At 46.0% G+C, this 288,358-nt stretch overlaps 2 protein-coding genes and 1 pseudogene across 2 annotated transcripts; 2 read left to right on the top strand and 1 right to left on the bottom strand.

Annotated features, from left to right (window-relative positions):
- Positions 1-13,707: 13,707 nt before the first annotated feature.
- On the top strand, positions 13,708-19,013 carry LOC143172254 (uncharacterized). The gene is given in 3 exon segments (XM_076361478.1): positions 13,708-14,969; positions 14,971-15,231; positions 18,920-19,013. Coding segments are annotated over 3 exon segments (1,617 nt in total).
- A 23,685-nt stretch (positions 19,014-42,698) lies between these two features.
- On the bottom strand, positions 42,699-63,975 carry LOC143172085 (protein-lysine 6-oxidase-like; annotated as a pseudogene).
- Positions 63,976-147,017: 83,042 nt separating this feature from the next.
- On the top strand, positions 147,018-263,972 carry LOC143172043 (synphilin-1-like). Its single transcript, XM_076361260.1, is given in 11 exon segments — positions 147,018-147,347; positions 193,623-193,725; positions 208,351-208,423; positions 219,543-220,399; positions 224,914-225,093; positions 229,331-229,444; positions 231,898-232,023; positions 241,514-241,683; positions 254,496-254,588; positions 261,482-262,396; positions 262,398-263,972. Coding segments are annotated over 10 exon segments (2,793 nt in total). The 5' UTR covers positions 147,018-147,347; positions 193,623-193,668; the 3' UTR covers positions 262,606-263,972.
- Positions 263,973-288,358: the final 24,386 nt, after the last annotated feature.

The following is a 288,358-nucleotide window of genomic DNA, read 5'->3' as shown; positions in this document are numbered from 1 at the left end:
ATCTAATCCCAGTTTGTGTCCTAGCTTTCATGATTAAAAATTAATCATATGTGCTAAGATCATCTGGGTGGTTTTAGGTACCCCTTAGGCTTATGATAGCTCAGTTGCATTTTGATCTTAGTTGTTCAGATAACATATTGCTTGGGTGCACCTGATACCTGCTCCTTTTACCTTAAAAAGGGAGCTAAGGGCATTTACACTGGAGCACAAATACTTGCATGTATATGTTTAGCAAGAATTAACAGTAAGGTTAGGACTAAGTCTTTTGTACTTACGTAGTGCGGCTACCATCTTGGCATCTTCAGTGCTGTGCTTTGTTTTAAGCTAGAAGGATGAGTGCATAGTGTTTGTTGTTTGTTCTTTGTGCATTTGTAGGCAAGTTTTTATAATAAGTTGTGATGTGTTGTGTGCATATATGTGTACATATGTGTGTATGAAATTATTAATGTAACACCAGTGCCAATGACATGAAAAAAAAGTGTAAATAAAATGTGTGTTAACAAAGCAACAACTGGATGGTTGAAATGGTGCACCCTCAGTAAGTTTGCAGACGACACCAAGCTGGGCGGGAGTGTTGATCTGCTCGAGGGTAGGAAGGCTCTGCAGAGGGACCTGGACAGGCTGGATCGATGGGCCGAGGCCAACTGTATGAGATTCAACAAGGCCAAGTGCCAGGTCCTGCACTTGGGTCACAACAACCCCATGCAGCGCTACAGGCTTGGGGAAGAGTGGCTGGAAAGCTGCCCGGCGGAAAAGGACCTGGGGGTGCTGGTCGACAGCCGGCTGAACATGAGCCGGCAGTGTGCCCAGGCGGCCAAGAAGGCCAATGGCATCCTGGCCTGTATCAGAAAGAGTGTGGCCAGCAGGAGTAGGGGAGTGATCGTGCCCCTGTACTCGGCACTGGTGAGACCGCACCTCGACTACTGTGTTCAGTTTTGGGCCCCTCACTACAAGAAGGACATTGAGGTGCTGGAGCGTATCCAGAGAAGGGCAACAAAGCTGGTGAAGGGTCTGGAGAACAAATCTTATGAGGAGCGGCTGAGGGAACTGGGACTGTTTAGTCTGGAGAAGAGGAGGCTGAGGGGAGACCTCATCACTCTCTACAACTACCTGAAAGGAGGTTGTAGCGAGGTGGGTGTCGGTCTCTTCTCCCAAGTAACTAGCGATAGGACGAGAGGAAATGGCCTCAAGTTGTGCCAGGGGAGGTTTAGATTGGACGTGAGGAAAAATTTCTTTACTGAAAGAGTGGTGAAACATTGGAACAGGCTGCCCAGGGAAGTGGTTGAGTCACCATCCCTGGAAGTATTTAAAAAACGTGTACATGACGTGCTTAGGGACATGGTTTAGTGGGCATGGTGGTGTTGGGTTGACGGTTGGACTCGATGATCTTAGAGGTCTTTTCCAACCTTAATGGTTCTAAATCTGCTAGTGTTGTTTAGTAAGAAAATATGTCCTGCAAGCATTCACTAAATAGCAACTTCAGAATTTTAAACAGTCATTAAGAATGCTCTAGTGGCAGAGTTGTGCGCAAATAACTGCTTTTGGTTTGGTCTCTTCAGGCTATACCGGGTAAAACTAATAAGAAATAACAGTCATAAAGTTGTTTTTCTGCTGCTGCTGAAATGATGGGATTATCATAACAGGTTTTTTATTTACTTTTGCATTCATGAAATCTCATTGAGACATACCTGTGTCTTTGCAGCTAAGTCATTTTGGGGATGCTGATCCCAACAAAGCTGCTGTGGGAGCCCACATTCATGGCAGCTTGAAGATTCTCCCCGAAGTCTGTGGATGCAGAGTAGTCCCGGGATGCCTTGTTGCAGGATGCAAACCTGTGCCTATAGAAGAGGTACAGCCTACAAAAGGATGGTGAAACCAGTACCAAGTCTTTTTTTTGCAGGGGGTGGGGCGGGGGGGGGGAGAGAAGAAGGAGGAAAAAATCATAAATACAGTGAGAGGGCAATGTAGGCCCTTTGCTCACTGGGAACAGAACCCCTTTCATCTTACAGCTACTGAATTTCAGATTTGAGAAGGGCACACTTCAGATCTGGAATGAAAACACCAGTTAATTTCAAACAATTCATGTAATTGTTGTCAGATGACAGTGCCTCTGAATCTTTATATTGGTCAGCTTTGAACTGGTGATACAAAGGTAAAAGGTTCTGTATATCAAAACCTGTTACTTATCCTATGAGCTATTCATTCCTTAATAGAAATTCCCAATCATCTGCTATGATTTACACATCTAATTGAGGTAAGTAATAGAGGACTTTTAAGCATTATGGCCATCTGTATATACAGAAAAACTATTTAAAGAAGATTTCAGATTACTCAGTTATAATGAGATAATGTTTTGTAAGGTTTGGGTTTTTTAATAACCTAATAAAACACTTTACAAGGTGTCGTGGTTTAATCTCAGTTGGCAACTAAGCACCACGCAGCCGCTCGCTCACTCCCCCCCGGTGGGATGGGGGAGAGAATTGGAAGGGTAAAAGTGAGAAAAACTCGTGGGTTGAGATAAAGACAGTTTAATAGGTAAAGCAAAAGCCATGCACGCAAGCAAAGCAAAACAAGGAATTCATTCACTCCTTCCCATTGGCAGGCAGGTGTTCAGCCATCTCCAGGAAAGCAGGGCTCCATCACGCGTAACGGTTACTTGGGAAGACAAACGCCATCACTCCAAACGTCCCCCCCTTCCTTCTTCTTCCCCCAGCTTTATATACTGAGCATGACGTCACATGGTATGGAATATCCCTTTGGCCAGTTTGGGTCAACTGTCCTGGCTGTGCCCCCTCCCAGCTTCTTGTACACCTCCAGCCTTCTCAGTCAGTAGAGCATGGGAAGCTGAAAAGTCCTTGACTAGCGTAAACGCTACCTAGCAACAACTAAAACATCGGTGTGTTATCAACATTGTTCTCACCCTAAATCCAAAACACAGCGCTGTACCAGCTACTAGGAAGGAAATTAACTCTATCCCTGCCGAAACCAGGACACAAGGGGAGATCAATATTGGCAAGATCATGACCTGCATCTTTTTTTTTTTTTTCTTCTTTTTTTTTTCTGGAGGAAAAAAGCTTCTAGTTTTGATTGTCTCAAATATGAGTTTCATCCATCATTGGCTCTGTCCAATGCTGCATGAATGTGGGGTGCCCAGAATCTGAAGGGATGTAAGATTTACTTGCTATCTATATACCTCCTCTTATTCTGTCTTATTGAAGCAGTTATCTTATTAAGCTATTTGTTGTTGGGCCTTTCTTACTGAGATACAAAAAGAACCCTGCACGGTCTCTCTCACCTCACCCTCCCCACCCCCACCCTGGTGTAGAACAAGGGCTTTAACCCCCTTTACCTACAGGCTACAGCCTGTCTGTATGGCTACATGTACTGCAGAGAAAAATGTGAATAAAATCAAAGCAAAGAGTTGGGGGGGTTCTCCTTAAAACTTCCAAAATCCCTGCTTAATATGGAATAGGTTTTGTTGGAGGTCTGGAATGAAAAGAAGTACTAACATAATTTGGTTAAATGGTTATAAATATTGAAAAATAATTATGTTGTTCTACCCTCTTTAGTCATGTCATGTAGGGGAGTCCCGTAGTGCTTTTACTTTCTGATAGTGATGAGGCATTGATGCTGACAAGGCTTCTTTCAGCAATGAAGTACTCCTGTGAAAACAGTGTTTTGTAATTAAAAATGATGCTGCTCTGTAGTGCCCATGATATTGAAGTGATTAAACTCATATTGACTGTACACTTCCTCTTTTCTGTCCAGAGTTTTACGTTCATGACACTATACTGTTTTTGGCTGGGATAGAGTTAATTTTCTTCATAGTTGCTCATATGGTGCTATGTTTTGGATTTGTGACCAAAACAGTGTTGGTAGCACACCCATGTTTTAGCTGTTGCTGAACAGTGCTTACACAGCACCAAGGTCTTTTCTGTTTCTCACACTGCCCCGCCAGCGAGTAGGCTAGGGGTGGGCAGGAGGTTGATACTGAAATACTAAGGAGACATACGGTTTTCTCTGTCGAAGCGAAGTAACTAAATGTTCTGCAGACTGGACATTCCATAGATAAAAGGAATCCTTGAAGCCCTGTGTACAGGGGTGGAATGGATAAGGAAGTTATGCTGAAATCAGCTACTGCAACTAGGTGAAAAGACTGAGTTCAATTAGCGGACACAGTGAGGAAGACTATCGACGACCACCAGAGGACCCTGGAAGACCACCAATGGACATAAGAGCGCATGCATTAAAGACTTTTATGTATGTTAATGAGTTCCAGGAAATAGCATGAATATGTTAATCATTTCTCGGAAATCTAATGAATATGTATATTCTGATTGTACATAACTCCCATAGTTGAGCAGCCTGGCGCGCACACTAGGTGGAGCAATCCCCGTGCGCCCGGCGCCGCAATAAAGAATGCCTGCTTTCTAAAACTCCAAATTGAGTCTTAGAGAGTTTTTCATCTGCCGACTTACGGTAACAGTTTTGGCACCCCAGATGGGACACTGCTCTTGAGCCTCGACGGATCCTGGGACCACGGAACCTCAGCCGGCACCGAGGGATTCTCGGAGAGGACTTCTCCCGATCCCCGGACCGAAGAGCCCCTGAGCGAAGAACACTGCTTTGTGAGTAATAAGGCATTCTTTTTGGAAATTTTGGAAGGGGTTAGAGTCCCCACTCAAAAGGGGTTAGAGTCCCCACTACCTGCCCGTCAGATGCAGTGAAAGCTCCGCAGGGTTGGGTATAAGACCCGGGCTAGGGGTTAGAGTCCCCACTAGGGTTTAGAGTCCCCGCTCAAGATAAACATCAAGAGCAACCGCAGTAACAATTATTGTAAATACTTGTCTATTATTGTAAGTATTTGTTTCATATAGTAATTAGTTATTTGTATTATTGTTGCTGTACAAAAGGCTCATCTGTGTGTGATTCTATTATTGTAAGTATTTGTTTGTAGTTATTTATATTGTTGTTGTTGTACGAAAGATTTGTTTGTGTGATTCCCTGTATATAAAATGGGCGCTGGATCATCCGCCGGATCATCCACTGGTGGGGGAATGTTAAAGAAATCACCTTTGGGTTGTATTTTAAAGTATTGGAAACAAATTGCAGGATCCTCTGGTGGGGTCGCAAAAAGGGATGATCTAATTAAGTATTGTAATCAATGGTGGCCACTGTATAAACTAGAAGATGGAGAAAAGTGGCCAAGGAATGGTACTTTGAATTATAATACTCTGTTACAACTAATGCTGTTTCTAAAGAGAGAAGGAAAACGGGATGAGGTATTGTATGCTGATATGTTCTTTACATTAAGGCAGCATCCTGAGTGGCAAAAGGAGTGTGGAATCAATTTGGCCCCAACTGATCCTCTGGTATTGGCACTGGAAAAGGAGAAGCGAGAGAAAGAAAAAGGGAGAGGGTTAAAGAGGTGTTGTTCGGCATGCAGTATTGGACAGAGATGTTTGAAGTTGACCCAGAATGAGCAGGAAGATGATTTAGGGATGTTAGTGGCTCCAGGGTTGAGGCAGAGGCCTCAGAACCATGAACTTGAGCCCTTAGGGGCAGAGGGTAGATTAGACGACGAGCCCGAGAGAGACGCTGCAGGGGTCACGCCAGTGGCAAGGAGAACTCGTAATCGACAGGGAACCACGTTGCAAGCTCCATTGAGAGAAGCAGTAGGGAATGATGGTCTGGTTGTAGTGAAAGTGCCTTTTTTGATTACAGATTTAAACAACTGGAAAATAGCTGCCGGTAGTTATAGGGATGATTCTGATCGAGTGGCTAGTGCTTCTGAAATGATGATAAAAACTCAGGATCCAGATTGGAAAGATATTAAAGTTATCATACAAGTATTGTTTGATAGTACAGAGAGGGAGATGATTCATAAGACAGCAAGGACTCAGGTTGAAGCCCAAATAGCAGCAGGGGCATTACAAGGACAGTTGGAGCATAATTTTCCCCTCAGCAGATCCTGGCTGGGACCCTAATGATAATGGGCAGAAATTGTTATTAACGCAATATCAGAGGTGGGTTTGTTTGGTATAAGAAATGCTATACCGAAAGCGATAAATTGGTCAAAATTATATGAGATTAAGCAGGACAGAAAGGAGTCTCCCACCGATTTCCTAAATAAATTGAAAGAAGCTACTCGGAAGTATACCACTCTGGATCCTGAATCAGAGGAAGGGAAGAATCAATTAGCAACTTTGTTTATTGGGCAGTCTGCTGATGGTATCCAAAGAAAGCTGCAGAAGTTACAAGGAGCAGATGCCAGGGACCTGGGAAAATTGTTGGATATGGCTTGGGTGGTTTATAGGAACAGAGATCAGCAGAAAGAAAAGGGAAATGCTAGATTGATCGCGACACTAGAAGGAACCTGTGGTCCTCGAGGAGGACCCAGGGGAGGATTTAGAGGTGGTTATCAAGGAAGAGGACGTGGTAGAGGATTCCCAAGGTCCCCAATAGGAGAGACACAGTGTGCTTACTGTAAAAGAAAGGGACACTGGAAACGAGAGCGCCCATCATTGCAGAAATTTGGGGAACAAGGCACTCCCGTGTTAGCCGTAGAGGCAAGAGACTGGAATAGAATCATAGAATAGAATCATAGAATCATTGAGGTTGGAAAAGACCTCTAAGATCATCGAGTCCAACCGTCAACCCAACACCCCCATGCCCACTAAACCATGTCCCTAAGCGCCTCACCTACACGTCTTTTAAATACCTCCAGGGATGGGGACTCCACCACTTCCCTGGGCAGCCTGTTCCAATGTTTCACCACTCTTTCAGTAAAGAAATTTTTCCTTACATCCAATCTAAACCTCCCCTGGCGCAACTTGAGGCCATTTCCTCTCGTCCTATCACTTGTTACTTCGGAGAAAAGACCAACACCCACCTCGCTACAACCTCCTTTCAGGTAGTTGTAGAGAGCGATGAGGTCTCCCCTCAGCCTCCTTTTCTCCAGGCTAAACAGTCCCAGTTCCCTCAGCCGCTCCTCATAAGACTTGTTCTCCAGACCCCTCACCAGCCTCGTTGCCCTTCTCTGGACACGCTCCAGCACCTCGACGTCCTTCTTGTAGTGAGGGGCCCAAAACTGAACACAGTAGTCGAGGTGCGGCCTCACCAGTGCTGAGTACAGGGGCACGATCACTTCCCTACTCCTGCTGGCCACACTATTTCTGATACAGGCCAGGATGCCATTGGCCTTCTTGGCTGCCTGGGCACACTGCCGGCTCATGTTCAGCCGGCTGTCGACCAACACCCCCAGGTCCTTCTCTGCCAGGCAGCTTTCCAGCCACTCTTCCCCAAGCCTGTAGCGCTGCATGGGGTTGTTGTGGCCAAAGTGCAGGACCCGGCGCTTGGCCTTGTTGAACCTCATACAGTTGGCCTTGGCCCATCGATCCAGCCTGTCCAGGTCCCTCTGCAGAGCCTTCCTGCCCTCGAGCAGATCAACACTCCCACCCAGCTTGGTGTCGTCTGCAAACTTCCTGAGGGTGCACTCGATCCCCTCATCCAGATCATCAATAAAGATATTAAACAAGACCGGCCCCAGTACTGAGCCCTGGGGAACACCGCTCGTGACCGGCCGCCAACTGGATGTAACTCCATTCACCACAACTCTCTGGGCCCGGCTGTCCAGCCAGTTTTTGACCCAGAGCAGAGTCCACCTGTCTAAGCCGTGAGCCGCCAGCTTCTCTAGGAGAATGTTGTGGGAGACGGTGTCAAAGGCCTTGCTGAAGTCCAGGTAGACCACATCCACAGCCTTTCCCTCATCCACTAGGCGGGTCACCTGGTCATAGAAGGAGATCAGGTTGGTCAAGCAGGACCTGCCTTTCATGAATCCGTGCTGGCTAGGCCGGATCCCCTGGTTGTCCCGCTCATGCCTTGTGAGCGCCCTCAAGATGAACCGCTCCATAATCTTCCCCGGCACCGAGGTCAGGCTGACAGGCCTGTAGTTCCCCGGATCCTCCTTCCGGCCCTTCTTGTAGATGGGCGTCACATTGGCAAGCCTCCAGTCATCCGGGACCTCCCCCGTTAACCAGGACTGCTGACAAATGATGGAGAGCGGCTTGGCGAGCACCTCCGCCAGCTCCCTCAGCACTCTTGGGTGGATCCCATCCGGCCCCATAGACTTGTGAGCGTCCAGGTGGCGTAGCAGGTCATTGACTGCTTCCTCTTGGATTACGGGGGGTTCATCCTGCTCGCCGTCCCCGTCTTCCAGCTCGGGGGGCCGAGTACCCTGAGGATAACTGGTCTGCCTGTTAAAGACTGAGGCAAAGAAGGCATTGAGTACCTCAGCCTTTTCCTCATCCTCAGTGACAATGTTCCCCCCTGCATCCAATAAAGGATGGAGATTCTCCTTGGCTCTCTTCTTGTCATTAATATATTTGTAAAAACTTTTTTTGTTGTCTTTAACGACAGCGGCCAGATTGCGTTCTAGCTGGGCTTTTGCCTTTCTCATTTCTTCTCTGCACGACCTAACGAGATCCCTGTACTCTTCTTGAGTCGCCTGCCCCTTCTTCCACAAGCGGTAAACTCTCCTTTTTTTCCTGAGTCCCAGCAAGAGCTCCCCGTTCAGCCAGGCCGGTCGTCTTCCCCGCCTATTCTTCTTACGGCGTACAGGGACAGCCTGCTCCTGCGCCTTTAAGACTTCCTTCTTGAAGATCGTCCAGCCTTCCTGGACCCCTTTGCCCTTCAGGACCGTCTCCCACGGGACTCTCTCAACCAACGTCCTGAACAGGCCAAAGTCCGCCCTCCGGAAGTCCATGGTTGTGGTTTTGCTGCCCCCCCTCCTTACTTCACCAAGAATGGAGAATTCTATCATTTCACGGTCGCTAAGCCCAAGACGGCCTCCGACCACCACATCTCCCACCAGTCCTTCTCTGTTTGTAAACAGCAGGTCGAGCGAGGCACCTCCCCTGGTAGGCTCACTTACCAGCTGTGTCAGGAAGTTGTCTTCCACACACTCCAGGAACCTCCTAGACTGCTTCCTCTCTGCCGTGTTGTATTTCCAGCAGACGTCCGGGAAGTTGAAGTCCCCCACGAGAACAAGGGCTAGCGATTGAGAGACTTCTGCCAGCCGCTTATAGAACGCTTCATCCGCCCCTTCATCCTGGTTGGGTGGTCTATAACAGACTCCCAGCAGGATATCTGCCTCGTTGGCCTTTCCCCTCATCCTTACCCATAGACACTCAACCGTACCATCATCACAATCGTTGAGCTCTATACAATCAAAACACTCCCTAACATACAGGGCCACCCCACCGCCTCTCCTTCCTCGCCTGTCCCTTCTGAAGAGTCTATAGCCATCCATTGCAGCACTCCAGTCATGAGAGTCACCCCACCATGTTTCTGTGATGGCGACTAAGTCATATCTCTCCCGCTGCACAATGGCTTCCAGCTCCTCCTGCTTGCCGCCCATGCTGCGTGCATTGGTGTATATGCACTTGAGCTGGGCTATCGATTTCGCCCCTGGCATCGGCACGCCACCCCTCGGCTCATCTCTAGCGAGCCTGGTTTTATCCCCTTCCCCCTTCGAACCTAGTTTAAAGCCCTCTCAATGAGCCCTGCCAAAAAAAGACCAGAGGAATCTTCCCCAGCAGAGCCTCTGGTTAAAATTAAGCTGGGGGAAGAGGAAACTGAAATAGAATGTTTAGTCGATACAGGGGCCACCTATTCGGCTTTGAACACAAAGAAACATGAGTTAGGATATGATACTGTGAGAATTATTGGTGCGACAGGAAAGCCGGAGACACGACCGTTCTTTAAACCCTTAAAATTTAAAATTGGAAAACAGTGGGTATCGCATCAGTTTTTGTATCTACCAGGTGCACCAAAACCTTTAATAGGCCGAGATTTATTACAAAAATTAGAAGCTGAAATAAAGTTCAAAAAAGGAGAAGTAGAAGTGTCAATGCCAGAATCTAAATTTGTCCAAGCTTCAATATTATTATTGCAGGAAATTGAGCAGGTGGAAAGAAAAATCCCGGCTGAAGTTGAGAACGCAGTGATTCCTGTCATCTGGGCAGGAGAAATACCTGGAAAAATCAAAGAGGGCTGAACCCGTAAGGATAGACCTTATACCAGGATCAGCACCGGTAAGACTGAAACAGTATCCCTTAAAGTTAGAAGATAAACTTGGGTTGATACCTATTATACAGAAGTTTTCAGATTCACATTCTCTTAATAACCCATATTCTAAGTATAATACTCCAATTTTACCTGTTAAGAAAGCTGATGGGAAATCTTATAGGTTAGTCCAGGACCTAAGGGCAGTGAATCAAATTGTCCAGGATATACACCCAGTGGTAGCAAACCCATACACACTATTAACTGCTCTCACTGAAGATCAGGGGTGGTTTACAGTCTTAGATCTAAAAGATGCCTTTTTCTGCATCCCACTTGACTCCGGAAGTCAGGAATTGTTTGCCTTTGAGTGGGAAAACCCTGAGACGGGAAGAAGGACTCAGTATACCTGGACAGTATTACTGCAAGGATTCAAAAATAGTCCAACGATTTTTGGAAATCAACTAGAAAGAGAATTAGAATTATGGAGACGACAATAAAAATGGAGTAATGTTACAATATGTTGACGACATACTATTAGCTGGGAACTCCCAGGAAGAATGCTTGGAACTAACAATCAGTTTATTAAACTTCCTCGGACTTAGCGGTTATCTAGTGTCAAAAGGGAAGGCTCAAATTGCACAAGAAACTGTAACATATTTAGGCTTTGAAATTCTGAAAGGACAGAGACAGTTAAGCAATGAAAGGAAAGAAGCTATTTGTCAACTTCCAGAACCTCAAAACGTTCATGAATTGAGAACCTTTCTAGGAATGGTGGGATGGTGTCGCTTGTGGATTGCTAATTATGGACTGATGGTAAAACCCTTGTATGAGTTACTGAAATCATCAAAAGGTCCCCTGCAATGGACAAACGGAAGTCGGAATGCATACATTCAACTTAAAAGGGCCTTGATGAAAGCCCCAGCCTTAGGGCTGCCTAATTTAGAAAAGCCTTTTGAACTGTTCACTTATGAAAGACAAGCAGTGGCCTTAGGTGTTTTAACCCAGCACTTGGGAGAATATGAATGAGCAGTGGCATATTTTTCCAAGCAATTGGATCCAGTGAGCCAGGGATGGCCCGGATGTTTAAGAGCAGTGGCTGCAACGGTACTGTTAATACAAGAGGCTCGGAAGCTCACCATGGGACAGAAAATAACTGTTTATGTTCCACACATGGTAACTACAGTATTGGACCAAAAGGGTGGACATTGGTTGTCTCCTAGTAGAATGCTAAAATATCAAGTGGTACTGATAGAACCAGATGATGTGACCTTAAAGACTACTGCCATAATTAATCCTGCTATGTTCCTCTCAGCTCGACAAGAAGAAGGTAAACTTGAACATGACAGCCTGCAGACCATTGAAGAAGTCTATTCAAGCAGGCCCGACTTGAAAGATATTCCCTTGCAGAATCCAGATTGGGAACTATACACGGACGGCAGCAGCTTTATGAAAGAAGGAAAGTGGGTATCAGGATATGCAGTTACCACTGTCGAGACGGTGGTAGAGGCACAAGCATTGCCCACTAGAACATCGACCCAAAAGGCTGAATTGATTGCCCTCACTCGGGCTTTGCAGCTAAGTAAAGACAAGCGCGTAAATATTTGGACTGATTCGAAATATGCTTTTGGAATAGTGCATGCGCATGGAGCGATCTGGAAAGAAAGAGGACTATTGTCCGCACAAGGGGCAGAGGTGAAACATAAGGAAGAAATTTTGAGTTTATTAGAAAGTATAAAAGCCCCTGCTGCTGTAGCTATTATGCATTGTAAAGCTCATCAGTCAGGACGAACCACTCGAGCAAGAAAATAAGCTGGCTGATTTAGCTGCAAAGCGGGCTGCAGAAAAAGGCATAGAGGAGAAAGTGCTAGCTATAGTGCCAGAGAAGAGAATTTCCCTCCAGAAAAACCCTATTTATGATAAGCAAGATTTAAAATTAATCGAGACTTTACAAGCAGAAAGGCGAGAGGATGGATGGGCAGTTACACCTACAGGTCTAGTAGTCATACCTCATTCCCTCATGAATAATTTAGTAAAGGAAGAACACAACGCTGTGCACTGGGGAACTGAAAATTTGCTAAAATATTTGCAGAAGTCGGTTATTAGCAGGAACATGGTGGAAGTTATTAAATCAGTCACACAAAGATGCAAAATATGCTGTAGGAACAATTCAAAAACACAGAATAAAATTCAATTTGGAAAAACTGCTGCGGGACAGGCACCTGGGGAATATTGGCAAATAGATTTTACTGAATTGCCAAGAAAAGGAGGGCTAAAGTATTTGTTGGTCCTCGTGGATACATATACAGGTTGGCCTGAGGCCTTTCCATGTCACACCAATAAGGCGAAAGAAGTAGTAAAAATATTATTAAAAGAAATAATTCCAAGATTTGGAGTACCTTTAGGGATGTCATCAGATAGGGGTCCACATTTTATAGCCAAAATAATTACTGAAATAAGCAGATTATTAGATATTAATTGGAACTTACATACTCCTTATAGGCCTCAATCTAGTGGTAAAGTAGAGAGAATGAATTACACCCTTAAAACTCAGTTAAGCAAAATATGTCAGGAAACCTCAATGAATTGGACACAAGCTTTACCTCTGGCTTTGTTAAGAATTAGAGTCCAACCACGAGGTAGGCAACATCTCAGCCCGTACGAGTTGATGTACGGACGACCGTACCAAATACCTGGACTGCCAGGAGAGATGCGAATACAAGGGGAAAGTGATGCAAGAAATTACTTAATTGCCCTCGGGAAAGTTTTACGAGAACTGAATAGATATGTGATTTTAAATAAATCTCTAGGTCTTGATTCCCCAGCGCATCCATTCCAGCCTGAAGACTGGGTATACATCAAATCTTGGACTTCTGAACCGCTACAAGAGAAATGGAAAGGACCATTTCAAATCCTGTTAACTACACATACAGCAGTTAAATTAGAAGGAAAAGGACCGTGGATCCACTATTCACGAATTAAGAAAGCTCCTGCAGAATGGAAAACAGAATCAAGATCACCTCTCCGACTGGTACTTAAAAGGATATCTAGAGGTAGTAGAACTTAATTAAAATCATGAGAAATCAACAGATACCCGCACCCTGCAGGATGACAAACAGGAATGCTGAGCTCATATTACTATTTCAAACCCTGACAGTGCCACTCCTTTTAACTTGTGATCAAAAAACTCCAGAATGGCCGTGGTCTCAAGCTCATGTTAAGTACACTGGGAGTATGGGGATACACTCTAGTGAGGGAAATTTAAATCTGTCTACCGTAGTTATGCATGGAACTGAAATATACTTAGAAAACGAATGGGGCTGGGATAAAGATGAAACTGATAATGAAATTCCCCGACTTCAAGGGATGGCAGGAAAAGAAATTAAAATAGGATGCCGAATGATCAATGGGTCTACCCATGAGAAGGCATCTCAGATTTCTGTGTACAACATGGCATCAAACTCAAGCAAAACTGATAGAAAAACCTGTGCCTCTGAGAAATTAGACTGTTGGCACAATTTTACCTTAGTACAACCTGTTTTTGTAGTCTGCCTCTGGGGTCATCACAACATAGGGTTATCATTTAAGTTCAAAATTGACATTATACCTAAAACAACAACATTGGCCCCTATCACAAGGAACAATATGACCCGGACACCAGAAACATCTGCCTCTCCTGTAAAGGATAAGGAAACTCTGTCCCCACAAACTTCTGAAATTGGACCATACGTGATCAAAAATACAGGCCAACAACGAGTGTTATTTAATCCATCATGGTCTCTTAAAAGATTAGAACTACTAATGCAAATTAACATTTCTACAATTAAACCAACTTGTTCACCATTCCTAAGTACGACCTATGCAGGATGGCTAGCATGGCTACGTGGACGAACACTTACCTCCCCAAGACGAACAAGGAGAGATGTGACTGGCATCATAGGAACGGGACTGGGAGTCTTAAATAGTATAGATGCTGAAGTACTAATAAACAAACTGAGTACTGCAACGAGTGATTTAAACAAATTGGAACACCCACTGCGATCTTCTTTATTAGCGTTAGGAACTAACCAATGGCTTTTATCCGATATATTGCCTCGGTGGGAAAGAATTAATGAAAAGGACCATCAGTTAATTGTGAATGCACTTGGTACAGCCCAAAATAAAGTTTCTCTAGCCCTTAGTTGTACACAGGCTCAACTGTGGATACAATCTATGGTAGCAGCAATTATAAGAGAAGGAGAAGAAGGCACCTTACCCACTGAAATTCGAAAGGTAATCTGGGACAATGCAACTAAATTTGAAAAATAATTCCAATCTTGGTGGTATTTAGTTAATTTCACTTATGACCCTATCAACAATAAGGCCACAGCTTTTGTTTTAACAAGTCACAATGCTTCAGTATACACCATATACCCAATTATTGCGTTAGGATTAAATCACAGTGGAGCTATACTCTATCCACTAGAACATAGAGTATGGGCCCAACAAAATGGAAACGAGTGGCAAACTGTCGATGTTAGCACATGCGTTGTACGAGAACAGCAGGGATTTATTTGTGAAAGTAACACCATCAAAGCCCAAGACATTTGTCTCGACACTGAGCAAAATGTTTGTCATTTTGAAATACATCCTGATGAAACACCTGAAACTGTGCTCGTATATATTGGAAAAGGATGTGTTTGTATGAGAACCCTTTGTGACTTTATTGCTGTAGATGAAATTACTGTAGATACAAGCAATCACTCAAATATATGTGTTTGTAACTTTACTAACATTATGGGATGTGATTTTAATTATTCAGCTCCTGTTACATCTTATCAATTGTTACAATCAAATTATACATTAAGTGAAGACTTATTGCCTGCTCCCATTGGAATGAATCTTACATTGGTAAAGAAACTATTACAACAGTGATCTGTGTCGACTGCTAGAACGTGTCCGAAACCATGGACACAAAACTCTAATCACTGTTCATCATGATACAAAAGAAATACGCCAAATTGTGGAAAGAGTAAAGAAAGATGGAGAACATCACTGGTGGGAAACTCTTCTCGGATGGTCACCGACAGCAACAGGAGTGCTTAACCTTATGCTTCATCCAGTGGTAACTTTACTAACGCTGATCTCAATATGTTTGCTGCTTATAATTATACTGTACATAAATGTTTGGTACGTGATGAGACAAATAACCCAGCTTAGCATATACTATTAATATACTCTGCCCTTTATGCACTGTCCCATTTACCATTGAACTTTGTTAACTCTCTCTTAATGAAATGAGGATTGTAGCTTGCTAGCTACAAATCCTCAAAAGAAAAGGAGGGATTGATACCGAAATACCAAGGAGACATACGGTTTTCTTTGTCGAAGCGAAGTAACTAAATGTTCTGCAGACTGGACATTCCATAGATAAAAGGAATCCTTGAAGCCCTGTGTACAGGGGTGGAATAGATAAGGAAGTTATGCTGAAATCAGCTACTGCAACTAGGTGAAAAGACTGAGTTCAATTAGCGGACACAGTGAGGAAGACTATTGACGACCACCAGAGGACCCTGGAAGACCACCAATGGACATAAGAGCGCATGCGTTAAAGACTTTTGCATATGTTAATGAGTTCCAAGAAATAACATGAATATGCTAATCATTTCTCAGAAATCTAATGAATATGTATATTCTGATTGTACATAACTCCTATAGTTGAGCAGCCCTGTGCGCACACTAGGTGGAGCAATCCCCTGTGCGCCCAGCGCCACAATAAAAAAATGCCTGCTTTCTAAAAGTCCAAATTGAGTCTTGGAGAGTTTTTCATCTGCCAACTTACGGTAACAACTCGACCCTTTCATCACCATCATCAAGCTCTAAACAGTCAAAACACTCCCCAACATACAGGGCTACCCCACCGCCTCTCCTTCCTTGCCTATCCCTTCTGAAGAGTTCATAGCCATCCATTGCAGCACTCCAGTTGTGCGAGTCATCCCACCATGTTTCCGTGATGGCAACTATATCACAGTTTTCCAGCTGCACAATGGCTTCCAGCTCCTCCTGTTTGTTGCCCATGCTGCATGCATTGGTGTAGATTCACTTCAGTTGGGCCATTGATCCTGCCACCTTCTTTGGGGGGGAAGCCCTAATTCCTATGCGACTGTTCTCAGGTGCTTCCGTGGTTTCTAACACATCAGCAACCCTTGTGTCTTTGCTCCCGCATGGATCTCCATCCCCTACCTCCACTGAGATGGCAGACCAAAGGACCTTGCTAGCACACTGTCCCTCAAACATTGGCGTGACGCCCCATGGCTTATCTCTAGCAGGCCTGGTTTTATCCCTTCCCCCCTTCAAATCTAGTTTAAAGCTCTTTCTATGAGCCCTGCTAACTTCTGCACAAAGATCCTTTTCCCCCTTTGAGACAGGTGTACCCCATCTGTTACCAGCAGGCCTGGTGTCACGTAGACCGACCTGTGATCAGGTCTGTGACACCAGGCTCAGAGCCAGGTATTGATCTGCTGGCTCTTCCTGTTTCTTCCCTCATCATTCCCTGCAACTGGAAGGACAGAGGAGAACACTACTTGTGCTCCTGATCCCTTAACCAGTCATCCCAAGGCCCTGAAGTCTCTCTTGATTGCCCTCGGACTTCTTGTTGCAACTTCATCGCTGCCTACATGACAGAGCCATCTCCAGGGAGGCAGGAGACTTCCCTAAGAAGTGGGTCCGGTCTGCATATTGGACCTTCTGTTCCCTGCAGAAGAGAGTCTCCTATAATATGACCCATCTTTTTTTCTTTATGGAAGCAGTTTTGACGCAGGGTGTAGGCCGACTTAACCTCAGTGACACCTCCAACCTAGATGAACCATCATCCTCATCATTGTTCAGTTCCATTTGCAGAGCCTTTACCTATTATGCAAGGGCACCTGGGAAGGTGGGGTAGTCACGGAGGAGACGCGCCTGCTGTGCCAGGCAGAAACTTGTCACTATTGCCCCCTATCCCTTAAGTCACCACGTTCTGCCAGGCAGAGAGAAGATAGGGAATCCTCTGTATCATGCATCCTGTCTGCCTGACAGGCCTGTCCCAGGGAAGGTAGGGTGCGGTTCCAATAGTCTATCTCTCTCACTCTCCCTGATACTCCTCAACCTACTCACCTCCTCCCAGAGCTCTGCCACCAAGCTGAGGAGTTCCTCTACCTGGGCACACCTCCCACAGGTGTGCTCACTACTGCCATTGGATACTGGCATAGAGTAGGGCACACCCTGCAGCCTGACACCTGAGTGGCAGCATGTTCCCACCAGAGCTCGGTCTGGGAAGCTGCATCATTCATGGCAGGTACAGAGCTTAGAGAGGCCATGGCTTTCTGCCAGGTGGATACCATTGCTTCCCTGGTCAAGCCGGCAGAGCTACAGCGCCCTTCCTGCACGCCCTGCCGCACAAACTGCCATGCCCCACCCTGGTCGCTAGCACTCCCTAGGAGCTTCTTTTATACTGGGGGGGGGGGGTTGGCCGCCGTTGCTCCTGGCCCCGCCCAGGTCTCGTCAGTTGCTGTCGCGCGAGCTGCGGGCTCCCGGCAGGTCTCTCGGCTCCCCCTGAGGTTTCCCCGCTTCAGGAAACCCCCACTGTGCACCGCACTAGAGCACTCCGCTGCGGATCGTGCCAGCACCAGAGCTGCTCGTGATATCGAGTCTCAGCGACTGAGACACTTGCATTGTCCAACTCCCAAAAGAGTGACTGAACTGCTAACAGGCACCTCTAGTTCACACCTCCTAAAGTCTAAAGATGGGGTGACAGTGCTTGCTTACAGAAGAAAGCACCAAGAAGCCTAAATCCTATGTTAAAGCTCTACACTAAGACACTACATTAAGTCTCTGCACTTCTACTTATTTATTCAGCAGGGTACAATTCAGTAGCAAGATAGCATGATGAAGAATTACTATGTGGATACCTGTGACTTGTCAGTTAACAAAATGGGTCAGAGCAGTCCTGCTATTGAAGCATAGAGAGATTAAGTTACCAAAACTAGGATAAACTGTTGAGTTATTGTAGCGGGTCTGGCTGGGAAGGAGTTCATTTTCTTCATAGGAGAGTCCATATAGTACTGTAGTTTAGGTTTGTTGCTAAAATAGTGTTGGTAATACACCCATATTTTAGCTATTGCTGAACAGTTCTTACACAGCACCAAGGCCTTTTCTGTTTCTCACTCTGCTCCCCCAGTGAGTAGGCTGGGAATGAGCAAGAGGCTGGAAGAGGACACAGCCAGGACAGCTGACCCAAACTGACCAAAGGGATATTCCATACCATATAATATCATGCTCAGAAATAAAAGTTGGACTAGATGATTGTTGTAGGTCCCTTCCAACTGAAATATTCTATTCTAAAACTAGAGGGCAGTATTTGCAAAGTAGCTGCAGCTCAGAGACTGGGTGAGCATTCACATTCACATTCTCCCTCCCTCATTCTCACTCTCTCCCCCCCTCCCTCACTTATTCAACTGTTGTATTGGGTTTATGTTGCAAAATTTTGGTAGCGGGGATGTGGTGAGGGGAGCCTGCAGGGGTGGCCTCTGTGAGAAGACATCAGGAGCAGCCCCCCCATGCTGAAGATGGACTGTTCCGGCCAGCTTCGCAATAGACCCACTACAGGCCAAAGCTGAGCCAGTCAGCAAAGTTGGCGGCACCTCTGTGATAACATATTTAAGAAAGGCCAAAATACCACATGGCAGAATGCAGCATGAGGGGAAAAAGTATGAGAAACAAGCCTGCAAACACCAAGGTCAGAGAAGAAGGAGGGGGAGGAGGTGTTCCAGGTGCCAGAGCAAAGATTCCCCTAAAGCCTGTGGAAAAGACCATAATGAAGCAGGTTGTCTCCCTGCAGCCCACAGAAGACCACGCTGGAGCAGATACCCACACTGCAGACTGTGAAGGACCCCACGCTGAAGCAGGTGGATGTGCTCTGGAGGAAGCTGTAGCCCCATGGGCAGAAGCAGGTTCTCCTGACAAGAACTGTGGCCGACCCACACTGGAGCCAGTTTATCTTGAAGGACTGCAGCCTGTGGAGAGAACCCATGCTGGAGCAGGGGAAAAGCATGAGGAAGAAGGAGCAGCAGAGAGGAACTGTTATGAACCGAGTGCAACCCCCTATTCCCCCCGTGCCACTCAGGATGGGGGAGAAGGTAGAAGAGTTAGGAATGAAGGAGTGAAGTTGAATGTGGGAAGAAGGGGTGGGGGTGAAGGTTTATTAGGTTCTGTCTTTGTTTCTCACCATCCTATTCTAATTTATTACCAATTAAAAATAAATTGAGCATACCCAAGATGAGTCTGTTTTGCCCATGATGTTAATTGTTAAGCGATCTCCCTGTCTTTATCTCGACCCACGAGCTTTTCCATCTTATCTTCTCCCCCTGTCCTGTTGAGGAGGGGGAGAGAGAGAGGCTGGGTGGGCATCTGGTAGCCAGCTAAGGTCAACCCACCACAGACACCCTTACCTTGACCCATGAGTTTCCACACACACACACACTTTTGCTCTTACCATTCTCCTCCCTATCCCAGGGGAAGAGCAACTGGTGGGTGCTTAGTTGCTGGCCAGGGTCAATGCACCACCACAGTTATCTTAACATTCTGCAATTCTAAAACAGCCTACTTACGGTAACAGGTGGGAGGGGACACAGCTGGGACAGCTGACCCCAACTGACCAAAGGGATATTCTATACCGTATGATGTCATGCTCAGCAATAAAAGCTAGGGGAAGAAGGAGGAAGGGGGGGATGTTCAGAGTTAGGGCGTTTCTCTTCCCAAGTTACCATTATGCATGACGAAGCCCTGCTTTCCTGGAAATGGCTAAACATCTGCCTGCCGATGGGAAGTAGTGAATGAATGCCTTGTTTTGTTTTGCTTGCATGCACAGCTTTTGCTTTACCTATTAAACTGTCTTTATCTCAACCCACGAGTTTTCTCACTTTTACCCTTCCAATTCTCTCCCCCATCCCACCGGGGGGGGGAATGAGCAAGCAACTGTGTGGGGTTTAGCTGCCTACCAGGTTTAAACCATGACAAACATCTTGGCCAGACAACCTGTTGTAGAATAAGCAATACTGAAACAGTTCTTTTAGTGTGCTTTCCCATCCAGATGCACTGCTCTGGAATAAAAACTGATCAGGGTCTGGATTCATTAGCTGCTTTGTGAAGTGGATTAAATGATCTAGAACAATTTTTATGAAATAATAATGCTGGGTAATCGCCTCCTGCTCTTTTAGATAAGACCTAATAGATTTTCTTTGTCTTCTGCTTCAGTTTAGCTGCAAAGCATCCATTACCTGTATGTGTTCTGATGTTTACTTATAGCCAACAAAAATAAATATTTGGACTAAATTGCATCATACGATTTGGTCTGGGTACATAATGAAAGCAATCTCCTTTTGTAGATTTCTAATAATTGTCACTTGGTTTTGCTTCGGGAGTCTCAAAAAGTCTGTCTCAATAAGTAAACTATCATTAGAGATTGTAAAGCTTTGTACTTGCTGTTTATCTGTTATTACCATTACCAAAGCTAGCTGAAGTTGTCATTCTGTTCAGTATTTTAACCTTGTGACTTTATCGTAAAATTTGGAATGAAACTGCAGCAAAAATATGGAAGCATAATTGAATTTGTCCAGGCAGTGCTTATCTGTTTAGTATTCAAACAAAGGAATCAGCTTTTGACCTTTTTATTTTATTGACATCAATTTTTATTCTTTAGCTCCTTGCTAATTATTAGTGATCTGCAGATTCTTGACCATCTGTTTCACTGTAACTCCAATCTAAATTACATTAGGGAAGAATCTAGAAAGCAGTGTGTACAAAAGAATAAGCTGCAACAGTTTTTCCATATGAGGTGACAATAAAGGAAAACAAAGGATATGTTTTCTTCTGTGTGTATACCCTGAGATATTGAGTGGTTTTTTTCACAGTCATCTCAAGGGGATGATATTCACAAGGAGAGAGGAAGACAACATGGTTTTCCTCCTCCTTGTAACAGAGGAACTAGTGTAAATAGTATAACAGGCTAGAAGTCAAAAGGTGGCTCCTGAAATATACCAACCACCGTCTGCTTGGAGATTGTATTGGGTCTGGCTGAGATGGAGTTAATTTTCCCCACAGCAGACCTCATAGTGCTGTGCTTTGTATTGGTAGCTAGAAAAGGTGCTGAAAACACACCAGTACCTGGCTGCTCCAATGCTGGGATAACAGGGCCGACAGTCAGCAATTGGAAGGTAGGGAAGCCCAACAGCTGGGATCCCTTGCTGGAAATGGGGGAATTGAGAGAGGAATTGGAAAAGAGGCAGCAATTTGCAGTCTCTGGAGATGGCTCCTCTCAAGTGTGGAGGCAAGATATCCATTCAAGGAAGATCTTGTGAACTCCCCAGGAAAATGGACTACCGCAGATGAAGGCATCCGGTACCTGAGAGAATTAGCGGTGCTGGAAGTCATCTACAGTGATCTAGACAATGATGAGGTCTCCAAAGATCCAGAGGATGTCCTGGGCACACGGGCCATGTGGAGGAAGGTGATTCAAAGTGCCCCAGCATCATATTCTAACAGCTTGGCAACAATGTATACTGCCTGGATATGGATACACCAACTGTGGAGAGACTGTCTTCTTGGCTCCAAAAGCTTGAAGAAAATCTCTGTCCCTCCTCATCCCTATGGGCCAGCGCCTTGGCTGTCAGGGGCGCCCCAAGAAGTCAGTCCCCTCCTGCCCCAGTCAGAGGGAAAAGGAGCCCCAGGCGCGTGCCACGTGGCGCACTCTGGTTCTTCCTGCGTGACCAGGGGGAGAACATGAGGAAGTGGGATGGTGAACCCACCTTTAAGCTGGAAACCCATGTACGTGAACTGAGAGGGAAGACAGCTGTTAAGAAGGGGCCACCCAAGAAGGCTGTCAGCTTAGTTGCTGTAGAGACACAAGAAGGCAATCAGTGATCTCCCAGACACAGAAGAAGGACTGAGATCACCTCCCTTCATCCTGGTGAGGGGACTTCTGGTCTGGCTCTGCAAGGGTCAGACAGTGAATACTCTGACCAGGAACAGGAACAGAGGGTCCCTGCCTTCGGCCAAGAGTAGGAAAGGGATGACGGGATATACTGGACTCTGTGGATTCAATGGCCTGGCATATCAGACCCACAGAAGTATAAGGCTTTGGTGGACACTGGTGCACGGTGTACGCTGATGCCATCAGGGTATAGGGGCACAGAACCCATCTGGATCTCTGGAGTGACAGGGGGATGCCAACAATTGTCTGTATTGGAGTGTCGTGGTTTAACCTCAGTCGGCAACTGAGCACCACACAGCCGCTCGCTCACTCCCTGCCACCCCGGTGGGATGGGGGAGAGAATTGGAAGAGTAAAAGTGAGAAAACTCGTGGGTTGAGATAAAAACAGTTTAATAATTGAAACAGAATAAAATCCAAATAATAATAATAATAATATACAAAGCAAGTGATGCACAATGCAATTGCTCACCACCCGCCGACCGATGCCCAGCCAGTCCCCGAGCAGCGGCCCCCCCGGCCAGCTTTCCCCAGTTTATGTACTGAGCATGACGTCACATGGTATGGAATGTCCCTTTGGCCAGTTTGGCTGTGCCCCCTCCCAGCTTCTTGTGCACCTGCAGCCTTCTCAGTCGGTAGAGCATGGGAAGCTGAAAAGTCCTTGGCTAGTGTAAGCACTACCTAGCAACAACTAAAACATGGGTGTGTTATCAACTTTGTTCTCATCCTAAATCCAAAACACAGCACTATACCAGCTACTAGGAAGGAAATTAACTCTGTCCCTGCCGAAACCAGGACAGTATCCACCCCTTATTCTATAACATCTACATCATGCCCAGGTCCCCCACTTTCCAATACATTTCCATTAATCACCACCCCTTTTCCTGTTTTTTAATATATCTATACACAGACAGATATCATTCCCTTAGTCTGTGGGCCATCCCTCTAAAATGTCCGTTGAGTTCATTTAGTCCATGACTTTGGGCTCCATCTGTCATAATAATCTTTCAGGGCAGGAAAGATGGGGATGGTATGCGGTGTTGGATTGTTTCATGTTGAAGTCAGTTCTGGTTCCATCATCACTGTGCTTTGCTCGGTTTCATCAAAGTTCATTCTTCATTAATCTGGGTGATTCTTATTGTAATACCATGTGGGGGTTAAAGCGGCACGGACTCTGGCAGGCACGGCAACCAAAAGACCTTTATTGCTTTTTGTTAGCATCTTTTATAGCAAGCAGAAGTGTACACGCGCTACCTGCAGCTTGCAGATAGGTTATAGCCTTGTGTTCACGCGCATCTATGCTCTAGCAGATTGGCCCGTTCTTCCTGATCATGCGAAATGCCTTCATGGCCTTTATCTTGTTTTTCTCCTTCCAGCTGCACATTCCTTTCTCCGTTATTTTCTGCTTAAGTGCCTTGTCATGCCAGGTGGTACAGTGTTTGCTCATTAAAATCAAACTCAGGAATGTCCATTAGTGAGATTCCCATCCCCACATCTCCCCCTTTTTGTTTTACTAGAAACACTGCTGAAACCGATCTTTCAATCATTTTTCGCTTACCTTGTAACAGACATGGCACACAAACCAGGATGCAAAGGAACATTACTAAGCATAGCCCTCCTAGCTTGGCTAGTCCTTTTAACCAGCCGCTTAGACCCCGTTTCCCGAATAATTTATCCAACCAGTCCCAGGGGTCTTCCACTCTTAGCTTCTGTACTCCTTCCTTCAACATCTGAATGCTGCGGTGAATTGATTCCGAATGATCAGATAGGTTCATACAACACATTCCCTCCAACTCTTCACACCCATGGCCTTGCGCTAAAAGCAAAAAATCTATCGCTGCTCTATTTTGCAAAGTAGCATGTCGTATAGAATCTACATCCATTAGTAATCCTGTTAGTGCTTCAGAGGTTGCATTCGATTGTTTCGCTAGCCAACATCCTAATTTATTTAATGTCACCAAACTCTTTGCTGCTGCGACACCTGGAGCCAAGATTGCAACCGCAGCTACAGTGTTCCGGTTCCATAGGTCGACAGCATCATCACATTGTGAAGTGTAGGCATGTGCTCTGTGCTTACTGCGCGTCTTAGGGGTGCCCCTTCTGTGGTCTAGGATCATAGATGTGTTTGGCATTAGTAGAGTTAATCTTCCCAACGAACACGGCCCACCTTTAATATGAGAGGGAATGCCAGGCCAGGCCTGGTCTCCACATATTAAAAAGACCCCCCTGGGTAATCCTATAGGTGCATTGGATGATTTAGATATATTGCTGCTTGTGTGGTTACACCACAGTGATTCATTTTTATAGATTCCCAGGGTAGTGTTAACTGACCAGACTCGGGAAACATTGGCCCCTGAATAATTGAAATACAAACACCAATCCATTTTTATGGACCCTAATAGCTCGAGTTCCTGAGGTTCTATTGGCAAGTGATTAAGATGTGGTAGGCATCCATCCCAATTGTCAGTGGCGTGTCGTCCCCCCCTGCAGGCCTCCTTGAAAGGACTAGTCAGGCCCGAGTCCCAATTATCTAAAGGAAGCCCCACTAGGCAGGTAGAAAAGGGGTTGCCAGGGGAAGATACCGACAGGCAGATGGAATCCTGTCCTGTCTGATTGGCCAGAGTTACCCAAACATTTTCCTTCGGCTGTGAGGGTGCCCATAACACAGCAACCGCACACAGTGATACCAGCCACAAGACACCCCCCCATACTGGCGTCATGGTTTACGTTCTCTTTTTGTTCCGTTTCCACCCAAAGCACTTGTCACACTGTGTTTAGCACTCTCCCAGTCCGTTTCCCACACAGTCCACAGCTGGGGGACACAATGTGATCTCCCACACACTAGCTGCAGAATCTGTGGTTCGGCGCTCCCGGTGGTATGCCCTTTACACCTTGTGCACCTTCCCGCCCAGAACTGAGAGTAACATTACCAGTTTCTTTCGCAATTATCGCATTTGCACAAAGTCCATGCGTGATGTGTTGATCCAGGACACTGGAGGCAGGGAATTCCTGTCACCTCTTGATTATTCAGTTGACTGTTCTCCGCCGCCTGGTGTTCCCAGTCCACGGTTAATGGCAACCCACTTGGTCCCCTATATACCCCGGCACGGCCTGGCCCACTAGGTGGTTCCCTGAATATCGAATTAGATACTTTGTGTAAGTCCCAGTAATCTACTTCAAACCATTGATGCATCTGTGAGCTCCTTGGGCTCCTTGTCCAGATACGGTTGAACGCAGCGGGTGGGTATCCACCGGGGTCCACGATCTGTGGAAACACAAGCATATCCTCTCCCCCATGTTATAAGATCATAAGGGCCTTCCCATTGGCTATTTTCCAATGACTTGACCCACACCTGAGCCCTTTCTCCTACCGGAGAAGCTGAGTTACAAGATGTAAAGTGTCGCGCTATTACCGTGTTAGGGCTGTCAACTGCTGTCCTGTCTTCCCTTATTGTAAGATGATTTAACACATATACTGCCTTATGGAGATGGGCTTGCGGTGATTCCCCTAGCATTCCCCCTTTTTGTTTTTGTAATAGCTGCTTGAGAGTGAGATGAGCCCGCTCAACGATACCCTGGCTCTGAGGGGAATAAGGGATACCAGTGATATGTCGAATGCCCCGTTGTGCCAAAAAGGCTTGCGTTTTTGCGCTTATGTACCCGGGCCCATTATCTGTTTTGATCTGGTGTGGAACCCCTAGAGCAGCAAAGGCCCCTTTCCAGTGCCGTAAAATAACTTTGCTTTTTTCTCCGGTCTCTGCGGTTGCCCATAGAGCTCCGGAGAACGCATCGATGGAAACATGTACATACTTTTGTTTGCCAAATTCTCCGATATGAGTAACATCGGATTGCCAAATCTGTAGGGCCTTTTCTCCTTGGGGATTTACCCCTGTTTGGGGTATGGGAACTAATTGCTGACAGTCAGGACACATTTGTACAATACTTCGTGCCGTGTCCCAAGTCAACCCAAATTGTCGACGCAGCATTCGGGCAGATTGATGGAAAAACTCGTGCGACAATCGGGCTTGTGTAGAAACGTCTGGTACAGGGATTGTCCATACGGGGGCAGCGAGATGATCAGCTTGCGCATTCCCTTCTGATATAAACCCTGGGAGAGAGGTATGACTCCTCACGTGGAGCACATAATACGGGTTTATGCGGCGATTCAACAAGTCCCATACCTGTTTGAACATTAAAAACACTGGTTCGTTATCAACTTCTTTGAGCCAAGCCTTTTCCAAGCGCCTGACAACGTTGGCGACGTACTGAGAATCAGTAACCAAATTTAATGGGATCTCCCATTGGCGAAAGACCTGAATTACTGCGTATATTTCCACCAGCTGAGGACTTCCTACAACATGGTGACCTTGGTGTTTCCATTCCCCTTTTTCACACCACACTATAACTGCCTTACCTGTTCGTCCTGATCCATCGGTGAATAAGGTGGGTCCTTTGACAGGTACCTCCTTACTCAATGATTCGGGAATTATACTAATTTCCTCATTAAGGGAGAATAATTTGTGAGATGGATAGTGAATTAGAATTTGTCCCTTAAAGTTTTCCAGCGCTATCTGTAGTTCTAGGCTATTAGCCTCACACCAATTAAGGTGGTCTTTAGTCAGTGGGAGATAAATTGTTTTAAGATCTGTACCCGTTAATTCCAAACATCGCGCACGTCCTTTTCGCACAAGCATCGAAAACATTTCCACCCTCGTTACTATCGTTTTTGGTGCTTGATGCGGCAGGAATACCCACTCAATGATGGCTAAGGGGTCCTGGGTACCCTTGCTGTCCCATTGGCCTAAGAGGCCCACTGCTTGTCGGGACTGATTTAGGACATACAAGTTAACTCCCAATCCTTCAATTACGCGTTGTGCCTGCCTCTCGGTAAGCACCTGTGATATTTTTCGTAGCACTTGTTTGGCCTCTGTCGTTAATTCTCGTGGAGATGTCAACTCAGGATTACCCTTTAACAACTTGAACAGTGGGTTTAACATGTCATTATCTATTCCCAGCAATGGGCGTACCCAATTGATAGTCCCTACTAGTTTTTGCAAGTCATTCAGTGTCTTAATGTTAGATTGCAAGGTTATGGGTTGGGGCTGTATCGTATGTTCTAAAATCTTCCACCCCAAGTACTTCCACAGGGCTTGCACTTGCACCTTTTCAGGAGCTATTTGCAAGCCGTATGTCTTTAATCCCTGCAACATATCCTTCATAACTGTGACCAGTTCCTTTGGGTCTCGTCTGGCGATTAAAATATCGTCCATGTAGTGATAACAAATTAAGTCAGGATATTTGTTTCTTATGGGCGACAACGCACATGCAACATACATTTGACATATTGTGGGACTGTTTTTCATGCCCTGGGGCAACACCGTCCAATGATATCGCAACCTAGGCCCTTGATGGTTTACAACTGGTAGGGAGAAGGCAAATCTGGGAGCATCTTCCGGCGCTAAGGGAATCGTGAAAAAGCAGTCTTTCAAATCGATAATCACGATGTCCCATTGATGAGGTATCAATGTTGGCGAAGGCATACCTGGTTGCAATGTCCCCATATCTTGAATCACGGCATTTACTTGCCGTAAATCATGTAGAAGTCTCCATTTGCCACTTTTCTTTTTTATAACAAACACTGGGGTGTTCCAGGCGCTGGTGGTGGGAACCAGATGTCCTTGACTCACTTGCTTGTCCACTAATGTCCGCAACACGTCGGCCTTTTCCTGTGATAGGGGCCACTGATCCACCCACACTGGCTGATCGGTGAGCCATGTGAGTCGAACGGTGGGCCGAGCGCCAGTGACCCCAGCTAAAAATGTTGATGCGGATCAGCAGTGCCAATCACTAGTCCCCAAGTGCTCAAGACATCTCGTCCCCACAGGTTTAACGGCGCAGGAACCACAAAAGGTCGAATAGTTGCAACCTGTCCTTCCGGGCTTACAATCTGTATTAAGTTGGCACTCTGCCTGGACGTCGACAGGCCTCCAATTCCCACTAGCCCCGTGTTGACCGGGATGGTTTCCCATGATCCAGGCCACTTTGCAGTACTGATGATAGTAACGTCTGCCCCTGTATCTATCATTCCCTTCACTACCAGTTGTTCCGGTTTGCTGCCTTTATTCTTTAGAGCGCAGGTCAAAGTGGGCTGAGTTCTTTGGACAAGCTGAGTCCAAAAAATATTTGGTTCACCTGTGGACCCAAATCCACCAGCCCCCCAGGAAATAGGATCCCGATTACGAACCATACTCTTAAAAGGAACTAGCTGTGCAATCCTGCTTCCAGCTGGAATAAACACTGGAGGAGACGGGGTCCATAGCAATGCTTGCAGCTGTCCCGTATAATCAGAGTCGATAACCTCAGGTAACACAAACAAACCCTGCATAGTAGCACTGGACCTCCCCACCAATAGGGCACTCAGCCCCTGGCCAAGGGGGCCTCTCACATTGAGGGGCACCCTGTGCACAGTCTGATCGTTTATAGAGAGGTTGGTAGCTGTGGAGACATCCACTCTGGCACTGCCGATGGTTCTGGCCTTGAGGTGATCCAGGCCTGCTGAGACAGCGGTCTCATGGGGTTTTGGGGTTGGGGATTTTGGGGTGGCATTTGTGTCGGTGCGCGCCCCCGCCTCGCGCTTGACTTCCTGTTTCCCGACAAGGGTCGACCGCGGAGATCGTATTTCGACCGGCATCGATTAACATAGTGCCTCCCCTTGTGGCAGCGCGGGCAAATACCAGGGGGCTGCTGAATTCCTTCCGATCCTCCCTTTTGTACAGGATTCTCAGGACATTGCCGTTTAAAATGCCCCGAGTTTCCACAGCGGAAACATGCTTTGTTACCGGGACGCAAGGCAGCGGCTAAACAGGCTGCAAAAACCTCATTCTTATGTGTAATTGAACCCACACGATTGCACGCGTCAAGCATGTCTATTATGGTCGGATTTCGCAATGTCTGTAAGACTCTTTTACAGTCCTCATTGGCATTTTCTATAGCCAATTTCATAAGCAATGCCTCTTTGGCTTCAGGATTTTGTATTTGTTTTTGAATAGCTTCTTGGAGCTTGTCAATAAAATCCATATAAGGTTCGTTGGTCCCTTGCTTAATGCTAGTAAAAGATTTTACCGGTCGTCCTGTATCAGGGACCTTTATCATTGCTTGAAACGCAAGGTCCGCTGATTGTCTTAAAATTTCAGGCGCCAGCCGTGCCTGCAGTTGCGGCGTATTGATAGGGTCCTCCCCCATTAACTGAGCAATTCCCGCGCCCCGTAGCAGGTCTCCCGCTCGCCGTTCCAGGTTCTGTAAAGCTGCATGATCACAGAGCTCCCGCCAGTGGGCTTGCCAGAGCACTCTTTGTGTAGGGGAAAATATTAAATCGGCTAACGCTTTGGTATCGAAAGGGGTTAACAAGTGTCCCTTCACAATATTTTGCAATAGGCTCTGTGTAAAAGGCGCTCCCAATCCATATTGCATAATGGTCCGCCTTAACTCCTTAACCAAATCCCGTTGAAGGGGCTGCCAACTGTTAGGACCTTGTTCACTGATTATGACAGGGTATGCCATAGTAGAAAGGTCCCCTTCTGCCAAGGCTTGTTGTCGAACGGCCTGCCAGTGAGCAGCCGGATCATAGTTTAAGGGATCATTGTCGTGGCATGAGACCCCTATGCTCTGTTGTTTAGGAGACTGTCCGAGATCACTTGATATCGTCAGGGCCGAAAGAGCCTCGGTCAGAGGTTTTTCCCCTCCCTCAGGCTGATCTGTCCCACTCGGACCGGGTGAAGGTTCCGAGGGAGCCTGGTCTGGAGTGGCCGGAGTCGGTGGGTCAGGAGCAGTGGCTGCCACCACAGCTTGATGGGCAGTACGATTACACTTCAATTGTTTTAACGTATCTGAGACTAAGCGCCATGTAGTAAGGACCGTTTTTGCAGTCTCATCTCCCCCGGTAGCAGCATCCCACAACAAGTTCCCCGCCTTATCCCAAGTTTCCTTCTGAAAAGCAGTAGCCGAATCAGGGGGAATTCCCCTTCGTTTTAGCCATGAAAGCAATAGGTGGAGGGTATGGTCATCATACTTAATTCCGCGCTTTTCTAGCAGTTTCTTAATAATACATAGCATAGATTCCTCCTCTTTAGTTAGTTGCGATCCCATTTTAAGATTCCCAGCTGCTAACCTCTGCTCCGACGAGGCGATGATTCAAAGTTCCGGCTCCAGCTCTTTCCTGAGACTGCTTTGTCTCCTGCTGGCTGTGGCTTGTTCAGCTGGCTCCCCACCGGAGCTCAGCTCCAGCATTTTCGCCCCACGTTGGGCGCCACTTGTGGGGGTTAAAGCGGCACGGACTCTGGCAGGCACGGCAACCTGTCCTGGTTTCGGCAGGGATAGAGTTAATTTCCTTTCTAGTAGCTGGTACAGTGTTTTGGATTTAGGATGAGAACAAAGTTGATAACGCACCGATGTTTTAGTTGTTGCTAAGTAATGCTTACACTAGCCAAGGACATTTCAGCTTCCCATGCTCTACCGACTGAGAAGGCTGCAGGTGCACCAGAAGCTGGGAGGGGGCACAGCCAAACTGGCCAAAGGGACATTCCATACCATGTGACGTCATGCGCAGTACATAAACTGGGGAAAGCTGGCCAGGGGGGGGCCGCTGCTCGGGGACTGGCTGGGCGTCAGTCGGCGGGTGGTGAGCAATTGTACAGTGCATCACTTGCTTTGTGTATTATTATTATTTACATATTATTATTATCATTTTATTTCAATTATTAAACTGTTTTTATCTCAACCCACGACTTTTTCTCACTTGTGCTCTTCCCATTCTCTCCCCCATCCCACCGGGTGGGGGGGAGTGAGCGAGCGGCTGCGTGGTGCTTAGTTGCCGACTGAAATTAAACCACGACAGTCCTTTTTGGCGCCCAACGTGGGGCACGAAGGGTTTGAGATAATAACAGATTAACCGGAGTGTATTAAGGAACTTATATCTGTTAATAGTTGTGGGTCACAATGTTGGTTTCTCTGTTCTCGATATTGATTTGTATAATCTGCATCGCGCTCTTTTTCCTGCTGTACATGTTAAAGTTTGGTGTTGGGTTTTGCAGTTTGCTGTGGTCTGCAGTGAATAGTAATGTCTCGCTTGTGAGGTTTGTTTTTAGAACATTGACCTTGACGTTAGTGTGGTATGTAAACTTCGCAATGAAGCCGTTACTGTACCACGGAGACCATTTCGTGGAGACAACTAGCAATTGCAGTAAGTTTTCTGAGAGTTTTTTTACGGAGGAAATGCAGAATGGCAGTGTCACTACCTTCTTCTATAATGTTTCCTCCTTCATTACAGTAACTTTTCAGTATTTTGAACATCCTTGGGCAGTTAAGATACTTCTATTAATACTTCTTGGGAATATTGTTTCGGTTTTGTCTAAAGTTGGTAAGCAATTTAAGAATATCATCCAGAGATCTGCCCCAAGGCTAAATAATTACGAGTGGCAGGGTGTGTGGGACAAGATGGGCAAGTACCTAGGCCAATGGGCACCCCCAGTGTTTTGGAACTTCACCCCTGAGCAAGTGCAGAATCCTGAAGAGTTAGTAGAATATTTGGACAAAGTATGCTGTCACCTTGGCAACTCCAGAGAGATGCAGATCATTGCAATGTGCTGGGGCCTGGCCCATGCCTACCGAGCCCTGTTCAACACCATTAAGTACCCTCAAAGGGAAGAGAAGGTCTCCGGCTCTGACAGTAAAACGACACGCACTGCGGCCACTCAGACCCGGGCAACGCGCCCTGCGGCCACTCCGACCCCAGCGACATGCACTGCAGCCACTCAGACCCCGGCAACAGGCCCTGTGGCCACTCATACTCTGGTGACATGCACTTGCACTGCGGCCACTCCAACCCCGGTGACATGCACTGCGGTCACTCCAACCCCAGCAACAGGCCCTGCAGCCACTCTGACCCCGACGACAGGCCCTGTGGCCACTCCAACCCCGGCAACATGCACTGCGGCCAGTCCAACCCCGGCGACATGCACTGCGGTCACTCCAACCCCGGCAAGAGGCCCTGCAGCCACTCTGACCCCGACGACAGGCCCTGCGGCCACTCCAACCCCGGTGACAGGCCCTCCGGCCACTCCAACCCTGGTAACATGCACTGTGGCCACTCCAACCCCGGCAACAGGCCCTGCAGCCACTCAGACTCCGGTGACATGCACTTGCACTGTGGCCACTCCAACCCCGGCAACAGGCCCTGCGGCCACTCAGACTCCGGTGACAGGCCCTGCAGCCACTCAGACTCCGGTGACATGCAACAGGCCCTGCAGCCACTCCAACCCCGGTGACATGCACTGCAGCCACTCCAACCCCGGCAACAGGCCCTGCGGCCACTCAGACTCCGGTGACATGCACTTGCACTGCGGCCACTCCAACCCCGGCAACAGGCCCTGTGGCTGAACCAAAGAACCAGCCTGTGCCGGTATCAGTCGCCCCTGTACACAAGAAGAAATTTTGGAAGCGGAAGTCGGCTCGTTTAGTAAGGGAGGAAGAAGCTTCTTCTAAAAGGGAACCGGAGGAAGAACTGTACGAGTACCCTGGAGAAGGGGCATCACGAGAACGGGAGGAGGAGAGCCGGACGCTGATCGGGGAGGAAGAAGAGGAAGAACTCATAAACGAGGCAGTGACCACCCGATCTCTATCCCTGAGTGAGCTGCGAGATATACGAAAAGATTTCAGCCGTCGTCCAGGTGAGCATATTGTAAGGAGCTCACCATCGTCATACGCCAACTCATTGGCAGTGATAACCTGGAAAGATGGAGAGGAACAAACAGTGGATGAATTGGCTAGTCAACTCCGGCAATACGAGGAAAGTCTTTCTTCCTCCCTCGTCTCGGCTGTGAAGAAACTGTCCGAAAAACTGTCCCGGGAGATCCAGCAACTCAGAGAGGATAGGTCCTACTCCTCACCTGTACGGACCAGTGTCTCGGCTATTAGAAGTAAGCGTTCTTTTGCTCAAGAGAGAGAATATAAAGGGTACACACCACGGCGCACCCTATGGTTTTACCTGCGTGACCACGGAGAGGACATGAGGAAGTGGGATGGGAAACCTACCTCAGCCCTAGGGGCACGGGTACGCAAATTGCAAGGGAAAACAATCACAGAAAGAGGTTCTTCCAGGAAAATTGCTGCTCCAGTTTCCAGCGGGCAGTTCCCCAGAGAGAGTAGAAGGGCTGATCTTACTCCTGATCTTAATGAAGAAACTTCTGACTCGTACGTACAAGAAATGAGAAATGAGTACTGTGATGAGGATTAGAGGGGCCCTGCCTCCAGCCAGGGGGAGGAAAGGGACAACCGGGTTTACTGGACTGTGTGGATTCGGTGGCCTGGCACATCAGACCCACAGAAGGCTCTGGTAGACACCGGTGCACAGTGTACCCTAATGCCATCAAGCTATATAGGGGCAGAACCCATCTGTATTTCTGGGGTGACGGGGGGATCCCAACAGCTAACTGTATTGGAAGCCGAAGTGAGTCTAACTGGGAATGGGTGGCAGAAGCACCCCATTGTGACTGGCCCAGACGCTCCGTGCATCCTTGGCATAGACTACCTCAGGAGAGGGTCTTTCAAGGACCCAAAAGGGTACCGGTGGGCTTTTGGTATAGCTGCCTTGGAGACGGAGGAAATTAAACAGCTGTCCACCTTGCCTGGTCTCTCGGAGGACCCCTCTGTTGTGGGGTTGCTGATGGTCGAAGACCAACAAGTGCCAATCGCCACCACCACAGTGCACCGGCGGCAATATCGCACCAACCGAGACTCCCTGATTCCCATTCATGAGCTGATTCGTCGACTGGAGAGCCAAGGAGTGATCAGCAAGACCCGCTCACCCTTTAACAGTCCCATATGGCCAGTGCGGAAGTCTAATGGAGAGTGGAGACTAACAGTAGACTATCGTGGCCTAAATGAAGTCACACCACCGCTGAGTGCTGCTGTGCCAGACATGCTAGAACTTCAATACGAACTGGAGTCAAAGGCAGCCAAGTGGTATGCCACAGTTGATATTGCTAATGCGTTTTTCTCAATCCCTTTGGCAGCGGAGTGCAGGCCACAATTTGCTTTCACTTGGAGGGGCGTTCAGTACACCTGGAACCGACTGCCCCAGGGGTGGAAACACAGCCCCACCATTTGCCATGGACTGATCCAGACTGCACTGGAACAGGGTGGAGCTCCAGAACACCTGCAATACATTGATGATATCATCGTGTGGGGCAACACAGCAGGAGAAGTTTTTGAGAAAGGGAAGGAAATAGTCCAAATCCTGCTGAAGGCCGGTTTTGCCATAAAACAAAGTAAGGTCAAGGGACCTGCGCAGGAGATCCAGTTTTTAGGAATAAAATGGCAAGATGGACGTCGTCAGATCCCAATGGATGTGATCAACAGAATAACAGCCATGTCTCCACCAACTAGCAAAAAGGAAACACAAGCTTTCTTAGGCGTCGTGGGTTTTTGGAGAATGCATATTCCAAATTACAGTCTGATTGTAAGCCCTCTCTATCAAGTGACCCGAAAGAAGAACGATTTCAAATGGGGCCCTGAGCAACGACAAGCTTTTGAACAAATTAAACGGGAGATAGTTCATGCAGTAGCCCTGGGGCCAGTCCGGGCAGGGCAAGAGGTAAAAAATGTGCTCTACACCGCAGCCGGGGAGAATGGCCCTACCTGGAGCCTCTGGCAGAAAGCACCAGGGGAGACTCGAGGTCGACCCCTAGGGTTTTGGAGTCGGGGATACAGAGGATCCGAGGCCCGCTATACTCCAACTGAAAAAGAGATATTGGCAGCCTATGAAGGGGTTCGAGCTGCTTCGGAAGTGATCGGCACTGAAGCACAGCTCCTCCTGGCACCCCGACTGCCGGTGCTAGGCTGGATGTTCAGAGGGAGGGTCCCCTGTACACATCATGCAACTGATGCTACATGGAGTAAGTGGGTCGCACTGATCACACAACGGGCTCAAATAGGAAACCCCAGTCGCCCAGGGATCCTGGAAGTGATCATGGATTGGCCAGAGGGCAAAGATTTTGGAATATTGCCAGAGGAGGAGGTAACGCGTGCTGAAGAGGCCCCAATGTTTAATGAACTACCAGAAAATGAGAAGCAATATGCCCTGTTCACTGATGGGTCCTGTCGTCTTGTGGGAAAGCATCGGAGGTGGAAAGCTGCTGTATGGAGTCCTATGCGACAAGTGGCAGAAACTGCTGAAGGAGAAGGTGAATCGAGCCAATTTGCAGAAGTAAAGGCCATCCAGCTGGCTTTAGACATTGCTGACCGAGAAAAGTGGCCAGTGCTCTATCTCTCTACTGACTCATGGATGGTGGCAAATGCCCTGTGGGGGTGGTTGCAGCAATGGAAGCAGAGCAACTGGCAGCGCAGAGGCAAACCCATCTGGGCTGCCGCATTGTGGCAAGATATTGCTGCCCGGGTGGAGAACCTGGTTGTAAAAGTCCGTCACGTAGATGCTCACGTAACCAGGAGTCGGGCCCCTGAAGAACATCAAAACAACCAGCAGGTGGATCAGGCTGCTAAGATTGAAGTGGCTCAGGTGGATCTGGACTGGCAACATAAGGGTGAATTATTTCTAGCTCGGTGGGCCCATGACACCTCAGGTCACCAAGGAAGAGATGCAACATATAGATGGGCTCGTGATCGAGGGGTGGACTTGACCATGGACACTATAGCCCAGGTTATCCATGAATGCGAAACATGCGCTGCAATCAAACAAGCCAAGCGGTTAAAGCCCCTCTGGTATGGAGGACGATGGCTGAAATATAAATATGGGGAGGCCTGGCAGATCACACACCCACAAACCCGCCAAGGCAAGCGCCACGTGCTTACAATGGTGGAGGCAACCACCGGATGGCTGGAAACATATCCCGTGCCCCATGCCACTGCCCGGAACACTCTCCTGGGCCTTGAAAAGCAAGTCCTATGGCGACATGGCACCCCAGAAAGAATTGAGTCAGACAACGGGACTCATTTCCGAAACAACCTCATAGACACCTGGGCCAAAGAGCACGGCATTGAGTGGGTATATCACATCCCCTATCATGCACCAGCCTCCGGGAAAATCGAACGATAGAATGGACTGTTAAAGACTACGCTGAGAGCAATGGGTGGCGGGACGTTCAAACATTGGGATACGCATTTAGCAAAGGCCACCTGGTTAGTCAACACGAGGGGATCTGCCAATCGAGCAGGCCCTGCCCAGTCAGAACTTTTACGTACTGTAGATGGGAATAAAGTCCCTGTAGTGCACATAAAAAATATGCTGGGGAATTCAGTCTGGGTTATTCCTGCCTCGGGCAGAGGCAGACCCATCCGTGGGATTGCTTTTGCTCAAGGACCTGGGTGCACTTGGTGGATAATGCGGAAGGATGGGGAAGTCCAATGTGTACCTCAAGGGGATTTGATTTTGGGTGAGAATAGCCAATGATCTGAATTATGTGATGTTAAGTACTAATTATAGTTATAATATTTATACTAATAATACACAGATATACTAATCATACTAATAATATTATATGCCATACTAATGTTATTACAATAAGAATCACCCAGACTAATGAAGAATAACTTCAGTGAAACCAAGCAAAGCACAGTGATGATGGTACCAGAACTGACTTCAACATGAAACAATCCAACACCGCATACCATCCCCATCTTTCCTGCCCTGAAAGATTATTATGACAGATGGAACCTGAAGTCATGGACTAAATGAACTCACCGAACATTTTAGAGGGATGGCCCACAGACGAAGGGAATGATATCTCTGTGTGTGTGTGTGTATATATATATATATATAAAAAAAAGGGGGTGGTGATTAATGAAAATGTACTGGAAAATATGAGACTTGAGCATGACGCAGATGGTATAGAATAAGGGGTGGATATTGTCCTGGTTTCAGCAGGGATAGAGTTAATTTCCTTTCTAGTAGCTGGTACAGTGTTTTGGATTTAGGATGAGAACAAAGTTGATAACGCACCGATGTTTTAGTTGTTGCTAGGTAATGCTTGCACTAGCCAAGGACTTTTCAGCTTCCCATGCTCTACTGACTGAGAAGGCTGGAGGTGCACAAGAAGCTGGGAGGGGGCATAGCCAAACTGGCCAAAGGGACATTCCATACCATGTGACGTCATGCTCAGTACATAAACTGGGGAAAGCTGGCCAGGGGGGCTGCTGCTCGGGGACTGGCTGGGCATCGGTCGGCGGGTGGTGAGCAATTGTACTGTGCATCACTTGTTTTGTGTATTATTATTATTATCATATTATTATTATCATTTTATTTCAATTATTAAACTGTTTTTATCTCAACCCACGAGTTTTTTTTCTAACTTGTGCTCTTCCAATTCTCTCCCCCATCCCACCGGGTGGGGGGGAGTGAGCGAGCGGCTGCGTGGTGCTTAGTTGCCGACTGAAATTAAACCACGACAGTCCTTTATTGCTTTTTGTTAGCATCTTTTATAGCAAGCGGAAGTGTACACGTGCTACCTGCAGCTTGCAGATAGGTTATAGCCTTGTGTTCACACACATCTATGCTCTAGCAGATTGGCCCGTTCTTCCTGATCTTGCGAAATGCCTTCATGGTCTTTATCTTGTTTTTCTCCTTCCAGCTGCACATTCCTTTCTCCGTTATTTTCTGCTTAAGTGCCTTGTCATGCCAGGTGGTACAGTGTTTGCTCATTAAAATCAAACTCAGGAATGTCCGTTAGTGAGATTCCCATCCCCACAGAGAGGTATGGATCTGATGGGTGGACTGTCCGGTGGGTGAGGAATTGGTTAGATGGTTGCATCCAGAGGGTAGTGGTCAATGGCTCAATGTCCAGATGGAGGTTGGTGACGAGTGGTGTCCCACAGGGGTCCGTATTGGAACCGGTACTGTTTAATATCTTCATCAATGCCATAGACAGTGGGATCGAGTGCACCCTCAGCAAGTTTGCAGATGACACCAAGCTGAGTGGTGCGGTCGACACTCCAGAGGGACGGGATGCCATCCAGAGGGACCTGGACAAGCTCAAGAAGTGGGCCCGTGTGAACCTCATGAGGTTTAACAAGGCCAAGTGCAAGGTCCTGCCCCTGGGTCGGGGCAGCCCCCGGTATCAATACAGGCTGGGGGATGAAGGGATTGAGAGCAGCCCTGCCGAGAAGGACTTGGGGGTACTGGTGGATGAAAAGCTGGACATGAGCCAGCAATGTGCGCTCGCAGCCCAGAAGGCCAATCGTATCCTGGGCTGCATCAAAAGAAGCATGGCCAGCAGGTCGAGGGAGGGGATTCTGCCCCTCTACTCTGCTCTGGTGAGACCCCACCTGGAGTACTGCGTCCAGCTCTGGAGCCCTCAGCACAAGAAAGACACGGACCTGTTGGAGCGGGTCCAGAAGAGGGCCACGAAAATGATCAGAGGGCTGGAACACCTCTCCTCTGAAGAAAGGCTGAGAGAGTTGGGGTTGTTCAGCCTGGAGAAGAAAAGGCTTGGGAGAGACCTTATTGCAGCCTTATCAATACTTAAAGGGGGCTTATAAAAAAGATGGTGGCAGACTTTTTAGCAGAGCCTGTTGCGACAGGACAAGGGGGAATGGCTTTAAACTAAAGGGGGGTAGATTTAGACTAGATTTAAGGAAGAAATTTTTTAAGCTGAGGGTGGTGAAACACTGGCACAGGTTGCCCAGAGAGGTGGTGGATGCCCCATCCCTGGAAACATTCCAGGTCAGGCTGGATGGGACTCTGAGCAACCTGATTTAGTTGAAGATGTCCCTGCCCACGGCAGGGGGGTTGGACTAGATGACCTTTAGAGGTCCCTTCCAACCCAAACTATTCTATGATTCTATGATTCTACCTTCAAGCAGATCAACACTCCCTCCCAACTTGGTGTCGTCTGCAAACTTACTGAGGGTGCACTCAATCCCCTCATCCAGATCATTGATAAAGATATTAAACAGAACTGGCCCCAATACTGAGCCCTGGGGAACACCGCTCGTGACCGGCCGCCAACTGGATTTAACTCCATTCACCACAACTCTCTGGGCCTGGCCATCCAGCCATGTTTTTACCCAGCGAACAGTACACCCGTCCAAGCCATGAGCAGCCAGTTTCTCCAGGAGAATGCTGTGGGAAACGGTGTCAAAGGCTTTACTAAAGTCCAGGTAAACAACATCCACAGCCTTTCCCTCATCCACTAGGCGGCTCACCTTGTCATAGAAGGAGATCAGGTTGGTCAAGCAGGACCTGCCTTTCATGAAACCATGCTGACTGGGCCTGATCACCTGGGTGTCCCACACATGCCTTGTGAGCGCCCTCAAGATGAACCACTCCATAATCTTCCCTGGCACTGAGGTCAGGCTGACAGGCCTGTAGTTCCCCGGATCCTCCTTCCGGCCCTTCTTGTAGATGGGCGTCACATTTGCTACCCTCCAGGCAACTGGGACCTCCCCGGTTAGCCAGGACTGCTGATGAATGATTGAAAGTGGCTTGGTGAGCACTTCTGCTAGCTCCCTCAGTACCTTGGGTGGATCCCATCCGGCCCCATAGACTTGTGTGTGTCTAAGGGGTGTAGCAGGTCGCTAACCATTTCCCCTTGGATTATGGGGGCTTCATTCTGCTTCCCCATCTCTGTCTTCCAGCTCAGGGGGCTGGGTACCCCGAGAACAACTGGTCTTACTATTAAAGACCGAGGCAAAGAAAGCATTTCATGATCACTATGCCCAAGGTGGCCTCCAACCATCACATCACCCACAAGTCCTTCTCTGTTTGCAAACAACAGGTCCAGCGGGGCCCCTTCCCTTGTTGGCTCACTCACCAGCTGTGTCAGGAAGTTATCTTCCACACACTCCAGGAACCTCCTAGACTGTTTCCTCTCCGCTGTATTGCATTTCCAGCAGACATCCGGAAAGTTCAAGTCCCCCACGAGAACAAGGGCTAGCGATCGTGAGACTTCTCCCAGCTGCTTACAGAATATTTCTTCTGTCTCTTCATCCTGGTTGGGTGGCCCATAACAGACTCCCACCATGACATCTGCCTTGTTGGCCTTCCCCCTGATTCTTACCCATAAACACTTGACCCTTTCATCACCATCGTCAAGCTCTAGACGGTCAAAACACTCCCCAACATACAGGGCTACCCCACCGCCTCTCCTTCCTTGCCTATCCCTTCTGAAGAGTTCATAGCCATCCATTGCAGCACTCCAGTTGTGCGAGTCATCCCACCATGTTTCCATGATGGGAACTATATCACAGTTTTCCAGCTGCACAGTGGCTTCCAGCTCCTCCTGTTTGTTGCCCATGCTGCGTGCATTGGTGTAGATGCACTTCAGTTGGGCCATTGATCCTGCCACCTTCTTTGGGGGGGAAGCCCTAATTCCTATGCGACTGTTCTCAGGTGCTTCCGTGGTTTCTAACACATCAGCAACCCTTGTGTCTTTGCTCCCACATGGATCTCCATCCCCCACCTCCACTGAGATGGCAGACCAAAGGACCTCGCTAGCACACCGTCCCTCAAACATTGGCGTGACGCCCCATGGCTTATCTCTAGCGAGCCTGGTTTTATCCCTTCCCCCCTTCAAATCTAGTTTAAAGCTCTTTCAATGAGCCCTGCTAACTCCTGCACAAAGATCCTTTTCCCCCTTTGAGACAGGTGTACCCCGTCTGTCGCCAGCAGGCCTGGTGTCACGTAGATCGACCCGTGGTCAAAAAACCCAAAATTTTGCCGGTGACACCAGGCTCAGAGCCAGGTGTTGATCTGCTGGCTCTTCCTGTTTCTTCCCTCATCATTCCCTGCAACTGGAAGGATAGAGGAGAGCACTACTTGTGCTCCTGATCCCTTAACCAGTCATCCCAAGGCCCTGAAGTCTCTCTTGATTGCCCTCGGACTTCTTGTTGCAACTTCATCGCTGCCTACATGACAAAGCAATAATGGATAATAATCTGAGGGCCGTACTAGGGTAGGAAGTTTTCTTGTAACATCTTTATCCCGGGCCCCAGGGAGGCAGCAGACTTCCCTAAGAAGTGGGTCTGGTCTGCATATTGGGCCTTCTGTTCCCCTCAGAAGAGAGTCTCCTATGACAATGACCCATCTTTTTTCTTTATGGAAGCGGTTTTGATGCAGGGCGTAGGCCAACTTAACCTCAGTGACACCTCCAACCTAGATGAACCATCATCCTCATCATTGTTCAGTTCCACTTGCAGAGCCTCGTACGTATTATGCAAGGGCACCTGGGAAGGTGGGGTAGTCACAGAGGAGATGCACCTGCTGTTCCAGGCAGGAGCTTGTCATCATTGCCCCCTATCCCTTAAGTCACCGTGTTCAGCCAGGTGGAAAGAGGATATGGAATCATCCGTATCATATGTCCTGTCTGCCTGTCGGGCCTGTCCCAGGGAAGGTAGGGTGCAATTCCAGTAATCTATTTCCCTCTCACTCTCCCTGATACTCCTCAACCTACTCACCTCCTCCCAGAGCTCTGCCACCAAGCTGAGGAGTTCCTCTACCTGGGCACACCTCCCACAGGTGTGCTCACTACTGCCATCGGATACTGGCATAGAGTAGGGCACACCCTGCAGCCTGACACCTGAGTGGCAGCATGTTCCCACCAGAGCTCTGTCTGGGAAGCTGCATCATTCATGGCAGGTACAGAGCTTAGAGAGGCCATGGCCTTCTGCCAGATGGATACCATTGCTCCCTGGTCGAGCCGGCAGAGCTACAGCCCCCTTCCGCACAAACTGCTGTGCCACACCGTTTGCCACCCTAGTCGCTAGCACTCCCTAGGAGCTTCTTTTATACTTGGGGCGGGGGGGGGGGGTTGGCCGCCGTTGCTCCTGGCCCCGCCCAGGTCTCATCAGTTGCTGTCGCGCGAGCTGCGGGCTCCCGGCAGGTCTCTCGGCTCCCCCTGAGGTTTCCCCGCTTCAGGAAACCCCCACTGTGCACCGCACTAGAGCACTCCGCTGCGGATCGTGCCAGCACTGGAGCTGTTCGCCTCGGCGAGCAGCAGCAAAGTAACATATATGTGTCGGTTATTGCTAAATGTTTTAAGAGCTCTGTAACTTGTCTGCTTAGCAGTTCTGTGTGGATGCTGTAAGTGGGTATTGAATGAGTATAGAAAGATTTTACTGCAAATACAGAGAAAACTTGAGCCAGAGGTAACATCTGGGACCACAGACAGTAGCAGCAATTTTGAAAGTGGTATATATCCAGATAACAAGATTGCTGGAGCAAAATTCTCCAGCAAAGACCTCTGATAAGAGTCCTGCACTGATTGAAGGATGAGTTTTGGCAAACTTATGATTATCTTTCAAGCCTAAATAATTTTTAAAATTCACTGCTAGACTTATGGAAACAGTTTAATTGGTAGAGGTCAGGATTCAAAAGCTATGCACTTATCAACAATAAAGTAACTGTTCCCATCCTTCTTGACATAAACACACCTTTGAAAACTATCATATGTATTTCTACTTAACACACTAGATCCTGAAAGCCATGAAATGACATACTAAAGAAATTGATATCACTAGAATTCATAGTGGGAGTTATTTTTTCAACATAAATCTCTAAGCTTTATAAATCTGTTTGTCAACTTTAGTACTATGAATATAAAACAGGTGCAAAGAAAAAGGAATGTACTTACGGTGAAATTGTACAGTCAGAGGCATATGCATGGTGGCCTGTATAGCGTATATCGCAGCGTACTATGTTGTTGGAGTAATCAGACTCAGGTACCAAATAGCTGGGGTTTACACTAACCTTGAGGGGGGAAAGCACAGTGTTGTCTAATTCCAAGTTTGGGTTGATAACATAGCACAATGGTTAAAAAAGGATATACACATATGATTGCTTCTTTAAAAAAAACACAAACCCTTCCCCCAAACCCTTACCTTCAGAATGTAATTTCCAGGTTTTACATCTGTACTATTAATCCATTTGCAATCTATATCAGCATTGTAAGTGTCGTAACATTCAGGGCTCAGTCCCTTAAAAATGGAGTTAGATAGATGTTAAAGAATTTTTAGGAATAGCAACATCCAGAAAGTAGTAATACTCAGACTGAAATACACTTAACTATCATAGCATTTCACTAAGAAAAAAAAAAAAATTACCTGAGGGAATAAAGCTTAGTTTTTCTTGGCATCTTATTTGGATATCTAAATTGGAATACCTAAGTCTGATGTATCACTTTTATAGACAGCACTCTATTACTACTGCATAAGAAGCACCTATACTATTGTTCGTTGTTTATCTGTAGGATATCTGTATTTTATCTGTTCTTTAAAGTAAAAAATTAAAATATGTTAGAAGTACTTAATTCTGAAAAGCTGCTGCAGCACTCTGAAAAGTGTTGTTTAGGTGTGTCAAGTTTCTATTTTCCTCTAAACCATACTTTTTGTATGTGTGACTAGTACAGTACAGGTCAGTCAGCAAGGGATCCTGAGCAGAAACACTGAGCTACATGATGGGAACATTTCCCAGTTTTGTAAGACAGAGTTTTGACACTGTCCCCCTACTCTTCCCTATGTTATCCCCCCTGCCCAAATAAAAATGAGTCAAAGTTATCCATGGTCAAAAGACACTTCACAGAAAATAATACATTTGCCAACACAAAAATAAGTTTCAAAGGAAAACTTAGAGTTGAGTATTTAAAAATCTCTTTACTGCTTGTCGTGGTTTAATCTCAGTCAGCAATTAAGCACCACGCAGCCGCTCGCTCACTCCCCCCCACCCGGTGGGATGGGGGAGAGAATTGGAAGAGCACAAGTTAGAAAGACTCGTGGGTTGAGATAAAAACAGTTTAATAATTGAAATAAAATGATAATAATAATATGATAATAATAATAATAATACACAAAACAAGTGATGCACAGTACAATTGCTCACCACCCGCTGACCGATGCCCAGCCAGTCCCCGAGCAGCGGCCCCCCCGGCCAGCTTTCCCCAGTTTATGTACTGAGCATGACGTCACATGGTATGGAATGTCCCTTTGGCCAGTTTGGCTGTGCCCCCTCCCAGCTTCTTGTGCACCTCCAGCCTCCTCAGTCAGTAGAGCATGGGAAGCTGAAAAGTCCTTGGCTAGTGTAAGCATTACCTAGCAACAACTAAAACACCGGTGTGTTATCAACTTTGTTCTCATCCTAAATCCAAAACACTGTACCAGCTACTAGAAAGGAAATTAACTCTATCCCTGCCGAAACCAGGACAATATCCACCCCTTATTCTATACCATTTGCATCATGCTCAAGTCTCACATTTTCCAGTGCAACCTCATTAACCACCCACCCCGCTTTCCATCCTTTGATATAACACACAGATATCATTCCCTTAGTCTATGGACCACCCTTGTGGAATGTCTGTAAAATGTCCAGAAATGTCCATGAAATATCCATTGAGTTCATTTAGTCCGTGACTTTGGGCTCCATCTGTGATGGTGGTCACTCAGGACAGAAGAGGTGGTGTGTTGCGTGGAGTTACTGGGTACCAAAGCCAGCTCAGGTTAGGTCACTGCTGCACTTGCACTGCTTCTTGTAAGGCTTGTCCTCCACTTGTTCGGGTGGTTCCTGCTATAGTAATTCCTATAACACGCAACTCAAATCATGGGTTACAACAATTTAAAGGTATTTCCATTACAATCTCCACCCCTGGTCCCTTTGGGCCAGGTTATAGGGTTTAACATTGCAATGAACTCCTCCCCTTGCTCCTAGCCTGGCTAGCAACAAGGGGTTCCTGCTATAGTAATTCCTATAACATGCAACTCAAATCATGGGTTACAACAATTTAAAGGTGTTTCCATTACAATCTCCACCCCTGGTCCCTTCAGATCAAACCATAGGGTTTAACATTGCAATGAACTCCTCCCCTTGCCCCTGCTCTGGCTTGGACTTATCCACAGACTGCAGTCCCTTAGGGTAGTACCTGCTCCAAGTGGAGCCTTATCTATGAGCCACAGTCTCTCCAGGGGTACACCTGCTGCGGCATAGACTTATCCACAGTCACTTTGAGATGCACCTGTTCCAGCACGGCCTTCTCCATGGGCCACAATGTCTTCAGAGATATACCTGCTCCAGCGTGGCCTTACTCGCAGCCACAGTCCCTTCAGAAGTAAACCTGCTGTAGCACAAACGTGCCAGCCCAGGCACATCGCCATTGCGTTATCAAAATGTTCCCAGGCACAGCAGCACTCAGCGGTGGCGTGACTTCATTTAGGCCACGATAGTCTACTGTTAGTCTCCACTCTCCATTAGACTTCCGCACTGGCCATATGGGACTGTTAAAGGGTGAGTGGGTCTTGCTGATCACTCCTTGGCTCTCCAGTCGACGAATCAGCTCATGAATGGGAATCAGGGAGTCTCGGTTGGTGCGATATTGCCGCCGGTGCACTGTGGTGGTAGCGATTGGCACTTGTTGGTCTTCGACCTTCAGCAACCCCACAACAGAAGGGTCCTCCGAGAGACCAGGCAAGGTGGACAGCTGTTTAATCTCCTCCGTCTCCAAGGCAGCTATACCAAAAGCCCACCGGTACCCTTTTGGGTCCTTGAAATACCCTCTCCTGAGGTAGTCTATGCCAAGGATGCACGGAGCATCTGGGCCAGTCACAATGGGGTGCTTCTGCCACCCATTCCCAGTTAGACTCACTTCGGCTTCCAATACAGATAGCTGTTGGGATCCCCCCGTCACCCCAGAAATATAGATGGGTTCTGTTCCTATATATCTTGATGGCATTAGGGTACACTGTGCACCGGTGTCTACCAGAGCCTTATACTTCTGTGGGTCTGATGTGCCAGGCCACCGAATCCACACAGTCCAGTAAACCCGGTTGTCCCTTTCCTCCCCCTGGCTGGAGGCAGGGCCCCTCTAATCCTCATCACAGTACTCGTTTCTCATTTCTTGTACGTATGAGTCAGAAGTTTCTTCATTAAGATCAAGAGTAAGATCAGCCCTTCTACTCTCTCTGGGGAACTGCCCGCTGGAAACTGGAGCAGCAATTTTCCTGGAAGAACCTCTTTCTGTGATTGTTTTCCCTTGTAATTCACGTACCCGTGCCCCTAGGGCTGCAGTAGGTTTCCCATCCCACTTCCTCATGTCCTCTCCGTGGTCACGCAGGTAAAACCATAGGGTGCCCCGTGGTGTGTATCCTTTATATTCTCTCTCTTGAGCAAAAGAACGCTTACTTCTAATAGCCGAGATACTGGTCCGTATAGGTGAGGAGTAGGACCTATCCTCTCTGAGTTGCTGGATCTCCCGGGACAGTTTTTCGGACAGTTTCTCCACAGCCGAGACGATGGAGGAAGAAAGACTTTCCTCGTATTGCCGGAGTTGACTAGCCAATTCATCCACTGTTTGTTCCTCTCCATCTTTCCAGGTTATCACTGCCAATGAATTGGCGTATGACGATGGTGCGCTCCTTATAAACTTCCGCCACATGGGTCGTGTGCACTTGACTTCGTCTGGATCTTTGGATAGTTGTTCATTGTTGAGGTCATCATAAATCACCTCCAGCACAGCTAATTCTCTCAGAAACTGGATACCCTTCTCCATGGTGGCCCACTTGCTTGGGCGACATATGACATCTTCCTTAAAGGGATACCTTTCCTTCACGCTTGACAAGAGTCGCCTCCAAAGGCTGAGGATACGTGTCCCTTTTCCAATTGCTTTGTCAATGCCCCCTTCCCTAGAAAGGGATCCCAGCTGCTTGGCTTCCCTACCCTCTAATTCCAGGCTACTGGCCCCATTATCCCAGCATCGGAGCAGCCAGGTGACAATATGCTCACCTGGACGGCGGCTGAAATCTTTTCGTATATCTCGCAGCTCACTCAGGGATAGAGATCGGGTGGTCACTGTCTCGTTTATGAGTTCTTCCTCTTCCTCCTCCCCGATCAGCGGCCGGCTTTCCTCCTCCCGTTCTCGTGATGGTCCTTCTCTAGGGTCATCTGTCTCGTATACTTCTTCCTCCGGTTCCCTTTTAGAAGAAGCTTCTTCCTCCCTTACTAAACGAGCTGACTTCCGCTTCCAAGATTTCTTCTTGTGTACAGGGGCGACTGATACTGGCACAGGCTCGTTCTTTGGTTCAGCCACAGGGCGTGTTGCTGGGGTTGGAGTGGCCGCAGTGCAAGTGCATGTCACCGGAGTCTGAGTGGCCGCAGGGCCTGTTGCCGGCATTGGAGTGGCCGCAGTGCATGTCGCTGGGGTTGGAGTGGCCGCAGTGCATGTCGCCGGGGTTGGAGTGGCCGCAGTGCAAGTGCGTGTCACCGGAGTCTGAGTGGCCGCAGGGCCTGTTGCCGGGGTTGGAGTGGCCGCAGTGCATGTCGCCGGGGTTGGAGTGGCCGCAGGGCCTGTCGCCGGGGTTGGAGTGGCTGCAGTGCATGTCGCCGGAGTTGGAGTGGCCGCAGGGCCTGTCGCCGGGGTTGGAGTGGCCACAGGGCCTGTCGCCGGGGTCTGAGTGGCCGCAGAGCCTGTCGCCGGGGTTGGAGTGGCCACAGGGCCTGTCGCCGGGGTCTGAGTGGCCGCAGAGCCTGTCGCCGGGGTTGGAGTGGCCGTAGTGCGTGTTGCCCGGGTTTGAGTGGCTGCACGGCCTGTTGCCCGGGTCTGAGTGGCCGCAGTGCGTGTCGTTTTACTGTCAGAGCCAGAGACCTTCTCTTCCCTTTGAGGGTACTGAATGGTGTTGAACAGGGCTCGGTAGGCATGGGCCAGGCCCCAGCACGTTGCAATGAGTTGCATCTCTCTAGAGTTGCCAGGGTGACAGCATACTTTTTCCAAATATTCTACTAACTTTTCAGGATTCTGCACTTGCTCAGGGGTGAAGTTCCAAAACACTGGGGGTGCCCATTGGCCTAGGTACTTGCCCATCTTGTCCCACACACCCTGCCACTCATAATTATTCAGCCTTGGGGCAGATCTCTGGATGATATTCTTAAATTGCTTACCAACTTTAGACAAAACCGAAACAATATTCCCAAGAAGTATTAATAGAAGTATCTTAACTGCCCAAGGATGCTCAAAATACTGAAAAATTACTGTAATGAAGGAGGAAACATCATAGAAGAAGGTAGTGACGCTGCCATTCTGTATTTCCTCCGTAAAAAAACTCTCAGAAAAGTTACTGCAATTGCTAGTTGTCTCCACGATATGGTATCCATGGTACAGTAACGGCTTCATTGCGAAGTTTACATACCACAGAAACGTCAAGGTCAATGTTCTAAAAACAAACCTCACAAGCGAGACATTACTATTCACTGCAGACCACAGCAAACTGCAAAACCCAACACCAATCTTTAACATGTACAGCAGGAAAAAGAGCGCGATGCAGATTATACAAATCAATATCGAGAACAGAGAAACCAACATTGTGACCCTCAACTATTAACAGATATAAGTTCCTTAATACACTCCGGTTAATCTGTTATTATCTCAAACCCTTCGTGCCCCACGTTGGGCGCCAAAAAGGACTGTCGTGGTTTAATCTCAGTCAGCAATTAAGCACCACGCAGCCGCTCGCTCACTCCCCCCCACCCGGTGGGATGGGGGAGAGAATTGGAAGAGCACAAGTTAGAAAGACTCGTGGGTTGAGATAAAAACAGTTTAATAATTGAAATAAAATGATAATAATAATATGATAATAATAATAATAATACACAAAACAAGTGATGCACAGTACAATTGCTCACCACCCGCTGACCGATGCCCAGCCAGTCCCCGAGCAGCGGCCCCCCCGGCCAGCTTTCCCCAGTTTATGTACTGAGCATGACGTCACATGGTATGGAATGTCCCTTTGGCCAGTTTGGCTGTGCCCCCTCCCAGCTTCTTGTGCACCTCCAGCCTCCTCAGTCAGTAGAGCATGGGAAGCTGAAAAGTCCTTGGCTAGTGTAAGCATTACCTAGCAACAACTAAAACACCGGTGTGTTATCAACTTTGTTCTCATCCTAAATCCAAAACACTGTACCAGCTACTAGAAAGGAAATTAACTCTATCCCTGCCGAAACCAGGACACTGCTATGCTTCTATGAAGTTTAGTTAACATATTTTATTATCATTTATGGTACAGTACCTTTTAATGTAAATATTGATTGTATTACTTGGTCTTATTTACAAAAGGTGAGAATAAAATTGAAACTGACCAAAAACTGGACCTAAATCTCTGCAAATCTCATGTAAATAGCTTTTGAGGTTCTGTAGTTTGAACTTGATCACTAGCATTGGAACCTGTCACTATCCTTAGGAATAATGCAGCTTCTTGCTAAAGATATACTCTGCTGAAGTGCTTTCTCTGAATAGAGGAGAAAAAAAAAAAATCAAGGGCTATTTTCGCATTCAGTTTTGTAGGGAAAAGACCTGATGGGGCTAGTGTTCAGGCAAATAGAGACACAAGAATTCTGAGAGAATCTAAAATGTAGCCTTTCATTGAGATCTATCTTTTTAGAAAACTTATTTGCTGTTAGGAACATTAATAAGAATCTCCATACACAAATGTAACAATGGTTCAAATCTGGTGTCTTTAACCATGGCCGATATTGATGGCTTTAGGCAAAGCTGGTATGTTCTGAAAACACACAGAGTGCACAAAACCAAGTCCTGCAGATGTTCCCTCCTGACCCAGCTTGTGATCAGATCAGATTCCCTTATATGTTCTGAGGCTGGAGGAAGGTTTTGCAGTCTAATAACAAACCCCTGAAATATGGGCTTCCAGTGGAAATGCTGACACAGCAGTGATTCTAGTGATACAAATACTCCAGCTGTAAAATATGCATGTTGCTTAGTTAGTTGTCATAGTCTACACAAGGAGAAAAGATATTTTTAAAACCTCTTCAAAGCCTTTATATTGTAGATCATTCATTATATTTAAAATTCAAATGTGGACATATGAACCAGTAGAGCACAGCTGACATTCCTCTGTGATAAAATGACTACCTCCTAGATTAAAAACTGTAGAATAAGGGATACAACTTTATGTATAAGTATGGCCACACTGAGTTAGACCACAGGTCCATCAGGCTCAGTATCATGTCTCTGACAGTGGTCAGCAGCAGATGCTTGAGGAGAACAAACATAAGAAATGGGATGTGTAGTGTCCTTTACCCAGGCAAATCCCTTTCAACAGGCATTTAATAATTTTTGAGAGAGGATACCGTCACATTATTATGTTTAATAGCCTCCATTACTTTGTCTAAAATTTTTTTATCCCATGCATATCTATTTGGTCTCTGCAACATTCTGTGGCAAGTTCAATAATTTATTTGTGTGTGAAAACAGCATTCCTCTGTTTTAAAGCTGTTGCTTAATAGCTCTTTTGGATATCCTTAAATTCGTATACTTTAAGAAACAGTGAATTTCAACAGTTTCCTCTTGCAATCCAAGACCATTCGAGATTTGGTATTATTTCTGTTTTTCCAAATGGAATGATCCTAGTCTATGAAATCTCCTAGTGTGGTAGCCATACTACACTCTTGATCATCCTTGTTCTCCTGGGATGTTTTTTTGTTTTATTGTTTAAGTTGTACTGTAACCTTTTTGAGATGTGGTAACCAGAACTGCATACAATATCCAAGGTAGGAATCTATCATGGATTTGTACAATATCATAATGGTACATTCAATTTTTTATCTATTTACATTGCTTTGCATTTGTAGATGACTATTCATAATGTTCAGGTCACTCCTATTCTCTTTAATGGCCTTCTATACATGCATAAAACAATGCTATAGATTTCCTGTATCAGACTGGCACACAGTAGCTATAGGTATTAAGGGAATTCATTACCTTGCAGCAGCATGCTCTGAGAGGGAGAAAATACTAGCTATGAACTCTGGGAACATCCAAGGACATCACCAAGCAGTCTGAGAAGGAAGAACACCAGAAACCACTTCTTTACTGACTCAGTCTTCAGTTCCCCTTAGCTTGCTTGACTAGTCCTATAACTATAAATTGCAAGAACTTGTGGTATCTTTTAATGTAGGTCAGTTACCAGTGACACTAGATTAACAAGAGTCCCTGGGTAGGTTGTAAGTCTCCAAGTTGCTACCCTGGCCTCTATGATGGAGAATTTCAGAGCTAGTTAAGGCATCAGATGATTTAGCCTGCATTGGTAGAAAAAGATATCTGAAGATAAATTACAGGGGAAAAAGAAACTTGGTTATCTCTGAACCACCTCTTACCTGCATATGTGCTGTACATGCATATCGTCTATAATATCCATAATCACAGGAGGTATCTTCAAGACAGAAACTTGCTTTCTGTCCTTCAGCAACTTTTCTATGTGAGCTTGCATCCAACAAGTCATAGTGGCTGAATTCATCCATGCTGTGATAATGTCTGTTAGACCATGGAATCAATATTAAAGATGAATCAGATTTTGCCAATATCATTTTAATATATTCCTATCTGATCTATCTTCTATTAGATCTGGCCAAATTTTCTTTATCACACAGAACTCATGGGTTAGTATATTTTCCTCTTACAAGCCATTCAGTTAAGTTTTATTTTCATTATTCTAATTTTCAATTACTATAAAAATGCTATCTTCTATAAAGAAGCAATGGGTTTTAATTTGTTAAAGGAAAGACTCTGTAACAGCTCTAATTTTCTAAAATTTCCTGTTTCATCTCTTTTACAATAATAATAGCAAGCAATAAATAGTTTATATTTGAATTGTACTTACAAGCTTTGCCTTTAGGCAGAGTTTGGCTAGGAATGCTTACCTTACATACTATAAACTCCAGGGAAGTTCGCTACTTGTTAGTTATTTTCCCATTTCCATGGTCCTCAGTACATGTAACACATAACATTAGTGAAAAGAAATTCTGCATAAAGAAATCCGTTTCAGTGTACTGACGTTACAGATCTCATTAGCTTGTCTATTAACTGTTAAAAACTAGTGGACACTGAATAGTGACATCATCAAGTTTTGTAATCTGTACTTAATGCAATCGCATTACTTCAAAAGTGTGTATACTTTCAATGTGGGCAGAGTGATGTATTTTTCCTGCTCTCATACATAATGAGTTCTAGCTCTTACTGTGAACTTGAACACCTATTATTCTTATAATTTTACTTTTTCCAAATAGGTGGAAAAGTAAATTTGTACAATCTACCTCAGCACCTTTTCTGTGCAGCATTTGACTACCGTTACTTATAAACACTTTCAGCACAATAGGTATATGAAAAAGATGTAATTAAACAGAATTCAACCATATTGTTAAAATGAAGAGTCTCAAGCATACAAGTCTCAAGCATACAAGTCAAGATCACTCAGAATGGTCCACAGATGATGATGACTAACACTGAAGTCTGATGGCTGGCCAAACTAATTGGTAGTTATAGTTCATTTCAAAAGGACTTGTTTCAGTATCATGGAAATGAGCATGAGAAATGGATTTTTTTTTGCTGGCAGTGTGTTTTCTGTCCGAGAACTGAATTAGCATCAGAGACACTTTGCATCTGGACAGTGATAGCTAGACTGTAGCGGCAGAGTAAAAAACTGCTTGTTCTACAAATGGAAGATTTCAATTTCTCTCCATCCATTTCATTCATTTATCATTTTTGTAAGCGCCAGGTGGGTGGGTGTCCTGGTTTCGGCAGGGATAGAGTTAATTTCTTTTCTAGTAGCTGGTACAGTGTTTTGGATTTAGGATGAGAACAAAGTTGATAACACACCGATGTTTTAGTTGTTGCTAGGTAATGCTTACACTAGCCAAGGACTTTTCAGCTTCCCATGCTCTACCGACTGAGAAGGCTGGAGGTGCACAAGAAGCTGGGAGGGGGCACAACCAAACTGGCCAAAGGGACATTCCATACCATGTGACGTCATGCTCAGTACATAAACTGGGGAAAGCTGGCCGGGGGGGCCGCTGCTCGGGGACTGGCTGGGCATCGGTCGGCGGGTGGTGAGCAATTGTACTGTGCATCACTTGCTTTGTTTATTATTATTATTATCATATTATTATTATCATTTTATTTCAATTATTAAACTGTTTTTATCTCAACCCACGACTTTTTCTCACTTGTGCTCTTCCCATTCTCTCCCCCATCCCACCGGGTGGGGGGGAGTGAGCGAGCGGCTGCGTGGTGCTTAGTTGCCGACTGAAATTAAACCACGACAGTCCTTTTTGGCGCCCAACGTGGGGCTCGAAGGGTTTGAGATAATAACAGGTTAACCGGAGTGTATTAAGGAACTTATATATCTGTTAGTAGTTGTGGGTCACAATGTTGGTTTCTCTGTTCTCGATATTGATTTGTATAATCCGCATCGCGCTCGTTTTCCTGCTGTACATGTTAAAGATTGGTGTTGGGTTTTGCAGTTTGCTGTGGTCTGCAGTGAATAGTAATGTCTCGCTTGTGAGGTTTGTTTTTAGAACATTGACCTTGACATTAGTGTGGTATGTAAACTTCGCAATGAAGCCGTTACTGTACCACGGAGACCATTTCGTGGAGACAACTAGCAATTGCAGTAACTTTTCTGAGAGTTTTTTTTACGGAGGAAATACAGAATGGCAGTGTCACTACCTTCTTCTATAATGTTTCCTCCTTCATTACAGTAATTTTTCAGCATTTTGAACATCCTTGGGCAGTTAAGATACTTCTATTAATACTTCTTGGGAATATTGTTTCGGTGTTGTCTAAAGTTGGTAAGCAATTTAAGAATATCATCCAGAGATCTGCCCCAAGGCTGAATAATTATGAGTGGCAGGGTGTGTGGGACAAGATGGGCAAGTACCTAGGCCAATGGGCACCCCCAGTGTTTTGGAACTTCACCCCTGAGCAAGTGCAGAATCCTGAAAAGTTAGTAGAATATTTGGACAAAGTATGCTGTCACCCTGGCAACTCCAGAGAGATGCAGATCATTGCAACGTGCTGGGGCCTGGCCCATGCCTACCGAGGCCTGTTCAACACCATTCAGTGCCCTCAAAGGGAAGGGAAGGTCTCTGGCTCTGACAGTAAAACGACACGCGCTGCGGCCACTCAGACCCGGGCAACGCGCCCTGCGGCCACTCCGACCCCAGCGACAGGCCGTGCAGCCACTCAGACCCCGGCAACCGGCCCTGCGGCCACTCAAACCCGGGCAACGCGCCCTGCGGCCACTCCGACCCCAGCGACACGCCGTGCAGCCACTCAGACCCCGGCAACAGGCCCTGCAGCCACTCCGACCCCAGCAACATGCACTGCAGCTACTCAGACACCGGCAACAGGCCCTGCGGCCGCTCAAACCCGGGCAACACGCACTACGGCCACACCAACCCCGGCGACAGGCTCTGCGGCCACTCAGACCCCGGTGACATGCACTGCGGCCACTCAGACCCCGGCGACATGCACTGCGGTCACTCCAATCCCGGTGACAGGCCCTGCAGCCACTCAGACCCCGACGACAGGCCCTGCAGCCACTCCAACCCCGGCAACATGCACTGCGGCCACTCCAACCCCGGCGACATGCACTGCGGTCACTCCAACCCCGGCAACAGGCCCTGCAGCCACTCTGACCCCGACGACAGGCCCTGCGGCCACTCCAACCCTGGCAACATGCACTGCGGCCACTCCAACCCCGGCGACATGCACTGCGGCCACTCCAACCCCGGCAACAGGCCCTGCAGCCACTCAGACTCCGGTGACATGCACTTGCACTGTGGCCACTCCAACCCCGGTGACATGCACTGTGGCCACTCCAACCCCGGCAACAGGCCCTGCGGCCACTCAGACTCCGGTGACATGCACTTGCACTGCGGCCACTCCAACCCCAGCGACACGCCCTGTGGCTGAACCAAAGAACCAGCCTGTGCCGGTATCAGTCGCCCCTGTACACAAGAAGAAATTTTGGAAGCGGAATTCGGCTCGTTTAGTAAGGGAGGAAGAAGCTTCTTCTAAAAGGGAACCGGAGGAAGAACTGTACGAGTACCCTGGAGAAGGGGCATCACGAGAACGGGAGGAGGAGAGCCGGACGCTGATCGGGGAGGAAGAAGAGGAAGAACTCATAAACGAGGCAGTGACCACCCGATCTCTATCCCTGAGTGAGCTGCGAGATATACGAAAAGATTTCAGCCGTCGTCCAGGCGAGCATATTGTCACCTGGCTGCTCCGATGCTGGGATAATGGGGCCAGTAGCCTGGAATTAGAGGGTAGGGAAGCCAAGCAGCTGGGATCCCTTTCTAGGGAAGGGGGCATTGACAAAGCAATTGGAAAAGGGACACGTATCCTCAGCCTTTGGAGGCAACTCTTGTCAAGCGTGAAGGAAAGGTATCCCTTTAAGGAAGATGTCATATGTCACCCAAGCAAATGGGCCACCATGGAGAAGGGTATCCAGTTTCTGAGAGAATTAGCTGTGCTGGAGGTGATTTATGATGACCTGAGCAATGAACAACTATCCAAAGATCCAGATGAAGTCAAGTGCACACGACCCATGTGGCGGAAGTTTGTAAGGAGCTCACCATCGTCATACGCCAACTCATTGGCAGTGATAACCTGGAAAGATGGAGAGGAACAAACAGTGGATGAATTGGCTAGTCAACTCCGGCAATACGAGGAAAGTCTTTCTTCCTCCATCGTCTCGGCTGTGGAGAAACTGTCCGAAAAACTGTCCCGGGAGATCCAGCAACTCAGAGAGGATAGGTCCTATTCCTCACCTGTACGGACCAGTATCTCGGCTATTAGGAGTCAGCGTTCTTTTGCTCAAGAGAGAGAATATAAAGGGTACACACCACGGGGCACCCTATGGTTTTACCTGCGTGACCACGGAGAGGACATGAGGAAGTGGGATGGGAAACCTACTGCAGCCCTAGGGGCACGGGTACGTGAATTGCAAGGGAAAACAATCACAGAAAGAGGTTCTTCCAGGAAAATTGCTGCTCCAGTTTCCAGCGGGCAGTTCCCCAGAGAGAGTAGAAGGGCTGATCTTACTTCTGATCTTAATGAAGAAACTTCTGACTCGTACGTACAAGAAATGAGAAATGAGTACTGTGATGAGGATTAGAGGGGCCCTGCCTCCAGCCAGGGGGAGGAAAGGGACAACCAGGTTTACTGGACTGTGTGGATTCGGTGGCCTGGCACATCAGACCCACAGAAGTATAAGGCTCTAGTGGAGACCGGTGCACAGTGTACCCTAATGCCATCAAGCTATATAGGGGCAGAACCCATCTGTATTTCTGGGGTGACGGGGGGATCCCAACAGCTAACTGTATTGGAAGCCGAAGTGAGTCTAACTGGGAATGGGTGGCAGAAGCACCCCATTGTGACTGGCCCAGATGCTCCGTGCATCCTTGGCATAGACTACCTCAGGAGAGGGTCTTTCAAGGACCCAAAAGGGTACCGGTGGGCTTTTGGTATAGCTGCCTTGGAGATGGAGGAAATTAAACAGCTGTCCACCTTGCCTGGTCTCTCGGAGGACCCCTCTGTTGTGGGGTTGCTGAAGGTCGAAGACCAACAAGTGCCAATCGCTACCACCACAGTGCACAGGCGGCAATATCGCACCAACCGAGACTCCTTGATTCCCATTCATGAGCTGATTCGTCGACTGGAGAGCCAAGGAGTGATCAGCAAGACCCGCTCACCCTTTAACAGTCCCATATGGCCAGTGCGGAAGTCTAATGGAGAGTGGAGACTGACAGTAGACTATCGTGGCCTAAATGAAGTCACGCCACCGCTGAGTGCTGCTGTGCCAGACATGCTATAACTTCAATACGAATTGGAATCAAAGGCAGCCAAGTGGTATGCCACAGTTGATATTGCTAATGCGTTTTTCTCAATTCCTTTGGCAGCGGAGTGCAGGCCACAATTTGCTTTCACTTGGAGGGGCGTTCAGTACACCTGGAACCGACTGCCCCAGGGGTGGAAACACAGCCCCACCATTTGCCATGGACTGATCCAGACTGCACTAGAACAGGGTGGAGCTCCAGAACACCTGCAATACATTGATGACATCATTGTGTGGGGCAACACAGCAGGAGAAGTTTTTGAAAAAGGGAAGGAAATAGTCCAAATCCTGCTGAAGGCCAGTTTTGCCATAAAACAAAGGTCAAGGGACCTGCACAGGAGATCCAATTTTTAGGAATAAAATGGCAAGATGGACGTTGTCAGATCCCAATGGATGTGATCAACAAAATAACAGCCATGTCTCCACCAACTAGCAAAAAGGAAACACAAGCTTTCTTAGGCGTCGTGGGTTTTTGGAGAATGCACATTCCAAATTACAGTCTGATTGTAAACCCTCTCTATCAAGTGACCCGGAAGAAGAACGATTTCAAATGGGGCCCTGAGCAACGACAAGCTTTTGAACAAATTAAACGGGAGATAGTTCATGCAGTAGCCCTGGGGCCAGTCCAGGCAGGGCAAGAGGTAAAAAATGTGCTCTACACCGCAGCCGGGGAGAATGGCCCTACCTGGAGCCTCTGGCAGAAAGCACCAGGGGAGACTCGAGGTCGACCCCTAGGGTTTTGGAGTCGGGGATACAGAGGATCCGAGGCCCGCTATACTCCAACTGAAAAAGAGATATTGGCAGCCTATGAAGGGGTTCGAGCTGCTTCAGAAGTGATCGGCACTGAAGCACAGCTCCTCCTGGCACCCCGACTGCCGGTGCTAGGCTGGATGTTCAGAGGGAGGGTCCCCTGTACACATCATGCAACTGATGCTACATGGAGTAAGTGGGTCGCACTGATCACACAACGGGCTCGAATAGGAAACCCCAGTCGCCCAGGAATCCTGGAAGTGATCATGGATTGGCCAGAGGGCAAAGATTTTGGAATATTGCCAGAGGAGGAGGTAACGCGTGCTGAAGAGGCCCCAATGTTTAATGAACTACCAGAAAATGAGAAGCAATATGCCCTGTTCACTGATGGGTCCTGTCGTCTTGTGGGAAAGCATCGGAGGTGGAAAGCTGCTGTATGGAGTCCTATGCGACAAGTGGCAGAAACTGCTGAAGGAGAAGGTGAATCAAGCCAATTTGCAGAAGTAAAGGCCATCCAGCTGGCTTTAGACATTGCTGACCGAGAGAAGTGGCCAGTGCTCTATCTCTGTACTGACTCATGGATGGTGGCAAATGCCCTGTGGGGGTGGTTGCAGCAATGGAAGCAGAGCAACTGGCAGCACAGAGGCAAACCCATCTGGGCTGCCGCATTGTGGCAAGATATTGCTGCCCGGGTGGAGAACCTGGTTGTAAAATCCGTCACGTAGATGCTCACGTACCCAAGAGTCGGGCCACTGAAGAACATCAAAATAACCAGCAGGTGGATCAGGCTGCTAAGATTGAAGTGGCTCAGGTGGATCTGGACTGGCAACATAAGGGTGAATTATTTCTAGCTCGGTGGGCCCATGACACCTCAGGCCACCAAGGAAGAGATGCAACATATAGATGGGCTCGTGATCGAGGGGTGGACTTGACCATGGACACTATAGCCCAGGTTATCCATGAATGCGAAACATGCGCTGAAATCAAGCAAGCCAAGCGGTTAAAGCCTTTTTGGTATGGAGGACGATGGCTGAAATATAAATATGGGGAGGCCTGGCAGATCGATTATATCACACTCCCACAAACCCGCCAAGGCAAGCGCCACGTGCTTACAATGGTGGAGGCAACCACCGGATGGCTGAAAACATATCCCGTGCCCCATGCCACTGCCCGGAATACTATCCTGGGCCTTGAAAAGCAAGTCCTATGGCGACATGGCACCCCAGAAAGAATTGAGTCAGACAACGGGACTCATTTCCAAAACAACCTCATGGACACCTGGGCCAAAGAGCACGGCATTGAGTGGGTGTATCACATCCCCTATCATGCACCAGCCTCCGGGAAAATCGAATGATACAATGGACTGTTAAAGACTACGCTGAGAGCAATGGGTGGCGGGACGTTCAAACATTGGGATACGCATTTCGCAAAGGCCACCTGGTTAGTCAACACTAGGGGATCTGCCAATCGAGCTGGCCCTGCCCAGTCAGAACTTTTACGTACTGTAGATGGGAATAAAGTCCCTGTAGTGCACATAAAAAATATGCTGGGGAAGACAGTCTGGGTTATTCCTGCCTCGGGCAGAGGCAGACCCATCCGTGGGATTGCTTTTGCTCAAGGACCTGGGTGCACTTGGTGGATAATGCGGAAGGATGGGGAAGTCCGATGTGTACCTCAAGGGGATTTGATTTTGGGTGAGAATAGCCAATGATCTGAATTATGTGATGTTAAGTACTAATTATAGTTATAATAGTTATACTAATAATACACAGATATACTAATCATACTAATAATATTATATGCCATACTAATGTTATTACAATAAGAATCACCCAGACTAATGAAGAATAACTTCAGTGAAACCAAGCAAAGCACAGTGATGATGGTACCAGAACTGACTTCAACATGAAACAATCCAACACCACATACCATCTCCATTTTTCCTACCCTGGAAGATTATTATGACAGATGGAGCCCGAAGTCATGGACTAAATGAACTCACCGAACATTTTAGAGGGATGGCCCACAGACGAAGGGAATGATATCTCTGTGTGTGTGTGTGTGTGTGTGTATATATATAAAAAAAGGGGTGGTGATTAATGAAAATGTACTGGAAAATATGAGACGAGCATGACGCAGATGGTATAGAATAAGGGGTGGATATTGTCCTGGTTTCGGCAGGGATAGAGTTAATTTCTTTTCTTGTAGCTGGTACAGTGTTTTGGATTTAGGGTGAGAACAAAGTTGATAACACACCGATGTTTTAGTTGTTGCTAGGTAATGCTTACACTAGCCAAGGACTTTTCAGCTTCCCATGCTCTACTGACTGAGAAGGCTGGAGGTGCACAAGAAGCTGGGAGGGGGCACAGCCAAACTGGCCAAAGGGACATTCCATACCATGTGACGTCATGCTCAGTACATAAACTGGGGAAAGCTGGCCGGGGGGGCCGCTGCTCGGGGACTGGCTGGGCATCGGTCGGCGGGTGGTGAGCAATTGCACTGTGCATCACTTGCTTTGTTTATTATTAGTATTATCATATTATTATTATCATTTTATTTCAATTATTAAACTGTTTTTATCTCAACCCACGACTTTTTCTCACTTGTGCTCTTCCAATTCTCTCCCCCATCCCACCGGGGTCAGGGGGGAGTGAGCGAGCGGCTGCGTGGTGCTTAGTTGCCGACTGAAATTAAACCACGACAGTGGGTTTTTTTCTGATGGGGGGTGGGGAATTGTTTTAACTGAGGCATTTATAGAGGCTTTTTTGTTTGGTTTGATTTGGTTTTAGTTTTTTGATCCTTACAAGATTTATAACCTAGTAATATTAGTCTGTCTTTGAAAGAATTTGTTTTAATGATACTGATTTTCATTGGAGTTTGATTACAGCCAGATAAGCTTAAGCCCCTAAAGCTAGGTGGAAATATTCCATTGACTCCAGGGGGCTTTAGATCAAGCCCACATTACATATTTATATCTATTATAGAGTAATATTAAATTATCACTTATGAAACTGTAACATTAGATTTATATTTTAAGTAAGTTGGAAGTAAAGTAAGCTTTCTAGTATTTTACAATTGGTCCTGCTATGAAATAGCTAAACTTGGAATAAAACTGCAAACTCTTGTATGTGAATTTTCTGAAAGAGTACAAGTTTGCAGTGCTACTTGCTCCCAAAACGTTGAAAATGTTCTCCTACATTTGTCTTGCCATGTTTCCTTTCAAGAGCAATTTTGCTATGTGAAAATATCATAATATGATACAGAGATTGATAATGGGATCAGTCAAGTCAATACCTTCTCTTTCCCATATTGACCAGAACATTCCTCACCAAAAACCCATGAAATTCAGGTCAAGAAGTATAGTTCAATGTTTACAATAACATATTATATGGGACATATTAGTAAATGTCCATTTTAGGGTCTGCACAGTAATTTTAATATATTGAGATTTTTATTTACTGGTTTCACTTAAATGTAACTGGACAGTAATCTATATAAAATATAGTTAAAGGGAGATGGTGCCACTGTCAAAACCTATTTGAGATTTGTATTTATAAAAAAATTTATACTTGTAAGAGTTTCATAGATAAGCTTCATATCCATTTCGGTTTGATGCATGTAGCTATATAAAGAGTAATTACCACTACCATAAAATGGATGAGCTAGGAAAATCCTAAAGTTTTGCATCTTCTCCTCCCCACTTCACTGCAGTTCTAGAACATATCACATTATAATTGACAATTCGCTAATGAAAAATATAATTAGAAGGTAACTATACTGAGCACTTCACTCACCAGTGACAGCTGTGCCACTCCCATGAATATCGGGGTCTGTTTGGTAGGAAATCTGATGTGCCTTAATTTTTCACTCTTTGGGGGAATCTCAAGAGCACTCGATTATCATAGTCTCTAACATCTGCTCGATATGCTGAACTATAATAATGCAAAAAAGAGCCATAAATATATGCAAAAACACTTTAAAAACATTTTATATTGTTTGAGAAGTAACTAATAACATAGGGCTCTTAAGTAGCCCCCTTAAAACTCAAGAATTAAAGACGCGCAAGAATTCCACATGATGTGTTCAGAAGTACCTGGTATCAGAGCAATAATTGGGTAAGATTCAGATCTGCTTCTAATACTGTAAACAGGAGTTTGATCACTGACTTTTTGGCTCTGGCTCTTAAACAGATCACTGCTTAGCTATAAAATTACTCTGGTACCAAAAAAGCAATTTCACTAGCTGCTATAAAACAAAATAACTTGTTTGCTTCTGTTGTAAAAAAAAACAAAACACAAACATGTATGCCCCAGGCTTATCTTATTTTACATAGTTGTAATCTACAGTCTTTTAAATATTGGGATATTTTAATGAAATGATATCTCAAAACATTTCAGATAGTATTTACTGTAAAGTTAACATAAAAAATACTGGTTCTTATGCCCTTTTTTCTTTCTGCAGCAATCTAACTAGAGCATGACCCTGGAAACAGTCTGACATCAATTTATGATGCTGGTAAATAAATAAATCTGTTTTGCATGATAAGGTATCATACAAGTTAAAATGGTTTAAAATGGACATGGTGATTTCATTCCAAACAAAACAGGAAAAAAATCCCTCTTTGCCAAGTGGATAGGACCTGCCTTGCTAGCAAAGTGGTTATTTCAAGCTTTTAAAAGGCTTTGAAACACTTTTCAGACAGATTTTAGTCTGAAGAGACGTTACAATGCATATGCCCAGAAACAACTAGCATGGTTATAATTTTAATAGTAACTTGTGTTGGTTAAGAACAGGTTTTTTTTAAATGGAGCAGAATGTGATTTGGTAGGGGTAGAGGAGGAACATGAAAATCGCCATATTCAAGAGGTTTTTTGGGTGACTCCATTTTGCATAATTCACATGTTCAGATGAGCCTGATAATACAAGTGTGTGGTATAACTTTTAAAAATTGTAGTTTCTTCAAAGCATCTTTGGTTTGTCTCACTAATATGGCTGTATCTTTTCTTCTATGCACACTTTGCCACCTTTCAAAGACTTACAAGAGGGTTACAAACTGGAGTATATTTTGTCAGGCCCTCCTGCCTCACTTTTCTCCACTCCACTCCACTGTGCCCTTAGGTACTCTGAGGCAGGTGCAAGAGCACAAGAGCCTGAAGTGAAAAGGAAAAAGCCGGGGCAATGCCTACTTTGCCAGGCAGTTCTCTTCAGCAGCACATCAAGTTATACATGGACATCCTCTGGACATATATGGACGCTTAGATGTAATAGGGGTCCGGGACTAAGTCAGGGAGACCTGCAGTTCATCAAACCAACCACATAACAGCAAGATCAACCCAGGACACGTCTGCAAAAACTTTGCTTCACACCCAATCTTTAGAAGTTGTCATTTTGCTATGGACCCCTGCCCCCTTTTGTTCAGATCCTCATACCTTGGGTTTTTCTCAAAAAACACATCACAAGCACAATACCTCCAACAAAACTCACAGAAAACTGCAGTTGGCCTTTACTGTGTTGCCCGCAGCTCGCCCCATAGCTGCACCGGCTGCTACCCACCTGGGCTCCATACAGGCTGGGGAGCTGTACAAACGCCTCCCGGGTTAGACTTTTGCCTTGTGCAAGGGGAAAGCAGGATGAATGGCTTCTCCAGAGCGTGATGCTTCTTACACAGACCATCGGTATGTGCTGCACTGGCACCGTCTCGCCTTGTCCCAGGACACTCAGAGTGAGCGGGAGAGAGCAAACCGGGGTGGCACGGAGGGCTGCAGAGCGGCGGGGCCTGACGGACTCCCCGTGCAGAGCACCCTGGAGGGGTGTGAGGCTGGCGGTGGGGGGGAAGGGCTCTTACCATACTGGAAGTAGCCAGTGCCATAGCCAGGTCTGTACCTGCTGCCCTGGTGGGGCCTCTCATAGGTGTCGTAGTAGTTGTAATAGGGGTTATCGTCTGTGTACTCGTAGGGGTTGTAGGGGTCATCTTCTATCATGACATCTTCCCGGCTGGGTCTGAAGTTGCTGAGGGGAGGCAGTCTGCCAGCCCTGGTGCTGCTGTGGTTGCTGCTGGCCCCGGAGCCGCTGGCGGGACTGATGGGAGCGTTGGGCCACGACGCCCCCAACAAGGGGGCCGCAGGTGTGGCGGCCCCTTGGCTCCGCTGCCCCGCGGCGATGGCATGATTCCCGGATGGAGCCTGGCAGCCTGCCTGGAACCAGTAGCGAGCACCGGAGTTCCGGCTGCCGACAGCCCCCTGCAGCAACGTGCCATTGTTTTGGAGCAGCAGAATGGGGCTGCCCACTGCCTCCGCCGACTGCCAGCGCCGGAGGGGTTGGTACTTGGAGCCGAGGCTGAGCAGGCTGTACACCTGCCCGTTGTTCTCCCACTGAATCGGTTGCCTCCAGATGGCGGGGGGCAGCTGCTGGCAGCCGGCGGGCCACAGGCAGCTCCAGTAGACACACGCGTGAAGCTGGGCGAGCAGGAGCCCCTGCGGCGCAAAATGCATCTTCTCCTTCCTAGGTGTGCATCTGGGGGCAAAAAAAGGGGGGGGGGGCAGACAGGCAAGGGGTTGTCTTCTTGCCTGGGGGGAAGGGGGTCTCAGCTGTGTGTTTATATAATAAAGAAAGATGGAAACGGGGGCTCAGGCCCAGCTGCACCTGGATGATGTCACGAGGGGTAGTTCAGGCCCTTCAGGAAGGAAACCTGTCGAGGGGGAGGGAGACGAGAGCGGCTTTTCTTCTCCCCGGTATTCATAGGGGAGGGGATGTGAATAGGAGCTGGAGCAAACAGCCTCTCCTCTTCCTCCAGCTCGTGCTGGTGTCTGGAGTGAGGGAAGAAGAAGGAGGAGGAGGAGAGATGAGAGACTTTAAACTTTCTGGCACATTTGCAAAGTTACACAAGCCCTTCTGGCTAGCTGCTCTCCTGCTATTTGTTCGCGTGATGCGATTGGAAAAGTGCAAGCTTGACAGTTCCCCCACGGCTGCCTGCCCCGACCCGCCCCAGCCCACCCTGGCCTGAGGGAGAGGTGACAACAACGGTTGGAGCAAGTGGGCAGTTGGGCGGTTCATCTCGTCTCACCCCCCGCCCCGCCCGCTTGCCCCGCGCCGAGCATGTGGGTGGGTGAGGGCGCTAAGACACATAGCTTGCTAGGCCGCGGGGCAGCACCAAAATATGCAAAATAGGCTATTAGCTCATCAGCACTGGAGACACCAGAAATGGGGTGGCAGGGAGGGGAGGGGGGCCATTAGTAAGATGTTGTGGTTTAACCTCAGTCGGCAACTAAGCACCACGCAGCCACTCGCTCACTCCCCCCCACACACCAGTGGGATGGGGGAGAGAATTGGAAGAGCACAAGTGAGAAAAACTCATGGGTTGAGATAAAAACAGTTTAATAATTGAAATAAAATGATAATAATAATAATACGATAATAATAATACACAAAGCAAGTGATGCACAGTACAATTGCTCACCACCTGCCGACCGATGCCCAGCCAGTCCCCGAGCAGCGGCCACCCTGGCCAGCTTTCCCCAGTTTATGTACTGAGCATGTTGTCACATGGTATGGAATGTCCCTTTGGCCAGTTTGGCTGTGCCCCCTCCCAGCTTCTTGTGCACCTCCAGCCTTCTCAGTCGGTAGAGCATGGGAAGCTGAAATGTCCTTGGCTAGTGTAAGCATTACCTAGCAACAACTAAAACATCGGTGCGTTATCAACTTTGTTCTCATCCTAAATCCAAAACACAGCATTGTACCAGCTACTAGAAAGGAAATTAACTCTATCCCTGCCGAGATAGAGTCCCTGGCCAGCACATCTCCCAAAACTGGAGCAACTGCTGGGGACCTTCATTTAAGAGTTGTTGTCAGATTCCCTTAATGACCTTGTAATTACAAGAAAACCTTTGTTACCGTAACGGTAACACCTTCATCAAATAAACTCTTGACTATGGACTTTTGGTTTTCTGCATGAGAGTCACAGTGTCACCGAAAATCGGGAATTAAACTCCTTAACACTGGGTGTATTAAAGAGCAGGCATTACTTTATTCGGCACCGGGTGCATGGGGGATCTCTCTGCCTAGCATGCACACCGTACGTTGCATCAACCATCCCTTATATGGTTCTTCAATATACATATGCATCACATTTCTTGGAACAATCATACATATTCATTACATTTCCCAGAACTAATTATAATATCTGCATAGTCTTTCACGCATGCGTTTTGAGTCCTTTAGGGGCTTCTACAGGGGTCTCGGGTGGTTTCTAGTGGTCTCTGCAGGAGGTGAACTTTTCCTTACATGATCACAAATTGGCTCATCACCGCCCTTTGTTACAGTTCTGGTTGTCCTTGTCTGGTTTCTGCTAGTTCTTATCTATCTCACAATGTGCTGGTTAGCTTAGGCCTTGTATGCTTGGCGTATGCTTGATTAATCCAGCCGTTTATCTCGCAAGTATTCACAACAATTCCCCCTGCTTTGAGACTTCCAAGATCTTTTTCTTGGGAGTCTCATAACTCATATTCATAGTAATACATGTTCTGTTCGGGAGTTCTACATAAGACTTTACAACATTGAGTGACTAAAGGGACACATCTCAGGCCAACTTAAGGGGATTACTTTCCAAGGAAATCCTGTCCCTCCTGTCATTACTTGTGAACATATTCAACAATCAGTCATATTCACTGCCTTTGCAAAGCTTATCTTTAAATTCTCATAGGTATTTTCATGTCCATCCCCATTACTAACAGCGGCCCCTTTTAATACACTCAACCCTAGAATGTACAACACAAAAAGCATCATTGTCCCTTTGTCAGTTTTACCCATAGACTTTCTGCCGATTTTATTTTCCACTGAGGTTCGTCCGGTTCTGGAGCTGGTTTTATCCGAGTGAAATGTACCCACAAGTTTATTTGGTCTACTTTTACTGCTGTATGGGTAGTCAGAAGAACTTGCAAAGGTCCTTTCCATTTCTCTTTGAGTGGTTCATCTCCCCAGGTCCAGATGTATACCCAGTCTCCTGGATGATAGGGATGTACCTGGACGTCCAAAGTTATTGGAGAAGCTAAACCAATAAATCGATGTAAAGATGAAAGTATCCTTCCCAGAGATATTACATACACCTTTAAATCATGATTTCCTTTTACTTAGCTTTCCCCAGGAATGATGGTAACTTGATAAGGTCTCCCATAGAGGGTCTTGTATGGGCTCACCTTTTCCTTGGAATTTGGCTGAATTCTGACTCTCAATAAAGCCAGGGGAAGAGCCTGCGGCCATTTAAGTGATGTTTCCTGACAAATTTTGCTCATCTGTCTTTTTAGACTCTGATTCATTCTCTCAACTTTCCCACTGGATTGTGGCCTCCATGGGGTATGTAAATCCCACCTGATCCCTAACATTTTAGACAAGTTCTGTACAATTTCTGCTATGAAATGTGGGCCTCTATCTGAAGACGTTCCGAAGGGAACCCCAAATCGGGGTATTATTTCTTTCAATAACACCTTAGTAACTTCCCTAGCTTTGTTGGTGCGACAGGGAAATGCTTCAGGCCATCCAAAAAAATGTATCAGCTAGAACCAGCAAATACCGGTATCCTTCTTGTCGAGGTAACTCAGCAAAATCTATCTGCCAGTAGTCTCCAGGACTATTTCCCTTTTTTATAATCCCTAAGGGGGGGTCTTTTATAGGAATGTGGATTATTTTGTAAGCAAATTTCAGACTTACCTGCTATACTCGTTAATAACGATGCCTGTCATCCTTACGCTAAGTACTTGATCTTTTAAGGCATTTACAATGGCTTCTGCACCCCAATGTGTTGCTTTATGTTTGTCTTCTGCCAACTGCCTCATTACTGCCTGGGGTACTATTACTTGTCTATCTGCTGTTATCCACCACCCTTCAGGGTTTAGGTGGGCTTTTAATAGTTCGGCCAATTGGTTATCTTGGCTCTGATATTCTGGGGTTACATTTGGGAGGTTTTCATACCTCGATGGAGCAACAATCAGGATGCTTTCCTCTGCTATCATCTCTTTTGCTATTTTATCCGCTAATCGATTCCCTATATTAGTTGATGTTTGTCCAGACTGATGGGCTTCACAATGCATTATGGCTACTTCTACTGGTAGCTGAACACTGTCCAACAGTTGTTTAATTATATCCCCATACTTGACAGGAGATCCCTGTGCAGATAGCAGTCCTCTCTCTTTCCATATAGCTCCATGGGCGTGTACTACCCCAAACGCATACTTGGAATCAGTCCATATGTTGACTCTTTTATCCTTAGATAGTTCTAAGGCTCTTTGGAGTGCGACCAATTCTGCCTTTTGAGCAGATGTGTTCCCAGGTAGCGGACGAGCTTCCACAACTTCAGTCTGAGTCACGACCGCATAACCAGCCACTCGTTTCCCTTGGCACACAAAACTGCTTCCGTCTGTGAACAGTTCGCAGTCAGGGTTCTCTATCGGGGTGTCTTCATTTTCCTTCTTCCACACTTCTAATTCTTTCGCTAATTGATTTCCAAACAACGTGGGACTGTTTTTAAAACCTTGGGGCAACACAGTCCAGGTAAGTTGTGTTTTTTGGCCTGTACTCAGACTTTCCCATTCAAATGCGAACAACGCCTGACTTCCTGCCTCTAGAGGCATGCAGAAGAAAGCATCCTTTAAATCTAAGACGGTGAACCACTTATCATTCTACTTGATCGTAGTCAATAGAGTATACGGATTGGCTACGACAGGATGTATATCCTGCACTATTTGATTGATAGCCCTAAGATCTTGTGCCAGCCTATATTCATCTGAATGAGGTTTCTTTACTGGCAAAATAGGGGTATTATAGGCTGATTGGCATTCTACTAGCAATCCATACTGTACAAAGTTATTAATCATTTTTTCCAATCCCCTTCTTACTTCCAATTTTAAAGGATATTGTTTTTGTCTTACCGGTCTGGCGTTAGGTTTTAGTTGTATTCTTACTGGTTCTGCTGCTCGTGATTTCCCTGGGATTTCGGTGGCCCAAACCAGCGGTGTAACAGCATTCTCTATCATCTCCTCCAGAATCCCTTCTTCTGCCTTGGGTTGCTGTAACATAAAAACCTGGGCTTCCAGGGCTTTACTTTCTGGAATATGGACTTGTACACTCCCATTTTCAAAAGTTATTTGTGCATTCAGTTTACTCAGGATATCCCTTCCTAACAATGGCATTGGGCATTCAGGCATGCATAAGAATTGATGTGTCAACCATCGCCTTCCTATTTTAAATTTTAACGGCTGGAAAAATGGCCGGTTTTCCCCTTTCCCAGTGGCACCAACTACATTTACGGTATCTTGACTAAAACTCCCTTTACAGATATTTAAAACGGAATATGCTGCTCCAGTGTCTATCAAAAAATCTGTCCTCTCATTCCCCAGCATCAGGGTAACCAGGGGCTCAGCTGGGGATGACTCCCCCGGTCCTCTTCATGCCTCGTCTAGAGTCAACAGTTTTACAGCCTGATCAGGGGTAGTTCCGCTAACTCTCCTCCCTCGCGGACACTCTCGTTTCCAATGTCCCTTTTCCTTGCAAATAGCACATTGATCCCTATCCAGAGGTCGGTGCTGGAATCTGTTTCCTCCAGCACTCCCCCGGCCTCGCCCCCCATACCCTACTCCTCGTGATCCTTCTTCTGTTAGTGCAGCAATCAGCTTCCTTTCCCGATTCCTCTCAACGACCTCCCTGTTGTTATACACCTTCCAAGCGGCTTCTAATAATTTGTTAAGGTTCCTGGAATCTTCTCCCTCTAGTCTCTGAAGCTTCTTCCTGATATCTGGTGCAGACTGTCCTACAAACAAAGTTACCAATTGCAAAGCATCCCCTTCCTTTTCAGGATCCAGGTTTGTGTACTTCTGAGCTGCAGACATTAATCGCTCATGAAAGTCAGAGGGAGATTCTTCCTTCCCTTGTATCACCTGGTACAATTTGGACAGATAAATAGCTTTTGGAATAGCGTGTTTTATACCAAACACTATCAATCTCTGGATCTGGTCAATAATTCTCGTTGAGCTGGGTTGTTAGGATCCCATCGGGGATCCGCAGGTGGAAAATGGTCATTCACAGTTCCTGGTTGGGCACTCTGAGCATGTATTCTTTCTGCCTCTTCTTTAGCTTTAGCTAATACCATAGTTCTCTCATCTAGAGTTAACAAAGTATCCAACACCACCTGTATATCGATCCAATCCGGGTCCTGGGTTTGAACTATGGTCTCAAATATTTTTGTTACCTTCTCTGGATCTTCTCTATATGTCCCTGACAATTCCTTCCAGGACCTTAAATCAATTACTGAAACCGGAACTTTAACAGTAACCGCCCCGTTATTCCCAACCGCTTGCCGGAGAGGTGCTTGAAGTGCCTCCCCCCTTTCCGCATCACGATATTCCATTCCCCTCCTAGTTCTCCCGGCTATGGGGCTAAAATCCCCTTCTTCATCTGCACTCGACTCATCTTCCCGCCTTCTCCCTGACCTCTCTTGCCTTTGTGACTCCCACCTCCTTTGCCCTGGGGCCACTAGTAAATCTACATCCTCTTCCTCCGATTTTCCATACTTAACACAACGCTTTCCAATACTACAAGCAGAACATCATCTCCTTGGTTTCTTTCCCTGATCCTTCTCTAAGGCCAGAACCATAGGATCGTTTGGCACTAAACAACAATCTTTCTGCCATTCCGGTCGATTTCGCAATGTAAAGAACAAATCAACATAAGGCACTTCATTCCATTTCCCTTCACGGCGGCAAAATAACATTAATTGTAATATAGTATTATACTTCAAAGTCCCATTCTTTGGCCATTTTTCTTGGTCTTCCAACACATACAGTGACTACAATATTCAATCAATCATTTACAATGATTACAGTATTCAATCAATTGCTTCCTTGTAAGGGGGTCATTCCCAACATCCTTCCAATGCTTTAATAAACATCCCAGAGGTGACCTTTTCAAGATTCCCCCTTCTAAGGATTGTCCAGAACCCATGATACAACGATTACAGACAACAATTACCTACAATTAGCAATATCGGACACGTTCACACACTCACACACTCACACACCCCTCCGCGGCTGGCACTCCGGGCGTCCCTGTGATAACGTGCAAACAAGCCTTCCCTTATAATCCCTGTAACCCAATCCGGCGGGAATTTTCTTCCCCGACTTATGGACAGGTTCCCTTAGAAGTAATGCCTTATAATCCCAGGGGATCTTGCACAGAACTCACCGGATCAGGGGACCGGAGGATCTCCCCGAAAAAAAGACTTTGGTGGCGCCGGAGTCCTCTCGATCCCAAGAATCCATCGAGTGTCAGATGCGTTGTCCCATCTGGGTCGCCAAATTGTCACCGAAAATCGGGCATGAAACTCCTTATCACTGGGTGTATTAAAGAGCAGGCATTACTTTATTCGGCACCGGGTGCATGGGGGATCTCTCCGCCTAGCATGCACACCGTATGTTGCATCAGCCATCCCTTATATGGTTCTTCCATATACATATTCATAATAATTTCTTGGAACAATCATACATATTCATTATATTTCTAAGAGCTAATTATAATATCTGCATAGTCTTTCATGCATGCGTTTTGAGTCCTGTAGGAGCTTCTACAGGGGTCTCTGCAGGTTTCCAGGGGTCTCTGCAGGTTTCTAGTGGTCTCTGCAGGAGGTGAACTTTTCCTTATATGGTCACAAATTGGCTCATCACTGCCTTTTGTTACAGTTCTGGTTGTCCTTGTCTGGTTTCTGCTAGTTCTTATCTATCTCATGATGTGCTCGTTAGCTTAGGCCTTGTATGCTTGATGAATGCTTGATTAATCCAGCCATTTATCTCGCAACTATTCACAATAACAGGAGAAATATACTACCACTGATCATCCCAGAGTAAGTTCTCATTGAAAAGTGAAACTTCGCATGGGAATTAGCCTGTCACCAGAAAAAATAAACCTGGCTCAGAGAGCGTCTCCCCAAAACTATGCTCGGGGAAGCGAGACAGGTTGTCATCTAAAATGTGTCTCCCTTCCTTACTGCTTTTACGAGAGTTCATAAACGCTGTTTTTATAAGACAGATGATCCAGTGAGGTGAACAAATTAAGATCCATGGATTTCAGCCAAAGCTCCTTTTGGGTGTATTTTCCCAAGGTCTGTTTGCTTATGAATCCTTGCAAAGGAATGGAGGAGAATACAAAAGTACTTCTTCACTGCAAGTTTAGTGGTGAGGATATTTTCTACATGATCCTGTCTAACACTATCAGTGTAGGCTGGAAGTTTTTTTACCCTACTTAGGTAGATTCGAAGCACCTTCCTGACACTACCAGGTTCCCCATGTCAAGTTAACAGTCCAAATGCTACTGTCTGCACAAACATTTGTCATTGCATTTAATGATCTTGATGCAGTTCTCATAAAAATGTATTGCAATTTAATTAAATATTGCTTGAAATGATTTACACTTAATAATCTGTCCTGGTTTCAGCAGGGACAGAGTTAATTTCCTTCCTAGTAGCTGGTACAGTGCTGTGTTTTGGATTTGGGATGAGAACAATGTTGATAACACGCCGATGTTTTAGTTGTTGCTAGGTAATGCTTACACTAGCCAAGGACTTTTCAGCTTCCCATGCTCTACTGACTGAGAAGGCTGCAGGTGGAAGCATCTGCTGGATTGGGCCTTCAAGAATCAGTAACTGGTACCTTATGACATGCAGGAGTCTGACCCTCCAGTTAGCACTCTTCCTGGCAGCCTGCTACAGAGGTTGTTGGTTTGGGGTTTTGTTATTCACCGAATTTGCAGACTGTTCATCCCCTCAGATATTTTTCATTGTGGCTTTAAAAATATTATTCTCTATTTTAAGTTAACCTGAGATCAGGTCCTTTAAGCTTACTGCTGTTTAGTTTGTTGATGAAAAAAACTGATAGTGTACAATAGGGAAATTTAATTTAGATGTATCAACTGTTTAGACCAATCACATAATTTTTCATGATTCATAATATTTTTTAAAATCAATTGTACTGTTATAGGATGCCTAATTTGTGCCCTTGATTAGTGTTAAACCAGATAGAGGCATATATATGAAGCGAGAAATATATATAATTTTATAAAATCCTAACATGAGACTAGAAAAACTTTGCATTTGTGAAGTATAGTTCTCAGAATCTGGTATTTATTTGTTTGGGATCAAATGCAAAACCATCCTGTTGGCTGTTGCAGAGTTGCTATGTAAAATGGCTTGATGAATAGTGGTTGGTTTCAGCCTGAAGTTTCTTGAGGGCTTTTTGTATTTGAGTGTTATGGGTTAACCCCGGTAGGCAGCTAAGCCTCACACAGCCACTCACTCACTCCCCCCACAGTGGGATGGGGGAGAGAATCAGAAGGGTAAAAGTGAGAGGACTCGTGGGTTGAGATAAAGACAGTTTAATAGGGAAAGCAATGCTGCACGCGTAAGCAAAGCAAAACAAGGAATTCATTCACTACTTCCCATCGGCAGGCAGGTGCTCAGCCATCTCCAGGAAAGCAGGGCTCCATCACGCGTAACGGTTACTTGGGAAGACAAACGCCATCACTCCGAACGTCTCCCCCTTCCTTCTTCTTCCCCCAGCTTTTATTACTGAGCACGACATCATATGGTATGGAATATCCCTTTGGTCAGTTGGGGTCAGCTGTCCCGGCTGTGTCCCCTCCCAGTTTCTTGTGCACCCCCAGCCTACTCGCTGGTGGGGCAGTGTGAGGAGTAGAAAAGGCCTTGATGCTGTGTAAGCACTGCTCAGCAATAACTAAAACATCCCTGTGTTATCAACACTGTTTTCATCACAAATCCAAAACACAGCTCCATATGAGCTGCTACGAAGAAAAACTAAGTTTACTCATCCATGAGTTATGCTTGAGTAGGCAATGTACTTCCTCTGATTTTTCTGCTTGCATAAACTTTGCATTGCAACTAGATTATTCAAACTTCTCTTGTCATGTAGATCTTATTGATCTTACTTTTTGTAACTTCTCATTTTTGCATTCAAATATTCTAAGCTGGATAATTTAGTCGCATACTAGAATACTGCACATTTTACAGCAAATCCAGGTATCTTTATTTAAAAATTCTCTTGTAGATGCATTGTATGAAAAGGATCCTAATTGTAATTCATTCCCCTTAATAATTTGAATTAAGATGTTAAGATATTCTTTACAGTATGTGAACTTCACTAGAAACTAAGGACACTGAGTATTTTCAGGTTCAGGTCTATAATGAGATAATTTTTTTAACAAACCAACCTAATTAGAATCCAGGGTCACAGACTTTTTCTGACATCAGCAGGCTTTGGACCAGACTCTATAAGAATTTATTTTTACAGAAGTTAATCTTCTAGTTAAGTTTAGTTACAATTTGTAGGTTTGATTTTGATATCTTTAATCAGGCAGTTTCCTTTGATCCGAAGTAGAGCCCAAAATAAATGTTCAAACTTCTGTTTTTTGTTCTGAATTTATAAGGGAATGCATATTTTTTTTCTTGCTTTAATGAACTTCTTGTCATTTCATCAAACATTGAAAATTATTAGAATTTTCATTAGTAGGTAATGTCCTGAAATCGATTATTAGCCTAAATGTCACCTCCCTGGCCCCTATCCAATATTTTGGGTTTATTTATCTTCATTACAAAACTAGTCTGTAGTTGCTTTGCTTTATACACTGTGGGTAGTCCTATGGAATTGCATGTATCTACCCCCAATGAATAAAATTCACACACATACATCTCTGCAGCATCAGAGAGCATTGTCAAGAAAACCAATTATAGGAGCTAAGATAACTGATTGTCTTGTCTTGTGTGAGGCTTGAAGATGAACACCTTCTGAAGCCAGTAGAGTTTTTGTCAAGTCAGGGTTTTGCACTGAGGTTTTAATAACAGGATTTTTAAAATTTAAAGTGTTGGTAGAGCTGAATATTGATAGTTTCACAACATGTAATACATGGCTTGGCTTCTTACTTGAACCTAGACTTGAAAAGATCATAGTGAAAATTAAACAAAAAACCTTTCCCTTCTGAATTTATAGTGTGCTTCATCTTTGAATAGTGTTTTATAACTCCTTATTGGTCTCCCAAAGATTTGTCTAACAAGTGAAATTTCTTAAAAGGTAAAATAAATAAACAAATAAGACAGCTACTACTAATTCAATCAGAGATTGGAAAATCCATCAGTTCTTTCTTTTCTTATATGTCAGCATCTGTAATGAAAGCTAACTTTGAAGTATTCATTGTAATGTATGCAAAACGTACCATCAGTGATTTATTCAGGTATGTTTATTTTTAATTTAGCAAATGATCTGATGACACATACAAAGGATTAGAAATCCAACACGCTCAGAGAAAAGAGCCCACTGTCTATGCATTAATGCCCCTGGTGGGTACCAGCTAACTTCATTTAGCACGGTTAATTATATTAAAAGTAGATTTGTACAGTGCGTGTAATGAACAGTACTTTTTTGGTTAGGGAGTTCAGTCCTGAATTGTCTTCAAAAGCAGAGTACATATGCTCTGGAACTACCTACTATCTCAAACACGCATACCTAATTTTACTGAAGTTTTTGAATATTGAAAAGAGAACATGATGATAAACTAGAAAAACCTAAGTAAATTCAGAAAAAGCAAATGTTTACTTGAACAGTACACAGACATGCCTTTGTCATGGCAGGGTCCAAAATGAGAGTTTTCCCTTCTGCATATGGACATTTTGCACAAAGCACAAAACCACAGCTAATAAGTTCAAGCTAAGGAAAACTTGAGAAGACAATTGATTTTGTATTGAGGCATTTACCAAACTGTTCTGACATTAAGAACATTTAGGTATGAAAAGAGAGGAGTGGATGACATGTCAAATCAGTCATTTTCCTTTCCTTTTCAGCAGGGAAGAAGTCCTTGTAAATCTTTTATCAGGTGGAACACTGTTCAACATACTATAAAAGCAGAACGTTTGCAGAAATTTTGGAACATGATATTACTATGCATCTCATCAAAGATGTGACAAAGACAAAGCTAACTAAAAATGGCATAAAGGAGTTTTAGATTCATAGTTTCTCATTCATTTTCATATCTAAGTTGCTTAGTTTATAAATAAAAATAATTTCTAACTGTCCTATATACCTGGAGTTTGATAGCTCTTTTCTATCTAGTGTATAGCATCTTCATCTTCATTTCTATAATCATTCCTGAATTTGCATGGTAATCACAGAAATAGGTAATTTTCTCGATAGAACCTCAATGTCTGCTGGAAAAATACTAAATGAGAAGAACTTACTTTCAAATTCTGAGGTGAATTTTCAGAATTGGCATAGGAAAAGAACCCTGTATTATACTAATAAGGTGCATACAGAGGTACAGTCAAAATAGCAATCAATAATGCCATTCATAAAATACGAGTGTATGGCAAATGCAGAAATGGTTAGACAATGATGGAGATAACTAAGAACTGGCAAAGTAACTTCAGTATCTGTATAACTAGGATGTGAATTGTCTTCTACTTTGGTTTTCCCTAAAGAATATAAACCCAGTATACAACAAAAGTATAGCATCTTTGCATTAGAGACAATGTTCTTAGAGCTATCAAGGACATGAGAAATACAGTTTGCAATTTGTGTTAAAAAATAAATGAGGGATGAATAGAGTCAAATGATGTGGGCCAACTTCTTCACAGTGAAATCTACTTCTAGCAGGACACAGACACCTACCTGACAAAGGGTCTTCATTGGATAGAATAAGATGCAGGTTGAGACTTATAAGGCACCTTATAGAAGCCGAGTTCCCATAGAAAAACAGTATGATTTAGGCATCTATCTACCATTAATCCCTCCTAGATATCTCCATCAGCATTTTGCTATATCTAGTGTTGTCACAATGTAAACGTGTCTTATCGGGGGCAAGGTGTATCTAAAATAAATACCCTCACGTTTTCAACTCAGTCTTGGTTCCTAGCTTGGTATTAGCAAGAAAATGTTTGATATTGTCAAGAGACATGTTAACTTGGCTTTGCATATCAGAGCTATGTGTAGGATATTTCATCTGTACATCCTGAAAAAGGGAAGTTTCTGTGTGGTTTAAGTAAACAGGTGTGTTGCAAAATATACACATTACCACTCCTGGAACAAATCAGCTTACATAAAACAGTGGAGACATGTCAGTTTGTCTACATTGTTGGTCTGAACTGGTGAGCATTTCTTAGTTGCTGAACATTTCTTTCTTTAGGCATAACTAAGTGGGAAGTTTGCCATAATTATTCTGGGAAGATTGGAAAAAATAGTGTCTAATTGAATGGGTTTGGGGAAAAGCTGACTTTATTTATTTACCTTCCTTACAAAATGAGGAGAATTCTAAAACTATTAAGAAATTGTTTGTTGTTCATCTTCTTACCCTATTCAACTGCATGATCTTGGCACTCTTATTTTTTCTCCGTACTACACTCTTGCTTTATCCAATTGTTACATCCTTTCTCAAGCCAGATTGCAAGCTTTCCAGGGCAGGTACCACAACTTCCTATGTATAGGTTCAGTGGTACCATGGTGAGTTAACCTTGGCTGGTCTCCAGGTGCCCACCAAGCTGCTCTCTCACTCCCCCTCCTCAACAGGACAGTGGGAGAAAATATAATGAAAAAAAGCTCATGGGTCGAGATAAAGACAGGGAGATCCCTCACCAATTACCATCAAGGACAAAACAGACTCAACTTCGGGAAAATTAATTTAATTTATTGCCAATTAATAGCAGAGTAGGATAGTGAGAAATGAAAACAAAACGAAAACCACCTTCCCCCCACCCTTCTTCCCAGGCTCAACTTCACTCCCGACTCTTCTACCTCCTCCCTGCCCCAAGCAGCGCAGGTGGGACAGGGAATGGGGGTTGTGGTCAGTTCATCACACGTTGTCTCTGCCTCTCCTTCCTCCCCACACTTTTCCCCTGCTTCAGTGTGGGGTCCCTCCCACGGACCACAGTTCCTGCCGGGAGCCTGCTCCAGCACGGGATCTCCACAGGCTGCAGCTTCCTTCAGGTTATATTCACCTGCTCCAGCATGGGGTCCTCCATGGGCTGCAGGGGGACAACCTGCTTCACCATGGTCTTCTCCACTGCCTACAGGGGAACCTCTGCTCCGGCGCCTGGAGCACCTCCTCCCCCTCCTTCTTCACTGACCTTGGTGTCTGCATAGTTGTTTCTCGCATATTCTCACTCCTCTCTCCCAGCTTCTTTTGTGCAGCAGTTTTTACCCTTTCCTAAATATGTTACCACAGAGGCGCTACCAACATTGTTGATGGGCTCAGCTTTGGCCAGCAATGGGTCCATCTTGGAGCTGGCTGGAACTGTCTCTGCCCGACATGGAGGCAGCTCCATATCTCTTCTCACAGAGGCCACCCCTGCAGCCCCCCTGCTACCAAAGCCTTGGCAAGTAAACCCAATACAGATACTCACAGTAGGGCACCGAGTCTGACTGTTGCTTTTGGCCACTGCTGCAATATGAATAGCACTGTGTGGTGGGTTGATCCCAGTCAAGAAATAGGATATTCCCCTGGACTGCTGAGAAGGCTTTTCCATGCTTCTTGAACTAAGGAAACAATAAAATATTTCATGCAGTTGAACATTAAATAATTCTGACCCAGCACCAAGATGCATATCTCAGACATTGTTCTTTGCCTCTCTAAGTGTTCTTTCAGCCAGCTGCTATTTTAGGTTGAATATCCTTGTCTTGACGTATCTCTTCCATTTGTTCTATTTGCTCCTTTTTTTCATTTTGTGTCATTCTTTGATATTTAATGCTAACCAACGATAAACAACAAGCAAAGAACCTTGACAAGAGTAACATCAGCCAAAAAACCCCAAAAGAAAACTACCTCACCTGAACCAAAATCCTGTATATAACTACGTAGGTAGTTCTTGTCTAAACTAAATAAGGAAATTACTTGCCAGGTCTAATTTCTCTGGGGTGGGCATGATGTATTCATCACCCATCCTCTCTCTCTCCTTCTCCTACTTTAGCTCTTTGTATTTTGATATCTCAGTTGTGGAAACCTGCATTTCCATACTTTCATTCCATATCTACCCTGCAATTCCCCACATGGTCAGCATCATGATGTTATGGGAAATAATGCAAAAGTACACATTCCACTTTGAGCTGAACCTCTGCTTTATTCTAATTGCACAGTGGCTTTAAGCTAAATGTACTAGGGATACATAGAGTGTTTGGTGAATATGTTGCAGTGGAATGAATTTAATTGCTAACCTACTATTTCAATTATTCCATCAACAACAAATAGGGAAAATTCCTCATATTTTTCCATATACATGCCCATTGAACAGCATTGTCCATTGTCACATTTTTTTCTGAGTTAGAGCCAAACTAAATTTCCAAAATAAGTACTCAGAAAGTAGTACACATACTGTGAACTTCCTGATACATTGAAATACTATCCCATAAGATATGTGGATGGGGATTTAGGGTCACAGTTATCGCTGGCTGCAGAAACCTTACTATTTTTAGGACTTCAAGAAAAGAGTAAGTATACAAAAATAATATTAAGTTTCTCTCAGTTCTCTTCATCCACAGTTAGTGAATTTTAGCTCACTGTTTTGGAATGTTTTCATGCTTGAAGGTGATAGGAGAGTTTGACTGCAATGAAGAACACAAGTTCTTGTCTATTTGTCGTGAATGAGACTCATAGTAACATAATTCCATCTATAATAATGAATGGACGAATTCTACCTCTCAAGGAGTACCTACTAATAATTTTATGTTATTAATTGTTTGCTTTGTTGTTTTAACACAGCTGTACAGGCAAAACAGGTAGCAAAATGAAGGAAAAGATACTAAATAAGAAATGCAGTATAGAAGAGCTCAGACCAAAGTTAGATAGTGTGGGGGTAAAAATATCCACAGTGCTACTTGTGTACTACCCTTTGGTATCTGAAATAATTCTAGAATGATCCATGGAAATTTCATGGGTAAATATATTCTCTAATTCTATCATCTACCTTTTCTTCGTATCGGTAACTGGAATGTGTATGGCTCTTCCATATTTCAGAACCTAAAGCTCTTTACCTCCAGAAGTCTTTGACAACTTGTTTTCTTTGTAACTTAAACCTCTCCTGTTACTTTCCCAATTACTACTGGAAATTTAATGTGAACTCTTTTTTTTTCTTTAAAGATTGATATGTTACGTCTTTTATATCTATACATGAAAGGTGAGGAAGACTGCCTTTTCTCCTCTACTGGCAGAAGAGCCTACGTTATTTATTTATAACAAGTAATTTATCCATCAAATTCAGATCTCTTGTTGGTTTAAATTTCCCATTAAAAAAACTTTGTGAATATGCTCACTGTTCAGGCAGTGCCTAATGTCAAATGATTTGTAAGAAGATATTACAGCCAACAGATTACTTGTAAATTGTTCTCTATGAAGACTGCTGTAAGCATCTCATAGTCACAACCTGATATTTATGTGATCAGTCCATTTAGATTTGTGGTATTGTCTTTGTTTTCAGATGCTGTGTGACTGTGTCTTTTATATTCATTCACAGAGATGGTTAGAGCATTTAAGTAAGATAAAACAGAGATAAAGAAGTACCAGAAACATGTTTTTTCTTTGTTTTTTCCACAGGAGTACTATATGCTGTCTGATTATGTGGTTACCAGAATCAAAAGCACATTTCTGCTTCTCAAATGAGAGAGACAGAAAACTATGAACCACTGAAAATAAGATTTTATAGATACAAAGTAAATTAAATTTTGTCACATTCATGAAAATAGATACCCTTTTCTGAAGATGTTCGGTCATTTTTGACTGAGGTACTCACTGATTTATACACATCTTGATTAGTCTTTTCAGTGCCATGCCTCTTGGACAGAGGTAAATTGTCTTCCTCTTGCTATGTTGGATAGCACACTATTGCTTTACTGAACCTTTCAACTCCTTCTCCTTAAAATATGCATATCTCTAGCTAGCTAGCTATCCATCTGAAATACTTAAAGTAGGGTTTACTTAATAGTTGACATATTGTCCTGGTTTTGGCTGGGATAGAGTTACTTTTCCTCCTAGTAGCTGGTATAGTGCTGTGTTTTGGATTTAGGATGAGAATAATGTTGATAACACACCGATGGTTTAGTTGTTGCTAAGTAGTGCTCACACTAGTCAAGGACTTTTCAGCTTCCCATGCCCTGCCAGCGAGAAGCTGGGAGGGGGCACAGCCAGGACAGCTGACCCAAACTGGCCAAAGGGCTATTCCATACCATGTGACATCATGCTCAGTATATAAACTGGGGGGAGTTGACCAGGGGAGGGGTGACCACTGCTCGGGAACTGGCTGGGCATCGGTCGGTGGGTGGTGAGCAATTGCATTGTGCATCACTTGCTTTGTATATTCTTTTATCATCATCATCATCATCATTATTATTACTATTATTATTTTCTCTTCCTTTTTTGTCCTATTAAACTGTCTTTATCTCAACCCACCAATTTTACTTTTTTTTTCCTGATTCTCTCCCCCATCCCACTGGGGATGGGGGGAGTGAGCGAACGGCTGTGTGGTGTTTAGCTGCCTGCCAGGTTAAACCACAACAGTATTTTGGCGCCCAATGTGGGGCACGAAGAGTTGAGACAACAACAGATCTGACCAGAGCGTGCTAAGGCAAATTTGTTATAAGCATTCATCATATTGGTTTAACAGTCGCTGGTCACAACACTGATTAATTTACTCTCAAAGTTGTCGTGCTTGCTCTCAAAGTTGTGTTATGTAACACCTTACTTGCTGTATATGTTCCCTGTTGTGCTGTTTATCACCTCTGGGAGCTGGATCAAGAATATAATTTTTCTCCACTGTGTAACACTGGTTTATGATATGATAAAATTATTGGTTGTGAGACTAATCTGGTATTTGTACTCGGCATTGCTGTCATCTCTGTACCTCGGGAGCCACCTTTCAGAAACTACTAACAATTACAACTTTTCCTTTTGTCCTCGGGGAACCAATCTATGGGGGAGACGGGGGGGGACACTTTCCCCTGCTCCTTCACCTTCCCTTTCTCCTTCAGGTGAGTTGTTACAACAGCTCTTGAGAATTTTGAATATCCTTGGGATGTTCAAGCCAGCATATTCCTATTGCTCTGTCTCCTGAACATGGTTCAGGTCTTGTTTAAGGTTAAACAATTATTTAAGAATACCATCCAGAGTTCTACCCCTGCGACACACACTGTGACTACTCAAATGACGGTGACAGGCACTGCGGCTACTCCAACCCCCGCGACAGGCACTGTAGCTGAACCAGAGAACCAAACCGTGCCAGTATCGGTCGCCGCTATACACAAGAAGAAATACACAAGAAAATCAGCTCGTTTAGTAAAGGATGAAGATGAACCAGGGCCATCAAGAGAACAGGAGCAGGAAGAGGCAGAACCCATAAATGAGATGGTAACCACCCAATCCCTATCCCTGAGCAAGCTGCGAGATATGCGAAAAGATTTCAGTCGTCATCCAGGCAAGCATGTCGTCACCTGGCTGCTCCGATGCTGGGATAATGGGGCCAGTAGCCTGGAATTAGAGGGTAGGGAAGCCAAGCAGCTGGGATCCCTTTCCAGGGAAGGGGGCATTGACAAAGAGATTGGAAAAGGGGCACAAGCCCTCAGCCTCTGGAGGCGACTCCTGTCAGGCGTGAAGGAAAGGTATCCCTTCAAGGAAGATGTTATATGTCACCCAGGCAAGTGGATCACCATGGAGAGAGGTATCCAGTACATGAGGGAATTAGCTGTGCTGGAGGTGATTTATGATGACCTGAACAATGAACAACTATCCAAAGATCCAGACGAAGTCAAGTGCACACGACCCATGTGGCGGAAGTTTGTAAGGAGTGCACCATCGTCATATGCCAACTCATTGGCAGTGATGACCGGGAAAGACGGAGAGGGACAAACGGTGGATGAATTCGCTGGCCAACTCCAGCAATACGAAGAAAGTCTCTCTTCCTCCCTCATCGCAGCTGTGGAGAAACTGTCCCAGAAGGTCCAGCAACTCAAAGAGGATAGGTCCTACTCCCCACTTCTATGGACCAGTATCTCAGCCATTAGGAGTAAGCATCCCTCTGCTCAACAGAGAGGATACAGTGGGTACACACCACGGGGCACCCTATGGTTTTACCTGCGTGACCACGGAGAGGACATGAGGAAGTGGGATGGGAAACCTACTGCAGCCCTAGGGGCACGGGTACGTGAATTGCAAGGGAAAACAATCACAGAAAGGGGGTTCTTCCAGGAAAATTGATGCTCCTGTTCCCAGTGAGCAGTTCCCCAGAGAGAGTAGAAGGGTTGATCTTACTTGTGATCTTAATAAAGGGATTTACAAGAAGTGAGTAACGAACACTGTGACTAGGACTAGAGGGGCCCTGCCTCCAGCCAGGGGGAGGAAAGGGACAACCGGGTTTACTGGACTGTGTGGATTCGGTGGCCTGGCACATCGGACCCACAGGAGCATAATGCTCTAGTGGAGACCGGTGCACAGTGTACCCTAATGCCATCAAGCTATATAGGGGCAGAACCCATCTGTATTTCTGGGGTGACGGGGGGATCCCAACAGCTAACTGTATTGGAAGCCGAAGTGAGTATAACTGGGAATGGGTGGCAGAAGCATCCCGTTGTGACTGGCCCAGACGCTCCGTGCATCCTTGGCATAGACTACCTCAGGAGAGGGTATTTCAAGGACCCAAAAGGGTACCGGTGGCCCTTTGGTATAGCTGCCTTGGAGACGGAAGAAATTACACAGCTGTCCACCTTGCCTGGTCTCTCGGAGGACCCTTCTGTGGTGGGGTTGCTGAAGGTCGAAGACCAACAGGTGCCAATCGCTACCACAATGGTGCACTGGCAGCAATATCGCACCAACCGAGACTCCCTGATTCCCATCCATAAGCTGATTCGTTGACTGGAGAGCCAAGGAGTGATCAGCAAGACCCGCTCACCCTTTAACAGTCCCATGTGGCCAGTGCGGAAGTCTAATGGAGAGTGGAGAATAACAGTAGACTATCGTGGCCTGAACAAAGTCACGCCGCCGCTGAGCGCTGCTGTGCCAGACATGCTAGAACTTCAATATGAATTGGAATCAAAGGCAGCCAAGTGGTATGCCACAGTTGATATCGCTAATGCGTTTTTCTCAATCCCTTTGGCAGCGGAGTGCAGGCCACAGTTTGCTTTCACTTGGAGGGGCGTCCAGTACACCTGGAACCGACTGCCCCAGGGCTGGAAACAGAGCCCTACCATTTGCCATGGACTGATCCAGACTGCACTAGAACAGGGTGGAACTCCAGAACACCTGCAATACATTGATGATATCATCGTGTGGGGCAACACAGCAGGAGAAGTTTTTGAGAAAGGGAAGGAAATAGTCAAAATCCTGCTGAAGGCTGGTTTTGCCATAAAAAAAAGAAAGGTCAAGGGACCTGCACAGGAGATCCAGTTTTTAGGAATAAAATGGCAAGATGGACGTCGTCAGATCCCAACGGATGTGATCAACAGAATAACAGCCATGTCTCCACCAACTAGCAAAAAGGAAACACAAGCTTTCTTAGGCATCGTGGGTTTTTGGAGAATGCATATTCCAAATTACAGTCTGATTGTAAGCCCTCTCTATCAAGTGACCCGAAAGAAGAACGATTTCAAATGGGGCCCTGAGCAACGACAAGCTTTTGAACAAATTAAACGGGAGATAGTTCATGCAGTAGCCCTGGGGCCAGTCCGGGCAGGGCAAGAGGTAAAAAATGTGCTCTACACCGCAGCCGGGGAGAATGGCCCTACCTGGAGCCTCTGGCAGAAAGCACCAGGGGAGACTCGAGGTCGACCCCTAGGGTTTTGGAGTCGGGGATACAGAGGATCCGAGGCCCGCTATACTCCAACTGAAAAAGAGATATTGGTAGCATATGAAGGCGTTGGAGCTGCTTCGGAAGTGATCGGCACTGAAGCACAGCTCCTCCTGGCACCCCGACTGCCGGTGCTGGGCTGGATGTTCAGAGGGAGGGTCCCCTGTACACATCATGTAACTGATGCTACGTGGAGTAAGAGGGTCGCACTGATCACACAACGGGCTCGAATAGGAAACCCCAGTCGCCCAGGGATCCTGGAAGTGATCATGGATTGGCCAGAAGGCAAAGATTTCGGGATATCGCCAGAGGAGGAGGTGACGCGCACTGAGGAGGCCCCAATGTATAATAAACTACCAGAAAATGAGAAGCAATATGCCCTGTTCACTGATGGGTCCTGTCGTATTCTAGGAAAGCATCAGAGGTGGAGGGCTGCTGTGTGGAGTCCTATACGACAAGTTGTAGAAACTGCTGAAGGAGAAGGTGAATCAAGTCAGTTTGCAGAGGTGAAAGCCATCCAGCTGGCTTTAGATATTGCTGACTGAGAAAAGTGGCCAGTGCTCTGTCTCTGTACTGACTCATGGATGGTGGCAAATGCCCTGTGGGGGTGGTTGCAGCAATGGAAGCAGAGCAACTGGCAGCGCAGAGGCAAACCCATCTGGGCTGCAGCATTGTGGCAAGATATTGCTGCCTGGGTAGAAAATGTGGTTGTAAAAGTCCGTCACGTAGATGCTCACGTAACCAGGAGTCGGGCCCCTGAAGAACATCAAAACAACCAGCAGGTGGATCAGGCTGCTAAGACTGAAGTGGCTCAGGTGGATCTGGACTGGCAACATAAGGGTGAATTGTTTATAGCTCGGTGGGCCCATGACACCTCAGGCCACCAAGGAAGAGATGCAACATACAGATGGGCTCGTGATCGAGGGGTGGACCCTATTACACAGGTTATCCATGAATGTGAAACATGCGCTGCGATCAAGCAAGCCAAGAGGTTAAAGCCTCTTCTGGTATGGAGGACGATGGCTGAAATATAAATATGGGGAGGCCTGGCAGATTGATTACATCACACTCCCACAAACCCGCCAAGGCAAGCGCCACGTGCTTACAATGGTGGAGGCAACCACCAGATGGCTGGAAACATATCCCGTGCCCCATGCCACCGCCCGGAACACTATCCTGGGCCTTGAAAAGCAAGTCCTATGGCGACATGGCACCCCAGAAAGAATTGAGTCAGACAATGGGACTCATTTCCGAAACAACCTCATGGACACCTGGGCCAAAGAGCACGGCACTGAGTGGGTATATCACATCCCCTATCATGCACCAGCCTCCGGGAAAATCGAATGATACAATGGACTGTTAAAGACTACGCTGAGAGCAATGGGTGGCAGGACATTTAAACATTGGGATACGCATTTAGCAAAGGCCACCTGGTTAGTCAACACGAGGGGATCTGCCAATCGAGCTGGCCCTGCCCAGTCAGAACTTTTACGTACTGTAGATGGGAATAAAGTCCCTGTAGTGCACATAAAAAATATGTTGGGGAAGACAGTCTGGGTTATTCCTGCCTCGGGCAAAGGCAAACCCATCCGTGGGATTGCTTTTGCTCAAGGACCTGGGTGCACTTGCTGGGTGATGCGGAAGGATGGGGAAGTCCGATGTGTACCTCAAGGGGATTTGATTTTGGGTGAGAATAGCCAATGAATTAAACTGTATGATGTTAATTACTATGTAATACTGTATATCATCACTTCTGTGGTGGCTTTATGCCACAGACATATTTCTGTCCTGTTAAACTGTCTTTATCTCAACCCACGAATTGCACTTTTTTTTTTCCCCCAATTCTCTCCCCCATCCCACTGGGGGTGGGTGGGGAGTGAGCGAACGGCTGTGTGGTGTTTAGCTGCCTGCCGGGTTAAACCACAGCACCATCGTATTTGAAAGGTCATGGCAGTCAGGCAAAGTCCCCAGTGACCAGAAAAAAAGGAATATCATCCCCATTTTTGAAAAGGGTAAAAAGGAGGACCCGTGCCTGTTAAGATCATGGTACAGATCCTCCTGGAAGATATGCCTAAACATATGGAAGACAGGGAGGTGATTAGAGACAGCCAACATGGCTTCACCAAGGGTAAATCGTGCCTGACTAATCTAGCAGCCTTCTAGGATGGAGTGACTGCATCAGTGGACAAGGGAAGAGCTACGGATGTCATCTATCTGGAATTCTGTAAGGCCTTTAACACGGTCCCCCACAACTTTCTTGCTGCTAAATTGGAGAGATATGGGTTTGATGGATGGACTGTGTTGTGGTTTAACCTGGCAGGCAGCTAATCACCACACAGCCGTTCGCTCACTCCCCCCCACCCCCAGTGGGATGGGGGAGAGAATCAGGAAAAAAGAAGTAAAATTGGTGGGTTGAGATAAAGACAGTTTAATAGGACAGAAAAGGAAGGGAACATAATAATAATAATAATAATGATAAAAGAATATACAGAATAAGTGATGCACAGTGGAACTGCTCACCACCTGTCAACCGATGCCCAGCCAGTTCCTGAGCAGCGGTCACCCTTTCCCCCCGCTAACTCCCCCCAGTTTATGTACTGAGCATGATGTTACATGGTATGGAATAGCCCTTTGGCCAGTTTGGGTCAGCTGTCCTGGCTGTGCCCCCTCCCAGCTTCTCGCTGGCAGGGCATGAGAAGCTGAAAAGTCCTTGACTAGTGTAAGCACTACTTAGCAACAACTAAAACATCAGTGTGTTATCAACATTATTCTTGTACTAAATCCAAAACACAGCACTGTACCAGCTACTAGGAAGAAAATTAACTCTATCCCAGCCGAAACCAGGACAGGCTGTTAGATGGATAAGGAACTGGCTGGATGTCCATGTCCAAAGAGTTTCAGTCAATGGCTCAATGTCCAAATGGAGATCAGTGATGAGTGGTGTCCCTCAGCGGTCCATATTGGGACCTATACTGTTCAATATCTTAATCAATGACATAGACAGTGGGATCAAGTGCACCCTCAGCAAGTTTGCAGATGACACCAAGCTGAGTGGTGCAGTTGATTCGCTAGAGGGAAGGGATGCCATCCAGAGGGACCTGGACAGGCTTGAGGAGTGGGCCCATGGGAATCTCATGAAGTTCAACAAGGGCAAGTGCAAGATCCTGCACCTGGGTCGGGGCAACCCCCGGTATCAATACAGGCTGGGGGATGAAGGGATTGAGAGCAGCCCTGCCGAGAAGGACTTGGGGGTACTGGTGGATGAAAAACTGGACATGAACCAGCAATGTGCACTCGCAGCCCAGAAGGCCAATCGTATCCTGGGCTGCATCAAAAGAAGCATGGCCAGCAGGTCGAGGGAGGGAATTCTGCCCCTCTACTCCGCTCTGGTGAGACCCCACCTGGAGTACTGCATCCAGCTCTGGGGACCCCAGTACAAGATAGACATGCACCTGTTGGAGCGGGTCCAGAGAAAGGCCATGAAAATGATCAGAGGGCTGGAGCATCTCTCCTCTGAAGAAAGGCTGAGAGAGTTGGGGTTGTTCAGCCTGGAGAAGAGAAGGCTCTGGGGAGACCTTATTGAGGCCTTTCACTACTTAAAGGGGGCTTATAAGAAAGATGGGGACAGACTTTTTACCAGGGCCTATAGGGACAGGACAAGGAGTAACAGCGTTAAACTGGAAGAGGGTAGATTTAGACTGAACATAAGGAACAAATTCTTTACTGTGAGGGTGGTGAGGCACTGGAACAGGTTGCCCAGAGAAGTTTTGGATGCCCCATCATTGGACGTGTTCAAGGTCAGTTTGGATGGGGCTTTGAGCAACCTGATCTAGTGAAAAATGTTCCTGCCTATGGCAGTGGGGTTTGAACTAGGTGATCTTTAAATGTCCCTTCCAACACAATCCATTCTATGATTCTATGATCCTTTAGGAATAGAGTTGTTTTCTTCTAAGAAAATTATATAGTAGCTCAAATAACCAAAAAGACAGAACCTCTCTTCACAGATGGAATCTGCAGAACGTTCCATGGGAAAATCAATCTGGGCTCTGTCAGATGCTGCACAAACATGAGTTTCCCAGCATCTGAAGGAACATAAGATTCACTTGCTATCTATATTCCTCTTTTTATTCTATCTTATTAAAACAGCTATTTCATTAAGCCATTTGTTGTCATGCCTTTCTTATTGAGATCCAGAAAGAACTTTGCAATATCTCTGTCTCCCTCCCCCTCCACCCCCAGCCCGGTGCAGAACAGTTGTTTCCTTGTAGAAAATGCTCTAATAGCTCAAATCAGTGCTACCCACTTACCCCACATAGCATTGGTTGCATGACATGTAGATGGGACATTTCATTTGAACATCCAGTGTAGCACAGGCAATCGTGGTGCCAAGAGGAGCTGTGCTGCTGTACCAACAACTTCTGAAGTGGCTTGAACCCCCTCATATGCTGCTAGTATCTCTTTTTCAGTCGGGGTGTAGTGGGCTTCAGATCCTTGATACGCCCGGCTCCAAAACCCTAGAGGTCGACATCAGGTCTCTCCAAGTATTTTCTGCCATAGGCTCCAGGTGAGGCCACGCTCAGTGAGGCAGGCTGCAGTGTAGAGCACATTTTGCACAGCTGGACCTCTGTGAACAGGCCCAAGGACTACTGCATGAACCATCTCCTGTTTGATCTGCTCAAAGCCTTTCCTTTGCTCAGGGCCTCACCAAAATAGTATTTCTTTCGGGTCTCTTGATAGAGAGGGCGCACAAGCTGACTGTGACCCAGAATATTTATTCTCTAGAATCTCACAAGGCCTAGGAAAGCTTGTGTTTCTTTCTTGTTAGCTGGTGTGGACATATATTTATCTTACTGATCACATCCATAGGGATGTGACGACATCCATCCTGCCATTTTATTCCCAAGAACTGGATCTCCTGTGCAGGTCCTTTGACTTTGCTTTTTATTACGGTGTGTCGTGGTTTAATCTCAGTCGGCAACTAAGCACCACGCAGCCGCCTTCTCAGTCAGTAGAGCATGGGAAACTAAAAAGTCCTTGGCTAGTGTAAGCATTACCTAGCAACAACTAAAACATGGGTGTGTTATCAACTTTGTTCTCATCCTAAATCCAAAACACTGTACCAGCTACTAGAAAGGAAATAAACGCTATCCCTGCCGAAACCAGGACAATATCCACCCCTTATTCTATACCATCTGCGTCATGCTCAAGTCTCATATTTTCCAGTACATTTTCATTAATCACCACCCCCTTTTTTTTTATATATATATACACACACACACAGAGATATCATTCCCTTCGTCTGTGGGCCATCCCTCTAAAATGTTCGGTGAGTTCATTTAGTCCATGACTTCGGGCTGCATCTGTCATAATAATCTTTCAGGGCAGGAAAAATGGAGATGGTATGCGGTGTTGGATTGTTTCATGTTGAAGTCAGTTCTGGTACCATCATCACTGTGCTTTGCTTGGTTTCACTGAAGTTATTCTTCATTAGTCTGGGTGATTCTTATTGTAATAACATTAGTATGGCATATAATATTATTAGTATGATTAGTATATCTGTGTATTATTAGTATAACTATTATAACTATAATTAGTACTTAACATCACATAATTCAGATCATTGGCTATTCTCACCCAAAATCAAATCCCCTTGAGGTACACATCGGACTTCCCCATCCTCCAGCATTATCCACCAAGTGCACCCAGGTCCTTGAGCAAAAGCAATGCCACGGATGGGTTTGCCTTTGCCCGAGGCAGGAATAACCCAGACTGTCTTCCCCAGCATATTTTTTATGGGCACTACAGGGGCTTTATTCCCATCTACAGTACGTAAAAGTTCTGACTGGGCAGGGCCAGCTCGATTGGCAGATCCCCTAGTGTTGACTAACCAGGTGGCCTTTGCTAAATGTGTATCCCAATGTTTGAACGTCCCACCACCCATTGCTCTCAGTGTAGTCTTTAACAGTCCATTGTATCGTTCAATTTTCCCAGAGGCTGGTGCATGATAGGGGATGTGATACACCCACTCAATGCCGTGCTCTTTGGCCCAGGTGTCCATGAGGTTGTTTTGGAAATGAGTCCCGTTGTCTGACTCAATTCTTTCTGGGGTGCCATGTCGCCATAGGACTTGCTTTTCAAGGCCCAGGATAGTGTTCCGGGCGGTGGCATGGGGCACGGGATATGTTTCCAGCCACCCGGTGGTTGCCTCCACCATTGTAAGCACGTGGCGCTTGCCTTGGCGGGTTTGTGGGAGTGTGATATAATCGATCTGCCAGGCCTCCCCATATTTATATTTCAGCCATCGTCCTCCATACCAGAGAGGCTTTAACCGCTTGGCTTGCTTGATCGCAGTGCATCTTTCGCATTCATGGATAACCTGGGCTATAGTGTCCATGGTCAAGTCCACCCCTCGATCACGAGCCCATCTATATATTGCATCTCTTCCTTGGTGACCTGAGGTGTCATGGGCCCACCGAGCTATAAATAATTCACCCTTATGTTGCCAGTCCAGATCCACCTGAGCCACTTCAATCTTAGCAGCCTGATCCACCTGCTGGTTGTTTTGATGTTCTTCAGTGGCCCGACTCTTGGGTACGTGAGCATCTACGTGACGGACTTTTACAACCAGGTTCTCCACCTGGGCAGCAATTTCTTGCAAAAATGCGGCAGCCCAGATGGGTTTGCCTCTGCGCTGCCAGTTGCTCCGCTTGCATTGCTGCAACCACCCCCACAGGGCATTTGCCACCATCCATGAGTCAATATAGAGATAGAGCACTGGCCACTTTTCTCGGTCAGCAATGTCTAAAGCCAGCTGGATGGCTTTCGCCTCTGCAAACTGACTTGATTCACCTTCTCCTTCAGCAGTTTCTGCCGCTTGTCGTATAGGACTCCATACAGCAGCTTTCCACCTCTGATGCTTTCCCACAAGACGACAGGACCCATCAGTGAACAGGGCATATTGCTTCTCATTTTCTGGTAGTTCATTATACAGTGGGGCCTCTTCAGCACGCGTCACCTCCTCCTCTGGCGATATTCCAAAATCTTTGCCCTCTGGCCAATCCATGATCACTTCCAGGATTCCTGGGCAACTGGGGTTTCCTATTCGAGCCTGTTGTGTGATCAGTGCGACCCTCTTACTCCACGTAGCATCAGTTACATGATGTGTACAGGGGACCCTCCCTCTGAACATCCAGCCTAGCACCGGCAGTCGGGGTGCCAGGAGGAGCTGTGCTTCAGTGCCGATCACTTCCGAAGCAGCTCGAACGCCTTCATAGGCTGCCAATATCTCTTTTTCAGTTGGAGTATAGCAGGCCTCGGATCCTCTGTATCCCCGACTCCAAAACCCTAGGGGTCGACCTCGAGTCTCCCCTGGTGCTTTCTGCCAGAGGCTCCAGGTAGGGCCATTCTCCCCGGCTGCGGTGTAGAGCACATTTTTTACCTCTTGCCCTGCCCGGACTGGCCCCAGGGCTACTGCATGAACTATCTCCCGTTTAATTTGTTCAAAAGATTGTCGTTGCTCAGGGCCCCATTTGAAATCGTTCTTCTTTCGGGTCACTTGATAGAGAGGGTTTACAATCAGACTGTAATTTGGAATGTGCATTCTCCAAAAACCCACGACGCCTAAGAAAGCTTGTGTTTCCTTTTTGCTAGTTGGTGGAGACATGGCTGTTATTCTGTTGATCACATCCTTTGTGATCTGACGACGTCCATCTTGCCATTTTATTCCTAAAAACTGGATCTCCTGTGCAGGTCCCTTGACCTCACTTTGCTTTATGGCAAAACCGGCCTTCAGCAGGATTTGGACTATTTCCTTCCCTTTTTCAAAAACTTCTTCTGCTGTGTTGCCCCACACGATGATATCATCAATGTATTGCAGGTGTTCTGGAGCCTCACCCTGATCCAGTGCAGTCTGGATCAGTCCATGGCAAATGGTGGGGCTGTGTTTCCACCCCTGGGGCAGTCGGTTCCAGGTGTACTGAACGCCCCTCCAAGTGAAAGCAAACTGTGGCCTGCACTCCGCTGCCAAAGGGATTGAGAAAAACACATTAGCGATATCAACTGTGGAATACCTCTTGGTTGCTTTGATTCCAATTCGTATTGAAGTTCTAGCGTGTCTGGCACAGCAGCACTCAGCGGTGGCGTGACTTCATTCAGGCCACGATAGTCTACTGTTATTCTCCACTCTCCATTAGACTTCCGCACTGGCCATATGGGACTGTTAAAGGGTGAGCGAGTCTTGCTGATCACTCCTTGGCTCTCCAGTCGATGAATCAGCTCATGAATGGGAATCAAGGAGTCTCGGTTGGTGCGATATTGCTGCCGGTGCACTGTGGTGGTGGCGATTTGCACTTGTTGGTCTTCGACCTTCAGCAACCCCACAACAGAGGGGTCCTCCGAGAGACCAGGCAAGGTGGACAGCTGTTTAATTTCCTCCGTCTCCAAGGCAGCTATACCAAAGGGCCACCGGTACCCTTTTGGGTCCTTGAAACACCCTCTCCTGAGGTAGTCTATGCCAAGGATGCACGGAGCCTCTGGGCCAGTCACAATGGGGTGCTTCTGCCACCCGTTCCCAGTTAGACTCACTTCGGCTTCCAATACAGTTAGCTGTTGGGATCCCCCCGTCACCCCAGAAATACAGATGGGTTCTGCCCCTATATATCTTGATGGCATTAGGGTACACTGTGCACCGGTGTCTACCAGAGCCTTATACTTCTGTGGGTCTGACGTGCCAGGCCACCGAATCCACACAGTCCAGTAAACCCGGTTGTCCCTTTCCTCCCCCTGGCTGGAGGCAGGGCCCCTCTAATCCTCATCACAGTACTCGTTTCTCATTTCTTGTACGTACGAGTCAGAAGTTTCTTCATTAAGATCAAGAGTAAGATCAGCCCTTCTACTCTCTCTGGGGAACTGCCCGCTGGAAACTGGAGCAGCAATTTTCCTGGAAGATCCTCTTTCTGTGATTGTTTTCCCTTGCAATTCACGTACCCGTGCCCCTAGGGCTGCAGTAGGTTTCCCATCCCACTTCCTCATGTCCTCTCCGTGGTCACGCAGGTAAAACCATAGGGTGCCCCGTGGTGTGTACCCTTTATGTTCTCTCTCTTGAGCAAAAGAATGCTGACTCCTAATAGCCGAGATACTGGTCCGTACAGGTGAGGAGTAGGACCTATCCTCTCTGAGTTGCTGGATCTCCCGGGACAGTTTTTCGGACAGTTTCTCCACAGCCGAGACGATGGAGGAAGAAAGACTTTCCTCGTATTGCCGGAGTTGACTAGCCAATTCATCCACTGTTTGTTCCTCTCCATCTTTCCAGGTTATCACTGCCAATGAATTGGCGTATGACGATGGTGCACTCCTTACAAACTTCCGCCACATGGGTCGTGTGCACCTGACTTCGTCTGGATCTTTGGATAGTTGTTCATTGTTCGGGTCATCATAAATCACCTCCAGCACAGCTAATTCTCTCAGAAACTGGATACCCTTCTCCATGGTGGCCCATTTGCTTGGGTGACATATGACATCTTCCTTAAAGGGATACCTTTCCTTCACGCTTGACAAGAGTCGCCTCCAAAGGCTGAGGACTCGTGTCCCTTTTCCAATCGCTTTGTCAATGCCCCCTTCCCTGGAAAGGGATCCCAGCTGCTTGGCTTCCCTACCCTCTAATTCCAGGCTACTGGCCCCATTATCCCAGCATCGGAGCAGCCAGGTGACAATATGCTCACCTGGACGACGGCTGAAATCTTTTCGTATATCTCGCAGCTCACTCAGGGATAGAGATCGGGTGGTCACTGCCTCGTTTATGAGTTCTTCCTCTTCCTCCTCCCCGGTCAGCGTCCGGCTCTCCTCCTCCCGTTCTCGTGATGGCCCTTCTCTAGGGTCATCTGTCTCGTATACTTCTTCCTCCGGTTCCCTTTTAGAAGAAGCTTCTTCCTCCCTTACTAAACGAGCCGACTTCCGCTTCCAAAATTTCTTCTTGTGTACAGGGGCGACTGATACCGGCACAGGCTGGTTCTTTGGTTCAGCCACAGGGCGTGTCGCTGGGGTCTGAGTGGCCACAGGGCCTGTTGCCGGGGTCTGAGTGGCCGCAGGACCTGTCGCCGGAGTCTGAGTAGCTGCAGAGCATGTCGCCGGGGTCTGAGTGGCCGCAGGGCCTGTCGCCGGGGTCTGAGTGGCTGCAGGGCCTGTTGCCAGAGTCTGAGTAGCTGCAGTGCATGTCACCGGGGTCTGAGTGGCCGCAGGACCTGTCGCCGGGGTTGGAGTGGCTGCAGGGCCTGTTGCATGTCACCGGAGTCTGAGTGGCTGCAGGGCCTGTTGCCGGGGTTGGAGTGGCCGCAGTGCATGTCGCCGGGGTCTGAATGACCGCAGGACCTGTCGCCGGGGTTGGAGTGGCCGCAGTGCATGTCGCCGGGGTCTGAGTGGCCGTAGTGCGTGTTGCCCGGGTCTGAGCGGCCGCAGGGCCTGTTGCTGGAGTCTGAGTAGCTGCAGTGCATGTCGCTGGGGTCGGAGTGGCTGCAGGGCCTGTCGCCGGGGTCTGAGTGGCTGCACGGCGTGTTGCTGGGGTCGGAGTGGCCGCAGGGCGCGTTGCCCGGGTCTGAGTGGCCGCAGTGCGTGTCGTTTTACTGTCAGAGCCAGAGACCTTCCCTTCCCTTTGAGGGCACTGAATGGTGTTGAACAGGGCTCGGTAGGCATGGGCCAGGCCCCAGCACGTTGCAATGATCTGCATCTCTCTGGAGTTGCCAGGGTGACAGCATACTTTTTCCAAATATTCTACTAACTTTTCAGGATTCTGCACTTGCTCAGGGGTGAAGTTCCAAAACACTGGGGGTGCCCATTGGCCTAGGTACTTGTCCATCTTGTCCCACACACCCTGCCACTCATAATTATTCAGCCTTGGGGCAGATCTCTGGATGATATTCTTAAATTGCTTACCAACTTTAGACAACACCGAAACAATATTCCCAAGAAGTATTAATAGAAGTATCTTAACTGCCCAAGGATGTTCAAAATACTGAAAAGTTACTGTAATGAAGGAGGAAACATCATAGAAGAAGGTAGTGACACTGCCATTCTGTATTTCCTCCGTAAAAAAAACTCTCAGAAAAGTTACTGCAATTGCTAGTTGTCTCCACGAAATGGTCTCCGTGGTACAGTAACGGCTTCATTGCGAAGTTTACATACCACACTAACGTCAAGGTCAATGTTCTAAAAACAAACCTCACAAGCGAGACATCACTATTCACTGCAGACCACAGCAAACTGCAAAACCCAACACCAATCTTTAACATGTACAGCAGGAAAAAGAGCGCGATGCAGATTATACAAATCAATATCGAGAACAGAGAAACCAACATTGTGACCCACAACTACTAACAGATATAAGTTCCTTAATACACTCTGTTTAATCTGTTATTATCTCAAACCCTTCGTGCCCCACGTTGGGCTCCAAAAAGGACTGTCGTGGTTTAATTTCAGTCGGCAACTAAGCACCACGCAGCCGCTTGCTCACTCCCCCCCACCCGGTGGGATGGGGGAGAGAATTGGAAGAGCACAAGTTAGAAAAACTCGTGGGTTGAGATAAAAACAGTTTAATAATTGAAATAAAATGATAATAATAATATGATAATAATAATAATAATAATACACAAAACAAGTGATGCACAGTACAATTGCTCACCACCCGCCGACCGATGCCCAGCCAGTCCCCGAGCAGTGGCCCCCCCCGGCCAGCTTTCCCCAGTTTATGTACTGCGCATGACGTCACATGGTATGGAATGTCCCTTTGGCCAGTTTGGCTGTGCCCCCTCCCAGCTTCTTGTGCACCTCCAGCCTTCTCAGTCGGTAGAGCATGGGAAGCTGAAATGTCCTTGGCTAGTGTAAGCATTACCTAGCAACAACTAAAACATCGGTGCGTTATCAACTTTGTTCTCATCCTAAATCCAAAACACTGTACCAGCTACTAGAAAGGAAATTAACTCTATCCCTGCTGAAACCAGGACACGGTGAAACCAGCTTTCAGAAGAATCTGGATTGTTCATTCTCCCTTCTCAAACACTTCTGCTTTGTTGCCCCACACAATGATGTCATCCATGTACTGCTGTGGTGGGTAGACCTTGGCTGGTGACCAGGTGCCAACCAAGCTGCTCTATCACTCTCCCTTCTCAGCAGGACAGGGAGAAGAAATACAAAGAAAAGCTCATGGGTCGAGATAAGGACAGGGAGATCACTGACCAGTTACTGTCACGGGCAAAACAGACTCGACTTGGGGAAATTCATTTATTTTATTGCCAATTAATAACAGAGTAGGAAGATAAGAAATAAGAACAAATCTAAAAACACCTTTCCCCCATCCCTCCCATCTTCCCAGGTGCAACTTCACTCCCGACTTCTCTACCTCCTCCCCCTGAGTGGTGCAGGGGAAATGGGGGTTGCAGTCAGTTCATAACGCTTAGTCTCTGAGGCTCCTTCCTCCTCACTCTCTTCCCCTGCTCCAGCGTGGGGTCCTTCACATGGGCTGCAGTTGTTCAAAAACTGCTCCAGCATGGGACCTTTCCACGGGGTCACAGGTCCTGCCAGAAAACCTGCTCCTGTGTGTGCTCCTCTCCATGGGCCACAGTTCCTGCCAGGAGCCTGCTCTAGTGTGGGCTCTCCACGAGGTCACAGTCTCCTTCAGGGTACATCCACCTGCTCCAGCACGGGGTCCTCCACAGGCTGCAGGGTGGATATCTGTTCCACCATGGACTTCCACGGGCTGCAGGGGGACAACCTGCCTCACCATGGTCTTCACGCTCTGCTCTGGCGCCTGGAGCACCTCCTCCCCCTCCTTCTTCACTGACCTTGGTGTCTGCATAGATGTTTCTCTCACATATTCTCACTCCTGTCTCCCAGCTGCTGTTGTGCAGTGTTTTTTACCCTTTCTTAAATATGTTATCACAGAGGCGCTACCACCGTCACCGAATGGCTCAGCTTTGGCCAGCGGAGGGTCCATCTTGGAGCCAGCTTGGAACTGTCTCTGTCTGACATGTGGGAAGCTTCTGGCATCTTCTCACAGAAGCCACACCTGCAACTCCCCCTGCTACCAAACCTTGCCACGCAAACCCAATACATTCCACCCCTCACCTCTGTGAATCACATATTTAAGAATTATCATTAAAATACACATTCATCGCACAATCTACAATCTTCACAAACTTCATTTACATCAAGAAAAAGAATTCCCCACACCAAAATCAAAATAACACCATCATAACACCAACAAAGGTAAACAATTTATACACACTCCACGCCTCGTCCCTTCATAAATATAACAGCAAAAATTCCCCCACAATTATTCTGTTCTCTAACAATGTTCAGTCCATGTTTTGCCCGTTACCTCTCCCAATTACTATCCTTGTCTCAAATTCCTCTAAAGCCCCTCTTTGGGCACCACAAAGGACTGTGCTTCCACTCCTGGGGCAGTCGATTCCAGGTGTATTGGACACCCCTCCACATGAAAGCAAACTGTAGCCTGTACTCTGCTGCCAAAGGGATTGAGAATAATGTATTGGCAACATCAGTTGTAGCATACCACTTGGCTGCCTTTGACTCCAGTTCGTACTGGAGCTCTAGCATGTCTGGTACAGCAGCACTCAGTGGTGGCATGACTTCGTTCAGGCCACGATAGTCTACTGTTAACCTCCACCCTCCATCAGACTTTTGCACTGCCATATGGGACTGTTAAAGGGTGAGCGAGTCTTGCTGATCACTCCTTGGCTCTCCAATTAATGAATCAGCTTATGGATGGGAACCAGGGAGTCTCGGTTCATGCGATATTGCTGCCAGTGCACCGTCCTGGTAGCAATTGGCACCTGCTGTTCTTCAACTCGCAGCAATCCCACAATGAAGGGATCTTCCGAGAGGCCAGGCAGGGTAGACAGCTGTTTGACCTTCTCTGTGTTCACAGTGGCTACACCAAAAGCCCATCAGTACCCTTTTGGGTCCTTGAAGTACCCTTTCCTGAGGCAGTCTATGCCAAAGATACAAGGGGCCTCCGGGCCGGTCACAATGGGGTGCTTTTGCAACTTTTCCCCTGTTAAGTTCACCTCAGCCTCCAGTACAGACAATTCTTGGCATCCCCCTGTCACTCCAGAGATCCATAAAATCATAGAATCATTAAGGTTGGAAAAGACCTCTAAGATCATCGAGTCCAACCGTCAACCCAACACCACCATGCCCACTAAACCATGTCCCTAAGTGCCTCATCTACACGTCTTTTAAATACTTCCAGGGATGGGGACTCAACCACTTCCCTGGGCAGCCTGTTCCAATGTTTAACCACTCTTTCAGTAAAGAAATTTTTCCTCACGTCCAATCTAAACCTCCCCTGGCGCAACTTGGGGCCATTTCCTCTTGTCCTATCGCTAGTTACTTGGGAGAAGAGACCGACACCCACCTCGCTACAACCTCCTTTCAGGTAGTTGTAGAGAGCGATGAGGTCTCCCCTCAGCCTCCTCTTCTCCAGGCTAAACAGTCCCAGTTCCCTCAGCCGCTCCTCATAAGACTTGTTCTCCAGACCCCTCACCAGCCTCGTTGCCCTTCTCTGGACACGCTCCAGCACCTCAACGTCCTTCTTGTAGTGAGGGGCCCAAAACTGAACACAGTAGTCGAGGTGCGGCCTCACCAGGGCCGAGTACAGGGGCACGATCACTTCCCTACTCCTGCTGGCCACACTATTTCTGATACAGGCCAGGATGCCATTGGCCTTCTTGGCCGCCTGGGCACACTGCCGGCTCATGTTCAGCCGGCTGTCGACCAACACCCCCAGGACCTTTTCTGCCAGGCAGCTTTCCAGCCACTCTTCCCCAAGCCTGTAGCGTTGCATGGGGTTGTTGTGGCCGAAGTGCAGGACCCGGCACTTGGCCTTGTTGAATCTCATACAGTTGGCCTCGGCCCATCGATCCAGCCTGTCCAGGTCCCTCTGCAGAGCCTTCCTACCCTCGAGCAGATCAACACTCCCGCCCAGCTTGGTGTCGTCTGCAAACTTCCTGAGGGTGCACTCAATCCCCTCATCCAGATCATTGATAAAGATATTGAACAAGACCAGCCCCAAAACCAAGCCCTGGGGAACACTGCTCGTGACCGGCCACCAACTGGATGTAACTCCATTCACCACAACTCTCTGGGCCCGGCCGTCCAGCCAGTTTTTGACCCAGCGCAGAGTACACCTGTCTAAGCCATGAGCAGCCAGCTTCTCTAGGAGAATGCTGTGGGAGACGGTGTCAAAGGCCTTACTGAAGTCCAGGTAGACCACATCCACAGCCTTTCCCTCATCCACTAAGCGGGTCACCTGGTCATAGAAGGAGATCAGGTTGGTCAAGCAGGACCTGCCTTTCATGAATCCGTGCTGGCTGGGCCTGATCCCCTGGTTGTCCCGCTCATGCCTTGTGAGCGCCCTCAAGATGAACCGCTCCATAATCTTCCCCGGCACTGAGGTCAGGCTGACAGGCCTGTAGTTCCCCGGATCCTCCTTCCGGCCCTTCTTGTAGATGGGCGTCACATTGGCAAGCCTCCAGTCATCCGGGACCTCCCCCATTAACCAGGACTGCTGATAAATGATGGAGAGTGGCTTGGTAAGCTCCTCCGCCAGCTCCTTCAGCACTCTCGGGTGGATCCCATCTGGCCCCATAGACTTGTGAGCATCCAGGTGGTGTAGCAGGTCGTTAACTTCTTCCTCTTGGATTATGGGGGGTTTATCCTGCTCGTAGGGAACAGAACCAGATGGGTTCTGTGCCCCTATACCCTGATGGCACCAGTGTACACTGTGCACCAGTGTCTACCAAATCCTTATACTTCTGTGGGTCTGATGTGCCAGGCCACCGAATCCACACAGTCCAGTATACCCTGTCATCCCTTTCCTCCTCCTGGCCGAAGGCAGGGACCCTCTGTTCCTGTTCCTGGTCAGAGTATTCACTGTCTGACCCTTGCAGAGCCAGACCAGAAGTCCCCTCACCAGGACCAAGGGAGGTGATCTCAGTCCTTCTATGACTGGGAGATCGCCAATTGCCTTCTTGTATCTCTACAGCAACTAAGCTGACAGCCTTCTTGGGTGGCCCCTTCTTAACAGCTGTCTTCCCCCTCAGTTCATGTACACAGACTTCCAGCTTAAAGGTGGGTTCACCATCCCACTTCCTCATGTCCTCCCCCTGGTCATGCAGGAAGAACCAGTGTGCCACATGGCATGCGCCTGGGGCTCCCTTTCCCTCTGACCGGGGCAGGAGGGGACTGGCTCCGTGGGGCACCCTTGACAGCCATGGCGCTGGACTGTGGGGACGAGGAGGGAGAGAGATTTTCTTCAAAATTTCAGAGCCAGGAAGATGCTCTCTCCACAGTTGGTGTATCCGTATCTGGGCAATACATTGTTGCCAAGCTGTTTCCAATTCCTCTGTCAATTCCCCGTTTCTAGCAAGGGATCCCAGCTGTTGGACTTCCTTACCTTCCAATTGCTGACTGTCGGCCCCGTTATCCCAGCATCGGAGCAGCCAGGCAGCAATCTGCTCACCTGGCTAGTGGCTGTAATCTTTCCTCATGTCTTCAAGTTCTCTCAAGGTCAGAGACCAGGTAGTTTCTGCTTCCTGTCTGAATTCTCTCACTCCTCCCTCCCATTTCTTTGCTGAAGGACTGGCTTCCTGATCAGATCCTTCCTTCTCCTCCTCCTCCCTTACTAATCGATGATATGGACCTGTTGACCTCCTTGTCCACTGTTTCTTTTTCACTACTGGGGCAATTACTGTAGTTGTTGTTGTTTGGGTCCCTATCTCAACCATGGTGTCCTCAGATGCAGTTTGGGTCCCTGTCTCAGCTATCATGTTTTTAGATGTAGTTTGGATCTCGGTCTCAGTCATGGCATCCTCAGAGGTGGTTTGGGTCCCTGTCTTAACCACGGTCCTCTGATAGTACTGAACTATGGCTCGATAGGCACAGGCCAGGCCCCAGTACAGTGCTAGAAGCTGCTGGTTTTCATTTGGGTAGGCAAGGCACCCTTCCATCAGGTGGCGCATCAGTTTGCCAGGGTTGCTTGCCTGTTCAGCTGTAAAGTCCCAGGCTATGGGAGGTGATAACTGCCCTAGGCACCTGCCCAAATCCTTCCACACACCCTGCCACCCAGGGACCAGCTGTCTCAGAGCATGTTTCAGTATCACCTCACCCAAAAGTTGTCTCCTCTTATACCAGATTCCACAAACCTGACAATAAGGAGACAGTGTTAGTGGTATTAGACAGCTTATGTAATGGTGAACAAGGATCTCGGGAGCCTGCGCAATAAAACTACCCACGTCAGTCCCAGATAGGAAGAGGGAGATGTATTCCCTCATCCTCTCCACAAGATAGCTCCCCCAGCACAGCAAGGCCATTAATGCCAGGGCAAAGCACATAGCCATTGTTTGTATTAAAATGTTCCCAAGGTCAGCAAAATAAGCAGTAGAGCAAGCAAAGTCCATGACCCACACAGAAGCCTGCCAATTAATAACTACTATAGCTATAGCACACTCAGTTCAAAACCGCTGTTGTCTCAGGCCCCATGGTGAGCACTAAAAAGGACTGTGATGGGTTGGCTTTGGCTGGCCACCAGGTGCCCACCAAGCTGCTCTATCACTCCCCCTCCTCACCAGGACAGAGGGGGAGAAAATAAGTTAAAAAAACCCTCATGGGTCGAGATAAAGGCAGTTTAATGAAGAAAAGCAAAGGCTGTGCATGGAAGCAAAGCAAAAAAAAAAAAAAAAAAAGATTTATTCTCTACTTCCCATCAGCAGGCAATGTCCAGCCACTTCCTGGGAAGTAGGGCCTCAGTACGCATAGCAGTTGCTTCTGAAGACAAACGCCTTAATAAAAAATGTTCCCCCCCTCCTCCTTTCTCTTACATTTTACTGCTGAGCATGATATCATATGGTATGGAATATCTCTTTGGTCAGTTTGGGTCAGGTGTCCTGGCTATGTTGCCTCCCATCCTCTTGCCCACCCCCAGCCTACTGGCCTTTGCAGGGTTGGGGCTGGAGAGACAGCCTTGATGCTGTGCAAGCGCTGCTCAGCAGTAGCCAAAACACTGGTGTGTTATCAACACTGTTTTAGCCACAAAGCACAGCAGTATGAGGGCTGCTATGGGGAAATCAACTCCATCCCAGCCAGGCCCAATACAGTGTCAGTACCTTCTGAATCAAAACACGAGATCAGCAACCTGCTTCACAGTTACATCATTACTTTTTGACTACTTTCAACACTGTAGAAAGGCATATTTTAAAATGAGCAAAGTATCCAAGAATAAAGTGCAGACTTGACACATACAGTCATTAAAATAAAATACCCTTCAGGCAACATACAGACTGATATTTTAGCCAGGTTTTGTGCCCATAGTGTTGGTTATAAAAAAGGCCTGACACGGGCACTTACCCAGTGGTAAACAGTGAGGGACCTCTGAAATAGAAGTTCTGTGATAAAAATAAGAAACAAGTCTTAATGTTTTCCAAGATTTTAATTAATACAGTTTCTATGTGCACTGGTAAATTAGGAATGTAAGAAAGCCTAATAAAAAGCATGAAATATGAACTGTATCTTACAGGCTGGTGAGAGAGTGAGCAAGACAGTGCAGGGTTCTTTCTGGATCTCAATAAGAAAGGACCCTAGCAGCAGCAGTTGTTGCCATGTGCTGAGAGGAGCGTGAGGCTTGCCAGGTCCCCGGGGGTGTCTGAGGGGATTTCTGTGCCCCCTGACACCCTTGGGCTGTGTGTGTGGAGACACCAGCCAGCAGATGACAGGTCTCGCGAGAGGGGCGGGTGAGAGTTGGGAGGGGCCGATGGTCCCCACGGGCAGTTCAAACCGTGGGAAGCTGCATATAACCGGCCCCTAGGGAGCACCAGTGACCAAGGTGTGCAAATAGGGAGTGGTATTGGCAGTTTATGCGAGAAGGGCTGCTGCCTGCTCTGCTCACCTGCAGGCTTAGGATGCAGCCCTGATGGTCACCCCAGCTAGCTGTTGGCTGTGCAAACCTACCCAGCAGCTTAAGGTCTCCAGGGAACCAGAATTAGAAGGATTACATCTTTATAAATAAGTGGGCCTTTTTTCTTGTTTTGTTTTGAGAACTACAAGGAGACTGTGACCTACTGAGAGAAAATGGTGTCCACCTGCCACAACTGCAAGGCTGAGGCTGAAACCCAAACAGAAGCACTACAGCTTACCTATGCTGACATCTCCACCCAAACAGACCTCCCAAGGACTAAAATAACTGTCCAGACCTCAGGTTGCATGGAGCTCCAGCACCTGGAAGTCCCCCTAGCACCTGAAGGCAGCAGTGGATGTCATAGCTGCAAGTGTGCCCAGCTAGAAGAACTCTTCAAACAACTAGCTATGTTACAAGAGGAGCTCAACAGGCAGCGCAGTATCCAGGAATGTGAGTAAGAGATCGATACGTGGTATTGTGTGATGCCCCAGGCTGAGCGACAGCCCTGCCTTAAGGCTGCGCAAGGGGAAGGTAAGCCTGAATCCAACCTCGAGCTGACTGACACAAGTAGCTCACGTGACGAAGGAGACTGGACGCTTGTCTGTGCTCGGGGTAGAAGGAAGAACCCTCCCCCGTCTCCTGAAGTGTCCCTGCGTAACAGACAGGATGCTCTGGGGTTGGAGTCTGAGGAGCCTGTGAGTAACGGACAGGATCCAGGACAAGCCAACCATGCAAAGCTGACCCAACTACCCACCCGCATTAGAACCAGTGCCACCAGGAAAGCACATAAGGTATTAGTAATTGGAGATTCCCTACCGAGAGGCACCGAAGCACCCCTTTGCCGTCCAGACGATTTCTCTAGAGAAGTCTGCTGCCTACCAGGAGCTCGCATTTGCGATGTCACTGAGAGGTTGCCGAGCCTGGTGATCCCTACAGATTATCATCTGCTACTACTATTCTACATAGGGTCCAATGATACTGCAACAAGGCAACTTAGAACTATCAAAAGAGACTATATGTCCTTCAGAGCAATGTTAAAAGGATCAGGAGCACAGGTGGTGGTCTCCTCTATCCTCCCAGTCAGGGGAAGGGGTCCAGGAAGGAGGAGACGAATTGAACGGGTGAATGCCTGGCTGAGTGGCTGGTGCCATACTCAACGTTTTGGCTTCTATGGTTATGGATTTACCTTGAAAAGGGAAGGTGAAGGAGCGGGAGAAAGTGTCCCCCCCCATCTCCCCCATAGATTGGTTCCCCAAGGAGAAAAGGTAAAAGGTGTAATTATTAATAGTTTCCGAAAAGTGACTCCCAAGGTATGGAGATGATGGCAATACTGAGTACAAATACAGAAGTACAAATACAAAAATTAGTCTCACGACCAAAAATTTTATCACATCATAAACCAGTAGTGTTACACAGTGCAGCAAAATGATATCCTTGATCCAGCTCCCAGAGGTGATAAACAGCACAACAGGGAACATATACAGCAAGTAAGGTGTTACATTGTGACCAGCGACTATTAAACCAATAGTTATATGCTATATGTTATATGCTATATATATATATACGCTATATATATGCTATATATATATGCTATATATATATATATGCTATATATATATATATGTTATATGCTATATGTTATATGCTTATAACAAATTTGCCTTAACACACTCTGGTCAGATCTGTTGTTGTCTCAACCCTTTGAGCCCCACGTTGGGCGCCAAAATGACTGTTATGGTTTAACCCGGCAGGCAGCTAAACACCACACAGCCGTTCGCTCACTCCCCCCCACCCCCAGTGGGATGGGGGAGAGAATCGGGGAACAAAAAAAAGAGTAAAATACATGGGTTGAGATAAAGACAGTTTAATAGGACAGAAAATAAAGGGAAAATAATAATAAAAAAAGAATATACAAAATAAGTGATGCACAATGCAATTGCCCGCCAACCGATGCCCAGCCAGTTCCCGAGCAGTAGTCACCACCCCCCGGCTAACTCCCCCCAGTTTATAGACTGAGCATGATGTCACATGGTACGGAATAGCCCTTTGGCCAGTTTGGGTCAGCTGTCCTGGCTGTGCCCCCTCCCAGCTTCTTGTGCACCTCCAGCCTTCTCAGTCGGTAGAGCACGGGAAGCTGAAAAGTCCTTGGCTAGTGTAAGCATTACCTAGCAACAACTAAAACATCGGTGCGTTATCAACTTTGTTCTCATCCTAAATCCAAAACACTGTACCAGCTACTAGGAAGGAAATTAACTCTGTCCCAGCCAAAACCAGGACAAGAAGCCAGGTCTGTTGAAAGCTGATGGGATTCACATGACCAAGTGGGGCAAGAGGGTCTTTGCCAGCAAGCTGGCCAGACTTACAAGGAGGGCTTTAAACTAGACTCAGCAGGGGAAGGGGATGGAGTTTTGAGCAACAGAGAAGAGCCAGGGGCTGCTGATATATTAGGAACCAACAGGGAAACACCTGTGAAATGCTTCAAAAGAATTAGGGTGTGTTCCTCTAAAAAGGTGATAAGGTCTACAGTCCAGCTGAAGTGCATCTATACCAATACATACAGCGTGGGTAACAAGCAGGAGGAGCTGGAAGACACTATGCAGCTAGAAAGCTATGATCTAATCACTGTCACTGAAACGTGGTGGGACAAATTGCACGACTGGAGTGCTGCAATCGACAGCTATAAACTGCTCAGAAAGAACAGGCAAGGAAGGAGGGGCGGGAGGGTTGCCCTCTATGTAAAAGAATGGATTGACTGCACAGATCTGCCTTTGAAAAACAGCAATGAACAGGTTGAGAGTTTATGGGTAAAAATTAGGGGCCAAGCCAACAAAGGAAACCTTGTGGTTTGTCTTTAGCACTTACGTTCAAGGCGTATGTGTGTGTGTGTGTGTGTCCTTCAGGATGGCACCAAAACTGTCACCTGACTCATCCCTATGCCCAAATTGTGTATAAGGATTATACACGCATAATCTCAGGAATACTCACAACTTGACTGGATCCTGCTGGCTACGAAACTGTTAAGGGATGTTAGGAGTGGCCACCTCTTCCAGTAGCTCTGGCCCAGGACTCCTCCTGCCTGGCTGCTGGAGCCTGGCCTGGTGCCCGGGGACTCAGGGTCTCTGAACAGACTGAGGGGCGCGGTTGCCACTTTCCCAGTTGCAGGCTCAACCAGTAGCAAAGCTGAGCACATATCCCAGAGATAAACACACAGGACATTGTCGTGGCCAGTTACACAGACCACCACAGACAAAGTGCTGTTGTCAACAGCACCTACATATAGGATTCACATAAAACATAAACACAGACAGCCAAGTCCCCATCCTCCTCTTCGGCTAGTAAGGATACAAGTTCACTAGTGAAAGCACACACACAACACTCTCTAGATTCACATGCACATTTGCAGATCCCCTGAGTACTGGCACAGACCCTTCTGTCCTCTCAGTACCACTGCCTGGATCCTGGCTCTCTTTTCTGCAATCTTCACCACTGTGGGGGTCGTTAGAAACACTTGGCAGGGATCAGCCCAGCATGGTGATAGAGCATGTTTTTGTTTAAACTCTTTTACAAGGACCCAATCTCCAGGTTTCAGGTTGTGGCATGGCACACCAGTTGGTAGAGTAAACTAATCTTGGACCTGAGAAGACACTAGTTTGGCAATATTGGATAGCTCAATACAATAGGTGAAGGTAAACAAAAACTGTGAATCAGGGTGTATTGGGATAACCCTTGGTCTCCTGGTTCCCTCCGTTATTTCTTTCTTATGTAATTTATATTGTTCAGGTTCCTTATGATTAACAGCTTCCTCTAAGGTCTTCAGATTATAATCCTCCAAATCTGGATCTACTTGTAACCCTGCACCACTTAGGGTATAAGGTGGGGTGTCTGGCATCACTGGATGTCCTGGTTTCGGCAGGGATAGAGTTAATTTCTTTTCTAGTAGCTGGTACAGTGTTTTGGATTTAGGATGAGAACAAAGTTGATAACGCACCGATGTTTTAGTTGTTGCTAGGTAATGCTTACACTAGCCAAGGACTTTTCAGCTTCCCATGTTCTACCGACTGAGAAGGCTGGAGGTGCCCAAGAAGCTGGGAGGGGGCACAGCCAAAGTGGCCAAAGGGACATTCCATACCATGTGACGTCATGCTCAGTACATAAACTGGGGAAAGCTGGCCGGGGGGGCCGCTGCTCGGGGACTGGCTGGGCATCGGTCGGCGGGTGGTGAGCAATTGTACTGTGCATCACTTGCTTTGTGTATTATTATTATTATTATCATATTATTATTATTATCATTTTATTTCAATTATTAAACTGTTTTTATCTCAACCCACGAGTTTTTCTAACTTGTGCTCTTCCAATTCTCTCCCCCATCCCACCGGGTGGGGGGGAGTGAGCGAGCGGCTGCGTGGTGCTTAGTTGCCGACTGAAGTTAAACCACGACAGTCCTTTTTGGCGCCCAACGTGGGGCTCGAAGGGTTTGAGATAATAACAGGTTAACCGGAGTGTATTAAGGAACTTATATATCTGTTAGTAGTTGTGGGTCACAATGTTGGTTTCTCTGTTCTCGATATTGATTTGTATAATCTGCATCGCGCTCTTTTTCCTGCTGTACATGTTAAAGATTGGTGTTGGGTTTTGCAGTTTGCTGTGGTCTGCAGTGAATAGTGATGTCTCGCTTGTGAGGTTTGTTTTTAGAACATTGACCTTGACGTTAGTGTGGTATGTAAACTTCGCAATGAAGCCGTTACTGTACCACGGAGACCATTTCATGGAGACAACTAGCAATTGCAGTAACTTTTCTGAGAGTTTTTTTACGGAGGAAATACAGAATGGCAGGGTCACTACCTTCTTCTATAATGTTTCCTCCTTCATTACAGTAATTTTTCAGTATTTTGAACATCCTTGGGCAGTTAAGATACTTCTATTAATACTTCTTGGGAATATTGTTTCGGTTTTGTCTAAAGTTGGTAAGCAATTTAAGAATATCATCCAGAGATCTGCCCCAAGGCTGAATAATTATGAGTGGCAGGGTGTGTGGGACAAGATGGGCAAGTACCTAGGCCAATGGGCACCCCCAGTGTTTTGGAACTTCACCCCTGAGCAAGTGCAGAATCCTGAAAAGTTAGTAGAATATTTGGACAAAGTATGCTGTCACCCTGGCAACTCCAGAGAGATGCAGATCATTGCAACGTGCTGGGGCCTGGCCCATGCCTACCGAGCCCTGTTCAACACCATTCAGTGCCCTCAAAGGGAAGGGAAGGTCTCTGGCTCTGACAGTAAAACGACACGCGCTGCGGCCACTCAGACCCGGGCAACGCGCCCTGCGGCCACTCCGACCCCAGCGACAGGCCGTGCAGCCACTCAGACCCCGGCAACAGGCCCTGCGGCCACTCAAACCCGGGCAACACGCACTACGGCCACTCCAACCCCAGCGACATGCACTGCAGCCACTCAGACCCCAGCAACATGCACTGCGGCCACTCAGACCCCAGCAACATGCACTGCGGCCACTCAGACCCTGGCGACATGCACTGCGGCCACTCCAATCCCGGCGACATGCACTGCAGCCACTCAGACCCCGGCGACATGCACTGCGGCCACTCAGACCCCAGCGACATGCACTGTGGCCACTCCAATCCCGGCGACATGCACTGCAGCCACTCAGACCCCGGCGACATGCACTGCGGCCACTCAGACCCCAGCGACATGCACTGAGGCCACTCAGACCCCAGCGACATGCACTGCGGCCACTCAGACCCCGGCAACAGGCCCTGCGGCCACTCAGACTCCGGTGACATGCACTTGCACTGTGGCCACTCCAACCCCGGCGACAGGCCCTGCGGCCACTAAGACTCCGGTGACATGCACTTGCACTGTGGCCACTCCAACCCCGGCAACAGGCCCTGCGGCCACTCAGACTCCGGTGACATGCACTTGCACTGTGGCCACTCCAACCCCGGCAACAGGCCCTGCGGCCACTCAGACTCCGGTGACATGCACTTGCACTGCAGTCACTCAGACCCCGGCAACAGGCCCTGCGGCTACTCGGACTCCGGTGACATGCACTTGCACTGCGGCCACTCCAACCCCGGCGACATGCACTGCGACCACTCCAACCCCGGCAACAGGCCCTGTGGCTGAACCAAAGAACCAGCCTGTGCCGGTATCAGTCGCCCCTGTACACAAGAAGAAATTTTGGAAGCGGAAGTCGGCTCGTTTAGTAAGGGAGGAAGAAGCTTCTTCTAAAAGGGAACCGGAGGAAGAACTGTACGAATACCCTGGAGAAGGGCCATCACGAGAACGGGAGGAGGAGAGCCAGCCGCTGATCGGGGAGGAGGAAGAGGAAGAACTCATAAACGAGGCAGTGACCACCCGATCTCTATCCCTGAGTGAGCTGCGAGATATACGAAAAGATTTCAGCCGTCGTCCAGGTGAGCATATTGTCACCTGGCTGCTCCGATGCTGGGATAATGGGGCCAGTAGCCTGGAATTAGAGGGTAGGGAAGCCAAGCAGCTGGGATCCCTTTCTAGGGAAGGGGGCATTGATAAAGCAATTGGAAAAGGGACACGTATCCTCAGCCTTTGGAGGCGACTCTTGTCAAGCGTGAAGGAAAGGTATCCCTTTAAGGAAGATGTCATATGTCGCCCAAGCAAGTGGGCCACCATGGAGGAGGGTATCCAGTTTCTGAGAGAATTAGCTGTGCTGGAGGTGATTTATGATGACCTGAACAATAAACAACTATCCAAAGATCCAGACGAAGTCAAGTGCACACGACCCATGTGGCGGAAGTTTATAAGGAGCTCACCATCGTCATACGCCAATTCATTGGCAGTGATAACCTGGAAAGATGGAGAGGAACAAACAGTGGATGAATTGGCTAGTCAACTCCGGCAATACGAGGAAAGTCTTTCTTCCTCCATCGTCTCGGCTGTGGAGAAACTGTCCGAAAAACTGTCCCGGGAGATCCAGCAACTCAGAGAGGATAGGTCCTACTCCTCACCTGTACGGACCAGTATCTCGGCTATTAGAAGTAAGCGTTCTTTTGCTCAAGAGAGAGAATATAAAGGGTACACACCACGGGGCACCCTATGGTTTTATCTGCGTGACCACGGAGAGGACATGAGGAAGTGGGATGGGAAACCTACCGCAGCCCTAGGGGCACGGGTACGCGAATTGCAAGGGAAAACAATCACAGAAAGAGGTTCTTCCAGGAAAATTGCTGCTCCAGTTTCCAGCGGGCAGTTCCCCAGAGAGAGTAGAAGGGCTGATCTTACTCTTGATCTTAATGAAGAAACTTCTGACTCGTACGTACAACAAATGAGAAACGAGTACTGTGATGAGGATTAGAGGGGCCCTGCCTCCAGCCAGGGGGAGGAAAGGGACAACCGGGTTTACTGGACTGTGTGGATTCGGTGGCCTGGCACGTCAGACCCACAGAAGTATAAGGCTCTAGTGGAGACCGGTGCACAGTGTACCCTAATGCCATCAAGCTATATAGGGGCAGAACCCATCTGTATTTCTGGGGTGACGGGGGGATCCCAACAGCTAACTGTATTGGAAGCCGAAGTGAGTCTAACTGGGAACGGGTGGCAGAAGCACCCCATTGTGACTGGCCCAGATGCTCCGTGCATCCTTGGCATAGACTACCTCAGGAGAGGGTGTTTCAAGGACCCAAAAGGGTACCGGTGGGCTTTTGGTATAGCTGCCTTGGAGATGGAGGAAATTAAACAGCTGTCCACCTTGCCTGGTCTTTCGGAGGACCCCTCTGTTGTGGGGTTGCTGAAGGTCGAAGACCAACAAGTGCCAATCGCTACCACCACAGTGCACCGGCGGCAATATCGCACCAACCGAGACTCCCTGATTCCCATCCATAAGCTGATTCGTCGACTGGAGAGCCAAGGAGTGATCAGCAAGACTCGCTCACCCTTTAACAGTCCCATGTGGCCAGTGCGGAAGTCTAATGGAGAGTGGAGACTAACAGTAGACTATCGTGGCCTAAATGAAGTCACGCCACCGCTGAGTGCTGCTGTGCCAGACATGCTAGAACTTCAATACGAACTGGAGTCAAAGGCAGCCAAGTGGTATGCCACAGTTGATATTGCTAATGCGTTTTTCTCAATCCCTTTGGCAGCGGAGTGCAGGCCACAGTTTGCTTTCACTTGGAGGGGTGTTCAGTACACCTGGAATCGACTGCCCCAGGGGTGGAAACACAGCCCCACCATTTGCCATGGACCGATCCAGACTGCACTGGAACAGGGTGAAGCTCCAGATCACCTGCAACACATCATCGTGTGGGGCAACACAGCAGGAGAAGTTTTTGAAAAAGGGAAGGAAATAGTCCAAATCCTGCTGAAGGCCGGTTTTGCCATAAAACAAAGTAAGGTCAAGGGACCTGCACAGGAGATCCAATTTTTAGGAATAAAATGGCAAGATGGACGTCGTCAGATCTCAATGGATGTGATCAACAAAATAACAGCCATGTCTCCACCAACTAGCAAAAAGGAAACACAAGCTTTCTTAGGCGTCGTGGGTTTTTGGAGAATGCACATTCCAAATTACAGTCTGATTGTAAACCCTCTCTATCAAGTGACCCGAAAGAAGAACGATTTCAAATGGGGCCCTGAGCAACGACAAGCTTTTGAACAAATTAAACGGGAGATAGTTCATGCAGTAGCCCTGGGGCCAGTCCGGGCAGGGCAAGATGTAAAAAATGTGCTCTATACCGCAGCCGGGGAGAATGGCCCTACCTGGAGCCTCTGGCAGAAAGCACCAGGGGAGACTCGAGGTCGACCCCTAGGGTTTTGGAGTCGGGGATACAGAGGATCCGAGGCCCGCTATACTCCAACTGAAAAAGAGATATTGGCAGCCTATGAAGGGGTTCGAGCTGCTTCAGAAGTGATCGGCACTGAAGCACAGCTCCTCCTGGCACCCCGACTGCCGGTGCTAGGCTGGATGTTCAGAGGGAGGGTCCCCTGTACACATCATGCAACTGATGCTACGTGGAGTAAGTGGGTCGCACTGATCACACAACGGGCTCGAATAGGAAACCCCAGTCGCCCAGGAATCCTGGAAGTGATCATGGATTGGCCAGAGGGCAAAGATTTTGGAATATTGCCAGAGGAGGAGGTAACGCGTGCTGAAGAGGCCCCAATGTATAATGAACTACCAGAAAATGAGAAGCAATATGCCCTGTTCACTGATGGGTCCTGTCGTCTTGTGGGAAAACATCGGAGGTGGAAAGCTGCTGTATGGAGTCCTATGCGACAAGTTGTAGAAAATGCTGAAGGAGAAGGTGAATCGAGCCAATTTGCAGAAGTAAAGGCCATCCAGCTGGCTTTAGACATTGCTGACCGAGAAAAGTGGCCAGTGCTCTATCTCTCTACTGACTCATGGATGGTGGCAAATGCCCTGTGGGGGTGGTTGCAGCAATGGAAGCAGAGCAACTGGCAGCGCAGAGGCAAACCCATCTGGGCTGCCGCATTGTGGCAAGATATTGCTGCCCGGGTGGAGAACCTGGTTGTAAAAGTCCGTCACGTAGATGCTCACGTACCCAAGAGTCGGGCCACTGAAGAACATCAAAATAACCAGCAGGTGGATCAGGCTGCTAAGATTGAAGTGGCTCAGGTGGATCTGGACTGGCAACATAAGGGTGAATTATTTCTAGCTCGGTGGGCCCATGACACCTCAGGCCACCAAGGAAGAGATGCAACATATAGATGGGCTCGTGATCGAGGGGTGGACTTGACCATGGACACTATTGCGCAGGTTATCCATGAATGCGAAACATGCGCTGCAATCAAGCAAGCCAAGCGGTTAAAGCCCCTCTGGTATGGAGGACGATGGCTGAAATATAACTATGGGGAGGCCTGGCAGATCGATTATATCACACTCCCACAAACCCGCCAAGGCAAGCGTCACGTGCTTACAATGGTGGAGGCAACCACCGGATGGCTGGAAACATATCCCGTGCCCCATGCCACTGCCCGGAACACTATCCTGGGCCTTGAAAAGCAAGTCCTATGGCGACATGGCACCCCAGAAAGAATTGAGTCAGACAATGGGACTCATTTCCAAAACAACCTCATAGACACCTGGGCCAAAGAGCACGGCATTGAGTGGGTGTATCACATCCCCTATCATGCACCAGCCTCTGGGAAAATTGAACGATACAATGGACTGTTAAAGACTACACTGAGAGCAATGGGTGGTGGGACATTCAAACATTGGGATACACATTTAGCAAAGGCCACCTGGTTAGTCAACACTAGGGGATCTGCCAATCGAGCAGGCCCTGCCCAGTCAGAACTTTTACATACTGTAGATGGGAATAAAGTCCCTGTAGTGCACATAAAAAATATGCTGGGGAAGACAGTCTGGGTTATTCCTGCCTCAGGCAGAGGCAGACCCATCCGTGGGATTGCTTTTGCTCAAGGACCTGGGTGCACTTGGTGGATAATGCGGGAGGATGGGGAAGTCCGATGTGTACCTCAAGGGGATTTGATTTTGGGTGAGAATAGCCAATGATCTGAATTATGTGATGTTAAGTACTAATTATAGTTATAATAGTTATACTAATAATACACAGATATACTAATCATACTAATAATATTATATGCCATACTAATGTTATTACAATAAGAATCACCCAGACTAATGAAGAATAACTTCAGTGAAACCAAGCAAAGCACAGTGATGATGGTACCAGAACTGACTTCAACATGGAACAATCCAACACCACATACCATCTCCATTTTTCCTGCCCTGAAAGATTATTATGACAGATGCAGCCCGAAGTCATGGACTAAATGAACTCACCGAACATTTTAGAGGGATGGCCCACAGACGAAGGGAATGATATCTCTGTGTGTGTATATATATATATATATATATATATATAAAGGGGTGGTGATTAATGAAAATGTACTGGAAAATATGAGACTTGAGCATGACGCAGATGGTATAGAATAAGGGGTGGATATTGTCCTGGTTTCGGCAGGGATAGAGTTAATTTCTTTTCTAGTAGCTGGTACAGTGTTTTGGATTTAGGATGAGAACAAAGTTGATAACGCACCGATGTTTTAGTTGTTGCTAGGTAATGCTTACACTAGCCAAGGACTTTTCAGCTTCCCATGTTCTACCGACTGAGAAGGCTGAAGGTGCACAAGAAGCTGGGAGGGGGCACAGCCAAAGTGGCCAAAGGGACATTCCATACCATGTGACGTCATGCTCAGTACATAAACTGGGGAAAGCTGGCCGGGGGGGGGGCCGCTGCTCGGGGACTGGCTGGGCATCGGTCAGCGGGTGGTGAGCAATTGTACTGTGCATCACTTGCTTTGTGTATTATTATTATTATTATCATATTATTATTATTATCATTTTATTTCAATTATTAAACTGTTTTTATCTCAACCCACGAGTTTTTCTAACTTGTGCTCTTCCAATTCTCTCCCCCATCCCACCGGGTGGGGGGGAGTGAGCGAGCGGCTGCGTGGTGCTTAGTTGCCGACTGAAGTTAAACCACGACACTGGAGGATTGGGATATGGGGGTAGGACTGGTGCAGTAGCACCAGGTAGTAAGTTTGGATAGATTTAGGTGCTGCAGCTACAGTTTTAGGATACTTACTTTCATTTTCACCTAATGTCATCTTTTAAATTTTTTCTTTTAATTTTTGCATTAATATCCTGTAAGATAGCTACAATAGATTTCTGCTGGTGGTGGTTCTCCTCCTTATCCTACAAAAATCAAGCATCCATTTTTTTCAGTTTATTATCCTTGAGGGAAGTTAATTTAGCCAGGTCAAAGGTTCCCCCATCTGGAAATTGCAGTTCTGGTTTGGCATAAGTGCCACCATTCCACTGATGGGCAAGTTGGACCCATTGCCTGCCCTCATTTTTTCTCAGTCGTGCACCATAATTGTGGCATACGGAGTCTAACGGGCTTTTAGGATCCAGACAGGAAGAACCTTGACCCATTTTCCCAATTTGTTTTTGACTTTTCTCAGTGAGGGAGTACAAAGCTAAGGCCTACGCACGGCAAAGGGATAGAAAGAGAAGTTCAGACATCCCTGAGAAGACAGAGCTTTGACTTGATCCCCTCAAAGCGAAAAGCTTTCAGAGCCTTTCAGGCTTCTGGACCCTTATAAAACTGAGGGACCATGAAGCTAAGGCCTGTACACAGCAATGGGACAGAAGGAAAGGTTCGGGTGTCCCCGAGAAGACAGAGCTTCGACTTTATTCCCCCTTCGACTATTCAGTCTGTTCCTGAAGGACTGTACCCCGTGGAAAGGACCTACACAGGAACAGTTCGCGTGTAAAGGACTGTATGCCATGGGAGGGACCTCACGCTGGAGTAGGGGTGTTGTGGTTTAACCTCAGCCGGCAACTAAGCACCACACAGCGGCTCGCTCACTCTCCCCTGCCCCGGTGGGATGGGGGAGAGAATCGGAAGAGTAAAAGTGAGAAAACTCATGGGTTGAGATAAGAACAGTTTAATAATTGAAATAAAATAAAATAATAATAATAATAACAACAATAATAAAAGAATATACAAAGCAAGTGATGCACAATGCAATTGCTCACCACCTGCCGACCGATGCCTAGCCAGTTCCTGAGCAGCGGTCACCTCTCCCCCGGCTAACTCCCCCCAGTTTATAGACTGAGCATGACGTCACATGGTATGGAATATCCCTTTGGCCAGTTTGGGTCAGCTGTCCTGGCTGTGCCCCCTCCCAGCTTCTTGTGCACCTCCAGCCTTCTCAGTCGGTAGAGCATGGGAAGCTGAAAAGTCCTTGACTAACGTAAGCACTACTTAGCAACAACTAAAACATTGGTGTGTTATCAACATTATTCTCATCCTAAATCCAAAACACAGCACTGTACCAGCTACTAGGAAGAAAATTAACTCTATCCCAGCCAAAACCAGGACAAGGGGAAAAGGGTGAGGAAGAAGGAGTGGCAAAGACTAAGTGTTATGAACTGACCACAACCCCCCATTCCCCCTGCGCTGCTTGGGGCAGGGAGGAAGGAGGTAGAAGAGTCAGGAGTGAAGGGGTGAAGTTGAGCCTAGGAAGAAGGGTGGGGCTGGGGGGTGTGGCGGTGTTCTCCCCCTGCCCTGCATAAGCAATGACCACCAGTGGGGGTCGTTGTGGCTGCATCCGGGTTATGCTGGACTTTGGGGATGGATGGCAACATAGTAGCCAAGGGCTGCCTGGAGCAGTGAGTCAAACGACTTGCTGATATACAAATACGACTGTGAGTCAATCATCTTACCCCTATAAATAGCGAGCAGCCCAAGAGCCCTTCGAGCTCTCCTGCAGGGCAGTGGGCTGCATGCCAGGATCTCCCTTTGAGTAGGGACGCCTCTCAAGGTTACTCCTCGAGGTTGAGAGATTCCTTGCCGCAACAGATCCTCGGTAAGTGACTAACAGCATGCTAAACTTTGAAATCTTAGCTAAGTGATATAAAGGATTGATTGCGCATATATAATCCTTTAGACATAAACTGTTGACCGAGTCTGGGACTAGGATTGGATCCAGCTGCACCTAGACTATTCTCTGAGAAGGAATTTAGAAAGCAAGGGGGTCCTTTCTGAACCTCATGGCTCAACGGGAGGGTCTCCCTGACAGTTTTGTCTGACCCTGTCCTCTATGCAGTAAATAAGCAAGTGTACCTTGCCATCGAATCTTGTTAAGCCACTGTCGCATTTACCATTGAACTTTGTTAATTCACTTTAACTCACTGTTTTCTATCAATAAAGTATTGTTGCTTCTCTCTTACAAGTGAAGTGCAGTCTCACTCCATCTGCGACAGGGGGAAGATGTTTTTAGTTTTGTCTTTGTTTCTCACCATCCTTTTCTATTTTAATTGGGAAATATTGGTTTTAATAATTATAATAATTGGTTTTATTTTTGTAAATCATAGTGATGATTACGGGACAGAGGATGGATCAACAATAGGAGCTGTGAATCTCTTGGAATGTCTGCTGTTTTGAGTTTTCAAAATCTCTTGAATGATTAATGCAATGCTATTTGAATAACTAACACAGTTTTCTTTGGCTGAAACCCCATTTGGTATCAGAACAACTAAATGATGACTTCAAATGATAATTACCAAATTGCATTGTTGCTGGCTCATAATTGCATGTTTGTGTGTTGAGAGAGGGAGAAAATAAATTTTGTATCACTGACCATGTCAGAAGAATTATTATTCTGAGCTCAGAGGCAGTTGGTTTAGACTTGAATTCAGCTTTTCCTTTGAAAATATGCTTTTGTCTTCATGGAGAACAACATTTTGTTTCTTAATTAGGTTTTGGTCTATTTTGTCCCCAGCCCTTATTGTCAAGGATATTTACAAAGACTACCACAATCTAATATGAAAAATTTCTCATTAATTTCTAACTAATTTGTAGGATTGCTGCAATTAGAATTCACTTCTAACTTACAGTAAGTTTATGATGGTTCAGCTTTTGCTTAAGGCTCAAGTGAAAGATACTATTTGGTCTTAATCCAATTAAATGTGTTGCACAGTCAGGATTTCTTCTAATGACTCATTTATAGCCCTACTGAATTGAAAAGGGTATGTGTAAATCAACACTGAATTTAAACTCCAAGACTTTTGACTTCTTATCTGTACTGGTTTTGTCTGGGATAGAGTTAATTTTCTTCAGAGTAGCTCATATGGTGATACATTTTGGATTTGTGACCAAAACAGTGTTGATAATACAGGGATGTCCTCATTATTACTGAGCAATGCTTAGACAGCATCAAGGCCTTTTCTGCTTCTCATACTGCCCCACCTGCGAGTAGGCTGGGGGTGCACACAGAGTTGGGAGTGGACACAGCCGGGACAGCTGACCCCAACTGACCAAAGGGATATTCCATACCATATGACGTCATGCTCAGCAATAAAAGCTGTAGGGAAAGAAGGAGGAAGGAGGGAACGTTCAGAGTTATGGCATTTGTCTTCCCAAGTAACCATTATGCGTGATGGAGCCCTGCTTTCCTGGAGATGGCCCTAAACACCTGCCTGCCAATGGGAAGTAGTAAATAAATTCCTTATTTTGCTTTGCTTGCGTGTGCAGCTTTTGCTTTACCTATTAAACTGTCTTTATCTCAACCCACAAGTTTTTACACTTTTGCCCTTCCGATTCTGTTCCCCATCCCACTGCAGGGGGAGTGAGCGAGCAGCTGTGTGGTGCTTAGCTGCCTACCGGGGTTAAACCACAACATTATCTTACTTCTAAATTGGTACCATGCAGCATCTTTATATTCTAGTCATATAAAGAAACAGCTCCTCTTTTTTTCCTTATTTCTCTTCTCTAATGAGGTCATACCAAAGAATGCAGGTCGCACAGGATGGGAGGAAAGCAGTGTGTACTTCTGGACAACCAACTACGTATGTATTCCTGGTATAACATAATAGCTAAGCAATCCCACAAGCAAGTTATGATGCCATAAACTAATGTAGGAACTTATGGGGTTCAGCTACTTTGAAGGATCTGCTTCTGTGCATGCCCTTGTCTTTTGGTAAATGCAAGCTCATTTGCCCCTTAATGAGAGAGCATTCCCATAGCAAGTGATCTCACTTTACCATGGGAGGTAGAAGGAGCTATACCAGTGCAACTATGAAGTAGAAGACATAATCTATTAATTCAGAGTCCTTCTTACCTCATGGTAACTTGTTTGTGTGGCCATATCCAAAGGTGATCTTTGTGTATATAGCAGAGGAATATCAAACAGAAGAGAGAAAATATGTTACTGTCTGTAACTTGTTTGGAGGACCACTGTGACTGTTCACTCAACTCCTGCTTAGATTTTGGCTAACCCAGCTCATGCTAAGGCCTGATGTATGCTGGGAGCAGCGCCATTAGGTCAAAGCAAGAGCACCACTTAGGCAGGACAGGTGGCCCGAAAGAGCTAAAGGGACATTATGCAGCCATCATCACCTGCAAATTTCTGTCTCCTGCAGCCATTATCTTTTGTCTGGCAGTTTCCTCAGAATCCACTAACTTATGGAAATGGTATAGACCAAACCTCCAAGCTGGAGGGTATAAAACGTCAGCTTACCCAAAAAGCTTTTGAAGCCGATCCAACAGCAGCTGGACTGCTGAGGCTTTCGTGCTTCCCGGTGTGATACAGGGGACGCCCGCACCGTGATGGAGGAAGAACGATGAGCACTCTCACCGTCGGCTACGTAAATAATTCTTTTTTTTTTTTGCTCATAGGTGCACGATATTAAGAGTTGCAGGTTATAAGTGATGAAACCTTATGACTTGACTGGTGAATAAGTGAATTCACACGTGTCCTGGTTTCGGCTGGGATAGAGTTGGTGAATGGAGTTCAATCCAGTTGGCGGCCGGTCACGAGCGGTGTTCCCCAGGGCTCAGTTTTGGGGCCGGTCTTGTTCAATATCTTTATCAATGATCTGGACGAGGGGATCGAGTGAGTGCACCCTCAGTAAGTTTGCAGACGACACCAAGTTGGGCGGGAGCGTTGATCTGCTCGAGGGTAGGAAGGCTCTGCAGAGGGACCTGGACAGGCCGGATCGATGGGCCGAGGCCAACTGTATGAGGTTCAACAAGGCCAAGTGCCGGGTCCTGCACTTCGGCCACAACAACCCCATGCAGCGCTACAGGCTTGGGGAAGAGTGGCTGGAAAGCTGCCTGGCGGAAAAGGTCCTGGGGGTGTTGGTCGACAGCCGGCTGAACATGAGCCGGCAGTGTGCCCAGGCGGCCAAGAAGGCCAATGGCATCCTGGCCTGTATCAGAAATAGTGTGGCCAGCAGGAGTAGGGAAGTGATCGTGCCCCTGTACTCGGCCCTGGTGAGGCCGCACCTCGAATACTGCGTTCAGTTTTGGGCCCCTCACTACAAGAAGGACGTTGAGGTGCTGGAGCGTGTCCAGAGAAGGGCAACGAGGCTGGTGAGGGGTCTGGAGAACAAGTCTTATGAGGAGCGGCTGAGGGAACTGGGACTGTTTAGCCTGGAGAAGAGGAGGCTGAGGGGAGACCTCATCGCTCTCTACAACTACCTGAAAGGAGGTTGTAGCGAGGTGGGTGTCGGTCTCTTCTCCCAAGTAACAAGCGATAGGGCGAGAGGAAATGGCCTCAAGTTGCGCCAGGGGAGGTTTAGATTGGACGTGAGGAAAAATTTCTTTACTGAAAGAGTGGTTAAACATTGGAACAGGCTGCCCAGGGAAGTGGTTGAGTCCCCATCCCTGGAGGTATTTAAAAGACGTGTAGATGAGGCACTTAGGGACATGGTTTAGTGGGCATGGTGGTGTTGGGTCGACGGTTGGATTTGATGATCTTAGAGGTCTTTTCCAACCTCAATGATTCTATGATTCTATGGCATTACGTGGTTTGCTGGAAAGTCTTTTTAGGGATTCCTCTAGCACGCAGCACTGTAACATTGGAGCTGCTTCTCTGAAGAGAGAGAAGCATAGCAACAGCAATCTGAAGAAATCTGAAGAGTTAATTTCCTTCCTAGTAGCTAGTACAATGCTATGTTTTGGATTTAGGATGAGAATAATGTTGATAACACACCGATGTTTTAGTTGTTGCTAGGTCATGCTTACACTAGCCAAGGACTTTTCAGCTTCCCATGCTCTACCGACTGAGAAGGCTGGAGGTGCACAAGAAGCTGGGAGGGGGCACAGCCAGGACAGCTGACCCAAACTGGCCAAAGGGCTATTCCATACCATGTGATGTCATGCTCAGTCTATAAACTGGGGGGAAAGCTGGCCGGGGGGGCCGCTGCTCGGGGACTGACTGGGCATCGGTCAGCGGGTGCTGAGCAATTGCATCGTGCATCACTTGCTTTATATATTCTTTTATATTATTGTTATTGTTATTATTATTATTATTACTATTTTGCTTTATTTTATTTCAATTATTTAACTGTTCTTATCTCAACCCACGAGTTTTCTCACTTTTACTCTTCTGATTCTCTCCCACATCCCACCGGGGCGGGGCAGGGGGAGTCAGCGAGTGGCTGTGTGGTGCTTAGTTGCCAGTTGCCGGCTGAGGTTAAACCACGACAGTCCTTTTTTGGCACCCAACGTGGGGCTCGAAGGGTTTGAGATAACAACAGATTAACCAGAGCGCATTAAGGAATTTATGTCTGTTAACGGTTGTGGGTCACAATATTTATTCATCTGTTCTCGATATTAGTTTATCTGATCTGCATCATGCTCTTTTTTTTGCTGTACGTGTTAAAGATTGCCGTTGGTTTTTGCAGTGTGCTGTGGTCTGCAGTGATTAGTGATGTTTTGCCTGGGAGATTTGTTATTAAAACACTGCCCTTGAGCTTGATCTGGTATTTCAGCTTTGTACTGAAGCCATTACTGTACTTTGGGTACCACCTCATGGAGACAATTAGCAATTATAGTTCCTCCTCTGAGAGGTTTTTTTATGGAGGAAATACAGAAGGGCAGCTTCGCTACCTTCTTCTATGATGTTTCCTCCTTCATTACAGTAACTTTTCAGTATTTTGAACATCCTTGGGTAGTTAAGATACTTCTATTGGTACCTCTTGGGAATATTGTTTCGGATTTGTCTAAGGTTAATAAGCAATTTAAGAATATCATCCAGAGATCTGCCCCAAGGCTGCATAGTTATGAGCAGCAGGGTGTGTGGGATAGCATGGGCAAGTACCTAGGCCAGTGGGCACCCCCAGCGTATTGGAACTTCACCCCTGAGCAAGTGCAGAATCCTGAAAAGTTAGTTGAATATTTGGACAAAGTATGCTGTCACCCTGGCAACTCCAGAGAGATGCAGATCATTGCAATGTGCTGGGGCCTGGCCCATGCCTACCGAGCCCTGTTCAACACTGTTCAGTACCCTCAAGGGGAAGAGAAGGTCTTTGGATCTGACGATAAAACAACAGGCCCTGCGGCCACTCTAACCCCGGCAATAGGCCCTGCGGCTGAACCAAAGAACCAACCTGTGCCGGTATCAGTCACCCCTATACACAAGAAGAAATCTTGGAAGCGGAAGTCGGCTTGTTTAGTAAGGGAGGAAGAAACGTTGTCTAAGAGGGAGCAAGAGGAAGAAGTAGACGAGGCAGACTAAACTGGAGTAGGGCTATCACGAGAACAGGAGGAGGAGAGCCGGCCACTACCCGGGGAGGAAGAACTCATAAATGAGGCGGTAACCACCCGATCCCTATCCCTGAGTGAGCTGCGAGATATGCGAAAAGATTTCAGCTGTCATCCAGGCGAGCATATTGTCACCTGGCTGCTCTGATTCTGGGATAATGGGGCCAGTAGCCTGGAATTAGAGGGTAAAGAAGCCAAGCAGCTGGGATCCCTTTCCAGGGAAGGGGGCATTGACAAAGAGATTGGAAAAGGGGCACAAGTCCTCAGCCTCTGGAGGCGACTCCTGTCAGGCATGAAGGAAAGGTATCCCTTCAAGGAAGATGTCATATGTCACCCAGGCAAGCGGACCACCATGGAGAGGGGTATCCAGTACCTGAGGGAATTGGCCGTGCTGGAGGTGACCTGAACAATGAGCAGTTATCCAAAGATCCAGATGAAGTCAGGTGCACACGACCCATGTGGCGGAAGTTTGTACGGAGCTCACCATCGTCATACGCCAATTCATTGGCAGTGATGACCTGGAAAGATGGAGAGGGACAAACGGTGGATGAATTGGCTGGCCAACTCTGGCAATACGAAGAAAGTCTCTCTTCCTCCCTCATCTCGGCTGTGGAGAAACTGTCCCGGAAGCTCCAGCAACTCGAAGAGGAAAGGTCCTACTCCCCACCTGTACGGACCAGTGTCTCGGCTATTAGGAGTCAGCGTTCTTTTGCTCGAGAGAGAATATAAAGGGTACACACCACGGGGCACCCTATGGTTTTATCTGCGTGACCACGGAGAGGACATGAGGAAGTGGGATGGGAAACCTACCGCAGCCCTAGGGGCACGGGTACGTGAATTGCAAGGGAAAACAATCACAGAAAGGGGTTCTTCCAGGAAAATTGCTGCTCCAGTTTCCAGCGGGCAGTTCCCCAGACAGGGTAGAAGGGCTGATCTTACTTCTGATCTTAATGAAGAGACTTTTGATTCGCATTTACAAGAAGTGAGTAACGAACACTGTGACTAGGACTAGAGGGGCCCTGCCTCCAGCCAGGGGGAGGAAAGGGACAACCGGGTTTACTGGACTGTGTGGATTCAAGGGCCCGGCACATCGCACCCACAGGAGTATAAGGCTCTAGTAGACACCGGTGCACAGTGTACCCTAATGCCATCAAGCTATAAAGGGGCAGAACCCATCTGTATTTCTGGGGTGATGGGGGGATCCCAACAGCTAACTGTATTGGAGGCCGAAGTGAGCCTAACTGGGAATGAGTGGCAGAAGCACCCCATTGTGACAGGCCCAGAGGCTCCGTGCAGCCTTGGCATAGACTACCTCAGGATAGGGTATTTCAAGGACCCAAAAGGGTACCGGTGGGCTTTTGGTATAGCTGCCTTGGAAACGGAGGAAATTAAACAGCTGTCCACCTTGCCTGGTCTCTCAGAGGACCCTTCTGTTGTGGGGTTGCTGAAGGACGAAGACCAACAGGTGCCAATCGCTACCACAACAGTGCACTGGCGGCAATATTGCACCAACCGAGACTCCCTGATTCCCATCCATAAGCTGATTCATCAACTGGAGAGCCAAGGAGTGATCAGCAAGACTCGCTCACCCTTTAACAGTCCCATGTGGCCAGTGCGGAAGTCTAATGGAGAGTGGCAGGCCACAGTTTGCTTTCACTTGGAGGGGCATCCAGTACACCACACCAAGGTATAAGTGTAGTCACTTTACTGAAAATAAATGCAGTTGGGTAGGCAATGTTGCAAGATGGTTATTCAACTTTTCCAACAAAGGAAAATGTCTTTTACTACCTATTTTTTCCCCCATACACATACATTGGAACAAGCAACAACACTCCAGGTAGGATCTGTCCCAGTTCCAGGAAGAGAAGACAGCTTTAATACCATTCAGAACAAATCAGTGACAGTTGCAGCTGTCAAGATTAGCTAGGAAGTACTTCTGGGCACAACACTTTAAAGATAGTGCAAGTATTCTATCACTGAACTGTTACAGAAATATACACTCTAAGATGCAAAACTCAAGTATTAGTGGAACCTTGGGCATTGATTCACTCCACTTCTCTTTAGACAACTGAGAAGTCTACATTAGGAAGCTAATCACTGTAGGTTTGTCCCATAGTGAATATAAAAGACAGGCGTCCATAGAAAATTCAGATTTTTGGTGGGATAGACTATTTTCTCATGTTGTCTATCGATTTCTAGCTATCTATGGTAGAGGAATCTTACACGAGTTCTAATTTAGACATCTCAGTTAATTGGGACGAATCTGGACATTATTGCAAAAAAATGATATGCAGCTTGAAAGGATAAATCAATCTAGTTCATAGCAATTCAGTACCACAAAATATCTATGAAGACAATAGAATACAGAATTGTTTCCTATAACTCAATATTTTCTTTTGCATTTAAACACACAAAGACCTTCTTGTGACATCAGGCTAGAAAGGACCAGTTTTCTAAAAACATGTGGTTTACCAGATGGCAACAAGATTTTAACAATATCTCCAGATAGAAAAACTCTGTTGGAACTAGTTGGTCAGGTGGTTTATGTCCAAGTTCAGATGGAGTTCTGATGTGAAAGTGCTTCTTTTACCAGCAAGCTGTAAGTTTCACATCAAATACACTATAAAAAAGCAGTTTGCTTCATATGCATCTCAGGTCAGTTTCTGAGCACAAAACCTACAATTCATAGAGATTACACCAGTTCCACTGAAGGGACTACTTGACTGTAGATTCACACAAAGAATCCCCATTACTCCTAAGGGGCTTATGAGAGAGTTTCCATAAGAAATTAGGCACTTCTGTAGAACTGTAAATGTTAAAGACACTAATGTGTCTTTCTAATTGATAAATTCAAATGGTGACAGAGCCCATCACCAAAATACTTACTAAATCACATTCTCTTCTGTAAGACTACTCAATTTCCCATTTGCCTGAAAGTTAGTTAAGGCTTATTCAAATTCTCCAAAGATACAGCAGGACCATTTAAGTGGTAATTTCCATGATGAGGAAACTGGATCTAATTAAGATCCATGTGTTTTTTCAGAATCAGTGGACAGGCCCACTAGAATAGACAATACTGTTTGTGTATTTGCATATATAAGGAAAACAGGAGTGCACGTAACAAGCAATTCTACTGAACACCCTGCACTACCTTATATGCCACAGAGCCTAAACTTCAGATTTACGCTGAACAGCTAAAAAGGATTTCCTGCTAGCATAACTGAGATTCACTTACTGGATTGAAGAATAGGAGACCAACAGTAGACTATCGTGGCCTGAACGCAGTCACACCGCCGCTGAGTGCTGCTGTGCCAGACATGCTAGAACTTCAATGTGAACTGGAGTCAAAGGCAGCCAATGGTATGCCACAACTGATATCGCTAATGCGTTTTTCTCAATCCCTTTGGCACAAGAGTGCAGGCCACAGATTGCTTTCACTTGGAGGGGCGTCCAGTACACCTGGAATCGACTGCCCCAGGGGTGGAAACACAGCCCCACCATTTGCCATGGACCGATCCAGACTGCACTGGAACAGGGTGAAGCTCCAGATCACCTGCAACACATCGTCGTGTGAGGCAACACAGCAGGAGAAGTTTTTGAGAAAGGGAAGGAAATAGTCCAAATCCTGCTGAAGGCTGGTTTTGCCATAAGACAAAGTAAAGTCAAGGGACCTGCACAGGTTATCCAGTTTTTAGGAATAAAATGGCAAGATGGACGTCGTCAAATCCCAATGGATGTGATCAACAGAATAACAGCCATGTCTCCACCAACTAGCAAAAAGGAAACACAAGCTTTCTTAGGCGTCGTGGGTTTTTGGAGAATGCATATTCCAAATTACAGTCTGATTGTAAGCCCTCTCTATCAAGTGACCCGGAAGAAGAACGATTTTAAATGGGGCCCCGAGCAACGACAAGCCTTTGAACAAACTAAAGAGGAGACAGTTCATGCAGTAGCCCTGGGGCCAGTCCGGGCAGGACAAGATGTAAAAAATGTCCTCTACACCGCAGCCGGGGAGAATGGCCCTACCTGGAGCCTCTAGCAGAAAGCACCTGGGGAGACTCGAGGTCGACCCCTAGGGTTTTGGAGTCGGGGATACAGAGGATCCGAGGCCCGCTATACTCCAACTGAAAAGGAGATATTGGCAGCACACGAAGGCGTTCGAGCTGCTTCGGAAGCAGTTGGTACTGAAGCACAGCTCCTCCTGGCACCCCGACTGCCGGTGCTGGGCTGGATGTTCAGAGGGAGGATCCCCTCTACACATCATGCAACTGATGCTACATGGAGTAAGTGGGTCGCACTGATCACACAACGGGCTCAAATAGGAAACCCCAGTCGCCCAGGAATCCTGGAAGTGATCATGGACTGGCCAGAGGGCAAAGATTTCGGAATATCGCCAGAGGAGAAGGTAACGCGTGCTGAAGAGGCCCCACTGTATAATAAACTACCAGAAAATGAGAAGCAATATGCCCTGTTCACTGATGGGTCCTGTCGTATTCTAGGAAAGCATCAGAGGTGGACGGCTGCTGTGTGGAGTCCTATACGACAAGTGGCAGAAACTGCTGAAGGAGAAGGTGAATCAAGTCAGTTTGTAGAGGCGAAAGCCATCCAGCTGGCTTTTGCTGACCGGGAAAAGTGGCCAGTGCTCTATCTCTATACTGACTCATGGATGGTGGCAAATGCCCTGTGGGGGTGGTTGCAGCAATGGAAGCGGAGCAACTGGCAGCGCAGAGGCAAACCCATCTGGGCTGCCGCATTGTGGCAAGATATTGCTGCCCGGTAGAGAATCTGGTTGTAAAAGTCCGTCACGTAGATGCTCACGTACCCAGGAGTCAGGCCACTGAAGAACATCAAAACAACCAGCAGGTGGATCAGGCTGCTAAGATTGAAGTGGCTCAGGTGGATCTGGACTGGCAACATAAGGGTGAATTATTTCTAGCTCGGTGGGCCCATGACACCTCAGGCCATCAAGGAAGAGATGCAACATATAATGGGCTCGTGATCGAGGGGTGGACTTGACCATGGACACTATTGCGCAGGTTATCCATGAATGCGAAACATGCGCTGCGATCAAGCAAGCCAAGCGGTTAAAGCCTCTTCTGGTATGGAGGACGATGGCTGAAATACAAATATGGGGAGGTGTCGGAGTTTCCCTTTGTTCAGTGTCGACGACGGAGCAGGAGTTGCGATTCCAGAGTAATGACAGATCTCAATATGAGTATGGTCATTCTCCTTTATTTACACTTATAACAGGGCTTATGTAGTTAACTACTATGAACACGCGCTACCTGCAGCTTGCAGATAGGTTACAGCCTTGTGTTCACGCGCATCTATACTCTAGCAGATTGGCCCGTTCTTTCTGATCATGCGAAATGCCTTCATGGTCTTTATCTTGTTTTTCTCCTTCCAGCTGCACATTCCTTTCTCCGTTGTTTTCTGCTTAAGTGCCTTGTCATGCCAGGTGGTGCAGTGTTTGCTCATTAAAATCAAACTCAGGAATGTCCGTTAGTGAGACTCCCATTCCCACATCTCCCCCTTTTTGTTTTACTAGAAACACTGCTGAAACCGATCTTTCAATCATTTTTCGTATACATTGCAACAAACAGGGTACACAAAACCAAAATGCATATAAATACTATTACACATATCCCTCCTAGCTTGGCTAGTCCTTTTAACCAGCCACGAGGAGGAGCTGTCTGATACCCGCAAGTCTGCAAACGCAGCAGCCAGGGGGTCTTTCTCCCCGGTCACTCCCCCATCATTCACCGGAACGGATGGGGTGGCTGGGCACGCTCTTCATAACAACCTATAATTGGTTAATCACAGCTGTCCACGCACTCACAACACCCTTCTCATTGGTAGCTGCCGGCTGGTCTCGCCGATCTGTGCCTCCTCCTTATCCTGGGTGTTGTTCCGCTTTTGTTGTTCATCACGTGGCGAGGCTCCTTCTTCTGCTCAGGGAAGGATGGTCAAGGTCACCAGCCGTCTTTGTCAGCATACCCCTGCTACTGTTAAAAACATGGGTTGCTCAGGGATACTAGATCGTGCCCCTGCTGTACCAGCCACTCCTCCACAATTCCCCCTTCTTGTTTTTGAGCAACCCAGACTTGATTAACAATTTTCATAATTGCTTTCTTCACACAGCTAAAAATTATACAAGAGCATATACTTATTACTAATATAACAATTAAAATGCGTAAGCTTTCTTTTATTAAACTTATTATCCAAGATGGCAGTTCCCCAAATATATTCTTAAGCCAGGTATCGAATAACCCGTGATCTTGTTGAATATTCTTGGTGTGGTCCTTTAACCATTGTAGCTGTTTGTGGATTGACTCCCCATGGTCAGACAGATTCATACAACACATCCCTTCAAAATCCTCACACCCATGTCCTTGTGCTAATAACAGAAAGTCAATAGCAGCTCTATTCTGTAAAATTGCATGATGGAAGGTATCCTGATCTGCAAGTAATTTTTCAATAAGCTCTGTTGTCATATCAGCCTGCTTTTTAGCCCAACAAGCTAATTTCCCTACCTCATTTAGGGCCCTCGCAGCTGCAGCGCCTGGTACAAATAGTGAAAGGAAGACCTTTTCGGTGTTGCTAGGCAGAATTACGTCATCACGACAGTCTGGGGAAAGACCCGTGGCGGCTCTTTTTCGTCTTTGTTGTTGCCCTTTTCTTGTTATGGTTTTCCACCAATTTTCTCCCGGGGCCAGCAGGGTCAATTTTCCTAAGTAGCATGGCCCTCCTACAGCATTTGCTGGGATACCCTGCCAGGCCCTGTCCCCACATATTAAAAATACCTGTGGGGGCAACGCCTTTGGGGTACCATTGTTCCAGATCCCTATTCCTCCCTTTGTTTCCGCTCCAGCCGCTCCTAAAGCATAGCTATTACCACTGTCATTGGTACCACAAAAATCACCCGCATCCTGATACTTGTAGTAAGATGCGTGGGAGGTGACATTAGTCCACCCTGTCCAATTTCTTGCCTGGTAGAAGTGGATACCCGTCTGTAGGGGTCCCCCAAATATAAAACATGTCTGAGTCCAATTTTTAGATGTATTTCCAACTCGCATCGACCCTAATAGTTCCAACTCCTGGGGATTCCAGGGTAGCGAGTGATTTAATCCTTTTATCAAGTTAGCACTACAGTTGCTAGTTGCAGTCACATTAGTACAGCTGCCATTACTGAACGCGGCAAAGTCACCTTCCTTATATCCAGGCATACCTAACAAACAAGTCCTAAATGGCTCAGTTGCTGAGGCGAGGGAAAGGCAAAACGCGGGCTGCCCTGTTTTATTTGCCCAGGTTACCCACATATTTTCCCTTGGGTTAATGCGATGTATAGTTGCCGACCCTGGGATTATTAAGATTAGCCCAATTACGATCACATCTGCCTGGCTCAACATTTTCTCTTCTAGGCGAATTGCCTTTTTTTTTTTTTTTTTTTATAAACAATAATCAATTTGGCAGTTTCGTGGACTGTATTTCGTGTCCAGTGGTTATTAATATTCTATACAGCACTATTTCTTTCAGATAGCAAGTTTCACACCACCTTTGTGCGCGCGTGCACCGGGCCCACCACTTCTTATCACAATGGTAAAACTGACACAATACCCACGGCACACACCATAAGCACTTTAAGTAATTTATCTCATCCTTCACCACTGTCTTTGGAAACACAGTGGTAAAAGACAAGATAAACTGCTCAGAGTTAAGTTTTGCAGTTACGGGTCCTCTGATTCCTGTTGTCCTGATGATAATGCAGGCTTCACAGATCTGCTGGGCACCCAGACCGGTCCATTACCTGTGGAAACACACATATATCCTCTTCCACTAAAGATTACAGGTACAGGGCCCAGCCATTGGCCTGTGGCAGGATCCCGGTAGATCACTTTTAAATTCGGAATTACGGACTGCTGATTAAATTTAAGATTCTGATGGTGAATAACAATTGGTGGCTCTTCTCTGTCACCCATCAAACAGAGATAATTTAAAGTAAAAAGGACCTTATTAAGCCTCATCTGGGGGTCCTGTTCATCCCCCTTCTGTTTTTGCAGGTAGTCTTTAAGCACTTGATGTGCACGTTCCACAAGACCCTGTCCTTCTGGAGAGTGCGGGATACCAGTGGTATGTTTAATGCTCCATGTCCTTACAAAGGACCGCAACTTAGCACTGATATATGCAGGACCGTTATCCGTTTTAATATGTTCCGGTACTCCCAGAACCGCGAAACAAGCAAGGAGGTGTTTACATACATGTTGGGCTTTTTCCCCCAGCAGTGCCGTGGCCCACATTGCCTTGGAGAAGGTATCTACTGTGACGTGTACATATTTCAACCGTCCAAACTCAGCGATATGAGTCACATCCATCTGCCAGAGCTCCAAAGCCTTAAGGCCGCGCGGGTTTACTCCTAGCCCTACTCCTGGCCCATGATTGCCGCACTTGGGACAGGCATGAACAATGGAACGGGCTTCACTGTCAGACAGTCCATATTGCCTTCGCAGACTTTTTGCATTCTGATGGAATATTTCATGGGCTTGTCTGGCTTGAAGAAACCGGTCCACTGGTGGTACATGACTCACGGGACTAACAAGGTTGTCAGCTATTTGGTTACCTTGGCCCAGGCCTAAATTCCACTGATGACTGCGTATGTGCAGGACTGCACACAGAGTAGTTCTCTGTGACACAACTGACCGTAACCTAATAAATAACTTTCCTAAGCGAGGATTGCTAGCTTCCCTGATTAATGCATCTTGAATTCTTGGCACCAGCCCGACAACATATAAAGAATCAGATACCACGTTTAGTGGGAAATTTAACCAATGCTCCAATGCCCATATTACCGCGGTCAGTTCCAGCGTCTGCAAGGTGTCTCCCTCCTGTCCCACGAGAGACTGACGGTGCCATCTGCCGGCCTCATACCATACACAGACAGCTTTCTTGGACCGCTTCCCAGCATCGGTGTATGCTGTAATACCTCCTGAAATTGGCACTTCTATAACCTTAGGTTTTTCAAGCCATTGATTTTGTTTTATTAACCGCCATAATTTCCCCTGAGGTTGTTGAGAATGCACGATTCCCGCATACCCTAGTAACGCCTCTTGGATGGCTAAGGAATTACGCATCCACCATTCCAAGTCTGCTGCGTTAACGGGAATGCTGATATCGGCAGGCTCTTCTCCTGTTAATTCTAAAATCCGTAACCACCCTTTGCGAACTAATTCACCCACTGCTTCTGGCCTCGTTTGTATGCTAGTAGGGGGTTGCACTCGTAAAAATATCCATTCCAAAATATAGAAATTGTGCTGATTTGCTAAGTGGTGTTTTTGTTTATTACGTTTGCCATTCTTGTCAATTGTGGGCCTATCTACTGTGGTCGCGTCAATGGCATCCATATCTGTACGCAACTCCCTTGCTACCCTGTCTTTGTTATGCCATTGACAAACGACCGCAAACGGGGATTCGGCTAAATTGCAAACTAGAAGTGAAATTGGAAGGTTGAGGATCCGTCGGGTCGCCCAAGCTACAGAAAGTTTATCCACTATGTTTTGCAACACAGCATAATGTTTAGGTGTTAGCAAAATCTTTTCTGCAGGGTGCGACCCTCGGAGCAGTTCAATTAGTGGTCTAATATCCTCACTAGTAATTCCAGCACAGTTACGGACCCATTGAATATCTCCCAAAAGGGTTTGTATATCTGTTAATGTTTTTAATGGGGTTTTTAATGTAAGTTTCTGAGGCCGAATTTTTGATGTTTCTATGGTCCAGCCTAAATATTTCCACGGTGTAGACTGTTGAATTTTTTCTGGCGCTACTATGAGCCCCTTTTCTGCCAACAGTATAGTTAGCCATTGGATATCTTTCGCTGTAAAAGGCTGTTGTTGACAACATAAAATATCGTCCATATAATGATAAATAATGGTATCAACCCACTCCTTTCTCACTGGCTGTAGCGCTGTGGCTACATAAAGTTGGCATAATGTAGGCGAATTTTTCATTCCCTGCGGCAAAACTACCCATTCATATCGGTCAGCAGGAGCTGCCTTGTTTATGGATGGAATCGAAAAGGCAAAGCGCTGAGTATCTTGAGAGTATAAAGGAATAGTAAAAAAGCAGTCCTTAAGATCAATTATCAATATGTGCCACCCAGCTGGTAGCATGGTTGGTGATGGCATTCCAGGTTGCAATGTTCCCATAGGTAACATTTGGGCATTAATTTTCCTGAGGTCATGTAATAACCTCCATTTGCCTGATTTTTTTGGAATTACAAAAATAGGGGTATTCCACGGGCTAACAGAAGGCTTAATATGTCCTTGGGCCAATTGTTCAGCAACTAACTGTTTTGTGATTTGCAATCGCTCTTTGGTCATGGGCCACTGGTCAACCCAGATAGGATCATCAGAGATCCATGTCAGTGGGGGGTTGTGCGATTGCTCTCCAGTGCCCATAACTAAAAAGGTTTAGTTGTCAGAACGGCCCCTATCTGGCTTAGTACATCTCGCCCAATTAAGGCTTCAAGGCTGCTGGGGAGGGACAAAACGTGTACTCGATTATTTATCCGTTGTCCCTCTGGAAAGATTATCTGTACCGGCTCACGGCTAATGTAGGTAGCTGATTGACCCCCTACCCCAGCAACCGCAGTTCCTGCAGGTTCTAGTCTCCATTGCGGGGGCCAAAGTGAATAGCTTATGATGGTAATATCTGCCCCCGTATCCATCATCACGTTTAACCATACAGTGAGGCCCTGTTGTTGGAGGCTGACTTTTATCATCGGCCTGTGGTTTAATTTTGCCGAAAAACACACTGCCGGCCCGGTAGAGCTGAAGCCTGTATTGCCTCGCTTCCTTTCACTTGGCGGGGGATAGGTTACTGGGCTCTTAAAAGCAAGAATCTGAGCAATCCGACTTCCTTTTGGCACAAAGAGAGGTGGGTTTAGGGTATAAGCCATTATATAAATTGTTCCTTCATAATCAGCATCAATAACTCCTGGAATAATGATTAGTCCCTTTACTCCAGCAGAGGAGCGTCCCAACAAAAGTCCCCCTATCTTTTGGTCCTCAGACATCAATGGCCCACTAGCATTGCTGGGGATTTTGCAAACTTCAGAGTTAATTAGCGTAACCTCTACTGCTGTTTCCAGGTCAACCCCCAGGCTCCCTGTGGTTGCTGGGATGTGGCTGTCGAGAAACCCCTCTGGTTCACGCTTGGAGAGTGCATTTGTTTCTGCATGCGCCCTCTCTTCGCGCTCCCCTTCAGGTTTCCCGAACAGGCCTTTTGAGCATGAGTACCTTTTTGACATTTGTCACACCAAACTGTCGCTCTACAGTTCCGGCGGCTATGCCCCTTCTCCCCACAACGATAACAGTTCCCTTTAAAAATCTGTGGGGTCTCAGACGATCGCTGCACAGCGGCCGCTAACGGCTGCACCACTTCCCTCATGGCAGTCTGCAATGTAGCAGCCATTACTTCATTCTGTTTTCGAATTTGAGCACGCTCCATTCGCATGAGCATGTCCTCTACTCCTGCGCCTTTTGGCAGGGTGGCTAATATATTTTTTGTGGCATTATTGGCATTGTCAAAGGCCAAAATGCGAAACATTTGTTGTTTATTATCCTCCCCCAAATCTGGATGATCACGTATCGCCCCCCACAAGCGATCGACAAAATGACTATACGCTTCAGTGGCACCTTGCTGTACAGAACTAAAGGATGGAGTGGACGAACCGGGTAAGGCTAAAAAGGCGTCTAGCGCCAGTTTGGCAGACAACTGCAACAAAGCAATAGGAAAAACTAACTGAGCATTAATATCGTTAAACCTTCCCGTCCCCGTTATCATTTCCGCGGTAATCCCATAGAGGGGATCCCCCTGCGTTTGATGCTGTGCCGCAGCACTTGCCGCCCGCCGTGACCATTCCGACCCCCACAACAAATACTGCGTAGGTGACAATAAAAGCCGCATAAGGTTTTGGCAGTCAGCAGGGCACATCGGGTCAGCTGAAAAAATCCAGATTACAATTTGACGTGAAGCTTCTGATTTTATCCCATACTGGGACACAGTGTTTTTTGCTTGCTGTAGGATTTTCCAATCGTGAGGTGCCCACTTATTGCCGTTATTCTCTTGCAGCACAGGAAAAGCACTCGCCCCCAAGCTGGATACCGCTTGCCACTGCCCGTCCAGCATAGCGTCTCTAGCCACTTCACTCCAGCGTCTGGGCTGAACCGTCGCTGGTGGTCCAGAGAGGCAAGGGGGTAGGGATTCCCCTGATGCCCTGGACAGGTGCTCCATCCCTCCCCTCTGGGCTGTAATTGTTAAGTCCTGTAACTGTTGCACTACCTTCTTCAGGAGCTCATTAGTCTCAGCCATACTCTGTGCTTTGCTGTCACCCTGTGGCGGAGTAGACGCACCTGAAGAGACTCCTAGAGGCGGGGCTGTTGGCCACGGAGGGGTTAACGGAGCTAGCCGCTCCTCCTCCCCGGGTCGTCGCTCTTCCGCGACCGCCTCAGGTGAAAGAGGGGCCCCGTTACCGCTAGTTTCTGCATCTTTGCAGTCCGTAAGCGGAGGGTACGTTTCAAGCAGTTCAGAAGCGCCGTCACCCCCCAGAACACTATACTTGGCTTCCAAGGCAGTTCGTTTGGGGGTACCTGACATACCTCGGACTGCAGACGGCCCAAAGAACCGAAACAGTCCAGATGTTGTATTCTTCGGTCTATCAGGCAAGGGTTCTGGGGCTAGCATTTGAGTGGCTGCACAAGCCACCTTTCTTTCAGCTTTCATGGCTTTTAAAGTCTCTAACACAGACCTCCATAGTTCCCGCACTGTTTTAATCTCCTTCTTTGACTTTTCATCCCCCGTGATAGTCTGCTCCCACATAGTATTGCCAAGCTCTCGCCACTCAAGGTCAGAAAAAATAGTTTGACTGTCCTTAAAATGTCCCCAACGTTGTCCTAATTTAATCAACGTACATAATTGTTTTACCGTTGTCTCGATCCCTCTCTTGGAGAGGATGCTTACGAGCAACGCAGCTGCCGCCTCTATTTCCATGATAGCGGTCGCTCACTGGGAGGCAGTTGGCCAGACTGCTCCGTTATCTTATCCTCCTCCGATCATCGGGATAGTACAACTCCCAGCCGCTTTTCTCCCGCTCCCCTTCTCTCGCTGCTCTTACCGCAGTCTCAAAGAGGCGCGCCGAACCATCCTCTGCTACCAGATGTCGGAGTTTCCCTTTGTTCAGTGTCGACGACGGAGCGGGAGTTGCGATTCCGGAGTAATGACAGATCTCAATATGAGTATGGTCATTCTCCTTTATTTACACTTATAACAGGGCTTATATAGTTAACTACTATGAACACGCGCTACATGCAGCTTGCAGATAGGTTACAGCCTTGTGTTCACGCGCATCTATACTCTAGCAGATTGGCCCGTTCTTCCTGATCATGCGAAATGCCTTCATGGTCTTTATCTTGTTTTTCTCCTTCCAGCTGCACATTCCTTTCTCCGTTGTTTTCTGCTTAAGTGCCTTGTCATGCCAGGTGGTGCAGTGTTTGCTCATTAAAATCAAACTCAGGAATGTCCGTTAGTGAGACTCCCATTCCCACAGGGAGGCCTGGCAGATTGACTGTATCACACTCCCACAAACCCGCCAAGGCAAGCGCCATGTGCTTACAATGGTGGAGGCAACCACCGGATGGCTGGAAACATATCCCGTGCCCCATGCCACCGCCCAGAACATTGAGAGCAATGGGTGCTGGGACGTTCAAAGATTGGGATACACATTTAGCAAAGGCCACCTGGTTAGTCAACTCTAGGGGATCTGCCAATCGAGCTGGCCCTGCCCAGTCAAAACTTTTACGTACTGTAGATGGGGATAAAGTCCCTGTAGTTCACATGAAAAAAAATATGCTGGGGAAGACAGTCTGGGTTATTCCTGCCTCAGGCAAAGGCAAACCTTTTTTGCCCTTTGCCGGGGGAGACTGAGCGAGCGGCTGTGTGGTGCTCAGTTGCCAGCTGAGGTTAAACCACGACAACGTGATATACTAGTCTGGGCAAAAGGGGATTGAGCCCCTGTTTGTCATGTTTGTTTATCATATTTCTTAATGAGCTCATGAAATAAAGTTTAAATCGCAGAGTACGTTGTCCTGTAAATTTGAGAGATCCGAACGGACCTTGACAACCACACTTAAAACTTTTTTCCAATTTGTCAACATTTATTTTTCAAAAGGAAAATCTGTGACTTCAAATATTCACAAATTTCAAGTTGTGGGCTTGTACCACTGTCAAAATCTCAGGAAGCTCAAATGAATACTTTATCTATCAAAAAAACTTTTGAAAGGAGGCTTGAAAATATACTGGAAATATATGGATGGTAAGAAAATTTCTGAGAACAGAGACCTTTTTTACAGTAGGCAAATGTATAACTAAAGCCAGCGTCAGAATTTTGAAACTCAAATAACCAAATGAGAAGTTGGACCAAACATACATAACTTAGCAGTAAAGCTAATTATCCATTAGAACAATGTTGTTAGGAGTGTAGTGATCAGATTTAGATCACTTTCTGAAAAATATTCTCTATTTCATTATGGGTTTTTATGCCAGAAGCTAGATTATGGTAATTGTTTCTGACCTTTGGATCCAGTAATGCCATGTACTAGCTTTCCAGCCATATATATTATGATCAGTTCTTTTGCACTGTTGTGCTAAATGTGTGAGCAGAAGCTTGGATCACGCATTGTGAAATTTTCTGATTCACCTAACAGAGTAGGTCAAATCAGTAAGCATTTAATAAAAGCCAGGTTTGAGACTCCTCTTCCCTCATGCTAGTTGTCAAGTAAATGATCTCTTAAGCTTGCAGAAAATACCTTCATGCACAATCCCAGAAACAAAGCTGTATGCATTAAAAGATGTTTTCAAATTAATTATTCAAGTTTTCTTAATACCATCTCTTCTTATGAATGAGGATCTAATCCGCATTCTTTTCAAGGCAACGTCTTGCTTTCTGAAATTTATTGACAGCAGATTGCCCCAGTGTGGGTGTACCGGTTTTGGCTAGGATAGAGTTAAATTTCTTCATAGTAGCTTGTTGTGGACTGTCGGTGGTTTAACCCCCGGCAACTAAGCACCACACAGCTGCTCGCTCAATTCCCCCCCCCTTCCCCGGTGGGATGGGGTGCAGAATCGGAAGGGTAAAAGTGAGAAAGAAACTCGTGGGTTGAGATAAAGAACAGTTTAATAATTAAAAAGAATTTTTAAAAAAATTAAGGAAAAAAAACAACAAAGGAAAATAAAACCCAAGAAAAACAAGCGATGCAAATGAAAACAATTGCTCACTACCAACCGACCGATGCCCAGCCAGTCCCCGAGCAGCGCACTCCCTCCCCCTCCCCGCCAACCTCCACCCCCCCAGTTTTATTGCTGAGCGTGACGTCATATGGTATGGAATATGCCGTTGGTCAGTTGGGGTCAGCTGTCCCAACTGTGTCCCCTCCCCAACTTTTTGTGCACCTCCAACCTACTTGCTGGCAGGGCAGTGTGAGGAACAGAAAAGGCCTTGACGCTGTGTAAGCACTGTAAGCTAAAACATAGGTGTGTTATCAACACTGTTTCCAGCACAAATCCAAAACATAGCCCCATACAAGCTACTATGAAGAAATGTAACTCTATCCCAGCCAAAACCAGTACAGGGGGCTAACAGATCAGGTTCAGATATTATAAACAACACTGAAAATAGTACAAAACATGGCATAAAAATAATTAATTTTTATTCCGGTCCCAGGTGCGTAGTCTCATGGTTCCTTCAGATGTAGTAATTTCATGAATCTATGATGGTGGACTTATTTTTTAGTATTGATGTGGTACTGTTTGTTGTAATCTAACAACAGCAATTCAGTACTTCTTATAACCTATGAAATGTCTTTGTTCTTTCAATCTAACATAATGATGCCTATACGTATATTTGCTATATGTTTACATGTTTTTCAGAATGAAAATGTTTTTCCAAAGTGAGTAAAACAGATATTCTATGAGAAATTTAAGTGGGGAAAAACTGAGAATGATTTTTGGAAAGTTAAAAGCAAGGTTAACTTAGACCTGTCCCCCATTCATCTCCACTCAGAACCTGAAAGTGAAAGTAGGAACAGTGCACCTGGTTTGGGCTCACTTTTGAAATGAGTACATAAATTGTGTCATGCTCTAAAAATAGTAATTATTCTTACTAAGCCTCAAAGCTGGATGGGATTTTTTTTTTTTTTTTAAGAGAACATTTAAATGCCTCAATGACTGCTCTGAATGACTGTGATTCATTATGGATCATCATATGACCAAGTTAAAGTTTGCTCTTTGTTATTTCAACAGATACATTTACTCTGTAGTTGCTAGTTTTCACTTGGTATGATACCATCGGTGATGTTCTTTGATGGGATATCACACACCAGCAGTCCTAAGTCACCATCTGGAAGTCCATAGGCTGCCTTTATATATGCAGTACTTTAAAAATCCTAGAGTTTTACCAGCTGTTTAAGTTATCTATGGAGCAGAACACTGATTCCCAACCTTGCTGTAATCAAGCTGCACTGAAGAAAAAAGGCAATGCGCTGCACCTTACTCGGTTCATCTCTTCTGGGATCCTGCTGCCTCCTTTACCTTCCTGCCCACCTTTCCTACCTCAGGATTGCTGCACATTTCCAGGAACAAATGTAGAGGCACTGGAGTTGGTCCTGCACAGGAATAGCAAAGCTCTTGCAGGACATATCTATATGGGTTTCATGCCTTAACTGAAATGTGCTCATGCCTTCATGAGCAGTATCATCAAGCAGTGTGGCATTTGCTTTTAAATCTGCTTCAAGGTCACCTCTCATAGGAGTTTCAAAATTAACAGAGTGTTTTCTCTTGTACTCATTAACATCAATGGAAGGATTGCTGTGATCGCTACTGACTTCCATAAGCACTTGATGAGGGCCACAGAATTCAGTTCTGCAAGGTGCTGCTTTCCTGCAAAGGATCTGGCTTTTCCTATGTGCATCCGACCATACATTTTACAGTTCTAATGCAAATGCCAGCCTCAGTTTTATCAAGTAGGAATACTGAGGTTCAACAAACCATGAAATGATCCTGGAGAAACTTACTAGAAAAACAATGTGCAACGCATTTTCAATCCACTTTACTCCTTCGGGAATAAGATTACAAATAAGAAGAGGTTTTTATTTCAGCAAAATTTTGTATCTGTGCACACAGTAAAAACAGAGCTAATGTCCTGTGATTTTCTTTTAGGCAAAAAATAATGGTGGTGCCATGTAATTGGCAGTAAAAATACATCCTAAAATTTTTACAAGAACTAAACTTGTATATCCTATTTTACTTTTTGTACAGGTACATAGACTAATCACCACTTCTTATTCAAACAAAATTTCCAGCAATGAGTTAAAAAGTAGATATATAAACAGGGTATCGGGTCTATTTGAGATACTATCATATGCAACACATACAAAGACACTTGGCAGGCTTTTACCTAATATGCTGTATTTGCATGGATGGTATTTGTAGTGTCTAAATTAAAATAAGAATTTTTTTGGTTTGTTTTTTCATCAATGCCGTTCAAGCAGGAGATAATCCTATATGACATTGTGTTCTGGAGTTGACCTGCATTCCTTTCAAACCATTTAATCAGCTGACCAGCACTCCTGTATAAAACCACCTAATCAAATGCATTACAAATACCCCAAATGGTTACTTAATCTCCATATATGTACTAGTGTGAAACCTGCAGTGTCCAAATCTGCCCTTTCATAAAAGCAAATGACATAAAAGCAAAAGACATTTCCAAAATAAAACTTTTCACCTCCTCACCCTCAATGAGTATAGACATTTTTAAGGTGGTCAAGATAGTATTGCTCCATGTAGCTTGCCTTGTGCGTGAAAGTTAGAATTCATTGTAATCTACAGAATCATAGAATCATTTAGGCTGGAAAAGACCCTTAAGATCATCGAGTTAAAAATATCATTCTAGTTAAAAATAGCTGTGAAGACAGATGAATGCAGTCTTCAGCATGGCTTAACAATCTGTCCAGCAGGCTTGGACAGCCCTCACTTAAGTCTAGGCTGTCATGTCTTCACATCTGTTGTGGTTTAACCTCAGTCAGCAACTGAGTACCACACAGCTGCTCACTCACTCCTCCCCCCCCCCCCGGTGGGATGGGGGAGAGAATTGGAAGAGTAGAAGTAAGAAAAACTCGTGGGTTGAGATAAAAACAGTTTAATAATTGAAATAAAATAATAATAGCAATAACAATAATAATGTAATAATAATAATAATAATAATAATACACAAAGCAAGTGATGCACAGTGCAATTGCTCACCACCCGCCGACCGATGCCCAGCCAGTCCCCGAGCAGCAGCCCCCTCGGCCAGCTTTCCCCAGTTTATGTACTGAGCATGACGTCACATGGTATGGAATGTTTCTTTGGCCAGTTTGGCTGTGCCCCCCTCCCAGCTTCTTGTGCACCTGCAGCCTTCTCAGTCGGTAGAACATGGGAAACTAAAAAGTCCTTGGCTAGCGTAAGCATTACCTAGCAACAACTAAAACATCGGTGTGTTATCAACTTTGTTCTCCTCCTAAATCCAAAACACAGCACTGTACCAGCTACTAGGAAGGAAATTAACTCTATCCCTGCCGAAACCAGGACAATATCACATACAGATTAAAGCTAGTACATATCTGTCCACATGTACTGCAGTCAAACTACTCAACTGCAGTGTAGACACATACAGACACATCCAGTGCTACAGTAGCTATGTTCATCTAAAAATTGTAATTGCAAAAAGAAAAGCCTGGGAACACAGTATAAAGCCTGGGAACATATGCTTGAGAGTGTTCATTTTACTAAACTTTATCAGCTGGGCTAATTCCTTTCCCTAAACTTAGAATCATAGAATCATTTAGGTTGGAAAAGACCCTTAAGATCATCGAGTCCAACCGCAAACCTAACACTGCCAAGTCCACCACTAAACCGTGTCCCTAAGCGCCACCTCCACACGACTTTTAAATACCTCCAGGGATGGGGACTCAACCACTTCCCTGGGCAGCCTGTTCCAATGCTTGATAACCCTTTCGGTGAAGAAATTTTTCCTAATATCCAATCTAAACCTCCCCTGGCGCAACTTGAGGCCGTTTCCTCTTTTCCTATCGCTTGTTACCTGGGAAAAGAGAGTGACACCCACCTCGCTACAACCTCCTTTCAGGTAGTTGTAGAGAGCGATGAGGTCTCCCCTCAGCCTCCTCTTCTCCAGGCTAAACAGTCCCAGTTCCCTCAGCCGCTCCTCATAAGACTTGTTCTCCAGACCCTTCACCAGCCTCGTTGCCCTTCTCTGGACACTCTCCAGCACCTCAATGTCTTTCTTGTAGTGAGGGGCCCAAAACTGAATGCAGTTTTCAAGGTGCGGGCTCACCAGTGCCGAGTACAAAGGGACGATCACTTCCCTACTCCTGCTGGCCACACTCTTTCTGATACAAGCCAGGATGCTATTGGCCTTCTTGGCCGCCTGGGCACACTGCCGGCTCATGTTCAGCCGGCTGTCGACCAACACCCCCAGGTCCTTTTCCGACAGGCAGCTTTCCAGCCACTCTTCCCCAAGCCTGTAGCGTTGCATGGGGTTGTTGTGGCCGAAGTGCAGGACCCGGCACTTGGCCTTGTTGAATCTCACACAGTTGGCCTCGGCCCATCGATCCGGCCTGTCCAGATCCCGCTGTAGAGCCTTTCTGCCCTCAAGGAGATCAACACTCCCGCCCAACTTGGTGTCATCTGCAAACTCACTGACAGTGCACTCGATCCCCTCGTCCAGATCATTGATAAAGATATTAAACAGAACTGGCCCCAATACTGAGCCCTGGGGAACACCGCTCGTGACCGGCCGCCAACTGGATTTAACTCCATTCACCACAACTCTCTGGGCCCGGCCATCCAGCCATGTTTTTACCCAGCGAACAGTACACCCGTCCAAGCCATGAGCAGCCAGTTTCTCCAGGAGAATGCTGTGGGAAATGGTGTCAAAGGCTTTACTAAAGTCCAGGTAAACAACATCCACAGCCTTTCCCTCATCCACTAAGCGGGTCACCTGGTCATAGAAGGAGATCAGGTTAGTCAAGCAGGACCTGCCTTTCATAAATCCATGCTGACTGGGCCTGATCACCTGGGTGTCCTGAACGTGCCACGTGATGGCACTCAAGATGAGCTGCTCCATAACCTTCCCCGGCACCGAGGTCAGGCTGACAGGCCTGTAGTTCCCCGGATCCTCCTTCTGGCCCTTCTTGTAGATGGGCGTCACATTTGCTACCCTCCAGGCAACTGGGACCTCCCTGGTTAGCCAGGACTGCTGATAAAGGATTGAAAGTGGCTTGGTGAGTATTTCTGCCAGCTCCCTCAGTACCCTTGGGCGGATCCCATCCGGCCCCATAGACTTGTGTGTGTCTAAGGGGTGTAGCAGGTCGCTAACCATTTCCCCTTGGATTATGGGGGCTTCATTCTGCTCCCTGTCCCTGTCTTCCAGCTCAGGGGGCTGGGTACCCCAAGAACAACTGGTCTTACTATTAAAGACTGAGGCAAAGAAGGCATTAAGTACCTCAGCCTTTTCCTCAGCCTTTGCCACTATGTTTCCCCCTGCATCCAATAAAGGAAGGAGATTCTCCTTAGCCCTCCTTTTGTTGTTAATGTATTTATAGAAACATTTTTATTGCCTTTTACCGCAGTAGCCAAATTAAGTTCTAGTTGGGCTTTGGCCCTTCTAATTTTCTCCCTGCATAACCCCACGACATCCTTGTAGTCCTCCTGAGTTGCCTGCCCCTTCTTCCAAAGGTCATAAACTCTCCTTCCCCCCCCCCGAGTTCCAGCCAAAGCTCTCTGTTCAGCCAGGCCGGTCCTCTTCCCCGCTGGCTCGTCTTTTGGCACATAGGGACGGCCTGCTCCTGCACCTTAAGATTTCCTTCTTGAAGAATGTCCAGCCTTCCTGGACTCCTTTGCCCTTCAGGACTGCCTCCCAAGGGACTCTCTCAACCAGGCCCCTAAACAGGCCAGAGTCTGCCCTCCGGAAGTCCAAGGTAGCAGTTCTGCTAACCACCCTCCTTACTTCTCTGAGAATCGAAAACTCTATCATTTTGTGATCGCTGTACCCAAGACGGCCTCCAACCACCACATCACCCACAAGTCCTTCTCTGTTTGCAAACAACAGGTCCAGCAGGGCGCCTTCCCTTGTTGGCTCACTCACCAGCTGTGTCAGGAAGTTATCTTCCACACACTCCAGGAACCTCCTAGACTGTTTCCTCTCCACTGTATTGTATTACCAGCGGACATCTGGTAAGTTCAAGTCCCCCATGAGAACAAGGGCTAGCGGTCGTGAGACTTCTCCCAGCTGCTTATAGAATATTTCATCTGTCTCTCCATCCTGGTTGGGTGGTCTATAACAGACTCCCACCGTGATATCTGCCTTGTTGGCCTTCCCCCTGATTCTTACCCATAAACACTCGACCCTTTCATCACCATCGTCAAGCTCTAGACAGTCAAAACACTCCCTAACATACAGGGCTACCCCACCGCCTCTCCTTCCTTGCCTATCCCTTCTGAAGAGTTCATAGCCATCCATTGCAGCACTCCAGTTGTGCGAGTCATCCCACCATGTTTCCATGATGGCAACTATATCACGGTTTTCCAGCTGCACAGTGGCTTCCAGCTCCTCCTGTTTGTTGCCCATGCTGCGTGCATTGGTGTAGATGCACTTCAGTTGGGCCATTGATCCTGCCACCTTCTTTGGGGGGGAAGCCCTAATTCCTATGCGACTGTTCTCAGGTGCTTCCGTGGTTTCTAACACATCAGCAACCCTTGCGTCTTTGCTCCCGCATGGATCTTCATCCCCCACCTCCACTGAGATGGCAGACCAAAGGACCTCGCTAGCACACCGTCCCTCAAACATTGGCGTGACGCCCCATGGCTTATCTCTAGCGAGCCTGGTTTTATCCCTTCCCCCCTTCAAATCTAGTTTAAAGCTCTTTCAATGAGCCCTGCTAACTCCTGCACAAAGATCCTTTTCCCCCTTTGAGACAGGTGTACCCCGTCTGTCGCCAGCAGGCCTGGTGTCACGTAGATCGACCCGTGGTCAAAAAACCCAAGCTTCTACTGATGACACCATTCTCGGAGCCAGGTATTAATCTGCTGGCTCTTCCTGTTTCTTCCCTCATCATTCCCTGCAACTGGAAGGACAGAGGAGAGCACTACTTGTGCTCCTGATCCCTTAACCAGTCATCCCAAGGCCCTGAAGTCTCTCTTGATTGCCCGCGGACTTCTTGTTGCAACTTCATCGCTGCCTACATGACAAAGCAATAATGGATAATAATCCGAGGGCCGTACCAGGGTAGGAAGTTTCCTCGTGACATCTTTAACCTGGGCCCCAGGGAGGCAGCAGACTTCCCTAAGAAGTGGGTCTGATCAGCATATTGGGCCTTCTGTTCCCTGCAGAAGAGAGTCTCCTATGACAACGACCCATCTTTTTTTCTTTATGGAAGCAGTTTTGACGCAGGCCAACTTAACCTTGGCGACGCCTCCAACCTAGATGAACCATCATCCTCATTATTGTTCGGTTCCACTTGCAGAGCCTCGTACCTATTATGCAAGGGCACCTGGGAAGGTGAGGTAGTCACAGAAGAGACGCACCTGCTGCGCCAGGCAGGAACTTGTCGCCATTGCCCTCTATCCCTTAAGTCACCGTGTTCTGCCGGGTGGAGAGAGGATAGGGAATCCTCCATATCATGTGTCCTGTCTGCCTGACAGGTCTGTCCCAGGGAAGGTAGAGCGCATTTCCAGTAGTCAATCTCCCTCTCAGACTCCCTGATGCTCCTCAACCTACTCACCTCCTCCCGTAGCTCTGCCACCAAGCTGAGGGGTTCCTCTACCTGGGCGCACCTCCCACAGGTGTACTCACTAGTGCCATCTGATATGGCAAAAGAGTAGGGCACACCCTGCAACCTGACACCTGGGTAGCAGTATGTTCAAATTTAGATTAGCTTAAAACTGAGAAGACAAGTACCAAAGTCCCTCACAGCTACAAAAAACGTCACATATCCTTGCCTCCCCATTTTCCCTCCCTCACCTCCTCAAATAGAATCATACCCAGCTGTTGTTCTCCTACTCTCATTCCCTCAGTTGCTTCAGCAATGCAATTATAAATTATCAGTATAAAAGCGTTCTGGGATCAGTGCACAATAACTACATATCACATAAGGAAAAAACAGCAATACTGAACTTACTTTCTTACATGGGAGGGTGCCAGCTGGTTTGGAATACAGGGAGCTACAAGCACAAAGAATCCACAGAGGCCCCTCAAGGCTGGTTTACTACAGTTTGTCCAGTGAGTGACCAAAGGGATTTATGCACATTCTTAAACTGACTGTGTACAGAGTGATTTGCTCCGTGGAGATTTTTGCGTGCATTTTGCTAAATCACAACCAGAGCACAAGTTAAGAAGAAACGTAGTTCTTCAGCATGCTTAGCTGCCTTAAGAGGAGAGTATGAAGATGCACAAGCTAGTTTTGTCTCAGACAATTCAAGTTCTGGTAGGAATCGAACCACAGCAGCAGGGATTACATATGGGCTAATTTACCATGGGAAAAAGCAGGCTAGTGAAATACAGAAAGTTCTGGGAGCAGGGATAACAATCCCGTGATGCTTTCTCTCTGCGGAAACCCTAAGCACATGCACAGCCATGCTCTACTTAGCTGTTCAAACCTGGGCACCTCAGCACATGATTACAACTAAAACTCCACAGACACTCAGGAAATGCTGTACAAGGCATTATATCTAAGACCTGATTCATGAGGTGCTGCTTTAATAGGAAGCGTAGAGAGACAATAAGTTAACTCATCCGCTTTGGGAACATTGCAGAAAAAAAAAAGCAAAACAGTTTCCATTACATTGTTTGTTAATGTGCTTCACCTATGACCCTCAAGAACTGCAAGGAGGTGAGTGAGTTTAATTACTATCTCTGTTCAGTCTTGGAGAATGACAGCTAAAGTTGCCAAATATGGTGTGTAAAATCTACCCATTAGACTGACATTATCAATGATTGTCACAGCACTACTGAGCGGTTAAGATAACTGCTAAATTTGGGTCACATTTACCATAAGCACATTCATAATGCTGAACAATAAGTAATAATTTTATATTAATCGCTGACATGTTTGTGCTCCCAAAAATCTGTTTCAAGAATTTTTGTATTGAGCTATTTGTAAACACAGTCATCCTGAATCTAGAATTAAAGAGTCAACATATCACCAAAAGTAGTACCATTTACCAAAGGTACAACATGATACACTAACACGAATGAAAATTAACCAACAGAAGCATATTGAACTACATGCATAGCCTCCAAACTTTAACTTCTAGAACTGCACCATCGACTCTGTAGCAGTAAATCACTAGTAGTTTATAGCCATCCATTGCAGCACTCGAGTTGCGTGAGTCATCCCACCATGTTTCTGTGATTGGATAATCACAGGAGGCGGCGGGGAGCGGCCCCTCACGGGACCGAGACGGGTGCATCGCCGGCCCCTGTTCTTTCTCTGGAGGCTGCAGGCCAGCACCGGGGGTCGCTGCGGTGACTCCTATCAGTGCGAGCCGTGCTAGGGGTACTTCCTCCGGCACGGCGTGAGGGGGCGCGGGGGTGAAGCACACCCCCACCCCCACGATGGGCCCTCGCGCGCTGATCACGTGACGGCAACCTCACGCCCTCCCCAGTGCCTTGAGATCCCGGAGCGCGGAATAGCCACAGCGTTATTGTGACGCAGACAGCGAGGCAGTCGAGGATAGCCTCACGGAGCGGAGCCGGGCCAGGCCGCGCTCGCCTACCCGCCGCCGTTGGGGGAGTGAGAGAAGCGAGCGGCGCCTCCTGCCCTGCAGACCGCTAGGTCGGCAGCAACGCGGGTGAGTGCCCGTTCCCCGGGAGCGAGGGCCAGGCGGCCTAAGTTTCTGGTGAGGCCATTCGCCGGTGTAAGGGGCAGGAGCTGAGGGAGGGGCGGTGCTTCCCGCCCGCGGGAGCCTCGCACCGGAGGGGAGTGGGGGGAGGGCAGTCGAGAGGCGGTACCTGGGTCCTTCCCCTTCAGTGGGGTGGGCAAGGGGTGGGGGACGCGGCCACCGGGGCACCTAGTACCTCCTCTCTGCGGGATAGCGACGTGTGGCGGGGCTTTGTTGCTGCCGCTGACATCGTCCCCCGGGGCCGCGGACACTCCTTTACGGTGGGCGGCGCGGAGCCGGGCCCGCGGAGGCACTGCGCAGCCCCCGCGGAGGGGTGGGGAATGCCGGTAGTGGTGAGCGTTCGGGGCGCTCGGCGCCGGTAATAGGTTTTTCCTGGCAGGGTTGTTCATTTGACGGTGAGGGGGGCTGCCAAGGCAGCGGGAGAGCCGGCCTGGGAGAATAAGCGGAGGGGAGCAGGCCCGTTCTTGTGAGAGGGGAAGGATTGCCAGACTGCCCGGGGAAAGTGCTTTCCACATGAAATCAGAGCTGAATGTGGGGGATTTTATTATGGCTAAGTATATACACTATGTTAATTCTCCGAAGTGCCATTGTAAAAATCATTCTACTGCAGCTTGTCTGTGAAATCTTAGCCAATACAAATTTATTTCTGTTTTGTTCAGAGCCAGGCATCCCTTGTGGGGAAATAGCCTTAAGCACTGCATGTGTCCCACTAGTGCATATTGAAATTTATAAGAAAATTAAGTATAAGTTGCCTGTTTGTAACAGTAGGGAACCAAATGCTAAGTTCCCTAGTTAAAAAAAAAAAAAAAAAAGCATCTTAGGTTATACTTAGGTCAGCCTGAGATTGTGGTTTTGCAACAACAGGGATCAAACCTCTTTTTTCATATGAAGATCAGTGAGAGTTATTATGGGAGCAAATGTAATTTATATGAAGAAAAACTTCAGGATCAGGCCCTGATTGTACCAAATACAAATTAGTTCCTAAATAGTCTCAGGCTTCATTGTCAGTCTTATTACCTCATGGGATTTTCAATGTTTGGCTTAAAACCACAGCTCTTAGAGCCAGATTAATCAGTCACAACTGCTTCTCAAAAAACCATACAAACCCTAAAACAAACGAACAAAGCCACGACAACTGCTAGCCCCTGTGGTTCTATAAAAAATAGTGGAAGCATGGCCTCATTGCATACCTAAGCGATCCAACCAGAAAAGGTAACTAAAACAGTTTCTAAAAAAACTATTCTGAAGCAAAACACATGATTGTTGGACCCATTCATGATTTTGAAACAACTGAAGAGAGTGATACAATCATAGAAAATCCTATTTATTTTCTTATACTATCTTGCACAAATGTGGTGGGTTGACCCCAGCCAGCAACTTAAGCACCCAACGAGCCGCTTGTTCACTCCACCCACCAGCAGGATGGAGGAGAGAATCAGAAGAGCAAAAGCAAGAAAACTCATGAGTCGAGATAAAGACAATTTAATAAGTGAAGGAAAGAAAGAAAAGAAGAAGAAAGGAGAAAAAAAAAAAAAGTGAAGTGATGCAAAGACAACCACTAACCACCTCCCAGAAGTAGAGTGATGTCCAGCCAGTCACCAAGCAACAGCTACCTTGGAAAAGACTAACCTCTAGTTTTTATTGCTGAGCATGATGCTATATGATATGGAATATCCCTTTGGTCAGTTTGAGTCAGTTGTCCTGGGTGTGTCCCCTCCCAACTTCTTGCCCATCCCCAGCCTACTCTCTGGGGGAGCAGAGTGAGAAACAGAGAAGGCCTTGACACTGTGCAAGCACTGTTCAGCCACAGCCAAAACATGAGCTGCTATGAGGAAAATTAACCCCATCTCAGCCAGACAGAGTACAGAGGTCCAAACATTCCTTTCAATTTAACTGCACTACTTAATGTTTTATTTCAAATTACTTACTGAATTCTGAGCAATGAGAAGAGCTAAAGTGAAATGCTAGAAATGTATTTCAAATGGGATCTAAAATGTACTTCAGATAGGTTCTACTGTACAGCTGCAGAGTAGAATAGTAAAAGAGTTCATAATATTGGCATGTAAGACAAAATGCTATGATGAAAATTAGACCAAAGGAAAAAACACTGTGGGTGTATTATTTGAGTCAGAACTGTGGTGTCAACTTTGTTGAATAATACACACAGCTGCATGAGGGCTTTCACATGTTCTAAATGTCACATCTGTTAAATCCATCCCAGGCAGACTCAGTACACTGAGGTATGATACCACCTGCACTGGTACAGTTGTTCTCACACAGTCCTCTTCCAAGGCCCGTTGTATTCATGTCCACATCAACTCTGCCCTATCTGAGCACTTTGCTGATGTGAACCAGAAAGGGAAAAGCATGACAGCCCTGCTACAGCCGCTCTAATTTCTGTCTTCTGAAAGGGAGACACACAGGTATCTCTGTCTTGATACTGTGAAGAGATGCCAGCGAGTCATGGGAGTGTGTATAGCCAGAAGCAGCCCTGTGTGGGGCTGTGGTGGGTTGACCCCAGCTAGCAGCTAAGCCCCAACCCAGTCACTTGCTCACTCCTCTCTCCAGCAGGGTGGGAGAGAGAATTGGAAGGTCAAAAGCGAGAAAAACTCATGGATCGAGATAAAGACAGTTTAATAAGTGGAGCAAAGCGGTGCGCACAAGCAAAGCAAAATAAGGAATCCATTCACTACTTCCCATAAGCAGGTGGATGTCTAGCCATTTCTAGGAAAGCAGGGCCTCAGCATGTGTAACGGTTACTTGGGAAGACAAACACCATAACCCCGAACGTCCCCCCTTCCTCCTTCTCTTTCCCAGCTTTTATTGCTGAGCATGACGTCGTATGGTATGGAATATCCCTTTGGTCAGTTGGGGTCAGCTGTCCTGGCTGTGTCTCTTCCCAACCTCTTGTGCACCCTCAGCCTACTCGCTGGTAGGGCGGCGTGAGAATCTGAGAAGGCCTTGACACGGTGCAAACAGTGTTCAGCAATAACTAAAAGATCCATGTGTTATCAACACTGTTTTAGTCACAAATCCAAAACATAGCACCATATGAAGAAAATTAACTCCATCCCAGCCAGGTACAGGGGCAGGGGCACACAACTGTCACAGAGAACAGCGTGAGTCATAGTGGGGATAGTGCGGTAATATTGATATTTGTAATTGTGGCATCCTTTGGTAGTGTTGTCCTGGTTTCGGCAGGGATAGAGTTAATTTTCTTCCTAGTAGCTGGTACAGTGCTGTGTTTTGGATTTAGGATGAGAATAATGTTGACAACACACCGATGTTTTAGTTGTTGCTAAGTAGTGCTTACACTAGTCAAGGACTTTTCAGCTTCCCATGCTCTACCGACTGAGAAGGCTGGAGGTGCACAAGAAGCTGGGAGGGGGCACAGCCAGGACAGCTGACCCAAACTGGCCAAAGGGGTATTCCATACTGTCGTGGTTTAACCTCAGTCGGCAACTGAGCACCACGCAGCTGCTCGCTCGCTCCCCCCCCACCCCGGTGGGATGGGGGAGAGAACTGGAAGAGCACAAGTGAGAAACTCGTGGGTTGAGATAAAAGCAGTTTAATAATTGAAATAAAATAATAATAATAATGTAATAATAATAATACACAAAGCAAGTGATGCACAGTGCAACTGCTCACCACCCGCCAACCGATGCCCAGCCAGTACCTGAGCAGCGGCCCCCCGGCCAGCTTTCCCCAGTTTATGTACTGAGCATGACGTCACATGGTATGGAATGTCCCTTTGGCCAGTTTGGCTGTGCCCCCTCCCAGCTTCTTGTGCACCTCCAGCCTTCTCAGTCAGTAGAGCATGGGAAGCTGAAAAGTCCTTGGCTAGTGTAAGCATTACCTAGCAACAACTAAAACATTGGTGTGTTATCAACTTTGTTCTCACCCTAAATCCAAAACACAGCACTGTACTAGCTACTAGGAAGGAAATTAACTCTATCCCTGCCAAAACCAGGACACATACCATGTGATGTCATGCTCAGTACATAAACTGGGGGAAAGCTGGCCAGGGGGGCCGCTGCTCGGGGACTGGCTGGGCATCGGTCAGCAGGTGGTGAGCAATTGCATTGTGCATCACTTGCTTTGTATATTATTATTATTAGGATTTTATTCTATTTCAGTTATTAAACTGTTTTTATCTCAACCCATGAGTTTTTTCACTTTTACTCTTCCGATTCTCTCCCCCATCGCACTGGGCTGGAGGGGGGAGTGAGCGAGCGGCTGTGTAGTGCTCAGTTGCCGACTGAAGTTAAACCATGACAGTTGTATATACTTGGAATGGTGAGACTAGCATCAGCATGCTGCACCTTACGAGCACAAAGACCAGTTCCAATGAGCTTTGTGGTATGAAGCCTATTTACTCCCCTCACCCTGTTTTTAAATACTTCCACTGACCAGATGGGATGTGCAGTAGAGCTGTATTTCCACCTCTGTCTGTCCCTCAGTACTTGCTTGAAGCTCCAGTAGCTTCATGAATCTGAAATGAAACTTAGTCCCATGAATCATTAACATGGTTACAGGAGTGAGGAGAGGAAGAGAGGGGAGAACCTACCATTTTTATTTCAACTTTATAAGAATAAACGGACATCTATTTCAGGTTACAGTTAAAATGCCTGGTTCTTCCCTTTCTTCTCTTCCTCCCTCTATCAGCCATGTTAATTAATATTAAGTAAAATAGAGAAAAGTTCATATTTTTCAGATTAAAGTCTTTGTAAGGAACCAGTTTGCCAATACTTTACTGTGTATTACTTAGAAAATACAGTGATTTTTATACAGTTTCAATGTATATTTTCACTGTGTCGTGGTTTAACCCGGCAGGCAGCTAAACACCACACAGCCATTCGCTCCCTCCAGTAGCACCCCCAGTGGGATGGGGGAGAGAATCGGAAAAAAAAAAGTAAAATTCATGGATTGAGATAAAGACAGTTTAATAGGACAGAAAAGGAAGGGAAAATAATAATAATAATAATGATAAAAGAATATAGAAAACAAGTGATGCACAGTGCAGTTGCTCACCACCCGCCGACCGATGCCCAGCCAGTTCCTGGGCAGCGGTCACCCCCCCCCGGCCAGCTTTCCCCCAGTTTATGTACTGAGCATGATGTCACATGGTATGGAATAGCCCTTTGGCCAGTTTGGGTCAGCTGTCCTGGCTGTGCCCCCTCCCAGCTTCTCGCTGGCAGGGCATGAGAAGCTGAAAAGTCCTTGACTAGTGTAAGCACTACTTAGCAACAACTAAACCATCAGTGTGTTATCAACATTATTCTTGTACTAAATCCAAAACACAGCACTGTACCAGCTACTAGGAAGGAAATTAACTCTATCCCAGCTGAAACCAGGACACCCTGTCAAGATGAAAAACATTAAAAATCATTAAGAAGCATTAGATTTTTGGAAGAAAATGTGGTTCTTTTCAACTGTTTTCAAAATAGGACCATAACTAAACTAAAGGAAATAAGTGCATTCCTTAGATAATCAGCAAGAGGACTTGTAGGAGGGTTGTGTCTGGGGTTGCTCTTTTTATGGCAGATGTATTTGTTTCTCAAAGAAGATAAAGAAGATAGGCTTACATGGAGCAGGTGCATAATAAAAACAAGGGGATTTCTCTTTAAATGCAAATGTGGTTGTGCAATAGATTTATATACACAGTGGAACTATTGGAAACATTAAAATAGAATATATGCATCAGATACCTTATTGATTTAAGGTTCCAAGAGAGTTTTTAATTGAGCAGAAAAACAGTCAATTATTGTAGTAGAAATATCACCTGCTGCTTACCTGTCTAACGTTGAACCATAATTTCATCTTCTAAGATAAGGTTACAAGTGATTCATAGGTATGAAGATATTACAGTTATTAAAAAGAAGAAAAGTACAATTTAGCTTTCATAGTTTGCTAATTGGGATAATCTGTCGTTAGGCATGTTTTCTTGCATTTTAAGGAGCATTTACAGAAAGTTATTTTGAATATGAGTTTGGTGGATTTACAGTTTATGAAGAATAATTGAGTAACAAATGTAATATTCGTTTTAAAGTGTAATATTAGATTTGTAAGGTTTGCTTGTTCTTGTTTGCAGTCAAACTGCTGGTGTTTTTCTTTGCTTGCCTTTTTCGAAAAAGGCATTGTCTCACTTATCTTTTAAACTCAGTACAACATATTGTGTGACCTCTCGTTGTGTATAAATCCCCCCCCACCCCATTTGTGTTATTGTTGCTCACCTTTTACAATGAAATTATAATCAAGAATTTAACATTTCCCTTCAACTTCTCCGTTTTAGCACTTGTTTACATCTGTGAGTAAAAATTAGGCTGTGCTGCATAGCTTTCTCACATGTGCATGACAGCACTATAAACATGATTATGATTTGAAGTTATGCTGTTTTGCTGGTTATTCATTCACATAATTCTTTTGCAGGATCTAGCCATAATGGCTGGCATTTTTCATAAGTAGTGGGGAAATACCTTTAACTACCTAGACTAACAACATATAACTGCTGGCATATCTAGACATGCATGTACATATATAATTTCTCTTTTACTAAAATACAACTGTAAATATTGTGCCTTTAGTATGCTACACTGGGAGTTCCAGTTGTAGTCACAGTAGTAAACTTATAGTGACCCTAAGAATTACATTTGAATTGGCTTAAGGTTTTCAATATTGAAGTTGTGAGCATGGTGAGAAATTTAGTAAATATTCATAAATGCTGTGTCTAAGCTTTTTTTTTTTTATTTAACAACCACATTTTTAAAAAGCAAAGCAAAATCAAATGTGGAAAGATAGTGCTCAGAAGCAGAAGAGTGCTAGAAAGGTAAATGGGCTACATGTCATATTCTTTGATCCACACTTCTATTGTACTTCGACTAAATATACTCAACTGATTTTATTTCTCTTCTTGTACATTCAGATAGTCTTAAGGTATGTGCTTTAATTATGTGGAATACTGGGATATTATATTTTAGGAAATCATATTTTGAACACTGGATAAAGCACAATATTTTTTGCTTGTTCCTAGGACATGGGCAAAAACTTATCTTGAGTTACAGAATGGAATCACCAGGAAATGGAGTTATACTTGCATCATTAATTATTTGCTTTTTATTAACCTAAACCAGATTTCAAATTGGAAATAAAGGAATTTTATAGTGGCTAAATATAAGCAACTGTGAATAAATACTGTAGTCTTGAACTATGTCAGTGCTTTTCACTTTATATCTGTAGAATTATGGCTACCTGGACCCCTTGGCCAACATTGTTGATGTTGAAATTAATAGGCATTCTGGTGGTAGATGCAAATAAAGAGAGGCAGTGTACCCATGAAACAAGCAACAGATTAGGAAAAGGAGGATTCAGCTATTCACTGTCCTTTTGAGTATGATACATTCTACAACATTTTGATGCAATATTTGCTTAAAGCAATTTGATAGCATAATTTTCAGGAGGCTGAGTTTGTGTTTTTCCATATCCATGCTTATACTAGTTATTTGTGTATGGTGTATTAAGTTATCCTTAGGAAAGGGAGAACTGCTTTTTAAAATATAATTATAACAACAGTAATTGGTGTTATGATTGAACATGCCAGACCTTGGAAAAAAAACTCACTGGTAAACTGATTAACCACAAGTTAAACAAGAACTAAATTGGTGATTTACTGCTACAGAGTCGATGGTGCAGTTCTAGAAGTTAAAGTTTGGAGGCTATGCATGTAGTTCAATATGCTTCTGTTGGTTAATTTTCATTCGTGTTAGTGTATCATGTTGTACCTTTGGTAAATGGTACTACTTTTGGTGATATGTTGACTCTTTAATTCTAGATTCAGGATGACTGTGTTTACAAATAGCTCAATACAAAAATTCTTGAAACAGATTTTTGGGAGCACAAACATGTCAGCGATTAATATAAAATTATTACTTATTGTTCAGCATTATGAATGTGCTTATGGTAAATGTGACCCAAATTTAGCAGTTATCTTAACCGCTCAGTAGTGCTGTGACAATCATTGATAATGTCAGTCTAATGGGTAGATTTTACACACCATATTTGGCAACTTTAGCTGTCATTCTCCAAGACTGAACAGAGATAGTAATTAAACTCACTCACCTCCTTGCAGTTCTTGAGGGTCATAGGTGAAGCACATTAACAAACAATGTAATGGAAACTGTTTTGCTTTTTTTTTTCTGCAATGTTCCCAAAGCGGATGAGTTAACTTATTGTCTCTCTACGCTTCCTATTAAAGCAGCACCTCATGAATCAGGTCTTAGATATAATGCCTTGTACAGCATTTCCTGAGTGTCTGTGGAGTTTTAGTTGTAATCATGTGCTGAGGTGCCCAGGTTTGAACAGCTAAGTAGAGCATGGCTGTGCATGTGCTTAGGGTTTCCGCAGAGAGAAAGCATCACGGGATTGTTATCCCTGCTCCCAGAACTTTCTGTATTTCACTAGCCTGCTTTTTCCCATGGTAAATTAGCCCATATGTAATCCCTGCTGCTGTGGTTCGATTCCTACCAGAACTTGAATTGTCTGAGACAAAACTAGCTTGTGCATCTTCATACTCTCCTCTTAAGGCAGCTAAGCATGCTGAAGAACTACGTTTCTTCTTAACTTGTGCTCTGGTTGTGATTTAGCAAAATGCACGCAAAAATCTCCACGGAGCAAATCACTCTGTACACAGTCAGTTTAAGAATGTGCATAAATCCCTTTGGTCACTCACTGGACAAACTGTAGTAAACCAGCCTTGAGGGGCCTCTGTGGATTCTTTGTGCTTGTAGCTCCCTGTATTCCAAACCAGCTGGCACCCTCCCATGTAAGAAAGTAAGTTCAGTATTGCTGTTTTTTCCTTATGTGATATGTAGTTATTGTGCACTGATCCCAGAACGCTTTTATACTGATAATTTATAATTGCATTGCTGAAGCAACTGAGGGAATGAGAGTAGGAGAACAACAGCTGGGTATGATTCTATTTGAGGAGGTGAGGGAGGGAAAATGGGGAGGCAAGGATATGTGACGTTTTTTGTAGCTGTGAGGGACTTTGGTACTTGTCTTCTCAGTTTTAAGCTAATCTAAATTTGAACATACTGCTACCCAGGTGTCAGGTTGCAGGGTGTGCCCTACTCTTTTGCCATATCAGATGGCACTAGTGAGTACACCTGTGGGAGGTGCGCCCAGGTAGAGGAACCCCTCAGCTTGGTGGCAGAGCTACGGGAGGAGGTGAGTAGGTTGAGGAGCATCAGGGAGTCTGAGAGGGAGATTGACTACTGGAAATGCGCTCTACCTTCCCTGGGACAGACCTGTCAGGCAGACAGGACACATGATATGGAGGATTCCCTATCCTCTCTCCACCCGGCAGAACACGGTGACTTAAGGGATAGGGGGCAATGGCGACAAGTTCCTGCCTGGCGCAGCAGGTGCGTCTCTTCTGTGACTACCTCACCTTCCCAGGTGCCCTTGCATAATAGGTACGAGGCTCTGCAAGTGGAACCGAACAATAATGAGGATGATGGTTCATCTAGGTTGGAGGCGTCGCCAAGGTTAAGTTGGCCTGCGTCAAAACTGCTTCCATAAAGAAAAAAAGATGGGTCGTTGTCATAGGAGACTCTCTTCTGCAGGGAACAGAAGGCCCAATATGCTGATCAGACCCACTTCTTAGGGAAGTCTGCTGCCTCCCTGGGGCCCAGGTTAAAGATGTCACGAGGAAACTTCCTACCCTGGTACGGCCCTCGGATTATTATCCATTATTGCTTTGTCATGTAGGCAGCGATGAAGTTGCAACAAGAAGTCCGCGGGCAATCAAGAGAGACTTCAGGGCCTTGGGATGACTGGTTAAGGGATCAGGAGCACAAGTAGTGCTCTCCTCTGTCCTTCCAGTTGCAGGGAATGATGAGGGAAGAAACAGGAAGAGCCAGCAGATTAATACCTGGCTCCGAGAATGGTGTCATCAGTAGAAGCTTGGGTTTTTTGACCACGGGTCGATCTACGTGACACCAGGCCTGCTGGCGACAGACGGGGTACACCTGTCTCAAAGGGGGAAAAGGATCTTTGTGCAGGAGTTAGCAGGGCTCATTGAAAGAGCTTTAAACTAGATTTGAAGGGGGGAAGGGATAAAACCAGGCTCGCTAGAGATAAGCCATGGGGCGTCACGCCAATGTTTGAGGGACGGTGTGCTAGCGAGGTCCTTTGGTCTGCCATCTCAGTGGAGGTGGGGGATGAAGATCCATGCGGGAGCAAAGACGCAAGGGTTGCTGATGTGTTAGAAACCACGGAAGCACCTGAGAACAGTCGCATAGGAATTAGGGCTTCCCCCCCAAAGAAGGTGGCAGGATCAATGGCCCAACTGAAGTGCATCTACACCAATGCACGCAGCATGGGCAACAAACAGGAGGAGCTGGAAGCCACTGTGCAGCTGGAAAACCGTGATATAGTTGCCATCATGGAAACATGGTGGGATGACTCGCACAACTGGAGTGCTGCAATGGATGGCTATGAACTCTTCAGAAGGGATAGGCAAGGAAGGAGAGGCGGTGGGGTAGCCCTGTATGTTAGGGAGTGTTTTGACTGTCTAGAGCTTGACGATGGTGATGAAAGGGTCGAGTGTTTATGGGTAAGAATCAGGGGGAAGGCCAACAAGGCAGATATCACGGTGGGAGTCTGTTATAGACCACCCAACCAGGATGGAGAGACAGATGAAATATTCTATAAGCAGCTGGGAGAAGTCTCACGACCGCTAGCCCTTGTTCTCATGGGGGACTTGAACTTACCAGATGTCCGCTGGTAATACAATACAGTGGAGAGGAAACAGTCTAGGAGGTTCCTGGAGTGTGTGGAAGATAACTTCCTGACACAGCTGGTGAGTGAGCCAACAAGGGAAGGCGCCCTGCTGGACCTGTTGTTTGCAAACAGAGAAGGACTTGTGGGTGATGTGGTGGTTGGAGGCCGTCTTGGGTACAGCGATCACAAAATGATAGAGTTTTCGATTCTCAGAGAAGTAAGGAGGGTGGTTAGCAGAACTGCTACCTTGGACTTCCGGAGGGCAGACTCTGGCCTGTTTAGGGGCCTGGTTGAGAGAGTCCCTTGGGAGGCAGTCCTGAAGGGCAAAGGAGTCCAGGAAGGCTGGACATTCTTCAAGAAGGAAATCTTAAGGTGCAGGAGCAGGCCGTCCCTATGTGCCAAAAGACGAGCCAGCGGGGAAGAGGACCGGCCTGGCTGAACAGAGAGCTTTGGCTGGAACTCGGGGGGGGGGAAGGAGAGTTTATGACCTTTGGAAGAAGGGGCAGGCAACTCAGGAGGACTACAAGGATGTCGTGGGGTTATGCAGGGAGAAAATTAGAAGGGCCAAAGCCCAACTAGAACTTAATTTGGCTACTGCGGTAAAAGGCAATAAAAATGTTTCTATAAATACATTAACAACAAAAGGAGGGCTAAGGAGAATCTCCTTCCTTTATTGGATGCAGGGGGAAACATAGTGGCAAAGGCTGAGGAAAAGGCTGAGGTACTTAATGCCTTCTTTGCCTCAGTCTTTAATAGTAAGACCAGTTGTTCTTGGGGTACCCAGCCCCCTGAGCTGGAAGACAGGGACAGGGAGCAGAATGAAGCCCCCATAATCCAAGGGGAAATGGTTAGCGACCTGCTACACCCCTTAGACACACACAAGTCTATGGGGCCGGATGGGATCCGCCCAAGGGTACTGAGGGAGCTGGCAGAAATACTCACCAAGCCACTTTCAATCCTTTATCAGCAGTCCTGGCTAACCAGGGAGGTCCCAGTTGCCTGGAGGGTAGCAAATGTGACGCCCATCTACAAGAAGGGCCAGAAGGAGGATCCGGGGAACTACAGGCCTGTCAGCCTGACCTCGGTGCCGGGGAAGGTTATGGAGCAGCTCATCTTGAGTGCCATCACGTGGCACGTTCAGGACACCCAGGTGATCAGGCCCAGTCAGCATGGATTTATGAAAGGCAGGTCCTGCTTGACTAACCTGATCTCCTTCTATGACCAGGTGACCCGCTTAGTGGATGAGGGAAAGGCTGTGGATGTTGTTTACCTGGACTTTAGTAAAGCCTTTGACACCATTTCCCACAGCATTCTCCTGGAGAAACTGGCTGCTCATGGCTTGGACGGGTGTACTGTTCGCTGGGTAAAAACATGGCTGGATGGCCGGGCCCAGAGAGTTGTGGTGAATGGAGTTAAATCCAGTTGGCGGCCGGTCACGAGCGGTGTTCCCCAGGGCTCAGTATTGGGGCCAGTTCTGTTTAATATCTTTATCAATGATCTGGACGAGGGGATCGAGTGCACTGTCAGTGAGTTTGCAGATGACACCAAGTTGGGCGGGAGTGTTGATCTCCTTGAGGGCAGAAAGGCTCTACAGCGGGATCTGGACAGGCCGGATCGATGGGCCAAGGCCAACTGTGTGAGATTCAACAAGGCCAAGTGCCGGGTCCTGCACTTCGGCCACAACAACCCCATGCAACGCTACAGGCTTGGGGAAGAGTGGCTGGAAAGCTGCCTGTCGGAAAAGGACCTGGGGGTGTTGGTCGACAGCCGGCTGAACATGAGCCGGCAGTGTGCCCAGGCGGCCAAGAAGGCCAATAGCATCCTGGCTTGTATCAGAAAGAGTGTGGCCAGCAGGAGTAGGGAAGTGATCGTCCCTTTGTACTCGGCACTGGTGAGCCCGCACCTTGAAAACTGCATTCAGTTTTGGGCCCCTCACTACAAGAAAGACATTGAGGTGCTGGAGAGTGTCCAGAGAAGGGCAACGAGGCTGGTGAAGGGTCTGGAGAACAAGTCTTATGAGGAGCGGCTGAGGGAACTGGGACTGTTTAGCCTGGAGAAGAGGAGGCTGAGGGGAGACCTCATCGCTCTCTACAACTACCTGAAAGGAGGTTGTAGCGAGGTGGGTGTCACTCTCTTTTCCCAGGTAACAAGCGATAGGAAAAGAGGAAACGGCCTCAAGTTGCGCCAGGGGAGGTTTAGATTGGATATTAGGAAAAATTTCTTCACCGAAAGGGTTATCAAGCATTGGAACAGGCTGCCCAGGGAAGTGGTTGAGTCCCCATCCCTGGAGGTATTTAAAAGTCGTGTGGAGGTGGCGCTTAGGGACACGGTTTAGTGGTGGACTTGGCAGTGTTAGGTTTGCGGTTGGACTCGATGATCTTAAGGGTCTTTTCCAACCTAAATGATTCTATGATTCTAAGTTTAGGGAAAGGAATTAGCCCAGCTGATAAAGTTTAGTAAAATGAACACTCTCAAGCATATGTTCCCAGGCTTTATACTGTGTTCCCAGGCTTTTCTTTTTGCAATTACAATTTTTAGATGAACATAGCTACTGTAGCACTGGATGTGTCTGTATGTGTCTACACTGCAGTTGAGTAGTTTGACTGCAGTACATGTGGACAGATATGTACTAGCTTTAATCTGTATGTGATATTGTCCTGGTTTCGGCAGGGATAGAGTTAATTTCCTTCCTAGTAGCTGGTACAGTGCTGTGTTTTGGATTTAGGAGGAGAACAAAGTTGATAACACACCGATGTTTTAGTTGTTGCTAGGTAATGCTTACGCTAGCCAAGGACTTTTTAGTTTCCCATGTTCTACCGACTGAGAAGGCTGCAGGTGCACAAGAAGCTGGGAGGGGGGCACAGCCAAACTGGCCAAAGAAACATTCCATACCATGTGACGTCATGCTCAGTACATAAACTGGGGAAAGCTGGCCGAGGGGGCTGCTGCTCGGGGACTGGCTGGGCATCGGTCGGCGGGTGGTGAGCAATTGCACTGTGCATCACTTGCTTTGTGTATTATTATTATTATTATTATTATTATTATTACATTATTATTGTTATTGCTATTATTATTTTATTTCAATTATTAAACTGTTTTTATCTCAACCCACGAGTTTTTCTTACTTCTACTCTTCCAATTCTCTCCCCCATCCCACCGGGGGGGGGGGAGGAGTGAGTGAGCAGCTGTGTGGTACTCAGTTGCTGACTGAGGTTAAACCACAACAGATGTGAAGACATGACAGCCTAGACTTAAGTGAGGGCTGTCCAAGCCTGCTGGACAGATTGTTAAGCCATGCTGAAGACTGCATTCATCTGTCTTCACAGCTATTTTTAACTAGAATGATATTTTTAACTCGATGATCTTAAGGGTCTTTTCCAGCCTAAATGATTCTATGATTCTGTAGATTACAATGAATTCTAACTTTCACGCACAAGGCAAGCTACATGGAGCAATACTATCTTGACCACCTTAAAAATGTCTATACTCATTGAGGGTGAGGAGGTGAAAAGTTTTATTTTGGAAATGTCTTTTGCTTTTATGTCATTTGCTTTTATGAAAGGGCAGATTTGGACACTGCAGGTTTCACACTAGTACATATATGGAGATTAAGTAACCATTTGGGGTATTTGTAATGCATTTGATTAGGTGGTTTTATACAGGAGTGCTGGTCAGCTGATTAAATGGTTTGAAAGGAATGCAGGTCAACTCCAGAACACAATGTCATATAGGATTATCTCCTGCTTGAACGGCATTGATGAAAAAACAAACCAAAAAAATTCTTATTTTAATTTAGACACTACAAATACCATCCATGCAAATACAGCATATTAGGTAAAAGCCTGCCAAGTGTCTTTGTATGTGTTGCATATGATAGTATCTCAAATAGACCCGATACCCTGTTTATATATCTACTTTTTAACTCATTGCTGGAAATTTTGTTTGAATAAGAAGTGGTGATTAGTCTATGTACCTGTACAAAAAGTAAAATAGGATATACAAGTTTAGTTCTTGTAAAAATTTTAGGATGTATTTTTACTGCCAATTACATGGCACCACCATTATTTTTTGCCTAAAAGAAAATCACAGGACATTAGCTCTGTTTTTACTGTGTGCACAGATACAAAATTTTGCTGAAATAAAAACCTCTTCTTATTTGTAATCTTATTCCCGAAGGAGTAAAGTGGATTGAAAATGCGTTGCACATTGTTTTTCTAGTAAGTTTCTCCAGGATCATTTCATGGTTTGTTGAACCTCAGTATTCCTACTTGATAAAACTGAGGCTGGCATTTGCATTAGAACTGTAAAATGTATGGTCGGATGCACATAGGAAAAGCCAGATCCTTTGCAGGAAAGCAGCACCTTGCAGAACTGAATTCTGTGGCCCTCATCAAGTGCTTATGGAAGTCAGTAGCGATCACAGCAATCCTTCCATTGATGTTAATGAGTACAAGAGAAAACACTCTGTTAATTTTGAAACTCCTATGAGAGGTGACCTTGAAGCAGATTTAAAAGCAAATGCCACACTGCTTGATGATACTGCTCATGAAGGCATGAGCACATTTCAGTTAAGGCATGAAACCCATATAGATATGTCCTGCAAGAGCTTTGCTATTCCTGTGCAGGACCAACTCCAGTGCCTCTACATTTGTTCCTGGAAATGTGCAGCAATCCTGAGGTAGGAAAGGTGGGCAGGAAGGTAAAGGAGGCAGCAGGATCCCAGAAGAGATGAACCGAGTAAGGTGCAGCGCATTGCCTTTTTTCTTCAGTGCAGCTTGATTACAGCAAGGTTGGGAATCAGTGTTCTGCTCCATAGATAACTTAAACAGCTGGTAAAACTCTAGGATTTTTAAAGTACTGCATATATAAAGGCAGCCTATGGACTTCCAGATGGTGACTTAGGACTGCTGGTGTGTGATATCCCATCAAAGAACATCACCGATGGTATCATACCAAGTGAAAACTAGCAACTACAGAGTAAATGTATCTGTTGAAATAACAAAGAGCAAACTTTAACTTGGTCATATGATGATCCATAATGAATCACAGTCATTCAGAGCAGTCATTGAGGCATTTAAATGTTCTCTTAAAAAAAAAAAAAAAATCCCATCCAGCTTTGAGGCTTAGTAAGAATAATTACTATTTTTAGAGCATGACACAATTTATGTACTCATTTCAAAAGTGAGCCCAAACCAGGTGCACTGTTCCTACTTTCACTTTCAGGTTCTGAGTGGAGATGAATGGGGGACAGGTCTAAGTTAACCTTGCTTTTAACTTTCCAAAAATCATTCTCAGTTTTTCCCCACTTAAATTTCTCATAGAATATCTGTTTTACTCACTTTGGAAAAACATTTTCATTCTGAAAAACATGTAAACATATAGCAAATATACGTATAGGCATCATTATGTTAGATTGAAAGAACAAAGACATTTCATAGGTTATAAGAAGTACTGAATTGCTGTTGTTAGATTACAACAAACAGTACCACATCAATACTAAAAAATAAGTCCACCATCATAGATTCATGAAATTACTACATCTGAAGGAACCATGAGACTACGCACCTGGGACCGGAATAAAAATTAATTATTTTTATGCCATGTTTTGTACTATTTTCAGTGTTGTTTATAATATCTGAACCTGATCTGTTAGCCCCCTGTACTGGTTTTGGCTGGGATAGAGTTACATTTCTTCATAGTAGCTTGTATGGGGCTATGTTTTGGATTTGTGCTGGAAACAGTGTTGATAACACACCTATGTTTTAGCTTACAGTGCTTACACAGCGTCAAGGCCTTTTCTGTTCCTCACACTGCCCTGCCAGCAAGTAGGTTGGAGGTGCACAAAAAGTTGGGGAGGGGACACAGTTGGGACAGCTGACCCCAACTGACCAACGGCATATTCCATACCATATGACGTCACGCTCAGCAATAAAACTGGGGGGGTGGAGGTTGGCGGGGAGGGGGAGGGAGTGCGCTGCTCGGGGACTGGCTGGGCATCGGTCGGTTGGTAGTGAGCAATTGTTTTCATTTGCATCGCTTGTTTTTCTTGGGTTTTATTTTCCTTTGTTGTTTTTTTTCCTTAATTTTTTTAAAAATTCTTTTTAATTATTAAACTGTTCTTTATCTCAACCCACGAGTTTCTTTCTCACTTTTACCCTTCCGATTCTGCACCCCATCCCACCGGGGAAGGGGGGGGGAATTGAGCGAGCAGCTGTGTGGTGCTTAGTTGCCGGGGGTTAAACCACCGACAGTCCACAACAAGCTACTATGAAGAAATTTAACTCTATCCTAGCCAAAACCGGTACACCCACACTGGGGCAATCTGCTGTCAATAAATTTCAGAAAGCAAGACGTTGCCTTGAAAAGAATGCGGATTAGATCCTCATTCATAAGAAGAGATGGTATTAAGAAAACTTGAATAATTAATTTGAAAACATCTTTTAATGCATACAGCTTTGTTTCTGGGATTGTGCATGAAGGTATTTTCTGCAAGCTTAAGAGATCATTTACTTGACAACTAGCATGAGGGAAGAGGAGTCTCAAACCTGGCTTTTATTAAATGCTTACTGATTTGACCTACTCTGTTAGGTGAATCAGAAAATTTCACAATGCGTGATCCAAGCTTCTGCTCACACATTTAGCACAACAGTGCAAAAGAACTGATCATAATATATATGGCTGGAAAGCTAGTACATGGCATTACTGGATCCAAAGGTCAGAAACAATTACCATAATCTAGCTTCTGGCATAAAAACCCATAATGAAATAGAGAATATTTTTCAGAAAGTGATCTAAATCTGATCACTACACTCCTAACAACATTGTTCTAATGGATAATTAGCTTTACTGCTAAGTTATGTATGTTTGGTCCAACTTCTCATTTGGTTATTTGAGTTTCAAAATTCTGACGCTGGCTTTAGTTATACATTTGCCTACTGTAAAAAAGGTCTCTGTTCTCAGAAATTTTCTTACCATCCATATATTTCCAGTATATTTTCAAGCCTCCTTTCAAAAGTTTTTTTGATAGATAAAGTATTCATTTGAGCTTCCTGAGATTTTGACAGTGGTACAAGCCCACAACTTGAAATTTGTGAATATTTGAAGTCACAGATTTTCCTTTTGAAAAATAAATGTTGACAAATTGGAAAAAAGTTTTAAGTGTGGTTGTCAAGGTCCGTTCGGATCTCTCAAATTTACAGGACAACGTACTCTGCGATTTAAACTTTATTTCATGAGCTCATTAAGAAATATGATAAACAAACATGACAAACAGGGGCTCAATCCCCTTTTGCCCAGACTAGTATATCACGTTGTCGTGGTTTAACCTCAGCTGGCAACTGAGCACCACACAGCCGCTCGCTCAGTCTCCCCCGGCAAAGGGCAAAAAAGGTTTGCCTTTGCCTGAGGCAGGAATAACCCAGACTGTCTTCCCCAGCATATTTTTTTTCATGTGAACTACAGGGACTTTATCCCCATCTACAGTACGTAAAAGTTTTGACTGGGCAGGGCCAGCTCGATTGGCAGATCCCCTAGAGTTGACTAACCAGGTGGCCTTTGCTAAATGTGTATCCCAATCTTTGAACGTCCCAGCACCCATTGCTCTCAGTGTTCTGGGCGGTGGCATGGGGCACGGGATATGTTTCCAGCCATCCGGGGGTTGCCTCCACCATTGTAAGCACATGGCGCTTGCCTTGGCGGGTTTGTGGGAGTGTGATACAGTCAATCTGCCAGGCCTCCCCATATTTATATTTCAGCCATCGTCCTCCATTCCAGAAGAGGCTTTAACCGCTTGGCTTGCTTGATCGCAGCGCATGTTTCGCATTCATGGATAACCTGCGCAATAGTGTCCATGGTCAAGTCCACCCCTCGATCACGAGCCCATTATATGTTGCATCTCTTCCTTGATGGCACCCTGAGGTGTCATGGGCCCACCAAGCTATAAATAATTCACCCTTATGTTGCCAGTCCAGATCCACCTGAGCCACTTCAATCTTAGCAGCCTGATCCACCTGCTGGTTGTTTTGATGTTCTTCAGTGGCCCGACTCTTAGGTATGTGAGCATCTACGTGACGGACTTTTACAACCAGGTTCTCCACCCGGGCAGCAATATCTTGCCACAATGCGGCAGCCCAGATGGGTTTGCCTCTGCGCTGCCAGTTGCTCTGCTTCCATTGCTGCAACCACCCCCACAGGGCATTTGCCACCATCCATGAGTCAGTATAGAGATAGAGCACTGGCCACTTCTCTCGGTCAGCAATATCTAAAGCCAGATGGATGGCTTTCACCTCTGCAAACTGACTTGATTCACCTTCTCCTTCAGCAGTTTCTGCCACTTGTCGTATAGGACTCCACACAGCAGCCCTCCACCTCTGATGCTTTCCTAGAATACGACAGGACCCATCAGTGAACAGGGCATATTGCTTCTCATTTTCTGGTAGTTTATTATACAGTGGGGCCTCTTCAGCACGCGTTACCTTCTCCTCTGGCGATATTCCGAAATCTTTGCCCTCTGGCCAGTCCATGATCACTTCCAGGATTCCTGGGCGACTGGGGTTTCCTATTTGAGCCCGTTGTGTGATCAGTGCGACCCACTTACTCCATGTAGCATCAGTTGCATGATGTGTACAGGGGACCCTCCCTCTGAACATCCAGCCCAGCACCGGCAGTCGGGGTGCCAGGAGGAGCTGTGCTTCAGTACCAACTGCTTCCGAAGCAGCTCGAACGCCTTCGTGTGCTGCCAATATCTCCTTTTCAGTTGGAGTATAGTGGGCCTCGGATCCTCTGTATCCCCGACTCCAAAACCCTAGGGGTCGACCTCGAGTCTCCCCAGGTGCTTTCTGCTAGAGGCTCCAGGCAGGGCCATTCTCCCCGGCTGCGGTGTAGAGGACATTTTTTACATCTTGTCCTGCCCGGACTGGCCCAAGGGCTACTGCATGAACTGTCTCCTCTTTAGTTTGTTCAAAGGCTTGTCGTTGCTCGGGGCCCCATTTAAAATCGTTCTTCTTCCGGGTCACTTGATAGAGAGGGCTTACAATCAGACTGTAATTTGGAATATGCATTCTCCAAAAACCCACGACGCCTAAGAAAGCTTGTGTTTCCTTTTTGCTAGTTGGTGGAGACATGGCTGTTATTCTGTTGATCACATCCATTGGGATTTGACGACGTCCATCTTGCCATTTTATTCCTAAAAACTGGATAACCTGTGCAGGTCCCTTGACTTTACTTTGTCTTATGGCAAAACCAGCCTTCAGCAGGATTTGGACTATTTCCTTCCCTTTCTCAAAAACTTCTCCTGCTGTGTTGCCTCACACGACGATGTGTTGCAGGTGATCTGGAGCTTCACCCTGTTCCAGTGCAGTCTGGATCGGTCCATGGCAAATGGTGGGGCTGTGTTTCCACCCCTGGGGCAGTCGATTCCAGGTGTACTGGACGCCCCTCCAAGTGAAAGCAATCTGTGGCCTGCACTCTTGTGCCAAAGGGATTGAGAAAAACGCATTAGCGATATCAGTTGTGGCATACCATTGGCTGCCTTTGACTCCAGTTCACATTGAAGTTCTAGCATGTCTGGCACAGCAGCACTCAGCGGCGGTGTGACTGCGTTCAGGCCACGATAGTCTACTGTTGGTCTCCTATTCTTCAATCCAGTAAGTGAATCTCAGTTATGCTAGCAGGAAATCCTTTTTAGCTGTTCAGCGTAAATCTGAAGTTTAGGCTCTGTGGCATATAAGGTAGTGCAGGGTGTTCAGTAGAATTGCTTGTTACGTGCACTCCTGTTTTCCTTATATATGCAAATACACAAACAGTATTGTCTATTCTAGTGGGCCTGTCCACTGATTCTGAAAAAACACATGGATCTTAATTAGATCCAGTTTCCTCATCATGGAAATTACCACTTAAATGGTCCTGCTGTATCTTTGGAGAATTTGAATAAGCCTTAACTAACTTTCAGGCAAATGGGAAATTGAGTAGTCTTACAGAAGAGAATGTGATTTAGTAAGTATTTTGGTGATGGGCTCTGTCACCATTTGAATTTATCAATTAGAAAGACACATTAGTGTCTTTAACATTTACAGTTCTACAGAAGTGCCTAATTTCTTATGGAAACTCTCTCATAAGCCCCTTAGGAGTAATGGGGATTCTTTGTGTGAATCTACAGTCAAGTAGTCCCTTCAGTGGAACTGGTGTAATCTCTATGAATTGTAGGTTTTGTGCTCAGAAACTGACCTGAGATGCATATGAAGCAAACTGCTTTTTTATAGTGTATTTGATGTGAAACTTACAGCTTGCTGGTAAAAGAAGCACTTTCACATCAGAACTCCATCTGAACTTGGACATAAACCACCTGACCAACTAGTTCCAACAGAGTTTTTCTATCTGGAGATATTGTTAAAATCTTGTTGCCATCTGGTAAACCACATGTTTTTAGAAAACTGGTCCTTTCTAGCCTGATGTCACAAGAAGGTCTTTGTGTGTTTAAATGCAAAAGAAAATATTGAGTTATAGGAAACAATTCTGTATTCTATTGTCTTCATAGATATTTTGTGGTACTGAATTGCTATGAACTAGATTGATTTATCCTTTCAAGCTGCATATCATTTTTTTGCAATAATGTCCAGATTCGTCCCAATTAACTGAGATGTCTAAATTAGAACTCGTGTAAGATTCCTCTACCATAGATAGCTAGAAATCGATAGACAACATGAGAAAATAGTCTATCCCACCAAAAATCTGAATTTTCTATGGACGCCTGTCTTTTATATTCACTATGGGACAAACCTACAGTGATTAGCTTCCTAATGTAGACTTCTCAGTTGTCTAAAGAGAAGTGGAGTGAATCAATGCCCAAGGTTCCACTAATACTTGAGTTTTGCATCTTAGAGTGTATATTTCTGTAACAGTTCAGTGATAGAATACTTGCACTATCTTTAAAGTGTTGTGCCCAGAAGTACTTCCTAGCTAATCTTGACAGCTGCAACTGTCACTGATTTGTTCTGAATGGTATTAAAGCTGTCTTCTCTTCCTGGAACTGGGACAGATCCTACCTGGAGTGTTGTTGCTTGTTCCAATGTATGTGTATGGGGGAAAAAATAGGTAGTAAAAGACATTTTCCTTTGTTGGAAAAGTTGAATAACCATCTTGCAACATTGCCTACCCAACTGCATTTATTTTCAGTAAAGTGACTACACTTATACCTTGGTGTGGTGTACTGGATGCCCCTCCAAGTGAAAGCAAACTGTGGCCTGCCACTCTCCATTAGACTTCCGCACTGGCCACATGGGACTGTTAAAGGGTGAGCGAGTCTTGCTGATCACTCCTTGGCTCTCCAGTTGATGAATCAGCTTATGGATGGGAATCAGGGAGTCTCGGTTGGTGCAATATTGCCGCCAGTGCACTGTTGTGGTAGCGATTGGCACCTGTTGGTCTTCGACCTTCAGCAACCCCACAACAGAGGGGTCCTCTGAGAGACCAGGCAAGGTGGACAGCTGTTTAATTTCCTCCGTCTCCAAGGCAGCTATACCAAAAGCCCACCGGTACCCTTTTGGGTCCTTGAAATACCCTCTCCTGAGGTAGTCTACGCCAAGGATGCACGGAGCCTCTGGGCCAGTCACAATGGGGTGCTTCTGCCACTCATTCCCAGTTAGGCTCACTTCGGCTTCCAATACAGTTAGCTGTTGGGATCCCCCCATCACCCCAGAAATACAGATGGGTTCTGCCCCTTTATAGCTTGATGGCATTAGGGTACACTGTGCACCGGTGTCTACTAGAGCCTTATACTCCTGTGGGTGCGATGTGCCGGGCCCTTGAATCCACACAGTCCAGTAAACCCGGTTGTCCCTTTCCTCCCCCTGGCTGGAGGCAGGGCCCCTCTAGTCCTAGTCACAGTGTTCGTTACTCACTTCTTGTAAATGCGAATCAAAAAAGTCTCTTCATTAAGATCAGAAGTAAGATCAGCCCTTCTACCCTGTCTGGGGAACTGCCCGCTGGAAACTGGAGCAGCAATTTTCCTGGAAGAACCCCTTTCTGTGATTGTTTTCCCTTGCAATTCACGTACCCGTGCCCCTAGGGCTGCGGTAGGTTTCCCATCCCACTTCCTCATGTCCTCTCCGTGGTCACGCAGGTAAAACCATAGGGTGCCCCGTGGTGTGTACCCTTTATATTCTCTCTCGAGCAAAAGAACGCTGACTCCTAATAGCCGAGACACTGGTCCGTACAGGTGGGGAGTAGGACCTTTCCTCTTCGAGTTGCTGGAGCTTCCGGGACAGTTTCTCCACAGCCGAGATGAGGGAGGAAGAGAGACTTTCTTCGTATTGCCAGAGTTGGCCAGCCAATTCATCCATCGTTTGTCCCTCTCCATCTTTCCAGGTCATCACTGCCAATGAATTGGTGTATGACGATGGTGAGCTCCGTACAAACTTCCGCCACATGGGTCGTGTGCACCTGACTTCATCTGGATCTTTGGATAACTGCTCATTGTTCAGGTCACCTCCAGCACGGCCAATTCCCTCAGGTACTGGATACCCCTCTCCATGGTGGTCCGCTTGCCTGGGTGACATATGACATCTTCCTTGAAGGGATACCTTTCCTTCATGCCTGACAGGAGTCGCCTCCAGAGGCTGAGGACTTGTGCCCCTTTTCCAATCTCTTTGTCAATGCCCCCTTCCCTGGAAAGGGATCCCAGCTGCTTGGCTTCTTTACCCTCTAATTCCAGGCTACTGGCCCCATTATCCCAGAATCAGAGCAGCCAGGTGACAATATGCTCGCCTGGATGACAGCTGAAATCTTTTCGCATATCTCGCAGCTCACTCAGGGATAGGGATCGGGTGGTTACCGCCTCATTTATGAGTTCTTCCTCCCCGGGCAGTGGCCGGCTCTCCTCCTCCTGTTCTCGTGATAGCCCTACTCCAGTTTAGTCTGCCTCGTCTACTTCTTCCTCTTGCTCCCTCTTAGACAACGTTTCTTCCTCCCTTACTAAACAAGCCGACTTCCGCTTCCAAGATTTCTTCTTGTGTATAGGGGTGACTGATACCGGCACAGGTTGGTTCTTTGGTTCAGCCGCAGGGCCTATTGCCGGGGTTAGAGTGGCCGCAGGGCCTGTTGTTTTATCGTCAGATCCAAAGACCTTCTCTTCCCCTTGAGGGTACTGAACAGTGTTGAACAGGGCTCGGTAGGCATGGGCCAGGCCCCAGCACATTGCAATGATCTGCATCTCTCTGGAGTTGCCAGGGTGACAGCATACTTTGTCCAAATATTCAACTAACTTTTCAGGATTCTGCACTTGCTCAGGGGTGAAGTTCCAATACGCTGGGGGTGCCCACTGGCCTAGGTACTTGCCCATGCTATCCCACACACCCTGCTGCTCATAACTATGCAGCCTTGGGGCAGATCTCTGGATGATATTCTTAAATTGCTTATTAACCTTAGACAAATCCGAAACAATATTCCCAAGAGGTACCAATAGAAGTATCTTAACTACCCAAGGATGTTCAAAATACTGAAAAGTTACTGTAATGAAGGAGGAAACATCATAGAAGAAGGTAGCGAAGCTGCCCTTCTGTATTTCCTCCATAAAAAAACCTCTCAGAGGAGGAACTATAATTGCTAATTGTCTCCATGAGGTGGTACCCAAAGTACAGTAATGGCTTCAGTACAAAGCTGAAATACCAGATTAAGCTCAAGGGCAGTGTTTTAATAACAAATCTCCCAGGCAAAACATCACTAATCACTGCAGACCACAGCACACTGCAAAAACCAACGGCAATCTTTAACACGTACAGCAAAAAAAAAGAGCATGATGCAGATCAGATAAACTAATATCGAGAACAGATGAATAAATATTGTGACCCACAACCGTTAACAGACATAAATTCCTTAATGCGCTCTGGTTAATCTGTTGTTATCTCAAACCCTTCGAGCCCCACGTTGGGCGCCAAAAAAGGACTGTCATGGTTTAACCTCAGCTGGCAACTGGCAACTAAGCACCACACAGCCACTCGCTGACTCCCCCTGCCCCGCCCCGGTGGGATGTGGGAGAGAATCAGAAGAGTAAAAGTGAGAAAACTCGTGGGTTGAGATAAGAACAGTTAAATAATTGAAATAAAATAAAGCAAAATAGTAATAATAATAATAATAATAATAATAATAACAATAATATAAAAGAATATATAAAGCAAGTGATGCACGATGCAATTGCTCAGCACCCGCTGACCGATGCCTAGTCAGTCCCCGAGCAGCGGCCCCCCCGGCCAGCTTTCCCCCCAGTTTATAGACTGAGCATGACATCACATGGTATGGAATAGCCCTTTGGCCAGTTTGGGTCAGCTGTCCTGGCTGTGCCTCCTCCCAGCTTCTTGTGCACCTCCAGCCTTCTCAGTCGGTAGAGCATGGGAAGCTGAAAAGTCCTTGACTAGTGTAAGCATGACCTAGCAACAACTAAAACATCGGTGTGTTATCAACATTATTCTCATCCTAAATCCAAAACATAGCATTGTACTAGCTACTAGGAAGGAAATTAACTCTTCAGATTTCTTCAGATTGCTGTTGCTATGCTTCTCTCTCTTCAGAGAAGCAGCTCCAATGTTACAGTGCTGCGTGCTAGAGGAATCCCTAAAAAGACTTTCCAGCAAACCACGTAATGCCATAGAATCATAGAATCATTGAGGTTGGAAAAGACCTCTAAGATCATCAAATCCAACCGTCGACCCAACACCACCATGCCCACTAAACCATGTCCCTAAGTGCCTCATCTACACGTCTTTTAAATACCTCCAGGGATGGGGACTCAACCACTTCCCTGGGCAGCCTGTTCCAATGTTTAACCACTCTTTCAGTAAAGAAATTTTTCCTCACGTCCAATCTAAACCTCCCCTGGCGCAACTTGAGGCCATTTCCTCTCGCCCTATCGCTTGTTACTTGGGAGAAGAGACCGACACCCACCTCGCTACAACCTCCTTTCAGGTAGTTGTAGAGAGCGATGAGGTCTCCCCTCAGCCTCCTCTTCTCCAGGCTAAACAACCCCAGTTCCCTCAGCCGCTCCTCATAAGACTTGTTCTCCAGACCCCTCACCAGCCTCGTTGCCCTTCTCTGGACACGCTCCAGCACCTCAACGTCCTTCTTGTAGTGAGGGGCCCAAAACTGAACGCAGTATTCGAGGTGCGGCCTCACCAGTGCCGAGTACAGGGGCACGATCACTTCCCTACTCCTGCTGGCCACACTATTTCTGATACAGGCCAGGATGCCATTGGCCTTCTTGGCCGCCTGGGCACACCGCCGGCTCATGTTCAGCCGGCTGTCGACCAACACCCCCAGGTCCTTTTCTGCCAGGCAGCTTTCCAGCCACTCTTCCCCAAGCCTGTAGCGCTGCATGGGGTTGTTGTGGCCGAAGTGCAGGACCCGGCGCTTGGCCTTGTTGAACCTCATACAGTTGGCCTCGGCCCATCGATCCGGCCTGTCCAGGTCCCTCTGCAGAGCCTTCCTACCCTCGAGCAGATCAACGCTCCCGCCCAACTTGGTGTCGTCTGCAAACTTACTGAGGGTGCACTCACTCGATCCCCTCGTCCAGATCATTGATAAAGATATTGAACAAGACCGGCCCCAAAACTGAGCCCTGGGGAACACCGCTCGTGACCGGCCGCCAACTGGATTGAACTCCATTCACCAACTCTATCCCAGCCGAAACCAGGACACGTGTGAATTCACTTATTCACCAGTCAAGTCATAAGGTTTCATCACTTATAACCTGCAACTCTTAATATCGTGCACCTATGAGCAAAAAAAAAAAAAAAAAGAATTATTTACGTAGCCGACGGTGAGAGTGCTCATCGTTCTTCCTCCATCACGGTGCGGGCGTCCCCTGTATCACACCGGGAAGCACGAAAGCCTCAGCAGTCCAGCTGCTGTTGGATCGGCTTCAAAAGCTTTTTGGGTAAGCTGACGTTTTATACCCTCCAGCTTGGAGGTTTGGTCTATACCATTTCCATAAGTTAGTGGATTCTGAGGAAACTGCCAGACAAAAGATAATGGCTGCAGGAGACAGAAATTTGCAGGTGATGATGGCTGCATAATGTCCCTTTAGCTCTTTCAGGCCACCTGTCCTGCCTAAGTGGTGCTCTTGCTTTGACCTAATGGCGCTGCTCCCAGCATACATCAGGCCTTAGCATGAGCTGGGTTAGCCAAAATCTAAGCAGGAGTTGAGTGAACAGTCACAGTGGTCCTCCAAACAAGTTACAGACAGTAACATATTTTCTCTCTTCTGTTTGATATTCCTCTGCTATATACACAAAGATCACCTTTGGATATGGCCACACAAACAAGTTACCATGAGGTAAGAAGGACTCTGAATTAATAGATTATGTCTTCTACTTCATAGTTGCACTGGTATAGCTCCTTCTACCTCCCATGGTAAAGTGAGATCACTTGCTATGGGAATGCTCTCTCATTAAGGGGCAAATGAGCTTGCATTTACCAAAAGACAAGGGCATGCACAGAAGCAGATCCTTCAAAGTAGCTGAACCCCATAAGTTCCTACATTAGTTTATGGCATCATAACTTGCTTGTGGGATTGCTTAGCTATTATGTTATACCAGGAATACATACGTAGTTGGTTGTCCAGAAGTACACACTGCTTTCCTCCCATCCTGTGCGACCTGCATTCTTTGGTATGACCTCATTAGAGAAGAGAAATAAGGAAAAAAAGAGGAGCTGTTTCTTTATATGACTAGAATATAAAGATGCTGCATGGTACCAATTTAGAAGTAAGATAATGTTGTGGTTTAACCCCGGTAGGCAGCTAAGCACCACACAGCTGCTCGCTCACTCCCCCTGCAGTGGGATGGGGAACAGAATCGGAAGGGCAAAAGTGTAAAAACTTGTGGGTTGAGATAAAGACAGTTTAATAGGTAAAGCAAAAGCTGCACACGCAAGCAAAGCAAAATAAGGAATTTATTTACTACTTCCCATTGGCAGGCAGGTGTTTAGGGCCATCTCCAGGAAAGCAGGGCTCCATCACGCATAATGGTTACTTGGGAAGACAAATGCCATAACTCTGAACGTTCCCTCCTTCCTCCTTCTTTCCCTACAGCTTTTATTGCTGAGCATGACGTCATATGGTATGGAATATCCCTTTGGTCAGTTGGGGTCAGCTGTCCCGGCTGTGTCCACTCCCAACTCTGTGTGCACCCCCAGCCTACTCGCAGGTGGGGCAGTATGAGAAGCAGAAAAGGCCTTGATGCTGTCTAAGCATTGCTCAGTAATAATGAGGACATCCCTGTATTATCAACACTGTTTTGGTCACAAATCCAAAATGTATCACCATATGAGCTACTCTGAAGAAAATTAACTCTATCCCAGACAAAACCAGTACAGATAAGAAGTCAAAAGTCTTGGAGTTTAAATTCAGTGTTGATTTACACATACCCTTTTCAATTCAGTAGGGCTATAAATGAGTCATTAGAAGAAATCCTGACTGTGCAACACATTTAATTGGATTAAGACCAAATAGTATCTTTCACTTGAGCCTTAAGCAAAAGCTGAACCATCATAAACTTACTGTAAGTTAGAAGTGAATTCTAATTGCAGCAATCCTACAAATTAGTTAGAAATTAATGAGAAATTTTTCATATTAGATTGTGGTAGTCTTTGTAAATATCCTTGACAATAAGGGCTGGGGACAAAATAGACCAAAACCTAATTAAGAAACAAAATGTTGTTCTCCATGAAGACAAAAGCATATTTTCAAAGGAAAAGCTGAATTCAAGTCTAAACCAACTGCCTCTGAGCTCAGAATAATAATTCTTCTGACATGGTCAGTGATACAAAATTTATTTTCTCCCTCTCTCAACACACAAACATGCAATTATGAGCCAGCAACAATGCAATTTGGTAATTATCATTTGAAGTCATCATTTAGTTGTTCTGATACCAAATGGGGTTTCAGCCAAAGAAAACTGTGTTAGTTATTCAAATAGCATTGCATTAATCATTCAAGAGATTTTGAAAATTCAAAACAGCAGACATTCCAAGAGATTCACAGCTCCTATTGTTGATCCATCCTCTGTCCCGTAATCATCACTATGATTTACAAAAATAAAACCAATTATTATAATTATTAAAACCAATATTTCCCAATTAAAATAGAAAAGGATGGTGAGAAACAAAGACAAAACTAAAAACATCTTCCCCCTGTCGCAGATGGAGTGAGACTGCACTTCACTTGTAAGAGAGAAGCAACAATACTTTATTGATAGAAAACAGTGAGTTAAAGTGAATTAACAAAGTTCAATGGTAAATGCGACAGTGGCTTAACAAGATTCGATGGCAAGGTACACTTGCTTATTTACTGCATAGAGGACAGGGTCAGACAAAACTGTCAGGGAGACCCTCCCGTTGAGCCATGAGGTTCAGAAAGGACCCCCTTGCTTTCTAAATTCCTTCTCAGAGAATAGTCTAGGTGCAGCTGGATCCAATCCTAGTCCCAGACTCGGTCAACAGTTTATGTCTAAAGGATTATATATGCGCAATCAATCCTTTATATCACTTAGCTAAGATTTCAAAGTTTAGCATGCTGTTAGTCACTTACCGAGGATCTGTTGCGGCAAGGAATCTCTCAACCTCGAGGAGTAACCTTGAGAGGCGTCCCTACTCAAAGGGAGATCCTGGCATGCAGCCCACTGCCCTGCAGGAGAGCTCGAAGGGCTCTTGGGCTGCTCGCTATTTATAGGGGTAAGATGATTGACTCACAGTCGTATTTGCATTCTGATAACTGTGGTTAGGTGGGCGTATTTCTCACAATAGCCCTTGGTTATTGTGTTGTTATCTGGCTCCCGAATCCACTTCGTTAATGGACGCAGCTATCACTATCAGCATCCATTAACGACCGCCCCTGGTAGTTATTGCTTGAGGAGGGTTACAGGAGATAAAGATCAGGTTGGGTGGGGGAGCACACCGTCACAATTACAATTTCTGTATCTTAAATTACAGTCCCTTTCAGAGGTCCTCCTGAGTGATATATTGGTAGAATTTCACTTGTGAAGGCCAGTGGCTAGGAACCAGAATTTGAAATTAGCTAAAAGTTTTCAGAAATCAGTCATCTGTTTTTAGCATGCTTTCTTGTTGCATTGAGCAGAAGTATAGTAGGTTTGGAGCAAAAATTAAGCTACTGCTGAATGAAAAAACACTTGGTTACAAATCAGTCACTATGTAATGGTTAACCATTTATAGTTTTTCACTAAGCCCTGTCTGTTCATCTTTATCTATAAAACTTCCTAGTTTTCACTCTCTAGCTCACTATTTAGTTTGATAGCTTTATGAATGACTTATTCCTTGTTCAGTGAAGTTAGAGTAGAATATATGAAAAGTAAATAGAATGCGTCTTTTACGGTTTTGAAAGGTTCATCTGTGTTAATATTTTTTTTCTTTATCCATTACCTTTGAAACTTTGAGATCACTGCCCAAATTTTTTCATCTGTTTGAGACTGATTTTTGAGTCATTCAGCCTCTTTATATGCTTGAACAAGAGGCACTTGACTGTTCCTCTCAGCTGCAAACATTTCCTGTTACCTGTTTCCAATTTTTCCTACTGTTGTCACCCATGTCCTTGTATTCTGGTGATATTTCCATACAAGAAGGCTGCTTTTTGGTTCCTTTGTTTCCTTCCACGTATCCTTAATTAATAGTGACACCCACTGAAGTAGCTAGAGTCCTTTAGGCAGAGCACTTAAAATCTTGGGCTTTAAGGGAGTCACATGTAATGGAACAGAGGAGTCTGAGTAGTTGTTTGGAGAATAAAATCCTGGATGTAAAGTAACATACGAAAATGAAAAGTTTTTTCTGACTGTTTTAGTAATTTATAGTGTGGAGTCCAACCCAGGAGTTAGATTTAAAATTTAGCAGTAAGACATCTGTGATCTAGTTTCCAACTGTAGTAGCAAGTCATTGTGGCCAACAGACATCCAAAAAGTTCAAAATACTATTGCAGTATTTTTGAATGTGGTGAAGGAAACCACACTAGTTTAAAAACTAACCTTACCATCTGTGTTGTTTCAACATGGAGGGCATCAGTTATAAATTTCTGTACGTTCATTAAAGATCTGATTTCTCTTTCCCCCTTCTGTAGTTTCTATATCTTCTGCAACTATTTCCACCTATACGAAGTAAGTGTAAATGAGAATAAAACACTGGTAAGTCAGAATGGAAGAGTTCTATATCCACTTTGTACAAGTATAGTAGATTACACAGCGTATAATTCCACAGAGTAGAAGACAACAAAGTGTGCTTGTTTATCTGTCTGGTGTACAGTTCTGGAAAAATAGCGGTTAAGAGAAGAATTGATATGTTCTTTTAGAGACAACATACACAGTAGTCCTAGCAGAGTTCTGACTGTTACTGGTTCTGGTTTTGGTAAAAATAAATAATTACTAGATCACAGAGCTCTTCAGTAAGACTAATTGCTAAGTGTTTGATTTGGTATGTGAAAGGACCACATATTTAGAATAAAAATTGTTTGAGCGGCAGAAGTTTTTTAAAATTTTTCACAATGAGTCTTCTCCATCTACAAATTTGTGACTTTTACATGTCCCTTATGGCTTATAGATATTTAGCTGAATGACAATTAGTAAGGGAGCTGTGTTGATCTATTTGTGTTCTTTTTGACAAATCAGTCAATAGTAATAAAAAAATACTGTAAGATCAATTTCAAAACATCTTAGCAACCACATAAAAAATAACATCTTTATTGATTTCTCATATAATTGTCCTGGAAGATTGGTAGGAGCTTAACGATCCAAATGTGATGTTAGTCAGTGTTTGGCAGGAAGTAGTACTCAGCAGCTTAGGTAAGTAGAATGAAATTAGAAGTGGAAGCAAGTTAAGTAGAACTACAGGATATTTTCTGCATTTGACTAGTTTGGTGCCCTTTAACAAGAAATGGCCAAGAAGAATGGACAGTGCACTGTTTTGTTTTATCTTGCCTCAGAGGTAAAAATCTGTGGGGTTTTTTTAATACGGAAAACTATTAAATAAGGAATGAAGTGAATCACATCATTTTTCAGCCTCACTGCTGACTTTCATGTTTCTTACAATACATTGTTATTTCAAATTAATCTTTACTGTTTACAATATCTCCCCTCTCCCACTGAGCCTTCCCCTTTATATTTTTATATTTTAAAGTTGACTGGACAGATAATTTCCTTTACATGATAAAAGGAAAAAAAAGTAAATAAAACAAACTAGTGCGAAAGAGGTGCTCAGTCAGTGAGAGAAAATCCAGACGTTGAGCAGGACAAGGAATAGAAAGAATGCTATTTCACATAATTAGAAAAAAAACCCACCCCACCTTTGGGAGCCTTAGAAGTTAACAAAATTGGTTGAACAATGTACTGCAGACTGCATTAGAGTATCACAAACCCTTATATGACTTACCAGTGTCAAAATAGTGTGACCATACATCAGGTTGTCATTTTATTTGAATGCACAAAACTAAAGTGGAATGCTTCAATAGCAAATGAACCTCAATTTGAGCTGCAGTGTCTCACTTTACATTCTCAAGTCATCTGCTTGAATATTTATTGATTATACCCAAGTAACTTCCCCCTTAGAGTTAATGAAGAGAATGTAAATATGAATGAGAAGCTGGGGTTTTCTAAGAGCACATGTATGTATAGTATAAAAATTAAAGTATTGCTCATGCATGTGACATAAAGATGAAGCTGCAAGCTTTCTATGTATTTGGTGCTTTATCCTTATATTTTGCGTGTATGGCCTGTAGAGAGGTGCCATCTGTATTTGGTGAATAAAGATTTTTAATTGTCCTGTGGATCTCCTACAAAGCTTCAAATATGACCTCTTCCAGAGTCCATTGCAGTGTATTCACATCGTGTGTATTGTTTAATTGGATTACTCTTGTACTGTGGAGCTCCATTCATAGATAAGGACAGACGTAGAGCGACTACACAATCCCTGTCCCAAAGAACATATAGTCTTAGTATGAGACCCACAGCTAGACCCCAAGGAACATAAGAAGCAATGAGACATGTGACAGCTGAAAAGGCAGTAGTCTTAGCCCAGACTAGCTGTGTTAGGACCCACTGCCCATGCTTTCTTGCTTTCATTCAATAGTGCAGCTTCCATATCCCCTAATTATGGCAGTGCTCCTGAATATATTATAGTGCTTTCCTTATACTGTGTAGTAAATAGGGTTACAAGGCCAAATTAATTTTTGGTAGAACTCCATTATTACGATGGAAAGTGAGAATGAAGAAACTGAATTCAAAGTCCCAGATATTTCCTACTGCTGACAGAAAATGTGCCTTCCTGAACTGTGGATTTTAATTGGGTGTTGAGCTTTTCACTGTGTGCTAACTAGATTTAACATCATGAAAAATTACACTGTTCTTTTTGTTTGAAACTGAAGAAATTTGGTTTTATGCTCTTAATATTTCTTAATGCTTGTCATAGAATAAAACTCAGACACTTAGCAGGTTTCAAGCATTACTTGAAACAGATACTCATTTTGTACTGTATACCGAAATTAAAGGTGTAAAGCCTTTCCTTCTGCCTTTGAAGCTTGTTTGTCTTGAGCTACTGTAACAAGAAAGGGTAATATGTTTATTTTTTTCTCAGACCTGTAATTATAAAATGTAACATTATTCCCTAATTAAAAAGCAACTGTCATGGCATTCTGGGATTTGAAGCTTAAGTCCTTAATAATAACTGTGCTTAAGGAAACATAGTCTTTTGTCAGTGACTATAAAAGTATTTACATCTGATTTACTTTATATTTGTTTGAAAGTTTAAGTAAATCCCCAGTATTTTGGTATAGTAGTTTTGAGATGTGGAAAATAACATCACATGTGGCATTTAGCAGGATTTTTTAGTTTTACAACTGAAGTAGTATTTAAGTGACAGCAGACCTTTTTATTGTTATTTGTTCTCGCTATTTATGTATCCATAAATAATTAAAATGATGCATTCTCAATTACCAGTGTTTAGTTGTTTTGTTTTGGCTTAATAAAGGACATTTCCCTTTTGCTCCCTCCTTGGATTTAGTCTTTCACATGCAGCACTGAGACTGTTCTTGGCTGAGTTACTGGATCATATTCCTTTCTGAACCTACCAAATTCCCTACAACCTTGTTACAAAGGGGTCACTACAAATCAGTTGTGCTTTTTTACTCCAGTTTTGCATTGAGCAAACAGAGAACTCATTGCCACACTGAATCTTCTTCATCCTCATGCTGTGGCATGCCAGCCCCTTGGGTTTGTTGTTGTGACTGTGAGGCTGTGTGTTGAGACACATCTGAGGCTTGAACTAGCTTGAAAAAGAACCCTGTGAAAAATTTAAGCATTTCACCTGTAGGTAATGCACACCATCAGCATAGAGTGTAGTTTTAATTTTCAGAAATTGTCAGATTTTTTCCCTATATCTAATACTTTGCTGCTTTTTTCTCTTTTATTGCGAATTACTTTCTTTGCCCCCTTTTTTTCCCCATTCACCTAATTGTATTCTATATTTGTCAATGACATGATTTCAATCCAGAAAACCAGTTTTAGCTGGAAAGGAAGATAGCAAAGTAAATCCTCTGTTTTGGAAAAACAAGTATTGTTACTGTTTGAAAAGGAGAAGGATGATTCTTTTGTTTTGCTTTGTTTTACAATCTAATCACTGTTTAGTATCTGTTTCAATACACACATATGCAAGATATTATACCAATAATACTAGTACCACATTTCTGTTTGGTAATTTTTAGTTGATGATTTCTCCTAATGGAAATGTCTCATGAAACAATAAAAACACTTTTTCTTGAGTACATATGGATGAAGTATTATGAGGTTTTCTCTTTTCAGCTTTGAATTCTAAGAGCAGACAGGCTTTCTTTTACCTGTATAAATATATATATGTGTGTGTATGTCTCTCTCTGCAAGCTAAATTGCCAGAGAGGAATCACCTTTATCTGGATTAAAATTTTACAGAATATTTAGCATCCAGCTTCTAAAACACAATTAGGAAAATTGATGAGTAAAATGTCATAGAGCTTTCTGCTAGCACACTAGGGACAATCATCTGTATTGCTCTGGTTTTGATGCTGGAAATATGTTATTCATTGCTTGTCAACCATTGCTGGCAGTTGCTATTTCAGTTGCAATTATTTTTATGTTGAATTTGACCAGTTCTGTCAAGATTTGCTTGTGAATGCTTTTCAGATTGTTTATACCTCTGGTGATATGCTGGATTTAGCCATTGAAAAGCTCTCAAAATAATCACAGCTCTGAGTACTATCCTTACCATATGGTTTGCATTATATATGGTGTAGTTCTACTATGTTAAATTATATCAAGAAGTGCACCTCTTGAATAAGACTCCAAGTATAGTCATGGGAAATCTTATTTGGTCGCACAGCAAGCTCACTACCCTGGACTTCAGGAGAGCAGACTTTGGCCTCTTCAGGGATCTGCTTGGTAGAGTGCCATGGGACAAAGCCCTGGAGGGAAGAGGGGCCCAAGAAAGCTGGGTAATATTCAAGGATCACCTCCTTCAAGCTCAGGAGCGATGCATCCCAACAAAGAGGAAGTCCGGCAAAAACGCCAGGAGGCCTGCAGGGATGAACAAGGAGCTCCTGGACAAACTCAAACACAAAAAGGAAGCCTACAGAGGGTGGAAGCAAGGACAGGCAGCCTGCGAGGAATACAGAGAAATTGTCCGAGCAGCCAAGGATCAGGTTAGGAAAGCTAAAGCCCCGATAGAATTAAATCTGGCCAGGGACATCAAGGGCAACAAGAAAAGATTCTATAGGTACGTTGGGGGTAAAAGGAAGAGGAGGGAAAATGTGGGCCCTCTCTGGAAGGAAACGGGAGACCTGGTTACCCGGGATACGGAGAAGGCAGAGGTACTCAATGACTTTTTTGCCTCGGTCTTCACCGGCAAGTGCTCGAGCCTCACCGCCCAAGCCGCAGAAGGCAAAGGCGGGGCCTGGGAGAATGAAGAGCCGCCCACTGTGGGAGAACATCAGGTTCGAGACCATCTCAGGCACCTGAAGGTGCACAAGTCCATGGGACCCGATGAGATCCATGCGCGGGTCCTGAAGGAACTGGCGGATGAAGTTGCTAAGCCACTATCCATCGTATTTGAGAAGTCGTGGCAGTCCGGTGAAGTTCCCACTGACTGGAAAAGGGGAAACATAACCCCCATTTTTAAGAAGGGAAAAAAGGAAGACCCGGGGAGCTACAGGCCAGTCAGTCTCACGTCTGTGCCTGGGAAGACCATGGAACAGATCCTCCTGGAAGCTATGCTAAGGCACATGGAGGACAGGGAGGTGATTTGAGACAGCCAGCATGGCTTCACCAAGGGCAAGTCCTGCCTGACTAACCTAGTGGCCTTCTATGATGGAGTGACTACATCAGTGGGCATGGGAAGGGCTGCAGATGTCATCTATCTGGAATTCTATAAGGCCTTTGACACGGTCCCCCACAACATCCTTCTCTCTAAACTGGAGAGGTATGGATTTGATGGGTGGACTGTCCGGTGGGTGAGGAATTGGTTAGATGGTCGCATCCAGAGGGTAGTGGTCAATGGCTCAATGTCCAGATGGAGGTTGGTGATGAGTGGCATCCCACAGGGGTCCGTATTGGGACGGGTACTGTTTAATATCTTCATCAATGACATAGTGGGATCGAGTGCACCCTCAGCAAGTTTGCAGTTGACACCAAGCTGAGTGGTGCGGTCGACATGCCAGAGGGACAGGATGCCATCCAGAGGGACCTGGACAAGCTCGAGAAGTGGGCCCGTGTGAACCTCATGAGGTTTAACAAGGCCAAGTGCAAGGTCCTGCACCTGGGTCGGGATATCTTGGTTGAGATAAGAACAGTTTAATAATTGAAATAAAATAATAATAAAAGAATATACAAAGCAAGTGATGCACAATGCAATTGCTCACCACCCACCGACCGATGCCCAGCCAGTCCCCGAGCAGCGGCCCCCCCCGGCCAGCTTTCCCCAGTTTATGTACTGAGCATGATGTCACATGGTATGGAATGTCCCTTTGGCCAGTTTGGCTGTGCCCCCCTCCCAGCTTCTTGTGCACCTCCAGCCTTCTCAGTCAGTAGAGCATGGGAAGCTGAAAAGTCCTTGGCTAGTGTAAGCACTACTTAGCAACAACTAAAACATCGGTGTGTTATCAACATTGTTCTCCTCCTAAATCCAAAACACAGCACTGTACCAGCTACTAGAAAGGAAATTAACTCTATCCCAGCCAAAACCAGGGCACATGTTTAGGGTAGTTTTATTTCTCTCATCCATTGTTTTTTAAACATGCTGTTTTTTTTTTTTAATCCATTTAATTCCAGTTAAAAACTCAAACTCAGTGAAGTTGCTTGGTTGGTTTTTAGGATATTTGTATGTGATATGGTCCATTTATGATATGGATATGGTCCACCTTTAAACTTTTATATTTTAATTCTCATTCTTACCCCATATGTGTACCACCTTATGGAATGATTCTTGGTAGATTCTGCAATCCTATAATTTGTGTAAGACAGCGCATATGTGGTTGGCATTTATTTTGCTTCTAAAACTGACTTAGTAATTTGGTTTGAGGTAGTATCAATAGTCACAGTGATAAACTGGGAGCTAATTTTTACATCTATAGAGGGACACTTAGCAAGATTGTTAAGTTATAGAGCCCACCTCAAGAAGAGTATTATCCTAAGAACATTTGTTCTGTCTTTTTCTAAAGGGACAGCAATGACGGGAAAACAATGAGAACTACCCAAATTGCTTATTGTGAGACCATGTTTTGACAAATATCTTTTTTTGCAGAGAGTGTATGACCTGAATTGTTTTAGTGTATTGGATAGTACCATATCTTCATTTTTTTGAAGAATGAGACAGTAGTATGAGTGTGAACTGAAAGCAATTCTTCCACAAAATAATCTGTTGAAGATGGTTTCAATTCTTACAGTAGGAGGCATACAGAAGTCTAAAATGACAAAACTCAAATGCCAATTAAAATGACTAGGTTCTGAAATTATGGATCTCTGAACCTCTTAATGATCACATCACTCCCTAAAACAAGAGAATGAAGTTCCCTCTCTTGTCAGATTTGTTAGTGTTATTGTTCTGTTTCAAAAGAATTATGTTTGCAGTTAGTTCTGGACAGACAGACATAAATTCTAAAGTTTAGGCTCCCTGTAAGTGCAGTTATTACTTGATTTGATTGTACTATCTTATACAATTATTTTTTTTTTAACCAGTGGACAAGCACTTCAGTTTTCTGAAAAATGTTCTTTAAACCATAGCCCAACTCTGTAACTTGTACTGATACTGAATTTTATATTGGTAATGACAATGATCATAGTTAAAATATTTCAGGTATTTTCCTTGTGGAAGTTCTCTAGAAGCCCATTGCTTGCTTTAATGGTGGTATAATTACACCCAGGGGGAAAAAGTTAGTTGCCTGTTGTGCATTCTTTTTTTTTTTTCCTGTTTTTCTCACCTAGTTACTCTTACAGACACTACCTTTTGTGTCCTCGGGCTAGCTTCTGTTCAAAAATCATGCATTCCTTTTCCATTTGAAGCAGCTTTCGAGGCTATCCTGCAACAAATCACAGTCTCATTTCCTATTCCTCAGTGCTCTCTGGAACATAAACTTGGCTAGGTTTTAGGGAGATCTGTACTGTGTTTCACACATACCATTAAGCATGTCCTTGCAGCCTTGTGCCATACTAATTGTTTTGCCCCATTCCTTTGCCTTGTTCTGATCATTTGCAGTATAAAGATTTTAGTAGCTCTGCAGAACCCATTTCAGCTCACTTGCTCACTATGGTTGACAGTGGAGGGGATGTTTTTTATGATTTGGCTCAATGTAAGTTGTGCCTATTCGGTGACAGTCGCTGAGTGTCATATAGATACATAAGCAAAGCAGGACCTTTTTTTTCTGGGACTTATGCTTGTAAAAGCAACTTGGTTGTTAGTGTCATGATGGTATAGGTGACAGAGTATTTTCCTACAAGTAAGCTATAATGTCACCCAAATATAGCACGTTAAAGCATAAACCTTAAAAAACATGCTGAAATTCTATCTTTCTATTAAGAAAGTTGTCATGGTTTAACCCCAGCCACCAACTAAGCACCACACAGCCGCTCGCTCGCTCCCCCTGCAGTGGGATGGGGAACAGAATTGGAAGGGCAAAAGTGAGACAACTCGTGGGTTGAGATAAAGGCAGTTTAACAGGTAAAGCAAAAGCCTCACACGCAAGCAAAGCAAAACAAAGAATTCATTCACTACTTCCCATTGGCAGGCAGGTGTTCAGCCATCTCCAGGTGTCCTGGTTTCATCTGGGATAGAGTTAATTTTCTTCCTAGTAGCTGGTACAGTACTGTGTTTTGGATTTAGGATGAGAATAATGTTGATAACACACCAATGTTTTAGTTGTTGCTAAGCAGTGCTTACACTAGTCAAGGACTTTTCAACTTCCCATGCTCTACCGACTGAGAAGGCCGGAGGTGCACAAGAAGCTGGGAGGGGGCACAGCCAGGACAGCACACCCAAACTGGCCAAAGGGATATTCCATACCATGTGATGTCATGCTCAGTACATAAACTGGGGGGAGTTAGCTGGGGGAGGGGTGACCCCTGCTCGGGGACTGGCTGGGCATCGGTCGGCGGGTGGTGAGCAATTGCATTGTGCATCACTTGTTTTGTATATTCTTTTATCATTATTATTATTATTATTTTCCTTTCCTTTTCTGTCCTATTAAACTGTCTTTATCTCAACCCACGAATTTTACTTTCTTTTTCCCGATTCTCTCCCCCATCCCACTGGGGGTGCTACTGGAGTGAGCAAACGGCTGTGTGGTGTTTAGCTCCCTGACGGGTTAAACCACAACACCAGGAAAGCAGGGCTCCATCACGCATAAGGGTTACTTGGGAAGACAAACGCCATAGCTGCGAACATTCCCCCTTCTTCTTCCCCCAGCGAACGTTCCCCCTTCCTTCTTCTTCCCCCAGCTTTATATGCTGAGCATGACGTCATATGGTATGGAATATCCCTTTGGTCAGTTGGGGTCAGCTGTCCCGGCTGTGTCCCCTCCCAACTTCTTGTGTATCCCCAGCCTACTCGCTGGTGGGGCTGTGTGAGAAGCAGAAAAGGCCTTGACTCTGTGTAAGCACTGCTCAGCAATAGCGAAGACATCCCTGTATTATCAACACTGTTTCCAGCACAAATCCGAAACATAGCCCCATGCTAGCTACTCTGAAGAAAATTAACTCTATTCCAGCCAAAACCAGCACAAAAGTAAAATCTGTAATGTGGAGAAAATCCATGGACTTGAATGTGTCACCCCTATTCACAACAGCTAATTCCTTTCACTGCAAGGATTTTGTTTGATTTTACTGCTTCCCTCTAAGAATAAACATAGTATTTGGGATTTGTGAAAAATTAACAGCTTCTAATTAGGTTCACATTATTAGGTTCACGTTATAGCCACTTCAGTTTTCTCATATAAATTTGGAGTGAAGTCTTTACACTGTTTATTCCTTTTTGTAGCCATCTTCCTTTCCACTGCTTTACTCAAATCTGTCAATCACAGTGAGAGCCAAAAATAGGCGTCTGAGGTTGTTCTTACACCCTGCCTTCCTCCCCAGTTTCTCCTCTCTTCTCATATTATGAGGAGGGGAAATATCCTAATACATTAAAGAAAACCCATATTTTTTTTCATTTAAAGAAAAAAATGATACTGAACAATCCTTTACCTTCAGTGACTTGATGAGAAATACAAATTTGGTTTTCCAGCTCTTGAGGCTTAAAACTGTGAGTGTGCTTCTCGGTTCTTTTAATAACTTTTCAAGAACAGCTGCCTTAAGATGAGTTTTGTGGTTGCGGGGGGAGTGTGAAGAAGATTAACGACTGAGGTTTTGTCTGCCAAACACCTGCAAAAAAGTATTTTCTTCAAAACCCTTATGTTGGGACATTCTTAACCGCATATCAGTGATTCATACAATGATTTTGTTTAGACCCACATAGCTGACTTTTCATAAACATATTTCTTGCCAGTTGTCATATGAATAAACTGGGGCTGGTATTTTCTTTCCTTCAGGCATTTCCTTTTGTTATTTACAAGTACTAGAAGGATTAATTTGCTTCCATAATAATACTTAACACTTCTGTAGTGCTTCACATAATTTAAAAATACATTATCACCTTTCTTTATTAACTTCCTTTAAAATAGCTTCATTTTCCACTTTCACTTCTGTTGTACTTGTCTTTAGGGATAATACACGCCTTCCAGCCCTTTCACCAGCTCTGTTGTCCTCCTCTGGACACATTCAAGGACCTTCACATCCTTCTTAAATTGAGGGGCCCAGAACTGCACACAGTACTCAAGGTGAGGCCGCACTAATGCTAAATACAGGGGGATAATCACCTCTTTTGACTGGCTGGTTATACTGTGTTTGATGAACCCCAGGATGCAGTTTGCCCTCTTGGCTGCCAGGGCACACTGCTGACTCCTATTGAGCCTGCTGTCGACCAGCACCCCCAGATCCCTTTCTGCAGGGCTGCTCTTCAGCCACTCCTCTCCCAGTCTAGACTTGTGCCCAGCATTACTCCGTCCCAGGTGCAGAATCTGGCATTTGGGTGTCATAGAATCATAGAATGGTTTGGGTTGGAAGGGACCTTTAAAGATCATCTAGTCCAACCCTCCTGCAATGAGCAGGGACATCTTCAACTCGATCAGGTTGCTCAGAGCCCCATCCAACCTGACCTTGAATGTTTCCAGGGATGGGGCATCTACAACATCTCTGGGCAACCTGTTCCAGTGTTTCACCACGCTCATCGTAAAAAATTTTTTCCTTCTATCTAGTCTGAATCTACTTTCTTTTAGTTTAAAACCATTGCCCCTTGTCCTATCGCTATTAAAAAGTTTGTCCCCATCTTTCTTATAAGCCCCCTTTAAATTGTTAAATTTCATCCCATTAATCTTTGCCCAATGCTCCAATCTATCTAGATCCCTCTGCAAGGCCTCTTGTCCCTCAAGAGAGTCAACAGCACTTCCCAGTTTGGTATCATCAGCAAACTTGCTAATGGTGTATTCAACTCCTGCATCCAGATCATTGATGAAAATATTAAACAGAACTGACCCTAGAATTGAGCCCTGAGGAACACCGCTGGTGACCAGTCGCCAGCCAGATGTAGCCCCATTCACTACAACCCTTTGAGCCCTGCCGTTCAGCCAGTTCTTCACCCAGCGCACCGTAAACCTGCTCATTTCACAGTTGGACAACTTGTCCAGAAGGATGCTGTGAGGGACAGTATCAAAAGACTTAATAAAATCCAGAAAAACTACATCCACCGCCTTCCCTTCATCCACTAGGTGGGTGACTTGATCATAGAAGGAGATCAAATTAGTTAGACAGGACTTTCCCTTTGTGAACCCATGTTGACTGTGCCTGAGGATTGCATTGTTCTTTAAATGCCTTTCAATAGTACCCAGTATAATCTCCATAATTTTTCCAGGAACTGAGGTTAGACTCACAGGTCTGTAGTTCCCTGGGTCTTCCCTCACGCCCTTCTTGTAAACTGAAATAACGTTGGCTAGCTTCCAGTCAGCAGGGACCTCCCCAGACTCCTAAGATCCTTAGTAGATGATCGAGAGGGGTCCTGCCGTAACATCCACTAGCTCCTTCAGTACTCTGGGATCCATCCCATCAGGCCCCATGGACTTGTGAACATTCAGCTGATACAGCTGGTCCCTTACAATTTCAGTGTCCACAAATGAAAGTCACTGTTCCCACACTCGTGGTCCTCCGGCTCAGGGGACTGGGCAGCCCAAGGTCTATCCATATTATTAAAGACTGAGGCACAAAAACGCATTGAATGCCTTTGCTCTTTCTTCATCCCTATTAGTCAGGTGACCATTTTCAACAAGTATCGGTCCAATGTTTTCCTTGGACCTTCTCTTACTCTTAATGTACTTAAAAAAGCCCTTCTTGTTATCTGACACAACACCGGCCAGTTTCAACTCTAATTGAGCTTTGGCCTTTCGTGTCTTCTCCCTGCATATACGAACCACAGCTCTCTAATCTTCCTGCGAAGCCTGACCTTGCTTCTAGAGATCGTACAATTTCTTTTTCCTCTTGAGCTCCACGAGGAGGTCCCTGTTCAGCCAAGCTGGTCTTCTGCCCCGCTTCCTTGACTTCTGACACAAAGGGATTGCCTGTTCCTGTGCTTCTAAAAGGTGGTTCTTAAAGACTGACCAGCACTCGTGGACTCCTAAGCCCTCAAAAGCAGATTCCCGGGGGACTCTGCTAAATAGCTCCCCGAGTAGCTTAAAGTTTGCTCTCCTGAAGTCCAGGGTAGCAACTCTGCTGTCCTTTTTTCTCATTACACTGAAAATTTTCAACTCAACCATTTCATGATCACCGTGGCCAAGACAGCCACCTACCATCACATCCCCCACGAGTCCTTCTCTATTCACAAACAGCAAGTCTAGGAGGGCATCTTTCCTAGTTGGCTCACTGAGTACTTGTGACAAGAAGTTACCTCCCACAAACTTCAAGAATTTCCAAGACCTGCTTGTCACAGCAGTATGGTATTCCCAGTTGATGTCTGGGAAGTTGAAATCTCCCATAACGACAAGGGCTACCGATCCAGAGATTTCTCCTAATTGCCTATAGAATAACTCATCGGTGCTTACATCCTGGCTGGGTGATCGGTAGCAGACACCCACTACAACATCTCCTTTGTTTTCCATCCCCCTAATCCTCACCCAGAGGCTCTCAACCACATCATCGCTAACTGCAAGGGCTGTACAGTCAAACCTCTCCCTTACATATAATGCGACACCTCCACCTCGCCTGCCCTGCCTATCCCTCCTGAACAGCCTGTAGCCCTCCATCCCAGCACTCGAATCGTGGGACTCATTCCACCAAGTCTCACTAATACCAATGATATCGTAGCTCTGGGAACTAACCAATGCTTCCAGTTCATCCTGTTTGTTTCTCATTGTCATGGTTTAACCTCAGTCGGCAACAGAGCACCACACAGCCGCTCGCTCACTCCCCCACCCTGGTGGGATGGGGGAGAGAATCGGAAGAGTAGAAGTGAGAAAACTCGTGGGTTGAGATAAAAACAGTTTAATAATTGAAATAAAATTAAATACTACTACTACTAATAGTAATAATAATAAGAAGAATATAGAAAGTAAGTGATGCACAATGCAATTGCTCACCACTCGCCGACCGATGCCCAGCCGGTCCCTGAGCAGCGGGCCCCCCGGCCAGCGTTCCCCAGTTCATGTACTGAGCATGACGTCATATGGTATGGAATAGCCCTTTGGCCAGTTTGGATCAGCTGTCCTGGCTGTGCCCCCTCCCAGCTTCTTGTGCACCTCCAGCCTTCTCAGTTGGTAGAACATGGGAAGCTGAAAAGTCCTTGACTAGCGTAAGCACTACTTAGCAACAACTAAAACATTGGTGTGTTATCAACATTATTCTCATCCTAAATCCAAAACACAGCCCTGTACCAGCTACTAGGAAGAAAAGTAACTCTATCCCAGCCGAAACCCGGACACTCGTACTGCGTGCATTGGTGTACAAGCATTTCAGATACGCTCCTAAGCCCTCTGTGCTCCCAGGAGCAGTGTAAATGTTCCCACTAGCGTTGCCACCCTCAGGCGATGCCATGCCAACCCTTGGCTTATCTTCGGCAATCCTGTTGGTATCCCCTTCCCCCACCGATTCTAGTTTAAAGCCCTCTCGATCAATCCCGCCAGCTTACATTCAAAGACATGTTTTCCCCATCAGGACAGGTGGATCCCATCAGGCCCCAGTATACCTTGTGCCTCGAAGTCTCTTCCATGGTTTAAAAAACCAATGTTTTGGCAGAGGCACCAGTCCTGGAGCCAGGTATTAATATCCTGGGCTCGCCTGTTTCTTCCCAAGTCTCCTGCCATTACTGATAGGATTGAGGAATACACTACCTGTGCTCCTGATTTTTTTAGCATTCTTTCCAGGGCCCTGAAATCTCTTTTGATTGACCTTAGACTTTTTGTTGTATGCTTATATTGAACCTCTGGAAGGACTGAGTGATGTAGGATCAAGTCTTTATGACTTCCAGTTCAAGTACCACATAGCTATCCTTCCTTAATAATTGAAATGGCTTCTTCATGATATGCAGAGTATAGGAGACAAATAATGTTTAGCTTTTATGATTGTATTGGGTTTGCGTGGCAAGGTTTTGGTAGCAGGGGGGCTGCAGGGGTGGCTTCTGTGAGAAGATGCCAGAAGCTTCCCCCATGTCCGATAGAGCCAGTGCCACCTGGCTCCAAGACGGACCCGCCGCTGGCCAATGCTGAGCCAATCAGTGACAGTGGTAGCGCCTCTGTGATAACATATTTAAGAAGAGGAAAAAAACTGCTGTGCAACAGCATCCGGAAGAGAGAGGAGTGAGAATATGTGAGAGGAACAACTCTGCAGACACCAAGGTCAGTGAAGAAGGAGGGGGAGGAGGTGCTCCAGGCGCCGGAGCAGATTCCCCTGCAGCCCGTGGCAAAGACCATGGTGAGGCAGGTTGTCCCCTGCAGCCCATGGAGGTCCACGGTGGAGCAGATATCCACCCTGCAGCCCATGGAGGACCCCATGCCAGAGCCAGTGGATGCGTGTGAAGGAGGCTGTGACCCCGTGGAGAGCCTGCGCTGGAGCAGGTTTTCTGGCAGGACCTGTGACCCCGTGGAGAGAGGAGCCCATGCTGGAGCAGGTTTTCTGGCAGGACTTGTGACCCTGTGGGGGACCCATGCTGGAGCAGTCTGTTCCTGAAGGACTGCACCCTGTGGAAAGGACATGTGGAAAGGACCCACGCTGGAGCAGTTCGTGAAGAACTGCAGCCTGTGGGAAGGACCCATGTTGGAGAAGTTTGTGGAGGACTGTCTCCCGTGGGTGGGACCCCACGCTGGAGCAGGGGAAGAGTGTGAGGAGGAAGGCGCGGCAGAGACAACGCATGATCAACTGATGGCAACCCCATTCCCCATCCCCCTGCGCCACTCAGGGGGAGGAGGTAGAGAATTCAGGAGTGAAGTTGATCTAGGGAAGAAGGGAGGGGTGGGGGGAAGGTGTTTTAAGATTTTGTTTTTATTTTCTCTGATTTGATAAATTAAAGTAATTTTCTCTGAGTCGAGTCTGTTTTGCCCGTGACGGTAATTGGTGAGTGATCTTCCTGTCCTTATCTTGACCCACGAGTCTTTCGTTGTATTTTTTTCCCCGCCCTGTCCAGCTGAGGAGGGGAGTGATAGCGTGGTTTGGTGGGTACCTGACATCTAGCCAAGGTCAACCCACCACAGATTGTTATGAAAGACTTACTTTACTATGCAAGTTAAATGTTTTTAGTATTCTAGCAACTCTTTTAAAACATTTCTGTATGTTTTTGACTCTTTAGCAAACAATATATTTCTCTTTTCTTAATTAGGTCTTTACTACTGTTCTGACTTACACAAAATGTCCATAGAAGAATAATGGAAGCCCCTGAATACCTCGATTTGGATGAAATAGATTTTAATGATGATATATCAGTAAGTACAAATCTTATTTTATTTTTTCAAGTTGAGACAATCTTAGATATCTCAATCCTGATATAACAAACAACACTGTTGTTAGGAGCAAAATTTCTTTTTGCCTTATATATGGGAATGTTTAAATAGGTTGAATCCACAATAAAAATAAGGTATCTTGTAAGAGAAGTCTCCTACTTCTCTCACCTCTGAATTGCTCCCTCTTCTTATAAGATATTATTCTGCCCTTTCCCACAGCAGCCGTCTCCCAAGTCCAGCTAGGTTTTCTAAATAGGTCTGATGTAGCTACTTGTGACATTCTAGAATGCAGAAAAAGGCAGAAGGAATTCCAGGATTTCAAAGACAGTACTGATCCTTCGTGTTACACCTAAAAGAATTGCAACTGTAAATGTAGGCAAAAATACTGCTTTTATAAGTTAGTTAGTGGTTGTTATAGGAAACACTGATACAGTATATTCGCTTACTCTTAATTATACTTCTACTGCCAATGTTTTATGTGTAATAGAGTTGCTAATATGTTGAACAACTGGTTAACTAGGGACTTGAATACATACATTAAATTCACCATAATAAGTATTTATTAATTGAATTTTCAGGTCGCTTTTACTGTCAAAGACAGTATGCCCCCATCTCTCTCCACATTTTTTATAATTTTATAGGTTTTGTTGTTTTTTTACAAAGGGTCTTGTTTTCCCTTTAGCATTTGGGACTCTTGATTCATTTTAAAACATTCCAGATGCTTTATTCACAGACAGATTCCTTTTGGAGAGGATATTATTTTTACGTATTGTAACAATTTTTATTAACGAGGAATATGGTGAATGCCCAAGATACTGCAAGACAACGAGCCAATCCTGAGAGGATACCTTATTCTGGGCAACTTTCTTCTTATTACTGTTATATGCTAGATCATGTCCTGGTATCTGTTTCTATACTCACTTTTGTAGAACTATAAAATATAATAGCTGTAACCTCTCCATGTCTCTGACCATTGTGACTCTTACTGCATACTGGTGGGTTTAGGTTACTCACTTTTCTGCTGAACAACTCAGGCTGCCTGTTTTAATAGGCTGTTCTCTGATTTGATGCTGAACCTTAAATTAAAAACCAGCACAAATTATAGAGGTAGCAATTTTACTCTCCTGCTTTAACAGGTAGGGGAACAAAGAATTTGTTGGCAGATGCAAAATTAACAAGAGAATTCCTGGTTATTCTAGTACTGTACTCATCTCTTAGTGTACATAATTTTGAGATACCTGGCCTTCACATTTTACCACTAGGCTGCTGTGGAAAGAGCAGCTGCACAGCACTGGTGTTCACAATTTAAATTGTTCCTGTGTACTGGGTCTGGCTGGGATGAAGTTATGAAGTTAACTTTCTTCATAGCAGCCTGTATGGTGCTGTGCTTTGAATTTGTGGCTAAAACAACATTGATAACACACCGACGTTTTGGCTATTGCTGAGCAGTGCTTCCACAGCATCAAGGCTTTCTCTCCAATCCCCTTCTCCACCAAAACAAGTAGGTGTCGTGGTTTAATTTCAGTCGGCAACTAAGCACCACGCAGCCGCTCGCTCACTCCCCCCCACACACCGGTGGGATGGGGGAGAGAATTGGAAGAGCACAAGTTAGAAAAACTCGTGGGTTGAGATAAAAACAGTTTAATAATTGAAATAAAATGATAATAATAATATGATAATAATAATAATACACAAAACAAGTGATGCACAGTACAATTGCTCACCACCCGCCGACCGATGCCCAGCCAGTCCCCGAGCAGCGGCCCCCCCGGCCAGCTTTCCCCAGTTTATGTACTGAGCATGATGTCACATGGTATGGAATGTCCCTTTGGCCAGTTTGGCTGTGCCCCCTCCCAGCTTCTTGTGCACCTCCAGCCTTCTCAGTCGGTAGAGCATGGGAAGCTGAAAAGTCCTTGGCTAGTGTAAGCATTACCTAGCAACAACTAAAACATCGGTGCGTTATCAGTTTTGTTCTCATCCTAAATCCAAAACACTGTACCAGCTACTAGAAAGGAAATTAACTCTATCCCTGCTGAAACCAGGACAATATCCACCCCTTATTCTATACCATCTGCGTCATGCTCAAGTCTCATATTTTCCAGTACATTTTCATTAATCACCACCCCTTTTTTATATACACACACACACAGATATCATTCCCTTCATTTGTGGGCCATCCCTCTAAAATGTTCGGTGAGTTCATTTAGTCCATGACTTCGGGCTCCATCTGTCATAATAATCTTTCAGGGCAGGAAAAATGGAGATGGTATGTGGTGTTGGATTGTTTCATGTTGAAGTCAGTTCTGGTACCATCATCACTGTGCTTTGCTTGGTTTCACTGAAGTTATTCTTCATTAGTCTGGGTGATTCTTATTGTAATAACATTAGTATGGCATATAATATTATTAGTATGATTAGTATATCTGTGTATTATTAGCATAACTATTATAACTATAATTAGTACTTAACATCACATAATTCAGATCATTGGCTATTCTCACCCAAAATCAAATCCCCTTGAGGTACACATCGGACTTCCCCATCCTTCCGCATTATCCACCAAGTGCACCCAGGTCCTTGAGCAAAAGCAATCCCACGGATGGGTCTGCCTCTGCCCGAGGCAGGAATAACCCAAACTGTCTTCCCCAGCATATTTTTTATGTGCACTACAGGGACTTTATTCCCATCTACAGTACGTAAAAGTTCTGACTGGGCAGGGCCAGCTCGATTGGCAGATCCCCTCGTGTTGACTAACCAGGTGGCCTTTGCTAAATGCGTATCCCAATGTTTGAACATCCCGCCACCCATTGCTCTCAGTGTAGTCTTTAACAGTCCATTGTATCGTTCAATTTTCCCAGAGGCTGGTGCATGACAGGGGATGTGATACACCCACTCAATGCCGTGCTCTTTGGCCCAGGTGTCCATGAGGTTGTTTCGGAAATGAGTCCCATTGTCTGACTCAATTCTTTCTGGGGTGCCATGTCGCCATAGGACTTGCTTTTCAAGGCCCAGGATAGCGTTCCGGGCAGTGGCATGGGGCACGGGATATGTTTCCAGCCATCCGGTGGTTGCCTCCACCATTGTAAGCACGTGGCGCTTGCCTTGGCGGGTTTGTGGGAGTGTGATATAATCGATCTGCCAGGCCTCCCCATATTTATATTTCAGCCATCGTCCTCCATACCAAAAAGGCTTTAACCGCTTGGCTTGCTTGATTGCAGCGCATGTTTCGCATTCATGGATAACCTGGGCTATAGTGTCCATGGTCAAGTCCACCCCTCGATCACGAGCCCATCTGTATGTTGCATCTCTTCCTTGATGGCACCCTGAGGTGTCATGGGCCCACCGAGCTATAAACAATTCACCCTTATGTTGCCAGTCCAGATCCACCTGAGCCACTTCAATCTTAGCAGCCTGATCCACCTGCTGGTTGTTTTGATGTTCTTCAGTGGCCCGACTCTTGGGTACGTGAGCATCTACGTGACGGACCTTTACAACCAGGTTCTCCACCCGGGCAGCAATATCTTGCCACAATGCGGCAGCCCAGATGGGTTTGCCTCTGCGCTGCCAGTTGCTCCGCTTGCATTGCTGCAACCACCCCCACAGGGCATTTGCCACCATCCATGAGTCAGTATAGAGATAGAGCACTGGCCACTTTTCTCGGTCAGCAATGTCTAAAGCCAGCTGGATGGCCTTTACTTCTGCAAATTGGCTCGATTCACCTTCTCCTTCAGCCGTTTCTAAAACTTGTCGCATAGGACTCCATACAGCAGCTTTCCACCTCCGATGCTTTCCCACAAGACGACAGGTCCCATCAGTGAACAGGGCATATTGCTTCTCATTTTCTGGTAGTTTATTATACATTGGGGCCTCTTCGAAGATTTGAAATCGTTCTTTCGGGTCACTTGATAGAGAGGGTTTACAATCAGACTGTAATTTGGAATGTGCATTCTCCAAAAACTCACGACGCCTAAGAAAGCTTGTGTTTCCTTTTTGCTAGTTGGTGGAGACATGGCTGTTATTTTGTTGATCACATCCATTGGGATCTGACGACGTCCATCTTGCCATTTTATTCCTAAAAATTGGATCTCCTGTGCAGGTCCCTTGACCTTACTTTGTTTTATGGCAAAACCGGCCTTCAGCAGGATTTGGACTATTTCCTTCCCTTTTTCAAAAACTTCTCCTGCTGTGTTGCCCCACACGATGATATCATCAATGTATTGCAGGTGTTCTGGAGCTCCACCCTGTTCTAGTGCAGTCTGGATTAGTCCATGGCAAATGGTGGGGCTGTGTTTCCACCCCTGGGGCAGTCGGTTCCAGGTGTACTGAACGCCCCTCCAAGTGAAAGCAAATTGTGGCCTGCACTCCACTGCCAAAGGGATTGAGAAAAACGCATTAGCGATATCAATTGTGGCATACCACTTGGCTGCCTTTGATTCCAATTCGTATTGAAGTTCTAGCATGTCTGGCACAGCAGCACTCAGCGGTGGCGTGACTTCATTCAGGCCACGATAGTCTACTGTTATTCTCCACTCTCCATTAGACTTCCGCACTGGCCATATGGGACTGTTAAAGGGTGAGCGGGTCTTGCTGATCACTCCTTGGCTCTCCAGTCGACGAATCAGCTTATGGATGGGAATCAGGGAGTCTCGGTTGGTGCAATATTGCCGCCGGTGCACCGTGGTGGTAGCGATTGGCACCTGTTGGTCTTCGACCTTCAGCAACCCCACAACAGAGGGGTCCTCCGAGAGACCAGGCAAGGTGGACAGCTGTTTAATTTCCCCCATCTCCAAGACAGCTATACCAAAAGCCCACCGGTACCCTTTTGGGTCCTTGAAAGACCCTCTCCTGAGGTAGCCTATGCCAAAGATGCACGGAGCCTCTGGGCCAGTCACAATGGGGTGCTTCTGCCACCCATTCCCAGTTAGACTCACTTCGGCTTCCAATACAGTTAGCTGTTGGGATCCCCCCGTCACCCCAGAAATACAGATGGGTTCTGCCCCTATATAGCTTGATGGCATTAGGGTACACTGTGCACCGGTGTCTACCAGAGCCTTATACTCCTGTGGGTCTGATGTGCCAGGCCACCGAATCCACACAGTCCAGTAAACCCGGTTGTCCCTTTCCTCCCCCTGGCTCGAGGCAGGGCCCCTCTAATCCTCATCACAGTACTCATTTCTCATTTCTTGTACGTACGAGTCAGAAGTTTCTTCATTAAGATCAGAAGTAAGATCTCCCCTTCTACTCTCTCTGGGAAACTGCTCACTGGAAACTGGAGCAGCAATTTTCCTGGAAGAACCTCTTTCTGTGATTGTTTTCCCTTGCAATTCGCGTACCCGTGCCCCTAGGGCTGCAGTCGGTTTCCCATCCCACTTCCTCATGTCCTCTCCGTGGTCACGCAGATAAAACCATAGGGTGCCCCGTGGTGTGTACCCTTTATATTCTCTCTCTTGAGCAAAAGAACGCTTACTTCTAATAGCCGAGATACTGGTCCGTACAGGTGAGGAGTAGGACCTATCCTCTCTGAGTTGCTGGATCTCCCGGGACAGTTTTTCGGACAGTTTCTCCACAGCCGAGACGAGGGAGGAAGAAAGACTTTCCTCGTATTGCCGGAGTTGACTAGCCAATTCATCCACTGTTTGTTCCTCTCCATCTTTCCAGGTTATCACTGCCAATGAATTGGCGTATGACGATGGTGAGCTCCTTATAAACTTCCGCCACATGGGTCGTGTGCACTTGACTTCGTCTGGATCTTTGGATAGTTGTTCATTGTTCAGGTCATCATAAATCACCTCCAGCACAGCTAATTCTCTCAGAAACTGGATACCCTTCTCCATGGTGGCCCACTTGCTTGGGCGACATATGACATCTTCCTTAAAGGGATACCTTTCCTTCACACTTGACAAGAGTCGCCTCCAAAGGCTGAGGATACGTGTCCCTTTTCCAATTGCTTTATCAATGCCCCCTTCCCTAGAAAGGGATCCCAGCTGCTTGGCTTCCCTACCCTCTAATTCCAGGCTACTGGCCCCATTCTCCCAGCATCGGAGCAGCCAGGTGATAATATGCTCGCCTGGACGACGGCTGAAATCTTTTCGTATATCTCGCAGCTCACTCAGGGATAGAGATCGGGTGGTCACTGCCTCGTTTATGAGTTCTTCCTCTTCTTCCTCCCCGGTCAGCGGCCGGCTCTCCTCCTGCTGTTCTCGTGATGGCCCTTCTCCAGGGTATTCGTACAGTTCTTCCTCCGGTTCCCTTTTAGAAGAAGCTTCTTCCTCCCTTACTAAGCGAGCCGACTTCCGCTTCCAAAATTTCTTCTTGTGTACAGGGGCAACTGATACCGGCACAGGTTGGTTCTTTGGTTCAGCCACAGGGCCTGTTGCCGGGGTTGGAGTGGCCGCAGTGCATGTCGCCGGGGTTGGAGTGGCCGCAGTGCATGTTTCCGGGGTTGGAGTGGCCGCAGGGCCTGTCGCCGGGGTTGGAGTGGACACAGGGCCTGTTGCTGGGATTGGAGTGGCCGCAGTGCATGTCGCCGGGGTCTGAGTGGCCTCAGTGCATGTCGCCGGGGTTGGAGTGGCCGTAGTGCGTGTTGCCCGGGTTTGAGCGGCCGCAGGGCCTGTTGCCGGTGTCTGAGTAGCTGCAGTGCATGTTGCTGGGGTCGGAGTGGCTGCAGGGCCTGTTGCCGGGGTCTGAGTGGCTGCACGGCCTGTCGCTGGGGTCGGAGTGGCCGCAGGGCGCGTTGCCCGGGTCTGAGTGGCCGCAGCGCGTGTCGTTTTACTGTCAGAGCCAGAGACCTTCCCTTCCCTTTGAGGGCACTGAATGGTGTTGAACAGGGCTCGGTAGGCATGGGCCAGGCCCCAGCACGTTGCAATGATCTGCATCTCTCTGGAGTTGCCAGGGTGACAGCATACTTTGTCCAAATATTCTACTAACTTTTCAGGATTCTGCACTTGCTCAGGGGTGAAGTTCCAAAACACTGGGGGTGCCCATTGGCCTAGGTACTTGCCCATCTTGTCCCACACACCCTGCCACTCATAATTATTCAGCCTTGGGGCAGATCTCTGGACGATATTCTTAAATTGCTTACCAACTTTAGACAACACCGAAACAATATTCCCAAGAAGTATTAATAGAAGTATCTTAACTGCCCAAGGATGTTCAAAATACTGAACAGTTACTGTAATGAAGGAGGAAACATCATAGAAGAAGGTAGTGACACTGCCATTCTGTATTTCCTCCGTAAAAAAACTCTCAGAAAAGTTACTGCAATTGCTAGTTGTCTCCACGAAATGGTCTCCGTGGTACAGTAACGGCTTCATTGCGAAGTTTACATACCACACTAATGTCAAGGTCAATGTTCTAAAAACAAACCTCACAAGCGAGACATTACTATTCACTGCAGACCACAGCAAACTGCAAAACCCAACACCAATCTTTAACATGTACAGCAGGGAAAAGAGCGCGATGCAGATTATACAAATCAATATCGAGAACAGAGAAACCAACATTGTGACCCACAACTACTAACAGATACAAGTTCTTCTAATACACTCCGGTTAATCTGTTATTATCTCAAACCCTTCGTGCCCCACGTTGGGCGCCAAAAAGGACTGTCGTGGTTTAATTTCAGTCGGCAACTAAGCACCACGCAGCCGCTCGCTCACTCCCCCCCCCACACCGGTGGGATGGGGGAGAGAATTGGAAGAGCACAAGTTAGAAAAACTCGTGGGTTGAGATAAAAACAGTTTAATAATTGAAATAAAATGATAATAATAATATGATAATAATAATAATAATAATAATACACAAAACAAGTGATGCACAGTACAATTGCTCACCATCCGCCAACCGATGCCCAGACAGTCCCCGAGCAGCGCCCCCCCCCCCCCCGGCCAGCTTTCCCCAGTTTATGTACTGAGCATGACGTCACATGGTATGGAATGTCCCTTTGGCCAGTTTGGCTGTGCCCCCTCCCAGCTTCTTGTGCACCTCCAGCCTTCTCAGTCGGTAGAGCATGGGAAGCTGAAAAGTCCTTGGCTAGTGTAAGCATTACCTAGCAACAACTAAAACATCGGTGCGTTATCAGTTTTGTTCTCATCCTAAATCCAAAACACTGTACCAGCTACTAGGAAGGAAATTAACTCTATCCCTGCTGAAACCAGGACAGTAGGTTAGGCATGGGCAAGAGGTTGGGAGGGGACATAGCCAGGACAGCTGATTCAAACTGACCAAAGGGATATTCCATAACATATGATGTTGTGCTCAGCAATAAAAGTTGGGGGAAAGGAGAAGGAAGGGGGGACGTTTGTGGTTATGGAATTTGTCTTTCCAAGAAACGGTTACATGTGCTGAGGCCCTGCTTTCCAGGAAGTGTCTGGACATCTGCCTGCCGATGGGAAGTAGTGAATGAATTCCTCTTTGTGCTTTGCTTGCGCACGCAGCTTTTGCTTTCCCTATTAAACTGTCATTATCCCGATCCACAAGTCTTTTTGCCCTCCTTTCATTTTTTTCTCCCCATTGCCTGGGAGAGGCGAGTGAGCGAAAGGCAGGGTGGATGTTTGGCTGCTGGCCCACCACATTCCTTTTTGGCACTCAATATGGGGCACGAGATAATGACAATTTTGATCTGAGCATGCTACAGCTGTTGCAGTTGTTAATTCGCAGGCTTCTGTGCAGGTCATGGAGCTTGCTTGCTTTACTGTATAATGGAGTCTAGGGATTGTTAGTGGCTGCTTAGAGCTCTTGTTGTTTGCTGTGCTGCTTATCTCTCTGTCTTGCTGTGCCTGGGAAAATTTGATAAAAGCAATGGCCATGCACTTGGCCCTGGCATTGATGCCGGTCCTGTGTTGGGTGGGCTATCTTGTGGAGAGAATGAGGGATTGCACCTCCCTCTTTTCCTCTGGGATTGACGTGGCTGGCTTTGTTGCACAGGCTCCCGAGGTTCTTGTACATCCTTATGTAAGCTGTTTGATCCTGTTACCTAACATCATTGGCTTTTTGTTAGGTGTGTGGAACCTGGTTTCATTCTGGCATAAGAACAAACAATTTTGGGTGAGGCGATACTGAAATGTGCTCTTAAGCGGTGTGGCAGGGTGTGTGGAAGGATTTGGGCAGGTGCCTAGTTCAGTTATCCCCTCCAATAACCTGGGATTTTATGCCTGAACAGGCATGTCATCCCGTTGAATTGGCATGCCACTTGACGGAAGGGTGCCTTGCCTACCCTAATGAGATGCAGCAACTCCTAGCACTGTATTGGGGCTTAGCCTGTGCCTATCGAGCCTCTGTTCAGCACCATCAAAGGAGCATGGCTGAGACAGGGACTCAAACCACATCTGAGGACACCATGGATGAGACAGGGACCAAAACCCCAACTACAGTAATCACCCTGGTAGTGAAAAAGAAACACTGGGTGCAGAGGTTGACAGGACCATACCATCGATTAGTAAAGGAGGAGGAGGAGGAGGAAGGGTCTGATCAGGAAGCTGGTCCTTTGTGAAGGAAACAGGAGGAAGAAGTGAGAGAAATCACCCAAGAGGCGGAAATTACCCAGTCCCTAACCCTGGATGAACTTCAAGATATATGGAAAGTTTATGGCTGCCAACGAGGCAAGTGGATTGCTGCCTGTTTGCTCCGATAATGGGATACTGGGACCAACAGTCAGGAATTAGAGGGTAAGGAAGCCCAGCAGCTGGGATCCCTAGATAGGGACTGGGGAAGTGACAAATAGAAGAGCGGCAACAATCTGCAGTCCCTGGAGGCAGCTCCTGTTGTGTGAGGGCAAGATATCCATTCAAAGATCTTATAAATTACTGAGGGAAGTGGACCACCGCTGATGGGATGTCCAGTATCTGAGATGATTAGTGGTGGTGGAAGTTGTCTACAATAACCTGGATGACAACCAGGCCTCCAAAGATCTGGATGACGTCCAGTGTACACAGGCCATGTGGAGGTTTGTCTGAAATGCACTGTTGTTGTATTCCAACACCATGGCGATGATGGACTGACCAGACCTCAAGATACCAACTGTGTAGAGACTGTCCAGCTGGCTCCGGCACGTTGTAGAGAATCTCTTGTCCTCCTTATCCCCACGGGCTAGCATCTTGGTTGTCAGGGGCACTCCACAGGGTCAGCCTCTCCTTGCCAGAGGGAAAGGAAGCCCCAGGCACATGCCACGTGATACCCTCTGGTTCTTCCTGCGTGACCAGGGGGAGGACATGAGGAAGTGGGATTGTGAACCCAACTCTAAGCTAGAAGCCCACGTACACGAACTGAGGGGGAAGACAGCTGCTAAGAAGGGTCCATGCAAGAAGGCTGTCAGTCCAGCTGCTGTTCAAATGGTAGAAGGCAACCAGTGATCGCCCAGACGTAGAAGAAGGGCTGAGAATGTCTCTCCCCTTGATTTTGGTGAAGGGGCTTCTGGTTTGACATCGTGGGGGTTTGGTGGGTTGACCTTGGCTATCTGCCAGCTGCTCACCAATCCCCTCTATCACTCCCCCTCCTCAACAGGACAGGGGGAGAAAAAGTGACAAAAAGCTCGTGGGTCGAGATTAGGACAGGGAGATCACTCAGCAACTACTGTCACTCTCCTCTCTCCCAGCTGCTGTTGCACAGCAGTTTTTGCCCCTTCTTAAATATGGTATCGCAGAGGCACTACCAACATCACTGATTGGCTCAGCTTTGGCCAGCAGTGGATCTGTCTTGGAGCCGGCTGGAACTGACTCTGTCTGACATGGGGGTAGCTTCTGGCATCTTCTCACAGAAGCCACCCCTGCAGCCACCCCCGCTACCAAAAGCTTGCCACATAAACCAATACAGGGGGTCAGATAGTGAATACTCCGACTGGGAATAGAGGGTCCCTGCCTCTGGCCAGACAGAGGAAAGGGATGACCAGGTTTATTGGACTGTGTGGATTTGATGGCCTGATGTATCGGATCCATAGGAGTATTAGACTTTGGTGGACACCGGTGCACAGTGTACCCTAATGCCATCAGGGTAGAAGGGGGAGGAACCCGTCTGGATTTCTGGAGGGCCTCTGTGTTGGAGGCCGAGGTGAGCCTAACAAGGAACAAGTGGCAAAAACATCCTATTGTGACCAGCCCAGAGACTCTGTGTATCCTTGGCATAGACTACCTCAGGAGAGGGTACTTCAGGGACCCAAGACAGTACTGCTGGGTCTTTGGTGTAGCCACTGTGGATGCAGAGAAGATTAAACAACTGTCTACCCTGCCCGACCTCATGGAGGATCCCTCTGTTGTGGGCTTGCTGCGCGTTGAAGAACAGCAAGTGCCAATCGCTACCATGATGGCACACCGATGACAGTATCACACCAACCAAGGACTCCCTAGTTCCCATCTATGAGCTGATTCATCGACTGGAGAGTCAAGGAATGATCAGCAAGACTCACTCACACTTTAATAGCCCCATATGGCCAGAGCAAAAGCCTGATGGAGGGTGGAGACTAACAGTAGACTATTGTGGCCTGAACAAAGTCACGCCACTGCTGAGTGCTGCCGTACCAGACATGCTAGAACTCCAATAGGGACTGGAGTCAAAGGCAGCCAAGTGGTATGCTACAGCTGACATTGCCAATGCGTTTTTCTCAATCCCTTTGGCAGCAGAGTGCAGGCCACAGTTTGCTTTCACGTGGAGGGGTGTCCAATACAACTGAAATCAACTGCCCCAGGGGTGGGAGCACAGCCCTATCATTTGCCATGGACTGATCCAGACTGCACTGGAACAGGGTGATGCCCCTGAACATCTACAATACATCGATGACATCATCGTGTGGGTCAACACAGAGAAAGATGTGTTTGAGAAAGGGAAAAGAATAATACAGGTCCTTCTGAAAGCTGGTTTTGCCAGAAAGCAAAGCAAGGTCAAAGGACCTGAACAAGAGATCCAGTTCTTGGGCCTATGAAGACAGGCTGAGAGAGTTGGGATTGTTCAGCTTGGAGAAGAGAAGGCTCCGGGGAGACCTTATTGCGGCCTTTCAATATATAAAGGGGGCTTATAAGAAAGACGGAGAGAGATGTTTTACCAGGGCCTGTAGTGACAGGACAAGGGGTAATGGTTTTAAACTGAAAGAGGGTAGATTTAGATTGGACATAAGGAAGAAATTTTTTACGATGAGGGTGGTGAGATATTGGAACTAGTTGCCCAAAGAAGTTGAGGATGCCCCATCATTGGAAGTGTTCAAGAGATTCTTATTGTTGCAGCTGAGTGTCGTGGTTTAACCTCAGCCAGCAACTGAGCACCACACAGCTGCTCGTTCACTCTCCCCCCGCCCTCGTGGGATGGGGGAGAGAATCGGAAGAGTAAAAGTGAGAAAACTCGTGGGTTGAGATAAAGACAGTTTAATAATTGAAATAAAATAAAATAATAATAATAGTAATAATAATAATAAAAGAATATACAAAGCAAGTGATGTACAATGCAATTGCTCACCACCCGCCGACCAATGCCCAGCCAGTCCCAGAGCAGCGGTCCCCCTGGCCAACTTTCCCCTAGTTTATATACTGAGCATGACATCACATGGTATGGAATATCCCTTTGGCCAGTTTGGGTCAGCTGTCCTGGCTGTGCCCCCTCCCAGCTTCTTGTGCACCCCCAGCCTTCTCAGTCGGCAGAGCATGGGAAGCTGAAAAGTCCTTGACTAGTGTAAGCACTACTTAGCAACAACTAAAACATTGGTGTGTTATCAACATTATTCTCATCCTAAATCCAAAACACAGCCCTGTACCAGCTACTAGGAAGGAAATTAACTCTATCCCAGCTGAAACCAGGACACTGAGGTTTCTCAAAACCTCTCTGAATCTGGCCATCAAGGGGAAAAGTAAGGCACAGGAAGTTTTTAGAATAGAATAGAATAGAATAGAACAGAACAGAACAGAATAGAATAGAATAGTTCAGTTGGAAGGGACCTACCACAGTCATCTAGTCCAACTGCCTGACCACTTCAGGGCTGACCAAAAGTTAAAGCATGTTATTAAGGGCATTGTCCAAATGCCTCTTAAACACTGACAGGCACGGGGCATCAACCACCTCTCTAGGAAGCCTGTTCCAGTGTTTGACCATCCTCTCGGTAAAGAAATGCTTCCTAATGTCCAGTGTGAACCTCCCTGACACAGCTATGAACCATTCCCACACGTCCTGTCACTGGATACCAGGGAGAAGAGATCAGCACCTCCCTCTCCATTTGCCCTCCTCAGGAAGCTGTAGAGACCAATGAGGTCGCCCCTCAGCCTCCTTTTCTCCAAACTAGACAAACCCAAAGTCCTTAGCCGCTCGTCATAGGACATGCCTTCCAGCCCTTTCACCAGCTCTGTCGCCCTCCTCTGGACACATTCAAGGACCTTCACATCCTTCTTAAATTGAGGGCCCCAGAACTGCACACAGTACTTAAGGTGAGGCTAAATAAAGTAACTACAATCAATTGAGCAACAGTCTTATTTAAACTCATTTGCATCAGATAAGTGAATTACTTCTTCAGTTGGTCACATGGAGTTGACTATGTGTTAGAAGCAAATTAAACTTTGAATGATGAACTGTCAACAAAAACGGGAACAATGTATGACCATTTCTTTCTCGTGTGGAAAGTTGATGCAGTTTTACATGTAGTTGTTTTGCTACATTGGTAGCAACCATATGGGGTTTAGATATTCTTCTAAAATTTTCAGTTATGCTAATCCTTAATGCTTTTTTCTGTTTTAGTTTCCAAAATACTATTTTTAATAGTTCTTTCGTATGTGTAAAGCCATTAATCTTTCACAGACTTCATGATTTTCATTTGTTTAAGTGGAGATTCCTATAACACTCTAAGCATTAGATTAAGGAAGGGTTGGTATTAAGTAACTTAATTTCTGTATGTCAGAATTTGTAGCTTTATAACACTGGATCATGTGCCTTATTGAGCATATTCCACAAGATTATAAGAAAAAGATTGCTGTTATTAAGATAAATATGCCATCTTTGTTCTTTTCCCTTTTAATATTGAATTCAGAGAATAACATATTGATCAATATCAGGTGTATCCCATCACATCAAAGTAGTAATGCATGTTTGCTTTAATAAAGTCTAGGTTAGAGAAATGAGCATGTGGTCCGATATGTCTATGGACATGCATCTCTCTGAAATTAGATCTCTATGTGCAAATATTCTGCATTGCTTTTGCATATTGCTTTGTGAAAGCTTGAATCCTAATTCTCTTAAGCATGAAGTATCTTGCAATATAAGTGCTGCAATAGATGCTCAGGTGGGCAAAGTGAGACCCTCGACATTTACTGCGTAGCCTACACCTATTCTCACCTTTGATATACCTGTGCATCCCATGGAAAGAATGGGTATATAAAGTGTATTCATGACTTTAATAATGGTGATCTACAGGAAGGAGAAATCTGAGGTGGGGGGATGCTTTGCCATAGCTTTGAAAATCTGTTTGATATCCTTTGATGTAGGACACAAAAGCAGATGCCACCTGCTTTTTTTCATGCTACTTGAGAACACTATCAGGCTGCCAGAAGTACCCTCAGCTTGGTAAATCTAGGCTATGCTCACAACGTTGTCATCTTACTTTTTACCTTTTAAAATTAATATACATTTTTTTCTTTCTTTCAGTATTCCATAACTTCTCTTAAGACCATCCCAGAATTATACAGAAGGTGTGAGTCACAAAATGAAGACAGCTCAGGTATGATGCCTGCTTCTGTCTACCCGTCATTTTCTAAGCTGCTTTTTACCATGTACAACTTGGCAACAATTGCTTCTTGGCAGTGTTCTGTTGTTTTGGTTTTTCTCATTTTTGTACAGCTTTCTGGAAACATGACTTTTTTTTTCAACAGATGTTAGTTCATGAGAAGAAAAAAAGTTCCAAAAAGGGAACACCTATTTGTGTCACAAATGCTGTAAACTTCATGAAGCTATCAGCACTTAAAGAATGTTACTGTACCCTTATGTCAGGGAGATGGGCTCTTGCATGCATATCAGAAATGAATTTCACTAGTAATTTTCCTATAGAGCTGAGTAAAAGCTGAGTTCTTTGTTATTTTCTTTATACTCACAGCAATTTAAAGATATTCTAACGTTTGTCATTAGACTGTAAGCATCACAGAAACTGCATGTCACAAGGATGAAGTTTCATCTGTGTATGAGGCAGTCTTGATGGTTGGGCAAAATTTATATAAATACCCTATAATTCTACAGATGCTCATATACCAGATAAAAATCTCCCTCGCACCCCTCCACTCCTTGGATACAGGGATGGCATTGAAAAGTGCTCTGAAGTTAACAGATCCTTCCAATTGGAAACACGTTATAAGGATCTTTTTTAGAAAGTTCCAGATAGATAAATTTTTATTCCTAAAATCAAATATGACAAAGTGATTAAATTGCCAGAGAAGTTGCTTCCTAATTGTCCCCTTTTATAACTGTTGACCCCCAAGTTCACCATCATCAGATGCTATTTTCTTTAGTGTTGAGGAAATGCTTTGCCACCTCAGCTCTATCAGGCAACATTGCACTTCTTTATTAATGTCAATGAAAAGTCTCCCCAGTTTTTCTGTTCCTCTCTTTATACTTGGATGATCCCATTGCTGTGTTATCGATGTCTCCTATCATTAGCGAATAAAAGTTAAGAATTTTGACAGCATCTTCAGAAATAAGAAATTTTGTCATCTCCTTTTTATATTTAAGATATTGGTGCACAAAAGAGATGTGGGTCATCCAAGATTATACCAGAATTATTTGACAGATTTTGGAATCAAGTTAGCTGCTCCAGGTTCCTGTCTCCCACCTTAAACACAGACCATCCTGTATTGATGTTTATAAAGGAATCAAACAATTAGTGTTTATTTGACCCAGACTTCCGATGGCCTCTGCCTGACTTCGTGAGTATGGAGAGATGAGCAAGAGGCTTTTCTGCTGGAGCAGCTGTTAAAGACTACTCACATAACAGCCCCTGCTGTGCTGGTGCTTTGGAGGACATAGGCACTACTTGCTTCTGCTTCCTCAGGGAACAAGCATCTGAAAAGAGAGTGGAGGAGATTCAGGGTTTCAGCCATGCCTTGCTCCACTCTGGGCTATAATCTCAATGTTGTGTATAGGGGGGAGCCATGCTCTTAACTGCCTAAGCACTAGTGAAGCCTATACAGCACATAAGGAGACAAAAATGGCACAAAGAAAGATTGTGTCTACCAGTCTGATTTGCTTTGCTCCCTACTGCTTATGTGGTTAAATGCCATATCCTAATCCTTTATTAAATGCAGTGTGAATTCATCATCCCAATTAAGTAAAGAATATGTTCAGAAGTCAGTAAAAATATTGCTACTTGTTCTCGGTGTTCCAGTTTGTTTGTAAAGTAATGCTCCACCAATATGTTGGGAAGAAAACAAAGAAATGGAAATGGCTTACTCCACAATAATTGTAATGAAAGAAAAGAGAAATACATGACTGAGTAATGATCCAAGACAGATTTGTAACGAAGATCATTGCTTCTTTGCGGTGTCAGATTTTACAATTTTATCATCACTGTTTTATGTAAATATGTGTTATTAAGGTTAGAAAGTGGAAAAAGCCTATTCAGCCTAACAACAGAATAAATGTAAGTTTAAAGAAAGTGATGACAAACAAAACGTTGATGCCTTTTTCTCTGTCTAGACCCCTGTGTTGAAAGCAGTGTTTCAGCAGTGTTTCAGTGAAAGCAGTGAACTCAGACAGAATTCATTTCTATACCAAGTGCTTAATAGTTCCTGTCAGAACAAAAGAGCTGGGAAACATATGGTATCCATTTCCCTGTATCACTTGGAAAAAAATTCACATGCAAATAAAACCAAGATAAAAGTGTAGGCCTTTGAACCTAGAATCTTATACAATACTTAAATAAGTCTGTACAGTGAGTTATTGTATTGGCCCACTAAGTTATATACCTTTTGATTATTATTTTTATTTTTTCTTGGGAAATGTATTCTTAAGTGCTTCCAAAAGTACTAAGGTAATTTTCAGACATCTGTAACTACTAAGCTGTACTAATCTTTTACTTCAAACATTAATGTTTTATTGAAAGTGTATATATCTGTTTCCTTATGAAGGTGTTTGTGGCAAATTGTGTTTTTTGACCACAAATTAGATTCCACTGATATGTAGTTAGCATGGTAATAAATCTGCTATGTTTAAACTGTATTCGTGACTTTGAAAATACATTAATTCTTAGTATATGTTAAAAGAGGCCTAGAAAGGCAAAACTGACTAAGGGCTTTAGTGGTTTTAGTGGAGTCCTTCTACTGAAAATAACAAAATTAAAAAAAAAAACCAAACCTCTTTACCAGAGTTCCACTTATTATGGTGTCCTGGTTTCAGCTGGAATAGAGTTAATTTTCTTCTTAGTAGCTGGTATAGTGCTGTGTTTTGGATTTAGGATGAGAATAACGTTGATAACACACCGATGTTTTAGTTGTTGCTAAGTAGTGCTTACGCTAGTCAAGGACTTTTCAGCTTCCCATGCTCTACCGACTGAGAAGGCTGCAGGTGCACAAGAAGCTGGGAGGGGGCACAGCCAGGACAGCTGACCCAAACTGGCCAAAGGGATATTCCATACCATGTGACGTCATGCTCAGTATATAAACTAGGGGAGTTGGCTGGGGGGCAGTGACCCCTGCTCGGGGACTGGCTGGGCATCGGTCGGCAGGTGGTGAGCAATTGCATTGTGCATCACTTGCTTTGTATATTCTTTTAGCATCATTATTATTATTATTATTATTATTTTCCCTTTCTTTTCTGTCCTATTAAATTCTCTTTATTTCAACCCACGAGTTTTACCTTTTTTTTTTTTTTTTATTCTCTCCCTCATCCCACTGGGGGGGGAGTGAGCGAACGGCTGTGTGGTGTTTAGCTGCCTGCCGGGTTAAACGACAACAAACAGTCTTTCTGGCGCCCAACGTGGGGCTCGAAGGGTTAAGATAATGACAGATCTGACCAGAGCGTGTTAAAACAAATTTGTTATAAGCATTTATTATTAGGTTAATAGTTGCTGGTCGCAATGCTGATTTATTTGTTCTCAGAGTTGTTGTGCTTGTCCTCAGAGTTGTGTTATGTAACACCTTACTTGCTGTATATGTTCCCTGTTGTGCTGTTTATCACCTCTGGGGGCTGGATTAAGGTTATCATTGTGCTGTACTGTGTAACACTGGCTTATGATATGATAAAATTACTGGTTGTGAGACTAATCTGGTATTTGTACTCAGCATTGCCATCATCTCCGTACCTCCGGAACCATCTCTTGGAAACTATTAATAATTACACTCTTTACCTTTTGTCCTCGGAGAGCCAATTTATGGGGAAGACAAGGGGGGACATTTTCCCGTGCTCCTTCACCTTCCCCTTCTCCTCCAATAGCTCTTGAGAATTTTGAATATCCTTGGGATGTTCAAACCAGCATGGTCCTATTGCTATGTCTCCTGAATGTGGTTCAGGTCTTGTTTAAGATTAAGCAACTATTTAAGAATACGACCCAGAGATCTGCCCCGAGGCTGGATAGTTATGAGCAGCAGGGTGTGTGGGATAGCATGGGCAAGTACCTAGGCCAATGGGCACCCCCAGTGTTTTGGAACTTCACCCCTGAGCAAGTGCAGAATCCTGAAAAGTTAGTAGAATATTTGGAAAAAGTATGCTGTCACCCTGGCAACTACAGAGAGATGCAGATCATTGCAACGTGCTGGGGCCTGGCCCATGCCTACCGAGCCCTGTTCAACACTGTTCAGTACCCTCAAGGGGAAGAGAAGGTCTCTGGATCTGACGACAAAGCGACAGGCACTGCAGTTACTCCAACCACAGTGACAGGCATTGTGGCTACTCCAACCCCCGCGACAGGCACTGCAGCTGAACCAGAGAACCAACCCATGCTGGTATCAGAACCCCCTATACACAAGAAGAAATATTGGAAGCAAACATCAGCTCGTATAGTAAGGGAAGAAACTCTTCCCCTACTAAGGGAAGAAGTGGACGAGGCAGACTACTCCAAAGCAGGGCCATCACGACAATAGGAGGAGGAAGAGGCAGAACCCATAAATGAGAAGGTAACCACCCAATCCCTATCCCTGAGTGAGCTGCGAGATATGCGAAAAGATTTCAGCCGTCATCCAGGCAAGCATATTGTCACCTGGTGGCTCCGATGCTGGGATAACGGGGCCAGTAGCCTGGAATTAGAGGGTAGGGAAGCCAAGCAGCTGGGATCCCTTTCTAGGGAAGGGGGCATTGATAAAGCAATTGGAAAAGGGACACGTATCCTCAGCCTCTGGAGGCGACTCCTGTCAAGCGTGAAGGAAAGGTATCCCTTCAAGGAGGATGTTATATGTCACCCAGGCAAGTGGATCACCATGGAGAGAGGTATCCAGTACCTGAGGGAATTGGCCATGCTGGAGGTGATTTATGGTGACCTGAAAAACGAGCTGTTATCCAAAGATCCAGATGAAGTCAAATGCACATGACCCATGTGGCAGAAGTTTGTACGGAGTGCACCATCGTCATATGCCAACTCATTGGCAGTGATGACCTGGAAAGATGGAGAGGGGCAAACAGTGGATGAATTGGCTGGCCAACTCCGGCAATACGAAGAAAGTCTCTCTTCCTCCCTCATCTCGGCTGTGGAGAAACTGTCCCAGAAGGTCCAGCAACTGGAAGAGGATAGGTCCTACTCCCCACCTGTATGGACCAGTATCTCGGCTATTAGTAGTCAGCGTCCCTCTGCTCAAGAGAGAGGATACAGTGGTGTCCTGGTTTCGGCAGGGATAGAGTTAATTTCCTTCCTAGTAGCTGGTACAGGGCTGTGTTTTGGATTTAGGATGAGAACAATGTTGATAATGCACCGATGTTTTAGTTGTTGCTAGGTAATGCTTACACTAGCCAAGGACTTTTCAGCTTCCCATGCTCTACTGACTGAGAAGGCTGGGGGTGCACAAGAAGCTGGGAGGGGGCACAGCCAAACTGGCCAAAGGGACATTCCATACCATGTGACGTCATGCTCAGTACATAAACTGGGGAAAGCTGGCCGGGGGGGCCGCTGCTCGGGGACTGGCTGGGCATCGGTCGGCGGGTGGTGAGCAATTGTACTGTGCATCACTTGCTTTGTGTATTATTATTATAATTATAATAATAATAATTATTATATTATTATTACTTTATTTCAATTATTAAACTGTTATTATCTCAACCCACGAGTTTTTCTCACTTGTGCTCTTCCAATTCTCTCCCCCATCCCACTGGGCTGGGGGGGGAGTGAGCGAGCGGCTGCGTGGTGCTTAGTTGCCGACTGAGGTTAAACCATGACAAGGGGGTACACACCACGGGCCACCCTGTGGTTTCATCTGTGTGACCACGGAGAGGACATGAGGAAGTGGGATGGAAAATCTACTTCAGCTCTAGAGGCACAGGTGCGTGAGTTGCAAGGAAAAACAATCACAAAAGGGGGTTCTTCCAGGAAAATTGCTGCTCCAGTTTCCAGTGAGCAGTTTCCCAGAGAGAGTAGAAGGGCTGATCTTACTCTTGATCTTAATGAAGAGACTTCTGACTCGTATTTACAAGAAGTGAGTAACGAACACTATGACTAGGACTAGAGGGGCCCTGCCTCCAGCCAGGGGGAGGAAAGGGACAACCGGGTTTACTGGACTGTGTGGATTCGGTGGCCTGGCACATCAGACCCACAGGAGTATAAGGCTCTAGTGGAGACCGGTGCACAGTGTACCCTAATGCCATCAAGCTATATAGGGGCAGAACCCATCTGTATTTCTGGGGTGACGGGGGGATCCCAACAGCTAACTGTATTGGAAGCCAAAGTGAGCCTAACTGGGAATGAGTGGCAGAAGCACCCCATTGTGACTGGCCCAGAGGCTCCGTGCATCCTTGGCATAGGCTACCTCAGGAGAGGGTATTTCAAGGACCCAAAAGGGTACCGGTGGGCTTTTGGTATAGCTGTCTTGGAGATGGGGGAAATTAAACAGCTGTCCACCTTGCCTGGTCTCTCGGAGGACCCCTCTGTTGTGGGGTTGCTGAAGGTCGAAGACCAACAGGTGCCAATCGCTACCACCACAGTGCACCGGCGGCAATATCGCACCAACCGAGACTCCCTGATTCCCATCCATAAGCTGATTCGTCGACTGGAGAGCCAAGGAGTGATCAGCAAGACCCGCTCACCCTTTAACAGTCCCATATGGCCAGTGCGGAAGTCTAATGGAGAGTGGAGACTAACAGTAGACTATCGTGGCCTAAATGAAGTCACACCGCCGCTGAGTGCTGCCGTGCCAGACATGCTAGAACTTCAGTACGAACTGGAGTCAAAGGCAGCCAAGTGGTATGCCACAATTGATATTGCTAATGCGTTTTTCTCAATCCCTTTGGCAGCAGAGTGCAGGCCATAGATTGCTTTCACTGGAGGGGCGTTCAGTACACCTGGAACCGACTGCCCCAGGGGTGGAAACACAGCCCCACCATTTGCCATGGACTGATCCAGACTGCAGTGGAACAAGGTGGAGCTCCAGATCACCTGCAATACATTGATGACATCATCGTGTGGGGCAACACAGCAGGAGAAGTTTTTGAGAAAGGGAAGGAAATAGTCAAAATCCTGCTGAAGGCCGGTTTTGCCATAAAGCAAAGTGAGGTCAAGGGACCTGCACAGGAGATCCAGTTTTTAGGAATAAAATGGCAAGATGGACGTCGTCAGATCCCAATGGATGTGATCAACAGAATAACAGCCATGTCTCCACCAACTAGCAAAAAGGAAACACAAGCTTTCTTAGGCGTCGTGGGTTTTTGGAGAATGCACATTCCAAATTACAGTCTGATTGTAAACCCTCTCTATCAAGTGACCTGGAAAAAGAACGTTTTCAGATGGGGCCCTGAGCAACGACAAGCTTTTGAACAAATTAAAGAGGAGATAGTTCATGCAGTAGCCCTGGGTCCAGTCCGGGCAGGGCAAGATGTAAAAAATGTGCTCTACACTGCAGCCGGGGAGAATGGCCCTACCTGGAGCCTCTGGCAGAAAGCACCTGGGGAGACGTGAGGTCGACCCCTAGGGTTTTGGAGTCGGGGATACAGAGGATCCGAGGCCCACTACACTCCAACTGAAAAAGAGATATTGGCAGCATATGAAGGGGTTCGAGCTGCTTCGGAAGTAGTTGGTACTGAAGCACAGCTCCTCCTGGCACCCCGACTGCCGGTGCTGGGCTGGATGTTCAGAGGGAGGATCCCCTGTACACATCATGCAACTGATGCTACATGGAGTAAGTGGGTCGCACTGATCACACAATGGGCTCAAATAGGAAACCCCAGTTGCCCAGGAATCCTGGAAGTGATCATGGATTGGCCAGAGGGCAAAGATTTTGGAATATTGCCAGAGGAGGAGGTAACGCGTGCTGAAGAGGCCCCAATGTATAATGAACTACCAGAAAATGAGAAGCAATGTGCCCTGTTCACTGATGGGTCCTGTCGTATTCTAGGAAAGCATCAGAGGTGGAGGGCTGCTGTGTGGAGTCCTATACGACAAGCGGCAGAAACTGCTGAAGGAGAAGGTGAATCAAGTCAGTTTGTAGAGGTGAAAGCCATCCAGCTGGCTTTAGACATTGCTGACCGAGTAAAGTGGCCAGTGCTCTATACTGACTCATGGATGGTGGCAAATGCCCTGTGGGGGTGGTTGCAGCAATGGAAGCAGAGCAACTGGCAGCGCAGAGGCAAACATCAAAACAACCAGCAGGTGGATCAGGCTGCTAAGATTGAAGTGGCTCAGGTGGATCTGGACTGGCAACATAAGGGTGAATTGTTTATAGCTCGGTGGGCCCATGACACCTCAGGGTGCCATCAAGGAAGAGATGCAACATACAGATGGGCTCGTGATCGAGGGGTGGACTTGAGCATGGACACCATTGCGCAGGTTATCCATGAATGCGAAACATGCGCTGCAATCAAGCAAGCCAAGCGGTTAAAGCCTTTTTGGTATGGAGGACGATGGCTGAAATATAAATATGGGGAGGCCTGGCAGATCGATTATATCACACTCCCACAAACCCGCCAAGGCAAGCGCCACGTGCTTACAATGGTGGCGGCAACCCCCGGATGGCTGGAAACATATCCCGTGCCCCATGCCACTGCCCGGAACACTATCCTGGGCCTTGAAAAGCAAGTCCTATGGCGACATGGCACCCCAGAAAGAATTGAGTCAGACAACGGGACTCATTTCCGAAACAACCTCATGGACACCTGGGCCAAAGAGCATGGCATTGAGTGGGTATATCACATCCCCTGTCATGCACCAGCCTCTGGGAAAATTGAACAATACAATGGACTGTTAAAGACTACGCTGACCCTTTAACAGTCCCATATGGCCAGTGCAGGATTATTCCTGCCTCGGGCAAAGGCAAACCCATCCGTGGGATTGCTTTTGCTCAAGGACCTGGGTGCGCTTGGTGGATAATGCGGAAGGATGGGGAAGTCCGATGTGTACCTCAAGGGGATTTGATTTTGGGTGAGAATAGCTAATGATTTGACCTGTATGATGTTAATTGCTATGTAATACTGTATATCATCACTTCTATGGTGGCTATATGCCATATCAACCGTATTGCAGTAAGTATCACCCAGATTAATGAAGAATGAACTTTGATGAAACTGAGCAAAATGTAGTGATGATAGAAACAGACAAGCGCAGCGGTGATGGGACCAGAACTGGCTTCAGCATGCAACAATCCAACACCACACACCGTCTCTCCTGCCCTGAAGGACTGTTATGACAGATGGAGCCCAAATCATGGACTAAAGGAACTCAATGGACATTTTATAGGGATGACCCATAGACTAAGGGAATGATATCTGTGTGTATATATATATCAAAAGACAGGAAAAGGGGTGGTGATTAATTGGAATGTATTGGAAAGTGTGGGCCCTGGGCATGACGTAGATGGTATAGAATAAGGGGTGGATATTGTCCTGGTTTTGATACCGAATATAAAGAAATACTAAGGAGACATATGGTTCTCTTTGTCGAAACAAAGTAGCTAAATGTTCTGTGGATAGATAGACTGGACATTCCGTAGATAAAAGGAAGCCTTGAAGCTCTGTGTACAGGGGTGGAATAGATAAGCTGAAATCAGCTAGTTAGTGCAACTGGGCCAAAAGACAAACTGTGCAGGTGAAAAGACTGAGTTCAACTAGTGGACATGGTGAGGTAGACTATCGACGACCGCCAGAGGACCCTGAAAGACCACCAATGAACATAAGAGCGCATGCGTTAAAGACTTTTGCATATGTTAATGAGTTCCAGGAAATAGCATGAATATGTTAATCATTTCTTGGAAATCTAATGAATATGTATATTCTGATTGTACATAACTCCTATAGTTGAGCAGCTCGGTGCGCACACTAGGTGGAGTGATCCCCTGTGCGCCTGGCGCTGCAATAAAGAATGCCTGCTTTCTAAAACTCCAAATTGAATCTTAGAGAGTTTTTAATTTGCCGACTTACGGTAACAGTTTCAGCTGGGATAGAGTTAATTTTCTTCCTAGTAGCTGGTATAGTGCTGTGTTTTTGATTTAGGATGAGAATAATGTTGATAACACACCGATGTTTTAGGTGTTTACTGCTGAGCAGTGCTTACACAGAGTCAAGGTCTTTTCCTGCTTCTCACACTGCCCCACCAGCGAGTAGGCTGGGGGTGCACAAGAAGTTGAGAGGCGACACGACTGGGACAGTTTAACCAAACTGGCCAAAGGGATATTCCATACCATATGACGTCATGCTTAGTATATAAATAGGGGAAAAGCTGGCCGGTGGTCTGGTGTTCGGGAACTGTCTGGACATCGGTCTGCGGGTGGTGAGCAATTGCATTGTGCATCACTTGTTTTGTATATTCTTTTATCATTATTATTATTTTCCCTTCCTTTTCTGTCCTATTAAATTATCTCTATCTCAACCCATGTGTTTTACCTTTTTTTTTTTATGATTCTCTCCCCCATCCCACTGTTGGCGGGGAGTGAGCGAACACTGTGTGGTGTTTGGCTGCCTGCCCAGCAGAGTGGAAGTTAATTAGGATAAAGATTTCAGGTGACTTGAGCTCCCTTTTTCCTCTGCAAGGCAGATTCATTGGTCAAACTCCCTATCCTACAGTACACTGAAGATAATGCACTGGAAGTTCCAGACCTATTTATATATAAGTGTATATGTACATTAAGGAATGGAAAGTTTGACTGAGAAGCCCAGCAAACAGAGAAGTTGAAATTGAGACATCATAGCTGAATAAGTAGGTTTAATTTTCAGATTAAAACAGAATTTCCAATTCTTGCATGAAAAATCCATCTTCCAGAGAAAACAGACCTTTAAAAAAAAAAAGTAGTTGTTGCTATTGTTAAACAAATCTGCTAAAACAAATCAGGAGAAAAAATATTCACCAACCCTGGTGTTGACCTTCCAGGAAATCATTCTTCTCTTCTGATGCATCTCCATGCAATAAAAATAGCAGAGTGCAAACTAGCATAGTCTGGCAGCACAAGCATCAGTGCCACTAGGCTCTTACTGGTGTCCATTACTTGATTAAAACTACTTTGTAAATGTTTACAATGTATGTCCTATTTGAAGAAGGTTTCTTTTCTGGAGTGTCAAATTCTTCAGCTATTGTAATAGAGTTGTCATTAAATCTGCTTAGATGTGAATACAGCATGTTATGCAATTTTTGTTCCCAGTGTTTGGCTAAGTATATATTTAAAATATGCTGTGTCATGTAACACATCTGGTAATAATAACCAGTTCTAAATCACATTCCTCTATTTCTCTAGTTTCCAGCAGCAGCTGGAACTGTGAAGTCTCAACTCTTACTGGAAATGCACAGAAACCAACAGGAATTGCGGATACGTGCAATAAATTCAGACCAGTGAAGAGGGTTTCCCCATTAAAGCACCAGTCAGAGAGCTCTGAGAACAATGAAAGTGATGACCAAAAGAACCAGAAGGGACAATACCAGAAAGGTGGCGATTCTCAGTCTGCACCTCCGAATGATGACCAGAGCCCAGGAGAACAAGAATGCTTTAAAAGTAAAAACATCGAGCACACTGTTCTACTTGGGGAGCTAGAGCACTATGACCTGGATATGGATGAAATTTTGGATGTGCCTTTTATTAAATCAAGCCAGCAACTTGTTCCTTTTACAAAGGTAGCTCCTGAGAAAAAACTTTTGGGTGTGTGTTCAACAGTGAATGGTCTTAGTGGCAAGACCTGCTCTGCAGGGAACACAGAGAACTTGCCTGCCAGCATGACAGAGTTTGTTCTGGCCCCTGTGAAAGGCTCTCAGCTGAGAAAAACACAGCACATTGTCCTTGATCAACACAAGCATTTAACACAAGAATTAGAGCTTTCACAGCCCTTAAAGTGTAGCTCAGTCCATAAATCTGAAACCCAGGGCGAGGGCTTCCTCAGCATGACATTTGTTGATCCTCAGGCTCATAAAAATGAGAAGACTATGCCAAACTGCCACCTGAGGACTTTTCATCTGCAGATGACAGTGGCAGAAAGCAAGCAGCTTAATGAACTGAATATGAACTGGAGCAGCTCAGGGAGGGAAGAAGAGAGGAATGAAGAGGTGAAAAAAATTAACAGCATCTTAAACATTGTAAAGGAAGGCCAAATATCATTACTGGTAAGTATCTTCTTTTTCATAAACCACATAGAATAAGAGATTTCTGTGATGTGGTTCATTAAGCCAGCAAAGCTGATGAAGTGCATATTTTGCACTCCCGCTCCGTTTATGCACTTTAGAAATTGAGCATATTGGTTTCCAAATGGAAAGTTTTCATCTTTAAATCACATATGTAGCAAATCCAAGATGTTAGTTTTATGTAAACGTGGACAAGATTGCTAGTTTATGCAGTAAACTCAAGTCATACAGAAGGCATCTTGAGATCACTTGAATATCGAATTTAAATCTTGAGTTTTGCTTTTCACAACATTTGTGAATTGCTTTGTTCAGTTATTGGTAGTTTGCCTCAGTTGTTATTTAGAGACTGATGAGAAGTAGTTATTTAAAGGCTGTAAAAAAGGGGCTTCTGTTGTATTCTGATTATTATTTAGGAGTGTTTATGCCAACTTGCTGCAGCAGCATTCTCAGGCAGGAGATTTCTCTAAAGCCTCATTGGCCTCTGACCCATATGAAGTTTTCAGTTAATTCTAGTGCTGTGATCAGACACTATCAATGATGGTTTCCAAAATAACTACATGCAAGTTAACACAATGATGCAGAGCATATGATCTCCACTCAGAATGGCTGTTGGAGGCACAGTGTATGTATAAAAACTTTTGTTAGATTTTTGTTTAGCTTTTCTGTTTACCAGTCTAGCTCAAGCACAAAGGCATGTTATTAAGATAGCAGCAAAGACAAAGGCAGACTTATTCAAAGACTAGACAGAGGCAGAAGAATATATTAGTGCTCAGTAAGAAATAAAAGCAGATAAAATTCACCCAAAAATGGGAAATAGAAGTCTTTTGTTATGTCTTGTGTTATAGCTACATTTTATATTGTGCTCAGTACAAGCTGTCAATTATATGATGAACAAATTTAAATATGAACATTTTTTAGGAGTAATGGATGTTTTCTGTTCCATTACTCATCAATATAATGCCAAAAAAAAGAAAAGGAACCAAATGCAAAATACACATACGTTGTATAAATGTAGGTGTGTTTACAGTTACTTTGTGGAACAGACTAGTACAGAGATGTAAAGCTACACAACAAGATCTTGCACCGTTATCATAGAATCATAGAATCATAGAATGGTTTGGGTTGGAAGGGACCTTTAAAGGTCATCTAGTCCAACCCCCCTGCCATGGGGGCATCTTCAACTAGATCAGGTTGCTCAGAGCCCCATCCAACCTGACCTTGAACGTTTCCAGGGATGGGACATCCACCACCTCTCTGGGCAACCTGTTCCAGTGTTTCACCACCCTCACAGTAAAGAATTTTTTCCTTATATCTAGTCTAAATCTACCCCCCTTTAGTTTAAAGCCATTCCCCCTTGTCCTGTCGCAACAGGCCCTGCTAAAAAGTTTGCTGACATCTTTTTTATAAGCCCCCTTTAAGTACTGATAGGCTGCAATAAGGTCTCCCCGAAGCCTTCTCTTCTCCAGGCTGAACAACCCCAACTCCCTCAGCCTTTCCTCACAGGAGAGGTGTTCCATCCTTCTGATCATTTTCGTGGCCCTCTTCTGGACCCGCTCCAACAGGTCCATGTCTTTCCTGTGCTGAGGGCTCCAGAGCTGGACACAGTACTCCAGGTGGGGTCTCATCAGAGCAGAGTAGAGGGGCAGAATCACGTCCCTTGACCTGCTGGCCACGCTTCTTTTGATGCAGCCCAGGATACGATTGGCCTTCTGGGCTGCGAGTGCACATTGCTGGTTCATGTCCAGTTTTTCATCCACCGGTATCCCCAAGTCCTTCTCGGCAGGGCTGCTCTCAATCCCTTCATCCCCCAGCCTGTATTGATACCAGGGGTTGCCCCGACCCAGGGGCAGGACCTTGCACTTGGCCTTGTTGAACCTCATGAGGTTCACACGGGCCCACTTCTTGAGCTTGTCCAGGTCCCTCTGGATGGCATCCTGTCCCTCTGGCATGTCAACCGCACCACTCAGCTTGGTGTCATCTGCAAACTTGCTGAGGGTGCACTCGATCCCACTGTCTATGGCATTGATGAAGATATTAAACAGTACCGGTCCCAATACGGACCCCTGTGGGACACCACTCGTCACCAACCTCCATCCAGACATTGAGCTGTTGACCACTACCCTCTGGATGCGACCATCCAACCAATTCCTCACCCACCGAACAGTCCATTCATCAAATCCATACCTCTCCAGTTTAGAGAGAAGGATGTTGTGGGGTACTGTGTCAAAGGCCTTACAGAAGTCCAGATAGATGACATCCGTAGCTCTCCTCTTGTCCACTGATGTAGTCACTCCATCATAGAAGGCCACTAGGTTGGTCAGGCAGGACTTGCCCTTGGTGAAGCCATGCTGGCTGTCTCAAATCACCTCCCTGTCCTCCATGTGCCTTAGCATAGCTTCCAGGAGGATCTGTTCCATGGTCTTCCCAGACACAGAGGTGAGGCTGACTGGTTCGTAGTTCCTAGAGTCCTCCTTTTTATCCTTTTTAAAAATGGGGGTGATGTTTCCCTTTTCCCAGTCATCGGGGACTTCACCTGACTGCCATGACTTTTCAAGTATCATGGAGAGTGGCTTGGCAGCTACATCAGCCATTTCCCTCAGGACTCTGGGATGCATCTCGTCAGGTCCCATAGGCTTATGTATGTTCAGGTGCCTGAGATGGTCTCGAACCTGATCTTCTCTTACAGTGGGAGGGACTTTGCTCCCCCCAGTCCCTGCCTTGAGGTCCATCCACTTGAGAGGTGTGGGAAGAGAGATTGCCAGTGAAAACTGAGGCAAAAAAATTGTTGAGTACCTCAGCCTTCTCCTCATCCATTGTTACCAGTTTGCCAGTCTTGTTCATCAGGGGGGTACGCTTTCTTTGACCTTCCTTTTCTGGCTGTCATACCTGTTGAAGCCCTTCTTATTAATCTTTGCGTCCCTTGCCAAGTTCAGCTCCAGCCGCGCCTTGGCCTTCCTGACTCCATCCCTACACAACCAGGCAGCGTCCCTATACTCTTCCCAGGATACCTGTCCCTGCTTCCACTGCCTGTGTATTTCCTTCTTGCCCTAAAGGGCAAGGTCTTGACTCATCCATGCCTGTCTCTTGCCTTCCTTTCCTGATTTCTTACACCTGGGGATTGAGAGCTCTTGCACTCTATGGAAAGCTTCCTTAAAGATCTGCCAGCTCTGTTCTGCTCCCTTGTCCCTGAGGGCAGTTTCCCAGGGGGTCCTATTGACTAACTCCTTGAACAGCTGGAAGTTTGCTTTCCTAAAATTCAGGGTCCTGACTTTACTCTTCGCCTGACCCATATCCCTCAGGACTGCGAACTCCACCAGTGCATGATCACTGCAGCCCAGGCTGCCTTCAGTCTTGACGTCTCTGATTAGCTCACTTGCGTTGGTGACCAACAGGTCCAGTATCGCATCCCCTCTTGGTAGGGCTGTCTATTACCTGGCCTAAGAAGTTATCCTCGATGCACTCCAGGAGTCTCCTGGACTGCCTACAGCTCGCCGTGCTACTTTTCCAGCAGATGTCGGGGTGGTTGAAGTCCCCCAGCAGGATGAGAACCTGTGAGCGCAATGCCTCCTGTAGCTGGAGTAAGAAGGCTTCGTCAATAGGCTCCCCTTGATCGGGCGACCTGTATTAGACACCAACCACAAGGTTCCCTTTGTTGCCTCGGTCTCTAATTCTTACCCATAAGCTTTCAACCTGCTCGTGGCTATTCTTCAGAGACAGCTCTTCACAATCCATCCATTTCTTGATGTAGAGGGCAACCCCTCCACCTCTCCTTCCTTGCCTGTCCCTTCTGAACAGCCTGTAGCCATCGATAGCAGCACTCCAGTCATGGGATTCGTCCTACCAAGTTTCAGTAATGGCAACTAGGTCATAGCTTTCTAGCAGCACGGTGGCTTCCAGCTTCTCCTGTTTGTTACCCATGCTGCGTGCATTGGTGTAGAGGCACTTCAGCTGGGCTGTCGGCCGTGTCTCCTTCTTAGTGGAACACACCTTAGTTCCTTTGAGGTACTTCACTGGTGTTTCCCTCTTGGCTGCTATTACCTCAGGAGCCCCGGCTCATCTCCGTAAGACTTCAAGTGTGCTCAGTGTAGCCAGCATGTCTCAGAGCAACAGGCTGAGGGCCCTCGCTAGCACCTCGTCCCTCTAACCTTGACATGTCATCCCATGGCTTGTCACAGGCAAGCCTGATATTATCCCCCTCCCCCTTCAAGTCTAGCTTATATGACAATTGTTATATGACAATTGCATTAGAAAGAGAAACTGCACAGTGACTCAAGCCAGTGAGCCTCCTACCTCTCTATCCTATCTCTAATAGTAACCAGGTCCTGTATAGGGAAGTGAAAAGCTCCTGTTTTTGAGAGTTATAAAAGAACATGCCTATGGGAAAATATCTTTGACTTTGGCTTGCATCTTAGGCTGTGAGGCTTGATGTTCTATGTATGTTTTATCCCTAATTATTACTAATAGAATGACTTTTTTAACCATTTCTTTTTGAACAGCCATACTTAGCAGCAGATAATCTGGATAAGATACATGATGAATGTGACAACAATCTGCTGCATGTAGCAGCATCAAAGGGACATGCAGAATGCCTGCAGCATCTCACTTCTTTGATGGGGGAAGACTGCTTGAATGAACGAAACACTGAGCAGCTAACTCCAGCTGGGTTAGCAATAAAGGTGACTTAGACTCAGTCTCTACTGTAATGTGACATAAGGGTGATTTAGTCTCTTTCTGTGATGGCAGTAAATAATACATCCAACAGGATATTATTTTTCAAGCTTTTTGTTAGAGAAAAAAGAACAGTTGGCTGTTACCATATAAAAAAAAAAAAGGGTTAGTATGCAAGATATGTCCGCTGTACAACACTGACATTTTATATGTTGTCAGTGCATATACATTTGCTTTTGAATCAGTTAACTGGCTCTAAAAAACATTTGTTATATTTCAAGGAACTTTTATTTCATTCAGACACAATTGTTTCTTTAGAGAACATAACATTTTCTTGATTTTTTACAGATACTTATATAATCTTGAAAGACAAGTCTGAGAACATGTTTGCAAAGCATGAAAACACTCTGCTCATTTCTAACAATGTCTTTTGTCAGTGTTCCACATCTGAAGGTGAATGTTCTTGGTTGTCTAGAGCAATCGCATCAAAGTTAACATTTACATGTTGCAGAACAACCTGTCAGAAACTGCAAAAATTAATGTCAAAGCTTACAGGAAAACCTATTATGTAGGAAAATGTGAAAATTTATGGTGTTGCTGTGCTATAGTAAAAGGGGTGTACTGGAACGCTGATAATTTCACAGAATCACAGGATAGTTGAGGTTGTAAGGGACCTCTGGAAGTCATCTGATCCAACCCGCCTGCTCAAGCAGAGCCACCAAGAGCCAGTTGCCCAGGTCCATGTCCAGACGGCTTTTAAGTATCTCCAAGGAGGGAGACTCCACAATGTCCCTGGGCAACCTGTTGCAGTGCTCACTCACCCTCACAGGAAAAAAGGGTTTCCTGATGTTCAGACGGAACCTCCTGTGTTTCCGTTTGTGCCCATTGCCTCTAATCCTGTCACTGGGCACCACTGAAAAGAGCCTGGCTCTGTGTTCTTTGCACCCTCCCTTCAGGTATTTATATACATTGATGAGATCCCCCTAGAGCCTTCTCTTCTCTAGGCTGAACAGTCCCATCTCTCTCAGCCTTTCCTCATAGGAGACATGCTCCAGTCCCTTCATCATCTTCGTGGCCCCTCATTGGGCTCTCTCCAGTATGTCCATGTCTCTCCTGTACTGAGGAGCCCAGGACTGGACACAGGGCTCCAGGTGTGGCCTCACCAGTGCTGAGTAGAGGGGAAGGATCACCTCCCTTGACCTGCTGGTAATACTTTGTCTAATACATCCCAGGATACCATTAGCTTTCTTTGTGGCAAGGGCCCACTGCTGGCTCATGTTCAACTTGGTGTCCACCAAGACCCCCTGGTCATTTTCTGCAAAGCTGCTTCCCAGCTGGGTGACCCCCCAGCATTTACTGGTGCATGGGGTTGTTCCTCCCCATGTGCAGGACTTGGCACTTCTCCTTGTTGAACTTCATGAGATTCCTGTCAGCCCATTTCTTCAGCCTGTCAAGGTCCCTCTGGATGGCAGCACGACTCTGGCCTATCAGCCAATCCTCCCAGTATTGTGTCATCAGGAAACTTGCTGAGGGTACACTTGGCCCCATCATCCAGATCATTAATGAAGCTGTTGAACAGGACTGGACCCAGGATTGACCCCTGGGGTACACTGCTAGTTACTGGCCTCCAACTAGACTTCGTGCCACTGCTCACCACGCTCTGGGCCTGGCCGTTCAGCCAGTTTTCAGTCCACTTCACTGTCTGCTCATCCAATTTAACTAAACTAGTTCTGGGTCTTCAGCAAGTAAGATTGAATGGTTGAATGCCATTCCTCTTAATCACTAAGTACCTTAAGAAGAGGTGAAATATGATACAAGAGTTTCTGTTTCTTCAGGATTTTTTATTGTTATTTTCTTCTTGGGAAACTTTAGAAACTGGTGGATTCCAACCTGCAGGAAACCATTTTGCATCTTTGAAAGGTGACAACCATTCTAATGACTTAGTGCAGGATTCAGGGACTTTTTTTTTTTTTAATAGGTCATATGAATAAGAAATTAAACTGATATCTAACTGTACTACTGAACTGCTATTATAAAAGTAAGGTTTTTAGCTTCAATAGCCCATGTCCAATTTGAATACTTACAGTCTGCCAGTTAAAAGTTGTCTTAAAATTTTAGTTGGAAATGGTTTTCTCTCTTGTTTTATTTTAACCTAGGTAGATGATATATTTATAAGTTAGTAACATCTCTTGTCTTTTTCCCCAGAAAGGCTGGCTTTTTTAACAATAGGTGAAGGGGTTCTTTAAATTCTATACCATTTGGGCATGCTTTGACATTTCTGGAAAAGTGTGTAAATATGATGGAGTTCTCCATGTAACTGAGGGTGCTCAGGCCCAGGTGTTTCTAATGATGATCTGCATGGCTGGAGTTATCCTGGATCATTGAAAATGCTATGTGAGAGCCTTAAAATTATTTGGCTTAATTAAACTTCATAGCTCTTGGTCCTTACTCCCAAAATGTTTTGGACACTGATAGAAGGGGCTTTATTCTTCTTGTTCTTAAATTATACTGGTTTAACTCCAGTTATGTTATGCTATATGGAATATGCACCCATGTTCCATAAGAATCATGAGTATCAGAATGAAAGAAAATTTGTATGCAGGAACATAAATTTCCATAGAAGAGGATTTCAGCAGTGATGATGCATGACATTTTCCAGTAAGGAATGAATTAATTAAAGCAAACTCATTTAATTTAGAACCTCTTTCTGAGCTTGAGCTATGAGCTAGAGAGTGAAAATGGAGTGGTCTGTTATGGCCAGTCACATTGCCATATTGACAGTTTATTTTAAGTAATTGTGAAAAAATCCTCTGCAAATTAGCAAAATTGTGTTATTTAGCAAGTACTTCATTTTATTAATTCATTACCTTAATTTTAAAAATACCAAAAGATTTTACTCAGTTGTGATATAAAGGAAGACACAACTAATTTATAATGTTAACTGTGCTTACTAATATTTGAACCCAGATTTGATGATTAGGGTTTTTCTAGAGTGATTAAAAGAACACAAGTAGTTTTCATTTGTTTACTTCATTTTTGAAATTGAGACAAATAGAGGAAAGTAAGCAAACTAAAAGTGGTGTGCATTTATGTGTGTATATACACATGCTACATATGCAAGGAATAAGACATATCAAATGAATTTTGGTCCATTTATTTTTCCCATTCATTACATTCTTCTTGGTTTTTTTTATATAACCATAAACCTGAAACTTGAAATGGAAATTTCTTTCCTTCCTAGGACAGCTTTTTTCATTTTATGCATGCAAACAACTTTTTATGTTTTGTGTGCTGACCTGTATAAGGTTTTGACTGAGCACTTGAAATGTTTGTTTTAGCTATAAAGAATAACATCACCTTTATGAAGATGACAGTAGGAAAGCAGGACAGAATGTGAGTTATGCCAAACTGCCTTTACCCAGGTACCATTGCTGAAAGGGAACACTGCAGCAAGAGAAGCTGCTAAAAACTCTTGCCTTTACACTGGGCCACAAACATGCTCTGAAGGAAATGTTCATCTCTTTCTGCAGTATCCACATCCCACTTCATAGTAACTTGCAAACTGCTACAAGTGTGCATAGCAGTTTGGGAATCTGGAGCCTAGGCTGTAAAAGATGTTCAGAGCAAGAACCATTTCCTTGTTTGTGTTTGTACAATATCTATTACAGGTAGGTCTTAATCCATGAGGATTAGGTGTTCAGATACTGCAAATAATGCATAATAATACATAATAATAACCTAGAAAGCGTGCATTTAATTATTGAACAGTGAAGATTAGTTTGTAGGGAGAGAGCCCATTTCCTCTGCTCCAGCAAATGGTTTCATTTAGTCATTGAGCCTTGCTGTACAAGTGATGGAAGCAGAACTATGTTTTTATTCTGAACAATCTGAGAGTATGTATTAGCATTTCACTGCCTCTTGAACTGGAGTCCGCTGTGGTGCCATTCAGCAAACATTCTGTACCAATACATATACACAACTATAGTTTTAGGTGGGAAAAGCTGGAAAATGAAGGGCAAGTTTAAGTTCAAACTGACAGAATATTATCAATAGCCAAGCTGTATTTGATCCAGGGCAGCAGGATAAACAAGTGCATTACATGAGATGGGATAAAAGAACAAACAGGAATGTTCTAACATATTAGCGGTTCTGATAAGCATTTCCCTGTTTAGTAGATATGTTTGGAACTGAAACAACTGCAATTTTTTAAATTTGTTTTTCTTAATTTTTTTTTTCTTTATTTAGAATGGTCAGCTGGAGTGTGTTCAGTGGATGGTGAGCGAAACAGAAGCTATTGCAGAATTAAGTTGCTCAAAAGATCACCCAAGCCTTATTCATTATGCAGGTTTCTATGGTCAGGTATGGCTTTCATTTACTTTTTCAAAGAGATTGATTGAGATGTTCATACAAGAATTTCAATTTAAAATATCTTTATAGCCAAATAAGCATTTTGTGGCTCTTAAATACAGATGTTCTTAATTAGTTCAAATATAGCAAGATCGTTTCCCATTTAATCTGTATATTTTTTCTGTATTTTCCCTCTTAAATCATTTTTTTGAAGCAGAAAAATCACTATTTTTGTTGCTAAAGCTACTTTTTTTTCTCTTACTTGGTAAAGAGAGAACAAGCAGAATGTAGCCACTCATCTTAAGAAAATTAGCTTTTTCTTTCCTGTACAAGTGAGGTTGTCTTATTCAATACCATACAACTATTGTCACATCTTTCTGCTTTTAATTGGTTCTGTCCAAGCATGGATTTACTGGAGAGGGAGGGAAAGAGAGGAGGCGGTTGTGGAAGGCTACGGATCTGGAAACTCCTCCCCTTCTCCTGGTGCTTCCTGAGACAACATGGACACCCTCATTCATAAGCTGTGCAAAGACCGCCATTCCCTCTCCTCCTCCCACCTATTGTGCATGTGTTACTGGTGCAAATTAGGGCCCTGCTGAAGATACTGATTGATTCTGCCCTGCTTTCTGTGACAAGTTTGGTCTGTGAACCTGTGAATACTGAATATAAGGAAGCTGAGAGTCTAGTCAGAACTGGGTCAGAAAGCAGTGTTTGCTACTGAGAAGAAAGTTTTGAAGAGAAAGTTTGTGAATTTACATTCACGGTTGGACTTGATCTTAAGGGTCTTTTCCAACTTAAATGATTCTATGATTCTATGATTCTATGTCTCCATTTGAGTTAGCTTAATTTTGTCCTCATCTCTAAAGATGTTTACACAAACTAAATGCAGTGAAGCTTTGATTTTTTCAGTGGAGCTATACTGTCTATCGCCAGGAGCAGATCTGGCACACTTTATCTAGATTCTTTTCAGAGCAGGAGGGAAGCTCCACCACTTAAGAAACAGCAGCTACAATCAGCCACTCGTGAAATTTTAAAAGGTGATATAAAAATTGCTGCCTGATTTTCATAGTTAGCTGAATGCCAAAGAAATGTCACCTGTAATGTCAATTATCCTTTTTTTATTATGTACAGATATCTTGCAAACTTGAAAGAATGTTGAGGCTGAAAGGAAGCCAGACTATCTTACCCAACTGTGTTAAGAAGAAAAAAAAGTTGAAAAATTCAGATGCGTAGTTGGCACTATCCTAGAAGCTTTAATTTATTTTAACATTACTTACACGAAATATAGTCCATGTAAACAGTGCTTTTGGCAGAATTACAAGAGTAATATTTTTTACAGGAAAGGCCTGTTACTGAATCATTTTCTAACAGAGTCAGCCCATCCATTATTTCCCCAGGTATTGGGCATACACGCCATATTTTTCTTCAATAAATATCATTTAGAATGGGCAGCAAAAGGGAGTTTATATCAAAGCTCCTATGTTAAAGTTGGTCAAACTACAATCATGGCCAGACTCCAAATACAGCTCAACAGTAGTGTGTTCTTCATCCCTCTCTCATCTGCTGTTGTCCCATGAGAGAGGGACCACATAAGCTCATGTGATGGGAGAGGAGAAAGGCTTAATGCCAGTCTGTAGCCTGTTCTGCATGCCTCCTAGCAAGGGCCTCTTTAAGTATGGGGTTGTGCAAGAAGCAACTCCTGATCCAGGACTCCCATGCCAAGCAAAGGTTTTTGGTGTATGGCATATCACAGACCAGCTGTGTCTGGCACAGGTACTATGCCATAGGAAGGAGATGGTGCTGCAGTTCTAGGTGCCTTAGTAGGTCCTGATGAAGAGCTTCACAGAGCTGTAGTTTCTTTCCAGCACAGATGCTGCAGTAGCAAGGACTGCACAGGTAAGAGGTAGAGGGTGGGGAATGCTGAGTGTTTGTTACGTCTGGAGCTCCAGAGTCTAGAGCTTCAGGGAAACCAGAGCTACAGCATGACTGAGGGCTTAGGACGGGTTGTATGTGTCACTTGCTGGGGACCACAATGGGAAGGAGCATGAGACATTCAGGCACACAAATGCCTAACAACGCACTTCTTTGCACATCGGGATGTTTGCCTTCCCCTGTCTAATGACATTTTTGCAGGGATAATTTGTGTCTTTTTCACTCACCCAATAGTTTTCTGTTCAGAAAACCTAATTTCTGCTGGGAAAGGATACTGGGAAGGGCAGCTAATTTAGTGAATATCAAGTAATGGGCCTAGGATTAGCTGTATAGTCAGTGCTCTTCACCATGCTAATCCTTCCATTTGTAGTCCAGTTAATCAGTCTGACAAAGTTGAGAGAATGAAAGCAAGGGCTTAAAATAGGAATTATTGGACAGTATTAGTAACAGGTGATGCTACCAGCATTCCTCTAGTACATTTAGGTTTTCATTATTTCTTACCTATTGTGACTTCTCTTTCCCCCTCTTCCTAGGAAAAAATCCTTCTGTGGCTTCTTCAGTTTATGCAAGAACAAGGGATTTCACTGGATGAAGCTGACCAGGATGGAAATACTGCTGTTCACATAGCTGCTCAACGTGGCTATCTGGGATGCATACAGGTAGAGTACTAAGTACAGCTACATCAGAGACCTACTTTCAATCAAACTTAAATGGTAACAACCCTTAAAATGAATATAGAATGTAGGAAAAATAAGTGATACTTTAAAATATACTAGAAGGAAGAGCTTTAAACCAGTAGGACTCCAACTGAAATACCAAAAGCTCCATTTTTAAATTCTATTCCCATTTACGCTGTTGTAAACCTAAAGTAACTGTTGTATTGCAAGAAGAAAACATCATTATATTGTTTATACATAAGTAACTAATGTGTATGCTTTTATGTTATGAAAGGACAGGCAGAGTAGATATGCCTACCTTCTTAGTATTCTGACATTTTCTTTCTGTTTCTTTTTTCCAATAAAGAGTTGTAGCTCTCCAATTTAGAGGAAGTCTAACATATAAGGTTTGTTCCCTGTTAAAAGATTTCCACCTGAGCAAGCCATCCTTTCCAGACTTGTAATCTTTCAATATATCTATACTAAACAATGCAGTGTGATGATAATTTCTACCTAGTTCTTAAAGAATCAGCTTGGCCACTGAGAGCAAAATAGTTCTGTTGTACAGAGCTGCTGAGGCTAACACAGCTACAGTGCTTTTGGGAGTCAGTTCTGAATAAGCTAGTTCGGGAACCTCTTTACAGTACCAGTGTTCAATGTAGACATACCAAAAAAAGATGAAGGATTGAACTGGATGGCTAGGTTGAGCATCTCTACTTTGCATTGAATTGTACAACATTTATACCCTTTGTCCATCAGAGTCACTAGAATCATTAGTCACAGAAATACATTTCAATATTTGGTGTTGTCATCACTTTGAGTGAAAGCTGCTTGGAGAACAAATAATAAAAATTATTTCAGGAGGTTGCAGAAAGATATTTGAGAAACAATTTCATCATTAGAGAAGAAGAGAGAAAAGAGTATATAGTCACATGGCAGAAAGCCAAGACTAGAAGCTGACAAATATTTCAGTATCTTTTTTCTAAAGACAGTAGGGGGAAACTAAGCAAGTAGAAAGCAATGAGACTTCCTTCAGCATCAAAAAAATGGACTGAAAAAGTCATTGTACAGATTTCTTTCTGCAAAAAGAAAGCTGTGCCTGTCCGACCTACTGGAGTTGTTGGAAAGTTTCTGCCATACCTTTTATATCCAAATATCCCTTGGCTAAGGAATCGGGACATTGAGACTTCTATGCTGAGTATTTTAAACCCAGGGATTTCTGCTGTGGTAGGAAATCAAGATCTAAACCACAAAAGGAGTCAGCAAATATTGTAGCAAAGTCATTCTTAAAATCAGATTCTAAAGGTGTGTTGCAATGCATTGAAGTGCAGATGTCACCGAAAATCGGGAATGAAACTCCTTAACACTGGGTGTATTAAAGAGCAGGCATTACTTTATTTGGCACCGGGTGCATGGGGGATCTCTCCACCTAGCATGCACACCGTACGTTGCATCAGCCATCCCTTATATGGTTCTTCCATATACATATGCATCACATTTCTTGGAACAATCATACATATTCATTACATTTCCCAGAACTAAGTATAATATCTGCATAGTCTTTCATGCATGCGTTTTGAGTCCGTAGGAGCATCTACAGGTGTCTTAGGTGGTCTCTGGTGGTCTCTTGTGGTCTTTGCAGGAGGTGAACTTTTCTTGAACCTTTGGGCCCTTCTCCTTATATGGTCACAAATTGGCTCATTGCTGCCATTTGCCACAGTTTTGGTTGTCCTTGTCTGGTTTCTGCTAGTACTTATCTATCTCATGATGTGCTCGTTAGCTTAGGCCTTGTATGCTTGACGTATGCTTGATTAATCCAGCCGTTTATCTCGCAAGTATTCACAACAATTCCCCCCCTTTGAGACTTCCAAGATCTTTTTCTTGGGAGTCTCATAACTCATATTCATAGTAATACATGTTCTGTTCGGGAGTTCTACATAAGACTTTACAGCATTGAGTGACTGAAGGGACACGCTGTATCATAACACAACACAATATACATATTACTACTATTCCTACTATAACTAAAAACATTTCCCTGAGCCACTGTAGGTTGGGTAACCAGGAGGTGAGCCAATCCCTGTTCCACCAGGGTTTTTCTTTTGTTTTTTATCCATTCTTGCACAGCCCTCTCAATTGATGATATTCCAGATTGTTGAATCTTAAAATTATCCTACTATATAACTGCAGCACTCTTTCCCTATGATAGCACAAGTACCTCCTTGACTAGCTAATATGTAATCTAAAGCCATTCTGTTCTGTAAAGTCATCATCCTGACTTGCAGTAGTTTGAATGAAGTGCTCAGTTTCATTAGCCAATCGTTCAACTAGAGCACTCATTTATATATGTTTCACACTTTCCGGCTGCACACATGGGGCACATTACATACAAGAACCTACTCCCTTCACTAATTACTGGTCGATCGCTAGTGTTTATCATCCTTCTTATGATGTTTATCATCATGTCTAGGGCATCCTTCAGGTAAAGTTTTTGTAACTCTAAAGGGTGGGCTTTTAATAGTTTGGCCAATTGGTTATCTTGGCTCTGATATTCCGGGGTTACATTTGGGAGGTTCACATACCTCGATGGAGCAACAATCAGGATGCTTTCCTCTGCTATCATCTCTTTTGCTATTTTATCCGCTAATCGATTCCCTATATTAGTTGATGTTTGTCCAGACTGATGGGCTTCACAATGCATTATGGCTACTTCTACTGGTAGCTGAACACTGTCCAACAGTTGTTTAATTATATCCCCATACTTGACAGGAGATCCCTGTGCAGATAGCAGTCCTCTCTCTTTCCATATAGCTCCATGGGCGTGTACTACCCCAAACGCATACTTGGAATCAGTCCATATGTTGACTCTTTTATCCTTAGATAGTTCTAAGGCTCTTTGGAGTGCGACCAATTCTGCCTTTTGAGCAGATGTGTTCCCAGGTAGCGGACGAGCTTCCACAACTTCAGTCTGAGTCACGACCGCATAACCAGCCACTCATTTCCCTTGGCACACAAAACTGCTTCCGTCTGTGAACAGTTCGCAGTCAGGGTTCTCTATCGGGGTGTCTTCATTTTCCTTCTTCCACACTTCTAATTCTTTCGCTAATTGATTTCCAAACAACGTGGGACTGTTTTTAAAACCTTGGGGCAACACAGTCCAGGTAAGTTGTGTTTTTTGGCCTGTACTCAGACTTTCCCATTCAAATGCGAACAACGCCTGACTTCCTGCCTCTAGAGGCATGCAGAAGAAAGCATCCTTTAAATCTAAGACGGTGAACCACTTATCATTCTACTTGATCGTAGTCAATAGAGTATACGGATTGGCTACGACAGGATGTATATCCTGCACTATTTGATTGATAGCCCTAAGATCTTGTGCCAGCCTATATTCATCTGAATGAGGTTTCTTTACTGGCAAAATAGGGGTATTATAGGCTGATTGGCATTCTACTAGCAATCCATACTGTACAAAGTTATTAATCATTTTTTCCAATCCCCTTCTTACTTCCAATTTTAAAGGATATTGTTTTTGTCTTACCGGTCTGGCGTTAGGTTTTAGTTGTATTCTTACTGGTTCTGCTGCTCGTGATTTCCCTGGGATTTCGGTGGCCCAAACCAGCGGTGTAACAGCATTCTCTATCATCTCCTCCAGAATCCCTTCTTCTGCCTTGGGTTGCTGTAACATAAAAACCTGGGCTTCCAGGGCTTTACTTTCTGGAATATGGACTTGTACACTCCCATTTTCAAAAGTTATTTGTGCATTCAGTTTACTCAGGATATCCCTTCCTAACAATGGCATTGGGCATTCAGGCATGCATAAGAATTGATGTGTCAACCATCGCCTTCCTATTTTAAATTTTAACGGCTGGAAAAATGGCCGGTTTTCCCCTTTCCCAGTGGCACCAACTACATTTACGGTATCTTGACTAAAACTCCCTTTACAGATATTTAAAACGGAATATGCTGCTCCAGTGTCTATCAAAAAATCTGTCCTCTCATTCCCCAGCATCAGGGTAACCAGGGGCTCAGCTGGGGATGACTCCCCCGGTCCTCTTCATGCCTCGTCTAGAGTCAACAGTTTTACAGCCTGATCAGGGGTAGTTCCGCTAACTCTCCTCCCTCGCGGACACTCTCGTTTCCAATGTCCCTTTTCCTTGCAAATAGCACATTGATCCCTATCCAGAGGTCGGTGCTGGAATCTGTTTCCTCCAGCACTCCCCCGGCCTCGCCCCCCATACCCTACTCCTCGTGATCCTTCTTCTGTTAGTGCAGCAATCAGCTTCCTTTCCCGATTCCTCTCAACGACCTCCCTGTTGTTATACACCTTCCAAGCGGCTTCTAATAATTTGTTAAGGTTCCTGGAATCTTCTCCCTCTAGTCTCTGAAGCTTCTTCCTGATATCTGGTGCAGACTGTCCTACAAACAAAGTTACCAATTGCAAAGCATCCCCTTCCTTTTCAGGATCCAGGTTTGTGTACTTCTGAGCTGCAGACATTAATCGCTCATGAAAGTCAGAGGGAGATTCTTCCTTCCCTTGTATCACCTGGTACAATTTGGACAGATAAATAGCTTTTGGAATAGCGTGTTTTATACCAAACACTATCAATCTCTGGATCTGGTCAATAATTCTCGTTGAGCTGGGTTGTTAGGATCCCATCGGGGATCCGCAGGTGGAAAATGGTCATTCACAGTTCCTGGTTGGGCACTCTGAGCATGTATTCTTTCTGCCTCTTCTTTAGCTTTAGCTAATACCATAGTTCTCTCATCTAGAGTTAACAAAGTATCCAACACCACCTGTATATCGATCCAATCCGGGTCCTGGGTTTGAACTATGGTCTCAAATATTTTTGTTACCTTCTCTGGATCTTCTCTATATGTCCCTGACAATTCCTTCCAGGACCTTAAATCAATTACTGAAACCGGAACTTTAACAGTAACCGCCCCGTTATTCCCAACCGCTTGCCGGAGAGGTGCTTGAAGTGCCTCCCCCCTTTCCGCATCACGATATTCCATTCCCCTCCTAGTTCTCCCGGCTATGGGGCTAAAATCCCCTTCTTCATCTGCACTCGACTCATCTTCCCGCCTTCTCCCTGACCTCTCTTGCCTTTGTGACTCCCACCTCCTTTGCCCTGGGGCCACTAGTAAATCTACATCCTCTTCCTCCGATTTTCCATACTTAACACAACGCTTTCCAATACTACAAGCAGAACATCATCTCCTTGGTTTCTTTCCCTGATCCTTCTCTAAGGCCAGAACCATAGGATCGTTTGGCACTAAACAACAATCTTTCTGCCATTCCGGTCGATTTCGCAATGTAAAGAACAAATCAACATAAGGCACTTCATTCCATTTCCCTTCACGGCGGCAAAATAACATTAATTGTAATATAGTATTATACTTCAAAGTCCCATTCTTTGGCCATTTTTCTTAGAATCATAGAATCATAGAATCATTGAGGTTGGAAAAGACCTCTAAGATCATCGAGTCCAACCATCAACCCAACACCACCATGCCCACTAAACCATGTCCCTAAGCGCCTCATCTACACGTCTTTTAAATACCTCCAGGGATGGGGACTCCACCACTTCCCTGGGCAGCCTGTTCCAATGTTTAACCACTCTTTCAGTAAAGAAATTTTTCCTTACATCCAATCTAAACCTCCCCTGCCGCAACTTGAGGCCATTTCCTCTCGTCCTATCGCTTGTTACTTCGGAGAAAAGACCAACACCCACCTCGCTACAACCTCCTTTCAGGTAGTTTTAGAGAGCGATGAGGTCTCCCCTCAGCCTCCTTTTCTCCAGGCTAAACAGTCCCAGTTCCCTCAGCCGCTCCTCATAAGACTTGTTCTCCAGACCCCTCACCAGCCTCGTTGCCCTTCTCTGGACACGCTCCAGCACCTCAACGTCCTTCTTGTAGTGAGGGGCCCAAAACTGAACACAGTATTCGAGGTGCGGCCTCACCAGTGCCGAGTACAGGGGCACGATCACTTCCCTACTCCTGCTGGCCACACTATTTCTGATACAGGCCAGGATGCCATTGGCCTTCTTGGCCGCCTGGGCACACTGCCGGCTCATGTTCAGCCGGCTGTCGACCAACACCCCCAGGTCCTTCTCTGCTGGGCAGCTTTCCAGCCACTCTTCCCCAAGCCTGTAGCGCTGCATGGGGTTGTTGTGGCCGAAGTGCAGGACCCGGCACTTGGCCTTGTTGAACCTCATACAATTGGTCTGGGCCCATCGATCCAGCCTGTCCAGGTCCCTCTGCAGAGCCTTCCTACGCTCGAGCAGATCAACACTCCCGCCCAGCTTGGTGTCGTCTGCAAACTTACTGAGGGTGCACTCAATCCCCTCATCCAGATCATCAATAAAGATATTAAACAAGACCGGCCCCAGTACTGAGCCCTGGGGAACACCGCTCGTGACCGGCCGCCAACTGGATTGAACTCCATTCACCACAACTCTCTGGGCCCGGCTGTCCAGCCAGTTTTTGACCCAGCGCAGAGTCCACCTGTCTAAGCCGTGAGCCGCCAGCTTCTCTAGGAGAATGCTGTGGGAGACAGTGTCAAAGGCCTTGCTGAAGTCCAGGTAGACCACATCCACAGCCTTTCCCTCATCCACTAGGCGGGTCACCTGGTCATAGAAGGAGATCAGGTTGGTCAGGCAGGACCTGCCTTTCATGAATCCGTGCTGGCTAGGCCGGATCCCCTGGTTGTCCCGCTCATGCCTTGTGAGCGCCCTCAAGATGAACCGCTCCATAATCTTCCCCGGCACCGAGGTCAGGCTGACAGGCCTGTAGTTCCCCGGATCCTCCTTCCGGCCCTTCTTGTAGATGGGCGTCACATTGGCAAGCCTCCAGTCGTCCGGGACCTCCCCCGTTAACCAGGACTGCTGACAAATGATGGAGAGCGGCTTGGCGAGCACCTCCGCCAGCTCCCTCAGCACTCTTGGGTGGATCCCATCCGGCCCCATAGACTTGTGAGTGTCCAGGTGGCATAGCAGGTCATTGACTGCTTCCTCTTGGATTACGGGGGGTTCATCCTGCTCGCCGTCCCCGTCTTCCAGCTCGGGGGGCCGAGTACCCTGAGGATAACTGGTCTGCCTGTTAAAGACTGAGGCAAAGAAGGCATTGAGTACCTCAGCCTTTTCCTCATCCTCAGTGACAATGTTCCCCCTTGCATCCAATAAAGGATGGAGATTCTCCTTGGCTCTCTTCTTGTCATTAATATATTTGTAAAAACTTTTTTTGTTGTCTTTAACGACAGCGGCCAGATTGCGTTCTAGCTGGGCTTTTGCCTTTCTCATTTCTTCTCTGCACGACCTAACGAGATCCCTGTACTCTTCTTGAGTCGCCTGCCCCTTCTTCCACAAGCGGTAAACTCTCCTTTTTTTCCTGAGTCCCAGCAAGAGCTCCCCGTTCAGCCAGGCCGGTCGTCTTCCCCGCCCATTCTTCTTACGGCGTACAGGGACAGCCTGCTCCTGCGCCTTTAAGACTTCCTTCTTGAAGATCGTCCAGCCTTCCTGGACCCCTTTGCCCTTCAGGACCGTCTCCCACGGGACTCTCTCAACCAACGTCCTGAACAGGCCAAAGTCCGCCCTCCGGAAGTCCATGGTTGCGGTTTTGCTGCCCCCCCTCCTTCCTTCACCAAGAAGCGAGAATTCTATCATTTCATGGTCGCTAAGCCCAAGACGGCCTCCGACCACCACATCTCCCACCAGTCCTTCTCTGTTTGTAAACAGCAGGTCGAGCGAGGCACCTCCCCTGGTAGGCTCACTTACCAGCTGTGTCAGGAAGTTGTCTTCCAAACACATTCTTCTTGGTCTTCCAACACATACAGTGATTACAATATTCAATCAATCATTTACAATGATTACAGTATTCAATCAATTGCTTCCTTGTAAGGGGGTCATTCCCAACATCCTTCCAATGCTTTAATAAACATCCCAGAGGTGACCTTTTCAAGATTCCCCCTTCTAAGGATTGTCCAGAACCCATGATACAACGATTACAGACAACAATTACCTACAATTAGCAATATCGGACACGTTCACACACTCACACACTCACACACCCTTCCGCGGCTGGCACTCCGGGCGTCCCTGTGATAACGTGCAAACAAGCCTTCCCTTATAATCCCTGTAACCCAATCCGGTGGGAATTTTCTTCCCCGACTTATGGACAGGTTCCCTTAGAAGTAATGCCTTATAATCCCAGGGGATCTTGCACAGAACTCACCGGATCAGGGGACCGGAGGATCTCCCCGAAAAAAAGACTTTGGTGGCGCCGGAGTCCTCTCGATCCCAAGAATCCATCGAGTGTCAGATGCGTTGTCCCATCTGGGTCGCCAAATTGTCACCGAAAATCGGGCATGAAACTCCTTATCACTGGGTGTATTAAAGAGCAGGCATTACTTTATTCGGCACCGGGTGCATGGGGGATCTCTCCGCCTAGCATGCACACCGTACGTTGCATCAGCCATCCCTTATATGGTTCTTCCATATACATATTCATAATAATTTCTTGGAACAATCATACATATTCATTATATTTCTAAGAGCTAATTATAATATCTGCATAGTCTTTCATGCATGCGTTTTGAGTCCTGTAGGAGCTTCTACAGGGGTCTCTGCAGGTTTCCAGGGGTCTCTGCAGGTTTCTAGTGGTCTCTGCAGGAGGTGAACTTTTCCTTATATGGTCACAAATTGGCTCATCACTGCCTTTTGTTACAGTTCTGGTTGTCCTTGTCTGGTTTCTGCTAGTTCTTATCTATCTCATGATGTGCTCGTTAGCTTAGGCCTTGTATGCTTGATGAATGCTTGATTAATCCAGCCGTTTATCTCGCAACTATTTACAACACAGAAATGTCCAGAATAGCAGACACCAGACCTTGTAAGCAGTTATAGCTCAGCACCACCCTCTATAAACTGGCTAGTAATGTGTTAGTGCTGCCCTGGGCCTCGACCTTATCTAGCATAGATGTCTTCTGAATTGCATGTGCTTGTGTCTCCTTTTCTAGGGCTACCATGTACAAAGCATGATATTCAGTCATGCATAAGAAAGTTTCATCTGAAAAAGTTTATTGTTGTAGCTCAAGAGAGAATCAATAGGTGCTCAAATGCAAGTGCTCTGTTTTCATTTGGTGGTCCTGATCACAGTATGAATGGTATGTCATGCTATGCTATACAAACAAATTAACAGAAAATGAATTAAGTAGAACAGAGAAGGAAGAGGAAGGAAAAATACAGCCTTTTTATAATCCTCCTAAAGGACAGCACACTATTCTGTGTTATCTTTGCACCTGAACAATAATTTTAGTGGTATGTGTTGTAAGTTCTGGCTGCATACAGACTTGTCAGGGTGACTGATTTTTAAAAATGGTCATCTTAGACCAAAATTTTCAAACATAGTGTTTTGTATCCAGCAGTTCTTATTGTTAAACAAAAATTGCAGCAGAGATTTACACTTACAGCTGTCAGTGTTTCCTTTTGTATCTTTACAGACATTAGTTGAATATGGAGCAAACGTCACTATGCAAAATCATGCGGGAGAGAAACCCTCACAAAATGCTGAGCGACACGGGCACACTATGTGTTCTCGCTACTTAGTGGTTGTGGAGACATGTATGTCATTGGCCTCTCAAGTTGTGAAGCTAACTAAGCAACTAAAGGAGTAAGTGTTTAATTCTTAATAGAAGGATCATTCTTAAAACAACACTCTTCCTTGTCTTCAGTTTATCAGCAGTGCCTATTTTCTGCTTCCTGTATGTGATATTGACAAGTCATATTTCTCCCTTATTTCTCCATGCTTTCTTATTCTCAGCCATTTGCCCCTTCTCCTTTAGCAACTCAGTTTTTCAGGTATTGTCTTTGTGTCAGTTTACTGTGAATGTAGATGAAGGGAGTGGGAGTGGAAAAGGGTATGTGTGAAATATCCATATCTTTATATATATGTAAGCAATCCTTTCCCTTTTCCCCTTGAATAGCTTGGGATCACATCATTCCTAATCATATTTTCTGTTCACATAGCATGCATTTATATACAGTGAGTGGCTCTTCCCAGTTACAGTACTGCATGTTGATGTTGGGAGGAATAATAGAAATAGTAGTTGGAAGGTTATTTTGGACTTGGAAGGTTCCCAAAGTCCACAGTGGCTACTCAGGAAATATCCTATGTTCTGTTTTTTTCTTCGTAGGAGCTGGCTTGAGTATTTTAGTATGCTTTTTAATAAATGATCTATAAAGAATCTGGTATTTTGAAACATGAAGTATGCAATTGCTTGCTTTTATTGTGGGTGCAGTTACTGTGACTAAGCATGTCAATTGCCTTATGAGACTCTCAGAAAACATCAGCACTAACTTAACTCTTGGTTCCCACTTAAGTACATGATCAAGTGCTTGTTGACTACCACAGGCCATGAAAATAACTTTTGAAAATCCCATATTTAGTGGAGACCATATCATTTTATGCAAGCAGCATGTGGGTAATACAATTTTTAGTTGCAGACTGGATATCTTGAAAATAAAGGTAAAAATGATCTGTTTATTGTTTATTCTCCCTTTTGGTATAAACAGGGATCTGTTTTGTACTGTATTTACAACAGAAAGAGTGTGCAGTAGCAGTCTGCTCTGTCATTACAGAATACCTTGCTGCATTTGAAGTATGTTTGTACCTCTAAGCATTTATGTTATAAAGGCATTTTCTCTAAGTGGTATCTTCACTCTGCATTTACATTTATACTCTCACAAATGCAAAACAGTGAACTTGGAATTATCATAATTTTCACAATTTTCATAATTTTACAGTCTGACAGTGTTCACTTGATATTTCAAAATACCAAGTGTTTTGTAGTTAGTTCATTTGTTAAAAAAACACACTAAAATATACAAATCAGCTTCTATAAAGAAAAAAACAGAGCATAGGATATTTCCTGAGTAGCCTGCATCAGCACCTCACTCATCTCAGTATGAAATGAGATTTATTTTCCATATAACTTGGCAGAAATAAAAACAAGAAGTAGAAATGGCAACCATGGGTTTTCCATGTTGCAGTTCTCTTCAGTGCTCTTTCAATACTTGATATGTGTTACCTCTCATATATGGAAAAGAAAGACTTGTTATATCAGTCAGCAGGCTGTTTATCCCCATAGAAATAGAGCCTAGTTCTGATTTTCCTGATAAGAGCATTAACACTTTAATAAGCCCTCCCTTTGTCATCTCTTGGCCCACAAGCATAGGAAGTCATTTAAATGATTCGTGTTTGGCTCCTGATAGGTTCATTTGCTTGCCTCAGCTGGAATTAAATCTTCTTCCTTTCAGCAGCCTATTTTTTCAGGCTTCAGATTTAGCTCCACTAAGTGCAGCAGCAGCCTTTTCTTCCTCTCCTACAAAGAGCTGAGTCTCCTGTGCAACCCTGCTGCAGTTTACTGAGGCAGTGAAATATTCTATTTTCTGCTTGAAAGTGAAGCTTCTGTATGGCTATTTGGGCAGCAGCCTTAGGCCCTGAGTAGGTTCTGATAGAAGCAATGCACAGTGCTCAGAGGCCCATGCTCAGGAGTCAGAGGGAATGGTGGAAGAAGACTCTTGCCCTGTTTTGCAGCCCCATCAGCAGGGGCTGCATAGAAGCCAAAGGAGGTATTCATGGCATGAAGGACGCACTTGGGGCAGCTTCTCAAGGAGCCTTACCTCTAGCATAGCAGAGAATTCATTGGCCACAGCACCTCTGAAGAACCCAGAAGCATCAGATAGCAACAAATAGAAGTCCAGTCTAAGGCACTTTAAACTGCTGTTGCATAGGAAAGGCTCCAACTTGTGCAGCTATGCTGGCTTTGCTATATTTTCTCTACCTGCTTCTGCTGGTATTAATGGGCATTGTTCTAGAGACAGAGGAGTTATGGCTGGATCATGATGGATTACTTGAATGGTCAGAGAAGTACTATCAACTCAGAAGACCTTCATCTGTCTCCCAACCTTCCCTCAGTTGCTGTAAGCATGAGTTGATCATGCAAGCTGTCATTAGATTTCTTCCTGGGGTCCTTATCAGACAGGAATAAGAGCCTGTCTCTGGTAACACTGTACATCCCCAACCACAGAAAGACTGGAAAAATTTATATTGTGCTAGAAGAACAGCACATTTGACCACACTTTCCTTAAGGAAAGCCTGCATAAAGATTGCTTTCAAAAGAAACTGCCTTAGACCAGTGTCACAACCTGAAGGGTTACCCGGCCTGCAGATGTGTAGAGATCGCGACTGTGGGTTCGCAGGATTCCATAATACACAAGGACATGGAGGCTTTTATCTAAATTTCTCTACTTTATTACTGATTACCACAAAAATCACCACTAGCAAGTATACATATGATTAATAAAGCAAATATTTATTTATTAGGCAAAACCAAATTATTATTGGCAATCAATAGTATAGCAGCTATCAACAGTATGGCAGCAGTCAATAATAGCAACAACCAACAACCAAATATAGCAACAACCAATAACAGCAACAACCAAGTAGGCATATACTATTACAGGTGACTACAAACTTATCATTAGTGAAGCAAACGTATCAACAATATAACAGCTTTTTCATGTAGATGAAGGCAGTGATGAAGTTGCAATAAGAAGTCCAAGGGAGATCAAAAGAGACTTCAGGGCCTTGGGACGACTGGTTAAGGGATCAGGAGCACAAGTAGTGCTCTCCTCTGTCCTTCCAGTTGCAGGGAATGATGAGGGAAGAAACAGGAAGAGCCAGCAGATCAATACCTGGCTCCGTGACTAGTGTCACGGGCAGAATTCTGGGTTTTTTGATCACGGGTTGATCTACATGACACCAGGCCTGCTGGCGACAGGCAGGGTACACCTGTCTCAAAGGGGGAAAAGGATCTTTGTGCAGGAGTTAGCAGGGCTCATTGAAAGAGCCTTAAACTAGATTTGAAGGGGGGAAGGGATAAAACCAGGCTCACTAGAGATAAGCCTGGGGGCGGCATGCCAATGTTTGAGGGATGGTGTGCTAGCGAGGTCCTTCAGTCTGCTCCATGATGTGCTGAGTACACTGGAGCACGTTTGAAATGTCTCTATACTAATGCGCGCAGCATGAGGAATAAACAAGAGGAGCTAGAAGCTTTGGCCCAGTCCCAGAGCTATGACATCATTGACATAAGGAAAACCTGGTGGGATGAGTCCTGTGACTGGTGTGCCATGATGGACATTTATAGGCTCTTCAGGAGGGATAGGCAGGGCAGACAAGGCGGGAGGGTGGCGCTGTATATAAGCGAGGGGTTGGGTTGTATGGTGCTTACAGTTGGCGACGGCACGGTTGAGAGCCTCTGGGTAAGGATGAAGGGGAAAGCAAATAAAGCAGATGTTGTTGTGGGAGTCTACTGTCGACCACCCAGCCAGGACGACGACAGCGATGAATTATTCTACAAGGAATTAAGGGATATCTCTAGGTCAACTGCCCTTGTCCTTAAGGGTGATTTTTAACTTCCCAGATGTCAATATCATACAGCAGACACAAACAGGTCCAGGAAATTCCTGTGTCCAGTAGGTGGTCAGTCACTGGAACAGGCTCCCCAGGGATGTGGTCATGGCACCAAGCCTGTCAGAGTTCAAGGAGCATCTGGACGACACTCTTAGTCATATGGTTTAGTTTTAGGTAGTCCTATGAGGAGCAGGGAGTTGGACTCAATGATCCTTATGGGTCCCTTCAAACTTGAGGGATTCTATGATTCTATGATTCTTTGGTTTGCGTGTCTTACTCAATAAGGTTTGGTCAATTCAGTAGGATTTTTTGAACTAAAGAGGATACTTAAGACAGCCACAAAAATTTCTCACAGCCTATGCAAACTGTTGGCTTCCAATTAATTTCCTGAGGTCTGTTTAGGTCTTCCAATTTTAGTTATTCTCTCACTGATTTCATCAGTAGCATATTTCTTATCTGAAAAAAGCCTCAGATACCAGAGCAGAAAATTCTTACCTACGCAAATACATGGTTTTCATCACTGATGGCATTAGCAGTAATGACTTGTATTGTTTGGGCTTTCCTGGCCTGAAGAGACCCAGTCAGAACCAATGACAAAATTAATGTTTCCCTAGACTTCTTTTATGGTGCTCTTTGATGACAATCCATCCTCCCTGAACTCCCAAAGCGTTGGAATATACTACATTTGTGGACCTGAATGTGCAAAGCAATAAATGAGCCAAACCCTGATCTTTTTGATATGCTATCAAGCTGAAATCTCTGGCAAGACAAAAGTCAAAGCAAACCATGAGTCAAAAAATGAAGATGAGAAAGTGGTTGAATATTCTCTGTTGCCATCACTTTTCTATGTTCTGTAGACAAAATCCATGAATGCCCTGAAACTTTATAGGAATAGCTATAAAAATAGCTGAATAAAAAAATGATCCTAGTGGTAAAATAAGGTATTTGCATGTTGCTTGTTTTTGTGTGTGGTAATAAGTGCTATATAAATGTATATTAAGAAACCAAATATAAACTTTAAAATGTTTCTCATTTAATTAGTTAAGCTGTTTTATTTTCTGATATATAGAGTGGTCGTTGTTGGTTTATCTGAAACAAAACAAAGCAGTAAGGCAGTATACCATGAAAGATATTTCACTAGAGCCCAGTACTTCAGCCTATTCCCTGTTCAGTAACTGAACTTGATTTCATTAAGAGGAAGCTTGAGTCCATAGTTATCTAAGGAGACATGCCAAGGTCACAGAATCACAAAATAGTTGAGGGTGACCTCTGGAGGTCATCTGGTCCAACCCCCCCTGCTCAAGCAGGGCACCTAGAGCCAGTTGCCCAGAACCATGTCCAGACAGCTTTTGAATATCTCCAAGGATGGAAATTCCACAACCTCCCTGGGCAACCTGTTCCAGTGTTAGGTCACCCTCACAGTAAAACCTTGTTTCCTGATGTTCAGACAGAAAGTCCTGTCCTGGTTTTGGCTGGGATAGAGTTAATTTCCTTCCTAGTAGCTGGTACAGTGCTGTGTTTTGGATTTAGGATGAGAATAATGTTGATAACACACTGATATTTTAGTTGTTGCTAAGTAGTGCTTACACTAGTCAAGGACTTTTCAGCTTCCCATGCTCTACCAACTGAGAAGGCTGGATGTGCACAAGAAGCTGGGAGGGGGGCACAGCCAAACTGGCCAAAGGGACATTCCATACCATGTGATGTCATGCTCAGTATATAAACTGGGGGGAGTTAGCCGGGGGAGAGGTGACCGCTGCTCGGGGACTGGCTGGGCATCGGTCAGCGGGTGGTGAGCAATTGCATTGTGCATCACTTGCTTTGTATATTCTATTATTATTATTATTATTACTATTTTATTTTATTTCAATTATTAAATTGTTCTTATCTCAACCCACGAGTTTTCTCACTTTTACTCTTCCGATTCTCTCCCACATCCCACCAGGGTGGAGGAGAGTGAGCGAGCGGCTGTGTGGTGCTCAGTTGCTGGCTGAGGTTAAACCATGACAGTCCTTTTTGGCGCCCAACGTGGGGCACAAAGGGTTTGAGATAGTAACAGATTAACCAGAGCGTATTAAGGAATTTACATCTGTTAACAGTTTTGGGTCGCAATGTTGGTTCATCTGTTCTCGATATTGGTTTGTCTGATCTGCATCATGCTCTTTTTTTTGCTGTACATGTTAAAGACTGGTGTCGCCTTTTGCAGTTTGCTGTGCTCTGCAGTGATTAGTGATGTTTTGCCTGGGAGGTTTGTTATTACAACGCTGGCCTTGAGCTTAATCTGGTATTTCAGCTTTGTACTGCAGCCATTACTGTACTTTGGGTACCACTTCGTGGAGACAAGTAGCAATTATAGTTCTTCCTCTGAGAGGTTTTTTTATGGAGGAAATACAGAATGGCAGTGTCACTACCTTCTTCTATGATGTTTCCTCCTTCATTACAGCAACTTTTCAGTATCTTGAACATCCTTAGGTAGTTAAGATACTTCTATTGGTACCTCTTGGGAATATTGTTTCAGATTTGTCTAAGGTTAATAAGCAATTTAAGAATATCATCCAGAGTTCTGCCCCAAGGCTGCATAGTTATGAGCGGCAGGGTGTGTGGGACAAGATGGGCAAGTACCTAGGCCAATGGGCACCCCCAGCGTATTGGAACTTCACCCCTGAGCAAGTGCAAAATCCTGAAAAATTAGAATATTTGGACAAAGTATGCTGTCACCCTGGCAACTCCAGAGAGATGCAGATCACTGCAACGTGCTGGGGCCTGGCCCATGCCTACCGAGCCCTGTTCAACACCATTCAGTACCCTCAAAGGGAAGAGAAGGTCTCTGGATCTGATGGTAAAACGACAGGCCCTGCGGCCACTCTAACCCCAACGACAGGCCCTGCGGCTGAACCAAAGAACCAACCTGTGCCGGTATCAGTCACCCCTATACACAAGAAGAAATATTGGAAGCGGAAGTCGCCTCGTTTAGTAAGGGAGGAAGAAGCTTCTTCTAAAAGGGAGCCAGAGGAAGAAGTGCACGAGGCAGACGACCCTGGAAAAGGACCATCACGAGAACAGCAGGAGGAGACCCAGCCGCTGCCCGGGGAGGAAGAAGAGGAAGAGCTCATGAAAGAGGCGGTAACCACCCAATCCCTATCCCTGAGTGAGCTGCGAGATATGCGAAAAGATTTCAGCCGTTGTCCAGGCGAGCATATTGTCACCTGGCTGCTCTGATTCTGGGATAATGGGGCCAGTAGCCTGGAATTAGAGGGTAAAGAAGCCAAGCAGCTGGGATCCCTTTCTAGGGAAGGGGGCATTGACAGGCAATTGGAAAAGGGGCACAAGTCCTCAGCCTCTGGAGGCGACTCCTGTCAGGCATGAAGGAAAGGTATCCCTTCAAGGAAGATGTTATATGTCACCCAGGCAAGCGGAACACCATGGAGAGGGGTATCCAGTACCTGAGGGAATTAGCTGTGCTGGAGGTGATTTATGATGACCTGAACAATGAGCAGTTATCCAAAGATCCAGATGAAGTCAAGTGCACACGACCCATGTGGCGGAAGTTTGTTCGGAGCACACCATCGTCATATGCCAATTCATTGGCAGTGATGACCTGGAAAGATGGAGAGGAACAAGCGGTGGATGAATTGGCTGGCCAACTCCAACACTACGAAGAAAGTCTCTCTTCCTCCCTCATCTCGGCTGTGGAGAAACTGTCCCAGAAGGTCCAGCAACTTGAAGAGGATAGGTCCTATTCCCGACCTGTATGGACCAGTATCTCGGCTATTAGTAGTCAGCGTCCCTCTGCTCAAGAGAGAGGATACAGTGGGTACACACCACGGGGCACCCTATGGTTTTACCTGCGTGACCATGGAGAGGACATGAGGAAGTGGGATGGAAACCCTACCTCAGCCCTAGGGGCACGGGTACGTGAGTTGCAAGTAAAATCAATCACAAAAGGGGGTTCTCCCAGGAAAATTGCTGCTCCAGTTTCCAGCAGGCAGTTCCCCAGAGAGAGTAGAAGGGCTGATCTTACTTCTGATCTTAATGAAGAGACTTCTAACTCATATTTACAAGAAATGAGAAATGAGTACTGTGATGAGGACTAGAGGGGCCCTGCCTCCAGCCAGGGGGAGGAAAGGGACAACCGGGTTTACTGGACTGTGTGGATTCGGTGGCCTGGCACATCGGACCCACAGGAGCATAAGGCTCTAGTGGACACCGGTGCACAGTGTACCCTAATACCATCAAGCTATAAAGGGGCAGAACCCATCTGTATTCCTGGAGTGACAGGGGGATCCCAACAGCTAACTGTATTGGAAGCCGAAGTGAGTCTAACTGGGAATGGGTGGCAGAAGCACCCCATTGTGACTGGCCCAGAGGCTCCATGCAGCCTTGGCATAGACAACCTCAGGAGAGGGTATTTCAAGGACCCAAAAGGGTACCGATGGGCTTTTGGTATAGCTGCCTTAGAGACGGAGGAAATTAAACAGCTGTCCACCTTGCCTGGTCTCTCGGAGGACCCCTCTGTTGTGGGGTTGCTGAAGGTCGAAGACCAACAGGTGCCAATCGCTACCACAACAGTGCACCGGCGGCAATATCGCACCAACCGAGACTCCTTGATTCCCATCCATAAGCTGATTCGTCGACTGGAGAGCCAAGGAGTGATCAGCAAGACCCGCTCACCCTTTAACAGTCCCATATGGCCAGTGCGGAAGTCTAATGGAGAGTGGAGACTAACAGTAGACTACTGTGGCCTGAATGAAGTCACACCACCGCTGAGTGCTGCTGTGCCAGACATGCTAGAACTTCAATACGAACTGGAGTCAAAGGCAGCCAAGTGGTATGCCACAATTGATATCGCTAATGCGTTTTTCTCAATCCCTTTGGCAGCAGAGTGCAGGCCACAATTTGCTTTCACTTGGAGGGGCGTTCAGTACACCTGGAACCGACTGCCCCAGGGGTGGAAACACAGCCCCACCATTTGCCATGGACTGATCCAGACTGCACTGGAACAGGGTGAGGCTCCGGAACACCTGCAATACATTGATGACATCATTGTGTGGGGCAACACAGCAGGAGAAGTTTTTGAGAAAGGGAAGGAAATAGTCAAAATCCTGCTGAAGGCCGGTTTTGCCATAAAACAAAGTGAGGTCAAGGGACCTGCACAGGAGATCCAATTTTTAGGAATAAAATGGCAAGATGGACGTCGTCAAATCCCAATGGATGTGATCAACAAAATAACAGCCATGTCTCCACCAACTAGCAAAAAGGAAACACAAGCTTTCTTAGGCGTCGTGGGTTTTTGGAGAATGCATATTCCAAATTACAGTCTGATTGTAAGCCCTCTCTATCAAGTGACCCGGAAGAAGAACGATTTCAAATGGGGCCCTGAGCAACGACAAGCTTTTGAACAAATTAAAGAGGAGATAGTTCATGCAGTAGCCCTTGGGCCAGTCCGGGCAGGGCAAGAGGTAAAAAATGTGCTCTACACCGCAGCCGGGGAGAACGGCCCTGCCTGGAGCCTCTGGCAGAAAGCACCAGGGGAGACGTGAGGTCGACCCCTAGGATTTTGGAGTCGGGGATACAGAGGATCCGAGGCATGCTATACTCCAACTGAAAAAGAGATATTGGCAGCCTATGAAGGGGTTCGAGCTGCTTCAGAAGTGATCGGCACTGAAGCACAGCTCCTCCTGGCACCCCGACTGCCGGTGCCAGGCTGGATGTTCAAAGGGAGGGTCCCCTGTACAAATCATGCAACTGACGCTACGTGGAGTAGGTGGGTCGCACTGATCACACAACGGGCTCAAATAGGAAACCCCAGTCGCCCAGGAACCTTGGAAGTGATCATGGATTGGCCAGAAGGCAAAGATTTTGGAATATCGCCAGAGGAGGAGGTGACGAGTGCTGAAGAGGCCCCAATGTATAATGAACTACCAGAAAATGAGAAACAATATGCCCTCTTCACTGATGGGTCCTGTCGTATTCTAGGAAAGCATCAGAGGTGGAGGGCTGCTGTGTGGAGTCCTATATGACAAGCGGCAGAAACTGCTGAAGGAGAAGGTGAATCAAGTCAGTTTGCAGAGGTGAAAGCCATCCAGCTGGCTTTAGATATTGCTGACCGAGAAAAGTGGCCAGTGCTCTATCTCTATACTGACTCATGGATGGTGGCAAATGCCCTGTGGGGGTGGTTGCAGCAATGGAAGCGGAGCAACTGGCAGCGCAGAGGCAAACCCATCTGGGCTGCCGCATTGTGGCAAGATATTGCTGCCCGGGTGGAGAACCTGGTTGTAAAATCCGTCACGTAGATGCTCACGTACCCAAGAGTCGGGCCACTGAACATCAAAACAACCAGCAGGTGGATCAGGCTGCTAAGATTGAAGTGGCTCAGGTGGATCTGGACTGGCAACATAAGGGTGAATTGTTTATAGCTCGGTGGGCCCATGACACCTCAGGGTGCCATCAAGGAAGAGATGCAACATATAATGGGCTCGTGATCGAGGGGTGGACTTGACCATGGACAGTATTGCGCAGGTTATCCATGAATGCGAAACATGCGCTGCAATCAAGCAAGCCAAGCGGTTAAAGCCCCTCTGGTATGGAGGACGATGGCTGAAATATAAATATGGGGAGGCCTGGCAGATCGATTATATCACACTCCCACAAACCCGCCAAGGCAAGTGCCATGTGCTTACAATGGTGGAGACAACCACCGGATGGCTGGAAACATATCCCGTGCCCCATGCCACTGCCCGGAACACTCTCCTGGGCCTTGAAAAGCAAGTCCTATGGCGACATGGCACCCCAGAAAGAATTGAGTCAGACAACGGGACTCATTTCTGAAACAACCTCATGGACACCTGGGCCAAAGAGCATGGCATCGAGTGGGTATATCACATCCCCTATCATGCACCAGCCTCCGGGAAAATTGAACGATACAATGGACTGTTAAAGACTACGCTGAGAGCAATGGGTGGCGGGACATTCAAACATTGGGATACACATTTAGCAAAAGCCACCTGGTTAGTCAACACGAGGGGATCTGCCAATTGAGCTGGCCCTGCCCAGTCAGAACTTTTACGTACTGTAGATGGGGATAAAGTCCCTGCAGTGCCCATAAAAAATATGCTGGGGAAGACATTCTGGGTTATTCCTGCCTCGGGCAAAGGCAAACCCATCCGTGGGATTGCTTTTGCTCAAGGACCTGGGTGCACTTGGTGGATAATGCGGAAGGATGGGGAAGTCCGAGGTGTACCTCAAGGGGATTTGATTTTGGGTGAGAATAGCCAATGAATTAAATTGTATGATGTTAATTGCTATGTAATATTATATGCCATATCAATGGTATTACAATAAGAATCACCCAGATTAATGAAGAATGAACTTCGATGAAACCGAGCAAAGCACCGTGATGATGGAACCAGAACTGAATTCAACATGAACGAATCCAACACCGCATACCATCTCCATCTTTCCTGCCCTGAAAGATTATTACGACAGATGGAGCCCAAAGTCATGGACTAAATGAACTCAACGAATGTTTTAGAGGGATGGCCCATAGACTAAGGGAATGATATCTGTGTGTATATATACATGAAAAGACAGGAAAAGGGGTGGTGATTAATGGGAATGTATTGGAAAGTGTGGGACCTGGGCATGACGTAGATGGTACAGAATAAGGGGTGGATACTGTCCTGGTTTTGGCTGGGATAGAGTTAATTTCCTTCCTAGTAGCTGGTATAGTGCTGTGTTTTGGATTTAGGATGAGAACAATGTTGATAACACACCCATGTTTTAGTTGTTGCTAGGTAATGCTTACACTAATCAAGGACTTTTCAGCTTCCCATGCTCTACCAACTGAGAAGGCTGGAGGCGCACAAGAAGCTGGGAGGGGGCACAGCTAGGACAGCTGTATGCATATTCCATACCATATGAAGACATGCTCAGTATATAAACTGGGGGGAGTTAGCCGGGGGGGCGGGTGACATAGAACTACTTGAAGATTTGCAGATTATCTTGTTAAACTGAGTCCTATGGAAATAAATATGTAGCAGGACAACAAATAATGTGATTATAGTTCCATGGTAAATGGAGTTTCAGGTATGGATGTCAGTTTCATAATTTTGCTTCTCTATTCTTTGAATGAACATTTGTGTTTATATATATGTTATCTTAGATGAGGTTATATTCTACTAGATTCCAGTACAAATGTATACCTACTATTATAATTTTTTTTAACATTGCTCTCTAAAATTATTTACAAATCAGTGTAGATCATAGCATGACACTGAAAATGATAGACTGCGGTATGTACAGCACTACTGAATATAAGGTGGGTGTGGTGGGTGCAGAGCAGATGTAGGACCTTTGGTAAGATTGGGCAACAAGCAGATGCAGTTTTTCCTACTCCCTTGGAATACGGAAAGGACATACTTGGCTCCATCCTGCAGGCTGAAGGAGATTGGACCAGCCCTAGCCAGTGGGCAAAGGCTCCTCTCTCAGTTCTTTTGCAGAGGAAAGGAGAGAACAATTGTCTGAGCCATTGTTTAACTGAGTAAAGGCCATTCACCAAATGTGGGAAGTGATTTCTTAATCTGTCCCCTTCCCCTTCCTTTACACAACTGAGCAAGAACTAAGTGACCTTAAGTTTGCTCTGATATATCTTTGTTTCTGGGATATTTTTTTCTGTGAGTCACTCAATTCCAGCAAACTACTGCTTATGATCCCACACTTGTCCTTATATGAAGTATAATAAATAATTTCTGATAAGTAAGCATCTCTCACTTGGTGTTTTACAGTGATCACAAAATATCCGCAGGGATTCAGAGACAACTTACAGGAGCATAAACTCTCTCTGTTTATGTTAATATTTATAATCTCTCTTTTTATTTACTACCTAAATTATAGGTGAATGGGGCTTCTCTTTTGTATACAAAGTTGAACAAGTGGTATCATTTATCCTTTAGCATACTAAGGCTGACAGTTTTAAAATACAAGTTAAACAGTCTTATATTTTCTTGCAGGGAGACAGTAGAGTATGTGATGTTACAGAACCAACTCCAGCAGCTTTTAGAAGCCCAGTGGTCAGAGGCCAAATCACTGCCCACATCCCCAAGGTAACATGACTGGAATTCTACTGTATCACAGATTTGCAGTTTTGTCGTCTAACTATTATCAGGGGAAGTTGTGACCTGTCTAAATAGTAGATGTGTTCTGTCAAAGTAAATCTGTTTCTTTTACCTTGTGGACTTGAAGCTGAGCTTCTAGAATTTGACAGTGTATAATGTTGTATAAACATTGGACATGCTGAGTATGAAATTAATAGTCCCTGTTTCCCACCAAAGTAAAAATCAGATATACAATGGAACAGAATATATTTTTTATTAGATGAATAGCAAAGAATCCTAGGAACTCCTAGGAAAGTTGTAAAGTTTGACCTTGTGGTGGTCCACCATACATTGCTGTCAGCTGTAATTCATAAAGCCAGTTACAAACAAAACCTCCTTTCAGATGCTCATTAAATTTTTTACCTCCTTATGCTTGTTAAATCTTTTGCCTGTAGTAGCTTGTATAAAAAGTCAAAGCTCCATACTCTGTCATGCCAGTCCCAGAAATAGACACAAACTGAGTAACCTTAAAGAGGAGGAAAGGGAGCCTTCCAGTAAAGGCATAAGACTGGAGCCTAGAGTTGCCCGATTCTGCCATAGACTTCCAGTGTGATGCATGTAAGTAAGTCAAGAAAACGCACAACTTTACTCAGATAGCAATCTCAAGCAGACACTGAAAGGGATAAAGTAACTCAGATGCAAATAGGACTTGGTTCATCATTACCTTCTAATTCGGTTTCTCAGTCTGGAAAATATATACATTGTTTTTCCTTGTTTCAGAGTTGTTAGGGAGCTAAATACATATTAAAGTATAAAGCCAGCACAAAAGCTTCTGCTGGCATTGATAGTCTGAGCTTTGGGCCATCACCTGTGAACTCGTAGGAACAGTGACTACTTTCTGTTCCATTTTTATAGAATCTCATGCACTGTGGGAAACAAGTGCTCCATGCCTCTGAAATTCATCTATCAATGTTTCAGGCAAGTGCAAATGGTTACAGAAATAGATGACAAAAAAAGACATTGGTATTGGAGATATATTTGTATAAAGGCACATAGGCTAGGAAAGGGCTGAAAACTAGCAAGTTCAAATTCCTGCTAAAGTAGCAAACCACATTGGGTTGAGCTGTTCTGTCTTTTTTTTTAATAGACTCATGCTCTTTGTCTTCCTGTCTGCCAGCTCAGAAGGATCAATGGAACCAAATGCTCTCTTCCAGATCATTTGGTTTATGTGATTTTTGTTGACTGGACTTTCCAAGTAGTCTCGCATCTGAGTACTGGTGAGCAACAGGACTGTTTAATTTTAAGTATCAGATAAGATCAGTTGAGAGCAGATCATAGAATCATAGAATATCTCAAGTTGGAAGGGACCCATAAGGATCATCGAGTCCAACTCCCTGCTCCTTACAGGACTACCTAAAACTAAACCATATGACTAAGAGCGTCATCCAGACACTCCTTGAACTCTGACAGGCTTGGTGCCATGACCACATCCCTGGGGAGCCTGTTCCAGTGACCGACCACCCTCTTCTTGTCCCACAAGCGGGGTCCGGTACGTGGTGTGCAATAAGCCAATCTTACACACAGAGCCGAGATGTTTATTTATCTCATGTTTGCGCAAAGATGGGTGCTAGGTGGTAATTCCACAAAGCTAGCACACCACACAAAAGAACTACAGTGTATTTATATTGTTACATGATTAGCAAAAACCCGCCTAAGTCCATGCTCATTGGTTAGTTATGTTCAAATTAGCCTCGCTTGCCATGTAAATTAGCACGCATGCTCCTTGCAGGCGTGGGGGGGCAAGTCTTTCCAGTCTTGAATTGAGTCGGTGGTCACGATCTCCCCCTGCTGCTTTTACCTTTCCCCTAGTTACTGCAGTTTTTTTGCTGACTTCTTGTTTCTTTGGCAATCATCTAGCCTCTGATGCCTTCTAGGGCAGGATGTTCCTCTTTTATCAGCCTTCTTCAAGGGCATAGTCGTTGTAAGGCATGCATTGTTTATACAAGGTAATCAGGCTAGTACAATGAAGACTACAGTCTAGGATAGGTATTAACCCAAACATATGGCTACACTCTCAGTGAAGAACCTTTTCCTAATGTCCAATCCGAATTTCCCCTGACGCAGCTTCATACCATTTCCTCGTGTCCTATCTGGTCCCCAGAGAGAGGAGATCAGCACCTCCACTGTCCCCCTTGAGGAAGTTGTAGACTGCGATGAGGTGCCCCCTCAGCCTTCTCTTCTCCAAGCTGAACAAACCAAGTGACCTCAGCTGCTCCTCATAAGTCTTGCCCGCGAGACCTTTCACCATCTTGGTCGCCCTCCTCTGGACACAGTTTGATGTCCTTCTTATATTGAGAAGCCCAAAACTGCACACAGTACTCGAGGTGGGGCCGCACCAGTGCAGTGTAGACTGGGACAATCACCTCCCTCAACCGGCTAGCTATGCTGGGCTTGATGCACCCCAGGACACGGCTGGCCCTTTTGGCTGCCAGGGTGCACTGTTGACTCATATTCAACTTGCCATCAACCCAAACCCCCAGATCCCTTTCTGCAGGGCTGCTCTCCAGCCTCTCATCCCCCAATCTGTATGTATAACCAGGATTGCCCCATCCCAGGTGCAGAATCCGGCACTGGCTCTTGTTAAATTTCATACGGTTGGTGATTGCCCAGCTCTCTGGTCTATCCAGATCTCTCTGTAAGGCCTCTCTACCCCTGAGGGAGCCCACAGCTCATCCTAGTTTAGTATCATCAGCAAACTTACTTAATGTACATTCGATTCCTGCATCCAGATCATTTATAAAAGCATTAAAGAGCACTGGCCCTAAAACTGAGACCTGGGGAACCCCACTGGTGACTGGCCGCCAGCCTGATGTAACCCCATTTACTAGAACTTTGAGTCCGACCCGTCAGCCAATTGCTCACCTATCGTATTATGGACTTGTCTAGCTGTGTGCTGGACATTTTATCCAGAAGGATACTGTGAGAGACAGTATCAAAAGCTTTGCTAAAATCCCAAACCACCGCATCTACTGGCTTCCCTTGGTCAACTAGATTGGGTGACCTTGTCATAAAAGGAAATTAAGTTAGTTAAGCAAGACTTTCCTCTCGTGAACCCGTGCTGGCTATGACCAGTGACTGCGTTGTCTCTCAAGTGTTTTTCAATAACTCCCAGAATAACCTTCTCCATAATTTTACCAGGCACTGAAGTGAGACTGACAGGCCTGTAATTACCAGGGTCTTCCTTCTTACCCTTCTTGAAAATTGGGAAAACATTTGCCAGCTTCGAGTCGACTGGGACCTCTCCAGACTCCCAAGACTGTTGAAAAATAATGGAAAGAGGTCCCGCGATAACATCAGCCAGCTCTTTCAGTACCCTGGGATGAATCCCATTGAGCCTCATAGGCTTATGTGCATCCACCTGGAGCAGCAAGTCTTGAACAAGTTCAGAGTCGGCTGGGAGATTATCATCCCCCCAGTCACGGTCTTCCAACACAGGGCTCCGAGGGTCCCAGGGCCCATCATTGGTGTTGAAGACAGAGGCGAGGAAGGCATTAAACATCTCTGCTTTGTCTACGTCCCTATGTGTGAGGTGACCGGCCTCATCAAGCAACAGACCAATGTTATCTCTGATTCTCCTTTAACATATTTTAAAAAGCCCTTTTTGTTGTCCTTCACAGTACTGGCCAGCTTGACCTCTAATCGAGCTTTGGCCGCACAAATTTTCTCCCTACAGTGGCAAACAGCATCTCTGTAATCCTCCCATGTCACCTGTCCTTGCTTCCAATGTCCATGCACTTTCTTTTTCCCCCTAAGTCCTAGAAGGAGATCCCTGTTCAGCCAAGCCAGCCTTCTGCCCTGCTTGCTTGACTTCCAACACATTGGAATTGCCTGCCCCTGCACTCTTAAGAGATGGCTCATAAAAAGTGACCAGCATTCATGGACTCCAATACCTTCAAAAGCAGTTTCCCAGGGGACCTTACTAACTAGCTCCTTCAGCAGCCTACAGCCTGATCTCCCCATATCCAGGGTCGAAGTTTTGCTGGCAGTTTTTCTCCTATTGCCAACGATTTGAAACTCACCGGCAGAATTTTGGGTTTTTTGATCACGGGTCAGTCTACACGACACCAGGCCTGTTGGCGACAGGCGGGGTACACCTGTCTCAAAGGGGGAAAAGGATTTTTGTGCAGGAGTTAGCAGGGCTCATTGAAAGAGCTTTAAACTAGATTTGAAGGGGGGAAGGGATAAAACCAGGCTCACTAGAGATAAGCCTGGGGGGGGCATGCCAATGTTTGAGGGATGGTGTGCTAGCGAGGTCCTTTGGTCTGCTCTACAATGTGCTAAGTACACTGGAGCACATTTGAAATGTCTCTATACTAATGCGCGCAGCATGAGGAATAAACAAGAGGAGCTAGAAGCTTTGGCCCAGTCCCAGAGCTATGACATCATTGACATAAGGAAAACCTGGTGGGATGAGTCCTGTGACTGGTGTGCCATGATGGACATTTATAGGCTCTTCAGGAGGGATAGGCAGGGCAGACAAGGCAGGAGGGTGGCGCTGTATATAAGCGAGGGGTTGGGTTGTATGGTGCTTACAGTTGGCGACGGCACGGTTGAGAGCCTCTGGGTAAGGATGAAGGGGAAAGCAAATAAAGCAGATGTTGTTGTGGGAGTCTACTGTCGACCACCCAGCCAGGACGACGACAGCGATGAATTATTCTACAAGGAATTAAGGGATATCTCTAGGTCAACTGCCCTTGTCCTTAAGGGTGATTTTAACTTCCCAGACGTCAACTGGGAATATCATACAGCAGACACAAACAGGTCCAGGAAATTCCTGAAGCACGTTGAAGATAACTTCTTGGTGCAGGTACTAAGGGAGCCAACTAGGAAAGGTGCCCTCCTAGATTTGTTGTTTGTAAACAGAGAGGGACTCGTGGGTCAAGTGGTGATTGGTGGCTGTCTTGGTCACAGTGACCACGAAGTAGTTGTGTTTCATATTGTTGGTGATAGGAGAAAAACTGTCAGCAGAGCTACTACCCTGGATTTTGGGAGAGCAGGCTTTAGGCTGCTGAAGGAGCTAGTTAGTAAGGTCCCCTGGGAAACTGCTTTCAAGGGTATTGGAGTCCATGAATGCTGGTCACTTTTTATGAGCCATCTCTTAAGAGTGCAGGAGCAGGCAATTCCAATGTGTTGGAGGTCAAGCAAGTGGGGCAGAAGGCTGGCTTGGCTGAACAGGGATCTCCTTCTGGAACTTAGGCGGAAAAAGAAAGTGTACGGACATTGGAAGCAAGGGCAGGCGACACGGGAGGATTACAGAGATGCTGTTCGCCTCTGTAGTGAGAAAATTCATACGGCCAAAGCTCAATTGGAGTTGAAGCTGGCCAGTACTGTGAAGGACAACAAAAAGGGCTTTTTTAAGTATGTTAACAGCAAAAGGAGGACTAAAGAAAACACTGGTCCATTACTTGATGAGGTCGGTCACTTCACAAATAGGAATGAGGATAAAGCAGAGACATTTTGGGCTCCACAATATAAGAAGGATATAGTAGGATAAATAGTAGAATGTGTCCAAAGGAGGGCAACAAACATGGTGAAAGGACTAGAGGGCATGACTTATGAGGAGCGGCTGAGGATACTAGGTTTGTTCAGCTTAGAGGAGACTGAGGGGTGACCTCATTGCTGTCTACAACTTCCTCATGGGGGGGAGCAGAGAGGGAGATGCTGATCTCTTCTTTCTGGTGTCTGGTGATAGGACACGAGGGAATGGCTTAAAGCTGCATCAGGGGAAGTTCAGATTGGATATTAGGAAAAAGTTCTTCACCGAGAGGGTGGTCAAGCACTGGAACAATCTCCCCAGGGAAGTCGTTCATGGCCCCAAGCCTGTCAGTGTTCAAGAAGTGTTTGGACAATGCTCTTAGATATATGGTTTAACTTTTAGGTTGCCCCGTGTGGAGTCAGGAGTTGGACTCGATGATCCTCATGGGTCCCTTCCAACTCAGGTTATTCTATTCTATTCTATTCTATTCTATTCTATATGTAAATTTTGTACACTGTTAGAACTATGGACTCATCAGAATAGAAGTTGCTTGGAAAAAAGGAAATGAGATTTTTGGATTCACTGGCTCACATTAACCTTAATTTTGACACTTTATCCTTGCTCAGCAGAAAAGTGGTTTATAATAAGAATATGGAGTATCATGAGCTCTGGCATATGTCATGGGGAAAGAAATGGTCTCTGTAATTTACATTCCTTGCAAATCAGACCCGAGATTGCTGTTTCCTCACTATATAACATTTGGAGTTCTAAATTTAATTTATTATTCTAATAGTATTGAAATAAATTCGTGGCACTTTTTTCACACTTTTCAGTATTTCATATCTGAAAAGGTTTTGAGTGTGAGGAGCCCTGACTTTTTATGAGGTCTGATATGGCTGTTATTAATACCAAATGAAGTTTAGATTTATCAAATCACTTCTATGCAGAGAGATGATATTTTTGCAGTATTTAGAATGTTACTTTCGTATTATGTTGTGCCTCAGATAGTAGGCATTTGACCTTTTGGGTTTTTTGACTTTTTAAAACACATCCACTCCCACAAATAGGGAACAGTAGTTTCTCTAAAATTTTCCTCAGAAAGTCATCTTTGGCATTGAAATAACCATTCTAAGTTTTTCTTTGTAAAAGAGACTCAAATCCTAATTAGGAATAGAAGCAGGATTACAGCCTTCCCTGTGTAATCTTCTCTGTAGCATCATAATGAATTCCATGTGAGTAGCGATGAGGAGGATAAGCAACAATAAACTGAGACAGACATGTACACTGGAAATGGCAGTTTCACATTTTATACGAGCATTGATTTGGCTGTGGTATTGAAATTTTTTCCTCCCCTTTTCTCTTTAAGCTTGCCATCATCTCCTGCTTCTGGCAAACCCCAGTGGAAACCATCTGAAGCAGATGAATTGTCTCTACCAAAAAGTAAACTGAACACCCAAGATGGGATTCGGATTCTTGGTAGCCTGGGTTCTTCTAACTGCAGTCAGTCCAAGATAAAAGCTGAAGACTCAGATAAAATCCTGCACCAGTTGTTGGGGAAGGAAATCTCTGAAAATGTCTGTATGCAGGAAAAGCTAACTTTGCAATTTCAGGATGCTCATGCTTTCTCCAAGAACGTGAAGAAGATTCTGCCAGAGAAAAGGGAGCTGAAGTTAGCCAGGCTGAGGCATATTATGCAGAGATCTCTCAGCGAGTCTGACACAAACTCAGCTAATTCTGAAGACCATAAGAACCTCCCTGTGAAAAGAACTGACAAACCAAGGCCTCAGCCCATAATGGAAAGTGTTGAGAGCACAGAGAGTTTGCACCTGACGATTAAGAAACACACTTCAGCAGCAGGGCACCGCTTCCCTTTTGGCATCAGAGTTTCTAAGCCTGTGGATGGCCACAGTCCCTCCCCTACTTCAGAGAGCAGCAATCCAGATAATGAAGCCCAGTATCAGTCTGGTACTGTACCTCAGAGCCAGTTTTCCGGAGGCAATGCTTCATCCAGCACTGACAGTGCCACTGCTCAAAAGGTTGCCACAAGCCCTAAGAGTGCTCTCAAGTGTCCATCTTCAAAGCGCAGAACATCCCAATATTTGAAACTCAGAGTAACCTTTGAGGAGCCTGTGGTGCAGGTGGAGGTAACAGAATCAGAACTGAATGAGGAAAAGGATAAAGACCTGGGCAAAGCACTTTTGCAGACTCCACCCAGCACTGGAGAAACAGTTGGAGACCAGCTGAAAAGGCCTTTTGGAACCTTTAGATCCAAAATGGAGACACCCTGGTAACCAGAATAACAACAACAACAACTGTCAAACAGCAAACTTGATCAAAACCTCATTGATGCTGCCTTTTACCTCATTAGGAAGGAAGATAGCAGATAGCAAGGCAAATCCAGAAATGCCTATGAAAGGAAGAAACAAGACAGTGAGTGCACTGAAAGGAGGAAGGGCCTTTTTTTCTCTTTTCTTTTTAACTAATGAATAATTTTGACAGCTTCTTCTTCCTACCTTTCCATAGCAAAAGGATACACACAAATACTCAATTATATTTGACCAGTAGAAAGCCAGTTCACTGTTATAACTTTGGAGGGCTTTTTCAAGGGGTGGCAGGTACTCTTAGTGCACACGATACACTTGATTTGTGTTGAAAGCTCTCCACAGACATGTGATTCACCTGGAACTGATGTTTGATGTTGCTCTGATGTCATGGTCCATTTGGATCTCTCAAATTTACAGGACAACATACTCTGTAAATTAAACTTTATTTTACGAGCTCATTAGGAAAGAAAACAAACACGTCAAACAAGGGCTCAAGCCCCTTTGTACAGACTAGTCTAACACATGAATTCACTAATTCATCACTTAATTCACAAGGCTTCTCACTCACAAGTTCTCTAATTCATAACTTGTAACTTGTAACTCGTGCACCTATGAGCAAAATAGTTACCTAGCCAATGGTGAGAGTGCTCATCCTTCCTCCTCCATCATGGTGTGGGCGTCCCCTGTATCACACCGGGAAGCACAAAAGCCTCAACAGTCCAGCTGCTGTTGGATCCGCTTCAAAAGCTTTTTTGGGTAAGCTGATGTTTTATACCTTCAAGCTTGGAAGTTTGATCTATACCATTTCCATGAGTTAGCAGATTCTGAAGAAACTGCCAGACAATCAATATGCAAGGATTATGGCTGCAGGAGACAGCAAGCTGCAGGTGATCATGGCGGCATAATGACCTTTAGCCCTTTCTGGCCACCTGCCCTGTCTACATGGTGCTCTTGCTTTGACCTAATGGCGCTGCTCCCAGCATGCATCAGGCCTTAGTGTGAGCTGGGTTAGCCAAAATCTGAGCAGGAGTTGAGTGAACAGTCACGCTCCACCCCTTAGTAGAGACCAAACATCTAGCAAATCCATTGCCTCGGCAAGTGGAGGTACTGTTACTCCTCTTGCCTCGTTGGGAGTGAGGGTAGAGGAAAGTTTTGAGCACTTTCACTTAAGTCTGGCTTCACAATTTTTTGATCAGGTAACAATTGATGGTATATGCTCTCAACATGGCGAGATAAGCGATAAACACAGATATACAAGCATACTAATAAAATAGAACACAATAATACAATGATCGTAGGATGTAACATAAGATGCAATATGCCAGTTGCAGATGGTGCATATCCCATTAAAATGTCATACCAGTGATGTCCAGCAGTTTGTTCAATTTCTGTTGCAATTCTGACAATCCAGCCAGTATCGTGTTTGATAGCAATAGTCACTTGTTTCTGGTATGTAATAGCTTTTTCATAGCTGGTAATTAAGGATTCCAGTTCTTCAATTTGAGAGTATACTGTGTCCCATATTGGTCCTAAGGGTACAGACCATGTTGTAGGCCAATATTCCACCAGCATCCATGCGAGGTTAGCTTTATGGCTTCTATAAGTCGTCCACAGGTCTCTAGTGCTGTAACGTTGCACCAGCGTTCTCGGGCGGGAGCGGTTGTTTTGTTCCCATCATTCCATAGAACATCACAAAGTGACACCACACATACACAATCTGTTTTTCCCTTAAGTACAGCCGTGCAATTATCATACACTGAGTCTAAATAACAGGTACCTGAGGATATATTACTTGAACATGGGTCTTGCATTACTATGTTCAGGGCAGTACCGTTCACAGTTTCCCAATTGTTCACATCCACGAGTATCAATTAGATTGCCTTGGTTATCCATCCATTTGCTTCCTTGGACTGGAGCCCATATCCACTTAACAGGTTACTTTTGCTTCCTACCTCTGAGTACACAATTTTGAGAAACCAGGATTTACAACTCTGGCACTGACTCAATAATAGGGTCCCTTAACACAGCGGGATTTCCAATATGGACCCAATTGGCTTGTTGTTCATATTCATTTGTAGCAAAGGTTTGCATAGTAACACACGTGTTAGAAACAAAATTGTGAAAAGCAGTATACATGTCCTTCAAAATTTGTTGGAGCTTTTTCCATGGGTTTAGACTAATCGTCAGGGTTTTAGTAGTTGTGTCTATCCCCTTTACTATATCCATGGTCTGACCAATTACAGCTTGTTTGCATAATTGTCCTAGCCTAGACACTTTATTATTAATGATCTCCCAGTCCATAGAATTTAACACTCCTGTCCTCAATCCATCAGCTCCCAATCCTGTTGAAAGATCCCTAACTGTGTGGGTTTTCCAGTAGGTCTTAAGTCATTTATCTTATATAGGTATTGTCCACTGCGAGCAATTTGGATATGCTTTACTAAAATCACGTTGTCCCAGCGAACCTTAAAGTAAAATTCACATACTTCAGAAGTAAAAACTGCACATCTTTCAGGAAATCCTTCGGCAAGTGATGTAGTAGTGGTAGTGGGAATCAGGGAAATGTCAAATTGCATACTGCCGACTGCGGTGCATGACCCTTGCCTTGGCACACAAACTCCCATAATGAATCCCAACAGCTCCATTCCCAGTGGGCACTGCCATCCCTTGCTGGGGTTATCTGATATTGTTACATGCATGCAATTGTGTAAGAGGACAAACTTCATAGAATCATAGAATCATAGAATAGTTTGGGTTGGAAGGGACCTCTAAAGGTCACCTAGTCCAACCCCCCTGCCATGGGCAGGGACATCTTCAACTAGATCAGGTTGCTCAGAGCCCCATCCAACCTGACCTTGAATGTTTCCAGGGATGGGGCATCCACCACCTCTCTGGGCAACCTGTTCCAGTGTTTCACCACCCTCACAGTAAAGAATTTTTTCCTTATATCTAGTCTAAATCTACCCCCCTTTAGTTTAAAGCCATCCCCCCTTGTCCTGCTAAAAAGTTTGCTGCCATCTTTTTTATAAGCCCCCTTTAAGTACTGATAGGCTGCAATAAGGTCTCCCTGAAGCCTTCTCTTCTCTAGGCTGAACAACCCCAACTCCCTCAGCCTTTCCTCACAGGAGAGGTGTTCCATCCCCCTGATCATTTTCGTGGCCCTCTTCTGGACCCGCTCCAACAGGTCCGTGTCTTTCTTATGCTGAGGGCTCCACAGCTGGACACAGTACTCCAGGTGGGGTCTCATCAGAGCAGAGTAGAGGGGCAGAATCACGTCCCTTGACCTGCTGGCCACGCTTCTTTTGATGCAGCCCAGGACACGGTTGGCCTTCTGGGCTGCTGTCGTGGTTTAACTTCAGTCGGCAACTAAGCACCACGCAGCCGCTCGCTCACTCCCCCCCACCCGGTGGGATGGGGGAGAGAATTGGAAGAGCACAAGTTAGAAAAACTCGTGGGTTGAGATAAAAACAGTTTAATAATTGAAATAAAATGATAATAATAATAATATGATAATAATAATAATAATACACAAAGCAAGTGATGCACAGTACAATTGCTCACCACCCGCCGACCGATGCCCAGCCAGTCCCCGAGCAGCGGCCCCCCCCCCGGCCAGCTTTCCCCAGTTTATGTACTGAGCATGACGTCACATGGTATGGAATGTCCCTTTGGCCAGTTTGGCTGTGCCCCCTCCAAGCTTCTTGTGCACCTTCAGCCTTGTCAGTCGGTAGAACATGGGAAGCTGAAAAGTCCTTGGCTAGTGTAAGCATTACCTAGCAACAACTAAAACATCGGTGCGTTATCAACTTTGTTCTCATCCTAAATCCAAAACACTGTACCAGCTACTAGAAAAAAAATTAACTCTATCCCTGCCGAAACCAGGACAATATCCACCCCTTATTCTATAACATCTGTGTCATGCTCAAGTCTCATATTTTCCAGTACATTTTCATTAATCACCACCCCTTTATATATATATATATATATATATATACACACACACACAGAGATATCATTCCCTTCGTCTGTGGGCCATCCCTCTAAAATGTTCGGTGAGTTCATTTAGTCCATGACTTCGGGCTCCATCTGTCATAATAATCTTTCAGGGCAGGAAAAATGGAGATGGTATGTGGTGTTGGATTGTTCCATGTTGAAGTCAGTTCTGGTACCATCATCACTGTGCTTTGCTTGGTTTCACTGAAGTTATTCTTCATTAGTCTGGGTGATTCTTATTGTAATAGCATTAGTATGGCATATAATATTATTAGTATTATTAGTATATCTGTGTATTATTAGTATAACTATTATAACTATAATTAGTACTTAACATCACATAATTCAGATCATTGGCTATTCTCACCCAAAATCAAATCCCCTTGAGGTACACATCGGACTTCCCCATCCTTCCGCATTATCCACCAAGTGCACCCAGGTCCTTGAGCAAAAGCAATCCCATGGATGGGTCTGCCTCTGCCTGAGGCAGGAATAACCCAGACTGTCTTCCCCAGCATATTTTTTATGTGCACTACAGGAACTTTATTCCCATCTACAGTATGTAAAAGTTCTGACTGGGCAGGGCCTGCTCGATTGGCAGATCCCCTAGTGTTGACTAACCAGGTGGCCTTTGCTAAATGCGTATCCCAATGTTTGAACGTCCCGCCACCCATTGCTCTCAGTGTAGTCTTTAACAGTCCATTGTATCGTTCAATTTTCCCAGAGGCTGGTGCATGATAGGGGATGTGATACACCCACTCAATGCCGTGCTCTTTGGCCCAGGTGTCTATGAGGTTGTTTCGGAAATGAGTCCCATTGTCTGACTCAATTCTTTCTGGGGTGCCATGTCGCCATAGGACTTGCTTTTCAAGGCCCAGGATAGTGTTCCGGGCGGTGGCATGGGGCACGGGATATGTTTCCAGCCATCCGGTGGTTGCCTCCACCATTGTAAGCACGTGGCGCTTGCCTTGGCGGGTTTGTGGGAGTGTGATATAATCGATCTGCCAGGCCTCCCCATATTTATATTTCAACCATCGTCCTCCATACCAAAAAGGCTTTAACCGCTTGGCTTGTTTGATTGCAGCGCATGTTTCGCATTCATGGATAACCTGGGCTATAGTGTCCATGGTCAAGTCCACCCCTCGATCACGAGCCCATCTATATGTTGCATCTCTTCCTTGATGGCCTGAGGTGTCATGGGCCCACCGAGCTATAAACAATTCACCCTTATGTTGCCAGTCCAGATCCACCTGAGCCACTTCAATCTTAGCAGCCTGATCCACCTGCTGGTTGTTTTGATGTTCTTCAGTGGCCCGACTCTTGGGTACGTGAGCATCTACGTGACGGACTTTTACAACCAGGTTCTCCACCCGGGCAGCAATATCTTGCCACAATGCGGCAGCCCAGATGGGTTTGCCTCTGCACTGCCAGTTGCTCTGCTTCCATTGCTGCAACCACCCCCACAGGGCATTTGCCACCATCCATGAGTCAGTATAGAGATAGAGCACTGGCCACTTTTCTCGGTCAGCAATGTCTAAAGCCAGCTGGATGGCCTTTACTTCTGCAAATTGGCTCGATTCACCTTCTCCTTCAGCCGTTTCTACAACTTGTCGCATAGGACTCCATACAGCAGCTTTCCACCTCCGATGTTTTCCCACAATACAACAGGACCCATCAGTGAACAGGGCATATTGCTTCTCATTTTCTGGTAGTTCATTATACATTGGGGCCTCTTCAGCACGCGTCACCTCCTCCTCTGGCGATATTCCAAAATCTTTGCCCTCTGGCCAATCCACGATCACTTCCAGGATTCCTGGGCGACTGGGGTTTCCTATTCGAGCCCGTTGTGTGATCAGTGCGACCCACTTACTCCACGTAGCATCAGTTGCATGATGTGTACAGGGGACCCTCCCTCTGAACATCCAGCCTAGCACCGGCAGTCGGGGTGCCAGGAGGAGCTGTGCTTCAGTGCCGATCACTTCTGAAGCAGCTCGAACCCCTTCATATGCTGCTAATATCTCTTTTTCAGTTGGAGTATAGCGGGCCTCGGATCCTCTGTATCCCCGACTCCAAAACCCTAGGGGTCGACCTCGAGTCTCCCCAGGTGCTTTCTGCCAGAGGCTCCAGGTAGGGCCATTCTCCCCGGCTGCGGTATAGAGCACATTTTTTACCTCTTGCCCTGCCCGGACTGGCCCCAGGACTACTGCATGAACTATCTCCCGTTTAATTTGTTCAAAAGCTTGTCGTTGCTCAGGGCCCCATTTGAAATCGTTCTTCTTCCGGGTCACTTGATAGAGAGGGTTTACAATCAGACTGTAATTTGGAATGTGCATTCTCCAAAAACCCACGACGCCTAAGAAAGCTTGTGTTTCCTTTTTGCTAGTTGGTGGAGACATGGCTGTTATTCTGTTGATCACATCCATTGGGATCTGACGACGTCCATCTTGCCATTTTATTCCTAAAAATTGGATCTCCTGTGCAGGTCCCTTGACCTTACTTTGTTTTATGGCAAAACCGGCCTTCAGCAGGATTTGGACTATTTCCTTCCCTTTTTCAAAAACTTCTCCTGCTGTGTTGCCCCACACGATGATATCATCAATGTATTGCAGGTGTTCTGGAGCTCCACCCTGTTCTAGTGCAGTCTGGATCAGTCCATGGCAAATGGTAGGGCTGTGTTTCCACCCCTGGGGCAGTCGGTTCCAGGTGTACTGAACGCCCCTCCAAGTGAAAGCAAACTGTAATGAAGGAGGAAACATTATAGAAGAAGGTAGTGACCCTGCCATTCTGTATTTCCTCCGTAAAAAAACTCTCAGAAAAGTTACTGCAATTGCTAGTTGTCTCCACGAAATTATCTCCGTGGTACAGTAACGGCTTCATTGCGAAGTTTACATACCACACTAACGTCAAGGTCAATGTTCTAAAAACAAACCTCACAAGCGAGACATTACTATTCACTGCAGACCACAGCAAACTGCAAAACCCAACACCAATCTTTAACATGTACAGCAGGAAAAAGAGCGCGATGCAGATTATACAAATCAATATCAAGAACAGAGAAACCAACATTGTGACCCACAACTACTAACAGATATAAGTTCTTTAATACACTCCGGTTAACCTGTTATTATCTCAAACCCTTCGAGCCCCACGTTGGGCGCCAAAAAGGACTGTCGTGGTTTAACTTCAGTCGGCAACTAAGCACCACGCAGCCGCTCGCTCACTCCCCCCCACACACCGGTGGGATGGGGGAGAGAATTGGAAGAGCACAAGTTAGAAAAACTCGTGGGTTGAGATAAAAACAGTTTAATAATTGAAATAAAATGATAATAATAATAATATGATAATAATAATAATAATACACAAAGCAAGTAATGCACAGTACAATTGCTCACCACCCGCCGACCGATGCCCAGCCAGTCCCCGAGCAGCGGCCCCCCCCCCGGCCAGCTTTCCCCAGTTTATGTACTGAGCATGACATCACATGGTATGGAATGTCCCTTTGGCCAGTTTGGTTGTGCCCCCTCCCAGCTTCTTGTGCACCTTCAGCCTTCTCAGTCGGTAGAACATGGGAAGCTGAAATGTCCTTGGCTAGTGTAAGCATTACCTAGCAACAACTAAAACATCGGTGTGTTATCAACTTTGTTCTCATCCTAAATCCAAAACACTGTACCAGCTACTAGAAAAAAAATTAACTCTATCCCTGCCGAAACCAGGACAGCTGCGAGCGCACATTGCCGGCTCATGTCCAGCTTTTCATCCACCAGTACCCCCAAGTCCTTCTCGGCAGGGCTGCTCTCAATCCCTTCATCCCCCAGCCTGCATTGATACCGGGGGTTGCCCCGACCCAGGTGCAGGACCTTGCACTTGGCCTTGTTGAACTTCATGAGGTTCACACGGGCCCACTTCTCGAGCTTGTCCAGGTCCCTCTGGATGGCATCCCGTCCCTCTGGCATGTCGACCGCACCACTCAGCTTGGTGTCATCTGCAAATTTGCTGAGGGTGCACGTGATCCCACTGTCTATGGCATTGATGAAGATATTAAACAGTACCGGTCCCAATATGGACCCCTGTGGGATGCCACTCGTCACCAATCTCCATCTGGACATTGAGCCATTGACCACTACCCTCTGGATGCGACCATCTAACCAATTCCTTACCCACTGGACAGTGCACCCATCAAATCCATACCTCTCCAGTTTAGAGAGAAGGATGTTGTGGGGGACCGTGTCAAAGGCCTTACAGAGGTCCAGATAGACGACATCTGTAGCCCTTCCCGTGTCCACTGATGTAGTCACTCCATCATAGAAGGCCACTAGGTTGGTCAGGCAGGACTTGCCCTTGGTGAAGCCATGCTGGCTGTCTCGAATCCCCTCCCTGTCCTCCATGTGCCTTAGCATAGCTTCCAGGAGGATCTGTTCCATGGTCTTCCCAGGCACAGACGTGAGACTGACTGGCCTGTAGCTCCCCGGGTCTTCCTTTTTTCCCTTCTTAAAAATGGGGGTTATGTTTCCCCTTTTCCAGTCAGTGGGAACTTCACCGGACTGCCACGACTTCTCAAATACGATGGATAGTGGCTTAGCAACTTCATCCGCCAGTTCCTTCAGGACCCGCGCATGGATCTCATCGGGTCCCATGGACTTGTGCACCTTCAGGTGCCTTAGATGGTCTCGAACCTGATGTTCCCCCACAGTGGGCGGCTCTTCATTCTCCCAGGCCCCGCCTTTGCCTTCTGTGGCTTGGGCGGTGAGGCTCGAGGACTTGCCAGTGAAGACCGAGGCAAAAAAGTCATTGAGTACCTCTGCCTTCTCCGTATCCTGGGTAACCAGGTCTCCCGTTTCCTTCCAGAGAGGGCCCACATTTTCCCTCCTCTTCCTTTTACCCCCGACATACCTATAGAATCTTTTCTTGTTGCCCTTGATGTCCCTGGCCAGATTTAATTCTGTCAGGGCTTTAGCTTTCCTAACCTGATCCTTGGCTGCTCAGACAATTTCTCTGTATTCCTGCCAGGCTGCCTGTCCTTGCTTCCACCCTCTGTAGGCTTCCTTTTTGTGTTTGAGTTTGTCCAGGAGCTCCTTGTTCATCCATGCAGGCCTCCTGGTGTTTTTGCCTGACTTCCTCTTTGTTGGGATGCATCGCTCCTGAGCTTGAAGGAGGTGATCCTTGACTATTACCCAGCTTTCTCGGGCCCCTCTTCCCTCCAGGGCTTTGTCCCATGGCACTCTACCAAGCAGATCCCTGAAGAGGCCAAAGTCTGCTCTCCTGAAGTCCAGGGCAGTGAGCTTGCTGTGCGCCCTCCTTGGTGCCCTAAGGATCTTGAACTCCACCATTTCGTGGTCACTGCAGCCCAGGCTGTCCTTGAGCTTCACATTCCCCACCAGCCCCTCCTTGTTGGTGAGAACAAGGTCCAGCATATCACCTCTCCTTGTTGGCTCCTCTACCACCTGGAGAAGGAAGTTATCATCGACGCATTCCAGGAACCTCCCGGATTGCTTATGCCCTGCCGTGTTGTCCCTCCAACAGATGTCGGGGTGGTTGACGTCCCCCATGAGGAACAGGGCTTGTGAGCATGAGGCTGCTCCCATCTGTCTATAGAGGGCCTCATCCACTCGGTCTTCCTGGTCAGGTGGCCTGTAGCAGACCCCCACCGTAATGTCACCTGTCCCTGCCTTCCCTTTAATCCTGACCCATAAGCTCTCGGTCGGCTCCTCATCCATCCCCAGGCAGAGCTCCATGCACTCCAGCTGGTCATTGACATAGAGGGCGACACCCCCTCCTCGTCTCCCCTGCCTGTCCTTCCTAAAGAGCCTGTATCCCTCCATCCCAACACTCCAATCATAGGAGCCATCCCACCACGTATCCGTGATGCCAATAAGGTCGTAGCCCTGCAGGCATGCGCACGTCTCGAACTCCTCTTGTTTATTCCCCATGCTACGTGCGCTTGCATAGAGGCATTGAAGTTGGGCCCCCGATGAAGCTGTCTTACTGGCTGGAGTTCCTTTGTGCTGCTCCTCAGGCGCTCGCCTGCTGACCTGTGATCCTTCTCCAGGCTCTGGGCATCTATTGCTGGCCCTGGCATCAGACTGGTAGGAGTGGGATGGATTGAGGTTCCCCTCCCCCAGCATCTCTTGTTTAAAGCCCTCTTCACCAGCTTGGCAAGCCTATGACTGAAGATGCTCTTCCCCTCCTCTGACAGATGGACCCCGTCAGCCCCCAGTAGACCAGGTTTCTCAAAGCGAGTCCCATGGTCTAAGTAGCCAAACCCTTGGCTGTGGCACCAGTCCCGTAACCATTTGTTGACTCGCCAGATTCGACTGGCCCTTTCAAACCCCTTCCCTTTGACCGGCAGGATTGATGAGAAAACTACCTGCGCTCCCGAGTACCTTACCGCTGCTCCCAGGGCTCTGTAGTCCTTGATAGTCTTCAGGCTGCTCCTGGCTGTGTCACTGGTGCCCACGTGAAACAGCAGCAGCGGATAATAGTCAGTGGACTGTACGAGGCTTGGTAGCCTCTCGGTGACATCCCTGATGCAAGCCCCCGGTAAGCAGCACACCTCTCTAGAGAGTGCGTCCAGTCGGCAATTGGGCGCCTCCGTACCCCTCAGAAGAGAGTCACCTACTACTATCACCCGTCGCCTTTTCTTAGTGGCGCTGGTTGTTATACGGGGGGCAGATCGGGCTGCATTACTCAGCTCCAGCGCTTCTCCTGGTGTGACAGGACTTTCCTCTTCAGCCTGCAGAGCGGTGAAGCGGTTCTGCAAGGGCACCTCAGGCTTCGGGGGAAGTCTCTTCCTCCTGCTGGTCCTTGCCTTTGCAACCGTCCATTTTTCTGCATTATTGGCCCCCCCACTCCCTTCTGCATGTGCCGGTGGGGGAGTTTTTGGCTGTTTGGCCATGGGCTGCGGGTCCGCTGCAGACTGCGCTTGGAACCAGCAATCTAGCTCCTTCTCTACCTCCCTGATGTTATGCAGTCTTCTCACCGCCTCCTGCAGCTCAGCCACCTGCTGCAGGAGGTCCTCGACCTGGGCACATCTTTTGCAAGCAGGTCTGCTGCCTGTCCCTACCCCAGGAGAGAGGTCTAGGCACTTCCTGCAGCCTGAGGTCTGCACTGCAGCCTCTCCCTTCAGCAGTTCCATCTGCGTGGAGGCATCGGCCGCCACTGGGGTAGATGGTGCAGACCCCCCAGCCGGAGCCACGGCCTTTACCCTCAGACGAGTGCCCACCATTCTGCCTTGAGTGTCGGGTAGGATGAGTGCCCTTGACCTATGCCCAGTTGCTGGGTTATGTGTACGCCGAGTCCCCCACTCAGCCCGTAGAATGCCTCTCCTTCGAAGAGGTGCCCTCCCTGCACGCCCTCCCTCGTGAACTGCTGTGCAAACTGCCGCGCCACGCCCTGTTTGCCTGTCCTGGTCGCAGTGCTCGTGGTCCCTAGTGCTCCCTGGGGCTGCCTTTAGTGGGAATGGGGGGTGGCAGCCAGTTACTCCTGGCCCCGCCCATGCCTCGTCAGCCACCCTCGTGAGAGCTGCCGGCTCTCGACAGGTCTCTGCACTCCCCTGTGGGTTCCCCGGCTCAGGAAAATCCCCTGTACGCTGCGATCCGCCGCCCCGCTGTGGGACACGCCTGCACCGGAGCTGATTGCCTCTGCGAGTGACCTTCAGTGGTCCTTCAGTGGTATCGTGATCGTATTGTGGGGCAGTGTCTCCATCTAGAATGCGAGTATTAGTCTGACCCAAGTCCAGATTCCTGGATACGGACTACTAACACTTAAGCAAAAGGTAAGATTAGAATCATAGAATCATAGAATCATAGAATCATTGAGGTTGGAAAAGACCTCTAAGATCATCGAGTCCAACCGTCAACCCAACACCACCATGCCCACTAAACCATGTCCCTAAGCGCCTCATCTACTCGTCTTTTAAATACCTCCAGGGATGGGGACTCCACCACTTCCCTGGGCAGCCTGTTCCAATGTTTCACCACTCTTTCAGTAAAGAAATTTTTCCTCACGTCCAATCTAAACCTCCCCTGGCACAACTTGAGGCCATTTCCTCTCGTCCTATCGCTAGTTACTTGGGAGAAGAGACCGACACCCACCTCGCTACAACCTCCTTTCAGGTAGTTGTAGAGAGCGATGAGGTCTCCCCTCAGCCTCCTCTTCTCCAGGCTAAACAGTCCCAGTTCCCTCAGCCGCTCCTCATAAGACTTGTTCTCCAGACCCCTCACCAGCCTCGTTGCCCTTCTCTGGACATGCTCCAGCACCCCAATGTCCTTCTTGTAGTGAGGGGCCCAAAACTGAACACAGTATTCGAGGTGCGGCCTCACCAGGGCCGAGTACAGGGGCACGATCGCTTCCCTACTCCTGCTGGCCACACTATTTCTGATACAGGCCAGGATGCCATTGGCCTTCTTGGCCGCCTGGGCACACTGCCGGCTCATGTTCAGCCGGCTGTCGACCAACACCCCCAGGTCCTTTTCCGCCAGGCAGCTTTCCAGCCACTCTTCCCCAAGCCTGTAGCGCTGCATGGGGTTGTTGTGGCCGAAGTGCAGGACCCGGCACTTGGCCTTGTTGAACCTCATACAATTGGTCTGGGCCCATCGATCCAGCCTGTCCAGGTCCCTCTGCAGAGCCTTCCTACCCTCGAGCAGATCAACACTCCCGCCCAACTTGGTGTCGTCTGCAAACTTCCTGAGGGTGCACTCGATCCCCTCATCCAGATCATCGATAAAGATATTAAACAAGACCGGCCCCCAGTACTGAGCCCTGGGGAACACCGCTCGTGACCGGCCGCCAACTGGATGTAACTCCATTCACCACAACTCTCTGGGCCCGGCCGTCCAGCCAGTTTTTGACCCAGCGCAGAGTACACCTGTCTAAGCCGTGAGCCGCCAGCTTCTCTAAGAGAATGCTGTGGGAGACGGTGTCAAAGGCCTTGCTGAAGTCCAGGTAGACCACATCCACAGCCTTTCCCTCGTCCACTAGGCGGGTCACCTGGTCATAGAAGGAGATCAGGTTGGTCAAGCAGGACCTGCCTCTGGTGAATCCGTGCTGGCTGGGCCGGATCCCCTGGTTGTCCCGCTCATGCCTTGTGAGCGCCCTCAAGATGAACCGCTCCATAATCTTCCCCGGCACCGAGGTCAGGCTGACAGGCCTGTAGTTCCCCGGATCCTCCTTCCGGCCCTTCTTGTAGATGGGCGTCACATTGGCAAGCCTCCAGTCGTCCAGGACCTCCCCCGTTAACCAGGACTGCTGATAAATGATGGAGAGCGGCTTGGCGAGCTCCTCCACCAGCTCCCTCAGCACTCTCGGGTGGATCCCATCCGGCCCCATAGACTTGTGAGCGTCCAGGTGGCGTAGCAGGTCGTTGACTGCTTCCTCTTGGATTACGGGGGGTTCATCCTGCTCGCCGTCCCTGTCTTCCAGCTCGGGGGGCCAAGTACCCTGAGGATAACTGGTCTGCCTGTTAAAGACTGAGGCAAAGAAGGCATTGAGTACCTCAGCCTTTTCCTCATCCTCAGTGACAATGTTCCCCCCTGCATCCAATAAAGGATGGAGATTTTCCTTGGCTCTCTTCTTGTCATTAATATATTTGTAAAAACTTTTTTTTGTTGTCTTTAACGACAGCGGCCAGATTGTGTTCTAGCTGGGCTTTTGCCTTTCTCATTTGTTTCTCAGTGTTTGGAACAAATATACCAGATTGCCAACTCCCATCCTATTGTTATAGGGCATGTAGCTGCACACCAGAAAAATACCACTCAGGTGGCCAAATGGAACAATATGGCCGATCACTTAGCCAGTATAAATGCATCAGGATTTTTCTCTACCTTGAGTACTGAATGGCTGGGTAAATGGCTGCATGGATGGTTGGGACACACTGGTGCATATGACCTGTATCAGCATGCAACAAGATGATGCTGGCCAATTACTAAGCAACAAGCAGTTCAACTAGTGACCACTTGTGGATTTTGTAATGATATGAGGGATTATCTTGTCAAAAGTCAACAACAAGCAAACCTTACGAAGGGCAAGTCCTTTGGGGTACTTGGCAAGTAGACTATATCAGACCCATGACACATACCTCTGAAGGATGGAAATTCATTATAACTGGAGTTGAGATAGCGAGTGGTTTGGGTAATGTTTACCCTACACAGACTGCATCCGGATTGGCAACTATAGCAGGATTAAACCGATGGTTTGCTGTGCACCCAAAGCCACAAGAGATACAGTCAGATAGTGGGTCACACTTTAAAAATAGAATAGTACAGAAATGGTGTCTTAAGCATGGAGTTAAGTGGACTTTCCACTTACCTTATTGACCTCAGAGTAATGGTATAGTAGAAAGATGGAACGGGTTGCTTAAACAACAACTCAAATGGTGAAAAGGTAATACTAATCAGGGAAGAAACTTATGGGAAGCTGTATAAGCATTGAACTCACAGCAGACTCCTACTGGTGATCCACTATATAGAGGTTTTGAACAATCCCCTGTGCTGAACCAACATCAGCAGGATGCTTTGAACACCTTGGTGTGGCATCCAGGAGATCGTGTAAGAATTCAACACCCATCACTCAGAAAACGCTGGATCACTTTGCAGCACTTTTGAAGGAAAGGACTATGGGAAACTCTGGATACTGTGTGTGAAAGGCAAGGAGCTACCTGTAATACGACTTGCTTAGAAGAACAAATGCTACCTGAGACTATGAGCTTTTACCTCAGGGTTGATGTGACCTAACCTAAGCTGGCCCACACGGGCTGAGAACACCCCATACCGACAATAAAACAATAGAAGATTTGCCTTTCAAAAAACCAGGCATATAACCACGGCCAGAACAGCAATCGACCAGAATCCAGCATAAAACCATTCCACCTGCACGGGACATTGGTTTAGAACAATGAAGATGAACACACCACTGACCATACATCCACACCACCTGCACAGGACAAGCATGTACTGATCCTGCATGGGACAACGGCATACCGATTACATGAACAATAACTGATTAGCCCACCCCTTAACATGAGTAATTTGATTGGTCTACACAACTGTATTGTGACATATATAAACCCTGCTTTCCTCTGTATCAGGGTCCTCCATGCATTAGGCTGGGGCACTGCTATGCACATAGCTAATATGAGAGAATAAATTCCTAAGCGTCCTTGTCTCCCTCTTTGGCCAGCCAAGAACTGACTTTTACATGTGGGAGTGAAATTAATCATTACTGAGGCTTGGATACGATCCAAGACCTAAGTCTTCTTTCTCCCTCCCTAGGAGCTATTGATGTCCTGGACGAATAAGTGAAAGCCTTCATCCAACCTGCATACTAAGGGAAGTATCCATCTAGAAAGTACACTAAGTATTCCCTGGAACTCTGTTATCACCGGAGAGAATGTTGGCAATATCTAAAAAGAACCTTCACGTATCAGACAATTCTAACCCTTGTGTCCTGGTTTCGGCAGGGATAGAGTTAATTTCCTTTCTAGGAGCTGGTACAGTGTTTTGGATTTAGGATGAGAACAAAGTTGATAACGCACCGATGTTTTAGTTGTTGCTAGGTAATGCTTACACTAGCCAAGGACTTCTCAGCTTCCCATGCTCTACCGACTGAGAAGGCTGGAGGTGCACAAGAAGCTGGGAGGGGGCACAGCCAAACTGGCCAAAGGGACATTCCGTACCATGTGACGTCATGCTCAGTACATAAACTGGGGAAAGCTGGCCGGGGGGGGCCGCTGCTCGGGGACTGGCTGGGCATCGGTCGGTGGGTGGTGAGCAATTGTACTGTGCATCACTTGTTTTGTGTATTATTATTATTATCATATTATTATTATTATCATTTTATTTCAATTATTAAACTGTTTTTATCTCAACCCACGAGTTTTTCTCACTTGTGCTCTTCCAATTCTCTCCCCCATCCCACCGGGTGGGGGGGAGTGAGCGAGCGGCTGCGTGGTGCTTAGTTGCCAACTGAGATTAAACCACGACACCTTGCATTGGGAAATCTGGCATACTATCACATAAATGTTGATGCACTATGCAATAATCAAGTAAACCGACAGAGTTGGTAACCTTTGCTGTAACATGGACAGTGAGGCCCAACATATCCAAAACCCACCAGTGGGGCAGCAAGAACCAAGGCATCCACCTGACCACCCACACTACATCCACCCAGCCAACTCAACTGGTAATCGTCGGCTTCCGAGAAGAGTACCGGCTATGGTTTCCACTCGGCCGAAAGCCGTCGCCAGAAGGAATGTGGCGACCCAGACAGAGCTCACACGCAAGCATACAGCTGTCCAGGTCTCTGGCTGCAGGGAGTGCCTGAGCCTGTCAGCTGTACCGGAGGGCAGCAGAGACACCACCTGTGTGCGGTGTGACCAGGTGGATGATCTGCTCGGCCTGGTGGCAGAGCTGAAGGAGGAGGTGGAAAGGTTGAGGAGTATCCGGGAGTGTGAGAGGGAGATAGATTGGTGGAGCCGCACCCTACCGTCCCTGAGGCAGAGGCAGCAGATGGAGGCTCCGCGAGAAGCAGAGGATCCCCTGCCTTCTTGCCACCAGGTAGAAAGAGGGGACCTAAGCGACGGGGGGGGATGGAAACGGGTCCCTGCTCGGCGTGCCAGGCGAACCCCCGCCCGGCCTCCCTCACCTTCCCGGTTGCCTTTACACAACAGATATGGGGCCCTGGAACTTGAGGGCGAGGCAAACGAGGATGTAGACGAAGGTCCATCCGGGGGGTCGCCTAGGGTGAGGCAGTCAGCCCCACGCATTACGACTGCCGCTGCTAAGAAAAAAAGGAGGGTAATTGTCATAGGCGATTCCCTTCTGAGGGGAACAGAGGGCCCGATATGCCGACCGGACCCGTCCCACAGGGAAGTCTGCTGCCTCCCTGGGGCCCGGGTCAGAGACATCACTAGGAAGCTCCCTGGTTTGGTACGGCCTTCTGATTACTACCCGCTGCTGGTTATACAGGCTGGCAGTGATGAGATTGCAGAGAGAAGTCCTGCAGTGATCAAAAGGGACTTCAGGGCACTGGGGCGACTGGTTCAAGGATGGGGAGCACAGGTAGTGTTTTCCCCTATCCCTGCAGTGGCAGGGAAGGATACTGAAAGGAGCAGGAAAACACACCTGATCAACGCGTGGCTCAGGGGCTGGTGCCATCGGAGGAATTTTGGCTTTTTTGATCATGGGGAGGTTTACATGGCACCGGGCCTGCTGGTGACAGACGGAGCCCAGCTGTCTCAAAAGGGAAAAAGGATCATGGCTCATGAATTGGCAGGGCTCATTGAGAGGGCTTTAAACTAGGTTCGAAGGGGGAAGGGGATAAAACCAGGCTCGCTAGAGATGAGCCTAGGGGTGGCGTGCCGATGCCGGGGGCGAAATCGATAGCCCAGCTCAAGTGCATCTACACCAATGCACGCAGCATGGGCGGCAAGCAGGAGGAGCTGGAAGCCATTGTGCAGCGGGAGAGATATGACTTAGTCGCCATCACAGAAACATGGTGGGGTGACTCTCATGACTGGAGTGCTGCAATGGATGGCTATAGACTCTTCAGAAGGGACAGGCGAGGAAGGAGAGGCGGTGGGGTGGCCCTGTATGTTAGGGAGTGTTTTGATTGTATAGAGCTCAACGGTTGTGATGATGGTACGGTTGAGTGTCTATGGATAAGGATGAGGGGGAAGGCCAACGAGGCAGATATCCTGCTGGGAGTCTGTTATAGACCACCCAACCAGGATGAAGGGGCGGATGAAGCGTTCTATAAGTGGCTGGCAGAAGTCTCTCAATCGCTAGCCCTTGTTCTCGTGGGGGACTTCAACTTCCCGGACGTCTGCTGGCAATACAACACGGCAGAGAGGAAGCAGTCTAGGAGGTTCCTGGAGTGTGTGGAAGACAACTTCCTGACACAGCTGGTAAGTGAGCCTACCAGGGGAGGTGCCTCGCTCGACCTGCTGTTTACAAACAGAGAAGGACTGGTGGGAGATGTGGTGGTCGGAGGCCGTCTTGGGCTTAGCGACCATGAAATGATAGAATTCTCGCTTCTTGGTGAAGTAAGGAGGGGGGGCAGCAAAACCACAACCATGGACTTCCGGAGGGCGGACTTTGGCCTGTTCAGGACGCTGGTTGAGAGAGTCCCGTGGGAGACGGTCCTGAAGGGCAAAGGGGTCCAGGAAGGCTGGACGTTCTTCAAGAAGGAAGTCTTAAAGGCGCAGGAGCAGGCTGTCCCTGTACGCCGTAAGAAGAACGGGTGGGGAAGACGACCGGCCTGGCTGAACGGGGAGCTCTTGCTGGGACTCAGGAAAAAAAGGAGAGTTTACCGCTTGTGGAAGAAGGGGCAGGCGACTCAAGAAGAGTACAGGGATCTCGTTAGGTCGTGCAGAGAAGAAATGAGAAAGGCAAAAGCCCAGCTAGAACGCAATCTGGCCGCTGTCGTTAAAGACAACAAAAAAAGTTTTTACAAATATATTAATGACAGGAAGAGAGCCAAGGAGAATCTCCATCCTTTATTGGATGCAAGGGGGAACATTGTCACTGAGGATGAGGAAAAGGCTGAGGTACTCAATGCCTTCTTTGCCTCAGTCTTTAACAGGCAGACCAGTTATCCTCAGGGTACTCGGCCCCCCGAGCTGGAAGACGGGGACGGCGAGCAGGATGAACCCCCCGTAATCCAAGAGGAAGCAGTCAATGACCTGCTACGCAACCTGGACGCTCACAAGTCTATGGGGCCGGATGGGATCCACCCAGGAGTGCTGAGGGAGCTGGCGGAGGTGCTCGCCAAGCCGCTCTCCATCATTTATCAGCAGTCCTGGTTAACGGGGGAGGTCCCGGACGACTGGAGGCTTGCCAACGTGACGCCCATCCACAAGAAGGGCCGGAAGGAGGATCCGGGGAACTACAGGCCTGTCAGCCTGACCTCGGTGCCGGGGAAGATTATGGAGCGGTTCATCTTGAGGGCGCTCACAAGGCATGAGCGGGACAACCAGGGGATCCGGCCTAGCCAGCACGGATTCATGAAAGGCAGGTCCTGCCTGACCAACCTGATCTCCTTCTATGACCAGGTGACCCGCCTAGTGGATGAGGGAAAGGCTGTGGATGTGGTCTACCTGGACTTCAGCAAGGCCTTTGACACTGTCTCCCACAGCATTCTCCTAGAGAAGCTGGCGGCTCACGGCTTAGACAGGTGGACTCTGCGCTGGGTCAAAAACTGGCTGGACGGCCGGGCCCAGAGAGTTGTGGTGAATGGAGTTAAATCCAGTTGGCGGCCGGTCACGAGCGGTGTTCCCCAGGGCTCAGTACTGGGGCCGGTCTTGTTTAATATCTTTATCGATGATCTGGATGAGGGGATTGAGTGCACCCTCAGTAAGTTTGCAGACGACACCAAGCTGGGCGGGAGTGTTGATCTGCTCGAGGGTAGGAAGGCTCTGCAGAGGGACCTGGACAGGCTGGATCGATGGGCCCAGGCCAACTGTATGAGGTTCAACAAGGCCAAGTGCCGGGTCCTGCACTTCGGCCACAACAACCCCATGCAACGCTACAGGCTTGGGGAAGAGTGGCTGGAAAGCTGCCCAGCAGAGAAGGACCTGGGGGTGTTGGTCGACAGCCGGCTGAACATGAGCCGGCAGTGTGCCCAGGCGGCCAAGAAGGCCAATGGCATCCTGGCCTGTATCAGAAATAGTGTGGCCAGCAGGAGTAGGGAAGTGATCGTGCCCCTGTACTCGGCCCTGGTGAGGCCGCACCTCGAATACTGCGTTCAGTTTTGGGCCCCTCACTACAAGAAGGACGTCGAGGTGCTGGAGCGTGTCCAGAGAAGGGCAACGAGGCTGGTGAGGGGTCTGGAGAACAAGTCTTATGAGGAGCGGCTGAGGGAACTGGGGTTGTTTAGCCTGCAGAAAAGGAGGCTGAGGGGAGACCTCATCGCTCTCTACAACTACCTGAAAGGAGGTTGTAGCGAGGTGGGTGTTGGTCTTTTCTCCGAAGTAACAAGTGATAGGACGAGAGGAAATGGCCTCAAGTTGCACCAGGGGAGGTTTAGATTGGACGTGAGGAAAAATTTCTTTACTGAAAGAGTGGTGAAACATTGGAACAGGCTGCCCAGGGAAGTGGTGGAGTCCCCATCCCTGGAGGTATTTAAAAGACGTGTAGATGAGGCGCTTAGGGACATGGTTTAGTGGGCATGGTGGTGTTGGGTTGACGGTTGGACTCGATGATCTTAGAGGTCTTTTCCAACCTCAATGATTCTATGATTCTATGATTCTATATTCGGTGGGCATTCCTATACGCTCCACAACCTCATTATCTTTATTCTCCTTAGTCAAGCTGTCTGCAGTTACACGATGATGGATATACAGTGCCCACCTTTGTACAGTGGTTTCATGTGCTACATAGACATAAAGGTAGTGGTTTACCACCAAGAATAGGCTTAAGAATAGGTATTGGCATATACAATTTTACACTTCTTCCCTGAGTCAAGGGTTCAGCTGCTACTAGCCCTTCATAAGGTGCTAATAGCACCTTTTCAAAAGTCAAGTAATCATGCTGAGCATTCTGACATGATTTGGAGCCAAAAGTAATAGGGAGTTCCTTAGAACCGGTAAGCCCTTGTTACCATAGTCCCCACCAATATCCCTTCTCTCCCACCTGGATATGTAGTGAGAGGGGCTGCATAGGGTGGATGGGTCCCAATGATTGATATGCGTTCACATTTTCCTTTAGAAGCTTCAGGGCCTCTTCATGTTGTAGAGTCCATTCCCAGACTGCATTTTTCTTTAGTAAGTTATAGAGTGGTCGTGCTATTATACTAAATCCCAGAATATGTGCCCTCCAACATCCTAAAGTCCCTAGCACAGCATGTAACTCCTTTTTATTCTTGGGGATGGGTAACTGTTGGATTTCTTGTAACACCCTAGCAGAAACTGGTTTTCTCCCACCTGACTCCCAAAAAGGTTACTTCCTGGCTGTGTCCTTGTTTCTTTTCTTCTGGTACCTCTACCCCGATTGACTGTGGGTGTGTTATAATAGTGCCCATAGCCTGTTTCACAGATTCTGCAGAGTGGCCACTTAATAAGACATCATCTATATACTGCACCACAGTAACTTCTTGTGGTAATTTTAATGTTTCTAGCTCTTTAGTCAGCGTAGCATGAGCAATGGTAGGACTGTGTTTAAAACCCTGTGGTAAGCAAGTAAATGTATATTGGAGTCCCTGCCAGGTGAAAGCAAATGTCTCCCTATCTGTCTTCAGTATTAGGATCATAAAAATACATATCCTTCACATCTACTGTTGCCATTCATGGAAAGGCGTTTTCATTAAGAAAATTGACTATATCAATTTTACTGGGAACAGACACAATAAATGTTTCAATGGCAGTGTTCAAGGCTTTGTAATCTACTGTTAGTTGCCACTTGCCATTAGGTTTCTTTATGGACATATAGAAGAATTGTAGGGGGAATGAGACTTGACAACGATTCCCCCTTCTTCCAGTTGTTTTATCAATTCAGTAACAGGACGAATGGCATCGGAAGGTAACTTGTATTGTGGAATATTAACTAGCTTGCTATGGGGTAAAGGAGGAGCTGTTTGCAACAGGTTAACAGTCAGGGATGCGTCGATGCACGGTAAACTGTGGGGCAAAGAGGGTGGTGTTCCTATTTCACATTTTCCCCACGAGTCCACCCATGACTGACCCTTCAATACATCCACACCTAATATATTACAGGGACCTAGAAGTAAAGTCAGGTGGACTGTCCGTCCATTAGACAGAATTAGTTTAGCCCTGACCAGCGGGTGGGTAGTGACTTGCCCATTAACGCCTACAAAAGAAACTAATTGCTTGTTAAGTGGAAGCTGTCCTTTGTAAGTGTCCTTATCTACCATCGATATTTGGGCTCCTGTGTAGATGAGGAATGTTGTAAAGTAGCAATCATTAACTGCGACCATCATCTCGGGACTTGGATCCTTAGTGGGAGTAGCGGCTGCAAGTACTTCCACTGAATCAAGCCCCGCCCCTGGTTTCCCCGCATATTCGCTGTCTAGGTTCAGTGCTGATAGATTCAAGTATCTCCCTGGGCCCACGCCCCTAACATCCTCTGGCTCCCTAGTCGTTATCTTTTTAAATCGTACAGTGTCACCCTCATCTCCTGACACAGATCCCAGAGGACTACTATGAGGAGTTAATGAAGGAAATCCGGCCTTTGGTCGGTTTGGGTCAGCTGTCCTGGCTATGTCCCCTCCCAACCTCTTGCCTACCCCCAGCCTACTGGCCTTTGCAGGAGGGTTGGAGAGACAGCCTTGGTGTTGTGGGAGCACTGCTCAGCAGTAGCCAAAACATTGGTGTGTTAACACCACCATTCTAGCTACAAATACAAAGCACAGCACTATTGATAACGTCAGCACTCAGAAGTATAGTTCCAGGTTCTCAAAAGAATAGGAGGGAATGATAACATCAGTGCTTAGAAGTATAGCTCCAGATCCTCAAAGAATAGGAGGGAATGATAACATCAGTGTTCAGAAGTATATGTAACACACTGTAACAGTAATAGGAGAGAACAAGGGCAAACCATACATCAATAGTTAACCTTTAAAGTTAACCTTTAAGAAAGACAAGAATGAATCAGACTGAAGGACGTCAAATTGAAGAGGTGAGCAAAAGGACACAGTGAGGAAGACTATTGACGACCACCAGAGGACCCTGAGAGACCACCAATGAACATAAGAGCGCATGCGTTAAAGACTTTTATGTATGTTGATGAGTTCCAGGAAGTAACATGAATATGTTAATCATTACTAGGAAATCTAATGAATATGTATATTCTAATTGTATATAACTTCTGAAGTTGAACAACCTGGCACGCACATTAGGTTGGAATGATCCCCTGTGCGCCCAGCACCGCAATAAAGAATGCCTGCTTTCTAAAACTCCAAATTGAGTCTTTGAGAGTTTTTCATCTGCTGACTTACGGTAACACTATGAGGGCTGCTATGGGGAAAGTTAACTCCATCCCAGCCAGACCCAATACATTCACCAATTACCATCACAGGCAAAACAGACTCAACTTGGGGAAAATTAATTTAGTTTATTGCCAATTAAAAATAGAGTAGGATAGTGAGAAACAAAAAAATACCTAAAAACACCTTCTCTCCACCCCTCCCTTCTTCCCAGGCTAAACGTCACTCTTTCATTCCTCCTCCACACTCTTCTACCTCCTCCCCCGCTGAGCAGTGCAGGGGAAAGGGTGGAAAATGGGGGTTGCGGTCAGTTCAGAACACTTCATCTCTGCCGCTCCTTCCTCCTTACATTCCTCCCCTGCTCCAGCTTGGGGTCCCTCCCATGAGCTGCAATCCTTCAAGAACTGCTCCAGCATGGGTCCTTTCCACGGGGTACAGTCCTTCAGGAATGGACTGCACCAGCGTGGGTCCCCCACAGGCCACAGTTCCTGCCAGAAAACCTGCTCTGGCATATGCTCCTCTCCATGGGCCACAGTACCTGCCAGGAGCCTGCTCCAGCATGGGCTCTCCACGAGGTCACAGCTTCCTTCAGGGCATATCCACCTGCTGCAGCGTGGGGTCCTCTACAGGGTACAGTGTGGATATCTGCTCCCAGGTGGTCCTCCATGGGCTGCAGGGGGACAACCTGCTTCACCATGGTCTTCTCCACTGCCTACAGGGGAATCTCTGCTCTGGAGCCTGGAGCACCTCCTCCCCCTCCTTCTTCACTGACTTTGGTGTCCACAGGGTTGTTTCTCTCACATTTTTTTCCTCATTCCTCTCTCTCACAGCTGCTGCGCAACATTTTTTACACTTTCTTAAATATGTTATCATAGAGGTGCTACCAGCTTTGCTGATTGGCTCAGCTTTGTGCAGCGGTGGGTCTGTTTTGGAGCCAGCTGGAAGTGGCTCTGTCTGACACGGGGGCAGCCCTATGTCTCTTCTCACAGAGGCCACTCCTTCAACCAGCCTCACTAACAAAACCTTGCCACGTAAACCCCATACAGGTGCCAAGAGGGAAGAGGCAGGGAATTGTCTTCATTATGACCTGGCCCTGAGAGGAGTGTATTGGGGTCTGATTGTTTCCAGATATCCCCAGCTCAATCATCATTGTACATTTCACAATAAACTTTCACTGGGTCTACCGTAGTAGCTTCCAACAACCTCCTCCTGCACCCTTCAGCTTCTGCAGTTATCAGGGGCTGAAGTTTTGACTCGAGTAATTTAATTTGCATTTCTAATTGTCTACACTTTACTTCCCAAGTATTCTTTCCATTTTCCTTTTCCTCATTTTCCTTTTTCAGTCGTACATTTACCCCCTTTAACTCATCGATTGTATCCGTTGCTGCTCTAAGACAACTGCCTAGTATCCAGCACATAGCATCTTTCCCTTTTCCCTTCCTTAACTTATAATCCCGCCACCTGGCAAACTCATGCCAAATATTATCAGCATTCGTGCAGTGGCTCTCCACCCAGGACAAGACCCACTTGGGGTTTCACCATCCCTCTTTCTCAAATTTATCTCCCACATGTTGCCATTCAGTGTTTAGTTTTTCATTCTTCGCCATGGCAGACACACAGTATCTCTACACTCACACTAAAACGATTTCCTCAAGAGGCACGGAAAAGCAGCTTGTGCCTGCCAACAGAACATGTCCAAAAGAGATCCCACTTCTGACACCAATGAAATGTCATGGTCCATTTGGATCTTTCAGATTTACAGGATAATGTACTCTGTAAATTAAACATTATTTTATGAGCTTGTTGTAAATAGTTGTAAGATAAAATGCTGGACTAATCAAGCATGCATCAAGCATACAAGGCCAAAACTAACAAGTACATCGTATACAAGGCCACAGCTAACGAGCACATCATGAGATAGATAAGTACTAGCAGAAACCAGACAAGGACAACCAGAACTGTGGCAAATGGCAGCAATGAGCCAATTTGTGATCATATAAGGAGAAGGGCCCAAAGGTTCAAGAAAAGTTCACCTCCTGCAAAGACCACAAGAGACCACCAGAGACCACCTAAGACACCTGTAGATGCTCCTACGGACTCAAAACGCATGCGTGAAAGACTATGCAGATATTATAATTAGTTCCTAGAAATATAATGAATATGCATGATTTTTCCAAGAAATTATTACGAATATGTATATCGCAGAACCATATAAGGGACAGTTGATGCAGCATACGGTGTGCATGCTAGGAGGAGAGATCCCCCATGCACCCGGCCGAATAAAGTAATGCCTGCTCTTTAATACACCCAGTGTTAGGGAGTTTTATTCCCGATTTTCGGTGACAAGCTCATTAGGAAAAAAACCAAACACACACATCAAACAAGGGCTCAAGCCCCTTTGTACAGACTAGTCTAACACATGAATTCACTAATTCATCACTTAATTCACAAGGCTTCTCACTCACAAGTTCTCTAATTCATAACTTGTAACTCGTGCACCTATGAGCAAAATGGTTACCTAGCTGATGGTGAGAGTGCTCATCCTTCCTCCTCCATCATGGTGTGGGCGTCCCCTGTATCACACCGGGAAGCACAAAAGCCTCAGCAGTCCAGCTGCTGTTGGATCCACTTTTTGGGATATGAGGTGAAAGAATAATTTCAAGATGGAAAAAAAAGAAAGAACATAAAGCAGGCCAAAAGGAGGAGGAGGAATAGTGAATTATATACTGTAAAAAGTATGACAAAGTAATGGTAGAAAACCACAGGAGAATCTTAGGCACAGAGGAGGCAAAATGAGTATGGAAAAGAAAAAGGGGGAAAAGAAAACTGGGAAATAGTAAGTATTCCATATTAATGGATACTGTAGATAGAACAATGTAATATCAGAATGTTGAATAAAATGAAAGTTTCAAATGAGATCTACTAGACTAGATTGAAGTGGAAATGCATTTATTAAAGTTTACTTAGAATCACAATATGGACTGCAGATTTGAGCC

The sequence above is a fragment of the Aptenodytes patagonicus genome, chromosome W (assembly GCF_965638725.1).
Source record: "Aptenodytes patagonicus chromosome W, bAptPat1.pri.cur, whole genome shotgun sequence".
NCBI lineage: Eukaryota > Metazoa > Chordata > Aves > Sphenisciformes > Spheniscidae > Aptenodytes > Aptenodytes patagonicus.
The sequence above is the reverse complement of the archived record's forward strand: the minus strand, read 5'-3'. Positions and strand labels throughout refer to the sequence as shown.